The 288,358-nt window shown below is 45.9% G+C and overlaps 1 protein-coding gene across 3 annotated transcripts; it reads left to right on the top strand.

Moving 5' to 3' along the window:
• The first annotated feature begins 144,615 nt into the window (after positions 1-144,615).
• On the top strand, positions 144,616-284,690 carry RALY (RALY heterogeneous nuclear ribonucleoprotein). Of its 3 annotated transcripts, none has more exons than XM_075058868.1 (10): positions 144,616-144,747; positions 195,037-195,127; positions 262,638-262,902; positions 268,028-268,100; positions 275,424-275,471; positions 275,736-275,896; positions 276,563-276,676; positions 277,213-277,358; positions 282,540-282,588; positions 284,524-284,690. In XM_075058868.1, the coding sequence occupies exons 3-9, from the start codon at positions 262,647-262,649 to the stop codon at positions 282,582-282,584; spliced, it is 843 nt and encodes a 280-aa protein (XP_074914969.1). In that variant the 5' UTR covers positions 144,616-144,747; positions 195,037-195,127; positions 262,638-262,646; the 3' UTR covers positions 282,585-282,588; positions 284,524-284,690. The 3 variants fall into 3 exon arrangements, with proteins under 3 accessions (XP_074914969.1, XP_074914952.1, XP_074914960.1); XM_075058851.1 differs by having other exon boundaries at positions 282,846-284,690; XM_075058859.1 differs by lacking the exon at positions 195,037-195,127 and having other exon boundaries at positions 144,619-144,747; positions 282,846-284,690.
• The last annotated feature ends 3,668 nt before the right edge of the window (positions 284,691-288,358 follow it).

Below are 288,358 nucleotides of genomic sequence, written 5' to 3'. Positions count from 1 at the left end.
TTTTATTTCAGGATCTGCCTGAGCTGGAGCTGGGGAAACTCCTTGGTCAGCTGCACACAAGGCAGAGATAATCCACTTGCAGGCAACCCAAGAGCTGGGACAAGTTGTTTGTGTTCTCTTTTAGGGGGCAGGTGTCCAAGGCACCAGGGTGCAGTTCTGTGGTATAGCCATGAGGGATGGGGACAGTTTGGCACATTTACTGATCATAACTCAAGGGTGGAAGTTCTGCCATGGGTGGTTTCTACTGTGTCTGCTCACACCTCTGTTCTGTGCACCGAGAGGGGCTGGGAGTGTAAAAAAGAATTGGGGAAAGCAACTTTTCCACATTGACATACAAAGCTACTCAGAAATTCATGTCATGGCTCTGGGGTGTCTGCTGCCATACAAATGCCTCTCTTTCTCTGCTCTGTCTTTGTATAGCTCACAGGGAATGTATTATCAGGAGGATGTATTGTGACATTTTTGCAATACTATCCTCTGTAGCATATTCCAGAGCATCTCCCTGACAATGGATTTCCTTCACATGCAGGTCCTGTTATTAGTGCTGTGTACCCTTCCCAGAGAGACATTCTTAGGAGTGATGGGTTTGAGAAGCAGTGACAACATGCAAGTTATAAAGAGGGACAAGAGGTTATGCAGTAGTCTTAATGGATTTCAGTGGAGACAGGGTTGAAAGCACCACAAGTCTCCATTACTGGGAAAACATAGCCCTAGAATTCAGACTTAGCCTGTGCACTTTCTTTTTTTACATGCTATTTCTTCTCATCGCTGTCATTTACTCTGAAAGCAAATTTGGTTACAAGGTAGAATTTGAGAGAATCTTTCTGTTTGTCTGTATTTCATGTTTGGTTTTCCTCCAAATAAGATGAAATAATACAGATATTAAATTTCATTTTTGAAAGCATCATAGAAAAGTCATGCATACGCAAACTCGGAAAGGAAAGCTGATGCAAACTCCTTGATTCTACGTAGAAATATCAAGTTGATAAGGAACGACAGAACGGAAAATACCTTCACTTTCATGCATCTTTGGTCAATTCTCCCACAAGAACTTCTCTTGGCTTGGGACATGGCCTTGTGTTTGTGAACAAGTGTGGGCATCAGAATGTATTTTTATAAGTGCTTTAAGGGACAAAGGAGAAAAAAATAATCTTAAACATCAGTGAAAAAATAGTGGATCATTGAGTCCAGTATGGCTGAGAACATGCAGTCCCCTTTGGTTGGAGTTCATCCACAACAGGAACACAGAAGATGACTTGTTTCTTTGTTTTGGTCCCAGCATCTTGGACCCTGTTTTGAAGAGTTAAAGGATTGAACAGTGCATGTATTTGGAGCCCATCCATCTCTGCAAGGGTGCATATAAATGCCGGGTTCAAGCTTTGCAAGTCATTGTCAGTACCTGCAAAAGCATTAGAGCTTGGCAGTTGTAGACTTGCCAAAACCAAACACTGAAAAAACTAGCTCCAAACTTTTTAGGGCTGCTGAAAAAACATGGTATTTACCTTGTTCTTAAAGTTCTTTTCTATCTGAATCTTTTTATTATACATTTTAAAATTACATCTGCAAAGAGCACAGCCTACAAAACTGTTCACTAGCCTTCAAGTCAGCCAGACAAAGCATGTTGTTTGGCTACCAAGCAGCACACATTGCCTCCTGCCCAGCCCACAGGTAAATAAGGAGCCCAGTGGGAATTAGGTAATTCTGGAGAAGCACTGGGTTTTGACTGTGGTAAGTGAGGAGACATGAAAGAGTTCCTTGTGATAATGTAAAGGAAAGAGGGCACACGTTGCTGAGTGGGAGCAGAAGGAACATGAGACAAGGGATGGACACTCTCAGCATGTACCCTTGCTGCATTTTCTCTACAACCACCACAGCCACAAGCATGTTATTGATAAGTAAAATCTAAGATGCAAGGAGGAAGGAAAAAAAAAACCACAAAAATGCACACGCAGCCCCCCCCCCCCCCCCCATGTCCAAGAGCTGAGGATTCTAAAATCACCAACTAACAAAAACCCAATGCAAATCCATCATAGGATGTGGGAGTGCAGTAATCTCCAGCACTCTTCAGGAGAGCCAGGTACCCTGACCTGCCCCACTCCAGTCTTGCTAGACACCTAATTGTTTTCAGTGTTGTACATTTGTACAACATCAATGATAATGACTGGGTAAACAGATGAGGTATTTTGTCATATTGGAATTCAGTGTCCTTTGCATTGCCATGGCAATGCAAGAAAAATTTTGATCACTAGCTGAGACCATTCAGTATATGTTAATACAGCTTTTGCCAAGGAGAGAGCTGAATGACAGCTATGTTTGTAAGTTTGATTTGAACCTTCTGCTTTTTATGCTGTTTCAAAAGCCATGCACCCAGAGAAAGTTGAGGGGAAAAAAAGTAGATCTTATGGCAACTTAAGAGAAATGCCTGAAGTTGAGAGAATACATTTAATTCTTACTAAATTGGCAACAACATCTTTAGCTGACTGCAAGGCAAGAAAGTCCGAACTCCCTCGAGGCAGCAAGTTCTAAAATAACCTTCTACTGCAGCACTTTGCTGTCAGAAGTTCTAACTCATATTTCTACTCATCTGTCTCCCTAACGTCTTCTTGCTCACTGGGGCAGGAACTGCTATTTTATCCCTTATTTGTATAAGGTGTGACATAATAAGAACACTAGACCCACGTCTGAGGCCCCTTGGGTCAAGAGAAGTACTAACAGCCCCGATTTGTACTTCTAATGGATTTAATTTTCCCTCTTCCTCCTGTTTTATAACTACAGGAATGTTCATTATGTCCCTAATGAATGGTTTGGGTCTGAGCAGATAATACAGGTGCCCATGTCAGCAGCCAGTTGTGGAAGGAAGAGGAGGGTGGCAGGAAACCAGGTGAAGTAAGTCCACTAAGCACTACACTCTCAAAAGCAAAGGGTCACAAACCTGCTCCTGGCATGCCCAAATTCAGTCTACACTTGCCTCCTTGTTACTGAGGAAAGAGGACATGCCAAGAGTGGTCTCCTATTCCCAGTTCCCACCCAGTTCCTAAAAGCTGGCCAAGGTTGTCCAATAGTCTCTATGTACATTTGTCCATCATGACTGGGAGTCAGTGGGGATGAGAAGGGGCAGCATCTACTAGGGCTGATAAGCACCACAAGCAGCCAAAGAGCTCAAATAGTCTCAGCAACCTGAGCTTGAGCAGAACAGTGCTGAGGAAAGGTCCCACCACAACACAGCATTTTGCTGCCCCTATTATTCTAGAATAATTGAGGTTGGCTCAACCACTGGAGGCAGAACTCCTCTGACAGTAAGATAATGGCTCTCCAAAGCTTTGGAAAGGTCCAGAGTATGTTAAAGCCAACAATGCAGGTTGACAACAGTGTGGGATGCAATGTTCATACCCACAGAGATTTCCCTTTGGTCATAAGTGTCAGGGCTAACATGGCAGTTGTGGCAGAGCTTTTGCCAACAAAAGCCTCTAAATGTTTTGAATTGGAGCCATTTGAATAAGTGCCTACCATGAAGATGTGCTCCTTGTTCTCTGTCAGATTAGATAGCTCACCACCCCATTTCTTGCTGACATCTTTGGGTTCTCCAGGCAGAGCCCCTAATGCTTAACACACCAGGATCTGCAATCCAGTTCACTCATCTGAAACAAAGCCACAGTCTGTCCAGCCCATAACTTAGCAGCTGTGACAGTGCTTGAAAGCCAGACTGACATCCCTCTAACTCAGATACACATTCATGTCAGCTCTTGTAAAGTTTGCACACTGGGGATCTTTCTTTACGCAGATGATTCCTATGGCAGCATAGGCTTTTGCCTACAGACTCCTGCCAGACCAAAAAAAGGTGCATTTTGTTCTCCAGATACGATTTCTTTCTTTTTTCCTATTTAGCACTTGATTGCAACAGGAAATGCTCCATAAGGCCACTAGCCTAATTAAAAAGATAGTATCTAGATGCTGTTCTGAAATATGAGCATTTAGAGTTAACTGTACATGCAAGACAGAAATATATGCATATGTATACCTACAGCCATTTTCCTATTTTTGGCTGAGTGAGCATGTTTTCTGGGATCAAGTTAGATTCTGATCTCTGACTGATTAGTGTGCAGGACTAATATTTTCCAAGGGACTTTAGTTGTGAAAAATGCATGTTTAACTGCATGTTCAATTTGCAAGTATACTCTCTGCACTGCCATGTACTGATCAGGAATTGTGTGGAAAAAAGTCTTTGTCCATTTGCATTAGTGTTTTTTTTTATTTACCAGCACAACCATTCATGCAAGCTAGACACTTGGCTGAATTTAGATTTTGTGCATGCATGTGTATAGCTAAGTCCTTTGAAAAATCTAGGTCAAACACTGTAGACAACATTTGGGCTGACTTCTGTATCCACTAATTCTTTGCTCTGTAAGAAATTGATTCTAAGCACATTAGAGAAAGGAAGTGGCAAGAGGAAGCTCTGATCAAACAAAATGGACTTGAATCACCCAGTCTCCCCAAATTATAGCTATTGAGACTTTTTTGAGAAGCACTTCCCATTTTATACAGCTCTATTAAAATGGAATCAATCGGTACCACCACTGTAGCACAGTAACTATTTGATATGCATCCTGCTGTTTCTCTTAGAGGTTCAAACTTGAGGTTGAGCCTGCTTGGGGATTGATCTAGTTTTCCAGCCTTGCTTTTCTAAAGAAGTACCTGGGTACTTATGCCCTTAATTCAGACTTGCTCTTATCCTTTATTGTCTAGAAATTTGCTCAAGTTTACTTGGTGGGAAAACTAACAGACGCTGGCAGACAGTACCTGATGGCAGCTGAAGCCATCACCCCATGCTCAAGCATGAACTGAGTTTTTATGCCAAAGCTCATCTTGAACAGGTTTGGTGCGAAAAAAATTGTTTCTCTTTTTTCACATGCCCATCAAAGTTTGAGGTCTTTGATGAAATGACACTTCAAACCGTCTCATTTTGCTCAGCCCATCAAATATGTCAGCATCATCACAGCAATTTGTAAAGCTAATTGTTTGATGAATGTAAAGGAAGCACTTGTTTGAAACATGTAGATGGTTCATAGATATCTTTGGCTTAGTCCAAGCACCCTGGGATGGGCTGCTGGTAGCAGAGGGACAGCCTAGCCTCCAGACCCAAGTCACAAAGGTTTAGTGTGCCGAGGAAGAAATCTCTGCAATCACATTGAATTTCTCAGGTGAAAATGCAAACTCAAACACGCAGTTTCTGAACAAAGTCCTCAACAAAATATTTTATATATAATGAGCGTATGTGCATGAGTATACGAAGAGTCCATTGGTCACATCATCCTTCCTTTACAGTGTCCATTGTCTACCATACAAAAAGTACCACCACCTAAGCAATTCGTAGTCACCCTGTCCAGCAGGCATCTCAAAGAGGCCAAGACGAAATGAGCACGGAGGCTGCAAAACCCAGTATTTCCTTGAAAGCTGGTCCTTCCCTTCTCCATCCCCAGGTCTAGCTGGGGTGTATGGCAGCAGGCAGGACAGGAGCCTGCAGGGATAAATAGCAGACCTTTGGCTACAGGTCTTTCGTTCCAGCAATAAAACCCACATTGGCAATAAATCAGGTGGCAAGCAAATGTGTCAATAGATCCTGCCAAGTAATTTTAAACTGCAGTTGTTGGGTCTTTTATGTAACATTTTGATGTATATATTTGGCACATTAGAAAAATAACTTCATTTTCAACCACAGTTTCTGTAGTGGAACAATTCCCTACTTCACTGCTGATCTCTCTAGATAGCCAGACTAAAAAGCACACAATGCTTGACCCAGGTTAGAGGTGTAAACAAGCTGGCATTACACAAGAGTCCATTTCTCAGAAGCCTGGCAAGACAGTTCAGCCTCCTCTGAAGGGCGGCAGAAGTTATGAGGGCCAGTAAGCGGAGACAGCAAATGCAGCACCATCATCCAGGTCTGACCTACTGGACCACGGACTCAGGTTTCTGTGAAAACAGAGCCAGGCCAAGCACTTGGGGATGGGGGCAGTGGCATGCAGCATAGAGCACACCCACACGCAAGTGCAGCTACAGCCAGTGGGTGCTCAGCTCCAGGTTGCTCACTCTGCTCCTAAAGCCCAGTCAGTCCCCCAGCCTTAGTGCTCACTAAAATTACATGCTGGAGGAGCTAGTGCCCAGAAGCTGCAGAAGGGTTTATGCCTGCATTTAGCATGTTACAACACCCTAGCATGGACACAGCTCCACTCATAAACCAATGCTTAACTCATGCTCTGTGGTAGCAAGGATGCATCCTGCCTTGGGGTTGTACCAGCAAAAAACCACCCCTCTGGAAGCAGACTTGCTGTGAGATTCAAGGGTGAGCAGTGCTCACCCTCATTTCTCTTCAGTCACAACATCTACAAGGGTTGTCCTCTTCTCAGCTCTGCAGGCCAAAACCAGACCTTGAGCTGCGTGATGCCCATTTGTGTAGGGGCTACAGCCTCCTGACTCACAGTCACCCTGGCATAATCTGGTGTAGGTGAAGCCAACATGGGACGCCCATCTGGAGAGATGTCGGCACCACTGAGTCCAGGATCCTTCCAGCATAACTACCCACCTCATAAGAACACTGCAGAGGTAAGTGTAAGAGTAGCACCAAAAACTTCAGAAGCAAAACTGAACTTAAAGACAAGGACTGAGAGCATGCAATACCCAGAAAGTCATCTCAGGCACAGTCACTGTGGCTGGAGCCCCTTCAGCAAAATGCAATCACTCCGCTTCCCTCCCAGCCTCTCTACCATGGCCTTGGGAGATGCTGCTTAACATTTTTCAAGCCTAGGACAAGGCAAAGAAACATTTGGTTGAAAAATGGCCTTTAGTATAACATGAAAGATTTTATGAAAAACTATTGGCTTTTTAGAAGTGTTTCCCCTTTTTTGATTTTTTTTTTTTGTGACATCCACTATCAGTCATTTTTACTGCAGCATGCAATGTAAACTAGCCTTTGGTTTCTCTGCTGGAATTATTCTTATGTTAAGATACTTCTTCAATCAAAAAACTATCAAAATAGTTCATCTACAGAAAAATCTGCTTTTGGAAAGCTGAAGTTTGCATTTTCTGGAGGCAGACATATGGACCCCATTCATTCAATTCCACTTATTTCAGGATGCAACAGAGGTACAAGACAGACTGCTCCCCAGTCTGCCCCATCCAAGCTCTGCATAGTCCCACCCAGACCCTTATTTTTCCTGCTACTAGGTGCCAATTTACCACACTGCAAGCTGATCCTTTCATTTCACTAGCCAAATTCCTTGTTGCTTCTCTGTTTATAAATTTCTCATGCAGCCAGTGCAGAAGCAGCAGCCTACTCTCCTACAAGTTTCCAAGCCATGTGCACTACTCTCCAATTGCTCCCCCCACCCCAAATCATAGAATTATAGAATGGTTTGGGTTGGAAGGGACCTTAAAGATCACCTAGTTCCAACCCCCCTGTCATAGGCAGCGACACCTTCCACTAAACCAGGTTGCTCCAAGCCCCATCCAACCTGGCCTTGAAGACTTCCAGGGATGGGGCAGCCACAATTTCTCTGGGCAACCCGGTCCAGTGTCTCAACACCCTCACAGTAAGCGGAGAAGAACTTCTTCCCTACATGTAATCTAGATCTGCCTTCTTTCAGTTTAAAGCCATTACCCCTTGTCCTATCGCTACATGCCCTTGTAAAAAGTCCCTCTCCGGCTTTCTTATAGGCCCCCTTTAGGTACTGGAAGGCTGCTCTAAGGTCTCCCCAGAGCCTTCTCTTCTCCAGGCTGAACAAGCCCAACTCTCTCAGCCTGTCTCCATAGGAGAGGTGTTCCAGCCCTCTGATCATTTTGGTGGCCTCCTCTGGACTCACTCCAACAGGTCCATGTCCTTCCCATGTTGGTGGCCGCAGAGCTGAATGCAGTACTGCAGGTGGGGGTCTTATGAGAGCAGAGTAGAGGGGGAGAATCAGCTCCCCCGACCTGCTGGTCATGCTTCTCTTGATGCAGCCCAGGATACAGTTGGCTTTCCGGGCTGCGAGCACACATTGCCAGGTCACGTTTATCTTCTCATCAACCAACACCCCCAAGTCCTTCTCCTCAAGGCTGCTCTCAATCCACTCATTGCCCAGCCTCTATCTGTGCTTGGGATTGACCTGACCCATGTGCAGGACCTTGCACTTGGCCTTGTTGAACTTCATGAGGTTCACATGGGCCCACCTCTCAAGGCTGTCCAGGTCCCTCTGGATGGCATCCCTTCCTTCCATCATGTCAACCGCACCACACAGCCTGGTGTCACTGGAAAGCTTGCTGAGGGTGCACTCAATCCAACTGTCCATGTTGCCAAGAAGGATTTTAAACAGCACCGGTCCCAATATCAACCCCTGAGGGTATTTGGGCAAAGCAAAGTTCTGTGCAGGATCTCCAGCCAACCTGGAAAGGTGAAAGGGGCCAGCTAGTTACACCACAAAAGGCCTCTTTGTACTAATTTCATCGAACGCTGTGCAGCTGATATTTTAGGAGCAATATCTGAGAAGAGATTTGAAGAACTGCTTATGTGATGGTTTTGTTAACAGCAGTAAGAACATGCACAGGGAAGCTTATTGATTCCCTTTATTGGGCAAAATTTGCTTCCTAGAATTCAGAGGTAGAGACAGGCTGCAACTGCAATACCAAATTACCATGAGCTGCCTGCATGGAGGAACTGTCCAGAGGGTACAGCTGACCTGAACAAGCTGCTTTAAGCACACCAGGCTACAGCTCTGACCCCTTCAAAGAAAGGGTCAGGAAAGGAAGGAGGGAGGAAGAGAAAACAAGATGAGAGCAATAGAAGATGGAATGTTTATGGAAGGTGGCTGTGGATTCTCTGTATGGAGAAAGACCCACCCTGCCCACTGATGCTGGGAAAACTGCTGCTGTTTGTCATGGTTTAGCCCCAGCCAGCAACTAAGCACCATGCAGCCGCTCACTTGCTTCCCCCCTCAACCCAGTGGGATGGGGGAGAGAATCGGAAAAAGAAGTAAAACTTGTGGGTCGAGATAAGAACAGTTTAATAGAACAGAAAAGAAGAAACTAATAATGGTAATGATAATGCTAATAAAACAACAATAGTAATAATAAAAGGATTAGAATATACAAGTGATGCACAATGCAATTGCTCACCACCAGCCGACCAACGCCCAGTTAGTCCCCGAGCAGCAATCCCCCTGCCCCCCACTCTCCCCAGTTCCTATACTGCACGTAACATCACATGGTATGGAATACCCCGTTGGCCACTTTGGGTCAGCTGCCCTGGCTGTGTCCCATTCCAACTTCTTGTGCCCCTCCAGCTTTCTCACTGTCTGGGCACGAGAAGCTGAAAAATCCTTGACTTTAGTCTAAACACTGCTCAACAACAACTGAAAACATCAGTTATCAACATTCTTCTCATACTGAACTCAAAACATAGCACCGTACCAGTTACTAGGAAGAAAATTAACTCCATCCCAGCTGAAACCAGGACACTGTTTGACATGTTTCACTGATGGATCTGCAGTGATTCATGAAGGTGTGGGATAGCTGGAGTATGCAGGGCCATAGCAAGACATTTTCAGCAGGTGGAGGAGTGTCATCAAGCCAATATGCATCCCTTTCTCACTCTAAACTGTCCTTATAAACTTAGATCAATTAGGAGATCCCTGAGGTCTGGCTTCTAGTCCAGCAGGTATGAAATATTAAGTGTCCCAGTTACACTGGTGCTTCAACAGACGTGCATTGCCCTTTGATGGAGCAAATTACCTTCTCCTACAACACAGTGGAGCAGCACTCAGCCTGCTCAGCCCCGTGACCTAATACAAACCTGGGGGTTGCAGAGGGGCTTGTGTAATTACAGAGGCAAGGAGAGAAATGGTGTGTGTGGAAGGAAAGGGAGAAGAACCAGCAAGACTCTTGGGGCAGGGTAGACAGCAAGTACTGGAAGGAAGGGGAGGAGGACGATTACAGTCAACCCTTAGAGTTATTCACAGAAACTACATACCTCTTCATCCTCATGCATTCATGATTAAAAAAAAAAACAAAACACAAAAAAAAAAAAAACCCAAAAAAACCGAACTAGTGTTTTCTCATCCTGAAGACCAATGTCACAAGTCACTGACAGTCTACAGTTTAGGAGTATCTGCTCTAGACCCCCTGTCCCACTCAACCAAGCAGCACAGCACATAGGTTACATGGTTGGCATCATCCTACAGAAACTGGCCAGGCAAAACTCATCTGCGTACACATAGATGATCCCCCCTGTTGTGTGCCTTGAGGCTGATTTTCCCTCTGCTCTGCAGGTTCTACCCTCTCACAGAAGAGGGTTGCAAGTGCCCCAATGTGCAGAAAGAGCAAGACGAGCCCCCCAGGATCCCCCTTTCTGCTGGCTCCAAACAACATTCGCACACTGTTCAGCCCCAGGCTACACCATGCTCTGCTCCATGCTGCACCTCAGCAGACATAGTCCACTTCTTGCCTCCCCTTTCCAGCAGCTCATATCTGCTCTTTCGCATGTCCCATTCAATCCCTTAGTAGAAGCACTCCTCTGCTCTATGACTAAGGATAAGCTCATTTTGCAGAAACAACAAGGATGATCCTCTCCAAGTTATCACTTACCTCCTGGAGACGCAGCTGCAATATCTGAGAACTTAGAGTCTATCTGTTAACTCTTTAATAAGCATCATCTGCTAAGGTGGTTGGGATCTTAAGGAAACTTGGTAACTTGGTAACAACCTCTCAGTGGTGCTGACTCTTCAGCTGTCCTGCATGTTAAAGCTCACCAGTACCTTATAACTGATTCATTTGGGGTTTTTTCCCTTATTTCTAGCATTAGTAATACTTTTTAGCATTACTCTTTATCCCTAGAATGATCTGCATTTGGCAGAGGCTAATAAGTAATTAGCCATACCTCCTAACAGGAGCATCATGTTCATGGGGAGCAGGTGAGCTGGGGAGGGCGAACTGATCTTGTCAAGGGCTGACCCCAGCCCCTCTCAGCACCTGGAGCAGTGGTAACCATTTTGAAGGAGGATACGATTGCTGTATTTTCTCTGTAAAGATGAATGTTCAATACGTTTCAAAAAACTACCAGGTGGACCAAAGCTATTCAACAGGAAAAACTCAACAGGGAAATGTGTGTTTGTGTGTTTACACACAATAGCTGGTTTGTTTGCTCTAGCTTCTCTCTGTTCCTCCACGGCAGAGTAAAACAGCTAGAGAATACTCTAGAAGCTAAATTAAAAAAAAAAGGGGGGGGGGAGGTAAATTTAATAAAAAAATAAGTTAATTTAAGAACATTACATATCCCATCATGTTATTATAGGTATGCATTGGCTTTACATTTCTTGCACAGTACTTATATTTTAATCCCTTCGAAGTTAGTTACAACTGTGTTAATTTTGAACTGAATCATTTTAAGGTAAAAATTATTTCTGAGCTGTTGCAAACATCCCCCAGGCTAGTAGTGGAAAGCCAAGAAACACAAGACCAGGAATGAAAACTGAACACATGGGTTTCTTCTTCATTGCATTTGCGGTAGTCGTATCTCCATCCACGTACCACCCGAGAGTAAATCAGTAAAATGTGAAAACAGAAACAAAACTAACTATGGGTTCTTTAAAACCCTTAGTACAGTCTATAGGAATAAACATCACCATGACCTAATCAAAACTGTGTGCCCCAATACAGGGAACTTATTAAGGACTACAGACCTTAATAACCTGGATGTGATGTACTTTTCTGCTTTCCTTACATTTAAACTTAACTCCTGAGTTTCTAATGCTTATTTGTGCAATAATTGCAGTGCTCCATGATGTACTTTAACTGTAGTTACAGATAAGTGCTATCGTCCTTAACTTTTCCATGGTGTTTATGCAGAAATAAACATTATTTTTGGCCCAGCACTGTCCTCAGTCTGCCAGTTCTGTTTCCACAGATGCTCTCCATTTCTGCTCCACAGTATCACTCTGCTATTTCATGCATGTGCACAGCAGTCATGCTCAAATGCTTTCCAGCTGTGGGTAACATCTTTCAAGGAGATAATATCTTCGGGAAAAAAACAGCTTACCACCTTTCCCTCTCCAAGTGGAGTCACACCAACTTTCCTCTGTGGTTGCATGTCCTCATGCACAGGCCAGGAGCATCCCCTCCTTCACTCCTTCTGATGCAGAGGCAATTTCAGCCTCAGTGTGTTAAAAATAATAATTTGTCATTAACCATTTCGCAGCTGTCACTATGATGCTATCGCAGGGGAGGCCCAGCAGCTTAATGATATCTCAGCTGGGATTGAGTATGACTCCAGCACAGTTTCAGCAGCTTTGGTTTATTCTGTTGAACATCTGGATGAAGACATTTAAAGCATATGTACGGTTTCCCCAAATACAGAGCTGCGTCCGCTTCATATCTAAAAAACGCTGCTACTGCTGTACACTTCCCCTACTTTAGTCTGATTTCACAGACTACATTCTTAATGTAATTGTGGATAATCTGGAGTGTCCCCAGACCCGTCTGCAACAGCAGTAAAAAGCATGTTTGATACTAATACTATTTCATTGTTATTCCTTAGAGACCTCAGTTTGTGTTGTGTCTGGACCATGCCAGGCACTGAGCCACAGTAGATGGCCATTTCTACTGCGCAGGCAAATGCTGTGAAAGAAAATGCCAGCAGCTGCAGGCACTGCAACATTAGATGTCACCAGAATTTTTCTGCTATATTGCAAACCTGAATCTTTCCATCAGATCCACGTCCAGAGCTTACAGTTCATCCTTCATGGTCATCCTCTGCCACCTACAACTGTAACGCAGCAATTACCATTAGACATATAGGTATGAAATATATGCTTCTCTGGATAGATTAAAAGCAAAGCCCTGTGAAGAAGGTTCAAGTCTGCAAAGAGAACAATGCAGAGTTGCCAGCTGACTGGTTGGGTGTGAACTAAAACAAGACATTATCTCTGAGTTAGTTTTCCTCCAGATGTGCTCCTCGAGGTATTTGCCTTTTTATGATTTTTAATCAATCAGTAACTGATAAGATTCCTCCAGTGAAACCAAACATAGATACCATGATAATGTGATGTGGCCCCTAGAAATAATATAGTGCCAGTGGAAATGGGCATAAGGGGCTGCATTAGTCCCACTGGTGCAGAAGAATGTCTCACTCGAGTCACCTGTCCTTCCAGACATGCTCAGGTCCCGGCTGCCCCTCTGTCAGGCAGATTGCACTCCATGGGCATTGCACTGCTGGATGCACCTGACTGCCAGCTGCTCACAAAGCCACACCAGCCTTTGAAAGCTTTTGATTAGGGATATGCAGAAGAAAGCACCAAGCAACACATGCTCCTATGCAGACACCTTGCAGGAGCAGTTCAAAATAATTCTCTTTCAAGCTTGAATCCTCAGCTCTTGGGTGTTTGCCTTTGTCAAACAGCGTCAGCAAAAGCTTGCTGAGTGTTTAAATACTCTTCAAGAAATAAAAACCAGTAAATAATAACTGCCTTTGCATGTTCATTTCCCTCCCTCATCCTCCCTTCACATGGAGGCAATCCTGTCAATTCCCAGGCAGATGCTGATTAGGCCAGCATTTAACCTTCAGTATCTCCACTTAACCATTCATATTGCTCTGTGTGAAGTGACACACAGCTTCCCAAATGACACTTGGCGCCGTACTCTTTGCATACCTACAACAGACCTATTTTGGGCTGCGAAGATGGGGCACGTCGCGCTGTGCGTGGAACGGGTGCAGGTGGAGAGCTCAGCCATTGCAAGAGCAAGGCTTGGACAGCAGCTCAGCAGAGAGCATCACAGCTGAAAACACGGCCAGGAGTGCTAGTGTGGGTGAATAGGTACAAAATCTCAGGTGTGAGTATCTAATGCACAGCTGCCTGGGAGGCATTAGGACAGACAGGAGCTACAGGAGCAGAATCGGCAGATAAAACCCACCACAGGGTAAATACTATGGGCTGCAAAGCTGCAAAGCATGGTGCGATCCTGGCAAACCCTGCACCTCAGTTGACACAGAGCTGCTGGCACGTTGCAGCTACAGCAAGGACACAAGCTTTTTGTAGCAGTCAAAGCAAACTTGCATTTGCTTTGAACACTCCTTTGAACATTCCTTGTGTTCACTTTCCTTTCCTCTGGACGTGTTATTCCTTGTTGTTAAAGGCCAGGCTCATGTTACTTCATTTTCATGGAATTGCTTGAATTTTCTTTTTAAAATTGAACTTTTCTGTATTTTCCCCACCCCCCCACCCCCCAAACTGAAAAACTGAAAACCTATCATCTCTTCCTCCTCCCACTCCCAGGTTTTGAAATCTTTATTTTGTGGGTAAAAAGAGTTCCATCTTACTATAAATATTTATAGCATTTCAAAACCAATACTTGAACATTTTGCTAAAAAAAAGTATTTTTTTCTGAAGGAGAAAACAAGACACTTTCAGTCACAGGGAAAATGTTCTCATTTGGGTCAGACAGCGATTTTAAGTACAGGACTGATAACCATCTGCAATTATCATCCGCAGACAATTGGATGAACGTTCCCTTTCAGCGGGAAAGGGCAGGTCACTCACAGCATATCTAACTCTTTAAAAGTAAAGAATAACATGACGATATGTCACTGGTACCTTCAGCTGGATTGGCATGCTGAGCCCTCCCTCCACACTGGGACTATGTAGGTAGTGACTTCTGTCAAAAAAGAGCCCTAGAGGAGGTATAATTAACAATCACATCTTCATCCCATAAATAATGGGATTCCAAGATGATGGATGAAGAACCTGAAGCTGCAATACATCTTCACATTAAGTGTTACAGTGCTCTATCTCTGCTGCTTCTTACTCACTTCATTAGAGCACCAGTGAGCTCTCTGAATTCAGCCTAGTATTTCTGCAGCTTTAAGTAGGCATGGCTTTGCTCGGAAAGCCATGCCCATGTGAGAGGTCTGGTGGAGGAGGTGGGTGGGAGGACATCTCGGAGCAGTTCCTGACTCTCTTTCTGACTTTTGGGTTGCCTCGATGAAGACATTTGATTTGCTTGAGTTTACCTGCCTGTTCAATAGACCAGGCATTTTCAATATTTGCAGTCATCTGTATGCACATGAAAAACAAAAAGACCGCATTTTCCGCAAACTGCCCTGTTGCCTGGGTAATTACATGAGCCATATGCTGAGGTCCTTCCTTAGGCAAATGCCCCGCTGCAGTCAAAGGGACACTGCCAACATGACAGATGGGCAACACCGAGACAGGACTGACCAGGATATGTGCCTTGGGAGCACACAGAAGTGCCTTTGTGCTCATAAATACAGAATTGATGGTGCTCGGTCTGTATCTTGCAAAGTCTGCAAGTGTCTTGAGAGAGGCCCCTTGAAAATGTGTCCCAGGTGGATAAACACAGGGAGATGGCAATTTCTGTCTCCTTCCCACATTTTAGAGGGACGATCCTGTGAACTTCACTGGCTATGTCATTCCCATTACCTTCCTGAGATTCATAGTTATATGCACCCACATAGATACATATACAAAGATATAAATATATGCTTACACGCACCTACATGCACATGCACACCTCATATATATATGTTTTTATTTATCCTGCCATTTAGAAATTATCATCAACCTCGTCATAATACATTATTATTCCATTAGGATCACTTCAGCTAACAAACATTCAAGGTACAACTGCCCCGAGGTCTCCTGGTATGATGTACATTAAAGTTTAATGCTGTATTGATGTGTGCATTGTGTTCCATATGAGCCAAGCTGTTCCATTAACTATGCGCAAAGGGCTATGAAGTTATAACATTTATCTCTACGGACGCTCCAGATTACTTTTTCCTGTTGCATGCCTCCAAGGCTAAACATCTAGTCCTCAATTTACGTAGAGCTGTTAAAATTTTTAAACCTTTGTAAATGATGAACAGTTTATCAATGTAACTGCATTTTTGTCAGCCTTGGCTGGGGAGGATAAAGAAATATTGGCAATTTTCCAATGGTCATTTATTTTTTTTTTTTTCCATTTAAAGCAAGAGTTGGGTAGAAACAGTATCTATTATTAATAGATAAATGTTTTATTAAAGATATAAAGACCACGAAGATTTGTAACTTTAATAATCTAGTTTCTTATTTTAAATTCTGTAACATTATTATTTATTGAACAACTGGGGATATTTCTTACAGGATCACAGTTAGGCAGAACCACAGCAAAATGGATAACTGTGCTATCTGGGGGAAAATATTCCAGCTGACTTAAGAGCTTCCTGACAGGATTTTTTTTTAATAATTTTTAAAATAAATTTGTCACTGGCTGTTTACAATAAGGCCTATAAAGTTTCAAAGGAAAGTCTTTTTTTCTTAACTTTACTTCTGCTGCTGCACATGCTGGAGTGTCCTTACAACCCTGCTCACATAGTCTGCAAATTATTCTGGTTACTGTGTTAAGCCAATTTATTTTCCCAAAAGCAAAGTTTCTGTTTTTTAAAAAGAAACTTTCTGGGTTTATCTAACTCCTTTTAAGCCTGGACAAAATCAAAACAAAGTGTCATCCTACAATAGTCAGTGTTCAGCTGGTGACCAAACATCATTAAACACCTGAAACTTAAACGATCTAAACTCTTCTGCTTGATTCAGCTCAGAAATCTGAATATGAAATTCCTATATCTCACATTAAAGCTCTTAAGACAAAATATTTGGCAATTTCAGGCTACTCCTCCCTGCATGTTCATGTCTGGCACAGTACTATGTCAGCAAAACATTCTTTTTTGTTTGCTTGTTTAATTTTGGGCGTGAAATATTCCTGACTAGATGCACAGCCTTCTGATACAATATTCTGTTACCTGAGATCTGTACGTATATACACACACCTACACTTCCGAATCTGTATACAGGCTATATTCAAAACTTAAATCACGGAGAATTTATTGTAAAAAAAAAATAAAATTTTGTTTGCCGCTTTCTAGTAGAGATCTGATTGGATCCATCCGAGGGTTTTCCATTAAATCTTTTCCACTGAGTAAATACCAGTTACTGAAACCAAAACTGTTCAAGGGAGAGGGACATTCTCAATTAGCTTTTTCAATCACATTTACCACAATATAGTGTGAAATCATAAAAATATTGTATTTCAATATTTTCTAAGCAAAAATATCTGCTTTTACTTTTTGAACATGATGAATTTTATAAGGCTGCAATTACAAAAAAGTAATTTAAACCTTCTATTTAACCATTTATTAACCATTAACCATTTATTTAACGATCTATTTAATCAACTATTTTTAAAAATTTAACAAACCTGAGTGAAGAGATCTTTCTCAAGCTTCAACTTGCAGGAAAGCTGATGATTTTGGGTGTTACTCATGATTCAGAGAGGGCCATTCGCTGTTTTTAAAAATGCAGAAAGTCCCATGGGATAACATGTCCCAGACAGCTCTAGCAGTTACTGGTAAGGAACTCTAGATCCTGCAAAAATCATTAGAGGTTTCATGTTCCCCTTTTCACTCCAGCAAGTAAAATCAACCACTGTACAGATGGGGCTGGTACCTGTTGTTTTCATAACCACAACTATTCCCTGACTCTGAACGAACATTACTTAACCTATCAGGAAATTATCTGAGCTAGTGCATCAGTCTTGTTTTACACATTGCATTTGGCCAAATACTACCCAAAAAATTGTCTTTGCACACCGACTGCTGTTGTGAACAGATGCGCTGGTGCATGGGCATGGGTGTTTGTGCACAGCTGGCGTGCAGTGATACAAACAACCGCGCTAGCAGGGGCCTGGGCCATGCTTTTGTCACACCCCATACATTAAAGGACGAGCAGTGTCTGTGGCTGGTGGCATCTGCCACTTGTTTATATACTGCGTTAAATGCAAAAATGGGCGTCCTGGACAAGTTTCAAAGCTCCCTCTGGACACAAAATTGTAGGTCGTCCTCAACCTATTTTGCTGACCCATGAGACAAATTGCATTTTTATTAAATCAAGCCTTCAAGGAACATCTTCCCTGACTTGACAGTGAGTAGTTAGTCTGGCTTGCAGCAAATAATTGTGGAGCGACAGGCATCTGACAGTGATTTCTCAATGCCTGGGCTGCAGTTTTCTCTTCTTTTCCTCGGCAGGTTGCAGACCAGCAGCAGTATATTGGTGTGTGCTTCAGGGAGGGAATTTCTGATTTTACTCCTAGCCTTTCCTCAGAAAACATTTCTTGATAGCAGAGCTACAAGATGTGGAAAGAAGTAGACCTTGGCTGCAAGGAGAAAGAGCTGCCTGCTCTGCATGGCATGGAAACAAGATTTGATTAGCCAATAATATTAGGAAACTTGATATGTTTTTAAATATGAGTGAAGAAATGCTTGAGAAATGAATACATTCAGTAGGGGAACATAAAACCTCAGCGGAAAGTGGGATTCTCTGAGCTTTCTCTGGCGGTCCTGTGACTCCAGACCACATTACAAGCAAAAGAACCAACAAGGAAACAGGCTGATACTTTGATGGAAAAGTGCTGCATTGAGGCCGGTAGTAAAAGTTATGTTAGTTCTGCCTCTTGACTCCTGCTCAGGAACATCTGCAATTTTCCATAATAATTTCTACGATGGCAATCTAAGCAAAAGTAATGTTAATTAGGCCCTCTCTGCTATTGCACTAACCCGATATTGATGGTTCTCTGTCTACTACCACTGCTAATGGTCAAATGTGCAACATCCTGCTGGTAAGTTTGGTCATGCCAATAAATCTTGGTTCAAGTGGGAATGCCTTGGGCCCAGGAGCTGGAGGATCCCCCACCACAGTCAGTGATTTCACTCTGAGGTTCCCAACTATCTCTTAAAGCATTGGGAAAGCTGGTCAGGGAAACCCTGTGCCTTGAAGGTAGAAAGCACCAAGTCATCTGCTGGAAGATGCTGCAGGTTTGTGCAGTGTAACCTGGTATCTAACCACAGTAAGTTATTTCATAATCTAAATAGGTTTTTGCAGGTAGAAAGATTTAACTTTATTTGCAATGCAGAAGTCTCTCAAAACCTTAAGAGATGCTCTGAGTGATCTTAGTAAAGTTTGAGTACTGGGCTATCTCAGATGACTACTTCATAGACTAAGCCAGCAGGCAAAGGAATGCAAAAGCCAGTAGGAAACAAAGGTGAGGTCAGGGAAGACCTGGAGCTTGTTTCTGCAGAGGGAGAGCTGGGACTACTGTAAAAGAGCAGCAAGGCTGCAGCAAGTGAAACAGTCCCTAACCCTGCCAGTCCTGCCTGTTGCTGGGCTTCTGTCACAGGCAGGAGTTGGGGTTGGGAATCACTGAGCCTCTGCTATTGCTGAAGGTTTCCTGTCCAAGTGAGTCCCCAGTACAAAAGAAATCCATTTTTCACATTACCTGCAGGGGAAAGATAGAGAAATGAACAAACAAAATAAAGGATGGGGCTGGTAAAGCTTGCTTAGATGTCATGAAACAGAAGTGATGAAAGAGCCAGAAGTGAAAACAGCATGGTGACAGGCTGGTGCTCAGCTGTGTGATTCCTCCCTCCCTCCCTCCACCCCGCTGCTGGTGTGAGGGTGGAGGATACTCCAGTTCCCATGTGCTGAAAGTGCAGGCACCGCTGCCACCCATCGCGCCTCCTCAGGGAAAGCTGTCCCTCCTCATTAGCTCCAATGCAAAGTCCTTGCTGGGGGCACAGGGATGAAGAGCAGGGACTTTGGGAAAGCTGCTGTCCCCAGAGTCCTGACCTGAGGGTCTGAAGAAGGCGGTGCTACCAAAAAAACCCCACACACATTAAGATCTCAACCTTCCCTAAGGAATTCAACAGCAATTACGCTGACTAGCCTGCAAACATGGGGCCAGAGAAATACCCATGCCATGGGTGGCATGAGAATACACCAAGAAGTTCGGACTACCTGGCATCCAGGTCTGCCAGACATTGCCCCCTTCAGTGGCACCTCTCAGGTAACCTTTATCCCTTGTGTTCACAGTATTGGCAACCCCAGGTATCCAAAACCTCTTCACTTGGATGTGACTCAGCTTTGCTGTCCCTCAGATGCTTCTTTTTAGTTATCTTCTTCTTGCTTATCCCACCAGTAATGACTCCAAAACATTGCAACATACCTCCGAGTGCAGATGCTCTTCCCATGCACCATGTGCCTAAAACAGAGATGAACCTGTTAATAGCCAGTCTTGAAGAACTCTTCCACATTTTCCTCCCCTCTCTGGGTCACTGGACCCACCAGCTATGCTTGCTTTCAAGGCCAGATACCACAGGAGACATGGCAGAATAAGAGGCAGGAGAACTCCAGGGTAACCCATTGAGGTTTTCAGCTGCAGACATGCTTATGGGTCCTTCGGGTGTTTCTGCAAGTTTATGAGACTGGTAGCACTAGCCAGAAATTTCGTCTTGGGGCGATAAGAACTGACAGATGTTTTGCATCCTGGGTGTACAAAAAGAGTTAACATCCCCTCATCCTGGCATGAACCATAGGTCTAATTCCCTTTTCTGCTAGGATCAATAGGGTGCAATTCCAGCTAGTAACATCCATGGAGGACAAGCAGGAACTTAGTACTTCAAGCTGAAACCTTAGGAAAAAAAATGCTCCATCCTTAAGACACCCTCTTGATTGTTATCATCAGATTCATTTCCATTTCAGTTCAAAACAGAACTGCTTAGAGCCAAATCTTCACAATATCTAGATCTATGGACCAACAGGGAGTGGGAAAGAGTAGTGCTTATGCTGGAACTGCATAACACACCAGAGACATGCCTTGTGGCCGTAGTCCAGGATGGAAACATCAACGCTTCATCCACAACAACCCCAACAGTATGATTGGGCTGACTAGTACAGCCCCCACGGGGAAGAGGCAATAAAGCCACCACTGAAAGAGGATGAAGAGGATTTGTCATGCTGAGCAAGTGCTATAAAGGTTTTTATTGCCACTTGTTGGGGAAATGCCTCACTCTTGACAGTGATGGAGTCCTTCTGAGCTGAAGATATTTATCCACGGGGATAAATCAGGACTTATTTTACTGAAGAGCTGGGGCCTGATCTCAGAGTACAAAGCAACTGAGTGCTCCCAGGGTTCATCTCATGTCAGCTCAAAACCACCTCAGCCCCCAGCCAAGGGGCTCTGCAGGGGAAACAGCAGTGCAGTGGGGGGTGTCCTCGTGCTTGCAAGGCTCCAGGGGCAGGACCGCTGCCTTCAGGCCAGAATGGGGCAAAGACGGGAGCACTTCAGTTCACATCACACCAGCTGCTTGCACTTCACTTGCTCTTTATTTACTGCAAATGCAAAGCACCCAGGAGCCTCCATCTTGGCCAAGAGGAACAGCTGCTCCTTTGCACCCAGAGCTCAGGAAGAGGAGCCAGGCTGGTCCCATCAAGACGGGTCAGTCCCACCAAGCCAGGCTGGTCCCATCAAGACGGGTCAGTCCCACCAAGCCAGGCTGGTCCCATCAAGACGGGTCAGTCCCACCAAGCCAGGCTGGTCCCATCAAGACGGGTCAGTCCCACCAAGCCAGGCTGGTCCCATCAAGACGGGTCAGTCCCACCAAGCCAGGCTGGTCCCATCAAGTTGGTCCCACTGGGGCAGACTGGTCCCACACAAACACACTGTCATCTCTGCTCTTTAGAAAAGGCTAGTTTAGGAGCAAGATGAGAAATCAGGGGCCAGAGCCACTGTGGAGTCTGAGGCTGCTTTTGCTTCAGTGTACTGACATCAAGTTACTCATTGTACATCTTAACAATGTAGGTAAGACCAGGATCAGGCCCAGAGGAGCTCCATCGTCCTCCTCCCTCCCTTTCCTTGCCCCATTTTGGGGCTGATACCAAACTTGCTGAAAGGCAGCAAGTGGCAAATGCAAAAGTGCTGAATTGCAGCTTGAAAAATGACAGAGAATGATTATTGCTGTCCAGGAGAGGATTAATACATCAGCCCAATGCAAGACTCATATTTCGGGCAAAGTATTTTCATACAGGCAAGAATCTACATCAATTTTCTCAGATACTTGATTCATAGAAAAACTGCTGAAGAAACAAGGAAAAAAAAGGAAAATAAGGGCTCAGAGGATACTTTATCAGATATTATATTAATGTGTGGCAAGGTACCAGTGGCAGGAAGAAGCTGATTCTCAGGGCATGTTAACAAAAAACATGGAGCTGATGCAGAAGATCTGTTGCTTATTTTCTCCTTTCTAAACTGCCTCTCCTCAGACCGTTAGGAAAGGTGAGGGATCCAGTCCAGCACTTTGCCTAATAGGAAGAGGGGAGAAAAGGTCTGTTAAAGCTTGGATGGTGTGCTGCTACTCAGCCAGAGTGAGTGTGATGGATGGGGTGGTTGCTCAGCATCAGGCAGAGTGCAAAAGGGCCTCAGTAACATCTATTAAAGCAATCCATTTTCCCAGGCTCATCTGGCACTCACTCTTTGTCACCACACTTGTTACCTTTTCCTGATGGTAAATGCTGGGGAACTTCAAGGTATTTGAACAGTCAGAGACGACAAATCCCTACAAAGAAGAAAGTGTAAAACAGCAGGGGAAACATGTTGGCTTCATCCTGAGTGAACATTAAATACACTTCACATTTGTCTAAGGAGACAGTTAATGGGAAAATGGGCTCTTTAATTGAACAGGCTGAGAGTTTCACGCAGCTGCATATAACAAACGTGCAGGAGAAAGCCATTTTTCTACGCAGGGATCCTAGCCTGGGTGAAGCAGGAGGGAGCATTTCTTCCAGGGAATTAACAGCAAATGCCAGTGGCTGGTGAGGACAATCCAACGCGATGCTATTCCCAATGGGGCTCTATTTAGAGGAACAGAAAGGGGCCGTGGATCAGGCATTCAGCCCAAAACTGGCCTAAGGCAACATAAAAGTAGCAGGTTGTTTTGTTGTGTTTTACAGTCGTCTTGAAGCCCGGGGCATGCCAACTGCTATATTCAACTTGTCTAGGTCATCCGAGCCCTCTGCGGAGCAGGTTTTTTCTTGCTGAGTGACTCACTGACAGCATTACTCACCAGGAAGCTGATGTATCTCTGCAACATGCACTCGTGTTAGTGTTGCACCTTCTGCCAGTCCCAATACGCTTGGCAAGAAGCAGTTCATTTGATTTCATGATCCCTCTAACGGATAGCTTAGTATTACTTTAGGCCCTCTACATCTGCAGCTGGCTCCTCAGCTGGACTGGTCCCTCCTGAATCAGTACCTCCCATCAGCCTCTGAAGTACAAGGTATCGACAACTGTTGCAATAAGGTGCCAGCCACCGTAGCCAAGAAAATACTCAAAAATTGTGTATGAGTTTTATAAAATGTATTTTCCCTGACACATGATGCATGCTGCACATGTCCATTTGCAGTTACATCAATTTTCCCATCTCCCCTTGAATCTTCCCTCCCCATGCACAATCCTTCAAACTCACTCTCCTGCAGTACAACCACTTCACAGTCTAAAGAGCATCTAAGATCCTGGGATTAACCTGAATATTATTTTCCTTTACTTACTAGAAATGTTGTTCAGACACAGAATTCAGACATGGAAATCTATTACTTCTCCAGGGTGTACAGCAGACGGTGCTGGGACCAACGATACAGCCAGAGCAGTGCACCTGCTTTTATTGTTATCATGCTAATTAATAACATGATAATTAAATGAAGAAAGCCCATTACTGGAGTATCAAGGGAAGGGGCAGAGAATGTAGTAAGAGAGGGCTTGAAGGAGTGTCCTCTGTTGTCCTTTTCCCTCTGATTCCCATCACACCAGCTTATTAAACTCTGTCTTAAAAGCAGTGGCTTTTCCCTTGCTTCCCAAGGGAGGCTGTTAAAGAGCTTCCCTTGTATGTCAAGGAAACTCCTCATTTGCAACTAAAATTTATACTTAACCAGTTTGTTCTTGTTCTGTAGCTAAAATCACCATTCCTCCATGAGGCTTTATGTCCCCCACGAACAGCAGCCTCCTCTCTTCTCCACAAGCATTTATGGCTAAACAGGCTGCATGAGCATCCCCTCCCTCAGCGGCCTCTTCTTCCCCTGTATCCTCACCACTCCTCTCCATGCCTGCAAACATAAAACGCCTAAGTCTGTGCAGAAATCCAGCAGTGACGTGCACTTCACCAGGCTGGGAGGACAGCAGCCGCCACCAGGGACAGCCAGGCAGTTGGTGGGGCTCAAGCCCTGAGCAAGGAGCTGGCATCAGCAGGGTCCAAGCAGCTACTCCAGGTCATTTGTTTGAAAGGTAGGATTTGCTTGAGCATGCATGGGGACAAACCAAATGATACTAGCTCATTGCAGCTGCCTCTGGACAGGTGCCAGGAGACAGCATCATACCTGGGTGCCAAAATGACATTGTGGTCATGCTAACAGGCTTTAGGACCCTTCTCCTCAGCAAATACTGCCTCGGCGCCTCCATGCCATGCCAGGGCAGGTTTCCAGGGCAGTATCTCCTATTAGTGGTAGCACGGATGTTTTTTCCATCTCTTCTCTTCCCCCCCCCCCCCCACCTTCCTCCACTCTTTGGTTTACCTGGAAGCTGGGGGCATCCTCAGCTGCCCCTGTCCAGCAGTAGAAAGGCAGCTGACAGGTTTTCTATCACGTCAGGGGGCTGGATCGCTAATTCCCACAGCAGCATCGCAAACAGAAACCCTCATCAATGTTAAGAAATTCTCTCAGTCTTTGCGCATTTGTTAAGTGCATTTATTTAGCAAAAGGGTAGACATATGCAGCAGGTCTGAGGTTTGAAAGGCCACAGGGAGCTCTCTTTCTGGCTTGCCTTGCCCTGTTAACTGTGTTATCCCAATAACTGCTGAACATACACAGATACCATAACCGTCCCAGTTTGAATTAGTGTTGCCCCACTGCCAGACTGTCAGCAAGATCAGGAGATCTCCCATGAAAACTCTGACTTGGTGGACTGGGTATACAGACGCATTCAAAGGAGCTCTGCTTCTTCACAGCCCGGATAGTGTTGGACCACATTAAACACCTTTCAAGGTCCTTGATATTCCTTTCTTATCCCAGTACTGAACTGGAAAGCCAATTCCAGTCAGATGATGAATGGCCAAGGACCAGTCCTCCCAGTCTTCCATGCAGGACGTCCCAGGAGAAGGGGGAAGCCACTTACCTAGAAGGAGGAGGAGGAGAAGCCTTTGTTACAGAAGTGAAAAGACATTGCAATGAGAAAAGAAAAGCTGGTACTTTAGTCCCTGCTGTGATCACACTCTGCCTGGCTGACTTAGTGCTGTGCAGATTTTCCTAGTGGGGAGTGAGAAGGTTTCTATAACCCCATGAAACTCCAGCCAGAACCAGTCTGGGGAAGGGCTGTAGCTGCCAGGGACATGCATCGCAGCTCAGTTGACCATGTCTCTGCTGCAAGACAGGTGGTTCCTCAAGTAGATGTTCATGACCTGACTCAAGGAATGTATATCTCTTAATCTCCATCAAAGATAAAAAAAGTATAGGACACTAGGCATAAGAGTTAAATAAGTATGTTCTGCTTCATCTTTAACCTAAGACTGGGTGTATTGTTCCCACTAATAGAGGGAGAAGAACAATTAACCTTAGAGAGTATTAACATGTTGAATGTGCAATGTAATACAGATTTGTATGGCAAATTGCTTTGTGAGACTGGGTTTTCCAAGGTATTTGCAATGCTAATGCTTGGCAATGTCACATATCTGGTGATACTGCATGACAGGGAGGGCTGTGGGTACAATGTTAACCAAAGCAAGAAGAATTATTAAATATGATATAAGGTACATAGCAACTAAATAATTTACAAATGCATATGTGATGTACACGGTTCAGGAATTTAAGAAAGATTTTTCTTAAAGGGTGCGTTGTTCTCCTGGGAAGACATCTCTGATCTCTCTTGTCTTGTTTCTACTAAGTCAAAGGGGTTGTGACTTTGACAATAAGCTGTCTGGATTTGCTTGTTAGAAGATGTGATATTAATAAGAAAGAGTATTAAATGTGTGTCTTGTTGCTTTTGCTGTTGAGGTAATAAAATACTTCCTTAATAACCATTCTGTGACTGTTTGGAAAGATGGAGCTTGTTAAGGGAAAGGTATTTAAATACCTTGTCTTTACTCAACAGTACATACTCTACCACTACTAAATCCATGGAGCCAGTACGGTTCAAAATTCACTGTTTTCTGATGTTTAGTGGTCTATGTGCAACATGACAGAAGCTGCCAGTCCGGGACCTATCAGACAAGTGTCCACACAATGCAGTCCACAACAAACTCTGGCAGCCGTGATGAAGCCACAGGCCAGGGAAGGAGTTCGTTGAAGAAGCTCCACACTGCTGCTCGTGGTGAACAGAATTTGCAAACTTTAGAGTTAGCAGGGAATTTTCCAACAGACCATGTCTTCAGTGAAAAAGGTCAATTCTTCAACACTGAAACACATTGCAGGAACATGCAGATGTTGATAAAATCCTAATGGAAAACTGCCATATTTTCTCTTGCAGTAAGCTGGAGGGGAGTGCAGACTCCCCCGTAACAAACCAGCTTAGCAGCTGTATTTTCCAGGGCTTACAAGTTTATATCTCCTTGGCAGACCATGCTGATCACTGGAAGTCTGTGGGCCCTGGGAGACCTGTCTCTAAACACCAATTTCTGGGTCAAGACTACCAGTCTGTCTGATGTTGGGCAGTCTCTCTGGGAGACTGTCCTGGAGCTGGATCTACCAGAGCTTCTAGGCTAAGCAGGATGCCAGAAACCCTGGTTTCACCTCCCAAACCTCCACCACTCTTTGCAGGACCCTTGGCTCCAGAAAAGCTGGGGAGCCTCAAGAAAAAGTTATAAAAAATAAGAAATGAAATGTCTGGTTTTATATTTGTAAAACCACCTAACAAAAAGTTTCTCCCTCCTTAAGAGGGAGTGTTCTTTCTACTTTATAATACAGATATCTTTTAAGTTATTTCAGAAGAGGAATGCCTATCTCCAGTCAGCCACGGTGGTTGTAAAGACATCAGTCTCAATGGACTTTCCCTGGCAATTTTCACCAGCACTAGTTTCTGGAAATCAGTTCAAACCCCATTGAAATCAATTGGCATTCAGTTTAATATAATTTTGATCTTTCCTTAAAGAGGAAATAAAGTTTTACAATTACTAGGAAAAGCCAGCCTCTTCCATCCCACTATTTACTTCCTTCTTGTCCTTCCCCACACAGAACTGGAGTCATCCAGGAAGTGTTAATTATTTGTTTTATGTATTCCCTTATCCCTTTCCTACATTAGTGGTAAATTGTATTTAAATGGCATTTTCTTCAGCACTGTTATCACAAATGCGCTTTAAAGCAGTTTGGCATGCCCTGTTTCCAGAGACATTCTGAGAAACAATTTATGACTCCACACAAGTGACTGGTATCGTGGCTCTGTTCATGCTTTACTAAACTAATATCTACAGCTAAAAAAGAAAAGAACCCGCGCCCACAGACATCCCCAGCTGGTCGCATTCACAGATCTGGAGATTCATGAACCAGTGAATGCTCCCAATTTGCTAAGCAGATGAATTTGAATGAGCCTGCAGAAGTTCACCCCATAAACTGGGTAATGGGAGCCAGTTATTGTGCTTCATGCGGTAAATGCCCCCAATTTGCTGCCACATGAAAATAGCTCAAACCTTTCATTGCATCTGCACAGAAGAATAGAGTTGTGTGAACTCCAGTCACTGGTGACGCAAAAGTTTTTGTCCATATGTGGCTACTTTGCAGCTTCATACCAGTGACTCTAATAGCCAGTTTTGCTGGTCTTTTCAAATCACTACAATTTGTGTGTGCTATTTAATGAGAGCGTCAGTAAGCCCTCCTCCAGCACTGACCTCCACTTTCCATCTGCCCAGGTTCCTCAGTCACGGCCAGTGTTGAGAGACAAAGATGCTGAGACAAATACAGATAATGATGCTCAAAATTCTAGGTCCCATTTCTTTTCAGAAGGGTCATCTTTTGTTCATGTGGGGTGTAAAATTAGAAAATTATGCTCTCCAAGTATCCTTCTCCAAGGCATAAAGGAACAGCCTGGGCAGTTTCTGAGTGTACCTCATAACCTTCTGATCCTTCCTCTCATTTTAGCAGCATAAAATATTTGTAGTTCCTGTCCCAAACCACTGTGTAGGAAGACAAAATAGAGTTAAGAGCTGTAATTTTCAAGAACATGGGCTCTTTAGAGCTGTTCAATACAGGGGCACATCAGAATCTCCCTGGAAAGGAAGAAGGCATAGAAAAATTGTGATATTTTTCCTTTATATTTTCTTCCAGCTTGCAGTGGTGCACGACACAGCTGAGAACAGTGGGTTGCACTGGCCTGGCCTCACATCTCAGACTTGGCAACGTGTCTTAGATGTGCTACATGCAGAAATGTGGCTAAACACTGCTTTTAATTAGAAAAAAAAAAATGGTCCACGAGATTGCTTTTGAAAATGGTCTTCAGTGTTGCAAAATTTCAGCTCCCTCTGATTCATGAAGGAACCCTGGCTCACTGATGTCTACCCATTAAAAACTGGCTGGATTCAGGCAGTTGTGGTACAGAAAAAATAGAAAGCAAGACACAGAATAGAGAAATAAATCCAGACAGATCCACCTTAGTCCCACTTTTAGCTTTATTTACTCCTATCTGTAATATGTTTCACCAGGCAGGCTTGACAATAGACCACTGAGCCAAAGTCATGTTTCACAGTGCACCCCTGCTACTAAAAGATGGAAGAAAAGAGATAAATATTGGTGAATAGAAAGCAAAGACAGAGACACAGAAGAAGGGAGGGCAGGAGAGCTTGGCTTGGAGTGTGAAGTAAAAATGGATGAAGAAGAACTTTTCTCTCCCTGAATAACAAGCAGTAGAGTTTTGGGCCAGTAATTTTCTCCTTCTCACTGTCTACACTGCATTTTAGAAAAGCTTAATTTACTGACTGCTTACATGGTTTCGCACACCAACACACTGGAGGTTGGATCAAGGGTGCCCAAGTGCACCCAGAAAGAAAACCAAGAATAAAGGTGGTTCTTGAGGGAGTGTTTGGAGTGTGGACAGCCTTCAGTACACCACGTTTGCCCTGGTCACCTTGGTATGCTCCTCCTGCCTTGGCAGCCAGTCAAAGGTGGGTGAGATCTTCCAAGGTCCTTCCTAAAACCACTGGGTGCCACCAGGGAAGACAATTTATCCAGGCAGCTTGTGAACAGCTATTTATAAGTACAGATGGATGTGTAGGGCTGTTCATGGATGCACAGCAAACATCAGCCCTCTACCTTGTCCTGAAGGCAGATCTTAATGACCCAAATTGTCAAAAACAGCTTTTTCAGGTGGAAACTAGGCCATAACATCACCCTGCTGTGGTCTGGGCTCTGTGCAGGGGACATGCCAGGCTGCCTGTGCAGGTAGAGGGCTGCAATGGGCACAGGAGCAGAGTGCTCTGCTTGAGCTGCCTTTTCACATCACTGGCAGATGGAACCAAAATCCAGACTGGTCTAGGGAAATTTTTTTTAAAAAAGAGCCACCTAGCTTTGTTTGAATGTCATGTTTCATTTAATCCAGAGTAAAACATTTCATTTTGATCTTTGAGGATGTGGGGTGCTGGTGAAATGGCAGAAACTTTTAAAACGAAAATTATTTTCAAAGGGAAAAATCTCAGATCTTTGAATCTGAACACACAGGAATGACATTTTCATCTTGGGAGATTTCCCCTGCCCCCCTTCGTTTTCCTGCTAATGCACATTCTATAAAGCCAGAAATTACATCACAGAATATTTCAGTATTGCTAAATTTGCATTCTTTGACAGGAAAACATTTCTAATCAAGAAGGAGGGGCTCTTCAGGTGAGACATGTCCTGGTCTCTTGCAACATTTCCTGGCAGAACAACATCCTTGCTCCCACTGTTGAATGCACTTGCTCAGCCATCAGTGATTGAAACATATGCTGAAAAACTCCCCCTCTCAAACTCCTCAGATGTCCTCACCTATAGACAGCGCTGCAGCTCTGCCTATAGGTGATATTTGAGGTGAAATCCTGGTTCTTTGCACTCAGTGACAGAAAAGCTGCTTAACGCAACTCAGCTTTCACTATTTCTCCCACCACAAAGGCACATGAGAATCACAGCTTTCCTTTTAAAAATAAATAAATAAATAAAAATAGGTTCCTAGGCCTGATGATAGGCTATAAAGAACATTTTTCAGCATGACAATCATGATGTCATCCAACAACAAGGCTACGTATTTTTTACCACAGCCTCTCAGGAATTTTTCCAAGGTCTGCTTAGCATCCTCTCTGTGCAAAAGAACAGGAGTAGCCCACTGCAACTCATCCCAAAGAAATGAGGACAGTGACAAGAAACGTGGGAAACATCTGAGAAGCCTGGGAAAAATGTAGTGACAGGCTGGTGATTTTGAAACTGGTCTTTTCCTTTTGGAAAGTCCTTCTTATGATGGCTGTGCTGTGACCTGCACATTAATAGTCCATTAATCCTTTAGAAAGGACTCAATCATTTGCTATTAGACTTCGGGCTGAGTTTTCCAAAGAGCTCTGCCCATCAGCTGCACATGGAACAGCTTTCAGCTGTGGATATTGACCATTATAATTTATCTTCAGGATCTTGATATTTCAAACCTATACTACCAAAAAAAGAAACAAGGCTGAACGTACTTACATTTATCTCCCTGCTATGCTCTAGCCCCATTCCACCATTCTGACAGCGCTAATTAGTCAGAAACCCAGTTTAAGTGGTATATTATAAGGTTACATGCAGACATTTCTGTCCTGGGCTGAACACTTAGTAAATGTAGTTTGTGGTACTCAAAGTCTTGCCCTTTGTCTAATATCCATGGTCATTATAAATTGGTACAACTTTCTTACATGTTTTCAACCTACAGTAAGAAAACTCTCAAAGGAGAAATGTGTTCCCTTTTCAAGCAGAATGCTTCTTTTGTGACAGCAGGTACATTTTCACGATTATCCATAATTTTCAGGAAACTTATCATTTTCATAAAAACTCAGCAGGAATATAAATGTGCAGGGGGCACAAATATAGATGCATCGTTATTCAAAATGTTCCTACTTGCAGTTCTCATATGCCTGCCTGGTTCTATTTCCAAACTTGCTATTTGTTTTCTTCCTTGTTTGCTTCTTTGGGATATTTCAACATGCCATACCAGCTTGAACCCAGAACCTCAAAAATAGCCAAAAAATGATCAATAATTTTGGAGGAGAAAGTGGGAAGAAAAAAAAAAACAATAAACAAAAACCACAAGGAAAGTTCAGAGTTTGAACTTCAGTGATGATGCAGGTTTTTTCTTATTTTAGGCAAATAATCTGTAACATCACTAATTTGAATGAATTTGATATTCAGGGAGCACAGGCTTGTTTCAAAGGCTTTTCAGTGGATGCTGGATCTTTGTTGAAAATCTGGGAAAGTAAAAGCACAAGCGCTACTGCAAAGGTAAGGGTGGCGAGTACAGGCTGCTTTATTCCCCCTGAAATAAACACCTGTGTCCTTCTCCCACATTTTCTCTGCTTGGAGTTCCCACCACCAATTCTCCTTTTTCCAACCGCTACTGACACAATTGACCCCTCAGAATTTCTGTTTAAGGAGAAAAGCAATCATGGTTAGAAGAAGCAGTTCATGCCAGAAATGCTCGCTGCCTCATTCCCTACCCATGGGCGCAGGAAGCTACTTCTCCACACTTTTATTCCCTATTATAAGCAGTGAAGTCAGTTATTTCCACCTGCACCATTCCTAGCAACTTCAGAGGGTGACAGGAAGAAGACAACAGTCATAGTTCAAAAGCACCTTGACTTCATATATTTCTCTCTGCCTACAGCAGGGAGGAGTTTGATCACGTCTTAAGATAACACTGTGCAGTGTCCAATGTACTATTAGCACTTTCACAGAAACAGCTCACAGTGATGGTTTTAAAAACATTTTTGCAAGAAATTAACTTGATGTAACTCCTACACATCATTTCTGTATCCTCTCTAGCCGTGTGGACCTTCTTGAGAGCACAAGTAAACCCTCCCAAAAGCAGGTCTTAGAAGGTCACCTCCTGTCCTTTAGGACTGAAGGCGGCAGGGGCGGATTTAATACATTTGGTTTGGGAAATCTCTTTATTGCTTATTATATTTGAGATGGCCCTGTGTAGACTGAACACAGTGGGAAGTCTCTGTTTTCCTCCTCGTTGCAATTATTCCACTCTTCACCATTTCTCTGTCTCAAGCCTGTCTCATTTCAAAACAGGAGTAGAATGAAATTTATTTCATTATTCTACTTCACACTATTAAGTGTTAACTTCAGCAGCAGCCTGGGATATTTAAAGCAAATCACAAAGTGCTAGAGAGGTAGTCATTGCTGCTTCCGCTGAACGGTCAGATCTGAGAGCAAGCGAGGACCTCGGCATCCCAGCAGGTCCCCAAGGCTTGTGTTGCAGCAGGGCAGCAGCCACCCTTGTCTGCTCCATCTCTGATCACCAACACTTGCCTAGAGCTTTCCAAGCCCACCCAGTGCATCTCCAACCACACACAGTCTAGCCCCATCCCGTTGCTCTGGTCACTTGTTTTTCACAAAAATCCCACTGGCCAAGGAGATGTGTTTGCTCATGGATAGCTCTTCCCAGGGCTCTCATCACCATGGTAACCACATGATTCACCAACATTACTAGAATTAGCCTAACCACAGCGAGAGAGCAGTGCCGTAACCTTCCAACACAGGGCAACCAGGAGCTCTGTAAGAAGCAGGATGAGCTCCTGCCTTGGTGCAGCCCCAGGCAAGTGCCTGAAGCCCAGGGTCACCCTGGGACTCTGGGAGCAACACTGCACAGCAGCAAAGGCTGCCTCTTGCCTGCCTTCATCCCCACTCCCATTCACCCTTCATTTGCCCCTGTCCTCTGTTGCAGCCATCCATCCTCTAATCCAGCCATACCCTAAAGTGACCACCCATTTAGGAATGGCAAGTTGAATAATGTGTGACAGCAACTGCCACCCTCAGGCTCTAAAATACGTTCAGCTTTCTACAAGGTCTCTCCCCTCCACACTACCATAGAAATGGCAGCAGAGCTAGGCATTGCCAGGGGAATACATCCCAGGCAGACCTGTACAAACAGGTCCATGCATCTATAGAGTGACCCGTTTGCCAGTCTGCGTTGAGCCAATTGGTGGGAGTCACCTGGTTTCTGCAAGGGAACATTGACCATGACCAGGACTACTGAAATCCAACTTTAAGAAAGCTCTTCCCTTAAAAAAACTGAAAGAAAGAAATGTGTAAACAAAGCACTTTCAGTTGCAGAGAAAAAAAAGAAATTGTGACTATAAAAAAAAAAAAACAGAAAGGCAGAAAGCATTTAAAACACATGCAAAATGCATTGTGGCATGAAGTTGCCAAGTGGCTATAGTCATTTTCAAGCTTTTTAAACATTCAGACTCATCATTTCAGGACACAGAGGCTGGCTGAACAACAGCTGGCAGAATGGGTTATGGGAGCAGCAAGGCCTGAACATGCAATTTCCCTGCCTGGGTGAGGACTGTACCTGCTGGCTGGTGTCACCACTCAACCCAAGTGCACATCTGGGCCAGGTGAATATGTAAGATGCTACGAGCTTGTGTTTGGTGTGCTGAACATATAGGATGTGTTCTCCAGCTCCGCAATGCCACAGATCCTGTCCCACATGCACAGTGGGTGATTCACCAGGTGGCTGGACCTCCAAGCCACCTACCAGTTATCACACACACCATTCCCACTCCATGTCTTCTGGAAAGGCGCTGCAAGTGCAGCCCTGGCATCTAGACTTACACTTTCTCCTTAGGCCACCCTCAGGACCAATTCTGCACCAGGCTGCGCAGAGCAGTGGTGGCAGCAACTTGCAATCCCACTTGGTGTGATCCATGCTGCAGACACTTGGAGTGTAAAGCTTCCCCTGCAGTTCATATACTAATAGCTCTGCAGAATTAGCAGTGGAACTCATTTCAAAGGGAAAATCTTATAATATAAGGGGTGTGACCACAGCAGTTTGGCTGTCAATTCCATGGAAAGATTTAAGCAATTACTCTATAGCAGTGCTACATACAGGGCTAGAAAGCACCTGATCATTGGCTTATAGCAAGAGGAATGAACTGGCAAGCAAATTGCCATCCAACCTCTTATATCAAAGGTATTTCTGGCTACGTATGAGGACTGCAGGCTAAGAAATTTAAATGTTAAGCTGCAGACACATCCTTGCAATGCTTCAGCCAGTCCCAGCTACAGAGATCTCTAGTTGGCAGAGTACTCTCTAGAAAGTTCTGGGGTTCTAGAAGATGCTTATTCAAAGTTGCTCAAATGTGGTAACTTCCTAGACTTTCTGGTTTATGCAGCAATGGGGAAATGCTTCTCATAAAGGCAAAACCGTCTGTAGGAGCAGCAGCTTGGGAGCAGACACACATCACAGCAGCCTCTGACTGTGCTCCAAGCATAGAGGGCTGGACCTGAGTGCCAGGGGAGAGTTAAAGAATTCAGACACCTAATAAACAATCATTTAGGTACTCTCTCTGCAGCAATACTCTGTTTTAGGTGGCTTGAATTGTAATTCATAATCCAAGTCACCTGCAAGTCAAGTAATCTCAGTGAGTGGCAAAAAGAAAATACTGAACTGAACAGCTGTGCTGAATTACCCTCTGTAGCAAGACATTACAGGAAAAAAGTATCATGAGAGCTTTAGCAAGGTGACATTAGTATAATAGGAAATTCTTTTGTTACAATAACAAATTACAGTAATTGTGCCTGGCATGCCTTTAAATAAAACTCATATAGCAGCTTTATATATCAATAAATAATAATAAGCATCTTCAAGCATTAGTGGACACATCCCACTATTGAAAAGTGGTATTAGCTGCCTAATGCAATCCCAATAATATCTCATTTTACAGCAGAAAATTCTGCATCAAAAGCAGCCAGTGGTGAAGATGTTTCTCCTTGTTTTAGAATAAGGGTTTCTTCAAAGTTTTCCACCTTCCTCAGTTTTTTGTCTCTCTTTTCTCTGTCGCACATTTGCAGAAGCTAGCTTCAGTCGAGGAAGAGAGTCCCACCAGGACTTTTTACAGTCAATGAAGAGAAACAGGTAATTTAGTGCACCAATTGTAACTGGGTCCTCTGACCCATTCTCCAAAGCGACCTGTGCCTCTTGAGCCCGAGGTGAGCATTAGCTGCCAGGACTGCATCTCCCAGGTGTTGGGCTGAAGAACCGAGGGGTGGATGCTGTGGAGAAATCCTTTTTGCCTGCAGAAGAATGACAGCCTGGAATGGTGGCACAGAGAGACAGGAGCTGTGGTCCAGCAATGACGGACACCAGGAGGAAGCTCTGAAGACCTCTGAAGATTCTCTGAAGAATTCATTTCCCCGAAGGTGTCACGCTGAGTGTCAGTAACTGTTAGCAACCGGTTCTCATCTCATCTGGTTTAGAAGATGCATGTGAGAGCAAGAGCCATAGTTCTTCCTGTAGTCCTCAAGGCCAAGCATGTCTAAGTCTGTTGCGTACAGGAGTGTAGGAGACTGTGTTGGACTATATTTGTCTCGACATTGCTGACCATTTGCTAGCCTCAGCATCCTGTTGCTGTGGGGGAGTAGGCGCTGAAGGCCCTGAAGAAACCACCATATCCGCCTGAAGCTAGCAGTCTCTGTGGAAATGGCTGGACTCTTCAGAAAAACTGCGTACTCCTCCCTCAAAAAAGGAACTGAAAGGAACTGCAAGGGATTGAAAATCAGTTCTTGGAACTGGGACTTTGTCATTGTCTGTCTGCTGGAACCTGGAACTTGAACATCCATCACCTGCACCGAGACCGAGCCAACAGAACATTGCTGGCTTCGTGGTGGTGGTAACTAGTCTTGCTGCATCTCTCCCGTTTTCTTGCTTAGGACTGCCTCTCCTTTTCCTTTCTTCTTCCCTCTGTCCTGTTGCTATTATCAGTTGTTATAGGAAATAAAACTTGTAAGGTTGTACGGCATCTGACCTCGTTTGTGTCTTAATCTCACTCTTGGGATCGTTTAAGAACCCTCCCTGATATTGGATCTGGACAAGGAGTGACAAGGGCAAGCGCTAGCTTTAAGGCAACTACACTTCCACCCATCACATTTAAGGACCACAAGGCTGCCCAGTCTCCACAGCTCGTTCGCTTGTTGGCTCTTCTGCCAACAGTGCCAGGTGTGACACTGCTTTCGATATCCCCAGCTCATTTCACCAAGGCCCTCTGCACTGCTGGCAGACAATATAGAGGGGATTTCAGACACTGCTGGCCCGAGAGCAGTTTCATACTCCATTACCAATGTCCTCTGCTCCATGCTTAGAAGTGCCATGGTAGGAAAATAAAGAAATTCTGCTAAATAAAATTTCTGGTCTCTTTATCAGTACCTTAAAATAAATATCAATATTGCTCAGGTTTAGTTGGGTTGGGTTTTTTTGGAAAGGCTGTAATCAACCTTATTTAAATCAGTTTGGTCTTTTGCCTCATGGCATCACCTCGGAACTTGTTCTGTAATGTGGAGGATGATTTTATGAGAGATGTACGGGCAGACACCTTGGATTCTTTCAGTTTTCATTAATTTGATTCCTTCCAGGCAAGAAAAGGCTGTAATAATATGATAAAATGAGGGAAGTGGTGACATTTAATATCATAAAAGAGCACAGAGGGGGGCTTGGTGTTTTTAAGTGTCACCAGCACATTTTTCGGAGACAGCCCAGCCCTGGGAATCATAGTGCTGAAATAATTTAATCCGTGCATGATAAAAGGAATCACTAGAAATAATTCACTCCTTGTCTTATTGCATATAGACTAATTTGGGAGCTCATTATTTATTTGGCAAGTATTTAGCATAACAAATCAATTTCTAGTGACACCTCAGATGAGGTAATTTATACTGAAAGTCAAAAGAAGATGAAAAAAGGAAGATTAAACTTTGTTAGTTTATAAGCAGACTGTTTGGGTCCCAGTGTGCTATCTAGTGCTGGCAGCAGAAAGGACAGAGGGGGGCTGTGACACTGCCTGGCATGGTAACGTGCCTCCCCAGCTCTACCTGCTCTTCAGCCCTTTACCAAAGCCTGTCTGTGCTCCAGGGTACTGGGGAGCTGGATGGATGGTACTGGCTTGGATGCCAGATACAGCAGTGAGGCATGATGTGAGTTGAGCTGTACATCCCCATAGGAAAACTTGACTCTCTTATTTGGACACACTCTCTTTTCACCTGCTGCCACAAGCACCCGAGACAAAACCATCTGAACAAACCTGCCAAGGAAGAAGCAAAGATACAACTCATGGGAAGATGAGCATGTCCTCATCTTGCAGCATTCTGTATGTCCTTTCCTGTTTCTGGTTGTAGAAATCAGATGAACAAAAATGCTCTTCCACAAGCATAACGTTGGTTTAAGAAAATTTTGATGGAGACTAAAAGGCTTTGCATTAGGCGAAATTCAGATGTCTTCCAAATTTGGCTCAGTAATGCAGGAGAGGAGTGATTTCTCAAGCACAGATCCTCACTGGATTTTTGTATAAGCTTGCACAGAACCATGGCAAAGGGACGCAAGAGGAAGGGTCAATTACTTCCCTGAAGGTAGCAGCAAATATGTTTGAGTTTCATTGGCTTCTGCTGCTGCTGCCAGGCCAAAGAGGGAGTGCAAATCTATGGTACACTAGCTAGAAGGAGCCTGAGAAAACTGGAAGAGGAGAGGAGGAGGGAGTCTGGGGAAAGCAGGGGACAATTGGAAAAATGCTCAAGTAGTAAAGCTCAAGTAGAAGCATGACCAGCAGGTCGAGGGAGCTGATTCTCCCCCTCTACTCTGCTCTCATAAGACCCCCACCTGCAGTACTGCATTCAGCTCTGCGGCCACCAACATGGGAAGGACATGGACCTGTTGGAGTGAGTCCAGAGGAGGCCACCAAAATGATCAGAGGGCTGGAACACCTCTCCTATGGAGACAGGCTGAGAGAGTTGGGCTTGTTCAGCCTGAAGAAGAGAAGGCTCTGGGGAGACCTTAGAGCAGCCTTCCAGTACCTAAAGGGGGCCTATAAGAAAGCCGGAGAGGGACTTTTTACAAGGGCATGTAGCGATAGGACAAGGGGTAATGGCTTTAAACTGAAAGAAGGCAGATCTAGATTACATGTAGGGAAGAAGTTCTTCTCCGCTTACTGTGAGGGTGTTGAGACACTGGACCGGGTTGCCCAGAGAAGTTGTGGCTGCCTCATCCCTGGAAGTCTTCAAGGCCAGGTTGGATGGGGCTTGGAGCAACCTGGTCTAGTGGAAGGTGTCCCTGCCTATGACAGGGGGGTTGGAACTAGGTGATCTTTAAGGTCCCTTCCAACCCAAACCATTCTATGATTCTGATTCTATATCCTGCAAGCTGGAAGGGGGTAAGATGTGTCCTGGGTGTCCTGACACAGCTTTGGGTCTGTGCACCCGCTGCTGTGTTTTTCATTGCAAGCAGTCCTGAGCAGCTGCAAGCAGGCAATAATGGAGCACACGGAGACACGTATTCCCTGTCTGTCCTTGCCACACAAGCCTGGCTGAGTGCACAGAGAGGGGCTCAGATCCTTGGCCAAAGCACTACATCAGAGAGGACCAATTCAGCAGCCCATTCGGCTGTGATATTATAGGCAAGATTGAGCAATGGGGTTTTTTGCCAAGTTATAGTCAATCCAGTGAAAGTCAGGTTTGCAAAAGGATCGGTGCCACTTGGATTTGCATGGCGTTGGCAAAATGAGAAAGTGTTTGAAACTAAAACTTTTTGGGCCAATATTTTCTAGTGAAAACTTCTTCCTTTTTGTTTTAGGTTGATATTTTCAAATTAAAAAGAGGAACACTCCAAAATAAGACAGAATTTCTTGTTAATGGGACACAGAACACTTGGGAGTGACAAAAAGTGCTTTTCAGAAGCCAGTGGCAGCTGTTTAGGTTTTAATCACTGAAAGACACAGGATTATTTTCTGGTTTTCTTTGAGCTGAATCTTTTTTTCTCTAGTGTTTCAGTTTGGACAAAGGAAAAAAAACCCAACAGTATTTGTCTAGCTTTAGGCACATCTGGGAATTCACAGTCAACTGCAAGGTGCCCTTTGCCTAAAGATGCTTACAGAATAATATTCTTAGGGAGCAAAGAGCATGTAACATGCCCCCACATGGCCCCACTCCCTCCCTACACAACATGCTCTGCACCACCGGGTTATAAGTTAATAACAACCTGGAAATGTTCAGCCATGAAAAACCTCTGCATTGATTTCCCTGTCCTGTTTGTAACCTCATGGCATCAATGGAGAGCTACATCTATCACGCCCCTATTTCAGTGTCCTGTTACATTATTAAAAAAATGCAACTTCCTGCAATCACCTGACAGAACATCCAAATCTGAGGCCAAAGCAGCCAGAAGTGATCAAAGAAGAAAAGGAGCTATTTTTATGGAAACACATTATTTAATTCTAGTGGGTCCAACTGAAATGAGGGGAAGACTACATTGTTCATGGATCTAATTAGTGGTAAGCGCTAAAATTAATTACTATAACCAGAATATGTTTTGTGTTAGTTTTCCCATAAAGGTTAACTTTAAAAGTGAAAGGAGCACCAAGCAATGTCGGCAACATCTGGCACCCACCCCTTCTAGGAGGGCTCATGGGTTCACCTGACATGGAGAGCAACCATTGCTCCCTCTGTAAAATCCAGTAGCACTTTCTGCTTTGATGAAACATCCCAAGATATCACAGACATTTTATTTCCACAAGTGTATTTTTTTTTCCTGTAAAATCTCAGAATGATGCACCACAGGATATCCAAACCATGCCAGGGAGACACACCCAAGGCAATGCTGATTTTATTCTCCCTCTGTAAAGGACAGCTAAAACTATTTCTGAACTGGGACCAGATCTCAGTGTGAACCGCTCAGAATTTGGATTAGCTTGGTTCCTGCATGAAAAATAGCTTTTGTCCCTTGCCTTTTCAGATAAAATTGCTCCCTTTGCTTAATCAACCCCTCCACTTACCATGAACCCTGTGCACACTTAACTTGACTGCCTCTATTCCCAGCACATTTTAAGCATCTTGGGCAGAAATTTGCTTAGATCTGGATTTCACTGGGTATCTTGGTGGACTACAGTACCACATTGCCCAAAAGCGAGTCCAGCCCTGTTGCTAGCAGCCCATGGGAATAAGTTCCTTAGTGCAGGCACAGTGATCACCGTTTGTCAGCAGGGACATAGTCTCCCCTTGCAGGATGGATGTGCGTTCTCATCTTCTACATATTTGCATCCAGTTGTTAATTAACAGCCATAAAAGCTCTGCAAACATTTAAACAGACTTTAAATAGCCATGAAAACACAATTGCAATGTAAAGCATGCCCACCTAATTAATGTAATTAAAGTATCAATTTCAGAGCCTACGCAGAGGCAACAGCACAACTCCCCCTGGGCCCAGAGTCCCCTCCATATAAGCACACTTCAGCAGTCCTCATGCTGCAGTTTCTGAGGGATGGCTCAGCAGTGGCAGCAAGCCCAGGCTACCAGCTGGGGGATTACCATAGTGGTGGCTCTCTGCTCAGCTCTGCTCCACTGGAGAAACAAGCAGGCATAGCTCAAAGTCAGGGATGCATCTCCTTCTCCCACTCCTGCTGGCTGCCACCCTCCCAGTTTCCCACTCCTTGCCCCCATGTTGCCTCCTCCTTAATCACGAGTTAGTGATTGCCTGCTCCTGTCCTCCTTGATAAGGATTCAGGGCTGCTCCCCAGGGTTTCGAAACCCCAAAATCCTGGGAAAATCACTGGGCAGGCTTAGAGCTCAAGTCATCTCTTTTTAAATGGGGATTGTTTATAGATGCCTCCAATTTCTGCATCTGCAGCATATGTGAGGGGAAGACTCAAGATTTTTCCAAGCAATCTTGAGCAAAAAAACATTCTGCATTTTTTTAAAAAAGGCAGAGATTCTCAAAGAAATGCAGAGCTGGGACTGGAGAAGCATACCCAACCCTGTGCACTGGGAGAAAACCCAGAATTAGGCAGTCTGTGCATGCAATGATTACACGTTTAACTTCAGAATAGGTAGTGTTACTCAGACCCTCCTTTTTGAAGGCAAAATCAAGGAGTAAAAACAAATGCAAAGAAGTGCTGATTTGACTATGCCCTTGAGAGACATTTCCCTGTACAGCCGTTGAGCCAGTATAACACTAAGGGTAGCAGTAAAAGCTTTTCCAATACTACATACCCCTCTGCAGGAAAAACTGACCCCAACGCTCCCTGTTATATTAGCCATCTTTTTTATTCAGACCGCCTGCTCGTCTGACTTGCCAAGACCACTTCATGTAAGGTCACTAAACATCCCCCAACAGGAAAAACTTGTGCTCATCACTAACTTGGATTAAGTTCAGACAGAAGACCCAGGGGATAAAAGCATCAGATTTAACTACCTCAAGTGAAATAAATTTGACCCTAAATCTCATTGTTAGTCATCTGGATCATCCAATTCCCCCCAGCTCTGCAGATGAATCAATCATCTGAAAGCCCACATAACCTCCAGCAGGCAAGGGTAAGGAGGTCTGGAGAGCTGCTCCTGTGCCATTATCCCTTTGAATCTCTTTGGGATTAAATGAACCTCTCCAATAATACTTGTGAGAGCCCTGTCTCTGTATTAAGCCCCTTGCCATTTTCTCACACATGTGTTTATTTGTTTAGTCCTCTAAATTCAGAACACAGACTTCTGCCTCGGCCCACCCTCTCTATCCGCATCCCTGGGACATGGCCACAATGACAATGTCCTGTAGAGGAGCAGAGCCAGAAGCTCTCCTGGGGCTCCATCCTCCACCTACGACAGACTGCTGCAGTAAAAGCAAGTGTCTAACAAAGTTCTGCGGATCAGCTCCTGTGCCCAGCATGCCAGATTTCCCGATAAAGCCAGAAATGGCTCTGAGTGGTCTATTCCAATGCCAGAATGTCCATTTTTTTTGCATGGAGCACTTGGTAACCCCAAAGCCTGCACTTCTCACCCCACCTCTCCAGTATCTTCTGCTAGAGCAGATCGCCCAGGGTGGCTGTGGGGTATCAGAGCCTGCACAGAGCAGGCAGAAGAGACCAAGACTTTAGACCTGAGCCAGAAAGGAGGCTCAGCTGTACACTCATTAGCCTGTGTGTACAAGATAATTAATCACACCGGGTGTGAATAATTAAGAATAACTAATCGCATGTCTCCTGGCAGATAAGTATGCATACTCTCTGGGTCTGATTATGACTCCCCTACATTATAGTAGATACACTTCCAGTAACGGTCTTACTCCAGACATAATCTGAGTCTTCCTAATGCAACAGATAAGCAGGTTTTCCATGGGTTTACTATCCACCTTTGGATAAATTGCCTACATCTCTTACTGGAATCAAGTTAGCAGCACAAGTGTGACTTACCCCCATTTCTGTCCTTGTGGCTCAGAGCACTGGATAATCATGGTTGGCCATGGAAGGTGTGCCACTGCAAACACTCATGCTGGGACCACAGGGATAATCCCACACCAATTGAGGTTAATTAGGTGAAAGAACAACATGCAGAGGGTTACTTCCTTACATCTTTAGTTGTTTGTGTGATTAATAATGTAAAATGACACCTCATTAGCTTTTGAGGAGGGAGAGGATAGGTGCACAAGTCTAACTATTAATGGCAGATAACAAGGAGCAACAGAATTTCAAAAGGCAGCAGCATTTATCGCAATCTATTTGAAGCTGAACCGTCTGAAATGTGCAATGTTGTTTTACAAAACTCCAAATGAGTATTCTTGCAATTGTAAAACACATCAGGATCTTTGTGCTGCCTTTAATCTGTCAGTTCACCTTCAAGAATTTAATGAACTCCTCTAGGTTACAAAATGTTTTATTCAAGACAAAGTCTGATATTATCATTTAAGATGTAAATCCTAAACTAATAGAAGCTGAAGTTGATAATAAAATAGCAATTAATCCATGTTGAGAGTAACAAAAATTAACAAACTGCTGTTCAAATATTTATAGCAGGAAAGTTCTGTTACTTGTTCATTGATGCAGTTTTGAAGACTGAAAGTACAAGCCCCAGCTTTATGTCGAGCAGAAGGTTCTCCCGTAAGGAGCTGCCTAGCATTTGCTGCAACAGAAACAGCCCCAGTGACAGCACCACCTACTTCCAGGAGGGACTGTGGGAGCATTCATTTCTAATCTTCCCAATTTTCCTCCTGCTGTTTGCTGTCCTGAATATTTAACCTCTTCTCCATTATAGGTGGAGAGCTGGGGCAGGAGGGGCCTGGAAATGATTCACTGAAGAGCTGTAATTATGCAGCTGGTGGGTACCACATACCCTTCACCTCACTTGCCTGGTCTGATTTAAAAATTTGATATGCAATATATCCAGAGCAGGTTTCTAACCCTGGTGATAGACTTTTCTCTCTTGAGTTTTGCAGACTCAATGGAAAGAAAAAAACAGCAAATACAAACTGAGGGAAGGATGTATGTTTCTATATAGCAAGGTGCTGATCCGTGGAACCCACAGTCACATTGTATTGTTAAAGGAGAGGCATCAGTAACAGATGCAGATACCAAAGATGTGGAAGTATATTAAGACGACCACAAACTGGAAGAGCTAGAAAGGATCCTGTTTCTGTCTGCAAGGCAGATACTGCCAGGGACCAAGAAGAAGCTTCCTGCACAGAGTAGTTATTTAATTTCTGACCCATGTGTGGTTTTCTTCTGGAAACACTTGAGACACAAAGCACTGGCCTGGAATAGCTGCTTTGGTTACAGAGGTGGGCTGTGAAGCATCACAGCTGCTTTTCAATCACACAGCATTAGCAAGACGTACTGCATCATTAATGGGGAGGAGAGAGGGAGAAGAGAGAGGAGGGCATCGCTGCTACAACCCTACCCAACAAATCTGTCCTGACTAGACAGACCACCAGTCTCAGCTGCTGCATTTATTCCTTTTTGCCTGACTCTGGATTATAGACTGTTCAATTCAAATCTCCAAGGCATTAAAAAATGAACTGTGTACTCGCAGCCCCTTCCACATATCCTCTGCTGAAGTCAGACACCCAAAAAAAAGAAAGAGGGGGAAAAGAAGGTGTGTGTAAACATTTGCAGGTGGCTGCTCACCAATGCATGCAGTCATTTTCATCCCAATCAGTTCTCCCAAGCCAAAGTAAAAATTGAAGTTGGCATGTCACTCTGCAGGCAGATATGTTTCATAATGCATGGGCAGGATATATTTTATTAATTCTGGGGTTTTTTTGTAGATCTCTGTTTGTATAAGTTTCATCCTTCCATGAAGCTGCTTGGCTCTGTGGGTTGTGCGTTGTTTCTTTAATTATTTTTTTCCTGTGGGATGCTGTTCCAGGCTGATATGGGGATCTGAGCAGATCCCACAGTGCTCTGCAGGTGGGACAGCAGCAGGAGGGTCCTTGGGACAGAGGCAAGAGGGTCTCAGCCTCAAGAGTCAGGCGGTAAAGGTTGCTCTTACAGTTGTGTAAGGCCTTTACGTACAGAGTCACCTCTACTAGACAGCCAGTTTACAGCACTCCCTTGATACTAACCTAAAACCTGTTTCAGAGCATTTAATATTTCCCTTCAACAAGCCTTTTGGAAGTATCATTTGCTTATAAGATCTAACTGCTGAAGGGGAAAAAAAAAAAAAAAGCATGGAGATTTCAGTGCTGAATGCTTCCTCTCCGTGTTGACAGATGCATGAAAAAATCCTATGTCCTATGAGGCTGCGCTACTCTCCATCCCCCCTGCAAAACACATTCATTATATTTAGGTAGCTGGCAGCACATCAAACTTTGAGACAGTAGAAAAGCAGATAGGAAGGGGTAGTAAAACTGCTGGGGTCAAGGGAGAGATCTTGGGTAGTGCTTCAGCCCCGTGCGCCCCGTGTCGCTGCTCCTGGCATCGTTGCATTGCAGTGCAGGCTCTCACACCCACGCACTGATGGTGCCACTGGTACCCCAGGTTTGCTCCAATGCCAGTATCCAAAAGAAGAATCCCATCCTGTTTCCAGTGAAACACCATGCTGTTTTTCTGGTTATTCTCACACATTTTTTTCTGGACTCTTTCAAGCAGTTTCCTCTGCTCTGATTTACCATCAGCCTTCTCCCAGGGACTGGCCATGCAGTGGAGGGCGGTCGTTCACTGCCTGTACTTGATGTACATCTCTCAGGGAGGTCCTTTCAGAGTAAGCACTGCAGGAGAGACTCCTGCTCCAGCCAAGAGCACCAGTGCAAACATGCCTTCCCCAGATGCCAAAACTGACAGTGAAGCAACCTGGGTTTTTTTCCTCTCTTACCTCCCACATCAGCAGGCAGGCTGGCTCATGGGCACAGTCCCTGTGACAGCTGTCTGCCTGACCTGGGCAGCCAGCTTTTGCCTTCTGAACCCATCGCTTCGATTCCCATTTAGATTTTTTTTCTACAGGTAAAACCCACAAGGTTTAGGGGCAGGCAAAAGCACAAGTTAATAATGCACCAGCCATTTAGAAACAAGTTGAGAATGAGACCATCCACTAATGCTACCATCTGGGGGACAGCACTTATTTTACATACAGCGTTTTGGGGCCACCACACTTTTGTGAGCTGAGCCTATGTGGGGGCATAACATAACCAGTTATTTTTGGAGCAGCGTTTTCAGGCTGGGTTTGTTTGGTGGTTGTTTTTTTGTTGGGTTCCCCCCTCCCCCCTTTTCTCTTCCAAAATCTTTTCAATCATCTTTCAATAGTTTCAATGCTCAAAAGCATTCAGCTATTCTTTCACTCATGAAACTGCACCATTTCACAAGGTCAGCCTGCAGAATGTATACAGAAATCTTCATATCTTCATGCTCTCCCTTTAGGGACATTTTACACCAAATATAGGTACTATCATTCTCCTTCTCTTAAGAAAGACACTCAGTAAGAAACACGTGGCATCTGGGAATGTGAACAGACTCAGATAATGGCAAATCTGTGCTTGGGGCAGGACAGGATTTAGGGAGATGCAAGCTTCCTTTTAGACCCACAAGATGTTTTCAGGGTTGGCTTTTAAAAGCATTTCTAAAAGAAACTGAAGGATATTTCTAGAAAAAAATGTGTCAAACCTGAAATCATTGGCATCTTATTTTGGATTGTCAAATCGAATCTTTTTTTTTTTTGGTCCTCCATTTTTGCCTTTGACTAACTCAGATTTGCAAAACATCCTAAGTAATGGAAGTTGATTCTTTTTGCCAGGAAAGGTTTTGCCCCCAAAATTAGAATCTGCCTTGAATTATGTTTTTTCCCCAAGTCCTGGTGTGAAAGATGGAAAAGTACCACAACGCATCCGATTTACAACAAATCTCCTTTATGGTGTTGAATGATTCAGATCCAAAATATATGGGCAAAATGGAAAAGAAAAAACAATTAAAAAGGCATGATAAATAAACAAAGCAACACAAGTACGTATAGAAAATTCGTACAGAAATATGTATATTTCCTTCTACATAAGTACATACAATACATAGAAGGAGACTTGAAAATGGAGTTCCTGAAACTATTTACAAAACTCAGTGTTCACTGCTAAAACTAACTTTTGCAGATACAGGCTGGGTGACACACAATGCCGAGAAGCACAATGGCTGCAATATTGCAGAATTAACAGATACGATATTCCTACACTGAGCTCTCTGAAACACAAGTTTAGGAGCCGGGAGCATGAACAATTTAAAGCCAATGACAGAAATAAATAACGTAGATTGGTCATAACATTAATTAAACCTTCAGACAATTTCATACAGTGAAATCAATGTCTACTGTACAGATAAACTTCATCTGACCAAGAAGTAGTGGAGTGAAGTGACAACAGGTTACAAAAATCCATAACCCTCTATGCCATCCTGTCCTTTCTCTTGAAGATGCTTGCAGTGGATGGGAAATGAAAGTAACCCTGTATGTGCATTCACCCCCTTTATGAGTTAGAGTAGGGAAAAGTCCCTTTCTGTCAAAATACCATTAAATTCTGGCCCTGAGCAGTCAAAAGCTGTTTTAATGCTTGTTTCACTAGTATTGGGGTTTCACACTACATTTTAAATGCTGCTGCAATATTCAGACAGCAGAATCAAGACAAGGCAAAGCAAAACACCACCTTTCTTTGTTATGAGCAGTATACATACATCAAACAATGTGCACATTTTCAAGACTGAAGATATTTTTCCTGATTTTTTTTAAATACAAAAAACTATTGACTATGCTATTATTTCATATTTAATATTAAAGAGTGAGGCTCATTCAGGCTGAGATCTTGTCTGATTCCCAGTGCTGGCTGGCTATCTATATTCCTTCAGTTAATACATTTCTGATGAAAAACATACTGGTAACCAAGTGTTAAGATCAAGAGGCCATTATTTTTGAAGGACAGAAAAACAAACAAACAAATAAATAAAAATTCCAAGATAAAATTCTGATTTTAAAAGGTAAATTAATATTTAGGATTCTGGACTTCCAGATAACCTTAACTTGACCCCAGGAAACAACAAAGTGAGAAAAACTGAACTGCTTTTGCACAGCTTCATACCACAAAATTGTCAAGGAAACAGTTCTATTTGTTCAGAATTCAGCCATTTTCTGCTACCACATCAATGACAAAAAAATACTGTTTTTTTGAAAATTCTTGTTCTGACAAATCCTGTGCTACAAGCAGATCATTCACAAAGGCTGAGATTCACCCCAACCAGCCACTTGAATTTCATTTATATGTTTAAATAAGAACTTACCTGGACTATGTACTGCCCCAGTATTCTTCACATGGAATGTTTTCAGTACAAGTTGAATCAGTACCTTGGCATTTAACCTGCCTTTTATTGTTACCTGGTAACAAAGGCGATCTTATTTCACAAGAACCAGGTGTAGATGGAAACATCCACTTTTCACAGACAGATTTAGCTGATCTGTCAGCCATGTGCAGCACTATTAACATACAGATTTAATTTACTGCAAGAGCTGTTTGGCAGGTGGAACAGGAATTAGCCAGCTCAACAGGACTATTTATGTGGTGATAAATGAGAAATATTGATCAGAGTGGAGTTCCCTTAACACCTTGTGACTGTTTTTCCTAATCTTGTTAAACTTCTTTCAACATGACAACTCAGGTGAGCTCCTCTGCCGGTGGAGCCCAACGGGAGCACAGATGCTGATGGTGCTTCACAGTGTTTTATACCAGCTGAGGAGCTGATGTTCAGATAATTTCAAAAGGAAAGAGAACATCCTCTTTGTTTCTCTCCTCTGCTCTCTTCATGTGACTATGTTTCCTGCAAAACACAGGCTTGACCCTGATTCACTTTGCTATTTATTACACACAACACCATTAGTATCCACAGTGTTAGGAGATAAAGAATGGGTGTGAAGGGAGAGTGAGGAACCACTTATGCCCATTTACAATAGGAGCTCTGTTTCCTGGCTAACACATTCTGCTTGACTTACAGAAGTTAAACAAGATGCAATCAGGCATTGATGGGTATTGACTAAAGGAGAATGTTAGTACCACACAAGCAATAGCATCTTCATGTCCTCACTCTGCCTTTGAGCAGACTTCCTAGCTGGGCAACTGCTGGGAGGGAGGATAGCCTTCCCCAGCCCACTCTGATGTTCTGATGACAGCAATTGCATCCAGTCAGCTTCATGCTCAATTTGGCATTATTTAAATGACTACAAGAGAAATAAAATGCTTGGAAATACAAATTTTCATGCACTCATTTGCTAATACACCATGCAGATCTGACTGCTGCAAACAAAAGGCTGATCTAAGAGGCAAGTATTTATTACATAAGTTCAAGCTTCGGGATCTTCTTTGCTTATTTCCAGTCCCTTTGATATAATTACTTCATTTCAGTTTATCCATCAGCGAAGCTGCAGAAAAGCACTTCCTAAGGAGTTTTATCCTTAATCTACAACTCCTCTTTTCCTTGATTGTCCCTATAAATCTATACCCTTTCTTATGATCACTAGGGTCTCTCTTACCAGGTAAAGTAAAAGAGGAAGTTATGTGTACTCATCTAATAACTGCAAACTCAAGTAACAAATTACACACCCAAGTGGGGATTTGTGCAGAGCAGTTAGGGCACTTTCCTGGACAACTACAGTAATTATATGCACTGAATTAAAGACCATGTACACATAAAACCGTCTTGGGATGGGGCCTCTCTGCTTGTTTCCTTCAGTTTTTATCTATAGTAATTTCCCAGGAAAGCCTTGACTGGTATTTGGTGCAGTTTTGGGGAGAAATAAAGCCTCCTGCAGAGAAGTTACAGTATTTGATTAAGAAAAATGGACTTCTTGCCTAAAATTTCCTTTTCCTCTGGAAGTGCTGCTTGCAGTTTTTTTACAGCAGGTACCTGTGTTGGTGAGCTGATGGAAAGTAACCAAATTTTGTTAAAATGATGAGAATGTCCTGCCATTGTGGTCCTTCTCAGCGTCATGGCTTTTGGAGCCACAGAAATGTGAATCCATCTTCTCACACTGAGACATTGTGTCAGAAGTACTTCAGAGAAAAACACAAGAACTTGTCTTGTTAGGGCCCTTATTGCTGAAAAAATGGAAACTTTCTGGTAACCACAGATAGCATTTCGTAATTCAACACCTTCCGACTCATTTTATGCAGGGTTTATACACATAAAAGAGAAGAGACAGCATCAAAATTAAATCAAACCCCAGACCTCCCCACCACCCCAGCAGCAGTTTCTGGGTCTGGAGGGTCCAAATGAGGACATGGACTCTTTTCATGGGTAGCACAACAGTTCCTAATATTAGGGTGTGAAGATCAGAGCCTAAATAGCAGGGGAGGACAAAGGACTTGCAATAACAGTCTCATGCATGCAGAAAAAAAATGCTGAAAAGAATTGTGTGAGCTGCAAGTGTGTTTAATTCTCAATGTCACACATATTCTTCCAACAGCTAAAATAAGAAACTATTAGCAAGGCTGCCAGAATTGACAACGGGAGCAAAGTGGGGAGTGATGGGCGGCTTGCAGGAACTGCTCGTAGGTGGAAACACAGCTCGTGAGTGAAGAGCAGCTAAGAAACGCATCACTCCAGCGCTCAGCCCAATGGGACGTTGCTGTCTTGCAGGACTTAGCTCTCTTAAGCTGGAAGTGAAGGTCATTGCAGGAGGGCAAAACCACAATCTAGCTCAGCAACCAGCCCTCTGGGAGAGAAGACTATAGACTGGTTTGTTCTAATTTAGGTGCTGGGGATTGATATCCTTTTTATCTACCTTCTGGACTTTTCTCCACGTAATAGAAATATATTTTTTAAGTCATTTGGTTCTTTTTTGGCAAAGGGGGAAAACACATTCAGTGAGCACAGGAAAATTAGGTACACTTCTGCCAATTTTTGGGGTGGGCACATGGGAACTTAGTCCTCATTAACAACGATCATGTCCTAAAGAAAAATCTCACAAGGATCATGCAAAGCCCAGGCTTGTCATTGACTTCCCTACCCCGTCAGTCTGTGTTTCACCTCTGTTCCCTATCTGAAATACTGCACAAGAAATACCTAAATTTCTTTCTTTGCTAGAGTCAAAAGAATTGCTCCCACAGCCCTGAAAAAGGAAACTCAGAGTACACATGATATCCAATGGTAAGGACAGACTGTGGAACTGTACATTTTTTTCCCCCATTCACCTGCATATGGAAGAATTGTCCAAGATGGTAAAATGGAACTTATCTGGCATTTTCAGAGAGGCCTCCTTTGGATGCTCATGGACTCCTGTGGCCAAAAGCATGCTCCACAACTGCAGTCCAAAGTGGATGACAGACAATTTCATCCTTGCTTAAGCATTTTGAGGTTGCTGACACCTGGCATGTGAGAAGCTGTTCACATGAGTCTGAAAGACAGCCCTATCCCTTTGCACATACCAAGTAATCAAAGCTTTAGATAATCTTTCACTCCCACACTGGGGAATTTTGGTACCCAGCTGGTGGTCTAACTCCAGACAAAGCTAGCTGGACATCCTGAAAGCCGTGCAATAACTGAAGGCGTTACCTGACCACCTATTGCTCTTATTCCAGCTACTGCTTGCAGGGAGACAATGGTCACACAGCCCCTGGAAAAAACAAGCTAGGAGCAACCAACTCAGGTGGTGGGGTACAGGATCCCATAGCAATGGGACATCCTTCTTGTGTGGCACAAGACTTCTTCCCTTCAACTATACTACAGCCTCAAGGGCCACTGAGAGCTGCAGTGAGTATGAGTCTATCACTTCTGCCAGCTTGTCTGCCAGGTCCCTCACTGCTGTAATGCTACAGCCCATGGAGGGCACCAGAGCCTTCCTGAACGGGCATTCACACCCTCAAGCTCATGTTCTTCAAGGCCTTCACTGCCTGAGGAGGAGGACTGCTGTGCAGAGGAATCGGGAGGCGGTATGGGCTCCTAGCACCAGTCACAGGGCTACCTCCAAAAAAAATGCTGACATTTTTATCTAGTTCCAATTTGAGAAGGAGCACCTGAATCCTGCTGCACAAGTGCTGTGAAAGGTAGCTCCAGAGACTAGGCATAGCCCAGCTCCCAGCACAAATAGTTCTATTGTCTCTCCTCTCTGGCAGCATTTCTTCCCTCTCACAGGTAGGAATTAACTTGATGATCCTGACAGAGATCCCTATAGTCCTTGCCCCATAGGTGAAGTCCACCTGGCCCACGTCTGGCATCTCCCCTGGGTTAAGAAGTGCTACACAGAGGTGGTAGCAAGGGCAAACCACAGACCTAGAAAATGGCAATGTCCCTCTGAATCAAAGGTGGCTCTGGAGTGCGGCTGGGAATGCAGTGCAGTAACCAACAGAACCAGGGCTCTCACATGTAGGAAGAGTATTTGGGGTTTCCCTCCAGAAAGGCAGTGAGCAGAAAACCAGGCAGAGGTGCTTACCCCTGAGGAAGCTGAAGATACTAAATGTAACACCAGAAGCAGAGGTGGGACATGTCCCAGTTTTCATCAACTCTACAAAACTGTTTTGGCCACGAGCTGCAAGCATGGCAGAGCACTTTTTGCCACAGGATTCCTCAAAAAAAAAAAGGCCATTGACATGACAACACGATGGGATGAGAGAGGAAATCCTCATTTTAATGGAAAATGGTGCAAAAAAAATTAGGATACTATGATAAGAAAGACCCTCTTCAAACACAAATACCTCTTTCAGAAGGAGCAGAGAGTGGCAAACTCAGCAATTGCTTCTCGACCGTGGCACAGTCATTCACATCACAAGCCTGCGTACCTCCTTTGCAGAAACATGATTAGACCATATATCCACAAGCGTAAAGCACTAGAATGAATGAGGGTCTTATGGCAAGTGCACGGAACGATTCATTCCTCCCACAAAAGTGACAAATAAGGATAATTCCACCTCATTTCCGAGATGACTTTTTGGCCTAGCTGCAATAAAACTGTAACAATTGTAATAGCATGGGCACACAAATTATCTTTTGCGGAATTACAAACCTCTGAGGAATTAGGCATTTCACTGCATATATCTGCTTGGGTTTTATTTTAGGGCACTATGTGCAAAACAGGATGGCCAGGTGTTTGCCAGACAGCACACACAATGAGTGCAAATGAGTGCAACCACATTTTCTAGAGCAATTGACTTGGTGGGAAAAGGGACCCAGGCCACAATTCAGCCTTTATTGATGGTAACGTCAATCTTCCTGCCCTGGGAAAGATTTGTGATAAGGTTAAAGATACATCAGACTGTTCTTACCTTTTCCTCACATAAATTTACAACCCCAAGGACACCTGTTAGGACAAGTGAGATAAGAAAGGACAGTCATATTTCCTTATCTGGAGCTCTCTGCTTTATAGCACTTCAGGTTTAGGGTACAGAAGTGGTTATATTCCCAGAGACAAAGTCCCCATGAACTTCACAAACAGCTTTCTAAACACTCAATAGCCTCCTGAGAAGATAGTAACTGTGATTCATACCTTTAAAAAAAGGACTCCTACCTGGCAGAAACACAGGCGTAGACAGAAAAGCCATGAGAGTTCATCCAGTCTAGCTCCCTCTCAAGACAGGGTTTTTTCCCATCAGGTATAAATACTCCAGGCTTGTTTTGATCTCAGATAGCATCAAAACCCACATTGCCTGTCCAGGCTCTGGTGGAGGCCTCTGTGTGGGATTCAGAGCATCAAGAGTTTGGCTGTGAGATTTAGCAAAGTGAGTACAACGGCAAGCCAAAAAGTCCTGCAGAGCTTGTCGCTGCCTAAAATTATTAAGGTAATAGGAGCAACATCCATGGAGCACATAAAGCCACCTGAATTTCAGCAGGGAGCTACATAAGCTGCCACCTCTTTTTCTGGATTTTGAAACAGTACCTATTTACATGACTGTTTGACACTGTGCTTAATATATTGTTAATATATTCTTTCATTATAAATGTACTTTATGTATAAATTCTTCTATAAAAACTTACAATGATTCAGTCTATCCCTAAGCTTCTCTGACTTTTGCTAAATTTGGGGTTGGGATGCAATCTAGAATTAGTACTTAAGCAAGGCTTGACAAAGGCTGGAACTTTAAAATTAGATGGCAGAAAAGCTGTGTTTGTGAAGACAATATAAAACTTAAAACATCAGAAAGACTGAGAGTGTATTCAAACCTTCTTAAAGATTATTATTCTATGCAAGTAATTTCTTTTTCCTTGCAACAATAGATACATAATTAGAATTGCCTCCTATGCTGAAAATCACAAGGTTCATTGCCCAGGCAGCATCTCCTGCTCTCACAGCAGGTATGTTAGATATGTCAGGGATGGGTGTCAGGGATTTTTCTTGATCCATGAGGAAAAAGAATTGCCTTCAGGAGGCAGTGCAGATTTTGGGTGGACTCTCTGTGACCCACAGGAGAAGCTTTCCTGTCCAGGGACTATGGCAGATGCTGAAGATAGCTACACAGAAGTCTCAGGTTAGATGAATTACTCACTAAAAGAAGCTGAGCAGTCTCATTTAGATGCGTAGATGATTAAAGCTTGATGAGACCAGTCCTGCTACTAAGATGACCGTGTGCACAGCTCTTGGCCTCCTGATACTGTGTATGCTGTGACTCTGCAGCTCTTGGTCATGTTGGACAGGATTGCATCTTGTGTACCATTTCCTTGAACTCATCCAACAACTCTCCTGTGGGTCTTAAGCATCAAGAGATGGGGAAGAAAGACAGAGCCCAACATGGTCTGCACCTGGAGCAATTTTAATGGAAGAAGTTGTGGAATTCCCAAATAAAAGAATATTGTACTGACTCCATTAAATGACAACAGCAACAACCTGCAAATAAAACCACTCTGTAGATGCCCAGCAAGGCTGAAAAGAGCCTTAAGCTTGTGGCAACCCTGCAGAAAGGCTTTCACTTGTCTGCACTGGATGGTATTGGAGAGATACTGTCTCTCCACCCGACACCCGCAGTATCTGGGGCTTTCTCCCACACCTCAGGGAGAAAAAGGGCTCTAACTTGGGAGTAAACTGCCCCTGGAGAGAAACTCTGAGCTGCTGTGAACAACCAAATAACTCTATAAACACCAATCACATGCAAAGGGCATGGACAAGAACCCATATTTGGCATTTCCCAAAACACAACGCTCTGTTGGCTGAAATCCCCTGGCAGATGCAAACTGGGACTCTTATAACCTCTGAGGACAGATCCATCAGAGAACATGACCTGATGTATTTGTGTTAATACACCCAGTACTTCGTGTACATCTGACTGCTAATTCTACAGCAGACACTGTCTCAGCAGCAGATCCTGAGCTGTTTAGCCGCAAACGTTGCACAGAATAAGTCAGCTTCCACAGAATGCTGATGGTGAACAGCTTCTGAAATCCAGGATGAAATTTCATATCAAAACTGGTGCAAGACTGACACTAGCTAGACATATAAAACATAGATTCAATTCCCATTCTGCCCCTAATTATTCTTCCTTAATCCAGCTGAGGTTTCTTTATTTCTTCCAGTGCCACATGAGTTACTGCTACAAAACACTGGGTTAAGGCTGCCTGACATCTTTGGACATCCTACAAGTATATATAAAGTATATGCTAGTTGTAAGAGAAAATGAAAATATGCTTAGAAGAAAGGGGACTTACAGTAAAGGCAGTGACCTTAACCCAGGTTTCCCTGTGTTTTAGCCACTGGCCTGATGACCATTGCAAAATTTCTCATTTCTGTAAGTCTCAATGATTGGAAAAAACATGTCCTATCAGTTCTGCTTCAGATCACACCCTCAACTCACTGATTTACTCACAGATATTGCCAAGTCATCATAAGCCTGAAAATTAAGTTCTTTGTAAGGCATTGCATTGTCTTTACAGATCCTGAGCAAATTCACTCTAAAACTCACCTACTTTACACTGCCCCTCGGAACCCTTCCCAGGACAAAGTTGTCTGAAAAGCAAGTAAAGGTGGATCCCAGATCTGCAAAGCTCTGCTTCCAGGACATCTAATTTTCATAATAGTCTGTTTGCAGGCACATATTTTTACAATATCTTGTACGATTGTTGTAAAGACATTCAGACACATGCTCTCCACATGCACAGCCTTTGCCATCCAGCTGAGCTGACTGATCCTCCATCACTGCAAAGGCTCTAAGCCAGCCTCACTTCATGCAGCTAAACCACTTTCAACTTGCCTGCGTTTCAGGTGAAAAGGGTTGGATTGAGTTTGTAATATCGGAACAGGAGGAGGAAGAAGGAAGGCAGAAGATAAAGGGAAACTCTCTGCTATTTGATCTGCTGAAATGAAAATGTCTAAGAGCTCTTCCTTGAAGTGCACAAGGATGAAAGGAATAGGAGCACAATTTGGTGTGCTTGTTTGCTTGCATTTTAGAATAAAACTGCAAAGAATGGTGAAAAAAGAAAACTCCTTTTGCTTCATTTTATCTGAGGACAGAATGCAGACAGCAGGGTTCATATTTACTTCTCATTTAGATTCAATAAATGTGTCCTGTGAATACATTTTTAGAAACTATTTTTCTTAAGGTATACATTTTTTATTAGCTATTATTGCTCAATTTGTGCTGGTTTTTAAAGAATTCATGTGGCTTGTAGGGACAGATGAAGAGGAGTAATTCATGACTCACTGCGAAGATCTCAGTTTTTATAAAGCCTCATCAGTCAATCATTTCACAGGTTTTTAAACCCAGCTGAACATGCTCGTGCAGCTGTGGCGTGTCTGGAAATGCACTGGGAGTATACAACCAGGCTTTGCACAAGTGCAGGAGAGACAGGTTGGAGGCTGGCAGAGATGGTCATGCTGGCACAACGCCAATGCAGACATCTACAGCTTGTGCAAATCCTTTAGTTGTCTTCAACGCCAAAACCAATGGAGCTTTCCTTCGCCCCTGCTCTTCTATTCCCCCTCTTTTCATATCACTATAGCTTATCGGCTTACAGGACAAATTTAATCAGGTATTGGTATTTTACTAGCTCATTCATAGGGCCATTTGAGGGACAACACTGTTTTTTCAACAGCAGAACATGTTTTACCATTAATATCTAAAAGGCAAGGCCAAGCTGGAAACACCAGAGAAAAAAAAGCACAGAAAGTGTGTTCAGCTCCCTGGTGCACTCAGAGTCAGGACATTTCAGGCTGTACAGGATCCTTGAATTTCTCCTTCAGTGATAATAACACAGTCACACTGATGCATAAATAGATGCTTTGCAATGCATATTCTCCATACAAATACATTTTCTGTGTAGGGATATATGTGAAAAATATTCTTGTGGGAAATACATATCTCTCCATCTAAAGATAACATTCTGGATCACAGAGCCATTTTCTTGGTCATGCTAAATGACTTACAACTGAAATAAATCTTTAAATAAAAAAATTCCATTTTCTTTTCCCATTATCCACTGGCGGGAAAAAAAAAAGAAAAACAAGTGAATAGAACAACTAAAAGGAAACAGAAAAGAAAGCAGGTCCTGCTCTACCTAATCCTACCTAACCACCATCTGGAGGCTGGGCTTTTCTCTTCCAAGTATTTTTTGCAGACAGACTCCCAGTATACAGGGACTCCACAGAAATGGCTTTGGTGGAGCTCCCACGTGCTCCAGCAGCCCCAGGGAATCTGGGCCCCTGAGTTAAGTGTAAGGTTTCATCAAGGGGGAATGACAACCTGTGAAAGGAGTGAAGACATGCCACACATTGCAGCCATGCTCTCCTTCCCACACAGGGACGGGGCGGAGCACAGTGGGGATACGGCAGCAGGGGAGATCCGGGCAGGAGAAAGCCGAGAATCATTGCTGTTTCTCCCAGCCTCTGAATTACAAGGCTGAGAAACACAACTTTTCTTTCCATTTGTTGTGGTTTTTTTTCTCTAAAATAATCACCTAGAGGTACTTTAGCAATAACTCATGTATTAAATTGCTTCCCTTTCCTGTTCACCTTACTTGTAAAGTGTTAAACAATATGCATCCGAGGAATGTTCTTTTGTTATCCTTTGAATTAGTTTGTACAGGGGTGTAAAAGTCCTCTAATCTCTTTCTGGAGGAAAGCATAAAAAAAAGGAGCATGTAGAAAAATATACATTTGTAGAACACAAACTGCCCTACATGAGGAAAACTGCAAAATATTAATTAAAAAAGAAAAAAGAACAAGAAGGATACAGCATGTTGCAGAATTCAGTTATCAAGAAGTGCATCTGATCAGTAGAAGACCAATTATTTTGTTTTTTTCTAAAGACTTTTATGGTATTGTAATTAAGGAGCTTTTAGAGGTAGGTGCACATTTTAATTGTTAGATAAATAAATGAAAGGCAACCAAACTGCACTGTGATGATTGAAAGGCTGATGAAATGGGGGAGGGGAGGTAATTATGTTATATTATTTCAGAGAAGGTGTAATATGAAAAACAAGAGCTGAATCTGACAATGTCTGATTTTTCTGTACAGCCACTTAGGCCTCTAAGGAATGAGGCTCAGCAGGAGCAGTGGTGGGGAGGGGGGCAGAAGGATGGGCCAATAGACAAAGTCCATTACACAGACAATACCACTGTAATTTAGCTTCCTATTTAGGGAAGCTGATGAAGCAGCTACACTCATCAGTTCTTTTCACAATCAACAAATGTAGAAGTTGTGGGTGTCTGGCCAAGCAGGGATTGTATTTTATCAGCTCAGTGGTACTTCAGTCAATTCTTGTGAGTATATGCGGAAGCTTATTCCGCTAGTCACTGCAAACACACTGAAAATTTCTCAAGAGTGACAAGAGCACTGTTCAGTAGCAATGTCATCAGCAAAACAACCTTAGTAACAGATAAATATTGTGACAATGTCACTCCATAAGACAGAAGGGGCCTAGATCTCACTCCTGCCTGGGTTCTCAGAATCCTGGAAGGGGACCACAGACTTCTATAAATTATCATGGCTTCACTTAAGCCAAGGGAAGTAGGACACTCTCCAGCAGTTAAAGACCTGCCCTCCAATGTTTAGCACTTGGTAAGAGTAAGTAAAAACATTTAACTTATAGTTCAAGTTTGCTGCAGATCCATTTCCTGAAATAAGTAGACAGCAACACAATAGAACTAGAGGGCATTTCACTCTAAACTCTGTGTCTGCGATTAGATGCATGAGCAAAGCTCCCAAAAGTGGGAATAAGAGCAGAAATCTTCTAAATTGCTCTACACCATCCAATGGCAGGAAATTGGCTGAGGGTGCTGTCACTTGGAAACAAAGAGTATTGACAGCTTCAAGCAACAACTGCATTTCTTCTGTTTCTCTCAACTATGTTGTTTTTGATGCCAACCTTGGCAGTTCCACCTCATTATAGCTGTTGGCCAACAGCAACAACAAAATTTGAAAATCAAATGCAGTGCATCCTAGTCCTATGGAAACAGCTTTTTCTTCACCTTGAGCTCCTTAAACAAAGCTGACTGAAACAATAAACTGTGTTCTGTAAAGCAAGAAGGGGAATGATGGTCTCCCATATCCTGTCACTCACTTTTACCCCCAAATATATGAAGAGTCAGTGGCAAGTCACAGCAAATCAAGATGATCAGCCCATCACGGATGAGAATGGATGTAGAGCCGTACCAGCTTTCCACTCCAGCTCTAGACCAAGCTACTGCTCATCTCAAGCCCAGAGAGGTAAGGGCCTACAGTGTGGGCTAGAAAATGATCCTGCAAATGGCATGGCTAATTGTTCCTTTTACAGTTGAGCTCTTGTGATTAAAACAAAGCAGGAAGCTCACAAGATTTGCTAATTGCTGAGTCAAGATTGTGATTTTTATCCATGGATGCTTTTCTCCACAGATGCACAGTACAGCTCTGCTTATCCCCAGGCTCTGTCAAAGGCCAAGTCTGCCCACACCTTGTATTTGTGTTCTCTTTGTGTCTTATCCTCTTAGTATTTTCTTTTTGTGACTCTTTGTGTCCTAGCAGCCCTTTATTTGAGCTGGAGAGAGACCTGTTCAATAACATTCTCATGCAACTGCCCTGAACAAATGGTTCTCAGTTCATTTTTCTTTATGCATTGTTTTGTTTGCAGCGATGCTCATGTGCTTGAATTGTGGGTGCTTTAATGAGTGCATGCCATCAGTGATGCTCTCAGGTAGCCATCCAGGACAAGGCTGCTACCTATATGGCCTCAAAGTGGCTCTCCAGAACCACTTATTATGAGAGATTGTAACTCTGATGTCCACTGAACACAAAGTTTTAGACCACTGCACCAGTGACCCATGATCAAACCTTCCAGGCCAAGGGTCCCTGCCCAGAGGACTTGATATACCTGGTAAATCCTATGAGAGCTTTTGATATAGGGTTGTGAAATGCTTGTACCAGCTCTGGCCTTTCTACCTGAATGACTAATGCACCATTGATGACAGATGGCTACAGCCCCAGCTACCTGGAGGGAAGGCAGAGGGAGCAAGGGCAGGATAGCTAGTGCTCTCAAACAGACAAACACGCACTGTTGATGCTGGCAGAAACTCCAGAAGGGCTTCTGCTGGGTGAAATATGAGTAGAACTCATCTCCAGTCTCCTCTGAGTATTTCAAACAGGGGGATGGTCAGCTCCTCACCAGGAATCACATGGACAGGGATGGTGGCTGCAGGGAACCTGACACAAACCCACATGACAGCCCATGAATGGTAATCTTAGCTAGCCTCACACAGCAAGATTAGCATGCAGCAGCAATCTTCCTAATGCGAGATGATGGTCCCAGAAGCTCCTAACTAATTTTCTAATGTTTCTCCACTCTTGTACCCTGCAGGCTACATCTTCAGATAGGATGAAAGATGTTTTACTTAGTTTAATTTTGCTCCAAGACAAGGCAAACCAAGAAAAGAAGCCATGGCAAGCTCTCCTGTTCCCAATAAATGACAAAGCTAGACTGTCTTGAAGCACGAAGTTACATAAGTTTTTTTCTTGCCAGCATAGAGTTTAATTTTCCATAAGGAAGTTGCTGAGAAATGTTTCTGGGAAGATGTAGGGGATGAAGGATTTATAAAGTCATATTTTTTCTGTTTCAGTTGCTGGATGCCTCCCCACCAACCTCTTCTTTGCTCTCCTTTGTGCCCAGCTCTCCAGCTTTACTAGGAACTCCAGTGCTGAGTTAACATTTCCTGTATGCACCAACAGAGATAAACATGAGTTTAACAAGATACAGTATGAAAACACCTACATTTACTACTATTTACTCAGCAGTTGCTGGCCTGAAGAGGGATGAAGTGCTGTGCATCACACTTTTTTTTTTTAATTGGTTAATTACTCCATTTTCATGCTAAGCGTAAGGGGAAACCCCATTCATTTCATATACTAATTGTGTAATTAATCATATCACCATCACACACTAACTGTATCATTCCAAATACCATACTCAGACATTTCCTGGTCCATCTTCACTGTGCAATTGCCCCTACCTGATGCATCAGACCATAAACCTCCTCTTTCCAATACTTCACACTGCACGTGCCTTTCTCTGCATCCAGCACTCCTCAGTCTCTAGCAGTTATTTACACATCTCAGCTACTTTTACAGAGAACATATGCACCTCTCACCTCCTGAGGAGAGAGATCACCATCAGGTCAGGGAGAGCTAAATAGACGTCATGACCTGGACAGCTGCACCACTTGATCATTTTAGTAGGTCTCAGTCTTGCCTAAAAGCACTTCATGGTCTATATCTTGCATCCCCTGGGAAAGGGGAGCTGATGCCAAGACAGCCAGCCCCACACAGTCAATGCAGGCAAGCCACTCAGGTTTTCCCTTTGCTATAGCCAGTGCAGGTAAACCCCAGTGGTAGATACAATGCTGACAGAAATGAACCATGCCCTAAACACAATTTGACTGGTGATTAAGTTTGCTCTTCCTTCACTCACTTTTCTTGTCCTTAAATGCCTTTCTCTTCTCCCACATGAAGAGCATTTCCAGGAGAACTGAGTTCCTGGGGCATCTCCTTCTAGTCAGCTTCCCAGGCAGCTCGAAATTTCAACACATACCTCTGAGGACCAAAAGGAAAGATCGCCAGGAGCGGATGTTCCTTGCTTTTTTTACAAATAATTTCTGTTTTTTTAGTTTGCAAAGCCCTTATCAGAGCATTTGGGGACTGAAAAAATGGAAGGCAGAGAAGACATCGAAGTCTTCATCAGATTAGTCCTAAAATCTCAGAATTGTATTATAAATAAAAAGGAATCATTTCTCCTTTCTTGAGCGTGCAGGTTTAAGAGACTGAATAAACATTTCAGCTTTTAATAAAACATCTCTTTTCTAGTGTTATGGTAGCACGGAGAATTTGGAATCATAAAAAAATTCAAAGGAGTCAACTTCAAGGTTAGATGAGGTCATTCAGTGCCTTGTCCAACTGTGTTTTGAAAACCTCCAAGAATGTATATCCCACAACCCCCATGGTCAAACTATTCTGGTGCTTCACAACTCCAGGGGCTGAACAGCTTCACCCCAGACTATATAAAAGGTTCGGAAACCTGCATATAACTAAACAGAAATTGCAGAATAAATTGCTTTACAAAATCCTTATGATTAAGGGACCTTTCATCAAAATATGGGTATAAAGAGAGATGGCAAACCAGTTCAAACTGGTTCAGTTTTCCTCTATTTATAGTCTGCCATGAATGGCTCCAAAAAGATAAGTATCTGGTTACCTCACCAATTAATGTGCTTTAACAGTTGGCTCTTCTACAGTGTTTCATTTTCTTTTCAGCCCACCTCATCATCACAGGTTTAAGTAGACACTTTGCCATGAATGCCTTTTGAATACTCTCAAATGTATCCTCACTTTTGAAGAAACACAGAGAATGTTATGAGGGTCCAACTTTATTCTGAGTGGTCCTTACCTGTCTACCCATCATCGCAGAGCTTCTGCAGAGGGTCCAATCCAAAGACCAACGATATCTGCTGAAAGGCTCTACAGGACTGAAAGATCTCTGGAAAAGCTGCAGTAGATATTATTGTGCTGGCAGCCATTCCATGCTGCAGTGCCACACTCTACAGTCTTTTTTGATGCTCTTATTAATGGCTTTGTCTTTCACTTCTCAAGCTGACAGTTCATTTTCCCTCCTACAGGTTCCTGCCATCGCACACAAGAATATTTACACCCTGTGCCCATGCATTCTTCCAGACAACTGCTTCATGGGAGATGTGCTTTCACTGAAAGGAGAGGTAGAGAAATGTGATTTGCATTGAGGATGAGGCTATCAGGGTGCACAGTCTCCCTGTGGTTCCCTTAATTTTCTCCCAACCTCTCTGTTGTATCGAAAATAGAGATCCCTCATTAGAAGAGTTCAAAAACCATATCTAAAAAAGCACCCCGCAAGGTGCCTGGCTGCTTGTACTTAACAGACAGCTCTGATACAGTGCAGCTGTAACCAGGTATCAGGCTGTTGGGAAAGGGCCGTGAGGGCCCTTGTTGGAGCCACCCACTTTGCTCAAGCCCTTGTCTTTGGTCCCTGTCTGGGCTAACTACAGATAAGCCTGTGCTTGGCCTTGTATCTTGCTGATCCTGACTTGGCTTCCCGGCTGCACCAAGGGTGTGTAACTATGAACCTGTCTGGAAGTGACTGGCTGACCCTCGTGACTGCTACTGGGCCTGCTCTTCTTTGTCAGGTCCTGAGGGACTGCAGCAGGACATTGTCCCTTGCCTGCCTTCTTGTCATGCTCCACTCCTGGCTTGTATTCCTCTGTGGAAAAGCCCACTCCTGCTGCTCCCTGACAATTTATAACTGACTATAATTGTTGGAAAGCACAATGCAGAAAAGGGGGGAAACATGGGAGAGGATCTCCCTTCCTCTTGTTATAAAACAGAGGAGAGTTGTTTCTGGTTTTGCAGAGCTTGTTGCTAACATTTTACTTCCCGTGCTTTTCCCTCAGGCTCCTCTATTCAAACCAAAAATTTCAACCATTTTATTGGAAAGGAGACAATTGCTGTGTGAATCGTGCCTGTGGATTCACACTCAAGTCTGTCTGTCACTCTGTTGTTGTCCTTCTAACTTGGTAATTGGGATGTGCTATTTCTAATGCAAGGCAATCTTGGAAAATGCCTGTTCTGCTTGCAGCAGCGACAGGTGCTGGTATACAACATACTTCTCAGTTGTCAAGACACCTCAGCCCATACCCCAACCTCCCTGTTTCTGCAGATAGGAAGACTGAACTGATGCTTTGTGCAAATAGAACATTAATTTTGCTGACAAGGTAATAATAAGGCTACTAAATCAGTACTAGGATTTTTACGTTACATGCACTATTTAAATTAAATGTCGTCTTTACAAATTGTAAACTAGATAAATGACTAGTCAAATGTTTACACATGTGACTTGCAATTGAGACTTTCTAGCCATGGAAGTGGCATTACTGAAGAAAAATGTGCTGGACAGTGATAGTCCTTAAAATACAACAGTGGGGCAATAGCATAATTCACTCTTGCTGAATAGGAACTGTCTCTTCTGAAGTGCATGAATGCTAAGATCAAAATATGAACTCCTGAGCCACAGTTTAACCTATATCAAAAGATGAAAATTAAGTAATATGCTTAGGGATCCTACTTTTTGCACCTGGAAGCAGGTGCTTACAAAGTTCAGAGCATCCAACCACAAGATGTCAGCTCCACCTCTCCTCACCACCAAGTATTTACAACAGTCAGTACCATTGGTCTAGGCAATGTTCAGCCTCTGTTCACTTGCTTGAAAGTGAATGGCTCAGTCTGGCTTGCCAAAAATAGAAGGTGCACAGTATGTTCCAGAGAGAGGAGTTATGGTCTTAAGAGTTGCTCTCCAAGATCTTGAAACTGTTCTGACCTGTGGCTGGTTTCTGCTTTGCATCAGAGTGTGTCTTATGAGAAGACCCTACCCTGCAGAAGTTTCAGCAGGGAGAACAGACAGAAGTCCCGCTACACAGTGCTGCATTCTTTGGGCAGATGACATTTCAATATGCAAAGCAAGGATTCATGGCTGTCAGAGGAACCACAGTGAAAACCACAGCATCCTGCAAGAACAGTTCAGGGCAGACTAACAGAACACATACATAAGGATTTATCCCTTATCTTTTGGCAAGGTCAGACCTGATTCTTTCATTTTGTCTTTCTGTGGCCAAGTCTAAATCGTGAGCAGGGCTCCCTTCCACTGGGGGATGCCTATATATGGTTTGGAGACATCAAACCAGCTAGATTTTGGGGCTGCTCCTGCCCCATTCAAGAGAGCAGCAAGCTCACCTTGTGGCCCTCTCCATCTTGCCAGTTCTCCCATGACAGGAGCAGTTTGCTTTCCATTGGAACGGGTCCTTGTGAAGGACAGAAAAGAAAAATTTCCATTCTTCCTTGCCTGCTGGACCAGCAGCTTGACTAAAAGATGGGGAGTTGTGGATGGGCTGACATTTATACCTCTTAATCTCTCTGAGGCTCTCATAAAAGATTTTGCCTTGATATTTCTTCTGGTGCACTTGGAGGGCATTAGATGAAAGCTTTACGGGGCCAACACAAAGTCCTTTTCAATAGAGTGAGTTTTCTGTCTATTTAGCAGCTGAGCCAAGTATTCCAGGAGGAGGCTCACTTGAAAGAAAGAGATGTTTCTTTCAAGCCTCCCATCTTAAGCCATACGAAAGCAGCAAATGTAGTAAGAAGAGTGACCTGCCCCAGCAAGCATATTTGGTAACAAGGTCCTGAGTTCAAACAGTTTTGGCAGGGCATGACCATGACTTGCAGCTGGCAGGTCCCTCTCACATCCTGCACAATAACTGTGATTTCAAGATTCTCATGTGGATAACACCTATTCCTCAGTTTAAAACACTTAGAGCTGTCACAGAGGCTGGAGGGAATCACTGCTGGGACTAGAAGTTACTTGCAAATGATTTCTTGGCTCTGCTGAAAGGAGAAAGATTTAGAGTGCATGGCTGGACATGTTCTGTGAAGCAGGTCTCCACTGGAAATGCCTGAGAGACTAGAAGACTTTGCTCCAAGTACAGTGATGGGGTATCAGGATTGGGACTAAGGTGGACAGAACTGTTCTCCCATGTACTAGGAGGCAGGAGAGGGGGACCTCCCCTTTTCGCCCTTCCCCTCCCTATCCTTGCAATTGGAAGCAGCCTTGCTGGCTCATTGCCTTTGGGACAGATCCATGATGTGAATTCTCCTCTAGTTTTCTGCCTTGCTCTGCCATTCCTCTGTGTGTGACCATGCAAAAGTCATTATGCTTTCCTGTACCTTCAGGTCCCCTTTCCCATCATACACAGCATATAGACTCATTGGGCAAGGACTGTCTCAGATATACAGCACCATGGGGACTTAGTCTTATGAGGTACAGCCCTTGGCTGCACACGGGCAAATCATTCCTATGGGAATCACTTGATGGCCCCTCACTTTGCCAGATTAAAAGATCCTTACAGAACTGCCTCTTTTGAGGGAGAGGAAGGTGTGAAAGTGAGTAATACTGTGAATTCATATGGATTCTGCATCTAAGACCTTGCTGTTTTGCTACCTGTTTAAACTTTGTCTCTATATTAAGCTGCACATCTTTGATTCACCAGCGTTCCTGGGAAATTTCCAAGGCTTCTTGCTTCTAGGCTTGTGCTATGGCAGTGTTCCTGTTCCCAGCCAGAAAGATTTTGGAGTTTAGAACAAGGTGAAGTTACACAACCTGTATTAAAATAACACCACAGCAACAAGCTCTATTTTTTTTAGTCTCAAAGACAACCACTCTGTTCACTTCCAGGAGAAACTCTTGCTTAAGTTTTCTGGCTGTACAAGCCTGAGACCCTGGTGTTAATCACCAGCCCTCTCCAATCACAGATTTCAGCTCCTTGCTACATCTGACAGTTCATACAGTAAAACAGCAGTGATTTTTTGTGACCACTCAACTGCTGTGCTCAAGTTCCCTGAAAAAGTAGGTTGCACTGACTGGGACATGAACCTACTTCTTTACATGAATGTGTTGCCTGCAGTGTCATGGCCATGAATGGCACGCAGAGCTGAGACGAGCATTGCACTGGCTTAGCCGTGGAGCACATCAGGGACAGGCTCAGTCCAAGGGGAACATTTTCCTCCCAGTAAATCACAAGGAAGCTGAAACACTCCAGCAACAAAACAACACACTAAAAAAGAAACAAGATTTATCTTGCTGCTGTTCCACAAAAACAATGCAGCCTCTGCACAAAACAGCTGTGAGTATCCACTGGGTTGGACAAAAGATCTCCTCACTTTCTTTTCTTCTTTCTTCTTTTTTTTCTCTTGCATGCAGCTGTTTCATTTTAACAAAGTGCACAGCTTGTGCCTTTCAAAGCACCCAGCTCAGCCCCGCACGCTTGCTTGTGCGGTATTTCTCAGCCCTCCCTCCACTGCCAGCTGCTCCCTGTACACAGACTAACACATTCCCCAGAACCGCAGAATGAATCGGGCTGTTACTTACGTGAGCATCATGTTACAAGCATTTGCAATGGGACTACTGGCACCTCAGCTGTTGCTGGCTTAAAATAAGCAGAGTTGCTAGGTCTGATGGTTCTGCATCTTGCTGTGACAGTGGCGTATTAAAGGTCCCAACAAGGTTTTGATTCTGCTCTTAGCAAAAAGCTGCAGAAGAGCTAAACTTAGACATCATTTAATCACAGCTTTATACACCTCTTAAAGCACTATGAAAGGAATACTTTCCATAGTCAACGTAGTGCATTTTATTATGCTCATCCACCAGCATAACCTTAGCTTAACTCTAGGTTAATGGAACGTATGGTAGCACTGAAAGAATTAAAATTGCTGATGAGCAAAAAGAATTCTAAATCTTCATTTTTCAGAAGCCAGTGAATGTTGTACAACCTTAGATTTGACCTCAGGAACAGAGTTGCAAAAGCAAAAGCCATCTGAACCATAAGCTTTTCTGGAAAGCCCAAAATTATGCTGAGTGCAGTGGGTGTTCTTGGGCATAGACTTGTCTTTCACCATGTAATAAAGAGTTCACAATGAAAAGTGCATTCCCTCTCTTCTACATCACAGTGGTGAGCACCAATTCCTCACCAAGCATGGAGCAGATTTCTGGTGCACAACTTAAAATAAATACATTCACTCCCTCTCCATTAAAATATGCCAGAAAGACTTTTCTTGAGAAATGCTTTCATGGACACTTTTAAAATGAGCCATGTTCATGGGAGCCATAAGTTTCTGCAGCAGTACACTAGCAGTTTGGAGAAACCTGCTTGTTCTTGGCTAGGCCACATGGTGACCTGAAGACTTTTGTAGTTAAAGGCATGAAACCACATGGCTTCAGATCCTTTCTGTGTCTCTCTCACCACTGCAAAACATGTACCTACTCAGGCACAACACCTGAAGTCCTGTGCCAGAATGCCCAGAGCTACTGAATTTCCAGAAGCAAAATAGAGGCACACAGCACAGGGAAAGCAGTCCTTACCTTCATGCTGAGTCTTGTTTCAATACTGAGACATAGAAGTGTCCCCATGATGTCCTTTCTCACCATTCCTGTCCACAGCTTTTAACTCTCCATGCCTCTCCATCCCAGCTCCTCCCTAATCTTACACCTCAGAGATTCAAGACTCCAGAGCCCTCAGCTCCCCCTCCTCCAATCCCACATAATCCTCTCCTTGGCCACTAAAGAACCCAAAATCTGTCATCCAAACTACCTAAATCACCTCAGATCCATCCCAGAGCTACTCCTGTCCTCCCACTCTGTCTCAGATAACACCATCATTTCCAGCATCTGGACCCAAATCCATATGCGTGGAAACAAATGAAACTCCAGCCAGACAGCCTGAGACACTAGCATCAGCTCAGTTTCACGGCTGTATCCTCCTCCTAGGAGCAGAATGGTCATGGTCTCCTTTATGTTAGGCCATAAGGAGAGTTTGTATAAGGCGACTTGAATTCTAACATACTTGGCTTGCAACCAATGTCCCCAGACATGTGGCTTGCTGGGAATGAGTATCACTTGGCTCTCCCCTACTGTGACATTTACTGAGCACTGCAGGAATGCATGGCAGACCTCTGGGTTCAGCTACACTCATCAGGCTGTGCAGGAGGTGTGAGAAGACATTTTTGATAGTGGGTTCCTGCAGAAGGTGGAAAGGAAGGGAGGAAAGCAGGGAGAGACAAGAGTTTCTGCCCACTTCCTAGGCAGTAGTGCAAACAGTCCCAGGTTTGTCTTTACCTGTTGGCAAGAACCGTGGAGCAGAAAAGGAATCCAGCTCTGACATGAAGGATGCTGTGCTAAACTCTGTTGTGCTGCCTGTGTAAGCAAAAGCCCTTTACAGACCAGGGGATGCCTGCAAGAACTCTTCTTTCTGTTTAAGTCATACTAATATCTTTGTTCTTCCTGTACTAGTGCAGCCCCCTACAACCAGACTAACTACGAGCCTCTTTGGGTGTTGGGTTTTTTTGTAGTGGCTAAACATGAGCCATCCAGCCTTTCTATACAGGACACATGATCTGCTCAGTAATTAGTAAACACTGCTTGGCAGGGCAGAAGGTTGGGCTGTTGCAGCCACCTGGCCTCCTGGCAGGCAGCGATTTTACACCACCCGGCTGCGCTCCTGGGGTCCCAATGAGAACACGGGACAGATACCATACCACTGAAATCAATGGGAACCGAGCTCTCCCAACAAGTAGTTCAGAACAAGGCCTGGGGAACGTGAAGAAGGCCCTGTTAGCACTTCTATTTCCAGAAAATATACAGACAACAGGTAAAGGGAAATGTTTGCATGAACATGATCATTCCTGTGGGTTGGTAGCGTCTGTGAGCAGAAGCCAAACCGTAGCTATAAAGAACAGAAGTGCCTGACCCTTTTCTCCTGTTGTTTTTAATTTTGTCTGAATTGTTTTTCCAGACAGTGTGAATCAGCTTTACTTTTTCCCATACGTGAACAGCATAAAATTTGGAAGGATGATGCTTGTGACCCAGCTGAGTTCCTGTGTCTGTGGGGTGGTCATGGGTTATGTTCACCTTCAAATTACAGTATGCCAACCAAAATCAGGGCTCTGTTGTGCTAACAGTAAGAAACAAACCCTGTCATGCAGAGTTTACAACCAGTATATGAGAGAGAGTGCATTTACCATTTTATAGACTAGAAACAGAGACCTAAAGAGCCTGTTTAAAGCATATTTAAGCTCCAGGAAAGACTCTCCTTGACTTCCCCAGGTTTTGGATCATGCTTGGGGAAATTAAGCAAGTTGCCAAAATTCACACAGTGAGTTTGTAGAAAAGCCAGAAACCAAAAGCTAGATTTGCTGAGCTCCAGCATTTGTGCTCAAGCCAGCCCACTGCTGGAGGTGCTGGAATGGCAACAACAATCTGCTTGAGTGTGAAATTCTAGCTGCCAACCTGGCAATGCTTTTATTTCTCTGACCTATTCCATTGCTCAGATCCAGGATTTTCCTTGAGCAGAAAAGAATTACAGACAAGAGTCAGCATCATCACTGGACAGGCACTAACATGTCCATGGTAATTCATTAGCCACAGAGAAGAAGGAAGGAAACTCATTTTCAGGAATCGAGACATACATTTGGGTCATCAGGGTGCTTAATGGTGAACCAAGGATGCAGCTTTATGCAGCTCAGGTACCCAGCTTTCTGGGCTGCGAACTCTATGATGGCATGCATACCGAGGATGTTTGCTTTTCTGCTTGACAGCTATGATGATACATAGTCTTAAGTGGTCAGCAGCCACTCTGCCTGCTCTGGTGACCCGCATCCTCACCCACAGAGTGAGAGAATAAGGCGATGGACATTGCCCAGAAAACATATTAATTTCATCACACCAATTAAGTCCTGAGATTTTTCTCCTCTTTCATCCACAAGTGAGTTTGGCACTGTTTTGTTTGTTAGTTAAGCTTCACATTCTAGGTAAGGTGCTTTTCCTAAAGAAAAATAGTTACTGCCATGGACAATGGATTATTTGGAATCACTTCATATATCAACAAAGTGCAGCCTTCTCTGCAGAGAAATGCAGCAACAATTCAACAGCAGTGGCCAGGAATGAAGACAACTGCACCCAGTGAAAACTGCAAAGAAAACTGTATATACGTATGCACATACAGACATTTGATTTTGGCTAATGTATTACAGTCAGTTGTTAGAAAATCATCACTAAAGGTTTTATGATTAAATGTCCTTTAGTTTTGAATCTGATGAAAGCATCTTCTGGAGAGAAGGCGAGGTGGTGAATCTATTTGAAGCAGCAAATGTGAAAATAGAGTATTCTGAGGGGGTTTATTTAAAGATCTTCTTGCCACTGTTCTAGGCTCTAAAGATCTATTTTTATGCCTTTGTTTTCATTTGAAAGAGAACACATTATTCCAACTGTCCTATGACTAGCAAAGATGATTATGAAAAAGAAAAGAAACAAGCATTTCCTTCTTCTCTTAGCCAAGGAATTTGCATGTTATAATAATGGGTGTAAATTTAACAGATATTAACAAAGCAGAAAGCCCAGACATCTGCTGAATGTGGTGGCATCTCCCCCACACCACGTTGCCTTGTATGGAGGAGGCAAGAGATCAACAGGAGCACTTGAGAAAGGGCACGCAATTGTGGAGAGTATGTTGAGATATGAAACAAGCAAATGCTTCAGAATCCCAGCCCTGCTTCATCATGATAGGTCTTTAATCCTGATTTTATAAAGATCTGGGCCACATTGTAGATTTCAACCACTACTCAGAGCCCTGCCATGCCAAGCTCTAGGGATATCAATGTTTTTTAATTTGAATGTGGCTGCCCAGTGGAGAGTCATATTTAAGACACAGCTTTAAAATCAGTCATTTGTATGGTGTATACCATATATGTATTACTTCTCCAGAATCCAATGCTATATTACAAGTTTTACTTTAACATTTCATATTTTTGGCTCTGTGGCTAACAGGAATTTAGTGTATGTAATGAACGGCAAATATTACTAAACAGTACAATGCTTCCACACAAAACAGCATCTTAACCTCATCAGGACCTGCCTGCTGTCCACCAAGCCCCACAGAACAGCTAGCACAGGCTTGGCAGAGATTCATAGAGCAGTAATGGGAATGATTTTTTTCTTCTCCTACAGAGAGAGAATAAAAACATGAATTTACCTTAAAAAGGAAATGAGCAGCAGGTTGAGCAGAGTCCTGAGAGAGATAGGAAATGGAGAGCAAATACTTGTCTTTTCTGTTTCCCATCACATGAACAAGTTAAAAAAAAATCAGTGAAATACTAAGTGTCAAACTCAGGAGGAGACTGTCCTCTCCCAAATGATAGCAGCTCTGTGGGAGTCTCAAACTTAGGATGTCCGAGGCTTTGAACTTAGGAAACAAGAAGAAACTTGATATTTTAATGAAGTATGAATATTCAACACTAAGAGACTTTTTTTTAAATAATGTTAAATCTTGTTTACAACATGTAAACAGACCTCGACTATTAAAATGGAGGGTTGAGGACTTCATGCAGTTGGTTTAGACGTTCACACATACAGTGAGGGAGCCTTAGACTTTCCTCTTTTGCATAACAAAAAGATGAAACTGAAGAAGCCTCAGGAGTTACCACACTGGGCCAAACCCATTTCTGGCAAAACCAGGCAAGAGATAGATAAGGTGATAAGACGTGAAACTGCTGAGCAGAATCAAGATTGAATCAGGGTGCAACACCACTGTTACATGGCTGTTTGGTGTCAGCACACAACCTCTTTAAAAGTTATTAGATTTCTTTCATGAGGAGTAAATCAGTCTAATAAAGTATCTCAATGAAGAAAATGGGATAGCCAGTAATGTATAAGTCAGTGTGAACTTGTCACCAATAGATGCAAGCAAAGGAAAAAAGGTTAATATTTGGAGAGAAATAATTTTCTCACCAAATATGCTGGTTTAGAATTATCAAACCTACATGGACTTCCACTGCATCAGCAGTTAGTCCTGTAAGAAAAAGAAAAGGGGGGTGGATGGGTTGATGTTACATTTCAAGCTTTTCTAGATTAAACATTTTGATTTTTCTAAAGAGGTTCAAAAAATGTTCTTACATTTGACAGACAGTGTCTGAAAAAAAAGTACTGTTTCTGCTCCAATTTGAAATGTATGCTGTCAGTAAGGCAAGTGAAGAATAGACCCTGTTTGTCTCCATCTGAAATACTCAGGTTTTGGGCCACAGAGTTAAAATGCCAGCATCTCCACAGAACTACAGTCAAAAGAGTGGTTAGGGAAGATTTTCAGAAGAGTTTAACACTTGCCTTACCCTTTCCCAATATTCCCTTGGAGAGTTGACCATCAGTATCACTGAGACCACAGCTGGACAAAGAAGCGTTCCTAGCCACCCAGACTATCTACAAAGTGATCTGTCAAAACCAGCCTACATGCACACACATTTTTATTCCATGATATTAATATGCCTCAATTGTTCTAGCACACTAAAGACCTTCAGAAGTAGATTGTTCCTATCATATGGCTGGGTAGTTTTTATTCCAAAATTGAGCAACAGAAGCACTGTAAAAAAAGTGAAATTCCCAAGCCTACCTCACATTTCTCTACAGCCTTGCTTATGTCCCAAACAGGAACTCTGCAACTAGAGAATATCGTGTTCCTCTAAAAGCATCCCCAGCCAACTTTCCATACCAACTCACACTACTCAACATGACTGAGCATGGCAGAGTAACAGTGCTTAATCCTTCTGGCGCTCCCCTTTTCTCCTTGTATAACAGACAGAATTGCACGTGTTTTAACAGGGTAGAGGAAAGCCAAACCACTGTGAGTGCAGCTCTTGCTATAGGTCAGAGAAAGTACATTAGAAGGCACAGACAAAAGTTGTTCTGCACGACCACTGTGTATGCACAGGTGTGAAAGCTTGGTCCTGAGGAGGGGATAATACAGATAATACATACCTTCCAAGCTCAGCCATCCTTGTGCCTTCTGAAACCCACCTTTGCAGCTAAGTCCTAATGGTTTCCACAGCACAGAGTTTGACAGGAAACATCATGACTCACTGACTCCTTCTGCAAAAGGCTGGAACTCTTTCTCTTGACTTTCAAATAGGCTACTTTCAAAGTACCAAACTTTCAAAAAGCTGATGAAGCACAACTTAAATTATTCATATCTTCCAATTCTGCAGGTTGGATCAGGGCTTCAAAATGAACCTGCTGCTGGTCCTCTTCCACTCCTCTCCGGCTATTTTACAGCTGGATAATCAACAGAAACTAGAGCTTGATGCAGAAATGGGATTGTGATAGTGAAAGAAATCAATCTACATGAAATCCAGGAAGGAAAGTGTATTCCCAGAGATGAGAAGAGCAAGGAGCCTTCCCAGGGAAAAGAGAAAACAGGGATAGATTTAATAAGGTGCATAAACCAGAGCACAGCAGTAAGGAGCCAGAAGAGAATCTCACAGCAGGAGGAGTAACAGAGGTAGCTCTGGTGACTCAGAGACCACCTTCACACCTGGAGCAGGACAGCAGTATCAGACACCCTCAGGGTATGTACCTGTGAGCCCCACTACACTCTCACCACGCTCCTTCAGCAACCGGCTTTCATGTGCTGAGAACAGCCCAGGAGGGCAAGCTCTCCAGCATGACTACATGCTGAGAGGGGTTTGAGTGTGAAATACAGAATTAAATAAATGTTTCTCCCATCCATGCAACACTGAACTCCAGCTTTTCTCCAGGCTTTGTCAGGAATCACTCTGTGCTCTTTCCCTTTGTTTCTCTCATCCTTTTTCTGAGATTGTTCCAAGCTGAGGACATGTGGTTTTTCCTTGCGCAGATACACCTGGCAGCTTCACGTGGAGGTGTGGGGAGTTCTGCCATCCACAGTGCTTGTTTGCTTGTTCCCTCATTGAGTGCTCTCGTGTAGCTCAGCTTCACCATGAGAGAACAGTATTGCAGATGCTCTAATTCAGTTTCTGAAGTAGCGGGAACCAAAGACTTTTCAGTATGTAGCATAAAGACAGATTATACAGGAGAAAATGAAATAATGATAAATGCCCCAGAGCAGACGAAGGAGGTTGAGATCTTCAGGTGTCAGAGAAGAATAGACAAATTGACTCTCTCAAGGAAGCTACCATGTCTTTGGACACACAGATGTCTAATTTAATACTACAACTGTAGTGGTCATCCTGGCTCAAAACAGAGACAACAGAGATGGCAAGAATTCAGAGAACAATAAAAGACCTAGAAAACGTTCATAAAGGTAAACTAAAAAGAACAGGATCGTTGTTCAAAAAGAGACACAAATAATTTCACTGTAATTATTTTTATTTAAAGTAAGGAATGGGTAGATGCCAGTATATTAGGAAAATTAAGGAGTTCTGCTGATTAATATCCACAAAAGAAAGCAGTCCAGGAAGTCAAAGGATGCAAAAGGAACCCAGAGACTCTGTCTCCATATCTTGTCCCAAGTGAGTTTGAGCAAAATCAACACTCACCAAGACAGGAGAAACCTTGAGATTTGAAAGCAGTCTTGACATTTACATTAATAGAGAATACTCAGGGGTATTAATTACAACAACAGTATTGTGGAGGGGATACTCAACTTTGTTCATCAGGCCTGAAACTAATTGTTAATCATTAAAGATAGGGAAGACAGAATGTGTGGGCGAGTTCTTCCATACCTGCTTCCATTAAGTTCTCATACTTTGCTCTGAAGCAGCTACTTTTGGTTTTAAATCACAATATAAAACTAAGCAAGAAGGGTCTGATCCAGCCTGGCAATTCTTATGTTCCTTCATTGGTTATATTAATTTGTGAGTCACCTTTTAAAGTTGCATCCTTGTCCCAGGACAGATCCTTTAGATACATCCATTAAGCAAATTATTCATGACCAGCACTCTGTGAGAAAGTCAGCCCTTCAGATTTGCTTAGCTACATTGTACTCTGTGCACTTCCATTAATAAACATTTGTTTTCAGTATTGCCACCTAGTGTGTTTGTAAGAAAAAGGAATTCTAAAATGGGATGTGCAGATGGCTTTCTACTCTGCTTGCTTTTTTTTTTTTTTTTTAAAAGCAGTTATCATTCTGTGGTGGCCTGCAAGTCATTTAGAAGAAGGCTGGCTTGAAAACCCAGGACAGATGTCAGGCATGGCAGAGGAGAGAGGTGACTGATCTGCTCTGCAGAGCCTCCACGAGCACTGTTTATTTGCTGCGCACACCCAAGCTAGTTCTGTACTCCATCACCATGGCAGCTTATTGACGTCCAGGCATCTTCACAGACAGCCTCATAGCATCTTCCCATGACTGCAAATGAGAGGAACAGAGATGCCAAAAGACATCCTGAGTAGGGGACAGTGCATAAAGGAGCCAATGTAAAGTGGGAATACATCCAAGGGTGTAGTCAGAATTATCTCAGCACCTACAGCAGACCTCAACAAACACAACTGCTGAAAGAAGACAAGTCCTGGACATGCTACAAGTTCCCTAAAATGCAAAGAAATCACAGTATTATTCTTCTATTGCATATATCACACTCAGATCAGGCATAACTTCTCCAGAGGAGATCAGTGCAAAGGCTAATCATGAACTGACATCTGTCCCATCACATACATGAGCACATCACCTATGGAGAGCAAGAGAGGTAGAGAGCTGGTGGCTGGGGAAGGGTCCAAGCACAGCATTTCCTGACCTTTCCTCTGCATATGTGCTATCAAGAGATGAAGGAGAAAGTGCTGAGCAGAGCCATGAAAAAAGAATCAAGTAAGATCTGTCTGCAGGTTTGCTTCTTTTGAACAGAGACAGCCACAGAGTTTCGATTCCTAAAAGCACAAGAACTACAGTCTAGAGAAACATTTTTTTTCTGGTGACACAACAGAAGCCATTTTAGTTGCAGAACGTGATAGGAAAAAGCCAAACAAATCCAGCTGCCCAAGTTTTCAAGTCAAGACTCCCAATTTTCTACCAGACCCCAGCTTTATCTTGTCAGTTGCCAACAAAGCCCAGAATTATGAACACTAAAGCAACGGGAATACCTCAAAATGCTGCCCTCTTCGTCCCAGTCTGCCACATCTCTTGTGCTGCTGGATACAGCATAGACAATTCAGAGCTCCCATCAGATCACTAAGACCCCTACCTGGCCTGCTGAATTGTGAGAGAGGGTAGCATAGTTGCAAAGAAGGTTAACGATATATCCAAATAAAAGCTAAAGAGCAGCAGGCCCTAAGTTTGGAAGTCAATACCTGCCTCTCACTGCTCTCCAACAGAGGCAACATACCCATATACTTTGGCCTCCAGGATCAGCAAGCTGCAGTTACTAAAACAGCTAGACAGGTTTTGCAACAGTATTGTTTACCTGCTCTTAACCATAGCTATTTTTAGTAGGTCATTTATTTGAGAGCAGGCTCTGGGAATATTTGTTTCCTAGTCAACTGGGCAAATTGGGCTGTGTTTGCTGTTCACTGAATTTCTAAACAAAAAGCTTTTAGGGGAATAGAGAAACTTGAGTGAGGCAAAGGGAATCAACTTTCCAGGTCTCACTGATATCGCAGAGCTCTCTGTGGCCTTGCCATTTTGACCTACTACTCTCCAGCCACCTTCACATGAGTTTTGCATGGCCACTGACAACATGTTTCATCTACACTGGTATTGCACCTATTGAGGAAAGATTAAGAAAGCAGTAGGGACTGTCTGCGTGTAGCAGAAAGACAGTACATCAGTTACAGCGTCTGACCCAAAATCCACTGCTGATTTAGCTTGGACTTGTTGTTTCCCACTACGACTCTTCAATTGGAGGAAAATGGCAGCCTTGTAAATATTCTGCACTGGATCCTGGAGGAGGATCCAACTTAGCTCTGTACATAAATCACTCCTGTTTTGACTGATTTTTGCACTGTGTAAAAAACAAAGGGCACGAAGGGCTGTGCCCGCTGTCTGGAGTCCTCCTAGCTCTGTTGTTGCTAAGCTATGTACCATGTACACCATCTGTGGCTCTGCACACACTGCAAGTCACACCAGCTGGTCAGAACTGCATTTTGCTCAAGAAAGTCCAAACCTCAGCATCTGCTGTGCTGGTCCATGGAGGAGACCAACCACAGGACTCTTTGAATGCTTGCAGGGTATGGCACAGAGACAAATTCCCCATGCTGCAGCTGTACCACAGTCAGCTCTGAACAGAATCAAGCTGGGCACAGCTTGAGCACTACTATGGCCAGCACACACCTTGTCTGCTATTCATACTATTTAAGTAACTGCAAAGTAGACCTCCACTGGTAGCACCCTTTGATGATGCATAACAGATTTGCCTCAGTTTCCCATTTGAATGCCACTAGTAATTATTCTGCCTGTTCTTTATTTGTACCTTAATGGCACTCCAGCAGTCTCTCCCCTTTGAGGATAGCACTGCGGTGGTGACTTTTATCCCAATATCCCCAAATACCACCCTGCACCATCTCCCTTGGTTCTAGTCCACAGAAAGACAATCTCCCCATCTGTCCCTTACTATGTCCTCCCTGAAACACGTCTTCTCTTATTCTCAAAGTCCTTCCCATCCCCTCTGAAATTCTCATGAAGGACAGTCGAAGAGCTACCCTCATCTCAGCAAGCCACCCCTGCATCCTGGGGCTCCTGCCTCCTTCTATGCAGCTGTACCAGGACCAGATCTCAGGGGTTCCACCACTGTGCCCTGAGCAGCAGGAATCCCAGAGGGCATACAGGGGCAGCCCCCTGTGTTTCAAGGGTGTTGTTTCTGCTGATCTTTCACTCCCCTGAATTCAGTTTTGCAGCTTATTAGTGTAGTTAATGAGGTACACTTGGTGCTGTTTTTCTGAATCTTTGTGGAGGAAAGAAAGAGGGAAGGAAAAGGCCCAAATCTCAACCACGGTTTTCTGATTCTGATTCAACACTGAAACCAGAGCAGTGGCATGGATGTAAAACTCAAGCCATACTGAGGATCAGCTCTGCATCTTAATCTGCTATTTCTTCCTCTCTAAAATGACTCCGCTCTAAAATTTGATACCCTGAGCTTCTTTTGGTTGGAAAACACAAGCATTGAATCCCACTGATGCCTCTTGTCTTACTATTATTTCTATATTAGTTGACATGATAATTAGGGGAACACAAACATTTTCAGACTCAGCCGATGGCAGGAGGTATGAAGGGAGAAATCCTCCTTCAACCTTTGCAAGGCAGAATCTGCTCTTTGGACACCTCAAGTCTTTACAAGATCCCTTGTCTTTCATGCTTAAAGTTCCAAGGTCAGTGACACATTCAAAATAAGGTCAGCTGCCATGTATGCCAAGTCCCTGGTACTCACCACCAGACATTTCCCACCCTTACCCCAACAGAAAATATTTAAGACAAGCTTTCAAATTGCCTCTTTGAATAAAACTCAGTGATCTTGCTTTCATCACTGCTTACTTTGTTGCTTGCTGTGTGGCATAGACAGCAGGCAGAAAGGTGAGCTGAGCACTCACAGACCAAGAAGCATCATCTCAACACAGCAGTCTATGTTGCCACATGGTCTAATTAAGGATATATAAAGCGCCCAGCCGAGGGAAAGGATCCCACACAGCATCTGCCTACCCTCCCAGAAATCATAAAAAAGTTAGGGGAAAAAAATGTAGAATTTTCAAGTTCAAATCTCAAACCAAAACACAATGAAGATGACTAGAAAGTCACTTGGAGGGAAGAGGAAATGAAGAGAAAAAGCTGGAATTCATACTTAATCACATTCCAAGGGATGGGACATTAAAAGAGAAGAACAAGTTCTGTAAAGAGATGAACAGAGACAATGACGCTCCTACAAAGGTTATGTTTCACATATAACCTTTGGAATATGTCATGTAGATCCAGGTATATTTTGGTCTCCAGTACTGCTGCAGTGTGGCTGCAGTAAGCTGCACTGCTGGGTGATGTTTGCCAGCTATAGTGTCAATCAATAGCTTTCCCTTTCGCTGAAGTCACACCAGAAATGTAACTCAACTATTCTTGTACCAGCACAGAAGGGAAGATGGGATGCTAATCTGTTTGTTTCAGGAGCTGATAAAGCCACGGAGAGAGAGCATTGCTCAAGGCAAGTCCATAGGAGTCCCTGCACCGCTGAGTGGCTCAGCCTGGCAGTTTCCCACTCCTCTCCCGTGCGAGCATGTTACAGATAGTGCTAATGCAACAAACAGCATAACTCGCCCACTCAGCCAGTCAATGACAAAAATATACCAGGAACAGAAAGAACAGGATCAGCAAAAACAGGGCCCTGCAAGAGGAGCAGTGCTGGGAATAAGAGGCAGCCGCAGGGTAGCGAAGCTACCGAGATCCAAAGATAGCAGCTGCTGAACGATGAGTGCAGAGGGGCCACCTTGGCGGCTGTGCATGGGCAGAGGAGTTTGCAGGCAGTGTTTGCCTGCTTGCTACATCTCTAGCTGTAGCCAAGCAGCACTGTGCTCAGAAAATCCCTGGCTTCTCTGTCCCATCCATTCCCTTCCATGTATGGAGGGCAGTATAGAAACTTAAAACAACTCTCCTGGCTATATGGTTGCTGCTGTGGGCACTTGCATCAAAGAAACAGTGGAAGCAGAAGCAAACTCCTCCAGGTTGGGAAGGGACCTCGTGACCACTACACGAGCACAGTCTGATTATGACATGCAGGCACAAGCTTCGGAGTCTGTCCGTCAGGCAGCAGCACAGACATAGACAGCCCTGAATCCACAATTGTTCCACAGCCCTTCCACAGTCTCACACAGACTGCTAATGTCTAGGAAAAATTGAACTGATGAAACTCCCAGGAGTGGAGATTAGGCAGCACAACATTTACAAATAACCATGCTAATTACCAACTACTGGGACAGTAAATCAAGTTCACCAGCTCCATATTTCAAAATTTGTACCAATCTAGGCTTGGCAGAAACCCCCTTTCTTCGCTTTTATTTCAGTTTAATGAGATGAAAGTCCAGCCAGAAGGCCTCAGGGCCTGATCCTGCAATGTTGCTCAAGAGGAGCATTAAGTGTTTTGGAGAGTTAGGGAACCACTGTGTGGTTTGGACATTTATTCATTCAGACTGAAGCTGTCCTTGATTAGCCTTGAAAGAGGAATTAAGGTATTGGAGGTGCTGGGAGCAGATCTGAAATAACATGAGCACTTCAAGGGTTGCAAATTTAGCACATTAGTCTAGAATTCAAAGCTCTAAATATCCTTAAATCGTTCAAACTATCAGAATATTTAGATCAAAAATCACAACAGACAGTGGAGAAAATTTGACTTCTTTTGCACTTCATTTCAAAGTGCAGAGTTTTTCAAACTGATAAAATTTGACCATTTGAAATTTTAGCTTTGTGCAGTACAGCAGAAAGCCATGCCAATTAAAAGATGAAAAAGGTATTTGTCATTTTTCTGAAGATATCAGAATGGTAGCTTTCTAAGGAGAAGATGATCTGAAACAAAAATACTATCAAAACAGTAATGTGGCGAAGCATTACAATTTCAGCAGAACTTCCTTTGGCTATAGAAAGCATCAGAGGTCCTCCTGACCAGCCCTGCTTTGGGGGGTTTGTTCTTTTAGAGATGTTCAACTCCAGACCCAAGGTCTGCAAGGGCAAGGATCTGACCAATAGATCAACTTCCCTTTTGAACTGAATCAAATTTTTTTGATGCAAGGTAGACATCGACAAGCACAAACCTCAAATTCACCATTCATCTGAAGAATAAAAGACTAAAAATAGGGCTTGGAGGCAAATGCTATTAATCAGTGTTTTGTGTAATTGGCAGCTTTCACAGGAATTCCCTGGGTCTTCTGCCTTCAGTGAGAAGATTTAAACTTGCTTTTGTTTAACTATTTTATCAAGAAGACAACCAAGAAAATCAGCAGAATAGGATAGCATTGTCTGCAGTGACAGATGCCTGCACAAAGCCAAGAGAAGCCTGACAACTGGTAAGATTTGGCCAGACATGACAATGGTGCAGGTACAAAGGAAAGCAATGGCTGAAAGCAGAGGGGAAAATACAATCTTAAAAATTGCTAAGATTTGCAGCACCATGCAAGAAGCTGGGGGAAAAAAAAAAAAAAACCAAAACAAAACCACCCCTGCTTGCTCTACTAGAGTCTTTTGAAAGTAGGAAAGCTGTCACTGCAAGAAAACATCTCTTTCATTGGAGTTACCTAGCACTGGTTGAGCATTAGCAAAGGGGGAAACATTTTCTTCCCCAACTGTATACATGTCCAATGATTTATATTCTTTACAGCATTTTTATGAGCTTCTTTAGCACATCATCCAGTGTAATAACAGCATGGTAATTGTGTTGGCTGCATGTCCTGGCACTTAATTATAATCCTGTCATTGTCATTTCCCAGCTTGTCTAACAGAATAACCTTGCCATGTGGCTAACATCCAATTAAGAAAAAGAGGGGAGAAGGAAACAAACAAACAAAAAAATACGATATCAATATAAAAGACACTTGCTTGATGGCTTTGTGATAAAATCCCTAAGTTACAACTCTGCACAACAGTGTCCACTTTCATCTGGTTTCTCACACAGGTTTTGTGTATACAAGAAGGGCCTCTTGCAATTCAAAGACTCTAGTTTTCTTTAAGATGCCTCTTCTTCCTTTTCTTCTGGACCAGAACAAGTCAAGCTCCAACCTAGCAAACATTTGCTGTCCTCACATGAATGGAGATTTTCCCCTTCACTAAGTGTAGGTACATCCCGAGCCCCAACCTTAAAATAACTGTCTGAAAACAGCTGGTGGAAGATTCAGAAGGGAAAGTATGGGTGGAGAATTAAGTGACATCTCAGAGAAGTTTAAAACTCAGAAGGCAGTAATAAATTAATCCTTAATCCTCTGCATTTTCTATCCAAGGGTTTTTTTCTATCTATCCACTCCTTCTTCTTGCTAACACAGCTGATGAGGCTGACACCCTCCTCCAGTGCATCCTTACTCACCAGCTCCCACCCAAAATCCAATTGAGAAAATCTGACAAATCCTGTAACATCTCATCTGCCACCTCCAGGATACTCGGTATGTTCCAAACCCCAAATCAGTTCTCAAGGCAGCATCTCTTAATCAAAGCATCTGATGTGCAGAACTAAATTTACTTTGGTTATCCTGTCTGTCCTTTCTAGCATGGGTGTTTCAAGAAAGCTTGCTCAAGGATCACTCACACAAGCAAGTTATAATTAATGGTGCATAGACTGTGCTACTACAACCATTCATGTGTACTCTTAGCTCACACTTGGACTCTTACAATGGCTCAGTTCATTGATGGTAACTCATCTGTGCTTTGTATGTTAGCTACACAAACCCAGGATGTCCTTTCTGTAACAGATGGATACAATTTTTCATACAATCATAGCCAGGTATTAGAGGCTTATATGTATTACTAAATGATCATTATCCATTCCCATAGTTGAGTGTCATGGTTTAACCCCAGCCAGCAACTAAGCACCACGCAGCCGCTCACTCACTCCCCCCCCATCCAGTGGGATGGGGGAGAAAATCAGGAAAAGAAGTGAAACTCGTGTGTTGAGATAAGAACGGTTTAATAGAACAGAAAAGAAGAAACTAATAATGATAATGATAACACTAATAAAATGACAACAGTAAGTAATAAAAGGATTGAAATGTACAAATGATGCACAGGGCAATTGCTCACCACCCGCCGACCGACACCCAGGCCAGTCCCCGAGCGGCCAAATCCCTGCCCCCCCCTTCCCAGTTCCTAAACTAGATGGGACGTCACATGGTATGGAATACACTGTTGGCCAGTTTGGGTCAGGTGCCCTGGCTGGGCATGAGAAGCTGAAAAATCCTTGACTATAGTCTAAACACTACTGAGCAACAACTGAAAACATCAGTGTGTTATCAACATTCTTCACATACTGAACACAAAACATAGCACTGTACCAGCTACTAGGAAGACAGTTAACTCTATCCCAGCTGAAACCAGGACATTGAGCATTACAAAAACTAAGGAGACATTGCAGCTGCTTCACAGCTGTAGGAATTCTAGCCCTAGAGACCTCAATGAATGCAGGATTGCTGTGTACTCAATGTCCTGTTCCACAGTGATTATTTATGTAATTAGGACTAATAGAGAGACAGAAAAAGTGCTTGACAAATAATATACCTGTAAAGTAATAAACTGCAGTGCTGTAAGACACTAGGATTCCTCACTGCTGAGCAGTTACTTACACAGAAGTTGCCCTAAGAAATTTCCATAGCTTTTCAGAAGAAAATTTCCTCTCCCCATACTTCTTTCCTATATGAGCAAGAGGGGTGCACAACGGTGCCTTTCACGTGCTCCTCTTGCTCTTGTCTTCTCCCTGCACCTGCCAGCTTTCAGCAGTGCTGTACCGCAGGGTCTGTCAGGCTCTTGGACACAGGCAGAGGAGTAAGCAGCGAGAGCAGTATGGCACTGCAAATCACTGTTGAAAGGTTTAATCATTTGTTGTGGCTGTGTTTATTCTTCCCAGACTGCTCTGGCTGATTAAGAACAAAATCCTGAAAAGCAAAGAAAAATAAAAACTGGAGTGAGAGTCAGAACCAAGGGATTTGGGGTAGGCTGTTTCACCCAGCGTACCCATTGCATTGGTTGGCCATTGGAGTCTCTGCAGGTGGGAGCAGGAGCAAACAAGTGCCCTTTTTGGCTTCTTTCCAGGACTGATCAGAGCTTTGTTCTGAATTTTAAAGCATTTGCTTCTCTCCACAAGGAGCCATAAGAAGTCACGCAATCTGCAGATTAGATGGGCTGAGGGGACTGAGAGGGGAAACTCCATGCAGGGAGGTTTAAGTTAATGGAGCATGGCAGAGAGAAGAAAGGCTTGTTTTCCCCCTTTCCATCCAGAAAATCTCATGAGGATAAAATCACTGAATCAAAACTGGACTTACAAGAGACTTGAGATGAAAGCACTAGGGTTTGAGCAAGAAAGGTAATCCGCAGCTGGCTCTGCCCAAGGCAAAGCTGACATGGTCACACCTGAGAAGAAGGGATTAACACTTTATTGTAGCTTGTGGTGTGTTAAAACAAGGTGGGACACGGTGGGATGCTTTGGGGCACTGATCAACAGGAGACCTGCAGTAGCAGCTCCTGTTTCTCTGCTGAGGAAGTTTGAGCTGGAAGCAGAGGGGCACAGGCAGTACCTCTCACCAACTGCTGCAAACAGCTCCTCTCCAAGAGGTTTCCCCAAGCACCCAGGGCTCATCTCTCTGTTCCTCTAGGGCTCAGCAGCAGTGCTGCCCTTTGCATAGCCCAGTGCTTGGGCTTTCCCTTCCAGCTCCCACTGCCGCAGCTCCCCTGTCCTACAAGACACAACTCTGCTCGTGATTCCACATTCAGTAACTGCATCGGCAGCTACAGCACACCAAAATGGGCAGTGCTGGAGCAATGTGTCATGTCCCAGGGAATCTGCAAAGGGTCACTGAGACTTGTTTCTTCTTGATTCTTGTTTTTGTTTAAAAGGAAGTCTAGTGAAGTGTGCTCTTTTTTGGGGGGGCGGGGGGGGGGGCAGAATTGTGCTGCTTTAATGCAAATTTCACTACGATGGTACAACTTGCATTTAAATTGATTTATGTGCATGCACGCTGAGGTCTGCATCAGCTTAACCAAGGCAATTAAAAACCTGATGTTCGCTTAATTGGTTCTAGGTTTACTACAAGCAAAGCTTAAATGCTGAGATGCTTCTCCAGAAGGATGGCACGCCAAGTTATTTGTCTGGTGTTTCAAAGGCACATGACCATGCTAATCTCCTTTGTCCTTGCTGAGCAGATCACTATAGCAATCAACCTAGACAAGATACCTATGTGATAACGTAGGACTCCTCCCAGGGTGATCAAGGTCTGTGACACTGAATTCAAGTTTTTCAAATAAGATCCATGTGCCCCAGTTAGAATCAGTTCACCTATAATGTAACCACAAGTGCCTACCCTTTCTAGCTGTTATATTAAAACCTCATTAGCTTCTGCAAATACAAAGCCGGGAGATGGTTAGGATCTGAGTTCATTAATATACCCAATCCTAATGTACAGAGGCTTCAATAAAAGCTTTTGATTTAGCTCATCTTACTTGGTAACTTGATTTTCTTGTTCTTAATCAATTCTTTCTGTCCTGCAAACAACTTCCTTTTCCCCTAGTTTAACCTAAGTACCTTAATTAAATGGATGTGAACTGAACCACATACCTGCTGGCGGGTTGAGCACACCAAGCTGGGAGAAATAACATCTCTTGCTCCACTGATCTCATGCTCATTTGCAGTTCTGAATAGGAGCCAAGTCTTTCACAAACATGCCTTTACTGCTATTTCACAGAAATTGCTATATAGTAGTATACTAAGTGAAATCACTAAGCAGGCATTTCTCAACCACAACAAATTCTTAGACTTAATACATTTTTATCTGTGTAGCTAATATACAGTCTACACATAAGACCATGTCCCAGCAGGAAACACCCTTCTTTGCTAATTAGAAGCATTTTCCTGAAAAAATGATTTTTTGATGCTAGAAGGGTAGAAAGAAGCTCTTAGTCTTGGTCAGGTAAAACCAATTCTAAAGAAAACTGTTAAAGCAAATTTTCATCTGATCTCTTTAAAAATTCTTCCATGACCACTGTCTGATGACTATTTCCCTTTGTGATGGGTTGACCCTGGCTAAACGCCAGGTGCCCACCAGAGCCGTTCTATCACTCCCCCATCCTCAGCTGGACAGGGGAGAGAAAAATATAACAAAAACTTGCGGGTCGAGATAAGGACAGGAGAGATCATTCACTAATTACCGTCACGGGCAAAACAGACTCAGCTTAGGGAAAATTAGCTCAATTTATTACAGATCAGCCAGAGTAAGGTAATGAGAGAATAAAACGAAATCTCAGAACACCTTCCCACCACCCCTCCCTTCTTCCCGGGCACAACTTCACTCCCGGATTTCTCCACCAAGCCCCCCCAGCGGCACAAGGGGGACAGGGATGGGGTTTACGGTCATCACACGTTATTTTCTGCCGCTTCACCTCCTCAGGGTGAGGGCTGATCACACTCTTCCCCCGCTCCAGCGTGGGGTCCCACCCACGGGGTCAGTCCTCCACGAACTTCTCCAACGTGGGCCATTCCCACGGGCTGCAGTTCTTCACGAACTGCTCCAGCATGGGTCCTTTCCACGGTGTGCAGTCCTTCAGGAGCACACTGCTCCAGCGCGGGTCCCCCACGGGGTCACAAGTCCTGCCAGAAAACCTGCTCCACGGGCTCCTCTCTCCGCAGATCCGCAGGTCCTGCCAGGAACCTGCTCCAGCGCGGGGTTCCCACGGGGTCACAGCCTCCTTCGGAAACCCACCTGCTCCGGCGTGGGGTCCTCCACGGGCTGCAGGTGGAGATCTGCTCCACCGTGGACCTCCCTGGACTGCAGGGGGACAGCCTGCCTCACCAGGGTCTTCCCCACGGGCTGCAGGGGAATCTTCGCTCCGGCGCCTGGAGCATCTCCTCCCCCTCCTTCTTCACTGACCTTGGTGTCCGCAGGCTTGTTTCTCTTACATGTTCTCACTCCTCTCTCCAGCGGCTGTTTCTCACTCTCCCAACTTTTTTCCTTCTTAAAAATGTTATCACAGAGGCGTTACCACTATCACTGATTGGCTCGGCCTTGGCCGGCGGCGGGTCCGTCTCAGAGCCGACTGGTATGGGCTCGCTCTCTCTCGAACACAGGGGAAGCTTCCAGCAGCTTCTTACAGAAGCCACCCCTGTAACCCCCCCCGCTACCAAAACCTTGCCACATAAAACCAATACACCCTTGTATACATTTCCAATTCATATGAGAATCTTGTCAGATTTAATTCTGCTTGGAAAGGCAATGGTAGCATGCTAGTGAGCACAGGGCTTTGCTTACATCCAGGCATGCTGAAAACTGAAATAGTTCTTAAGGGCCCACTTCTTGAAATACTTCTGAAAGTCCTTAAAAATCTCCAGCTCTTGCAAGATTGCCCATCCAAATAGTACAATCTCAAGTAGCTCAGAAAAAGAACTTGCTTTTTTCATATCCTATTTCATATCTTGATCTATACCATGCACTTATTTAGAGATCTCATATGCAAACACACACCCGTCCTCAAAGTACTCCTTAAACCGAGCTCATTTGGCATGAGCCAACACATTTGTTTCAGTTCCATATATCTTCTAGAAACCAGGAGCATTAATTAAAACACCAGTGACATCAACACACACACTTTGCTGGACCAATTTATGGGCACTGATACAAGAAAGAGCAAAAAGAACTAAAGCAACCAAGGAAGAGGAAGAGCTGATCACACAGGTAAACAAGCATCCCTTCTGTCCTCACATAGGTGAGGATACAACTACTAACCACCATACAGACAGTGCCAGGAAAGGACAACCTACCTGTCCATAATATAGAAGTTTTGCCATTACTTTGCATTGTCTCACAGTAAAAGCAGAAATACAGCTTATACTCAAACAATTATCAACAGTAATTATTTTTGCAATTATCATTTCAACTTTTGCACTGAGGTTTGGTCTCACATGGTGAGCCAGTTCCCGCCACTTCAATATTTGGAAAGCTCTCCTTACCCTAAGCTTGTGTTGAGGTTTTATTGTGTTTCTACCCCTTTGATGTTGGAAGTATTACTAGCCCCTTCACCCTTGTGTTTTTCTTCATACTAGTTATTTAAGGGAACTTCTTCCACCTGATCCAGGCAAGCGCCTTTCATTTATCAGCTGGAGATCAAAGTTAAGTTGCTCATATCAAAGGGTTTCACAAAAACACAATTAAAAATATATCCTCCCAATTACAGTTGCATACTCAGAACTGCAAACAGAGTGAGACAGAAACAGGGCAAGTATCTCCTACACCAGACTCCTGTTCAATGCCTATCCAAGGTTGGGATCCTACCCTCTGCCAAGGCTAGCACACAGAAAAAAGCAGAGGAGACTTCTGTGGAAAAAAAGTGATGGAGATCCCCTCTTCATAACATACTGCGCAAAACTTCAATCACCTTCTGTTGCCCCAGATTTGTATTCTCAGATGTGCTGTTTCAGAGCCACTTTTCTGAAGAGAAAACCTTTTTATTTTGAAAGGCCTCAAGTTCCTTCAGCAAAACCAGAGCTGACAGAAACACAGGAGGTTTGCACATCGTTGGGCACAGCCTAGGTGTGTACTCAACAACCTTATGTGAATGCTGGCTTGTGGGGTATGCTGTAATCACAGAAATCTGATGTGAGATTCTTAATAGGTGCTATTAAAAAGGACTACAACTGGTATGATCATGTGGTATGGTATTCTGCTTACTAGAATTTCTCACAAAGCTAACCATGTGCTTTTTTTTTTTAATTTTTTAAAATTAAATTTTGTCTTTTGTTTTAATTTTAATCTTGTTTTGCCTGCTGTTACACCATTTGAGAGCAACTTTGCAAGGAAACTTCTGCACTGGAGAGCAGAGAAAATCTTATCAGAAGTTGCTTATCTTTTTATGCCACAGAATCATGAAGTTCTCCGTAACATATCTCCCTTTGGTAATGATCCATATAGCTAGGAGGCAATTTCCAGGCTTGAGTCCCAGCATAGAAAGCTTAACACTTCTGTATTAACCTTTAGCACAGCTCCTGCTATGCTGTGCTTCTCAACTCACATGGTTTTCCACCAAGAGTCACAATTCTCCTGGATCAAGATGGAAAAAGCCAACAAACCTGAGTCCTCCTTCCTCTTGGGCAAAGCCTGGGACTCTTCCCACTTAGTTCAAAGGCAGTTTTAGCACCATCTTGAGATTTACAACCGGGATTTCACAGATTTCTTCATCCTTCATGGTTGGGAATGATCTCATGGTAGTTTTTCTTTTTTTCCCTGGAGTAAGCAATGAAGTACTTTCCACTTCATCCTTGAAAAGGGACTTTGATTTCTTTAATTTTTGAAGCTACTTTCCAATTTTGTTCTGAATGCTTCATCTAGTAGTCAAGTGAAGAGGAGCACTCAGCACAGATTTTACTTAAAACCTGCCTACTCCAAAACAAATGTTTTATGTGTCCAACTTGACATCTAATGTTTAAGAAGCTGCCTTGGCAGCATAAGCATGTGAATCAGAGGAGGAACTATAGATTGGGAGATGGGAATAGAAAGAAAATACACCAGTGTCAATAGTATGCCCCTAAATCCATGACACTCCACCAGGAGAGACTTTGCCAAAGTACAAGGTGAAATCCTCTTCAGATGTTTTTAAGAAAGAATAGTTAATCACTGTCCACCAGTGCAGACCTTGCACTGATGAACTGTTAGAGCCTTTTGTGAGATATTTTTAGCCTGGGTTCCTAAGAAAACTGGATCTATGTAGCTATGCTGCCTATGTTGGTCCTCCCAGTACAATTTTCCAAAGTTTTTTCAAAACAGTTGGCTTTGACAAAGAAGTAGATGTTTCATAGATATGTAATTATCTCTTCAGTCTCCTGAAAAATCACAAGCAGGACTGAGAAAAGAGACCTAAACTAGCACACACCAGAAAAAAGCTTGAGCTCCTTGTTATCCTTTTTATTTCACCAGTTGACCAGCAAACCCTTGCTCAGAATCAGTGTGCAGCCTCTTGGTTTGCTAATAGCTCCAGGATGAAGGACAGTGCTGGAGGCATCAGGAGGACGACTGTAGAGGACACTGAGCGGGGGCAGAATAGTGTGGAGACTCACAGAAAAAACAGGCTTGATAAGCTTCAGTGTTTCTACTATGCCGTGGTATGGCCCCTCTTTAATAAACCAAAGGTTTTATAGAGTCACATTACCTCCAGGACCTGTGAAACATCAGATATCACAGGGCTCACCAAGACAAATAACAAGCACTGCCTAGGCCTAATGTATTTGCCTACCTGCACTTGTGTTCCTCCTTCTGGGCCCTTAAAAAAAAAAAAAAATTAAATGCAGTGGTCTGCCTTGCATCAGCTTCAGGAGAAGAGTCATCAGTTTAACAGCACTGAAATTAACTTTCATAAGTGTTCATTAAAGGGCATGAGGCATATAAGGGGTGGGGCAGGGGGTGCGTGAGGAAATATCAGGTAGACTTCAACTGGCAGGACTGGTACAATCTGGCCATCCAATTCCCCATCAAAAATCAGAATACAGATATACATTAGGTACCAAGTTGTTTTATTACTTAGTCTTTAAGGACTGTCCGTTAGTGTGCTATAACAGCTAATAGATTGCAAGCATGCTCCACCTATTTGTTAACCACTGTGTACAGTGGAAATGGAGCAGTGATTAAGGGGATATTCAGCATGTGGGAGCTATGTTTATGTCATTGAATCTCCAGTGGCAATTCATGCCTCTTTTGCGTGCCTCAGTTTCCCTACTGGTAACTAGAAATTATTAATAATATCTCCTGAGCTTTGTGTTTACCTTGAAGAACACTGAAGAAAACCTGTTCCGGTTCCCCATGAAAATTAGGTCCTGACTGAAGTGAAGCAGCATACAGTCTACAGGCATAAACTACTATGAACTAGTCAGGGATAGGCTTGCCACAGTCACCAAACCAACACACTGCAGGTATGTCATTCCAGGAGACAGGTCTTTCCATCCCCCCACATTTACACATACCATCAGCAAGTATTTCTGTGCTCCCCAGCTCCTGGTGGAGGGGAAGTCCCTTCAGTGGGGACAGCAAAGCCAAAGTACAGACCTCTTCACTTTTCCTCCAGACTAAGAGCACTTGGACTGGCACTTCTGCTTGTTCCTGGGCACTTGCACTGTGAGGCCCACATACACTTTCATGGTTGGTCTGTTTTCCAGAGGGAAAAAAAACCAGAAACTCTTTCTTGAAAATAAAATTTTCACTTCTTGAATGCCACTGTGGTACCTCATGGGAGGGAGGTACCATCTGTGCATTTTGCTGGACTGCTCTACTGCGGAGGACAGCCATTCCCACAGTCTCATCACAACATATCAGGGGAGTCCCTGCCCTAGGTCAACCACTGGTGGGCACCAGCTATTTGAGAACACTGACCTGCAGGAGAAAGGGAGGACATGGCAGACCTGAACTACAGCTCCCAAGAGACACACTGCTGATGGTTTGGAGCTGGGATGGCTTTAAACCATTCCCTCATCCTTCCTCACGCTTCAGTTTTCAGCTAAATCCTGGTAGGCCATTGTTTTAGTGCACCCAGTTCTCCCTCATAAAGAAATGCTTTATGAACATTTTGCATAATCAATACAATTTGCTGTTTCTTTCAAAAAGACTTGACCAGCATCACAGTGAGAGATTGAGGTCAGTTCACTAAGTTCACTGTCTATAACAGAAAGGCATCGTCTTCAATAAATATTAGTGTACAGTGACTGCTCTGGCAACCTCTGTTGAACTATCAAGGAATTTACAGCATATATTTAATTTGCAGGTTTGTCCACTTTCCCGTAAGGCATTTTTAAATAGGTATCTAATATTTATTTCTGCATATACAGTATTTTGCTGGAAGTGATTAAGTATTTATAGTGAGACAACAATAAAATGCATTTACTTTATTTGGTGCACTATTTCATTTGGAATGATTTAGTGTATATTGTAATTTCTGTTCATAAACACTGTTGTTTGCCTAGGAGTTTCCACAAAAGGTTTGTTCATTAGTTATAACATGTTATCAGCAGGTATAAACATGGAATTCTGAAAATGCTCCGTGTGTGAGGCAAGCAGAAGGAACAAGGTCAAGATGCTGTTGCAGGGCTGCTTCTGGAAAAATTATGTTGGTTTATTAAAGTCATAATCCATGCTGTGAACTTATATCAGCACAGCTTTTCAGATACACCAGCTCTTGAGTAAAAATAAAATGCCCCTTGCCATGAATTCAATACTGTGTGCACAAACATTTGTGCACATCAGCATTACAGCAGTTCTGGCCACTTTGGGGGTAGAGGTGGAAAATCTCACCCTGTAAATATTTTTGTTGATAATGCGTTCTCTAAGCAAGAGAACAGCATGAAGCCATGTGACTCACCAGGTCACTGCATGAAACTATGACACAAATAGTGCCTATTGCCTGTGATCAATCCATTGAGTAAACATCTGAAAAGAGACTAAAATAGAAGTAGGAAAATGAATGAACTGGAGACAGGATGCAAGTCATTGAGATACGCTTTAATCGCTGAGCTTCTCATCTCATGACAGAGAAAGAGATAAGAAACTAACAGATAACAAACTAATAATGTTCTACACAAATTATGTTAAAATCCTACATGATTTAACAGAACACAGTAATATAATTTTGGGGGGTGATTCTGAAAGACTATAGATTGATCTCATGGTAGATGAACGGATCTCTCCATATGGGTTTCCTGAGCAAGGACATGAGCTCCCACAAATTGCCCCTTTGCCAGGAGACCATTACTAAAGAAAGCTCTGTTCTGGGTACAGATTTCCACAGACTCACAAATAATGCCTTGCTCCCAGTGCTGCTGCAGAGAACCTGGATGATTAGGGCATAGGCTTTACAGGGGCACAGAACACAACAGCTGATGCTTGTAAATAGATTTCCCACCCTTTTTTGTATCTCTTCAACATCGCATCACAATTAGTCATTGTTTCTTTAAGAAAGCGCAGGTCAGGATCCCAAAATACACATTCTCATGATCACTGGACACTTGCAAGTCAAAGCCCTAGGCTTTCGCTGTCTGTTTTTATCTCCAGCCCTTTCCTTTCACTTCTTCTCCTCTGGATTCTGGCTTGCCACCAGGAATTTTGCAATACTTTCCCTCTTCCACTGCCAGCTGTGCCTCTCCTTCTCCGGCTCTGGGACAAGAAACCAAACAGCGTGGCACAGCCAGCCCCTAGTGAACGCTTCCTGTTTCTTTGAGGGGCAAGAAGTTGTGGCCAACTGGCATTATGAAGGTACAATGAAGAATGCAGCCTCCTCTCTTGAAGGAGAAGGGATTTAGGACAGTGGGCTTCATGGATCTGGAGGAAGGAAAGAGCCAAGAAGAAAGAGGTGACCCAGGAGGGCACCACACAAGGCAAGAGCAAGACAGAAGAAAATGTCTTCTGATAGTGACAGACACAGAAACAGGAGAAGAGCATCGGAGAGGAAGAACATTGGCAACAAAGACAGCTAAAGGAAGAGGCATATTGCTCATGTAAATGGCAACTTATAGGGCTGGAAGCAAAAGTTATTGGAGAAGCTAGTCCAAGACCCACATTGATTTATGCCCTGTGGAGTTTCCCTGCTATTTCCTATGACATGACAGCATCAGGGAGGAGTCTCAAGCCAAGCCATGCTTGCACAATTCACCTCAGTCACACCCGACCAGCAAACATACCACGTGTAGCTGAACTGCCACTCAGCCTAGGATCTGCTCTCAAACCTACCTGGGGACAATTTTGCCTTTTCCAGTCTCTGACTCATTGTATGGTAACTGCATTATACAAGCACATGTGAAAACACAGTAACAGCCGCTGCAGTAAGTGCTGACGTGAGATAACTGCTTTGTTCATTTTTTATGAGGATATCTGCCCAGGAGTGCTTATTCTGAATAAAGGACCCTTAGGAGCAAGGCTTCAGGAGCATATGGTCAGTGTAAAGCGTTAGATGGTTTTTGCTGAAACATGTGTATAATGATCACCTTCCTCTGTCCCAGAAGCCAGCTTAGCCCAGTTACTCCTGCTCTGAAAGAAATATTCATTTTAAAATGTATGGCAAGGGAGAAGATTTTTACAGGCAACCTGCAGTTAGGTACCAGAATCCCACAACATGTCAGTAGGAGATGGGCTTATGATGCCTCTGTGTAGTCTCTGAATTTGGCTGTACGCGATTTTAAAAAACATATACTTTTTCCTAACAACCACTTGGCTTTGTTACTTTTTAGAAGGAGCTCATCAAGAGTTTAGGAAAGGGAACAGACCCAGTATTTTCTGTAATCTAAGATTCTGAAGAACAATTTTTAAAAACACCTTTTTTCATAGATTTCAGATGCATATTAAGACATTTTGCAGATGAACATTTTTCAAAGTTAACCAGGGGGGGGAAAAAACAACTTATCATTTGAGTAAAAAATTCCAAATATGACAAATAACAGCAACTGTGTCTTCTACCCAGATCCCCAAAGGAAACTAGAAATGGACAGAAAAAGGAAGAGTGAAAATGATAGCATGGACATTTCAGGCACAGAACATGCCTGATAGGTTTCAGGCACAGCAGAGACAAAAGCATTTAAAGGAGAATGGCTACAGAATATACAAAGACAGAAATAAGAAAAACTAAGAAGTTATGATGTTCCCTTTTTCATCTACCCTTGCAGAAGAGCGCAGGACATTCAGAAAATGGAACATCCCCCATTTGGTCACTCTAAGGGAGGTATTACAGGATTCAGCTCCTGGAGTCATGTGACTACAAATGCTATTGCTGCCAACACTAATTTTCCAGTGCTTGCAATTGCAAAGAAACCTTCAAAAAGCATTTAATTTTTTTTTGCAGAATGTCTGCCTCATTGCAAGTCCACAAAAAATTAGAAGAAAACTGTTCTGTGCCAACAGCTATATATAAATGATGTACGAGTATTTATATATGTGTGGTCAGATTTGTCTGGAGCCAGCAAGCAGCCATGCTGCCCACAGAGCTTTGAGATCCTTCCAGATGATAACTACTAATAAAGCAAGGTATAGTAGTATTATCATTATTTTTGGCTTTATTTCTTTAATTTCATTTCATGCTTCACTTTTGTTTTGTTGGTGTTTTGTGTGCTGGAACATTTGTAATCATTATTCTGGTTGATAGAGAATGCATAACGTTTTAGGAGTGATAGGACATTTATATTCACTTATGAGTTATTAGATGTCTTCTTATAAGTGATGAAGAATGTCAGATCTTGACATCTTATATTTTGCATACCAACTAAGTTTCGTTTGTAGCTTCTTCTCAGTTATTCACTATCAGTACTCTTACCCTGGGATAGAAGCAATCACACTGACGTCGTAACATGTACAGAAATAATAATTACAGCATCCATTCAATAACTTACATGCTGCATGTACAATACACATGTTAAGACATGATTCTGCACCTTTGTTTATGTGACTATTGTCTTTAAAGTCAAGGAACATACCCCTGTAAGAAAGTACTACTCAAAGTTGTAAAAACAGGTCTTGAATGTATTGTAAAGTAAAATTATAGTATTATTTAACTATCAGTTATAAGCTGGAGCCTACAGAGTAAAGAAATGGGTAGCTTTCTCACTTAATAAAATATTACTGTCATTACCAACCATGAAAATGGTTATTAAAAACCTGAGGCACCTGCTAGCTATCTGCAGCCTGCTGCTCACAGCACCTCCACATCCAGGCAGAGCCAGTAACCCAGCACAGCCTGGTAACTTGCAGTACATTCTTCAGTGAAGGATTAACCGCAACACAAATCAGTGTCTGGTGCTGCACATGTGCTTTGTGGGGACATGAGCCATTTCCTGATTAAGGTACTGTCTCCATTCCTACAAGGGCCAGTAATGAGGGATTAGAGATCCCTACAGATATTTGCATGCCAACCTCCCATCCTAAAGTCTGGGAAGTGACATTAGAGTGTCTTTAGATGGCATTTCTTATCACCTCCAAGAAACTTAGTTCTGAAAGAAAGTGAAATTTCTGGTTTGGTCCCATGTCCTTTCAATTGTGCAAAAAGCCGCACTGAAAAAAAAAATTCTATGACCTGTGTATTTAGCGTCTGCCTTCTCCTATGGGTTAAACTGCATAAAATTTTCATCAGAAGCATTTAAACACATAATGGCAGGAAGTAAAACTGCATGCAAATGTGACACACTGTTCCCTTTATCCCTCTCTGTCCCTGTACGGTGCATGGAGGAAGAAGCAGCATTTCAAGTCTAACTGTGTATTACCACTGACTCTTAGTGAGACTGATAAACCAGCTCAATTCACATCCTTGCTCTAGAGTGCCTGAAGACAAGCAACACTTAGGCACAAGTCATTTTTCCATGTCAAGCAATTTTCTACAACCTGCCCAGCTGCTACATGTCTTTGATTTAAGCCACTGCTCCTCCCAAGAGAAGCATCAGAGCATCCTTTCTCAAGCTTGGGATGCTCTAAGCAGTTTCATGTTGCATTCATCATAGATACAAACATGGCAAGCAATGGTATGAAAACTGTTAGTGAAAACAACAGGCAGATAAAGAGCTGGCAGAAGGACCGCACAAAGGAGGAAGAAAGAAAAGCAGCTACATGGGAAAAAATTCTTGTCAAGCAGGTTACGTCCAGGTAATCCCTTTTCATTGCTATTTAGATACCGAAAAGGCTTTTCTCCCCAAGTTAGTATTGGCAACAGCTCTCCCTAATTTTGTACCAAAAGGTGGCAGCACTCTAACCACCTTTAATTTGATCGTCTCTGTTCCTGCTTCTATTTCCCAAGGCACTGTAGAGGAAAGGACCTACGAACCACAGCTTTCAGCGTCAAGTAAATATTTCCAAATGTTCCCCTAAACTTAAACCAGACTTTACATCACATCCACAGACAGCAAATTTGGAGCCTGTAGGTTCAGAAAATACAAGAAGGGTGAACTATTCAATAAAGGAGCAGAAACAGTAATGCAGGTAAGCTATTAGCACTCTTTCAAAGTGAAATGAAATGAAACAGTTTCAAACACTTTGTCATTGAATCCAAAAAAGAGGTCAATCACAAGCATCATCTAAAACAAACAAACAAACAAACCCAAACAAAAACAAACAAACAAAAAAAACAAAACGAACACAAAAAGGAAAAAAACTTTTAGGAAATTATTTTGAAAAATGCAATCCAGTGGGAACATGCACCAATCCAAAACTAGAGAGCAGCCCAAGCTGATTAAGCAGAGATCTAACTAAAAATTCATCTCTAATTCAGATTTAGCTGGAAGCACGGGAGCAGTCACGTGCAATACCGAAACTTAGGATGAAAGGATCAACAGCCACAGATTAATAGTACATGCACTAAGAGCACCTCAGTTAGCATCAAGATGATCACCCCACTGACTATGTGGGAGAGGAGGGGGGAATGAAACAGAAATCATAACATCTTGGTGTCAGACCATCTGAGTTATGTATTCATGCAAAACAGGAATTCAGGTTTGTTTTCTAAACAGTTGATTTTTATACTTATATCAAGATATATATATACACTTCTCCATTCAGAGAGTCATTGCTTTGCCCTATTTGTTGGTTCATTTTCTACTTGAAAGCAGCAGAAGCAGCGGTCCCAGACCCAAGTACAAAATTCTGCAGAACTGTTCAGTCACAGGATTAACTAATACATTCAGCTCTATTTTGTTCGCAAATTGAGTTCACAAGTTGTGCTTGAAGAGTTGAAAACCTGACATTGTTGAAGTCAGTAGGTGTTTTCTCCATTGCCTACCCTAACAGTCTAGTAAAATACATGTATGTTTATTTCTGAACTAAATGTCGTAGGCAAGAGATCTAAGCCAAGGATTTCCCCAGAGTTCATTTAGTTTGAGTATTAGCTACTTATTGCCTGTAGGGCTTGATCAGTCACCTGATACTACATTTGCACCCACATTTGCTTTTGCACAGAAATAACTTAGTACTCTGGCAGCTGAAGCAAAATATGTCAGTCACAGATAGTTTTACTTCCAAGACACTGCAACTTCCCTCATCAAAAGTGTAACAGGCAGGACCTGATTGCTGCTTGCAGCCTATGACTGGCAAGGGATTCATGTTAGCACTTTAGTGGCAAATGATGATACACTGCAAAGTATCTTACCCTATTCTACATCCCCCTGAGATCATCACCCAGCCACTTCGAAGCAAGTCACTGCTCTCAGGTTGCTAACACACCATCAAAGGCTTCTGAGAGACCACTCAGGAATAAAAGAACCTACGCAGCAGGATCACTACGTTGCAAGAAATTGGAAGGAAGAAATTAGAGGCTGATTAAGAATGATCATCAGCACTTCTGGGCAGGGACCTAACCCATGTGCTGGGCAGGCTTACATTACATGTGCTGTTATGACAGATGCTTTTCAATCATCTCTTGAGTAACTATAATTTATATCAACTATTTTACTTACCCTGGAGAACATTAAGTTACTCACATCCTCTGGGGCTCCAATTCTGACCTATCTTGGGACATGATTCCCAAACACATTTTAGCACATGCTGAAATGGTTGCCAGTCAAAGAAAGGTATCTTGAATCCCAGTTAATCAGCCTTGTAACCTCCTGTTGCCCAGCCACAAAGAAAATAGATGACAACCAAACACTTGCAGGGGCTATGCTGCCAGGAGCACAGGGAGTCAGCAAAAGCAGGTGCAGGTCAGCTCTTGTGTGCATGTGAACAGTTCATTAAAAGGAATTTCATCATGCATAATCAGAGAGGCAAATTTAGGATGTATAGAAAGTGCCTAATTTTTGAGATCTTGACTTTGCCGACCTCAGCTCATGGATTCTTAAAAAAAATTAAAAGCTGAGAAGAAAAAATATCTTATAGTCTAGCAATACTGATTTCTCACACATTTAATCAGCAGGATTTGGATGGTCAGATCCACAGCAAGTCCTTCAGTTAACCTATAATGAGGAGCAGTAGAAACCTGTTGAAGCTCTCATGGACCTCCAGTACAGAGGAATGGAGCTGATGATTATCAGTTGTTTATGAGACAGCAGATATAAATGCCTGATTAGCCGCTCCAGCTCCATGTACATCAGATACTTCCTGCCATCCCCAGCCTCTCCCTAAAGTCCTCTTGAGCTCCTGCCCATCTCCTCCTCTGTCATTCTCAGCATCTCCTCCAAAACCACCTCCCACCTCTGATACCTGCTTTTTTGCCCACAGCTCTTACCTATTCTCCTTTTTTCTCTACTCTTCCTCAATAATCAAACCCCAAGAGGCTGGGGTTTTTGGCAGCTTCCTCTGTTATCTGGAACAAAAGGTGTTTCCAGCCACCCAGAAAGTCTAAGTCTAAAACGGCTCTCCTAAATATACATTTAATCTATTCCTTGTGCTTTGTATAATGCAAATATAGCCCCTTTTGAGAACGTATCAGTTCTCATGCACCTGTCACATTTAAGTTGCTTTATCCATGTGCTAAGCACAAGTTTCCACTCAGTTCATGCTGTATTTTAATGCTATATTTGGATATTTCCCAGTCTGCACATTCTCTTCCTGTACCACACCAGGGGTCTTGTACCAACTTCCATAGGCCTTTGATGGAGAGCAGCCAGACTGCTCATTAGCCTGTTATGAAGCTGCTCATCAGTCCCACTCCCAAGCTCCCCATTACTTCGATGGTATAGCTGCAGTAATTGGGCTGCATATTCTTCAGGCCCAGATTAGAATTGCTTCAGCCAAATGCTAATGGCCCGTCCTGCGGCGTATCCCACCACGACTCCTCAATGCCAATGCAGTTGCAGTTTTGTCACCGCTTTCGAGTTTGTCTGGTTTATTTGTCAGGCAAATGGAAGAGTTTTAACAACGTGCCCAGTGACCTTAGTCCTCAGCACTGCTTCCTGCCTTGCCTGCACTGGAAGACGACGAGAACAAGGAAAACACGACCTGCTCTAGAAACAACACCTGGTAGCTGCTTCATGTCTAGACAACTATGGCAGAGGATTAAAAGCAAGATTCAAACCTGGCCAGCAAATATTTAAAAGCTTCAAACACCTGTTATAAAAACAGTTTCATGTTAATGGGGATGGCATGGGAGGGGATCCTGACATTTACAGAAGCAGCTGCTTCTCTCCACTCGTGTTCTTTAACAGCCCTGAGGCAGCACTAGGAAGCGAGCTCTTCCCTGAGCTCAGCACACACCGAGGAAAAGCCCTGCCCTGCCTTGCCTTCTCCCGCCACAGCCGTGGGCCAGAGCCAATGCAGCAGACCCCGTGCTGGGGCTGGATGCGGACTCACATGGCCTCCTGCCTCCCAGAGCCATGCTGCTAGAGAGTTTTGCCAGCATCAGAGCCACATTTCGTTCAAAAGCAGCCGGGATCCCTGAAGCAGGCAAGACTCAGCAGGAGATGGAAAGGAAATAAAGGATCTGTAAATAAATCTGGTCCTACAGAGTGTGGCGGTGGTAGCAGCAGGGTCTCTGCCAGGCTGCTCCCCCGTCCTCACCCGGCGGGGCTCTGGGCTGCAGCCAGGCCTGCGGACTCTCCTCCAGGCTGGGCCACAGCCCGTCCACCTCACGGCCACGCGTGACCCGCCCCGGGGCTCTCCCACTCTGCAGGGCCCCTCTGTCACCACAGCAGCGGGTGAGGACGGCGGGGGGTATGGCAGGACCGAGGGTCAGGCTCGTCAGTGAGACAGGACAGCTGGGGACAGGCCCGAGTCCACCAGCGGGTGACAGCAGGGACAGGGCTGTCGCAGGCACCCCCAGACCAGGCCTGGTGCTGGAGCCGGAGCCAATATGGAGGCCTGGAGGGAACCCCAGGGAGGCTGCGCTGGGCCACGGGGCCTGAGGGCGCAGTCAGGGCTCGCACTGCTGCATACGGCACAGCATGGTGCCCATGCCGTCTGCCACCATCCTCTGGCAGGTAAACGCTTTCCAAAGGGGAATAGGCAGTGACAAGGTGGTCATGGTGTTTCTGGCCCAGTGAGTGGGGTCCCTCATCCTGGTGTCTCCACTATGTTAAACTGTATTTGATACTTCCTGGGAGGTCAGGGTGACTAGGCAGCAAGCTTAGAGCCACCTCTGCTGGCCCACACCCCAGGAAGCACAATGTGGGCCAGGGAAAGCAATCTCTTCTAAAACCAGTACAATCAGAGTTGTCAACCCTCACCTCCAGTCCATTCTGTGCTTAAGCTGAAAGCCCACTGTACTCTGCAAAACCTATCATCTGGTCACTTTTGCTATTTGCAGACTGTCCGTCAACAAGACAACAGAAGCAACTTGCTCCTGGCTGGTTTGATAAGAACAACTGTGGCTTGCAATGGGATCCAGCACTGTGAGCCTGCTACCACAAAGATAAAGTTGGACTCTAAGTATTCGGGACACTTTTGCTTTGGCCAAACTTTGTTGCGAATGAAAAACCCATCTGCCACAAATTATTGGAAAGTAGGTGGAAAAGCTCCGAAGCCCAGCTCTAGGAATACGCAGAATCGGTTCAAAAGAATATTCATGAGTACTTTATTTTCTTTATAACTCGGATATCCAGGTCTAAAACTTACAAGTGAAATTCAGCCAAGTATCTTTCTGTGCGGTGAGGAGAAGCAGCAAATGCTTTTGTGCTCCATGAGCTCAAGTGCACTGGAGGGTCACAACTGAAAAATTAAATTCTAAAACCAAAAAAACCCATCAAGCTAAAATAAAAATCTTTGCAGGGGTGCTGGAGAGCTTGTTACAAGCAAAAATCAGAGCAGTGGAGTTTGCCATTTCCCCTACAACTGCACTAACAATAGGTCAGAAAAGGAGGAAATAAATTCCAGCTCCTATTCCATAATATTTTCATTTCTCACTCTGAATTCCCTCTGGGCTTTCAACCTTGGACTCAGCTTGTGAGCTGCTCAGGGCTGCTCGGGCTTGTCAGCTGCACCAGTGCTGAGGCAGAGAGCTCAAACCTGCCTTCAGTGAAAACTTCCCTACAGTATCCAAGAGCATGGCAAGAAAGACAACAAAGCAGCCACTGAGTGGGACAGAACTGTACCTGTCATGGGCCCAAGAAGCACAGTAGAAAGATTAAAGTTCTTAGGTCTAATCCCCACTGAGCAAGTTGCATTTCTTTATTTACTAGGAAAAACGCTGATTGCAATGAAATTTCTCAAAATACGGAGAGAAACTGAGTTTGTTGAGCTGGGACTCTGCTGAAGGCAGGTATGTAAGAACATAACAAATGTATCAGAGATACTTTCCATACGTATTTGATCAAAAAATCCCTGTGCTTCTCAGCCCATTCTTTATTGCTGTGCAAGTGATGTTAGCATATGGAGGGCTCAGAGGGTAGGATGCAGAGATAAGAAAATGCCTATGGAGCAAAACTGTGCCAAGGAAGCAGCACTGCCAGAGCTGGTACAATGCAAAATCACCATGGATCCAAAAGGACTTGGTAGGTTTGATGTCATGCTGTACCTTCACAACAGTATTGATTCAGGCCATATCAACAGCACAGGCATTTTTAGGCTGCATCTAATCTAACAAGCCCTTATGGGCTGCAGCCTGTTCTGTGTAGCCGCACACCGGTGTTGGAATTCCACTGTTCATTCCTTGCTTTGTTTTCCTTGGCACAGTGCGGGACCAGTCCTGAATCTGTGAGCATATATGTGTTCCGCAACTTGGAAAAGAGACATTCCCTGCTCTGGGCTGCCTGCTTCCCAGCATACCTCATGCCACACCAACACACCTAAGCACAGAAAGCACACTACCCTGAAAGTCTCCCTAAGCCCATGAAAACCACTTCACCACTCTTGCCCCATATGTGCCGTGAGGGGCTTAACAGAGACAAGGGTAGTACATGGCAGACTGAGGTTCACGCTCCAGGAGACTGTTTTGTACCCAGAAGCCTCACATAAAGATACAGCAACAGAGCAGAGCCACACTTCACCACTTGCCTTCAGAGGGGCATGTGTGCAGATGGAAAGAGGTGATAAATTTCTGCAGAACATGTTCCTCTGGCAGACTGCTCTTAAAAAATGGAGGCAACTCAAAGCAGGTGAAAGGAGATGAATTGATGGTCAAAGTTCAGAGATTGTCAAATGAGCTTGATAAATATAACCTATCAGAGCATCAGGGGCGTATGAATGAAGGACGTAAAAGCACATTGTCTAAAACTCAGCCATCTTGAATATAACCAGAGCAATTTATGCAACCCCTGCACTCTGTTTTCCACCTGCTGTGTTTCCTATCTTGTCCAGTGAAGGAGGGAAAGCAGCTTTCTCATCAGATACTTCACTTATCCCCATAAGCCCCTTTTCAAGCATCATCTGCTTTCCTGCTCTGTCTAGGGAGCAAGATGGACAATTTTTTTTTACTTTCTGTGTTTCTGTTTTCCCACCAATGAGCCTCGCTGGGAAAGGTCCCCTGTGCCTAAAATGGTCCTCAGCAATTGCCCAGCCTGTCTCTAAGTAAACATTGTTATTAATCTCAGCTGACCCCAATAATTAACAATGTCCCATATGGGAATGCTCTCCAGCTGTCACTTCTACATAATCTGAGAAGGTCCCATTAAGAAAAGGGTCTCTGTGTGTATCTGCAGTGGACACATGATAAAAGTCTTTGTTTATAGCCCCTGGACAAAGACAAACTGCCAAAGTGGTGGTGTAGCCAGGCAGGAAGGGAAAGGTTGCTTGATTGCATTGTCCTCACTACCAGCACCTGGAGTGGAGATTGCTTATTCTCGGATATAATGTTGACTTGGAGACAGTACTGAGAACAAGAGGGCAGGTGAAGAAGATTAAGAGCCATCAGCATGGCTGGGAGATACTTGGGGAGGTTCCTGGCCTGTAGCAGGGAAAAACTCACAGCCCAGAAACAGAGGTGACAGACAAAGACCCACAAGGAACTCATTTCAATCCAGAAAGTCAGGTCTCATCTGAAAGGATGATTTGGTTTTTCGATGGTAGTTAATTTTGCTAGTCTTGCTCCAGCTTATTATTTTTGTGTTCTAATAAAATGCAGCCTCAGCCATTAGGAGCCTTCAGTATTTTTTGCTACGTTCATTTCAAAAAACTGAACAGGAACACAAATGTTCCAGCCCAGGGCTCTGGAATTGCTGCTGCCTGCTGTGTTGAGTGCCCACATTCAGGCCGGTACTTAGTAAGTAGCAGTGAATGTGGGGTCAGAGTCATGCTAGCGATTAATTTATCCTAGCACTCCAACCTGCAATTGCTTTACGTTAGCACGCTCTGGGCAAACTTTAAGGTATATGTGCTCAGATAGTTTTCTTCTGAGGAAAGACTGCAACATCTAGCATGTCTAAATGTACTCCTCAGTAAGGAAGAAAGGTGACTCTCTGGCCCAGGGGTGCATTAACCCTAGTACTCCTGGCTTTATTGTCCCTAGACCTTACAGGCTTATCTGGCCAATGCACTTTCCTGCACAGGAGATCTTGGTTTTGCAGAAAAAGGTATTAGCACTTCAGCATGAGGCGCTCTTTCTGTGTTAGCACTGATGTAACACTCCTACTCAGTGTGAGGACGCTTCCTCCCCCCCGCCCTGGATGCGGGGCATGAGGGCCACCTTTGTGGAGCACGAGCAGCAGGCACCTAGCCAAAATGGCCCAAAGGAGCCCTAGCAAGGGGCTGTGCTCAGTGCTGCAGAGGGAGGCAAAAAAAACCCAGGGACACTTGCCAGTCCACCCCGGGGGGAGGGGGGGGAGCCTTCCTCCCCCTAGCTGCAGGGCACGGGAGACCATCTTCATGGGTGCATGGGCAGCAGGCAGTAACATAGCCAAGATGGACCAGAGGAGCCCTGACAAGTGGTCATGCTCAATGCTGCAGAGGAAGGCAAAATACCCCGGGGCCCAGTGCCAATCTGTCCTGGGGGAAAATTCCTTCCTGACCCCAGAGCTGGCAATCAGCTATTCCCTGAGCATGTGAGCAAAACCTGCCTCCTCATCCCACAGGCTGGTCATGCCTCCCAGAAGATGCCCAACCCCTACTCTTCCTCAGCCTGGAGCCATCTTGGGGGCTTCCAAGAGTGGCAAAATGCCCCCAGCCCAATCAACCTTGGGAGCAAGAATCCTTCCTGTGCCTGGCAGGACACCAGTAAGTGCTCCAAAACACTGTGACCCCTTGCATCATCTGCGCATCCCATTTCTTATGGCTGCTGCCCCTGGCTCTGCAGGGGATGAGGACAGTGAGCTCTGCAGTGCTCCTCAAGAAACCATTCCCTTGTCTTGCCACTGCTATCCAACTAAAAAGACCTGATAGCCTCGGGCACCTCCAGGGACTGGTGGTTCTTCTCATCTCCTGAGGAGCTGGCATCTGTTCCCCAAATGCTGAGGCAGGATTTCAGTTCATCAGAAGAGCTTCAAATGTGGCCCCACCAGGTGCTGGCCTTACAGCAGAGAACCTCCAGCAGCCTCATCCAGCCTCCAGACTTCCTCCCTCAGCCTCCTCCAAGTAATTCCACTGGCTCTTCAAAGACTCCCTCTCAAATGTCTTCAGGCTGCCCCGCGCCAGCTCTGTCCAGATGGTGAAGCCGGGCAGGAGGATACCCCCTTTATTATGCCCCAGGGCATTGTCACTGCTGCATTGCCAGGCGGTAGCACTGTGACATGGGGGTGACAGGCCCCCTGCAGCCCTACCCACCGCCCCCCTCTGCTCAGTAACCTTCAGAGGAAGGCCTTTGGGGTGCTGGCCCTGAGGAGGCTCAGGGGGCTGTCCCTGCCTTTGGTGGCCATGCACTGGACACAGCTGCTGGGCACCCCTGACACATCCTCTGACACTCGGCTCCCAAGGACAAACTTAGTGCTGTTACTCTTCTCCTAAGCCATGGCAGAAACCAACCCTGCAGCCCAGAGAACACCCCTATCAGCCCTCCTCTCTCTGCGCCAGAGCTAATGTCCATGAGGCCACACAGCAAGGAGGACAAGGGACTTGATCTGGTGGGGCACAAACCCTTTTCTGAGGGTGTAACGGGGGTGATTTTGGCAGCTGCAGCCCAGAGGAAAGACAAAGTGTAACCAGGACCATAGGTTGGGATAGATGGTGCCAATAGACCACCATGGAAATAACATAGGCTTTGAAAAAAATAGGTGAGCAGAGGTTACACTGCTGTGGTGGACAGGTTGGTCATTTTCAGACCTAGAACATTTGGATCCATGCCCACAGCACAGCGAGGCAAATGACAACTCTTCCAAACTGTAAAAATTGCCCATTGCTGCTGTCACTGTCACATCCCCTTTTCCCACTGAAACCAAGCTGCGCAGTTGGCCTTGTTTATACAGGATATAAAGTGCACTTCAGCCACGGGGTAAAACTTTCAGAGCTCATTTGTGACTTTAACCTTTCTGAGATTTGCCTACCTCGATTTGTAGGAAGATGTTCCAATCTTATCCAAAACCCTGGCAAATCTCTTCTTCCTTCAGGATTTAGTATTTTGAGTACTGACAGAGCAAGGAAGGTACTATTCTTGTCATTTTGTACATTGATGCCAAAATTGGTATGTACATTCAGACTATGTAAAAAAGGGCATTTATACCATATACATTCATTTGGTTGTGGTGATGCCAGAGGTGAAAAAAAGGGGTTTGGTTCCCTCTGCATGAACTTTGCAGAGATGTAGAGAGCATGCATGATTTCTTTGCCATTACTTACCAATGTACCAAGTGCCATTTGCTACTACACTGTTTATGGTGAGGTTGTCTCCTTGGAAAGAAGTCCTGAATTGTTTTGTGTTCTTTGTCACATTTTTCCTTGCACTTCAATAGCTCTTTTCCTTCTTTGGCCTTCATCTGTTGTTCAAAATGCTGCCAGGAAGTTGCTGGCCACATCCTGCATACATATTTGTCACTGGACATATTCCCTTGTTCATGTCTAAGGTCCTACTAGACAGGACCTCTGGGTGCTCCTACAGAAGTGAGCTCCTTAATGAACAAAGTGAAACATCCCTTTCATCCTGGAGCTCGGCAATGCTACACACACGCGCAGCAGAACGCAATCTCCTACAACTTCAATCACATTTTCAGACCTCTCTGTACACACCTGCTGCAGATTGGGTATCTCAAGTCTGCTCTGTGGATTGGACAGGTGAACTTGCTCAAAACCATTGATTTAATTAGAGATGAATATGCTGAAAATGGAACTATCAGTTTCTGCAAAGCATGACATACAGTGGCATTTAAGGCAGAGCTAAGTAGAATTGCTTCTATTGCATTGTGCAGAATACTAACAGGAATTGATTTCACCCTGTGAAAGCCTGTGTTTGTTTATTCAATGGCTGAGGGTTTTTTTGGTGGTTGTTCCTGATTTTGAATGCTTTGCCTTATCCAATGTTTGAAGTAGATGGGAGGGAGAATCAGGACACCCCGTATAAAATCAAGCCAAGATTGCACAGGCAAGGAAGATTCAGCTCTAAAGACAGTGTTAGAAGTGGGACCGCAAACCAAGTTCTACCTTTTATCTCTCTGTTACAGAGGCATGCACAATCAAATCCAACAGGTGTTAAAAGTCAGATTTATTCTACAGTAGAAAGTTAGTTAGAACTCCGATAACATTAGTGAACCACAGGCTCAATGATGTAAGGGGGAATTAGTACTACACAGCCAACTTAAGAATCCTTAAGGTTTAAAGTGATGACTCAAAATGTGCACATCACTCACCTAAAAGCTGAGGGCTCTCTCCCTGGAGGAGTTACCTTGGGTGGTGCCCCGACCCAAGGGGGAGTCCCTGACTGCAGACCCGCTGCTTCAAGGAGGACTGGTTCCAACATGTCCTCTGGTAGGACCCCGTTTATACCCCTGTCGAATCTGACCTGTGGTCATTTAATCCCTATTGGCCAAGAAGGTCACCTCAGTGTACCTGGCGCATCTCGATTGGTCTGTTCAACTTTCAACCTGCGGCCTCTAGGCTTTGGGTGTTTTTTTCTCTTCTCCCTGCCGGGAGAAGTTTTGTTTCCTGCTGCAGGGAGTGTACCACCACACTCTGCCTCTGCCAGCTCAATGCTCTGTCTGATGTGAGACCTGCTCCAGTCAGATGTATAAAGCAGGAAAACAGACTTATTGTATTGGTGCTCTTAATTTTCCCTACATTACAAATTGCATCACAGAACAACATACCGGAACAATACCTGCTCTAGACAAGCTGCTCATAAAACCACCTTCCTGGCACTGCATGTCTTGGGGACTCTGCTGGTCTCTCAAGGCTCCTTGTGTGAGGTGGCACTTCCATTCTCACCTCTCAGAGGATTTTCTTTCCAGGGTGCTGCAGGCAGGGTCTGACAAGAAAAGCCCATATAAAACCTGTCTGAGATAGCTCCTTTGACTATCAATCAAGGAAGAGGATAAATGGCTGCAAATGGGGGATGCTACTGTCTTAATAACGCAAACCACATGCTCAGAAAATGAGCAAACTATTAGCAGTGACTGGGCTCAGAGAACAAGGACTGAAGTAGGAACTTCTCAGCTTTCCCATCTCTGCTCAATCCTAGTCTGGGTCAGCAAGGGTTTGAGCCTGCATTGCACCTCCTGACTGTTGCTCAGGGCCCACAGGTCATACTGAAGAATATTGCAGGATGCTATGTGTCTGAGTTACGACCCTAAAAATCTAATCCAATACCCACTGGGGTTGGTGGAAGGGTCCCAGCGACTCTCCAGAGTGTTTGCTGACTGCGGGCCCAGGTCATCCTCTGGCTACTCAGCAGCCATGCACTGAAGTCACTGGCATACAGTGGTGCTTTTAGCTTTCTCTATATTACAAATAAGCTGTCAAGATCTGCCTGACATCCCTGAAGTCCAGGCTAATAACTAATTTGAGACCAAGATGCCAGAATCCCATTTTGTTGAGGAGATGGTGCATTTAGGTAACAGCTCAGGCACACAGAAGCAGTCAGAGGGGAAGTTCATACTGCTGCTGTTACCCTGTTAACCAAAAAGTGTAACTCCAGCCTCATAGGTAGGGGAGGAAGATGACTGTGTCTTGAGATATTTTTTTTCTGCTTCATTTAATAATGATTTGCTCATCCTTTTCTTTTGTTCAGAGAACATTCATTAAATAGGGAACCGAAGCAGGTGGCAGCACTCTAGTTTGACACATGCTGCAATCCAGAAGGGACTGATATCTTTGCTCAGTAAGGTTTGTCTTTCCCACATCATATCTGTTGCACTGCATCCCTTTGTCCTCTAATGCTGTAGGGACTCTTGGGCTCATCACTAACTGGGTTCAATGTACAGCTAAGAGTAGGTTTAGTCACAGCTTTACCTCATCATTTTGAGGAGTGCTCAAATCTCACATTAGATGGATGTCCTTACTGGTGATTTTGCACCCAACTTTCTCCTGTATTTCGAGACTTGAGGAAAACACGGCTTAGTTTTTGCATCCCCTGAGGCTGGAGTCTCACTTCATTCACACTCACAAAAGCCTAGAGTCACTCCATTAGTTAGAGTAATTCCAGCCTGCCCAAAATCAGAGGGGAGCCAGGCACCAAGTGGGCTGGGACCATACCTCTGCTGTCAACAGCTGGAAAGAAAGGAAATAATCCACTTCATTGATTACATCCCTAACATGAGGCAAGGCAATATTTTGCAATAATCTAGCTCAGAGTGTTTTCCACAGACACTCTGGTGTGAGCTGCTGTGCCAATTCAGCTGCTGTCAAGTATTTCCATAGCTCAACTCTGCAAAAGAAGAGAGACATTAGTGTCAGTGCTGAAAAATTCATACTCAGATTCACTGCTTTAGCTTGCCAGGGATTTTAAGGCCAGAATGGACCATTATGGTTATCTAGCCTGATCTTCCTGATAACCCAGGCAAGCAAAGTTCACACTGGGATTTTTACATCAAAGCTGGTGACTGGTAGCAGAACTGGGTGTTTGAAAAGGACACTAGACCTCAGTTCAAAAGACTCCATATCCATCTCTCAGTAACCTGACTCAGTGATTTAAGGAGTGCCACTGCCCAAATGTGAACTTTATTTTTATTTGAATATATCTACCTTTTACCTACAGCCAAATTCTGGTTATTTAGGGATTTTACAGGGTAACTTCTATTAAGTTACATCATTTCCTGCAATAACAAATGAACCTACTGTTTTAACAGTTATGGATCATACTTGCTTGTCATAAAAGGGAATTAGAAGGCATTTTACCTGCCAAAAGATGAGCTAGAGATTGCAGGTCACCCATGCCAAGTGCAAGGACATTGATACTTAAAGCAGTGGAAAGTGTAGGAACAGTGCTTTTGTGGTTGTTGTGAAGATCATGATTGATACAGGTGTAATATAATGAAGGAAAAATGATTGATATGTTTATTATTTGAAGTTCAGTTTCAACCATTTTGACTCAGCCTTAAATGCATTAGGCTTTATTTCCACTTAAGGGACACCCTGCTCAGCTAATTGCATTTGGAGGCTGTAGGCTCTGACTCTGAATTTAGAGAAGGTCCAGCTCCAAGAAGTATGGAGTACTTCCTAATAAGAAATTAGTCAGGCTCTACAGCATCACAGTCTGTTTTTGTAATGAATAATGTTCAGGAACATGCAGCAGCAGTTTCCTTCGAAATGGGATATTATTTCAAGAAAAAATTAAAATAGAAAAATGAAATCTCTTTTTCTACATTTGTAAGGCTTTTTATCCAAACAGTCCACCACAATGACAATGAAATGTTTTGGCAAACTAAATCTGATTTTTCACAGCAGAAAAAAAAAAGCTTGGGTTAAAAAAAAAATCCACCTAGCAAGGGTTAAATACCCTTTTAATTTCTCACTGTTGTGCTCTTTGGGTCACTAATCAACACAGAGTTACCAGCTGACCTTCCCAGATTTTTAAGACAGTCCTTTAGGAATTCATGATTAATGCATAATCTTCATGAAACAGTTCCTGCTGCAACACCAACATACTCACAAAGGTTAGTCAACTAATGAGACTTCATCACAAAACCTGTGAATGAAAGGGAGGAGGGAGATGATTTATTTAAGTGGGTAAATGGCTGCAAACAAAAGAAGGCATCTTCTGCAATTCCTTGATTTACTTACTTCTTAAGAAAAAATGTTCAGTCTCCTTTAAGGATGCCATACATATGACAGGATTTCTTTTTAAATGCTATTTTGTTTAATAAATCATGTAAATTCCAGCATGTAAACTAGAGCATTACAGACAGGCTTGTAAATAATTAACTGCTCGTTTGCATGAAGGGGGAGAAAATACCCAATTCAGCAAATCAGGCAGGAAGCTGATTGTTTACCCTCATGAGGAATAAAAGGTTGGTTTCTAAAATTCTTGTGGGTTTGTTGGTATGAGGAGAGATTTTTTTTCTTTTTTTCCTCTTTCCTCAGGATATTGCTTTGAGGTGGGGAATCTAGTGTGTTTTGAGCTGGCTAGTAAGTACCCCTCTCTGTTTAAGCTTTGCAAGGGTGTGATAATAGAGCTTTTCCTGTACTTAAGGTTTTTTGTTTGGGTTTGTTTGGGGGGGTGCTGGCACCCTTTAACTCAACTTTCTGCTCTGTGAGTGATGGGGTAGGAGACATGAGCCAGCAAGGTGATAGTTCTGGTAAGTGGAAGCTAGTGATAGTAGGAACAAAACTGAATGTATGTAGGAGTTATTAACAAATATGTGAACCCACACAGTCATCCTAAAACCTAAGAACTGAAAGTGTCTTTTGAGGGCATCCTTTACTGGCTTTAGTAAAGGAAATAGTTACAATTCTCACAATGATGGTGCCTTCAGCAATGAAAGCATTCAGGACTTCAGAGAAATCTGTGTAAAAGCTCCTCAACATATTTGTCAGTATCTCAGAAAGCATTAAGACCTTCATTAGGCTTGGATTTCAGGAACAAGGGGGTTTGGTGTTGCTAGGTGAAGTGTTAAGGCAGTTAATACTAAGGATACTGAAGTTTTCTGTGATGCTGGATCTTGTTCTCTCCCCCTTGAATCTTCTGGTCTTTGAACCTGTTATAACAGTAGCTTCTTATCTGGACAATAAAAACAACTAAATAGGGAGTTACACAGACTGGAGGAAAAAAATCTGCTTTGCCTTCACAGGCCTTTCTGCATAAATGCCTCTAGATACATTAAAGTGAAATATGCCAGCCAGAGGTGCTACCTTCGCAGCTAAATTGCTGTGATGTGATTTATTTGTCAGAATCACAAGGTGCTACCAAGCCACTTACTGTAATATCTCTGTGAAAATAACAAAATTATCAAGAAGCAAAACACATTAGAAAGAAAAACTTGCCGTTGCCTAAAAATGTCCTTGGCTGCCCCAGCCCTTTCTGGCCAAACAGCTACTGCCTCTTAGGCAGCAGGTGATGGCTCTGTAATGCATGTGCATATTATTTGTGCTGATTGGAAACTGGATGTGGGAATGAATTGTAGTATCATGCCAGGCTGCCTGTAAAAAGTGTTGTTCTTAGGAAAAACAACATCTGCAATGTATCTTTGGTGTAACAGAGTTGTATCTATCAGCATGACAAAGCTTTGCATTTCTGTGGTGCCAAGTAACTAAGGATTTAAAGGCAGTATCTAAATATTGATTAGTCTGTGGCTAATTATGTAAACAGTCCGGTTGGTCAGTGTTACTAGCTGTTGCCTTTGGAGGACAGAAATATGCTACTGAGGTGATCTGGGGATAGAGCAAGTATCTGTCAGGGCTGTGATAAAAGCTTATACCTGCTGATACCTGGTATGTAATCTGTCTTCTGCTCTGCACACCTCTAGCTGGAGGGTTGTGGCACCTGGAAGCGCTCCTCTGCCTCTGAGGTACCTGTAACGTGTCCCTTTAGATAGGCAAGGTGTCACAGCAAAGGAAAGCAGCATCAGGATCCTTGCCCTGTGCATGGGCAAATCAAGGTGAGGAGATGTGATTTGTGTAGAGTCCATGTCTCCTTAGCCCTGGTCTAATGCATTCACAGCATCCTCTGCACAGGTTTCCTGGTGAATTCTCCTTCTTTGGGAGCTTTGACCTGCTAAGGCCTGGTACTCTGGTTACGTAAATACCCGTATCTGCTTCTCTATAGCATTTTGTGCGGCATTGTGTTTTCTCTATTCCCTCCTTCCACCTGCTCTTCCAAGGGGACCACAGTCCTGCTAGTGAGATCAGTCTGTTGCTATGGAAATCTTTGTCACAAATGAAGACTTCACAGCAAGGCGGTGGTATTAAAACCAGACATTTACATATGCCTCTGGCTCTGGGAGGATCTGGGTCTCCTCACTGAGTGCAGTGAAAGATGCAGCTGCTTTCCTGGTCCACCCAAGGTGGTGCTGGCCAGGCAGACACAGGGTGGTGGAGGGACCCTCCCCAGGGTGGGGAAATCTCCCCAGACATGCTGTGTGCCTTTTGCTAGAATGTGGGTCAGCAACTAGTCTTGCAGCATTAATGCCTCCTCCTCAAAACACACTTGAGCTTTTCCTCTGAAGTGCTGTGCTACAGAGCAGCAATGTCAGCAGTCAGCAGAGTGAAGTCAGGGAGTATTGGAAATGGATATGTAGGGAGGGCAGTTGCTGAACCCAAACATGCTGTGGGGGCATGCAGCCTCCTGAATGTCAGTGTGGGGGATTAAAACTTCCCCCTGGGAAGGGGGTTAGGGGTAACAGGAGTAATCCAAATATGCCATCTTCACATTACTTCCCCCTAAGCATTGCTAAGTTTAGCTGTATTGCTTCTGAGAAGAACTGCTCATCTAAATCCCAGGGCCTGGCTTTGAAAATTTCAGCACGTCCCCTGTACTGCAAAATCAAAGCTTCTTCCCTGCTGAATACACCTTTGATCAGAACTGTGAGGAATATTTGCAACCATGTGAAACTTGAATGATTTGGGGTTTCATTACACACTTGAAACTCAGACCATTTTCATCAAAGGCATTGCTAAAGTTCACCAACCCTCTAACAGAACCTTTGATGGTTTATGGCTTGCGTTTTGTGTGAAACTCGCAGGTTTGCTAGACTTTTTTTAAGTGAAACTAGCTGAAAGTGGCTTTGACTGCATTTTGAGAACTTAGAGTCATAGAAAAAATAGCCAGATTAATTTTGTTGCATTTAGAGCTGCTGCATGTTGTAGTCTTGTCATAAAGGATAATTCAGCTGAAAACCAGTGTTCAGGGCTTGTGGTTGTACCTGGGTGAGAAGATGGCAGAGAATACTGGTATGGCTGTCCTCTGCTCTTGTTCCCTCTGGGTCAGAGATCCCATAACAGCAGCAGGGCTTGGCATTTCCAGGTGCCAAGAAGTTTGGCATTCTCAGTGCTGAAAAGTACCTTGTCCTAGATCAGCCTGGGGGCAGCACCTAACCTTCCATCAGTGCACTTAGTGAGGTCCCAACTTCTGGGAACATGGGATTCCATGGAGTCCAACCTATCCTTGTCCTGGCCCTCATTCCCTAGGAGGGTCTTTATCATCTCTGATGGTTCAGTCCCCCAAAACGTTCACCTACTGCCTACTGTCTTTCTTCATTACTAATTTTTGCACCTTCTCTCCCAGTCTGCTGCAGCCACCCTCCCATGGCCTGTGAGCTGTGACCTGTTGCTGCTTGTTCAGGACTCTGCTCTCTCTCTGGCAGTGAGGTTCCTTCCCAGAACTGCAGCCAGGGCTGTTCTTGACTCTGCTCATCTGAGAAACAGTCTAGTCCAGGCAGAGTGGGTTTTCCCTGTTCCTCTTTATCACTAGAGGGGAAGGGGGATCTCTCACTGAGCACAGAATGCTCCAGCTACAGCATTATCCTGCTCAGCTGCCTGAACTCTGCTCTCCTGCTACCCTTGCTAACTAGCAGTGAGAAGTATGAGGGGAAAAGCAATGGCTTATAGTAAAGGGCCGGAGTAGATGGGTAAATGTTAAATTTGCCATTTGCACAGGCATTCACTCTGTGTGTATTTTATTTGCAAGTCTGTGTTCTTTTCTGGAAATCACTGAAATGTTCAGAGCAGTGTTTCCTACCTGGAACCATTTGCAAACCTTCAGAAGTCAGAGCAGCCAGAGGCTCTGCTAAATGTTTCCATTTCACCTTTTTAATTTATGGATCTAATTTGCCTTTGGAAGAGCTGGAGCTTGGTTTTGGTTAACCCTTGGTCCAAAGGCACAAGCCTGAGGGAACTGAGATGTCGTTCTTCTCTTCTGGGTTGGAAGGGAGCTGGGAGAGTTACATTTGCATTACATATGTCTACCTAAGAAGCCTTTGCATGTTTAGATGCAAGTTTTGATACAATTGAAATATAAGCCTTGGAAAATCATGTGCATAACTGCAATACAGCAAATGCTGGTACCTTGCTCCCTGGGGCAAGAGCTGCTGAGAGTGCCTCAAGGGATGCCAGAAGTGTCCAGCACATTGTACTTTGTGTAATATGTAACTTCTATGCCATGAAACTTGACCTTTTTCAAGATTTCCTTATCTTCCACACATGAAGTATCAGTACTTCATTTTAATTATGGGTGTGTTTAGCTTGAATCAAAGCATCGTGCTTTGAAATGCAGCATTTGGTTTAAAATGTGACCTGAAATAGTACTTCTCCGATACTGATAGTGCTGTGAGGACACTGTTTACTTCTTTCTCTACCTTTTTCTCCAATTGTTTGACCTCCCCATCCCACATGAGGCAGTTGCTTCTCGTCTCAATTAAAGCTGCAGTGCACTACGGCACAGTTCAGAGCACTCATCTGTGGTGAAGAGCAGAGCTGTGAATAAAGCCCTCGGGAAGAATGGCAGCAGACTGGATCAAGAAACAGAGGGTCCTCTGACTTTGACAGGCTCCCCACGATGCCTTTCTCCTGTGGAGAAAGGGCAACTGTGGCATGGACACCATGCAAAGCACCTCTGACACACAGCAGACTGCCTCTGAGATTGTCCCGATCCAATGTCGGGGAAGGTTTCGATATGATCCCAAGAGTGAGATTAAGACACAAACAAGGTCAAATGCAATATACCCAAAAGAGCTTTTATTATCAAAAGTATCAAAAGTAGAAAACAGTAGTGATAGGATAGAATGGAAGAAAAGGCAGAAATCAAGGATAGTCACTACCATGGATCCAGCGGTGTCCCGTTGGTCCTCAGTTTTCAATTCTTCAGTGGTGGGTGCACACCATGGCTTGTCTCCACGGTTTTTTATAGGGCATATTTCGATGATGCATGCACATACGTATTGTTCATGCACTGTTCACAGGCTGCAGGTTTTGTCTATCACACAACCTTCGCGTGATCAACTTCAGAAAACAGTATCTTATCTCAAAGACTACAGTTTCTGTGAGAATGGTAGCCTCCACACTCCTGCATGCTTGTTGGCTTCAGCCTGTTTCCTCTCCTGGATGCCTCACTGGCCTAGTAATCATCCTTATGGACGGAGAAATGTCCTGCTTAGACAGACTATTCCAGAGACAAAGGGCTTGATATAAAGTTCACAGTTCCTTGAGGTGAATGGCTTGAGATGACAGTCCAGTCTCTCACACCTAACAATCTTTGAGACAAACAGCTCAAGATAACAATTCAGTCTCTCACAGAGGTGTTACCCCAGCATGCAGGCTGCTGCTGCAAAGGGAGCTATTGAGTTTCAGGGTGAGCTGAAAAACTTGCACCTGCTCATGGTGCTCGTATCCTTCACAGTTTAGGTGTGCTCAGGACCTGCCGTTAAACCCTTCTTCCTTAGATGTGTCTGCATGCAGTGAAGCAGACACCCAGATCACCCAGGGCTACCGATGCTGCCTCTAATGAGGGCATCAGGGACATGACCTCCCTGTTGCTGATGTTAACATACAAAGCAGACAGGAGCAAACCTGATTTGCATCAGCTGAAGTGACGTGAGACCAAAGCAAAGTCACATGTCCTCATTAGGAAGCTCAACAGATAGGGATGAAAGTCATAAGGGACAGTAAACTCTGCAGGGCTTGTTTAGTTAACAAGGTTACAGCCCACCTCTCCATCTTTGTGCATGTCCTTCTCTCCCATTACAAGAATGTTTTCCTGCTTTATACCATTTCCTTGTTTAATATATCAGAAGGAAAGCTACACTGATTTACTACATAAAATCCTCTTAGATTGACTCCTCTCAGCACTGTGCTTGTGCTGTGAGTGACCACTGCTTTGCATAATAGCCAAACATAACAAATAAATAACAAGTGAATGGCAAGAGATAGGCTATGTCTTAGACCAAAGCAAATTCAAGGCTGAATTTGTTGAGTCTGCATTGGAGCAGGCAGTCAGGAAATATCAGTTGTATCTTTGTCCACCCAGGGCATTGCATGCCTGGTGAATCCTGAACTCTACCTCACCAGAAGTCAGAGGAGGCAGATGGTGCTTGTGGAAGCCAGGTCAATGCTATGCAATGTGGACAAGGCCAAAAACTTTTTCTCTGGCATCCTAATGAGATAAAAACGTGAATTTTTTTTTTTTTAAATGAATCTTTAACTGCATCTAAATAAACTCCCCATTGCTCACTTCCAGTTAACATTTGAGGACTCTAAGGTGAGGTTTTCAGATGCCGGCTGTTCCCAGCAGGTCTGCAAAGTTGCACATACCCAAAGCTAGAAAACTGTGGAGGTGCAGCAGCTTGAGAGGGCGCTCATTTATGCTTGCAATGCCCCGAGTGTGTTGAAGTCTTTGCATGTGATGCTTGTTGAGCATGGGCTTTGGGAGGTACAGCCTTTGCAGCCGAGGGCTGTCTGCATGAGTGCACTCCTGGCCCATAACAGCTATACTTTTCTGCCTTGGAGATGTCCCTTCAAGAATGAGGATCTGTAGCAGGTGCCTGCACACACACACAAACAGTGCACAAATATTACTGTGCGGGTATGGCTTTTATGTGTGGAAGTAGAAGTCAGACTAAGGTAAATTGTTCTGCAAATCTGAGAGCACAGGGAAATGCGGTAGAATAAGGGTCAGTTATTGTTAGTCAAGCTGATCTGAAGTGGTGAGGTGAAGAGGGACAGCTTCGGTGTTAGCTCCAGGATGCTCTCTCTGCATGCACTGGATTGTGTGAAGGAGGGCATCTTCACAAGGCAAGCTAGAGATGTAAGGGCATTGTGGACTTCTTAACCTGGCAAGAAACACTAGCAAAAAGGCACAGGACATGATCTAGCAACCTGAATTAACAGTTCAGTATGGATTCAGAACATACAAAAGCCCTTGCTGTCACCTAGTTACTGTTGGTGATAGCCAAGGTGATGAGACCAAAGCCAGCAAGAGACTGGCTGCCTGAACTGCATTCCTGCTAGATCACTACCTAAAGATACGATTTGGCCAAGCAAGGGCTGAGCAAGTAAGAAAGGAGAGTGCACCTGAGGAGCTGTAGAGGAAGGGAGAAGGTCAGATGTGTGGGAGGGAACTCTTGGTACCAGTGATGATCCCAAGACAGCTGGGGTGCCAGGAAGGGTGCTAAAACTGATTGGAATCAGGATCTGAAAATTGGGGCTAGGAGAGAATTTGTGAGAAAAGCTAACCTAGAAAGTGCTAACTAACATTTGCTGTCAAGGCTGTGTCCCAGAATAATGGATGTCTATGTCAACAACAGCAAAAGGCAATGAAAGGACATTGCACAATATTGCATGCGTGCAGGCTGGAAAATGGAAGAGGGCAGTGAAGCATCTTTTATCCGTTGCTCAGACAGTGCCGTGTAATCCCGTATGTGACAGTTCAGGGTGAGGCCACTCCAACTGAAGCATATAGCTTATAGCTGCAGCAGGTTTTGTGTGGGTGTGCACACATAACATGCGTCCAGATTAGCTGCGTGTGTGTGTATGTGGTTGCTAACTAGTGTGTGCAAACCATATGGCATGTGAGAGAAAGTCAGCACATGCATTGTCAAGAGGACAGTCAGAGAAAGCAATCCTCCCCTCCCACTGTGAAGAATTTGTGCCCTACCTTATGCCAGAGGGAAGAAATTCAGAAGGAGCTATGAGAAAAGCAGCCAGTCCATTGGGACATGAATGCCTGTCAGACTTCGAGATTAAATGGAAGCACGACAAATCTGGATTGTTCCTGCCAAAACCAACTTTGATTACTTTATAATTCAACATGTGTTACCAGCTCCTATTATTAGAAAGCCAAACTTCCTCCACTGTGGGAAGAGGCTGAGATAGAGCTTTCTAGCCTTGTGTAAGTTAATTACAGTACACATGTTAAAAGCAGCATCTGTCTTAGTCAATCTAGTTGATTATTGCAGCACTTTATTTTTAGTTATCATCAAGGTGAAGGATGACACTAATATAAGTGGAGAGCTTCCTGCAGATCTTGTTCCACTATGTATTCTCCAAAACCAGCTATGCCAGATCTGGTGGGTCTTCTCTTCTGGAGCTGGGCCAGGTGAAGCCCTTGATGGACTTGTAGGAAAAGAGTCTGTGTAACATGCTTTGACTACAGAGTTACAACAGATACTGAAACCTGGCTATTAAAATCAGCTATGAAAACACTAGCGTTGTTAGATCTTTGTGGTACTCCAGTGGCCAAAATTTTTGATGCTCCATTTCTATTCTGAGCTCTCTCTGATGCAAATGTTTCTGGCCTCATGAGTGAATGCTTTGATTTGTCACGTAATAGCACCCTGTTCTTTCCCTTATGTCTAATTCTGCTGCCTAGTGTTATTTCAACTTCTGGACAAGATCTACAATGTGTGAGTGTCAGGGTGACTCTGACAAAGCTAACAAAAGCATGCCAGATGAGTTTTCTTTGCAAATGTGGGAAGCTTATCCTTAACAACTGAGAGGTCTTGAGATCTGGCCTTGGATAAAAGCTCAAAGCATGGCAACAACTCCTCCCTTCCACTTTAAGGCCAGTGGGCTGGTGTGGTGCTGGTGTCACACAGGAGGTATGGAGTTAGCATTCATGGTATGTTTGAGTGCTCTTGGCTGCCACAATGCTGATGGAGCTGGGAGGCTGGCACTGACACCATTTCTCATGAGATGCAGGCCTGGGGAAACCTTGGTTTGCTTTCTATTCACAGCACAAATGAAAAGAATCTGTTTCTTTCCCAAACTAAAATGAACAGGTAAACAAGAAATGAAAAGTCTTGAGCAGACAAAAACCTTCCCTTTGGGTTTTAAAGCAGCAGCCGGGCAGACCAGCAGCACTTGGAGAGCCCAGATAAGGAGCAGCTTGGAAAAGCAGCGGTCTGATGGCAATGACTGTCTCCAGGGATGTTCCTCCTGGACCTGGTTTGTGATCTTATGGTCAAGAAACCTAGATAGGTGGTGACGGAGAATGGAAAGAGCGTTAACAGATCCTCAAAAAATCTAAAGCAGTAAAACTCCTTGGACCTGTGTTTATTCTCATAAGAACACTTCTCAGAGGTCTTGGCTCTTGTAATACAGAGCTTGTATTTATAAGAGCCTAACTGCTAGCAAGATATCTTCTGTGTGCAGTTTCAGCAGAGGTATTGCAGGTGCCAGCTGTGGGTTTCGTGTGACAGGTGTGTACACAGACACCTTGTGCCACAGATCTGGTATCTGTCTTCCAGATCAAAAGGAAAACTAAACAGGCTGACTAGCTCTGTGTCTTGTATGTAGCAGCATGGTAGGCTGATGCTGTCTGATAAGAGATCAAACTTCCCTGGGTTTTATGCAAGGACCATTTTCAGTGTGGGTTTGCCATTCCTATGATTCCCATCTTTTGCTTTGCTGCTTATCTTTCCAGAACTGACAGAACAAAACGTAGCTAGAAAAGTGATGCCTGACTCTTTACTGTAAAGTTGGATTTTAAATGTACAACAAGGGTCATCAGAGGGTGGCCATGGTTCCTGATGCTTCCTCCCCACCTCACCAGAAGGAAACCCCCCACCATCACCGATTCTCCAGAGCAGAACACAGGCCTGGGCACAACTACCAAGTGCCTCTCGCTTCTCCAGGTCTCCATGCAGGGACTGAAGCAAGAGCAGTGTCATCCTCCATAGTTATGGTACTTGCTGGGATGTACTGACTTTCTGTTCACCTCCTTCCAGCTGTGAACCCAATACAGACATGGTTCATGTGTGATGGGGCATGCAGTTTGCTTATACTAAGAAGGGACATACCTGATGGTACCATAACTGAACATAATCTCCAGGTTACTCTGCAGAGATGAGAGGTGTGAGCATATAGGCCAGGTATTAAGAGAAGCAATTTGGGTATTTCTGACTCAGCTGGAGCAGTGGCTCTTGAAATACTTTGAGCAGTCAAACACTGAAATACTTTGCAGAGTAATTATGAAATACTTTGAGGAGCCATCAGCTGGCTTTCTGGACAAAACGCAGACAAATTAGGCTGGTTGGGAGGGCAATTAATGTCCCTTGGGACACCAGCAACATGAGATATAGTAGCCTTACCCCCTTTAGTCCTTTTATTTAAAGTGGGCCTAGGCCCCACACAAAGTGTGTCTCCAGGATCAGTACCACAGGAACAGCTGGAGCAAAGCAATCTTCGTGAGCAATGTGGAGCCGTTGTGTCCAACTCCCACTGACTATTGAGGGAACGTGTTTATTATGAAACAATTAATGGTTGTGTGATTAGAGAGAACTATTACTCAGTGGAAGATAGCTTCAAAAGGTCACAGTTGCTGTGTGTTTACTCCCAGGAGGTCTGTGAAGCCACTCTGGTATGAGGGATGGAGAACACCATGTCCTTGCTCAACGGGGGGGAATGGCTCCCACAGCCTGCGCGAGGCTCATCTTGCTGCATCTCCTCATCCAGCTCTGCCTAACCCTCCAGCCTTGAGCTGGGGTGACCTGAGCACGAGGAGAAACTCTGTTCTTCCCATGGCTCGGCTGCTCTGTGGTGAGTGGCCATGGTGGCTAGGGCTCCTGTTGGTGCTGTAGCCACTCAGCACGCCAACCATCCTGGGCAGCCAGGCACGCAGCTGCTGCTGGCATTGTATGTGTGTGTGTGCACCCGCGCACAGCAGGGGTATTAGACTTGACTTTACTGTTCCTGTAAGCCAGGAGGAGTGACTGACATGGTGAAAATGCCTCCGCTCAGTGTGAGTCTTTGTAGTGCTGCAGCCCAGGGATAAAGTGTTCAAACACACACCCTGAGGGACCCTTCTCCCATCTGACATGAGCTGGAGTCGTTTGCACAGACTCCTCACCTGCAACTGGATGCCTACCCTCCTCCTCCACTCCCCACCGCAGTGAAGCAGCGCCAGCTGAAAGCAGATGAAAGATTGCTTCTCATTTGGTAACAAATAACTTCCAAGCCCATCCAAGAGACTTTCAACTTAACTGCTCTCTTTGCTCTTTCATGTCTTCTCTTTGTTTGGCGAGAACACTAATGCAAGCTCCAAATAAGCATCTGTACTCATAAGACATGAACAAATAGGGAAAGGATAATAATATCCAACGGTTTTACAGGAGAGGTTAAAAAGGGAGCGAGACTGCTGAATAGTGGTTTGCTTGACTGATGTTACAAAGGCAAAAGACAGAAAAACCCTTGGAAAATGCCTCTGAGCAGTGATTGCTTTCTCAGAAAGCCTTGCAATTAGGCATGAAAGGAGTCCTTCGAAGCTTCTAAGATGCATTAAAGATGTTATTATGAAATAATTAAGCTACATGGAATAACTTGAGATCCAGTCTGTCCCCTACCTCCCCATCTGTTGAGGTCTTTCTATAGAGGCAACATAACAGATCTTAGCAGCCCTCAGACCCTTTGGATGGCCCTGGCTCCCTGCTGCCCTGTACCAACTGTCTGTAGTACACACTGGCCTGCCTAAACTGGACAGCAAAGGTGAAATGAGCTTTGTGTGTTAATAGCATCATCCTAAGGTACAGGCCTGCACAGCCAGAGCCCTGATAGTGCTGACTCCTGACCTCAGGATCTATCTATGACCTCAGGATGCATCAGAGCTGCTTTCGCTCACACCAGTTAGTCACACACTGCACACACAATGTAGGGAGCACCCAAGTATACATGGTGGCCAGCATCTCTGTGCTTCTCCAGGGGTCTTTTGTGTAGACTGAGCATTGCTGAACACAGAAATGACAAGATTGGATTAATTCATTCTTAAACCAATTCAGTAGCTGATTGGTATCTTCTTCTATTCATCTTTTCCACATTTACTCTGCTGCTGAGAACTAGAAGCCAGTGTTTTTTCAAGCAAATGTCATACGTGATTGTGTGTTTCTCGGAAGCTAAAAAAGATTCAGTAGCTTGAAAACCCGCAATGGTGTCAGTGCTGAATTTGAGGTACTTACTAGAGTAAGGCTTTCCTTTTTCTTTCCCCTTACTGCATGGTCCGTGGAGAGCCGCTGTCTGTGTCTGCCCAGAGAGGCACAGGCTGGTCCAGAGCAGCTCCATCTGTGCTGCATGCTTGTGAGGTGTGAGTGGCTTCAGGCAGCGATGCAGGAGCTGTGTCCCCATAAAAGAAGGCTGCCCTGAGAGCTGGGACTCATAAGCTTGGACATAGCTGCATGCACAGCAATATATGGGATTTTTTCACTCCCACTGGCCATCTGATTTGTTCCCTGCAATGAAACACTGGCTCACATGGGGGAAGATGTGGCAGGGTCAGACTTATGCCCCTTCACCAGCCAGTGCTCCCAGTCAGCGCTGGCGTGTGTGGCACAGGGGTGGCTTCCAGCCCTGGGACAGTGGGTGCCCTTTCACAGGCTGCTTGATGGCCAGGCACTTCATTTCCCTCTGGATCCCATCAGGACTGAGCATGGGGCTGTGTTCTCCGTAGCTCAGATGTGAGTGCTAGGAGATGAAACTGTGCCAGGGAACTCACTGACGGATGGCGGAGAAGGAACACTGTGACTGGTGTAGGGGGTCTATGTAATCCTTCCCACTGTCCTCACATCTGGTCAGTTTTTAAACCCCACACAGTCAAGCCAGAACTCTGTAAATGCCCTTATTTGTTGATAAAAGGAATAGGCAATACAGTTGCACTACACAGCTATAAACTGCATTATTGAACCTACAGAAGACTCATAAAACCAGTGAACTAGCAATTAATATTATTTGACTCCCAATTCCAGAAAAGAATTGTGCAGGTCACAATCCTGCTGGGTACAGAAAGCAGGGGGCAGCACTGGTCATCCCATGGAGTCCAAGCTCTGGGATTACACTTGTGACTGCTGCTATTTCTTAAATCTCCAGCCTGTTACAACCTCTCTTTCTTCTTTCCCTCCAAGCCGAGTGTCAATATGGTCCTGGTACGTTGTTATCCTTAGCTTAGTCTGTCTCAGATCATGAGAGCTCACACCTTTCCACCTATTGCTAGAGATGCCTGTACAGTGGAAGGCTTTACTGAATGCAGAGATCATTGGTATTTACAGTGAGCATTGGCTGAACTGGCACAGCTCTCATCGTCATGCTATTAGAGATGTCTCATGGCTGTAGCACCTGCTGTAACAAGCAGAGGCCCTTAGTTTCATTTCATGCCATAGCTTCCAACCCTCTCCCTTTCCTTTGCTGTGGGTCTGCTTTTTCTTGGAGATCGGGGTAGTTAACAGAGCCACTTCCATAAGACCTATCTTCTCTTTGGAAAGCCATCATCTCCAGTGACTACAAAGTCTCTTGAACCTATCTGTTCCTCCAGGAGTTCCTCCCAAGGATAAAGGACTCAGCCCTGCACAGAATCTTGTGCTATTGCTGCAAAAGTCATGAGATACTGGTGTGAATACCCAAGCCAAGAGCTGGACCTCAGTGAACCAGCCATCAGTGCTACATCTCTACTGGTCACCAGCCAGATCCTCCTTATGCTTGTCAGCCAGGTACCCAAGCACATCTGCTGTGTGTTTGAGGAAGAAGTACTGCATTGCTTCCTCTGCAGTCAAATATTCTGCAACTCCAGCAAGAACTGCACGGGGTCATGGTCTTTCCCAAGTGCATCCCTATTAGAGTCAGTGGTGTAGAACCCGGAGTCCTTACACAAGGTTTTCACACTCACAAGTTCAGTGGGCTGAGTAAAAAAACAGGGTTTGAGACAGAGGATTTTACTTGAGGGAAAAAAAAAAAAAAGAAGTTTCTTTCTGGGATTTGCTGCTAAGGAGATATGTTACGGACCAAAGGAGATGTGTAGGTTTCCTGTTCTGATATTTTCTTTCATATCTTGAACTCAGTTGAACTGTGTGTATTGTCAAGCATTTCTTTTGTAAATGCATGGATTAATTAGCTGCAGGTCTTAATACATGTCCTGAGAAAAACACTTTCTGCTTTCTGATGCTGCCTTTAATGTAAAGTCTATTTGACAGGAGGTTTTCAGGAACGTTTGCCTGATGACTCATCTAAAGCACAGGGGGGAGCCTGCATTTCCATTTGCCTTGGTGGAAAATGATACCCTCCTGTTAGTGTGTGAGCAGTGTTTGATCAGTTTCTTTGAAAGGAAATTTCATCCTTCTAGAAGATCTTAGGTCTTTAGGGCAGGACTTAGTAATCTAAACTAGGTCCAGCCTTCTTCCAGTCAGTGGTGATGCTCCCAAGCCCTGCTGATGGGAGCTGGGCATTGCACCTCATGCATTTGTAAAATGCCAGTCCCTGTAGCCTTGTGCTTGGCACACTGCGCCCTCCACTGCGCTGCTCAGTGCTGCTGGACCAGTGGCAGGACTCCTCGGACGTGCGTGAGACAGCTGCCTGGTATAAACCATCCTCTGGGACAGTTCTGCACAGTCTCAGGGGACCTTCTTCTGCATCCCCTAAGAGCAAAAGTCTGTCTGCAGGAGGAAAGAAACCATGTCTTGGTGGAGCCCTGTGGGAGAAGAGACAGTTTATCTTATCTTTAACCCTTCAGAGGTCCAAGTGGAAGGCGGCATTGATGCAGAGAAGCAGATCAATGCTCTTCCCACATGGGAGTGTGATGAAAGTGAGGACCAGGCACTCCTCAGCAGAACCTGCTGAGAGCTCGGTGTGCAATTGTGCCACTTGGGCCAGAGAGAGTGACGGAAGGGCTCTTCATCCCCACCTTGTTCACTCCAGATCATAAAGAGCTGAAAGGCAATAGCACAGAGTTCCTTGGTTATTCTGCTTTGTGCTGGGAAGTGTCACAAGGCACCTGGAGTGCTGGCAGGCTGTCTCTGGTGTGATCACCAGCAAGGACCAATGTCCAGTCTTGGCAACTTGTTATTCCAAGGTCCCAGAGTCACCAAGGAGAGAAAGCCCATTTCAGCACAAGTAGCTCAGGAAGGCTTGGTATTAGGTTAGACGAAGAAAATTAGTTTCACCATCAGAAGGGCAAGAAACCTTTCTTTTTTTTCTACCTTTTTTTTTTTTTTTAATGAAAGCTGCAAGTCTGAAGCAATGAATAAAATCCATGGGGATACTCCAAACCCTCAGAATTTGTGGATTTTTTCCATGCTTGAACATTTTGTGTGCCTCTGCCTGTGCAAAATGAATTAAAGGTTTCAATCCAGTTCCTGGTGGAAAAAATGCTCACATCACAACTGGCACTAATTGGCTCCCTTGTTAGCAGCCTCAGAGAGAAGGCAAGGAGCAAGCTGCCACATAGCCTGAATCTTCCTCAAGTGCCAGCAAGACCCATGCTCCCACCCCAGCAGCTCATGTGATGGGCTGGGAAGTAGGGGAAGTAAGCCCTGACATTTTGCCTCTTCCAAGAAACGTAGCATTAGACTCCACTTTCTAGGCCTGCCAACTTAGCATTAAATTCTCCTAAATTTTGATTGTGATGGAAGTGTCACCCTGACAGATTAATTGAGCTATAACATATGCAAAGTAATGTGAAAAAAAGAATGCAGTTGCATTACCCAGTGTTAATGCCGCAAATAGGCACTGCTACCTGCAGTGATGACTGTCTTGAATGCTAAAGGATCGCAAACCTGGGTGCAGCAAATGAGGCATTTTAATGGGGAAAAAACCATCATTTTAGGCTCACCTACAGCTGAAGGAAGGGGAACCACATCTGGGAAGTGGTTCTGTGGTGAGTACAGTGGTTTGTCTATCAAAATTAATAATAACACATAAAACTGTAGCTTGCATATTATCTCCCAATGAACAGAAGACAGACACTGAGTTCCATGTAATTTAATTTCAATTAGTGCATTGGAGCTTTTTGAAGAATGGACTATATATTCTTCTACAGTCACTCACACACTATTAAACACAATGCAGAAAAATTATTTTGTAAATGAGAATTATCTTACTGGCTTTAGTATCTTTCTCCCTCTTCCTTCCCCAGGTAATTGGGTAGGTAGGTGCTGGGAAAAAACAGATGATGGGAAATGTGAGTAATGAAATCTCTGCAGCACTCTCTCCCCTTAGATGCAGAAGCCTAAAATATATGTGTGTGTCAGTTTAATTTAATTTGCTGTTAATTAGCTTAAATTGTAGTCTTACCTTCCTTTGCTTTCACTGCATTTCTGTCCAGGCTCTCATTAGGCAGCGTGATAAAGCAGGTGCTTGTTAAAAATACCGTAAGTGCCTATTTACATTACAAAGCTATTCCTAGTGTTTGTGGTAAAGGAAACTGAAGTCTTGTCCCTGGATACAGCTGGTGGGAGAGGGGAAGCTGCACCCTGTTTTCATGAGTTTAAACTCCAGAACACTAATTCCCAATACTAATAGGACCAGAATTTAAAATACAAGGTGCAGAAGAATCCAATAAATAAGTAGGTGTGAAGCTTTCTCCAAAGTGACATGAACAGTAGTCATTCAGAAGTCTGCCTGGAGGATTCAGGTGTTCAGTTCTCACCAATTTCTAATGCATGTAAAGGACTATATCTATACTGGGATATGAAGATCTCTTTTGAATGAATATCATTCAGAAAGGAAGTTCCCAATTATTAAATTCAGGCCAACAAAGGAAACATAAAATCTAGGGTTGATTTTTATTAGCACGGATAAACCTGGGAGAGTGCAAACTGTGAACAGACATGGAGAGAAAGAAGAGGTGGGAAAGAGGAAGCAGGGATGGAGAAAGGCATGGAGAAAGAATTCAGCGTAGGGAAGTGTGCTTTCAAATATTGATATGGAAAAAGTATAAATAGAAACAAATGCATACTTGTGGAGCTAATAAAGGTCTTGTTTACAAGTAAGCAGAGTGATTCATTAAGAATCAGAACAAGCACCTGCTCTGAAAATAAGGGTAATACTTAATGAAAGCACTGAGAGACTAGAGAAAGTGATTTGAGTACAAGTGTGCTCAAGAAAGGGAGAAGTTCAGCACCTCTCATCGTTCACCTTCAGCATTTGTCTGCAGCGTATCCACTCCATGGACAGAAGCTCATAAGAAAGCAGGCTTGGTGCAGACCATAGGGATGGCACGAGTAGTTCAGGAAGAGGGTATCTGGTTCTCAATACTTTATTCCAAGCACTATTAAATCCAAGCAAAAAAACCCCAAACCTCAGCTTGTTTCTCATTTTCAATTCAGTAGCTTCTCCAGTTCCTTCTTTTCATTTTACTTATCTTCAACTACAGAAAAAAACCAGGCAGGGAGCAGAGTCTAAACTCCCTGACAAATATCCTGGTTCCACTTGTGGAGCAGATGTCTCCAGCTGTACCTGAGCTCTGCAGGTGTGGGGGATTAGGTTGTGGTGCTGCCAGATCAAATCCTTCCTTGTCTTCATCTTCATGAGGACCCAGCTCTTTGGTCATGCCCGTGACCCCTCTTTAAGGAGCAGATACATTTGATAAGGCTATGAGACCTTGATGTTGGCTAAGAAGGAAAGAAGATGGTCAAATAACCTCAAAAATAAGTGTGGAGGTGAATCTGGAGGGTAGTAAGAAAGAATGGCTGGCTCTTTCCTCTGACCTGCCTCCAGAAGAGAACTCTGGAGCCTGCCTACCTTCCTGTCTCTGAGGCTGTGATGGACCCCAGCTCACTTGGCCTGGACCCTGCTAAGCAGCACCATGATGCACATGGCTGCACAAATGCAAAGAAGGCACGTTCACAGCCTAGGTCTGTCTTAACAGAGCAAGGAGGAATTGCAAGGGATGTTTATTCAGTGTGGTAGAGCTGTTTCAATTGCCTCCAAGGTGTGCTTCACCAGAGCTAATGCCAGCCATCTATTTTTTTCCTTCCCATACAGAGCTGCTATTAATTTTTCTCTCTTTTGCTTAGTAGTAGCTGGAAAAAACATGTAGAAATCATCCTGGTAGCACCACGCCATCCTTGCTGTGGGAGCCAGCATGATGTCTGAGCAGGTGCTTTCTGTCACTTGCTGTTGGGGGTGTGATAGCTCTGCAGTGCTGCTCCTAGCACCCCTATACCTGTCACCTGGAAAAGAGGGACTTCTTTTGAGTTTGGTACCAATGGAAGACAAGAATGCTTCCCTGTTACACTGGGAAATCGCCTTTTTCCTCCCTGCCAGCAAGCTCTAAGAAAATAATTCAGCTATGACTCTTGGGAGAGCTGTGGCTGCTCCTGAGAAGGGGTTTGAAACTGCCAGTTGGCAAACCAGGCTCTTCACCAACTCACCTGTAACCTAACATTTGGGGTGAGGATAATCAGGCCCCATACCTGGACAGCAGCCTCAAAGCAAGCGCTTGCTTTCCATGGGGAATAATTCAGTAATCATTGGTGGCAGGCATTGCCCTGGGAGGCCATGTCTGAGTGAGAGGGCTGTCATCTGATCCCTCATTTCTTCGTGCACGGGGGGACAAGGAAGTCCCATGCCCTTAATTGGCCTCTGCCTGCTTTCTGGCTGGGTTCAGCTGTACCAGCCCATGCTGTTTCCAAAAAGCCTTGAAGACTATTGCAGCAGATGTATCTGTATAGTCAGTTTAGTGCAGGTTTGATCCTGCTCCTGGGACCAGAGCATCAAGCCCTGAAGCTCATGCTAAATTCCTGCATCAGCTGGAGCTCTGCAGGGGCAGAGAAGGCCAAGCTTTGATCATGGGAGCTGCACTGACAAGCTGTTGGCAGGGCTTAAAGCACTCCAGACCCACCTCTCCTGGGCTTGTGCTTCCCCTCCTAGTGCAAATGCCCCCAGCCAGGCAAGCACACAGCAGTGGTGGGACTGTCTGCTTCCCAACCCATCTTCTCCTGGGTTTGCTAGGACCATCGCAGGGGTGACAGCCTGTCTTCAGAGATGGGAGCAGCCCTTCCCAGTCCCAGCACTTGGCACTGGGTATTTACACTCAGGGTGGAGAGGGTCTCTTGCAATAGCTGTGTCCGAAATTTAGCACAAAGTGGTCCTGATGTCCGTGAGAGGCAATTGCCCCATGTCTGCTCAGCAAAGGGATCATGTTGTCACAAGCTTTGAGGAGTTGAAGATGGGCTTGGCCTTCCTATATGCTACCATCAGGGATGGGTTTGTAGGGCAGACAGAGACCGAGCTGCCCTGGTCTCCCCTAACAGCCCACTTGTGAGGATACGGTGTAAAGAGTCCATTTGTTTAGTCTGCCAGTATGATTCGATTTCATACTCTGTGTTTAGCAGAGAAGCTGTTTCCCCTTGAGCAGTGTTACACACTTTGCAGTTACTTCTTTAAAATGTCTTAGTTATACATTTGCTACATGTTATTTTGAATTCTCTTGAAGATCAAGGATGCTACAAAGCCAGCAAGATAAAATTAGCATCTGAGCTGTAGCCTTTGCTTGGTATAAGAAATGTAGATCAGCTTCACTTGCAGTGAATGCTGCAAGGTGAATTTCATTTATGTCTTCCTTTCAGCAGACCTAGTTCTGCCATCCTTGTTCGTTTTGAGTGCCACCACAGCCCATAAGCTGTCCTGGTAGTTTCTGTAAGGCTGCTTCCAGAGAAGAGTATCAGACAACAATGTGAGTGTTGAATTGGACCTCAAACTGATAAGATATCAGTTTGTTCAAAATCAGTTCCTATCTACTTACAATGTGATCACTGGGTGTTTCAACAGGGAGTCAAGGGGGAACAGTCAGACTGGTTTAAGTTTGCGTACAGCTCTCGGAAACCAGCGCTAAGTACAGCACCAAGCCTGGGGTTTTAAAAGGCTGTTAGAGGTAAGAGTGTGTGTGGAGAAGAGCCCCTGAAATGACTTAAAGATCAGAGAAGCGCCATGACGTGGGGGCTGTAATGGCCCATTTGGGTTGTGTCAAGGCTCATAAGGCATCTGATTGTGGTGGGTAAGTGCTCTCAGAAGGAGAAAGTGGTGGGTGTCAAAGGCCACTTCAGCATAGCAGAGGTAAGCTGAACAATTGCTGGAGGACAAAACACTGTTTTAAAAGTGAGATTAACCATCAGGAGGGTTGACCAAAGTGGTGGTCCAAAGGCCTTCTCTTGATACCTTCTCTTCAAGGCAAATCTCTTAGGTGGGTGTTTTTCAGGCAGGTAAATTTCATAGAATCATAGAATCACAAATATTATAAGTTAGAATCATAGAATCATAGAATCATTTAGGTTGGAAAAGACCTTCAAGATCATCGAGTCCAACCATCAACCATGCCCACTAAACCATGTCCTGAAGTACCCCGTCTACTCGCTTTTTGAATACCTCCAGGGATGGCGACTCAACAACTTCCCTGGGCAGCCTATTCCAATGTCTGACAACCCTCTCAGTATAAAAATTTTTCCTAATATATGACCTAAATCTCCTTTGCCTCAACTTGAGGTCACTTCTTCTTGTTCTGTCTCCAGCCGCCTGACAGAAGAGACCAGCACTCACCTCACTACAACCCCCCTTCAGGTAGTTGTAGAGAGCTATAAGGTCTCCCCTCAGCCTCCTCTTCTCTAGACTAAACAGCCCCAGCTCCCTCAGCCGCTCCTCATAAGACTTGTGCTCCAGGCCCCTCACCAACTTGATTGCCCTTCTTTGAACATGCTCCAGCAACTCAATGTCCTTCTTGTAGTGAGGGGCCCAAACCTGAACACTGTACTCGAGGTGCGGCCTCACCAGTGCCGAGTACAGGGGAACAATCACTTCCCTGCTCCTGCTGGCCACACCATTTCTGATACAGGCTAGGATGCCATTGGCCTTTTTGGCCACCTGGGCACACTGCTGGCTCATATTCAGCTGGTTGTCAATCAGCACCCCCAGGTCTTTCTCTGCCGGGCAGCTTTCCAGCCACTCTTCCCCAAGCCTGTAGCGCTGCATGGGGTTGCTGTGACCCAAGTGCAGGACCCAGCACTTGGCCTTGTTGAACTTCATACGATTGGCCTCGGCCCATCGATCCAGCCTGTCCAGATCTCTTTGTAGAGCCTCCCTACCCTCAAGCAGATCGACCCTGCCTCCCAACTTGGTGTCGTCTGCAAACTTGCTGAGGGTGCACTCAATCCCCTCATCCAAATAATCGATAAAGATATTAAACAGAATGGGGCCCAACACCGAGCCCTGAGGAACACCACTTGTAACCCGCCGCCAACTGGATTTCACCCCATTCACCACAACCCTCTGGGGTCCTCCATCCAGCCAGTTTTTCACCCAGTGAAGAGTACACTTGTCCAAGCCATGAGATGCCAGTTTCTCAAGGAGTATGCCATGAGAGACAGTGTCAAAGGCCTTACTGAACTCAAGGAAGATAACATCCACAGCCTTTCCCTCATCCACTAGGCAGGTCACCTGGTCATAGAAGATCAGGTTGGTCAAGCAGGACCTGCCTTTCGTAAACCCATGCTGACTGGGCCTGATCCCCTCCTTATCCTGGACTTGCCATGTGAGTGCTCTGAAGACAAACCGTTCCATAATCTTCCCCGGTACCGAGGTCAGGCTGACAGGCCAGTAGTTCTGTGGATCCTCCCTCCGACCCTTCTTATAAATGGGAGTCACACTGGCAAGCCACCCGTCCTCTGGGACCCCCCCTGTTGACCAGGATCGCTGATAGATGATAGAGAGTGGCTTGACAAGGACCTCTGCCAGTTCCCTCAGTACTCTTGGATGGATCCCATCAGGTCCCATAGATTTGTGAGTGTCCAGATGGCATAGTAGGTCACTAACTCTTTCTCCTGGATTAAGGGGGGTATGTTCTGCTCTTCGTCTTACCTTCCAGCTCAAGGGGTGGAGTACCCTGAGGATAACTGGTCTCACTGTTAAAGACTGAGGCAAAGAAGGCATTAAGTACCTCGGCCTTTTCCTCATCTCTGGTTGCTACGTTCCCTTCTGTATCCATTAAATGATAGATATTCTCCTTGGGATTCTTTTTACTGTTAACATATTTGTAAAAACATTTTTTTGTTGTCCCTTACAATAGTGGCCAGATTTAGTTCTAGCTGAGCTTTTGCCTTTCTAATTTTCTCTCTGTATGATCTAACAAGATCCCTGTACTCCTCCCAAGTTGCCCGCCCTTTCCTCCAGAGATGATAAACTCTCCTTTTTTAATTGACTCCTAGCAAAAGCTCCCCGTTCAGCCAGGCCAGTCGTTTTCCTTGGCGGTTCAACTTGTGGCATATGGGAATAGCCTGGTCCTAAGCCATTAAGATTTCCTTCTTAAAGAATGTCCATCCCTCCTGGACCCCTTTGCCCTTCAGGACCATCTCCCAAGGGACTCTCTCAACCAGTGCCTCGAAGAGGCCAAAGTTTGCCCTCCAGAAGTCCATAGTGGTGGTTTTGCTGACCACCTTCCTTGCCTCACCAAGAATTGAAAATTCTATCATTTCACGGTCGCTAAGCCCAAGACGGCCTCCGACCATCACACCTCCCACCAGTCCTTCCCTGTTCGTAAACAGCAGATCTAGCAAGGTTCCTCCCCTGGTTGGCTCACCTACCAGCTGTGTCAGGAAGTTATCTATCTTCCACACACTCCAGGAACCTCCTAGATTGTTTACTCACTGCTGTGTTGTATTTCCAGCAGATGTCTGGAAAGTTAAAGTCCCCCACAAGGACAAGGGCACACGATTCTGAGACTACTGCCAGCCGCTTGTAGAACGATTCATCCATCTCTTCAACCTGGTTGGATGGTTTATAACAGACTCCCAGCACAACATCTGTCTTATTGGCTTTCCCTCTCATCCTCACCCATAAGCACTCCGCCTTGTCATCAGAATCGTGTAGCTCTGTACAGTCAAAATATTCCCTAACATAGAGAGCCACCCCACCACCTCTTCTACCTTGCCTATCCCTTCTGAAGAGCTTGTAGCCATCCACTGCAGCACTCCAGTCATGGGAGTCATCCCACCATGTTTCCGTGATGGTGACTAAGTCATATCTATCCTGCTGCACGATGGCTTCCAGCTCCTCCTGTTTATTGCCCATGCTGCGTGCATTGGCATAGATGCATTTGAGCTGGGTTATCGAATCCACCCCTAACATCGGCATGCTGCCCCCAGGTTCATCTCTGGTGCACCTAGTTTTATCCCTTACCCCCTTCAAACCTAGTTTAAAGCCCTCTCTCTGAGCCCTGCCATCTCATGAGCAAGGATTCTTTTACCCCTTTGAGATAGCTGGATACCATCTGTCGCTAGCAAGCCCGGTGCCGTGTAAACCTCCCCATGATCAAAAAACCCAAAATTCCACCGATGGCACCAGCCTCTGAGCCACGTATTAACCAGGTGTGTTTTCTTGTTCCTTTCAGTGTATTTCCCTGCCACTGAAGGGATTGAGGAAAACACTACCTGTGCTCCCGATCCTTCCACTAATCGTCCCAGTGCTCTGAAGTCCCTTTTGATTGCCTTTGGATTTCTCTCTGCAGCCTCATCACTGCCAACCTGCACAACCAGCAATGGGTGCTAATCAGAGGTCCAAACCAGACCAGGGAGTTTCCTGGTAATGTCTTTTACCTGGGCCCCAGGGAGGCAGCAGACTTCCCTGTGGGATGGGTCAGGTCTGCATATTAGGCCCTCTGTCCCCCTCAGAAGGGAGTCACCTATGACAATTACACTCCTTTTTCTTTTTTCAGAGGATGTGAGAATGCGTGGGGCTGCCCGACTGGGCCTAGGCACCTCCCTAGGTAGGACTTCATCTACACCCTGATCTTCACTGGCCTGGTCCTCAAGTTCCAGAGCCCCATACCTGTTGTGTAGGGGCAACTGGGAAGGTGAGGGAGACCGGGAGGGGATTCACCTGCCTCCCCGAGCAGGGACCTGTATCCATTGCCCTCCATCTCTTAGGTCCCCTCCTGCCTGATGGCAGGAGGGCAGGGGAACCTCCACTTCTTGCGGAGCCTCCATCTGCTGCCTCTGCCTCAGGGATGGTAGGGTGTGGGCCCACCAATCTATCTCCCTCTCACGCTCCCTGATACGCCTCAACCTTTCCACTTCCTCCTTCAGCTCTACCACCAGGCTGAGCAGATCATCCACCTGGTCACACCTCACACAAGAGGTGCTCCTGCTGCCCTCCGGCATCAGTGACAGACTCAGGCACTGCCTGCAGCCAGAGACCTGGACAGCTGCATGTTTACATGGGACCCATAAGGATCATCGAGTCCAACTCCCTGCTCCTCACAGGACTAAAACTAAACCACATGACTAAAACCATTGTCCAGACGCTCTCTGAACTCTGACAGACTTCCCTGGGGAGCCTGTTCCAGGGACCGACCACCCTCTCAGTGAAGAACCTTTTCCTAATGTCCAATCTGAACTTCCCCTGATGCAGCTTCATTCCATTTCCTCGTTTCCTATAGCTGGTCACCAGAGAGAGGAGATCAGCACCTCCCCCCCTGCTGCCCTCCTTGAAGTTTAACCAAGTTTAACCCTATACAAGTTCTCAATATGGCAACAACTGAGCAAAATCCCATTTCAGTTACCAGACATCAAATGAGATAATCTATGGCCTCTTCTACTTTCAAAATGTCCAAGCCTCTGGCTTTCAAACTCAGTAAGTCAGGTAACTTGGTGAGGGCAGGTTCTCCACTGAGTTGAGGGTAGGAACAAACCAAAGGTTCCTGCTCTCTTCTCTCATCTACCCTGGGGCACTGCTTACATCTTGTGTGCACCCTCACCGCATCCCCAGAGCAGGCCTGGGCCCATACTCAAGTCCAACCATGCTTCATGTCACATGGCTACAAACTAGTGCTGGACAAACTCCGGGAGGGAAGGCCAGGCCTGTGTCCCCCAGCCCAGTACCGCTCTGGCACAAACCGACCCCTTCCTTGTAGTCAACTGCTGAGCTGGAGCAGACTGGGCCAGGAAATGCTGAGCAGAAATTCAAAGTTTAGATCCTTAATTTTTTCCTTTGGCCACCATTTGAGCCTTCACCCAATCTATTGTCTTATGGATTTGCTGGTGACATACCCTGTTACCTGTCTGAAAACAGGCCTAAAATTGACAGCCTTCACAGCATTGCTTTGGCCCCATTAGGTCTCACAGATGAAGGATTACCTTCTCAACCTGGAACAGGAGGTGACTGGAGGTGAACCTATGTGATGCAGACCTGAGCTGAACCCTTTGGGCTCCACAGCCTTCCTGTGCGACAGCTCAGGAGTTAGAGCATTGACCCCAGAAGCAAAGGCTGTGTTTGAATCTGCTACATCCTAATCTTTTATTCATGGTGGGTCATCCATGGTGACAAAGAGTCAAAGGAGGAGGAGGAGGAAAGATTAGAAGAACAGCAGCAGAGCTGCCTGGAGGTGCAGATGGGATCTCAGAGGGGACAGTCAGGATTAAGAGACCCATTTTCAAAACTGGCAAATGACTGTAGATGCTTTATGTTTACAGATTCTGCATCCAGAAGATAAGGAGCCCCATATTTCCAGTGAATTAATTCCCACTGAAATAAGGGATGCATTTTCTTTTTCTTTATTTGCAGATGTTTCAGAACAGTTCTGAGTTTTTCCACAGTATTTGAGATGATTTACTGAGTAAGATCTAAGGTGGGTTGTCAGTGAGCATAAATGGGTGTCAGTCCCTTGATCTTCATTGATTTATACCCATTTATGCCAACGCATGATTATTCTTTCAAGAAGGTGGCTATGAGTACCCAAGTTTTACAGCCTGAGTTGTTTTAATTGGACTCATAGGTAAAGTGTTTCATGTTTCCAAAGTGAATACTCAGTAGGATAAATTCAAAGACACTTTCACAAAGTTACTGTTACATGCTTAAAAGTAGGTGTTTCTGAGAATATTGCTGCCATTTATGCTAGTGTATTTACAACAAGCCAGCAAGAAGCAATGCAAATGCAGTCCATCTGGAACCACTGGCACTAGTATCCATTCAATAACAGCAACCAGCCAGATCTGGAAACTTAAATAAGATAATGTCATATGCAAGCACTTTCTTTGTTAGTGAAGGTAACGTTGTGCATTGAACTAAAGATAGATATGTGCCACAAACATCCTGATCTTCAGAAACTGGGTCTTAGTATCCAGATTTTTTTGTTTGTCCCATTAGAGAAATAAGACTGCTAGTGAATTTTAGTTCTGGAGCCAACTTCTGCAAAATCTGAAGGAGGTGGGAAGTTGGATTCAGGCTGATGTCTGTTTACTTTACCAGAACATTGTGCCCTTGTTCAGAAATCCCCAGACTATAGCTCTGAGAAGATGCTCTGCTTGTGAAACTGTCCTGCATTGCCTCTGGTCGCAGGACAATAAAACATTAAAATGAGGGCCTAGATGAGCAGAGCAGGATGCTGCTCATGGCCCAGCAAAGGCTGGTCACCACTGCTGTATTTGTAGAAGAGAGACCAGGATAAGTTGTCATAGCAGGAGGTCACTGTCCCAGCACGGAAGGGACTGGGACAGCTGATGGACTGCTGATATTTTAAGGATTTCTCTTGGTACAGTCAAGTCTTTTTTCCCTAGGGAAAAGGATAAAGTCCTTAAGGACCATGGATGACTGGGATTCCCAGTAAGTAGTAGTAGCACCCAGCAAGTTTTCTGCCTTACTGTTTTATGCTGAGGTTAATATTCCCAGATAAAAGACAACCAAGGGAGAGTCATGGCACATCACCTTCCACTGCGCAGGACTTTCATTTGTGAAATGCATAGAAAATTAAGGAGCCTGCAGTTTTCACAAGTGGTTTGCCTTCTCTTCCAATGGCCATGGTCAAAAAGAAAGACCATGAAAAAAGGGATTGTATTTCATCTCTCTAGCATCTGTCTAAAACACCCCTGAAATGGTTTGCTTGGTGCACAAGTCACTCTCATTTCAGGCTTCACACTTTTCTTTCTGCTGTTATTTTACATTTCATTATCTCAGTGTTTTCAGATGAAAATAGTCCTACCCCAACAAATTACTGGAAGTGTCATTTTTCTCTGTTGCAAACAGATTGTCTCCCTGCTCTTCCTCAGCATTCAGCACACCCCGGCATCAATATGCCTTTCATTAGGTGGACCAGGAGTGCTCTGCATCCTCTATAATGGTTTCCTCCTCAGATGCTGGGACTGATGTGATGGCAATTTCTGTGAGTTCTGTTACCTGTCCTAACACAAAACACATACATGTGGGTACCTCCACACACTACTTTTCACTGCCTGCTTCCAAGCTGATGTGGAAGCTGTGGGGAAAAGATGAATGTTATTTGCCAGTTAGGTCTACTAATTACAGGACGTGTCTTTTGGAGGGAAAAAAAAATAAAAATTGTTTTCACTTGCAGTCTTTCCAATCTGTTTTGAATTAGGAGACACTCAGGATTAGAAAGTGTTTTCTCATTAGAATAAATGTCACAGATTTGAAATCCTCTTCATTTAAATTCCTCCTAATGTTCTTTGGCTTGAACAAGTGAGCTCTTAATGTCCATTTTAATTAAACATTTCAGTGGGACTTCAGCTGGGCACCTAATGACAGCAAGTCTCTGAGAAGTGGACATGGTCCAACTAAGAAGGGGAACTCCAGGGTAGGAACTTCAGCAGAAGCTGTCCTTTTTTGGCTTTTTAGGGAAAAGTGGTAAAGGAAACACAAACTAAGATCTGTCTCGAAAAATGATCCCACACTTACAGCAGGCAGAAATACCGCATGGTTTGGGACATGCTGGCTGGGGGTGCTGGGTTCTACAAAGGGGTTGGTCTATGTTTCCCTGAGCCATTACGAATTTTTCTCTTTTTGCTGCTGTACCCATTTGCAAGTCATCAGCACAGGCTCTGGCAGCTAAGCAGGATTGCTGGCTGCAGGCTGTAGCACCCTGCCTCTGTGGTCAGATTCCTCCTCTACCCCATTCACTGCCCTCCAGATTTCTCATTTCTATTCAGGTAAAAGTTTGGTCCTTCCCCCATCTGCCCAGCCAGCTCCCATGATGCTACATCAATTTACCAGTGCACACCTATGGGAACCACAAGTGAGAAGGACCTTGCTAGCTTTCTCAGGAAAGAAATCCTTTGAGATGCCAGGTGATTTGGACAAGGGCTGCTGGGCAAGTGTCTGACAGTTACAAGAAGGCAGTACATAAAGTGCTGGAAAATAAAGCGTCATTCAAACACATACACATTCCTTTCCTAGAGCATGGAAATGGCAGAGGGAAGCACACTGACGGGGAATCAGATTATCCAGCCCCTTGATGATCTTCTTTTCCAGCTACTACCTGAACAGCACCAGTGCCCCCACTTCTCCCTTTTCCCCAGGAGTGGCTTGGGGCACCACAGTGAGAAGAAGCTGGTCCCTGCCTCTGCTTCACCACGTGGCTGTAATCCCAGGTGGATTCAAGGGCAGGAGAAAGGATCTGAAGGCCAAGAGCTGGCAGGCAATGAGAGCAGCATCTGGCCAGTGTTTCTCCATAGTCAGCGTACATGGCAAAGGAGAAACAAACTGTAGGGTCAGATCTCACTGATGGAAATCAGACAGCCCTGGTAAAGTCAGAAACTTCACCTGGGTTAACATGAGTAGTGTCTGGCTCACTGTCTCCCTCCTTAAGTGATGAATAAATCTGGAGACAGTTAATAATGAAAGACTATTAAGATAAGATTTAGTCTTTATTGTTCTCATGCTTCCATCATTTGTCAGGCACTCGAAGCAAACAGAGGAAATGTCGATCTGGGAAATGCTGCTGATACCCATACAGCAGCAGATTTATTGGTGCTTGTGCTCAGGCACCATCCAAGGGAGAAGGAGTGCTACCTGGGCAGGTGTTGCCACATGTCACTAGCATTTCTGCTCCCTTCCCTCAGGACAATTATTTAAAGCAGTCACCTTCACTTGATAGCTCATAAACAGCATCACTGTTGGAACTGGGCAGCATTTCTCGCCCAAAAAGCATCTTGACAGACAATGTGTTAGTTTCAGGAGAAAATGTCAGCTTGATTGTTTAACCTCCAAAATTCAGGCAAAGATGTTCATTCTGAATTATCTTTGTGAGTAGTATTCTTTATTTGCTTCCCCCTCACCACCTTGTTAATTGTTTTTCTTTCTTTTTAGCGAGAATCCTGTTTCTGCTCTCTCACATTCACAGCTTACGAGCTACTGCATATTCTGGGTGAGGTGGAGTGAGTGCTTAAGAGCATATCTTTGATTTTCTCACTTTGACAGCAGTAAGAAAACATATGAAAATAAGCACAGGTTTTGTTTTCCGACCATCTTCAGCTGCATGTAGTATGCACTTCCTGGAACAAAAGGCACTTGGATACACACAGTATGTACACAGGAACAAAAAAATAATGCCAGTATTAATTTCACATTGCACAAGTGTTCCTGCACTCATGGCAGCGGCAGTGTGCAGGAGACTGACAGGAAATGTGCAGCCCTTCCCCAAAACAACAGTTGTATGGAGAGAGTGTGGCCATGTTAGAGGCATCTGCTTTTTGAGATTGTGTTCACTGAGTTTTTCTCCTTTAACATGAAGTCGGATGAGCCCCAGCTCTCCCCCACAACATCCTTTTATTGCTTTTAGACTGACTTTGAGATGGGGCGGAAAAAGAAATCTGACAGAGGTAAGTTCCAAGGTCAGTGCTGCTCACCCGTCTCTGTCATCCCACTGAGCTCATAAATTGGTGTTAACACCTCCTGGAAAAAACGACAAATATAAAAAGAGAACCTTGCTCATACTTGGAAGCATACCCATTACTGGGGCAGCCACTGTGGAGCATGAGTCCAGCAGGACTACAGGTGCAGACAAAATCTGAAGCCCATTCAGCGCTGTTCAGTCCAGCTGTGGTCCCCAGCAGCCCCTGCCCATCTCCCAGAGCAAGCAGGAGAAAGCTGCCTTTTTAGGCAACTTATTTTCTTTAAACATCATAAAGCACCTGTATATTTTTTGTTCCTCTGCTATTAGAAATCAGTTTTTGCAGAATGATCTTTTTTTTTTTTTTTTTCTTGTTCTTTAATCAGCTGCTTATAACGGGACCTCGTGGTATGGAAAGCACAAATAACTTAGGAGCCTCTGAGATGTGCCCCTGCCCCCTCCACTAACAATTCTCTTTAGCAGGAGTCATAAAATCTATTATTGTTGCTGCAGACTGGCCATGGTGTGACTTTGGAGAAAATTCTTTCTGTGTTGACACTGTTGCTTCATTGTTATTCTTTCTGTACCAGTGGAACAAAATGAAAAATTCATTAAAAATGGAGAAAAAAGGGAAAGAAAGAAAACCACTGGCATTTCTCTATCTCCCAGCATAAAAATCAAATGTAGAAGATTGAAATCAGGGTGCTGGGGAGAGAAGGGTGGGAGGGTTAAACATCTGAAGGATTCATAGCCACACAGGCAGTGTCCTGGACAAATGTGCCAATAAAAAGGACCTGTCGCCTCCTTTACAGGGTACCGCTAACAAATCAGGAGTCAGAGAAGGATCTCACAGGAGGACTTGCTTTCTTCAGGACATTTTAGAAGGCAGCAACTCCTCAGGGGAGCTCCAGGAGCTGCGCCGTGGCCCCAGGGAGCACCCCGAAAAGTGTGCTCTGCTTTTGGCCGCTCCCTCTGAGCATGGCAGGTCCCCACACACTCTCTTTTCCAGCCGGGCTGGCACCTGCAGTCCCCACATGGCCCCAAGTTCCCAAGGATGTCACTTATAGTCTGGTCTGCCCCATTCTTCTGTCTATCTGGAATAGCAGATCCTCAGCTCTGCAGATCAGAGTTCCCCCATCCACCCTTTCCTGGGATTAAGTGGACAAGGAGCACTGTCCTAGTGACGGAGGTGGACAAGAAGCATTGTCTGTAGTTCCTCACATGGGATCCCACACCACCTCGTTTACCTTGGTGCTGGCAAGGATTTTGGCATGGTCTCCCACAGTATCCTGGCATCCAAGTTAGGGCATCACAGTCCAGATGGGTGACTTTGTAAAGCAGCAAATGACTGGCTGGATGGCTGGGCTCCAAGGAGGTTAGGGGTGGGTTGTACTCTACCTGCAGGCCAGTTACAACAGGCAAGACACCCCCTTACGAAGGGAAAGACCCATCAGCGGTCTTTCCTGGGACCTGTCCTAATAGCCCTAGCACTAACCTAAGGAGGGGACAAAACGCACCCTCAAGTTTGCAGATATACCAAATATGCAGTGAATGTGCTTGAGGGCAGGGCTGCCACTGAGCACAGCCTTGAGCTGGAGGAACAGGCCAACGGGGATCTTATGAAATCCAGTGATGCCAAGTCTGAAGTCCTGAACGCAGGATGGACTGTGCCCTTCTGCCATCCAGGTTGGAGACTGACCGGCTGGAGAGCAGCTCTGCTGCAAAGGCCCCGGCCTGCCACTGGGCAGTAAGTGAACCTCAAGAAGCAGTGCATCCCAGCAGCGAGGATGGTGACAGAGGACCAAGTGGGTCAGTGGATGGAGGGCAATGCCTGCTCCCTCTCCTCAGCATGCACCGACCACATCTGGAACAGCATACGCAATTGAGCCACCCCCAGGACAAGAAGTGTGGTGCTAAATGGGAGTAAGTCCTGCAGACTCCCAGGAGGTTGGATGAGACCTCCAGGGTCCCTTCCAACCTGAGCTGTCCTGGGATTTTGTGGCTCCTCAAGCCTCTTCCCAAACCTGCTGCAGGTTTGCTCTGTAGCTGCAGCTTTTTATTCTGACAGGTCTCGATCTCTGTGAGTACCACAACATTATTTTTCCATCCCATGAAGGGGACACCCCCAAAACCAATCATCTAAATCTTTTTAAAAATAAAAATGACAAACCAAACCATTTCCCACGATCTTTGCTCAGGAATGTCACAGGGGAAGAATAATTCTTTTTGTGATCAAGAGACTTAACTTCAAAAGCACCCAAAGTGCAGGTCTCCATGGGGCACCTTTCTGCAGGGTTATTAATAAGAAATAATTGTTTTAAGTGCAGAAAAGTACATGTACTTTCTATTCTCTTCCAAAAGCCCTGCATCATTTATCCTTAATGAATAATGAAAGATGCTTTTGTATTGCTTCCTACCCATAGACTTTAAAGTGATCGTTAAGCAATAATAAATAGGACTTCAAAGAAAATCAGCTTTTGATGAAAACTTAATTCTGGACTAATATGAGAACCACATGCTTTTGAAGAAGTTTACAGATGTTACTGGAGCTTTTGTGGGTAGAGGATTTTGGTCAAAAAGCTGAACGCCTCAACACTGGAAAAATGTCACTAAATTGTTCTGAAGTGCTATTGCATTGCTCCATAGAAATTATAATTTGGTGTTCCTTGATCGTCCTTCTGGAAGGAAGCCAGGAGACTACCTTGCCCAGGATATGCACTTTGATACTCTGCAGGACTGCTATGATTCACCCTGAGGGGGTGATTTATCATGGGAAGCAAAACCCAAGGAAGAGATTGTTTTCTGAGGAGAGGGGGAGCGCAATGTCCCATGACAGACCAGGGTATGTGGATTTCAGTGGAAAAGCCAACATATTGCACTGGGAAGCTGATGTGGTTTTGCCTTTCAACGCTTCTTTGGGGAGCCCACTCCGCAGGTGAAAAACTGAAGCTTGGAAGAGATATGTGAGTTGCCCAAGAAAAATTAAGCTGAAAGAACGGTTAATTCTTCATGTTTGGGTTGGTAGATACCCAGAGATCTTGCTTCCAGCCCACAGTCAGTTAGGTCTCAATGTTGGCAAGAGAGTTCACCTTATTAAGGGGTCTCCTACTACTGAACAACCCAACCTTCAGCGGTATCTTGTGAGCACCTCATCACTCCCACCAGCCTCAGTGGGAGCAAGCGTTACGCTGGGTAGTTTTGTATAGCTGAGCACTTAAATGCCACCACAGTTATGTTGGGATCAACAGAGAATACTTCAGAGGGGATTCGTCTCTGCCTTGATTGCCAATTAATCATCTGTGCTATGGCGCTATCCCAGCAACGTTGGAACAGGAACACACTGAAGTGTTGCAGCGAGCATGTCTGTGATGGGTCACTGCTGCAGGTGGGCTCTTGCTCTTCAGTAACACGCTGCGGAGAGCTGTTGTGTAAAATTGTTTGCAGGAAATATCCCAGTGACCTGAACAAGCTTCCCAGGAGCTGGGACCACACTGCGTGTCGGTTTGTGGAACCTGTGTGCACATCGCCAGTCGATGCTGTGTACGTACAGCGCTGCCTGCATTGCTCCTTACACATCCCTGCATGTGTCTATCCCTCGGCTGCCGAGGCTTTTAGCGTGGACCTCCCACACAGTTACGGAGCAATGAAATGCTGGACATTACTTTTGGTAAGAAAACACCCGATTCCTAAGAGAATGTTTTCTTTCTTGCGGGAGTGAAGAGCAAGCAAACACAGAACAGAGGAGCCAAGCTGAGAGTCGCGCTGTTAGGGACAGCACCCGGGGAAGAGGGGCAGGGCTGGAGCGTCAGCTCCTGCCGTGCAGTCCCCGGACTGATTCTCCACTCCGGAGCCACAGGGCGCATTTGCAGCTGCTCGGCGCGGGCAGGCAAATCCGCTCTGTGGCTACCAACTTCGGCTGCGGTTCGGGCGAACCTGGTTTAAACAAACAGCGAGCGGGGCTCGGGGAATTCGGCGGGATCGGCTGCTCTGCAGCTCCTGGACGTGCCCAGGGTCGAGCCGCGGGGCCGGGACCCGCCGCCACCGGACCCGCAGCCCGGAGCATCGCCGCGCTCCCGCCCGCACCCCCCGCCCCGCTGGACTCTTCCACCGCGCTGGCTGCAGAGCGGGAGGGGAGCCGGGGGGAGGGGGTGCGGGCGAAGCGACGCTGCCCTCGGCCGAGGCCCGGCGGCGCGGCACGGCACAGCCCCGCAGAGCGGATCCGCTGGGGCAGCGCCGCGGCGGCACCGGCGGCGGGCAGCGGCCGCGGGCTCTTCCCCTCCCGCCCCCCGCCCCTACGTACAACCCCCCCCGCAGCGCGGCGCCGTGGTACGGTCGGCGCGAAGGAGCCGGAGCGGCAGGGCGGCGCGCGGCACTGTGCCGGCGGCTCCCGCGGGGCGAGGGCGGGCCGGGCTGGGCGGGGGCCGCTGCTCCGCGCCTCGTCCCTCTCCCTCCTCATCCTCCTCCTCGCCACCCTCCGGCACCTTCCTGCTTGGTGAGTGCTTCTGCCGTTTCCTTCTTAGCTACCCCCCACCCCCACCCCCCCGCGCAGCCCCGGGGTTGGCGGTGCCCCCGCAGCGGGCTGCCTCTTGCGAGACGGAGCGTGCTTTCCTGGGGGTTCCGCTAGCCGCGGGTGCCTGGCGGCAAATGAGTTACTGCCTTCTCTATTAATTTTTTTTTTTTTCCTTCAGTCTTTTCCTTTCCCCGCTGTTCCCTGTTTTTCTTGTGGTCCGCTCCCCCCCCCCCGCCCCGATCCACGTTTTCCCCTGTTCGGTGGGAAGGGGGAAGGAAGGGCGGAGATGCCGGCACCTGCGGGATAGGAAACTTCCGCGTTTGAAAGCGGCTGCCGGGTGAAATCGCGTCCCCGCCGCTGCCCTGGCGCTGGTCTCCTGGGCCGGAGCCCCGGTGGGGCCCCGCGTCCCGGGCGCGGTGCTCGGGACACTCGTGAGGCCGGTCCCGGGGTGGGGGCTCGCTGGAGAGGGATGTCCGCGGAGCGATCGCGAGTTACTTTGGGTCTCTTGTAGAACAGAAATGCTCGGCCCCTCTCGGAGGGGGTCTTCTGGGGCGGGCTGCGAGCTACCGGAGACGGTACAATAGGGTGAAGAAGGAGAGCGATGGGCTCCCGCGGCAGCTGGAGCCGCTCCTGGCGAGCGGGGCTTCTGCCCTTGTAGCCAGAGGGCTTCCGAACAGGCTTCTCGGCGTGTTGGTGCTGAGCCCCGCGATCTCTTGCGAGGGGTTTTACGGCGTGTTAGAACGTTGTCGGCCGCGCATATGTTCGGGTTGGTGATTTCTCTCAGTGTTTGAGGTGATGTGTGAAACTCCGGTTCTTACTCCAGGCTGCTGTCAGAACGGCTTGGGCTGTCCGTGTGCCCGGCAGTAAGTTTGGGCTGTGCCTTCATAAGGGTGCTCCTGCGGCTGATTCTTGTTAGGACTAGGGAGCCCAGATAGCTAGGAAGTAAATTGCCGGTGTGGAGAGCAGCGTGGATGTGCACCTTTATTTTCCTGACTGTGCTTCTGAGTGTAATGCTCTGATTTGGGTTTTGACGTGGGGCAGAACTGGGCTGGAAGGTGAAGCCAGGGAACAACAACACGCTTTCGTGGGGTTGCGGGCTCCTGGGGCTTTCCCGCGTTCCAGCAGCCGCTCTGGTCTCTGGTAGCTCTTCTGCTCTGGCTTTAGTGGAGGCTGAAGTCGACAGCATCACAATTGGCTTCAGCTGACTTTCGAGGCCAGAAAAAAAGACCCTCTCATTTCTCGTTAAGGAAGTCATTGTTGTCTTTCCTCTGCAGATGACTGCCGTAAGGTGATGGGTAGCTGGCGTCAGAGTTTGCAGGGCTGGTGAGGAGTGGTGGTGGGCAGCCCATGTCCGCCGCTGCCAGCAATCTCCCCCTGTGCTGGCAGGGGCACTGCAAGCATTCTGGCTGGAATTTGCTGTGGACCTCAGTGTCCAGGCTGAGCCTGTTTTCTTTGGCTTTGAGCAATGCTGGCTGTACTCTCCAATGAGCAGTCACAGGGTGGAAGGTGTAGGCTGAGTTGCAGGACCTCTGGATTATCCCTGCTGTAAGAAGGAAGCCTGCTCTCTTCTACAGGTGCTTCCACTTTGTTTCCCTTTCCCCATGGAGAAGGGGGAGGTGGTACTTTCGTGTGCATTTTGTCCTGTCCTTTATTCTGCAGTTTGTTCTGATTTGGACTCCTTGCATTGTTTTCTTCTAAGGTAAAGGATAGGGAAGGAGTTTGTTTTCTAAGCGAAGCCAGCAGCAGAGCTCCTGGATGAGGAGCCTGTGCTGATTTGGTGTAAAGGGAAGGACTGCTTTTTTTCTGATCTTCACGGATGAGCAGGGAGGTAAGGAGCCTGTGTCACAAGCAAAACCTCAGGTTAAGCCATGACAGTGTGGCTCTGTAGCACCCTTTACGGACTGCCTACTCTTGGCGACACTTTGTCACAAGGTTTATTGCTCACATTCCTGGAAGTCTTTTTATGACTCTTGTTTTTGGTGAGCAGCATTTGGCTTGGCTGTGTGTGATACCTTTCTTCAGGAGGTGTGTGTGTTAAGGCAGACACTTGTTTAGTTCACCATGCTGTGCATGTGAAAGATTGCTGGTATTTTATGTCTGCCAAGCTAATGTTGGAGATGGATTACAGGGGAATGGCAAAGCAGAAGAAGGTGGGTCTCTTAAGAACCACTTTCTTTAGAAAAGGCAGATAATGGGCAGCAAGTTTTGGAAGGATGTTTTATTTAGGGATTGTAAAGAGAGGATTAAAGCTCTTGACAGAGAACAGTTTATGTGGAATAAGTGATGGGACTTGATCATTCAGAAAAATAAGACTCTAACATGTTCCCATCACCAAAAGAGCTTTCAGCTCTCCTCGTCCCAAATTATTCAATAGAAGCAACAGAACTTTTGATTTGAGTTCTTTATTGATGGCTGCATAATGAGTTTTCAGACCTAGAAGTAAACTTGCATCTACTCAAAGAAAATGGCCTGTGGATGTAACAATCTTTGATATGCTAAAGGTACTGTGGAGTTATCCAAGATGTTAATTATAAGTATTAGAAATAGCTGTGTCTGTCTTGAAGAGAATTGCAGCTTTTCCTTCCTTGCCCCCATCCATTAAGTTACTGTCTTGCCTGGCACAGGGTTTGTGTTCCCAAATTTGAAGAAGCACAAAGGCATTGCTTGCAGAATTACTGAAATGAAGAGGGTTTGTGGAGGGGAGAAGAAACAAGAATCAAATTTTGGGCCCGAGTTTTGATTCCAAAACAAGTTGCTCGTTCTTTTCACAGCTTAAGGTTTGCAATGGAAAGGTTGAAAACACCAAGCAAGAACAACATGCTAGAAAAAAAAAATAATCTGAAATAAGCTAAACAGGGTGGAATTCAGAATAAACTGTCATCAGAGAGTGTTTATAAACCTACTGGAGAAAAGGGAGGGAGGAACCATTTGTATCAATAGCAGGTTCTTTTTTATAACTGTAAAGCTTTAATTATATAGTTTAAAAAAATAATCCTAAATGTGTCCTTTTTATACCTGTGTATACCAGATTTAGCTGAGGCTAAATCTGCAGAGTTCATGCTGATCTGAGTAATCTGAATAAAGCTGAATAGTGAAGAGGCTCTTAGGAGAATCTGAAACCCAGGAGGCATTTTTCAGACCTGAGTTATGTCACTTTTTTTTAGAGGTGCCTCAGGCAATTGCATTTTAAGAAGACAAAGCTTTTGTTTTCAAGCTGGCCTAGAAAAATGCCAAGGATGAATCCAAAGTAAAGGCTTTCAGAAGTTGTCATTTGTGATTAAGTTGATTTTGCTGTTGTACACAAGAATGCTGCTGCCTTCCTCGGTGTGGTGTGAACTGTGTCTATTTTTATTTTTGCCACCAGTCCTAGTGTACCTGTTTAATTCAAGCGAGTAATATTACATGGTGGTTCTCACCTGAAAGTGTGTATTTAATTAGAAGATCAGACGTCTGCTAGCTCCATCTCCGATATAAAATTAATTGTATGTGCTTTACAAAAGGCAGAATTGAGGTGAGACCAGGGCAGAGATAGATTCAGAACCGGTGTTCTGCAGAATTAACATCTGCTTGTAAGTGTCTAGTTTTGCATTTAAGATGCTGGAACTATCAAAGCCAAGGCTTGTAACCATGAGCAAAGACTGTTTTCTTTTGCATGTTTTAGGAAATCCTCAGCTTGCAGTGAGACAAGCGTGCATGCAAATAGTGAATCTAAAGCTTTTATTGTGGCTTCTCATGTTTCTTGCAGCTTAAAACAATCAGAAATAGTATCCTGTTGTTGCCAGGCTGTGGGCAAACGAGAGGAGCTACTTCTGTGGAGCCTGAGATGGGGGATAATGTACATGATATAACAGATGATGCTGAAGCATGGATGTGGAAACGTATATTGCCTGCAATCTATAGTTGTGTGAGCTCCCAGAGAGGTCCTTCTTGTTTAAGAAAGGTGAAATACTGGGGGTATTGTAATGACTTCCTTTTCTTAAATAAAATGAGAACAGTTTTTGTCTTAAAATCTAACAGTCTTAAAGCAGCATTGACCTTATTAACAGCGCCTGAAGCTGTTGCCAGGGCAGGAGGTATCCCTGGAGTTAACCTCACCCTGAGAGACAACTGCTTTCTGTAGCTGTGCCTAGCTTTGTTCTGGATATCCAGGGAAAGGCTATAAGGGTGGTGTGAGTCATCTTTCTGGCTCTTGTGTAACACTGTTTAACACAAACAATCCTGTTTGTTCTGCTTACTGAGGTCCCTTGTATCTTCCAACATGAAGAGACCTGGGAGTGGAGGTACCAAGGCACCCTCTCCTGGGGGGACCTGATGTGCTGCTGTGGCTGTTTCACAGGCAGGTGGACCCTGCATCTGTCACTCTGCCATCCAATAATAATTTTTTTTTTTTTTTTTTTTAAAGAAAGCCTTGAGAATATGCTGAAACCAAAGACTGACATAGAGCAAGATGTGCTGGGGAGAAGCTCCCGAGGCGAGACTTGGCCTTGCCTTTGCAGGGAAGGTCCCCTGATTGATTTAAGGACTTCTGAGCTTTTGCTTCTACCCTGATGCTGGAGCTAGACGGCAGGATGCCAAACTTGGTTTCAATCACATTTCTGTACCTGCAGCAGAGTATTTCCTTTACTGAACACCCATTTGTAGACTTTGTCAGTGATGTTGCACAACTGTCCTTTTTTTGTTCCAAACAGTCTCATTTTAAAATAGAAAACATAATGCCAATTATTTTTTTTTCCTAAGAAAACAAGAATGAGGTAAATAGCATGGGCACCTCTGGGCTACATCTGTGTGAATTCGGTGATTCCCAGGTGAAGTCTGCAGCATCATCTGAATGTGGTGTGTGATGGTACCAAACAATAGGTGCTGAAAAGTGCCATAGCTTTATCTGATACTTTTGCAGGCAGCTTGTATTTTGACAAATACAGCCGTAGTGGGAATGAATGTGAACTCATCTTCTGATTGCTTCTACAAGCAGAATAAGAATGGACAGGCTAAATGTATGAGCAAGAGCAATAACTGAGACAGTGCAGCTCCATCTCCTGCTGTGTCAGGATTAAGTGGCTCCTGCTACATCCCACCTTCCTTGGAGGGAGAACATCCTTCCACACGGGGGTCTGCCTGGTTGTGAGGGTACTTAAACATGGAAGTAAGGGTGACAGTTTCTGCCAGAGAAGACGTGGAAATGATGGCAATGGACACTTGTTCTGGAAGTTGGGAATAGATCAACACTATTATTCATTTTAACATATGAAATCCCGAGTTCAGGACTAGGCTGGCAAAAGAGACAAGGTGGACGGAGGAGGTGGTTGCGGATGTTCCCCACCTGGGCTCTTCATGTTTTATTAGTCTAAATCTCATGCTTTCCTTCTGCCTTTAGCAAACTGTTTTTGGAAAACTGTCTTAGGAGCATTTGTGAGAAAACCGCTTCCTTTAGAAGGACATGGGGAGCACTGGTTCTGTCAACTCTCCTGCACAGGGAGAAGATACCTTGGTTTGGAGATGGGAGGTCTGTTTGAACTTAACTTGTGGATGAAGGCCATTGTCTTGGAGAAATAAGGAGGATCTGGTGGTCCCATGAAGAGGTTTGGACCTCGACCACATGGGGCTGCATGGTAGCAAGTGCTTCTGTGGATATTGTATGACAGTCAACTAACAGGTGGTGCTGTCAGTGTTCATGTTACCTTTTACCTGGCCTTCACTCTCTTCTCAGTTGCATCCTAGACTTGCCAGGACTTCAAGGTGACTCTTCTGGTCTGAAATATGCCCCCTGTGTAGAGGGTTGCAGGTGGCTGGTGCTCCAACATAATTGTTTGGGGTTTTATTTTTCTAAATAGATTTGAGAAACTCTGTGATTGCTTTGGGACATAACATTGAGAGGTGATGGTGCTGCATGATCTGACTGAGCATGTGTGTGCTGGAAGGACAGTGTTGTGGTGGTTTGGTCATTCAACAGCTCCTGGTCCCTGGAGCTGTATCTGCTTGTAAAACAGGTATTTGCTTGTGATGGTTGCTTCTGCAGCAATGTGCAATGCTTAGAGCTCTTACCAACTCCTGAAACTGCAGAAATTCTCTTGAGCTCCTCTAGTAACTTAGGCTTAATTTTTTTATTTTTATTTTTTAACTTTTGCTCCAAATTTTAGTGTGCAACTTTTATTCATGCTCACACATTTCAACAGGCCAGTAAAACTTTGCCTTGCATGCATACTGCCCACATCTGTGATGGATTTGAGGTCCCATACATTCTCCCCCAGCCTGGTATCCAAGCGCAGGGACAGATGTCGCCACATCACTGCAGGCAGCACATCTGGGCAGACACATGGGTCATTGTAGATCATGCCACAAGGATGGGGACCTAGACTATGGAACTGGCTTTGAAATTTCTGTGTTTATAAAACTACTGAAAAATCCTAGGTACAGCTAATCTCATGCAGCCAGTGTCCTTTCTTTACCTTCAGCAGCATCTTGGCATCCACAGGGCACAGGTGTTGGTGAAGAGAAACATCCAAAGGTAAATTCCACTGGAAGGATGCTCTGTGAAGCTGATGCTGTTCAACAGCTTCACGAGCGCATGGGGAATGACTGCTGCCACTGATACACATCAAAGGTGGGCTTTGTGTTTTTTTCCTCTTAATTAGGAGTGGAGTGCTTTCCTGCAGATGTGTTCCCTAGCCATTTGACTGCAGTATATACAGCATTTTTGGGGAGGGCACGTTAATAAGCCGGAGTTTGCTAATACCTCCTGTGAGCAGAACCACACCTCGTGGCAGGAGAGAAGCAGGAAGGGCTTAGATGATTTTAATTAAAGTTGTTGTGAGGAAGAAATTAAATTTGGTCTCTTGCCCTGCTCATATTATGAGGGGAGAGAGCTCAGCCTCTCTGAACTGAGCTATTAGCCGCCTTCTGTTTGCCTAGGAAAAAAAAACAATTTCTTTGTCAGCTTTTACACTGGCTCCTGGGCCCTGATTGCTTGTTTATTTTCAGCAGCTCCCCAAATCACTTTGAAGATGGGCTTAAACATTGATCACCTCTTACAGTCCTTCATCTTTGTTCTGCCAGCAGACATTACAAAATGTATCTTAAATTACCTCTTTTCCCAGAATGAACGGGCTGTATGTATGGTCCAGGAGAGAAAAGCTCTTTCAGCCTAAGTATAAATCAGCCAATGTCTCTGCTCCCATGTTTGCTCCCAGTTCTCCTGGATTTGCCTTCCAGCCCAGTCTGGAAAGCAGCAGGGATTCCAGGAAAGAAAAAAGCTGAAGTGCTACTTAATTTCAAGGCAAAAGCTACCAGTGCTAGGTTTGGTGAGTAGGATCCTGTTTAAAAAGGACTTTCTCTCCCCTTACTGCAACAGTGGGATTTTCCCTTTTCTTGCTGCTCACTGAAGAAGGGATGGGAGGGCTCCACTGGTGATGCTGTGCAGCTGGTGGGATGCAGCAGTGAAGCAATGCCCGGCACTGGTAGCTACTGGCAGGGTAGTTTGGAGAGGAAACTTTGGATCTCTTCCTTCCTTTCCTGTTTGAGTACTGAGACCTGCCAGGGCTGGGAAAAAATACCCCACAACAGCAAAACATTTATTCTGTATAAAACAGGCAGGAGACAGTGGAGGTGGCTAATTCAGTGGAGAAAAGCCCAGAAGCTACAGTTGAACAGGAAGCAAGTATGTAGCATGTTTCTGATGGCTGCTTTATGTATGCAGATACTTTTTGTTTGTTTGTTAGCACTTAAATGGTAACAGCTCATACCCACCTCTTTCCTGAGTTAATCTGGAAGGGACTGCATTACTGATTTGTTATTTAGATGCACGATCGCCCTTGTTCCTGTAGCATGTTCCAAAATACTGGCGAGGGGAGCTTCTGGAGGGCTCAGTGTGCAGAGGGCTTTGCCCAGCTGAAGGGTGCTAAGCAAACGGGCGCTGCAGCAACCTGAGCAGTGGGGGAAGAGGCCGTGTGTGTACTTGTGATACAGGCTGTCCTCTGCATTCATTGCTTTTGTTATCATTTCCTTCTGCAGTTCAATTTGCAGATGTGGTATCACCATCCAATTTTGTGTGCTTCTAGCTGATGATGTGTGCCTGTTGAAATACTGATTTGCAAGAGGGGGGAAAACACAGTGCTTGTGACCTCAGAATTAATAGATTTTAGCCATATATGTAGCATAAAGATCTATATTTTATAGTTTGTTGTGAGGTATTGGGGCATGGCATTCTGGCTCAGCAAGTCATAGACTTTTACCCATTAAGTCATGTAAGTGATTTATAGCTTGCCCCAAGTCTTCACAGCTGGGTTGCGGTCTATAGCATGTCTGTGGAGTAAATACCATGTTTACACAAAGCCTTTTCTCTAGAAGTCCCAAAAAAGAGGATGAACTCCATGCTTCAACAGGCTGCTCAGGCTGAAAAGTTGCAGTGTCTTGGGGCAAAATGCAGTTGGACAAAGCAGCCCAGTGATATCTTATAAATATAGACACTTCTTTATTTCTTTCCTTGATTGAAACAGAAGGGGAGCATTACCAAGCATCTCTGCAGCCCTCAATGATGCAACCAGTGATGTGAGTGAGATAGCTTTCTACAATAACGGAGAGTAGCCTTTAGATCCACAGGGTTACTGTTTGAGAAAAGAAAATGCTTTTGGAAGTTCATGCCCTCTGCCTGTGATAGACTGCTATCCTGGCCTGTAAGAAACAGGCTGAAGCTGACAAGGTGCTTGTGCCTGATTGCAGAGAGCGAGGACTTCTGCTTCTAGTGGCTGGTTTTTAAGTTTCTAGCTAAGAGCAGGCAGTAAGTTTGGATTTTTTTTCTTACCATGAAGTATGTCAACTTTTTACTTCACCTTCAGAGCCTCACAGTCATGAGCAAGGGGAATCTCTAGCAAGTAAACTAAAGACTAGCTGATAAAATAATGTAAACTGATTAGTTTGCTTTATTCTTGGTTATTCCTTGTATTTTGTTTGTTTGAAGCTTTCTAGTAAGAATAAAGGAGAGCAGGAAGTTTTGATAAGGATTCCCACCCTGTAGAGTCACCACCATCCTGGCTGTTGTCCCCTCCCTGGAAAAAAAAATCCATTTTTTTAACAACTATGAAAAAACTGGAGGACTTGCTAGCCAATCTTTGATATCTTTCCTTACAGTATGATAGTATCTGAAGGTCTGCGCATATAGCTACTGAGAAGTAGTTGTGGTTCTGGAGTTTATGCTCTAAATATATAAAAGGTAGGAGGGCATGTGACTTGGCCTGACCTTGGGTGGTAGCAGAGCTGGGAATAAAGCCAGGTCTGCTTGCTCCCAGTTTGTACTCTTCGATGTTAGTTACACTGCTCTGTTTTCTCCCCCATAACCTGCCTGCAAAAAACTAACTTGCTGCCAAAGTAGTCGTCAGTGTCTTGCGTGCCTGAACCCAGCCTTCCAAGCCTGCTGCCCCTCTCTGTGATTCCCATTCCTACGGGCTTTACCCTGTCACAGCTGATTTTTCTCACAGAGAGGACCTGACTCTGGGAAATGTATGGCATGTGATATTTAGCTTAGTGCAGGAGCATAGCAGCCATTTTTGCAAGGCTTAGTGTTGGCTTGCAAGGAGGTAACCCCCTGCTAGGCACCTTCCTTGCTAGGAACTTGGCAGATCTGGCTGGAGTGCTTTAATTTTGTTTCATATTGCTGCATCTACTTATTTTCCTACTTTTTTTGTCTCAAGATTAAACTCATATTCTCTTCTGACAACAGACACCTAATGCTTTTGATAGGTCATCTGGATGCTGCAGAAGCATGCAGATTATTTAAAATAAAAAGATTGTTTGCACTAGTGCTGGAGGTGATGTAGTTCTTGCCTGATTCAGCAGATCCAGTGCTCTGTTCCTGCACTTTTGCACGATGGCTAATGGCACAACTGCAAAGGTCCCTGTGGGACAGATGTCAGTCCTTCAGACTCCTGCCCAAAGTTACCAGTGCTTTCAGGCTTGGTAACAAAAGCTGTGTCTTAATTTTGAAAATTATCTGTTGAAAAGTGTATTTAAAGAAAAAAAAAAAAAGGATGGATGTGGTGGTACTGAGTTCCAGTCTGAAGCCTGGTGCAGCACTGCTGTGTACAGCTAGCTTTTGTTCCTGCACATTTCCAGGCAAGGCAGGTGGTGTTTAATTTTTTTGCATTTAAAAAAAAAAAATAATCTATGGAGTGCTACGTAAGGCTCCTCACATCTGTGCACTCTATGTAGGTCAGATGTGTGTTCACTTCTTTATGAAGACTGAACTTGACAGTGTTTCCTTTCTGCAACCAGGGAGGGACAATCACAGAATTCACATGTGGCTCCATAAGGAATGTCCTTAAGGGAAGACCCCAAAGGGGATGCATGTGCAGGTGAAGTATGTTAGCTTTACCATGTGCTTCAGTTTTGTGACAATGAGCTTTATTGATGAAAGATTTATCTAAGCTGTGTATCTGGAGTTGATGGAATGTCATATCAGATTAGTCTTACAGTTCAAAATACTAAATGCTTCTATGCCATGCTTCCAGCAGATGCCGCTTGCTTTGCTCTAAAAAGCCTGTTTCCTAATCTCTGAAGCCTGTGTTTCTATTGCTGTATTTCTTAAAATGTAAATCGCTTTTCCTCCTCCTTCCTCTGCCCCCCCCCCCAGCTGATTCTGTTCTGGTATTCCTTGACCTGTTCTGACTCTGGCTGTAGTGGAAGATAAAATGAGTTGGAAACAGATAACCTGTCTTGCCCAGAAGCACGTTGGGAACCTGAACTAACACCCTTTAAATTGGTTGAGAATCTCCCTTTGCTTGGTGGACATGGCCTCAGATCCAGATGTGTTTGGTCTTGTGGAAGATGCTCTACTAGGGTGAAACCAGTGGGGATCAAAGATATGGTTCCTACTAACCTACCCACTTGAGCATGATCCTCTGATCTCCTTAGTTTGACTGCAGTCCATGGAGTGGGGGACCTGAACCAATCTGGCTGGTTTCTACATGTAGGGGAGGTTGTCTTCAGTCCTGAAGTTATGTGATGATGTAAGAACTTTTTCTCACAGAAGGAAGCTCCTAGCTTTGCGGAGAAAAAACTTGAAAATATGACCCCATGGGACCCTAAGCATCCATTAAAACCAGATAAATAGAGATTTAGGGTTTATTTTAAAGCTGAAGAGGGAACTGGCTCTGTTACCTGAATTTTTTTCTCAGCTGAGGTGACCTTGTAAGTGACCATGTTTGAAACAGTGGCAGAGGAGGATCAGAGTAGATGAAGATGGATATATGAGTGTCCTTATGCAAACCAGTGCAGTGTGGAAGATATTTCTAGTATTAAAGCTGTTCTGCCTGCTTTACAAGACTATGAAGAAACATTTGAAATGAAAGAGGGGCTGCACCTGTCACCTCCTCCTTCAGCAAATGTCTAGCATCTGCAAGCAAATGAACATCATCTACAGCTCTTCCCTCAGCAAATGAATGATCATCTATGAGCACCACCAGCCTCCTGAGAGACTCAAAACTGGATGTGAAGTTCTGTACTCTGAAGCAGCTGGATGAGTGGCCAGTACTTCAGGACCTCTCAGCAATGAGCATATCTTAGTGACTTGAACAGTAAATTGTAGTAGGTGGTCTACCCAAAGCTGACTTGGCTGTGATTGATCTATGGATTTAGGAGTATTGGTCTTGGAAACCGGGTATGGGTTGTAGCAGGCTTCCAGTGTGGGGAAGCGGAGTCTGGACTTCATGGAGTTGCTCAAAATTGCTTGGAAAAGAGAAGTACTGGAGCACTTGAAGGGAAATTGGAGTAAAACTTGTCTGTCCTATTCTGCAAGAATTCTAGCTGGAATTCTGATTCTCAGTGTGTAAATATGTGAAGTGAGTGTGAGGACATCTCAGTACAGGTGTTTCTGCTGGAGAAACTACCTTGCTAATTGCTCTGTTGCTGTGCTCAGCAGCAAACCAAGGGATGAGATGTTTCCTATGACTGGTCTTTCCCTTCTTCCTAAATGAGATGAATGGTGCATTGTTACAGAAACTCCCAGGTGCAACCAACCTCTTAAGTCCCTGCTGACCAACTGAAAGCAAGAGGAAACTAATGAATTCTCTATTGTCACAACATATTTTTTTGACCTTTAAAAGGGAAATGTGCTGGTGAGTCAGGAGACCCACTTTGAAATCTGTTAGGCTTGTTTTGGGCAGAAGGTGAGCTGAGATGCAGTGGTGACGGTGGCGGTTTAAAATAAAGGCAGAGATCAGAGCAGTGTACAAATCTGCCATGTTGTTGTCTCTGGTTTATGCATGAGCACAGAAGTGGAGTCCCCAGAGCTGTTTGGGGTGTCTCAGCTATTCTGGTTATGAAGCAAACAGAGAAGTTGAAGTGTTTTGCAGTTTTCTCTTGACCTGATTTTAAAACCAGGGTGTGAACTCCTTATTTTTGGAGAATAAAAAAGGGAGGGAGGAAGAATGCTGTTCCCTGCCCTGCATTTACTTAGGAAGTAAAATGACTCTTTTGGTCAAAACAAGGAATCTTGAACATTTTCATGGCAGTTAAGTCCTTTTGAGAAAGATTTGGATGAAGTTTGTGCTTCAAGGACAGTGAACCTGGCTGAGCTTTCCAGCAGCTTGACAAAGCCTTTGTTACTTTTATGTTACTAGAGAGTTAGATGGGAGAGGATGGGATAAGGCTGAGCGAGGCTATTTAGCAGCACCTGAAAAGTTTGGAGGAGAAAAGGATTTTGGTAGGCTTGTGCATTCATTAGGACCTCTAGCCATGGATAAGTGACCATTGCTTTACCTGGTTTGTGAAGAACTGACTGGGTTTTCAAATGTTGGGGCTAGTTTTCTCCTAACAAAGGCCTTTGGCTTGAAGGTCTCAGTTGCCAGATGTACTAAAGTTCAGGTGTTGGAAAACACAGCCTTTGTTGTACAGACACTTTCAAGACATCTGTCCCTTACGCTGGTCGTGGCTGCCTCTTTGGCGCTGCTCTGGGTCCAGATGAGCAAGTGGAGCCTGGCTCCATGCTGTTCCCAGTCTGGTGGTGGTGGTGCACACAAGCTGTAGTTGCCCTTGGGATGGTGGTTACCATCGTGCCCAGAGGAACCCAGTAACCAGAGAGCCTCTCCCAGCCCAGAGACTGGGCATGGTTGGTCAAGGCAGCCAATCCTGTGGTGCCAGGAAAGCAGTGTTTGCGGCACACTTGGAGGCAGGTAGTTCTGCATCAGACATACTTAAAATTACTGGATGGGTTGGCCTCCAGGACCAGGCTGTTTCTCAAGCAGCCCAGTCGTTCTCTCCTTCCTTATAACTAGAAGGAAATCAATCCTGTACTTGAGCTGTTGGAATACTTTCCCTGACAACCAAGTATGACATCTCAAGTAGAGCAACAAGAACCATAGAGGTCCTAGGACTGTCAGAAGTCTGCCCTGATCCCACCAGCCATGCTACGTGCCTCCAGCCCTTCTCTATAAGAGGAATTTATTAACCTTCTATAGTTATTTTTCTGTCTAGCTGTTCCTTGTCCAAAGTAGTCAAGGCAGCACAAGGCTGTGTAGGAATTGGGGTGAAACTGCTCATGCCCTTGAGGCTCTCTTTGGGGCTGGGCTCTACACCCTGCCTAGCTCTAGAGCCTTTGCATATGCAGCCTCTTCACTGGAGTTGAATGCATCCCTGTTGCTGGTTCAGGAGCAAACCATCATGGTCAGAGTTCAGGAGATACTTTTGTGGCTCCAGCACTTCATTGAGGTTGTCCCCATTAGCTTGTCGTATTAAAAGGAAGTAAAATTTCAAATGTGTTGCTGGGCTGGGGAGTCCTGTCTGCTGGCATTGTCCTACTGCCAGCCCTTCTGCTGACGCACCAAGGTGTGACCAAGGGTATGCTTTGATTTGCCTCTGTGCACAGTGGATCATTTGGATCTTCATTCATACAGGAATGCCACAAGAGCTTGCTCCAGTTTGTTAAAATAACACATTGATCAACGATAACTCTTGAAAGCAATGTGCTCCAGAAGCTGCAGTGTTGTATTATGTATGAAACATGACCCTGCAAAAACCAGCCTGTTCCTCTGTGGGCAACTTGTCATCCTGGCCATCCTTGAAATAATGTTCAAAACAAGGTGTCTCCTGTCCATTTAGCAGAGCCTGAGACTCCTTTAGATAAGAATATGACACTGGATGTTGTCAATGAGATCTTATTTGTCCCTTGGAACAGGAATTGCTTACTTACAGATGTCAGCAGTGCCTCCTATACTGTGGGATTTAGCTGGAGATTAGCATGATTTACTTGGTTTAAAGGAAGGAAAGAAAATTCAAAATGCCAGGCCAAGCAATTTGACAAAACTTTATTTTTTAGCTGTATTGCAGTGACAGTAAGGAGCTCCCCCAGCCTAGGCTGAAGCTTTCAAGTGCTGGTGGTTGTATATATGTCACCCTGTCCTCCTTGGAAAGGGATGGAGGAGATAGAAGTAACTTTTTATGCCTTGTAAACAGGGAGAAGTGCGATGGTTTTCATGATGACTGAATGATGTAAACTGGGGAGGGCTCAGAAGTTGTGTGAAACTTCAGCAAAAGCTGAACTATCTGTACTGTCCCATCACAATTGCATGTTTCCCTTGGGTGGAATTTCATACATTTCAAGGTAATAATCTGGCACAACCAGCTAAAAAGTTGAATCAAAAAAAAAAAACATTTTTCCTGCTTGTGGAATTCCCTGAGTAAAATATCTTTCATTAACCTTTTGTTCTCCATAGGCAGATCTTACATTCTTAATGTTTTTGCTGCCCTTTTCTGTTCCAAGATAAATTCCCCCCAAATAACGAGTGGTCTCATGATTTCAAATTCTGTATTGTTTTTTTGAGTGTTGCACTTTTCTTTCCCCTCTGCCTTTTGCTGCCTGAACTTCTCCAGGGTTCTCTTTTTCAAGACTTATTCTGCAAGATTTATTCTTGCAGCCATTTTAGCAAGCAGACTTGTGAAATTGAGTGGGTTTTTTTGTTTCTTTTTTTGTTGTGTGTTTTTTTTTTTTCCTGTCTCTGGACCTCAGGAGCCCCAGGTGTCAAAAACCTAATAATAAACACTGCCAAATCTCAGAAGGTGGTGGGAGCTTGTGACCCTGTGCTTTGTGTTTGGAGAGACTTGTACTACAATTCCAGGTGCCTGCTGCAGAGGTGCTTGCTGGTCTCTTAAAATGCTGTGCTGCACCTTTGCATATGATCAAGGCAAGGGGGTTTAGGTTTCTTAAAAAAAAATAAATAAATAAAAAATTATTCCATTTTAGCCCCTAAAGCCAATGAAATCCTTGAGGTTCCTTATGGCTCCTCTGTTCTGAGTGCATTTTAATTTCTGTATACTAGCTGTAAAGCAGGTAACAGCAATGATCTTTGAAAGGCAGCATGGGAAAATTATTATGGTAGATACTAAAAAGTTCCCTAACCATAGTTTGGGGAGCTTTGCTGGGGCGTCAGGGGAGGATGCATCCTCAGCCTCACTCTGTAGGACCAATGTGTGTCTGTGCTTCGGTACGAAGTGTCTTTTCACACTTGATGGGTGCTCCTTGTATCCCTGCTTCCCATTCAATTTGCCTACATGCTGTCTATGAGAGAACTGATGACTTTACGCTGGTGCCCTGATACGTTGTGCAGACTGAGTTGGAGTCTAATGGCTGAATTTCCTAGCTGAGCTGGTGAGCAAGCCCCTCTGGTGTTGGGGGTGCAAGGTGGCTGTTATCACTCCAGTGTGGTGTTCTGATTCAGGACATTGCTGGTACGGGTATAATAAATAACTTCAAGAGGGTGACTAAAATGCTGTAGGCCTGATGTCAAGCTTTTTTCCGATGTCTTTGTGTGGCACTTCACGTGGTGGTGCAGGAGCAGCATACGCGAAAATGAGTGGAGCTTGTCATTAGAAACAGTTCTTGTGTCAGGATGATGTTTGAACAGAAGTCGTGCAGAGCAGGGTGGTTAGCTGGAGAAGATGCTGGCTTTGATCCTGCCTCAGCCACCACTCGCCGTACCCTCTCTGGTAGCACAGCTCGCCTTGTTCCCAGGAAGGCGGATGAGGTGGCAAACAGTAGAGGTGCCTCTGCGTGATGGTTTTATGGGTGGGACAGTGTCCCCTTTCAGAAAACGTGACAATTGAATGCAGTCTGATGTTCATCTTGGTTCATGTCTTAGCTGAAGGAGTTGAATGACTTTGAGGGCTTTTTGTAGAGATGTGTCTCTTTGGATGTAGTGGTACCTGGACTGTCCTGATCCACACCAGAGGTCTGCAGCATTGCGGGGGGATCCTGTCTGAGAGGTGCTATCACAAACATGGCAAAGGAAGGTACTATTTGTTGAAGACACCTGGGGTTGTTGCCTTTATCTCTCTGACAGTCCAGTTTGTCTTCAAAACTTGCTAAATTCTTGATCTTCGTGGTGGCAGTCTCTTCTGCTCTGGAAGAGAGGTCTCCAGACCAAACTTGTCATTTCTCTGTCACGTGCTGCACAGATAGCTGGCTGGGCAAGCCCTGTTAGTATTCCCGGGAGAAGGCTGGCTGTCCTCATCACTTGCTGCCCGCATTGTGGGCAGGCTGTGATAATCTGCACTGCTATTTCGTTTGCCCTGGGTATGTGTGGGATGTTGGACAGTCTGGGAGGCGCAGTGCTCACCCCCAAAGGGCTGTGACCTCCTGCTGCAGGCAGGATGTCCGGGCAGGCCAAAATCCGGCTGATTTCAGGCGACCTGCAGAGGCAATGTTGACGTAGGGCAGCCAGGTAGATTATACATAAAGAGGTATTTCCTTTCATTGAGAAGATTTTATTCACTGTGTAGCTTTTTCATGCCAAAACACTCTTATAGCTGATGAGCCAAACTTAGCTTGCTGATACCCTGATATGAATTGGGAGTAATTATTCTGATTTTGCTACAGCTGCTTTGATACACAGTAATGTAATAGAAGAATGGAGCTCTATGATAAATAGGGCCTTAGCAGGGCAAGAAGAGCAGCAAACTGTGGACCTGGACCACACCGCTCAAAAGGAACCTTCTGACCTCATGAGGTAGCCTTAGTTAGTACTTTATTATTCTTGCAAAAAAACAGGTATCTCCTATTCTTTCTTCTCTGGAGTCTTGTCCAAAGCTTTCCATGCTCTTTGTATGCAAGTTAGACCTTGTATTTCACCGGATGGGATAGCTACAAGCGTCTGGGGTGATCTGTGTGCCCCAAGTTTGTGGGGGAATCAGCTTTGTCACCTCACTGAATTGTGACAGGCTGATGATCCCAGCTCAGTAATAGCATGAGTGAGCTCAAAGAGATGATTGGCCAAGGTGGACATCCAAGCCCTGAAGGCAGGGCTGCAGGCGTGCTCTTCCACAGGATTCATCCGGCACAGCCCTAGCAGGGTTTGCATGCATGTGCCGTTGCAAAAGCTTTGTTTATTGCTGTAATGCTGCTTGGTCTCTGCTCAGATGGACTCATCCTGCATGATGTTGTACCAGCAAAGGCGATGGTACTTCCCAAGCCTTTATTTTGCAGTATTACTTAATTCCTTGTTTTGAATGCACTGGAAGTGTGTGAGTCTCTCGGATCCAAAGCTATTGAAGCCTTTGGAAAGTCTCTCAATAGTTTACTAGTTCTTGGATGCAATTCTAGCTGTATATGGAAAATTTGAGGGCAGTCTGCCAAGCCAGTGCAGATTGGCCCAAAGTCCACAAGCAGGCGTTCTCTGTTCCCTCTCGTAAGCCTGTCCCCCCAGCATCTGTGAAAAAGGCAGGCCGAACCAAACTGATGGGGTTTGAAATGTGCTGTGTTCTCCAGGTGCTTCCTCTTCCCTTTGGCAAGTTGGATGTTTTCTATAGTAAAAAGGGTCTACCCTTAGCGCCAGCAGCTCTCATGAGCAGAATCTCTGGAATGTGAAATTAAAGAATTAAATCCCTCCACATTCGCAGACATTCCTGCCGTCCATCCAGGCCAGCTCTGGTCACAGCCGTGTCTCTCCTGCTCTTACTAATGTGTAATGCTGAAAATCCTGAGCTATTTTTGCAACTACAATTAATCAAGGAAGAATACTTGTTTTGTTGTTTTTGGTTTTTTTTAATATAATATTCACCTGCATCTTTAGGGAGGAGAGGGGTTATTGAAACTTTACTTCCCTGGGTGTCTTTGTCCTGTGGTTGATGATTATTTTTAAACTGCCCATCATGTTGTGAGTCGGGTTGTTGTAGAGTTTTTTGCAGTTGTCAAAATGTCAATTCTAATGAAAGTCTCCACAGACATGCTGTACCTAAATGATTTAAGCCTTTAGGCTAAGCAGGCTGCCGATAGCATTTTCAGATGAGTCAGAAAGGTTTGTGTCTTTTTTTAATATATTTTTCTTTGGTTGGAATGTCTTCATCAAAATTGGTTGTCGAAGGTTTTTTCTTCCTTTTTTAAAGGCTAAGCTGCTGCCTGTCAGCTCTCCACAGAGCTGTTTGGAATTCAGCATCTTAAATGGCAGTCACATTGGGGGAAAAAGGAAGTGCCCATGTAATAACAATAATTGAAAATTAATAGTAGATTAAATTAATACATAATTAGAAAACACTAATGCTCCCTGCGAACAAAGGCTGATTCCTATAGGAGCCTTATGAATTGAAGAGGAAAAGTATATGACACTTTCCCTGGGCCCTGTCTATTCCAGCCTGCAGATCATTAAAGCAATTATAATTTCACAGAGGTTTGATCTGGAATTGATTTCTTTGTGATAATTCAATTTAGAGGCTTGCTTCCTCCAGGGTAGAAAATGACAGAAGATGAAGTGTATAAATCCTTAGCACTGTCCGCAGGCACGCGTGAAGACTGGCACCCAGCCAGCAAGGGTTTGCTCTGAAGAATTGTCTTCCTTTGACCGCCTGGTTGGAGTGTTAGACCTCTTAGTGCTTAATTACAAAATAATCAATATCAGCTTCGTGCCAGGCTGTGTTGTAATAGGGGCTGGGTGGGAGGTCTATAAGGGATGTATACTGGGTTTGTATCCCTTCATTCTTGCTTGGGAGTGTATCAAAAATCTTTGGCCATCTGTTCCACAGCCCATGGTGAAACCTTGGAAGACAATTTATGAGGGTGTTCCACGCCGTGAGCCAAACATGGTGTTTCCCAGCCTGTCAGCTGCTTTGGGCTCATCCTGATAAGCAAAAGCCAAGATAACCTTGTCTATAGCTGGTAAAAGCAGGACAGTTGGCCCTGATGATGCAGGGTTAGCTTTACCCATGTGCAAGGTGAATCTTCAGCTTCTCCAGAACTAGGGCCACTGGTTCAGCCTGGCTTCCCCTTGCTCATCAAGATGTTTCTTTGCTGGGTCTAGCAGGAGTTCTGCTGGCTACCTTCACTTGGTGGCTGGGGTGGGACGGGCATGTTCTGCTGCGTGGAGCAGGGAGTCGGGGGCTCCACTGCACACCCTGCCTCCTTCCTGGAGGCTCGGTGGACAGAGCTGTTTTAGAAGGCTCTGCAGAGGGACTGCTGGTCTCCTGCTTCCATGTGGCTCCTTACAAGACTGCCAAGGTGGAGACACCTGGTATTTTCAGGCATAGGAGGCGGCAGTCCTGTCCGTGCCCGTGTGCCCCAGACCTGGCAGATTGTCCCGAACAGCTCAGTACCAGAGGAGATGTGCACGATGGTACGAGAGAAGCCATGCAGGGAATTAAATGCTGTGTTACGTGGACCATGCTGAAGCACCACGTGTGTGTGCACTGTTGGCTGTGCCACTGCAGCAGTCTGCTATAGTGTGTGCCTGGCGCATGCATTGATGCATGTATAGTCTGATCAGATAAATAGCATGTGTATCTTGTGGCTTAATCTTTTGCTTGACTCTTACCTCTACCATCCTCAGATAATCTGCTCTTGCTGTAAAACAAAGACGTGTGTAAGATGCCTCTTTCCACATGTGTGAAGTCAGCTTCTCTGGTTTGGAGGGGGATGCAGCAGAGGAGAGGAGCTGCCTGGGTCGGGCATCCCCGCGTGCCATGGAGTAGCCACGCTGGGATGCAACAACGTGCTGTCTTCCTGCTTTGCTTGGGACAGAACAATTGACTTGCTGGTGCCCAGTCACGATGGGCTTGTGAAGGCTTATTTTGGTAGCCAGACCTGGGTGTTGTGATCAGACGAGTGGAGAGATGAGGAAGAGGAAGGGAGGAAAGAAAATAAAGCAGAGGACAGCAAAATACACCAAGGCACAGTGAATCCAATGCAGCAGGGAAAATTGGGACCTCATGAAAAATAATGATAAAGTTTGCTAAGCAACTGCTATGCTACATGGCTCCCCTCCCAATTAGGCTGCATTGGTGGCTTGTGGGAAGTAACGCAGCAGCTGAAACTAGTACAGGCAGAAAGAAATATACCCTTGTTAATTTGCTTTCTTCTTGGCCCAACACAACATTTAGTTTTTATTTTGTAGCTTTGTGCACAAACACCCTCCATTTCCCTGATCTCTGAGGCTGTGTGTTTGGGAATCCTGGTGGAACAGCTATATGGGTTGGGGTTTTGTTCCTGTGTATCAAATTGCATTTGTTAAGGTTGTGACTTCAGTTGTTGTTCCACTTCAGGCCTTTTTTTTTTTTTTTTTTAAAAAAAAAAGGAACCTGTTCAGAAGAAGGGAAAGAAAATAAGAGACTTTTAGCTTTAATTGCATTCATTAGGCTTGGTGGTGATAATAAGAGAATGTCAGGGAAAGATGAATAAAAAAATCCATTATTTCAATCAAACGTAGGCAGGAAGGGTTTGTGGTTGGGTTACGTAACGCTTCTTCACAGTAGCGAGCACTTATTAAATGAGTGCGTTTATTTTGATCTATCTTAACTCTATATTTAGTGAGGGGGGGAAAAAGCCATCTCAGCCCTGCAAGAGTTGTACATTCAAGCTTTCTCCCATGACTACTGTGGGAGCACAGAGAGGCAACATCCCACTTCGGTCCCACGTGGTGGGTACTGTTGATGTAGGGAGCTTGTGGGGCTGCTTTGCTCTCCAGGAGCTTCCCTCAGTGCAGTTACTGGGAGGGCACAAGATGCTTCCAGTCTTGGAGAGATGTGGGAAGCCCTAAGAGGGGATCTCAAGCACCTGAGCCCTTTGATTAGGGGTTATTGCTGCTCCCAGGTGCCAGATGAACATGGAGAGGTGATGTGATACCCCATGGGGCCCCACTGTACAACACCTCCTTGTTATGATCCAGCAATGGGACTTGGGGCTGGTTTTTGTGAGTCACAGAAGTGCAGTGTATCCCAGTCATTAAGAAACCAAACTGTCTGGAGCTGCAACAAGGAACTTGGAGGCTGAATGTCCTCTGATGTAGAGATGGACATTTTTTCTCATCTCTTCCGGATCCCTTTGAAGAAGTCTCCCTCCCCTTCACCCCATGGGTTGTAGCCACAGAGCAGTTGTCATGGTTTAGCCCCAGCCAGCAACTAAGCACCACGCAGCTGCTCACTTACTCCTCCTCCACCCCCCCCCCCCAGTGGGTTGGGGGGGAGAATTGGGAAAAGAAGTAAAACTCATGGGTTGAGATAAGAACAGTTTAACAGAACGGAAAAGAAGAAACTAATAATGATAACACTAATAAAATGACAACAGTAATAATAAAAGGATTGGAATGTACAAATGATGTGCAGCGCAATTGTTCACCACCTGCCTACCAACACCCAGTTAGTCCCTGCCCCCTCTCCCCCAGTTCCTGTGCTAGACGTGACATCCCATGGTATGGAATACCCCGCTGGCCAATTTGGGTCAGCTGCCCTGGCTGTGTCCCCTCCCGACTTCTTTTGCCCCTCCACCTTTCTCGCTGGCTGGGCATGAGAAGCTGAAAAATCCTTGACTTAGTCTAAACACTACTGAGCAACAACTGAAAACATCAGTGTTACCAACATTCTTATACTGAACTCAAAACATAGCACTGTACCAGCTACTAGGAAGACAGTTAACTCTATCCCAGCTGACACTAGGACAGCCCCGAGCTGCTGGTGGTGAAAGGTCTGATGAGCAGCAGCCCACCACTGTCTGCAGAAGGTTTCTGGAAATGGGAATTTGTCTGTAAGATTTCAATGCTTCAGTATCTGACATTTTGACAGGAACATCTGACATAGTGAAAGTAGTAGTCACAGAATAAAAACAAATTTGGAGAATTTGGTGTTTTCTACTTCAGTGTTGGGTTTTGCAGTACCATTCTGGAACACATTGCTGGAAGTGTCAATAAAATAATACATAAAAATAGGGGTTATTTTGATAGTTTGAAATACTGGTTCAAAAAAATCAAACCTTTTTTGCTTTCACATTTCCCATTGGGAGAAAAAAGCATAATTGCACATTTTCTTTCAGGGAAATGGAAACAGTTTTGTTGAGGGTTCTTTTATTTTTGTAAAAACCTCGGTTGTCAGGGGTTGCTGCACACCTGGGTGGTGTGACTTGGTCTTTCTCTGATCTGCATCGTTCAGTTGCAGTTGTGACTTCTTGTTTGACAGAACTGGTATCATCACTTGCTTTGCTCTGTATCTGCTGCTCTTTCCCAGGAAATAGCTTTGCTGTTCCTGCAGTTTCCTCCTCACCTACTAAACTTTTTTTTACTTCTGGGATATGCTTAATCTTTTAAGAGCTTCCTCTTCTTAAAGAGAAGAGGTTAATATGATACAGCTAACATCTGTACTTACATGGCTAAACATTTTGACTGTTCTTGATGACTCGTGTTAGAGCTGTTGGGATCTGAATGAGGGGGGTGATGTCTGCTGGTCTTGCTGTAGGTGCTGTCACCTTTTCTGAGCAGTTGCCCCTCAATAGTAAAAAAATATTTCAGCTTTATTGGCATTTTTGTACACTTTTTGCAGAGCTTTCCCTGTTTCTCTTTCCTTCCACTCCTCCAGTGAAAGTGGACAGAGCGGGACCATTTCTTTCTGCTGGTGAAATGCATCCAGAAAAGGAATTTTAGTCAAATCCAGGTACATTGTTGTAGTGTCTGGGTAATGGTAGATTTGTGGCTGCCCCTGCTAGGGTCAGGGTCTTGGCGTGCAAAGGGCATTAAACTCAGGTTGTGTCCTGAGCAAGTTATACTTGGAGTAGGTGGGATAGAAAGAGGTGATGAGTGTCCATGCTTCCCCCCCGCAATCAACAAGCAGTGGAGACCCAGATGTTGTTCCTGGCCAGAGGATCTCCCGAGTCCTGGGCTGTAAACACAAGGCTGGTCTTTCCTCCTCAGCTGTTTGCAGCTGTGCATGTTGTCACCCACATAAAGGATGAAGATGGATCCCAAAGGGTCATGGAGGCAGACCTGGAAAAGCTGCTCTGAGACAGATCATTTTTTATCCGGTGTCAGGATGAAATTGTATGATAATGAGCTCAAATATATTAGGAAAATGTTGCTTAAAGCATCTGGGTCAAATTGAGCTAATTGGATGTAACCTCACTAATTCAATACCCCAATTAATTTGCTGTGCTCTGAGAAACCTGCAGGAGGGCTGTGCTTTGCTATTCTCTGGTGTAGGGCACAGCCCAGCATTTGATTGTGGAAAAGCAGCCAGACATTTGGCAAGGACTTTGGGACTAAAATGAGTGATGGCTTTACACATATAGCTGCCTGGGGCTTTAAAGTAACTACATCAAACATGCTGTTTCATGAAAGCCAAAAGGTTGGTGGCTGTCTTTTATATGAAATTTGGGGAGGCTCTTCGCTCAGAGGCTTGGATCTTGGTGCTCTGATCAGATGTTAACTCAGACTGGACCCTCCCCAATTTGGGAATGGAATAAGCACAGTACTACCCCAAATACTGTCTTGAGCTATTCCAGATTTTTCAGCCTAGAAAGTTGCTGTGAAAAGAAGCTGTCATTGTACAGAGGAATGGTTCTGACTCTGCAGAGGGGCTCACGTTTGCGAGGACCAATGCTCACAAGTGCGAGTCCCAAGACTCATCTTGGAAATTCAGGTGCTTGGGTGCAGTCCCTTGCTTTGAGGCACCATGGTGTTTTTTGAATACTGCAGCTGAATCTCAGGCAAGTGACGTGCACACAGATCTTTTCCAGTGCCTCCCTCAAGCCTAGCAAGTCCCACGTGCCTCCAAACCTTTTCCTCCCATGCATGCTTGTACGCACCCTGCTATACAGACCAGAGAGTAAGCTAGTAGGAATATGCCCTTTGCTGTTGTATTCACAAGCTTTGTTTGTTTCCTGTGCATTTGGGGGGTGCATGTATGTGTTGGATCAAAATGAGATACTGTGCTGCTGGAGGCAAGGTTTGAATTTGATTCCTTCACCATTTGCTAAAATTAGAGCGCAGTGTGTTTAACGAGAGATCCCTGGGTGAGTGCCCCACACCCAGCATCTTGGGGGAATAGATGTGATATTCCTAGCTTTACTGACATGCTTGCCTTGCTTTGACCCCTTGATAACGCACAGTCTGGTTACAGTTAAGTGATCTGAAGTGCTGAGCTCCTTTTTAAAACTGTTTGAAGACAAGGAGAATTAAAAGATTTTAGGTTTAGGGGCTGAATACTGCCTCTGGCTGGATGGAAGGCAGCTGAGCTTAGAGAATTTGGGGTGGATTAAGGGCAGAAGCTCGAGGACTTCACAGGGATGCTCAGGTCTCTGCTTGTCACAAGGACAGAGTTGGGAGAGGAGGTAGAGCTTCTGGATTTAGGAGCTGGGATCTCAGCTGCTGCCTGTGCTCTAACAAGGGGAAAATAAAGTCTTGATTGCTTCCCTTCTGCGTGCAGATCCATCCTCTTGGACCAGCCTGGATCACTTGACAAAACCTCTTATCACAATTCACTATGACCTTGTAAAGTGGTCACTTTAGAGAGTTGCTTATAAAAGAAGCAGCCCCATGGGATGCTGCATGTGCCCTGCCTCTGCAGGGCAAGGAGCTGAGATGGCTGTAGCAAGTGAGCACTTGTGTTTGCTCTGCCTCCTGCTGCCTTCTCTCCATGCTTTTCTCCATTACCTCTCCCTACCAGGCTTTTCTGCCCCCCCAACATCTTCTGTTTTGTGAGTCTTCTCTTCTTGCTTTATGGTGGGCATTTTTATGTTTGCAGCCAGGGAGGTGGCTTTGCCAGTCACAGGGATCTCTGACTTAAAATGTGGATACGGATTCATCTGTGGTTCAGCAAGCCATTGCCCTGTTATCTGGCAACGATCAGTCCGAGCCCCATAGAAGCCTTTTTTTTGGTGTCACAGAGGACTTGCAGACTCCTGGTGTAAGGGTATTGCTCATCTGCACAACTTGATTTCTGGCATGGTAGAAAAACACACATTGGAGGCTGCTGAGCTAATAGACTGGAGTGACGATGATACAGATATGTCTGGCATCTCCGCAGCATTTCTGCATCACTGATGAGACAGGCAGAAGATCACAGGAAGGTTTGAACTAGACTGGCACAAAAATCACCAGGAAGTACTCTGCTCTACTGCAGATTTTAAGGAGACGTTACGGCCACAGTTTGGGTAAAAAGAAAGCTTAATATTAGATGATCTTTAGAGTCCTGGGCAAATGTAGCAACATCTTCCCTATTGCAAAGGGGTAATGTGGAAAGCATCTTTCCTATGAATGGGAAGAAATAACAAAAATAATTTCCAGGTCTCAGGAAGCTGGTAGGGTTGTTGTGGACCTCTCTGGGTTGCAGAGGAGACATGGTGCAGCAGCCAGAGAAAGCATGTCAAATCTTTGATCTTTCTTCCTTCCGTGAGCCCTGGACTGGCCTTCGGGTGCTTGTCCATGCACAGCAGTGCCAATCATTCATTGACTTTGCTGTCTGACACTGTCTAATCTATGTAGCAGTCTAACACAGAAGAATGTCTAGTGCATTTTCATTTTCGTCCAATTTTGAACTGGGACCATGGTTTATAAAGCTTCAAAGTTGTTTTGTGGTATCAGAGAGAGAAAAAAAATCTTGCAGGTCCACATGCAAGGATGGATACTGATGCCAAAGTGCTACCACATTTTGTATCATAGGACTTGATTGTGGCCAGTAACATGGCATTTAAATCAGAAAAGAGGGGAGCAGCTCTAGGGATTTTAAAAATTTCCATTGTCCCAGTGCCTCATCTTTAAATGAAACTTATACCCACATGCACTAGAATTTTATTTTGTTTGGGTTTTGTTAGAGTAGGAAATAGCTGTATGTCCATAATTGTTATTCCTCCTGCCCATACACCCCAGGAAGGAAGCCAGCCTTGAACTGCAGTGGTGGTTGTATGTAGAAGAGACTTTGTGCCCAGTGAACAGATGGGTTGAGAAACTTGGCTGAGCATAATGCCTTATGGAAACTTTTTCTCATTGAAAGATGATGCTTTTTTTTTTTCTCCTTCAAGAGGAGGGGCAGCAGAGACAGTAGGCTACCAGGTGGGTGACAGGGATGCTGTTGTGGTGGCACCTTTTCTGTGACTCTGGGGAAGGTCAGCGCTGGACTGTTGTGGGGGATGTTGCATAACAGCTGCCTTCTCAGTCCAGATATGCCTCCGCAGGTGGAGATATGGCAGCATATGTCATGCTTGCAAAGTGTTTTGGGCTCCCTTGAAATGAGAGGCATAACATGAAGGTAAGATTGTATTTAATATACCATTTTTAATGGCAGGACTTTCAGTGGAGCCCAAGTATCTTACTGACTTGCATGTTAATGAATTCCAAGGGTATTTGATCACCTGCCTTCCTTAGGTGTTTTTGAAAAGCCAAGCCTAACAGCAGGAGGGAATGCAAAAGGATAAGCCATGTGTAATGCCAGCAATAAAGATTGGTGTTGAGGCCTATACACAGATATTTATCACATAAAGATAGGTGGCTCTATCTCTCCTCTAATGTATTCTGCAGTATGTTTCATATGATCTAGCTTTAGTACCAATAAAGTTTGTTTTAAATGGGATTCTGGGAAAACAGGCAGAAAGTCAAACATAGCAAGAACCTGCCCTTTTCTGAATAGCGATGTCCTGTCCTTGCTGGGAGCAGGCATGTTAACTCATGGTTAAAACAGGCCTGTGGTCCTGCCTTCCTCTGAAAGCACAGGGGTGTTGGAGAAGAGGCTCCTCCCCATACACAGAAGTAGGAATCCCAAGTTGACATTCCTGCCTCATCAAGACCTTCACATTTTCTAAATGGCATGGATCTGCTTAGCTGCATGAATCAGAAATACTTTTCCAATCTGTTTTCCTCCTAAGCCAATGGGAGTGGGAAATCAGTTTAGGACAAATTGGGCTAAATCTAAACCAGGGGTGATGCTCTTTGAAATCAGGGAAATGCTTATTTAAACCAGGTAGCTTGAGGACTCTGGTAAAATTGCCAGGCCCAGTGTGTGCTGGGGATCAGGTCTGGGCGATGGGTGGTTTGGGGGCTCTACTTTGCAAGAGGATGCTGAGGACCAGCACGCTGCCTGTGCTGCCAGTGCCTGCCTGTGCCCTTCCCTGGAGTGTACCCGCTGCCTCCCTGGCCTGCAGGCAGGGCAGCAGAGAGGCATTAACCCTTTTGTAGGCATCTCTAGCAGTATCTAGGTGGGATCAGCTGTGTTTTTCTAGATACAACCACACTCTAAGCCAGACACAAGCTAGGACAGTTTGTAGGGCACTGAGCTGCTGCTAATGAGCCCTTGGACAGTGTGTTAGTGTGAGGCCAGCATGTCCCTCTGCATCCCCTGCCTCTGCCCTGGCATCAGTCTGGGCAAGTGGAAATCTGTAGTGTATCTCACCAGGCAGCTGCAACCTCACTGAGGTTTTGTAATGGGGAAGCTGCTGTGGGCGAGTGGGGAGATAGCAATGCTGGAGGAGCTGGGTTCTGCTGGTGACTTCCCTCTGCTGTGGCCCAAAGGACTGGGGCTTCTGCTTCCCCCGTCTCCAGAGCGAACAAAAGCAGCATTGCTCCAAGCTGGGAAGACAAGAATTTGTCTTCTGATGTAAATCACTGCCCCCCCTACTGCTGTTTTGCCCCAGTGGTTGGTTTGTTTGCTGTCTTCGCAGTAGAGGAGTCTTTAAGACCACTTCCAAGCATAATGGGATCATTTGATGCAGGAAGCTGCACCAGCAGTTTGGGGTGCGGAGGCTCAGCCAGATGCATTATCTTCCTCATCCTCTAAATGCTCAGTTTCCACATCAGAGCACGTGCACTGCACTGCAGGATTTATGAGGTGGGTGAGCTACCTCTGCAAAAAGAGCACTCACCAAGTCCTAGCCAGGAAGACCTTGAAGTCTTAAGGCAAAGAATAACTGTATTTGGCAGGGGACCCTTGGCCTGACTCTGCACACCCCCATGCTATGCAGAGCAATAGTTTTACTCTGACATGCCTTGTTTCTGCTTGCTGGATTAGGCTGTGCCATGTATGAGTGCACTGGCTGATCCTTCACCTTAAGGTTCTTGCTGTGACCTCTCGCCAGCTGGCTGTTGTGAAGCAGCAGTGGCATGTGAGGTGCTGGGCCCTTGCATCTCCTCCCCTGGCATCTTGGCACAGAGCTGCTCACGAAGCCGGCAGGCTGGGGACTTGTGGAGTGGGTTGGTGTGTACTGAGCCCTTTTTGGAGGATGCCACAAATCCCACTGGTGTCTGGGGGGAGGTGAAGGCACTTACTGCTTCTGTCTGAAGATTAGCACAATCCTCAGAAGCAGATATCAGCATGTTTTCTCTCTTGGGACAGGACTGCCCAGGAAAACAGATGTGACTGTAGTCCATGCAAAGCACAGATTTCTTACCATGGCTGGCAGGGGTAATCCCAGAGTGGATTTTGGCTGGCAGTAACCACTACCATAGCTAGCCATGGGTGCAGCCTGTACTTTCTCCTGTAAGGTAATTGCTACAATGTTATACCTCTCCATCGGGCTGTGACTCTTCCATTTTGCCGTGTAGACACATGCTTAGCATCCTTTTCATTTCCTGAAGACAAAACAGTGATGGACAATCTCCTCAGGAGGGGATGGGGAGGAGGAGGAATCATGTCAGGACCCCCATGGAGTGGGTCTTCCATGTCTGCTGGATGCAGAAGCAGAACCTAGTGGGTGGTGACATGTTCTCATTAATCCGTAGCACCTCCAACTAGTGCAAGGACACAGGAAGACTGTCATTGCAGAGATGACAGTGGGGGTGCCTCTCCCATCCCACTCTGAGATAATATTTCCAGGATCTGAGCTCTTGTCCATGCATGCGGTTGCATAGCCCTGTGTGAAGTACTGCAGTGAATGGTGATAACTTGCTCTTGCTATGTGCTGAGGAGGAGTCTGCAAAGCAGGGGTGCCTGAAGTAGGGGGTGTGGGGGAAACTGGGGTGTTGGCAGAGCAAGGAGGAAGGTGCTGGGGCTGTTCTCTTAGCTGGGTTGGTGTTAGGAGCTGCTCTGGCAAAGGAAAGAGCTCAGGACCTGAGATAGATGTTACAAAGTGGTGGTAGATACTTTGTACAGGAGAGAAGCTCATGCTGGGGTGCTGCCTAAACAGGACCCTCTCCAAAACGTTTGTGTGCCTCAGGCTGTCCCCTCTGTGCACCCAGCTGCCTCCATCTGTCTTGGCAAGGAGAAACTGTGTGTGTATGTCAGTAAAGTGAGCCCGGAGAGCTCAGCTGAGAGCTGCTGACCAAGCAGGGGACAGCGTTAGTTGCCTCGCGGCTTTGCTGACCCTGGCCGAACCGTCCGGTCCCCTCACACATGGCCGCTTCGCAGAAGAGAGTGGTTCACCCGTGGGACTGTCGAAGTGCAGAGCTGGATTTGGAGCCATGGAGTTGCTTTTGCTGCTGCTGTGCGATGGAGGATTCACACCAGGTCACTGAATGTTAACCATCTGCACAATCTGCCACATAGTTAACGGGCTTTGTAAGCAGCTCATGTTTTGGATTTTGTGAAAGTTTTGAGTTGCTTCCCTGGCAGTGCACCATGCAGAAACTGGGGGGGAGGGCTACGGTGATTCCTACAGCAGGACTTGTATTACAGATAACACACATGGTATGCTGAAAGAGGGGCTGATGTTTCCTTCAGAGGGCTGTCGTTCCCTGTTTGCTTTCAGCAGAAGGATATTCAGGTAGCAGGGGACATTCTACTGCCCTTCATAAAAGCCATTTTTCTCCAAACAGTTAAAATTCCCTGCATGTTTGCCTGTTGTTCTGCAGCCTAAGGACTGCTGTCATTCAGGCATCCCATGGAAAGAGGAAAGTCCTGCCATCCCAATACAGTTCTCATAATCTCTATAATGGAGCAGTTTAGGTAGGACGGGACCTTTGGAGGTCTCTGGTCCAGTTCGAGTTGTTGCAGGAGCTGAAGGAGATATGTCTGGACTGGGGCGAGATCTGGGAATGGTGTTGTAGGTAGGTTGGTCTTCCTAGCTTGGGTGGACTGGTGTTTCACGGCATACTAGCAGAGGGCTGCTTCATGCTTGACCCATGGGGTTTCTCCTCATCGGGCTTCTATCTCTATCCCAATGGTCCTTTTCCAAGGATCTCTCCCAAAACCTCCCTCTGAGCTCTTCTCCCCTTTTCACCCTTTAGGGTGTAGTAATCCCCCTCCAAACATCCCTACTGGTAGGCAGCACATGTCCAAAACTCTGAGGCTCTTCATCTGCCATGCTGTACATAACTTTGGAAAGCAATGCTCAGTTTGCTCATCCTGTTTGGATGATGTTCAGCATCTCCATCATTCTGGAGCTGTTGCCAGCACTCCCTGCTTGTGCTGCAGGGCAGAGGGGGGCTGGCGCAGGCTGCCTTTGGCTAAGTGCAGGGATGAGGCTTTCGTGCAAACTAGATCCTGTGATTGGAAAAAGACACAGACAAATCTGAGAGAGATGAAGCTGGTTTGCATCGCATTGGAGTAGTAAGTGTTCCCCCAGCAGCCATGGCAATTGCCGGTGACAGTATGTTTCCAGCACAGAAAAAAGTAAATCAAAAATGAAGCAAATGAAAAATTCCTGAGTGTGCTGAAACAGCAAATAAAAGATTACTATACTGGGCAAGGATTTTTGACAGGGGTACAGACAGGGAGAGACCCGTTCTGGTGGCCCTGTGGCACTGTCATTATATACCACATGGGATATGCTGTTGGGAGCGTGCATTTCTCCCAGAGTGTATAAAAAGCTGTCCTCTTCTAATCATCACCCACTTACCACCTTTAGGTAAATCAATACTTACTCATCATTGTAAGATCGTTTCATGCAATCAGTCAAGAAGAGATCCTGAATGAGGAGGTCTTTTTCATAAAATAACTTTTTTTTATCAAATTTGAAATGTTTGGAAAAAAATAGATGTGCCAGGAAAAATGGTGAACAGAAAAAATGTTCCACTCAAAAGTCCGTTTTGAAAATTTAACTTTTGTTTCAAATTTCAGCTTGCGATAATGTCTTTTTTCAATGTTTGTTTCTATTATTAGGACATCACAGTGAATCCAAGCAATTTGTGAAAGTGACCCTTTATTTCAGTCCTGGTCAGATAAAAACCATGCTTTATATCAGAGAAAAAGCAGAAGATAAGCTGAACACCAGAGAGATGTAGAATTTTGAAAGGTTGAGTATTTCAATATTCAATATTCAGTCCTAGGTGCAACAGATACGTAAGTTCAAGGTCTGTCTCAGCTGTGCAGATCAGATTTCTGCTGGGACTGATTACTCAGCAGTGATTTGTTTTTTTCCAAACTAATTTCTGTTTTCCTCCTTTCAAAACCAGTCACTTAGTAGAGACTGTTTTGATGAGTAGTTTTGGACTACAACTGAAATATTTCTGCTCTTAAGTGAAATGAAAATGAACTTCTGTCCTCAGTCAGTTTACTCTACACCTGTACTTTGTTTACTAGACGAATACCTTCCTACATTATTTCTGTGTTGGGTGCCCTGTCATCTGGGGTTCAGCACAGTGATGCAGGTACTGTCCCTATTGCAGGATACATGTTCCCACTCACATCTTCAACTTGAGCCCCTGCCGCTTGTCCTTGTAGCTCTGAAGGTCGGCAGTCCTGTTCTGCCCACCCGAGGAGATGGGGTCCTCTCCCAGCAGCTGGCTCCAGGGAGGAGCTGGCTGTCCCCTGGTGAGCCAGGGCACCCAACAAAGGTGCAGAAACCAGTTTCTCATTGACTGTTGGGAGACTTTCTCTGTGAAACATCCTGAACAAGGTGTAGGTGGTATTATGTGGAATAGGACAGACTTGGAACAGCTCGTCTCATTGATGGCTGCCTGAGATCTTTGGCTCAACAAGCACTAGTTTTCAGGAGGAAGACATGATACACTGTGAGCAGCTACCCTGTGTACTCAGAAGCTGGAAGTGGCTTCCTCTGCTGTGCCAGCCACTGCTCCAGACGTGAGGTTTCTCCCAAGCTTGTTCATCAAGTGGTTTTGATGAAGAGCTCTCAGAGTTGTTCAGCTTCAAAAAATGTTTGAAATTCAAGCTGTGCTGCTTATTTGTGATTGGCCTGAGAAGTTAGAGGGTTTCTGAGAGTCACTTGGGGCTGTGATTGCAATGAGCAAATGAGCACTTCTAGCCTGAAAGCTTGCAGGTGGGGAGGAAAAGTTTTATTCCCACAAACAGGCCTGAGAGAAATTTGAGTAGCAGGGACCATGTACCGAAGGGAAAGCTGTGGAACAGGAAGAAAACAAGATTTTGCTTCATAATTTGTCTCTCACCTGGTTGTGCAAATAAACATTTTGTTTAAATTAGCTCCAGACATGACTGCAAACATATATTAGGGGTCCTTCAAATGTTTTTTGAGGACTTTCTTTAAAGTGCTCCTTAATCAAATGCTCTTATCATTGTATTGTGAGTTGTCTGTATAATTGGTTCCCCTTTTTCCCACCCGCCAGCACTGCTGCTTGAGAAGCACTTTAATGGAAAAACTCTTGAGGAGAAGGCTATGATTTTAGAGGCTTTGTCATCTCTACTGGTTAGAGCTGGGTTTTTTTCTCTTCTAGCTTTTTTTCAAATCCTGCTGTAAGTTGTCACAGCTGGAGCTGAGCCAGAGTGTAGACGCTGTTTTCTTGGAAGCTCTGGGCCATTTGGCCATCCGTGGCCCAACCAAGAGAAGGTGTGGGCCATCCCCTCTGGCTGGCCGCCTCATCACCAAGCAAAGCCTGACTGCATTGGCTGCACTGCCACTGCTTACGTGGGAGAAGTTACTTAAGGTGCAAATATTGCTCAGAGTAGTAAGGCAGCCATGTGTAAATCTGATAGTAAAGCTGGTTGTTCTCTTGCCAGTAGCTAACTCTATGGCTGGGGGCCATTTCTTGTCTCAGCTTCATTTCCCCAGCTGTAAAAATAGTCTACTGGGAAAACCTCAGGCTCATCTCACAGGGGAGCATTTTCCTGTTGCTTTCCCCGAATACTTCATGCTTTTGGTGTTTTTTTTCTAGGGTGCAGAGAGCACTCAGCCTATTACAGGTACCTGGTGCAGTGATGTGCCAACAGCTATCACAGAAGAAAGAGCTCAGGGAGCTTTTCTAAGCTGCGATGCTGTGGGGTGAGTCCAGATACTGCTCCTGGCTGTGCCATGAGGTGCTCTTCTGCCTTGGGGTGAATTAAAATGACTTTGGGTTTCGGTGTGCCCACCTGGCTGGAGTGCTAAAAGCATCTGTCTTACAGAGTATGTGGAAATGTCTAGGACCACCATGTGCTGGCTCTGAAAAAACAGACTTGTGATGTGGCACTGGACTCCCTGTGTGAACTGGTGAGGTGGTACCTGAGTGCCTGATAGAGGTGCAAGGTTTGCGTGGGCAGGGCTGTCACCAGTGGTGTACCACTGATACGTCCCAGTTGCTGCCCTTCGTTATGGGCAATGTGCATGCTCAGAATTGAGGTACTCCCTCACCTGCCTGGGAAGCAGCAGTTGACACTGAAGTGGACAGAAGACCTGTGGGCTGTTCCAGTAGGAGGAGGTGAGTACCTGGCTTGGAGATGTCACTTGTTTCAGGGGTCAGGGAGTCATGAGACTGAAGGCAGTCAGTCTCGGTGAACACTTTGAGTCTTCAGTAAAGGTGGGGTCAGGGCCTTTCCAAACATGTATGGAGATGTATGAGGTTGGTGTTGCTTGCTACAGCGCTGTTATATGACGCACATTAAAACGGAGGAAAAAAATGTTGAATTTATGCTTTCCTGTGTCTTCTAGCTGATGCTTTCCCTGCTGCTCCATCCTTTGCTCCCTTAGTTTGTGCAGTGTACCAGTGGTGACCCGGTTAAGTCTGTCTGAGAGTCAGTGGGGCATTTTTAGCGGTTGGGTGAGGGTGAGAAGGCTACATCTGCCAAAGGGTCCCTGCGTTTGCTCATCAGAGGGATTGACAGGGGATGAGCAAAGCAGCAGGCTATACCACCTTGGACTTCCCTGCATGTTTTGGGCCAAGCACAGTGGACGTTTGCAGTGAAACACCATTGATTTGGTGGCAGGAGATTGAGGCTCTTGGTGGTCATTCAGAAGGTGACTTGTAGCATCACTGGGCTTTTCTCCTGCAGGGGCATGCCATCCATGTCTGTGCGTGAGAAGATGTGGAGGCAAAATGTGTTTGAGCTATGCAGCATTGTTGTCAGTACAAGGGTAGGTGAAGTATTTTTTTGAATTTAAAAATATTTGTTCAAGAAAGAGTGGTTTGAGGAAAAGCTCTATTTTCAGGTATGCCTAAAGAAGAACAATCAGATAACTTTTTATATTATAATGGGTTTACATTAATAGTTTCTTTGAGGGGTGGGGGGAAGCATCTTGGAATTAATAAACTCATCTCCTACAAAGCCTGTGGTACCTGGGGATCCATGAGAGAGGAGGATATTGCTCTAAAGAAGTGGTTGTTTCTGAAAGGGCAGTGCTGAGATGAGGTATAAGAAGATGCTTCTGACAGGAGGCCATGAGGGAACTCTGTTGTGTGCACACATACACACAGGCTCCAAGATATATTTTTATATATATATAAATAAATATAGGTGTTCATTCTGTAATTGGACCCTAATAAAATACCACATTTGGAAAAAATGTCCTCTTTCTTCCATCTTGGTGATAGGATTTGATGGAAGGATGAAAGTACTTACATGCAAATGACCTTAGAGAATTTTTTTCTTTTCTGATTACTAATGCCATAAGACAATAAAAAACAAACACCACCACCACCACCCATATTTTCCAGCTATTTGAAACCTCTGGCTGGCAGGGCAACTTACTTGTATATCAGCAGCAATGTCAATGGCTGCTTGGTTTAAGCTTGATCCATTCCAGGACACCTGAACGTTGCTCTCCTTAGGTCAGACCTAAAGAAATAAATGAAAGTATTTCTTCTTGTATGGCAGCCTCATGCCTGTTGCATCCCATGGTTGGGACAAGTCTGCTGACATTTAAACTCCAAAAGGTTTTTCTTCCAGTTGGATGTTCATTGTGACGGTCAGGAGGAGCTAGAAATTATCTCTGAAGACTAGAGCAGCTAACCACAGCAAGCATGGCTGGATCAGCCCCTTGCAGTGGTGCACACAACTCGGGCTTGAAGGACTGCAAGGGAGCACCCAACTTGGGGAGTCTGGTTTTTCTGTCTCATAACTGCTCGTGAAGAACCCCAAACATAAGCAACTGGGTTTTTTTCTTACAGGGAGCTTTGCCGTGGGAGAAGAGATGAGGGCTTTGTTGCTCAAGTGTGTTCACAGCCAGCTTGTGGCTGTTTCTCTGTGTGGCAGTCTCTCCTTTAGCTCAAATGATTTTCTGTCTGGCCTGGTGCTTGGCCCTGTGGAAAGCAGCTGTATCGCCTCTCAGCTTTTGTTTGCTAGGATAAACAAGCCAAAAACAGGCAACTAATTTGCTTGATACTTCCCATTGATGCTTCCCAGCTGGTACAGCAATGGAGCTGGATCCAAATTGCGTGGGTCTGCACCCCCATCTGCCTGTCTGGTCTTTTTGCAAAAGCCTTCCAATCTATTAGGCTTTCTCCAAATGACTTTTTCTGCATTTGGTATATGAATGCCCCATTCCTGTGTCCAAGTTGCAGTGGTGACTTGGGGACATTCCCTCTTCCTGGCCTCATCCATCCCAGTGAGCCTGTCTGGGTGTTTGGGGCTGGTGCCTCCAGTGCAGCACCAGGGACTGCAGCATCAATCTCCTGGTTACCCTGGTTGGGCAGGTGAATATCTTAGCAGGGGAAGAAGATACCAGTAGGAATTGGTCATGATATTTTCCACTTGCTCTTGCCTGATTTCTACCTCATAGCCATGCAAAATCTGCCAGAAATTAAGCATTATGCATACCTTGTGAAGGTCTCAAAACCAAAGATCTAATTTGTTTCAGATTATCAGTCAGCTCTGGGAGCTACAGAGAAATCTGTCGATGTCTTATATAACCCCATCCAAGCAATATTTTTTCCACTGTGTGAAATAACTCAGTGAATTTCTAATTACACAAATCTAATTAAAGGCTGAGTGTAACGACTATGCCTAATCATAATGATACACCCATTTCATTAAAAAAAAAGAAATTGCTTGTGTACGACAAACCACCCAATTTAGTACAGAATTAATATCCACCTCTCCGGCTAGAGCTGTGCAAGCACCGGCTTGTGTGGGCATCCCTGGGAGGTCCACGCGGCCAAGCTGAGTCTCGTGCGGCTGCATTAGAAATGCTGGCTCTATTCTGAGTAGGTTCTCAAGAGGCGTTTGTGTAAGATGGGGGTGAGAAAGAACCCTCCCAACTGGCCAAAGCTTTGTGGGACTATGGGCCTGTGCACCGTGACCAAGTGTCCACTGAACTGGGCATTTAGCGGATTTTGTGTCTGAAGCTCAGCAGTGGTAGAGCAGCAGAAGTGCCTTTGCTTCATTTTCACGTCAGCTTTACTTGATGATCTGATCTACTCTCAGAGACCAAAGTAGCATAAAAAATTATCCCACATTGGAGATCTTTTCCTTCTCTTTCCTTCTGTGAGTTTTAGTGTGCCCTACCAAAGCCTGGAAGGGACGGCACCCATCTGATGAAAGCCTGTTTTGTAAAACTTCTCGGATCCGCTTTTCTGATGAGGTGCATCTGCTATCGGCAGCAAGATAAAAGCATATAACCACTGCAGTGGGCAGAAGACTGACACCAGCCATGCTGCCTGGGTGCCAGGCAGCTTGTCAGGCCGCTGCTAACTGATGCACTGGTCTATTGATTCTTCCTTTCAGCTCTAATGCAGTGCCCGATCTTACAAGAGCTCCTGCAGCATTCCTATCAGAAGGGGATGGTTTCTTACAGCAAGACATGGACCTTAATCCATGCAATCGAGTGCAAGTTGCAGAGGGAACGGCTGCACTTATAGGTCTGGAGTTTTCTATTAATATTTTTGCAGTGGTTTATTGCTGAAGTCACTCTTGCAAAAGCAACTGTGGCTTTATCCTTTCCTTACCTTGGTGAATGCAGGAGGAAGTTTTGTCTTGCAGCATGGAGACCATGCCCAAATTTCTGGCAGACCTGCAAGAATTCAGATATCAGAGGGGAGCCAAATATGGGACAGAGGGAATAATACCAGGGCAGTGAGGTTAAATAGATAGATAATTGATTTTTTTCAGTGCTGGTCTCGAGTGTAAATCCATTGAGTTTAATGAAGTAAGGCAAATTGAATTGAAGAGCCCTGTATGGAAAGCTTAGCCTGGCATATAGCTGGTTTCAGAGGCTCCTCTTGGTGCTCCCGTGGTGTTTTTAATGGCTGCATCTTGGTGTCAGCGTTTTGCTCATTTACACTGGCTTAGAGGAGCTGAGCTCTGATGGCCGCAACCATTTTAACTTGGAACCAAGAAAGCAAACCTCCTGTCTTGTTTCTTAAGTACTTGGATATGTTTGTTCGTTGGGGTATGTTTGTGATCTACCTGCAGTTATTCTGTGGACCTCTGGACCACTTGCTCTGGTGGGATTGCACAGCCCTGAGCTTGCTGCATCTCAGCCCTGCATTTCTGCAGTTCCCTAGGAATCCCTCCAAGGCATCGCAGTTAGTACTATCTTTTGGATGAGATGTCAGATATTTGTCACAGAAGCATTTGTGGTGCTTTGGCAAGCGTTAGCTCTGAAACCCAAATTAAATTCTGATACAGACCTGCTAACCCTCCCCTGAGTTGAACTGGTGGGGGTTATTTGACTTTCCAGCCTGAGCAGGGAGCAGGTGGGATGTGGATGTGTGCCAGTGGCAGCCGCACAGCTCAGGTGGGACAGAAGGGAGACCTGACAGTCTCTGGATTAATGAGCCCATCAGGATTTGAGTGGGAGGTGATACACAGGTGGGTACAAAGTGGGTTTGCTAGAAATGGAGGATCCAGCCATAACTTTGGGGGCAGTGGAGGTGTTCTCCCTGCCAGAAGGGTTGATGCCGGAGCTCGCAGGTTCTGTGTTTGTGTTGTGCCAAGCCTCTCGCTCCAGGCAGGAAGGGGTCTCAGCCCTGGGAGCTGGCATGCTGGCTCCGACACGAGCTGTGACCTCTCAGGCCAGAGCTCTCTTGGACTCCCACTCTTGCCCACCTTGCATCCCATCTGAGCATCACCCCAGCAGGCCCTGCCTCCCTGTGTGCTATAACACCCATAGCATTCTACAGAGGATACTTTGCTGTGAAGGTACAAAGTGTTGGCTGTGCCTGGGTTTCTAGCAGAGGTGGCTCAAGAGAGAGGGTTGACCTGACGTCTTCTCAAACCATAGAGATGCTTCACTGGTTTCTCTCCTGCTGGCCTCAGAGTTTGTGGGAAGCCCATGTGTTTCATTACAGAAATGGGTCTGAGGGCTCAGTCATGAGCAGAAGGTCACCTGTCCTTTGTATCACTTATATCTGGCCTTTGTTAACTCCTAAGTGTCTGTCATGGGTAATAGGTCATACCCTGTCTGTCCCCTGGCTGGTGATGCATTGTTTCATACAGCTAATTCAGCAGAACCTTTTGCTGCTTGTGGCCAGACTTCTGAAAGCTTCTTGAGTCTGCTTAGCTCAAGCTTTGCTGTTCTAAACAGTGCTGACAGTGAGCAGGGTGCCTCATCTTCCCTGCAGCCCCCCAGCCACTGCTTCCCGACACCCGCTGGGCTCTGTCATGGCACTATTTAAACTTGGTAAATGAAACTTCACAGGCATTACTGGAGAAAAGGACTCTGCCAAGCAGCTCTCCCCTGGGTGTCATCTGTACTTCTGTTCTTGGGCTTTCCTTGTGATTACCCAGACTGCTCTAAGAGCAAGATGGGAGCAAAATCAGGCTGAGAAAACCTTAATCTTATCGTGGCTGTTTGCAACATTTTTCTCAAGCTCGGAGATCTTTGGGAAGAATAAAAGAAAGCTTTACAGACCACAACTTCCATCCCAGTTAAAATTCAAGTAAGGTCAGCCCCGGTACCCCTGATATGCACTGGGATGCACTGGTATACTGGTTATACATGCAGCAGCTGTTGCAGGGAAATCTGTTAGTGAGAGATGCCGTCCCAAATACAGCAAAATATTCCTTCAGGCATATTTGTGCCTCCCTGCCCTTTCATAGTGAAGGACTTTTGGTGAAGACAAGATTCTTATGGCAGGGAAGACACCTACCTTGGGCAAGGCTAATATCCAAATGGCCTGGCTGTTCCCATTGCCCAGGTCTTGGGGAACGTTTCATTCCTGTGTGGCCAATTCTTGTCTTATCAACCGTGGCCATCTGCAGACTGGTTGAGCTACCTGGGACGTGGCTTGTTTCAGAGTGGGTTCAAGGACCATCCTTGTCCCTTAGGACTGCCACCTGCCAGGCATGCCACCTTGAAGTTGTGTCCAGCTGCTTTTGGCAGGGGACCTTTTCCCTGGAGCTCTGGCTGGCCCTTTGGGCTGATGAAGAACCAAAACCTATCTGCAGCAGATGCCCAGGTCTGGTGCAGGGCAGGACCCCTGAGGAAGGTGCGGTGGGAGCACTTCGGGCAGCACAGAGCAACCCAATCCTGTGCCAGGCATAGGATATCTCCCATCTAACTCAAGCTGCTGATAGAGCCTCTGGGAGAGATTTTGGATCCGACAAACTCTGGACAGGTTTGAGCATGGACTCTGATGAGGCTTGGATCTAGAGCTCCCTGTTGTGATGGCAAGGGGGAGAGACTTTACCAGAGCAGTGATTTCCATCCCTTGCCATTTTCCTCTGTTTGTGCACATTACCCTGGTTCATGCAGCAGCTAAAAATAATTGAAAGGAAGGCATGAGCCTGTAATGAGGGAAGGGGAGAGGGAACCCCTGTGTCTGCATGAGAAATTGGACTCCCTACAGCTGGCAGGAGCCTGTCCGTCACGCAGGCAGCATGTGTGCGGAGGTTTTAGTCTCTCTTGCTGGATAGTCACTGGCTACATAAACAAACAGGCTCTGTTTTTGTCTTCAGTCACCTTACCAATGCCTCTTGCTAGCCTTGACTTTTTAGCTTGTCTCTGTATTTTTAGCTGCAGGACACTCTGTCCCCAAACCCAGAGAGGACCTGAGTTTTCTCATACCTTTCTAAACGTGTGAAGCCAGCTCTCGCCCTTCTCTGTGTCCCAATTTAGAAAAGGGGAGGGCGGCAGTGAAGTTTATTCCCACTTGTACCGGTGTAGCTAAGCTGAGGACCTGAGATGTGAATATCTGTTTGCCCAGGAGTTTATTGATGGTTGTGCTGAATAAGAGTCTTCAAGAAAGGATGAGGAAGGCACCTCTGTGCGATGCAGCAACATAAGGGTAGAGGAGCCCTTGTGTGCAGACTGGTCCATGGTTACAAGGCAGGGACCCAAGGGTCAGGTATGAACTGAAACTGTTCAACACAGGGGCTTCTGCCCTGCGTGTGTCTCCATCAGCATAGCTGGCGGTAGTACATCTCTGGGTATCCATAGGTCCGCATGGAGCGGGAACCATGGTGTGTATGCTCATCCAGGACTGCGTGTGCAGGTGCCAGTTGCACAAGACGTCTGATACCGTTGGGCTGGGGCAGGTTCAGCATGGGATGAACCCCACTTTTCTCCTTAAGCCTAGAATTGAGGGGGCCCAGTATGATTTTTCCTTCTATCTTTTATCTTGTTCATATACAAAGTAGTGGAGGAAAAAAACCCATGCTTGATTGCATTCAGCAAAATGCAGTATTTCTTTGTAATTTACTGAGAGGAGGATGAGCTTGGGAGTTTATTCTCTTTTAAATAAAAGTACAAAATTATTTAGCACAATGCAAAATTAAATGTCACTTTGAATAAATGATCAAATGTTCTTCCATTTGGCAAGTACCAAAATGAGCACGTGTTTTACTGTGTGGTAGTTGCAGTCATGCCGAATCCACCTTTGCATCCTTCTCTACTCATGCAGCAGAATCCACCTTTTCAGCCAGCTGAGCCCTTGCATTTACCTGGTCCTTACCTAGTCCCCTGCCCTGTCTGAGCATCTCCACCCTGGTCCTCATCACCAGCCTGGTGGGGCTGCAGGCTCAGTTTCTTGCCATCCTCTTTACTCTTTCTGCACCAAAGCCCTCACTCAAGCGCTCGCTTAGGCATGGACTTCAATTTAAGCGTCTGAATGGCTCCCTTGATGTAATTAAGGCTATTTATGTGCTTGGAGTTAAGTACGTGCTGAAGCGCTTTGCTGGATGGAGGCATAAAAGCACATGAGCTTCAACTGAGCAGTAAAATAGGTTTTACAAGGCACTGGGGGCTGCCAGCCCTGCTCCTCATCCCGGTGGCTGCTGGTGTAAGATGACCGGGGAATTGTGACAGCTCCCTGCCCTCTGTTGCTGCAGACTAAATGTCCTGAGGTCTGTTGTTTGCGCTGTGCTGACGTGTGTCCCTGTACGATTGCATGACCACCTTGTCCCCTGGAGAGCCACTCAAGGTCACGGGCTGCTTTCTGATGGCTAGCAAGCCTGCAGCGCCTGTACTTGTAATATGCTATGGAGGTGCTGTTTTGGCTTGTCGAGGTGTCCCCCAGCGGATGGGATACAGGGGTGCTGGGAGCGAGTCCCAGCCAGGGTGCCCCTGCATCCCCATCCCCGCATCACGGGTGCCTTCGTGGGAAGCAACGCGCAAGGGTGGCAGAGGGCCACTTATGTGGTCAGAGAGATAAAAAGTGAGACTGAGCAGATGCAGGCATAGGTTTTTCTTGGTGTGAGCAGGCTCACGCAAGTCCAGCTGCTCGCCAGGTCCCAGGGAGGATGGATCAGCACCACCAGGTGCTTCTGTTCTGGCAAGTTTGGTGACGATGGCTTGAGCTTGCCCTTCTTGTCCTCTGCCAAGAGGGGGTGGTGTGGGCTTATGCTATTATTCCACTGCAAACCAGGCTGGGAGAAGGCATTGCATGCTACTTGAGGCTTAGCTGACTTTCAGTTAAAGCAGAAGTATGTACGTGTTTTGGGGGGCAGCCATACAGTTCCTTAACAAGAGGCTGCTGCTGGATTTGCATGGGCAATATTACCTGACCTCCCTGTGCAACCGGTGCTACCCAAGCTAATAATTTCCTATCCGAGTGTCAACCTGAACAGCTGAGATATTTTGCATTTTTTAATGGCTCTCTACTGTGTGTGAATTAATGGAAAAAATGGGCTGAAACTAAGATGAGAGTATTGAAGGGACAGAACGACAAATTGGTTTTAGAGCATGGCAGCAACAAACCCTGTCAGGGGTTCACACACTGACCTTTATCTAAACAGAACTGTATGTAACAGATAAGAATATTTAACAGTAAGTAATGTCACATCAGCTCAGAGAACAAAATGAGTACATCAAACAGGCAAGAAATCCACTGCAAATTACTCAAAAGAGAAATGTCAGCTTCTTTGTATCTGCAACCTGCCTTGTGCTGATGGTGCTGGAATTAGACAGGAGGGCACGCGAGTAAAGAAGCTATTAAAAATGATTTAGGGACTGGATAATATATACATAAATGAGCGAGAGAGGCAGAATCAAGCAGAACAATGGCAGGTCTTCTGGACCAGAGTTGTGTAAAATCAAACACTAAACTGAGCTGCTAATTGATTGCAGGGATAAATGTGTATAAACCGGTTATCTCCACTGCTGACGTTTTGACAGGTGGCTTAGGATTTCCTTTTCCTTTCTCTTCTGTCTCTGGGGGGTCCTGGTGCGCTGTGCTTTCAGCTAACACCTTTTGCCCTGGTAGCTGAGCCCCTCTCTATGTTTTATAGATGGGAGGAACTGTTGCTGGCTGGGGATGTTGAGGTGTTTTTCATTCTGTTTCCAATTCGGGGTTGTCCCAACTTCCCGGGAGTTGCTCAGAGGGCAGCTGAGCTGGGATGCCGCAGGGATGTCTGGAGGCTGGCGTAGGTCTCTGCTCCCTCCAGCCACTGCCGTAAGCAGTGTCAGTGCTGGACAAGCGATGAAAAGCAAAGCGGTTTCAGCTCCGAGGGGTTGCCTGTGTTCATGCCGCATACTGGGGGGCAGTCTGCAGTCCCTAATTTAATTTGAAAAGAATGATGGTCTGTGGATGTCCATCGCTCCAGATGACAACAAAAGCTGAGTGAGGAGTTAACCCCCTCCTGATCTACTTCCTGCTGTGGAGCATCCCCTGGCCTTGCAGCTTCAGACCTGGGGTGGACTTTTGTCAGGGTAACTAGAGTAACTGCCTACTCAAACAACGGTGCAAAACACACCAGGGCTTGGGAAATGCATGTGCCTGATGCCGTTATCAGTCCAGGTGTGTAGATGCAGTACGCCAGCTTGAAGACTTTTTGTCAAGCAATTGGGTTCAGAGCCTGGTAAAATCCTGGGGGAGGGAGGTGATGCTCGAGCAGTCCCTTGCTCCCAGTGGAAATCCTGTGGGCCCAGCCCTTCCACCTGGGAAAGTCTCAACCATTTTGTGGAGGGTGCTGGCCAGCTGCTATTCCTTAGAAAGTTTATTGCTAAAAACTGGCAGCAGGTGATGAGAGATGATCCTGAAGCTGAGCATGGGAGTGACACCTTGCTGTGCTTTTTGTATTGAGGTCTGCAGCTGCTGAGCTCATCAAGGTGTGATCTGTCCTCCTTGACAGAAACAGGTTGTGCTGCCAGCCAAGAGACAGGTCAGTGCCCCCCTGAGCCACTTCATAGTCCCCTCTTAAACTTCAGCACAAACAGTCAGTGTAATTCACTCAGCCCAGACTTTGGGAGATTATTCAGAAAATGCACAAATCTAGTAGTAAAAAGCCCAGCCCTAGATGTCGTGGGTTACAGTCATTCTTAGCTGCATTCCCCTAAAGCTAGTGGTGATGCATGGGGAAAAAATATCTGGTTATATTCTAAAAGGGCCCTTGTGCCCATTGTAATAGATTATTTCCTAAACATAAATTAACTTATATCTGCATGACCAACTGTGGGAAGTGTTATTAGCCTCAGTTAGTAGAGGTGAGGTTGAGGCACAGAGCTGGGGCCCAAGGTCACGAAGGGAGTTTGGGGAAGAGCCAGGAACTGCTCCTGAATCTCTTGAATTTCTGGCTGGTACCTTAAAGGCCGGTCCTGTCTGCAATGCCTTACCCAACCCGCAGTCCTGCTGGCCACTGATTAGTTTTGTTGTCAGCGTTTTCCTGGTGGGAGGAGGCAGCAAGGTGCCTCTAGATTAGCAAGGTTGTGAAAAATAGCTTTCCAACTGGCCTGGTGACCTTTTGACAGCAGGAGAGAATTTACAGGCAGAAGATGGAGATGTCATGATTTAAAATTAGAAATGATGAGGAGCTGTATCTTTGCCCCTTGAAGTGGAACAGGAAAACTGACCTGTCCCTGATCCCATCCTGGTCTGGGACACAGTTTAGGGTGTCATATCTCCATTACAGAAAATACTCTGGGCTACCTGCCTCGGGCAAGGCATGTGTTGCTACCAGGCACCTGTGGCTTGGGAGCTGCATGGCTGGTGGAGCAGGACTGCAGGGGGGAGCGCAGGAGCGGGGAGGGAGCAAGCCGGCGCACACCACAGGCAGCATCTCTGCCTAAAAGCTACTGTGGAAAGTTCAGCTCTGCTGGTTCAGTCAGTAAAAGTGTCTGATAGGCTCAGCTGCTAAACAAACCTAGCCCAAGGTTGGATAAGTTCCAATTAGAGGATCTGAATATTGATTCACTGGGGAGAAAATATGACATTAAAGCATCACTGGAAGACTAAAGCCAAACTGATGTATTGCTTAAAATGAAAGGCTGTGAATTTGCATCAGAATATAAGAGCAGGGCTTTGACAATGACAGGCAAGGAATTGAAGTGCGTCAGTTAAACAGAGTTCCTCCCTATTTTGTCTCCCAGGGTCGTAAGTATAGAAAAGGCACTTGTTACAAAAATAGGCACTATTTAAATCCAGGGTGTTACTGATAACATCCAGAAAGGCACAAAGGGTAGAGATCTCTGCTCTGACTCGTGTTTCAGGCATCCTTTTTTCAGAACCAACCAAGCAGACAAAGCGGGAGCCTGAGAACTCTCACACTCCAAGCTGAGCCGCTCTGCCTTTGTTTTGAAGTCAAATGGCTTGGTTTCTCCATGTTTCCCGCTAGTCTCTCCTAGCGCTTGGGTGGCACTCTCACCGCAGACTCTGGAAGAGCCCTGGAAGGCAGATGAGTGCCAAAACCACTGTTGTGCAGAAGAGAGGCTGGGGCACAAGCAGGTCCAAGCTCCCAGCCCACGTGGAAAGCCCATGCCAGAGAATATCTCTGCATGGAGGGACACGTGTGATGAGTCTGATTTTTGGGCTTCCTCAGATGGAAAAGCCTCAGTGGTGGAAGCTGTTTTAGGAAGGCTTGAGCCAACTGAGCTGTCCTAAATCCCATGGAGACTCCCTAGCAGCTCAAAAGATGAACTTCAGATCTCCTTTCCCTTATAATGAGCAGCATAACCCACCCGTAGACCTCTCCTTGCTCTTCCTTGGTTCTACTCTCTGTGGAAGGTCGACTGAAACCCTCAATATTAACTTGACAGAAGTGTTTCATTGCTTTGTTCCTCCTGTTGCTGCAGCATGGAGAAAGGGGCTGGGTGACCTGAGGGAAAGCAGAAACCCCCTCCCACCCAACTCAGCTCCCAGGGCAAGCTTCAGCACCTTGAGGTCACTTCCATAGCAGTGCACTCCGGTCTCACCTGCAAGCACCAAACCCAGCTGGATCTTTTATGCAAGATGGCAAGGGGAGGCAGTGTGATACCCAGAGAGGAAGAACCAGGAGCAGCAGATTTTAGCACTACCATCTCTGTGTCACATGAAGGCACATGGCTGTGCTGATGTCCCTCCACTCATTCATCCCCACATTTTGCAGGGACTGTTGCTGTGCCCCAGCACATGATGCTGAAATTACCTTCTCTTCCTTTCAAACCACTTGGCTTCACAAAGATGCTATTTCTTCTCTCCCATTTCAAAAGGAATTTCTTCTAAGAAGTTTGAGGGAACAAAGGAAGAAAGAAACCAAAGAGAAAAGAAGTTTTCAAGTTGCAGTTTCTGATTCTTGCTGAGACATGCTGCTGGTGTCAACCTTTTTTTTTATGCGCATCCAGAGCTGGTACCATTTCACACCTGCTCCACACTTGCTTTTAAATGACACATAATTATGATAGGCAGTGTAAAGATGAAGCTTCATCCCCAATTAAATTGCATTCTCTGTCTTTTCATTTCCTGCCCCAGTTGAGGAGGAAACCCCTGGAGAGCAAGATCTTTAAGTTTAATGAAGTAGGAGGTGCTTGCAAAATTAAAGGTGATCTTGTTTATTAGAAGAAAATCAGTGATGATATATAGTGTTTCCAGAATATCGTGCTTCTGTGTGATGCCCCAGGGAGTGTTTCAGGTTACTGGAAATGCCGATGTAAGAATCTCAGGTCATCAGATGAGACAGCATCCCATCCACGATAGCTGCTCTTCAGATGTATATCCCCACTGCAGCACCAGGCTGGTCCTTCTTTACTTGTTCTGGAGTCCCTGATCAATCCCACTGCCGGTACCAGGACAACAGCTCGTGTTTGGCACCTGGCCCTGGGGAGAAAAAGGGGCTGCGCCAGTCCTGTGGGTACATCCTTCCAGGCCCTGTGGGTGAGCAAGAAGGGCACATCTCCTGTTTTGTACAAAATGTGTTCGAAACCCCCAGAACAGACTTTCTGTTTGCAGGTCTTCTGAGCTCGGTGGTTAGCAGCTGGGACATAATTATGGCTTTGGGGAAATTGGATGTTTTCACTGGGGTCTTCATTCCCGCATGAGGTGGGGCTGTGAGCATAGTGCTGGGGTGACATTTGCTGTGCTCTGTGCCTGGTGGGACGGCGAGCACCATGTACCAACCCCACCGCTTTGCTGGGCCAGTTTCCTTTGCTGCTTCATCAATCTTCAGCCCGTTGTGGCAAGTCCCCTGCCCTGAGGACGAGTCCTGGGTTTTTAAGGGTCTATGATATATCTTAGTCAGTATCTATGCTATTTCATCCTTTATTCCTTCCCCCAACTTCCTCTGAATGCCATCCAGCCCCTGTGATTTATTAGCCTTCAGTGTGTTTTGCTTTTTGTTGGAGAATTTATATTTAATTTTTATGCCTGTTATCATTCAGGGAGAGAAGGGAAATGCTTTGGGAGCCCAGAGTGAAAATAAAACAGCACATTTTAGTGCAGTTACTTTGTTTGAAAGATGTTGTTGTATTTTTGGCAGGGTACTTACCTCCTTCCTCCTTCACTTTTGCATCATGGGTTGAAGTGGTTCTAGAAAAATCACAGGATGGTGCACTGCACTGATTGACTCCAGGCTTGCAAGGGTGGAGTCTGCTGCTCCTGCTGCCTTAATTCTTTAGTACTCATGCAGTAAAGAGGAACTTGGTGTAAGAGCAAGTCAATTTGGTCTTTCATGTAGCTGTACATTTGGGAAATGAGGGATTATGCAGCAGTAAAGGTGGACTTCCTTTTCTTAGCCCCCTTGATCTTGCTAGTGGTAAAGTTTTTTTCTATGCCACCTCCTGTATGGTTTCCACTTCAGATTGTCAGGCAACTGTGTAGACCTCATCTGGGTCTAACTGAACATCCTAAGGGACACAAAGAGATGCAGTAATTTGGCCCTTGGTCTCAGAAGAGGTGCACAGTGGAGCCACAAGCAGAACTTGGAGCTTTGGATGCTCTTTGATGCTCCATGTCCCTCTGCCCCTCATACTTGCCCTTCCCTTGCACACTTTTGGGTTGTTCTTATCAGCAGGAGAAGGCTTTAGGAGCAAGATAGGCACTTTTGCCTCAGTCGAGGCATCTGGGTGAGTTTGGGAGGAGGAGGATGGGGAAGGCATTCAGAACTTTATCCAGATCTCAGGTAAAATCTCTGTTCCTCCATCCTTGCCAGGATTTGCTTCTGTTAATTCTCCATCTGCCCCATTCTGTCCAAGCAACAGCAAAGGAGCGACCTTCAGGGTTCCAGCAGGTATGATCAGAGTGGGCCATGAGCCATTAGCTTTTCTGCATCTGTGGTGTCTCTGAGAGTTCTGATGTTCAGGGGTCAGACCTAGTTTGGCCTCAAGTTTCTCTTACTCTCTCCCCTCTTATACATCTCTCCTGCATGAAGGCCCCTTCTCACGGCATTGCTGCACTCGTTGATTCCAGCACTTTATATATTCAATGGAACTTCTGAGAGATGCTACCAGATCTCTGGAGAGGTTCAATAAAGTTGAATGATGGATCCATTTAAATGGAGGGGAACTGAGAAAACAGCACTGGAAAGTTCATCATCTTGAATGCTTTGTTGGGTTCTTGGATGATGGGAAACATGGCTACATGGCAGCGTCCCCTGCTTTTAGCCCTTGTCACTGAGGTGGCTTTTTCATGCAGAGCTTTGAAGCCCTGTGCAGGAGGGATTAACCATCGGTGTGCTGCCAAAGTGTGCAGAGACTTCTGCTGTGAAAGCCAGCATGTCTTCTCTGATCAGCTCATTAGATATGTGTGACCTCATTGTTGGTTGAAGCCTTGTGCTTCATTTCTCTGTCACTTTAGTGCTTTCTCTGTTTTAATTAAAAGCTTCATTCCAGTTTGACCTTTTGCAATGCTGTAGCATAACTGAGACTGAATTGAGCCTCTAGGTACAGAGGGTCTCTCCTGGCAGGCTGGGTGGATGAACTGTAACTGTTCACCCTAACGTTTATGATGACTGGCAGGAGACCCAACTGCCCTTCCCATGGGATTGGGCAGCCCATGTGTCTGAGTATTTCACACAGCAGGGTGGAAAAAGTATTGTTCTTTCAATAAAAGCCATGGTTACTCAGGAAACATCACATGGAAGGCAGGAGGTGGGAATCATCACCAGTTTCAGGAGGGTGGAGAAAGCAGAGCAGGAATCTTGCAGTGATTTATTGCCTCTGTTGTAGATCATTGCTAGCCTAAGAAGGCTGATCTGAAAGAATGGGTTTAAATCGCTGGATCTTGTTAATGGCTTGGGCACTGGAGTGGGAGTGTGGAGACCTGGACTCAGTTCCCATCAGCTCTGGACTGTGTAGGCTGTGAGTTTGGAGGGGCAGTCCTTGTCTGGGAGCCCAGGGCTGGAGAGCACAAAGCATGGAGGAGGTCTCGCTACATCCCACCCATTGAACCACAGCTCCCAGCTCCTTGCCCAGAATGCTAGGACCAGGGGAGGAGTTGGTGTGCATTTGGTTGCAGAGGAGTGAGGATTTGAGGAGACTTAGATCCCACCTCTAAAGCAGTTAGCTGAGTGCTTACAGGATGAGCAACCATGCTCTGCAGCCTTCCTTGCAAGGACCATCACCTGCCAGCCTGACGGTGCTGACACTGCTGCACCAGGAGCCTGTTCAGCAGGCATTTGGGTGTTGCCCAGCATAAAAAAGCTGTAAAAAGTCCTGCAGCTCCCACTTCTGAATTGTCACATCCTGGTTGTGTTTCCACCTGGCAGGTCTCTCAAGGTGATACATGAGTGCACCGCATGCAGTCCAGCCAGGTATGTCATCCCATGGCAGGGAAAGGAAAGCATCTTGATTTCAAGTCCTAGGATGTATCCTGGCAGCTTAGGGGACCCAGAGGAACTGACTTTCAATTCCATCAACAAAATGTTTCGATTCAAGTTTGCCTGACCCAAAGCAACATCTCCAGTTTCAAAACACATTTTCAAAACAGAAAAAAAAAAAAAAAAAACCCACAAAAAAAAAAAATGTGAAAAAGGTTCTGCTTTACTGTGGGATATTTCAGTTTGAAGAAACTCTGTTTTCCCTGAACAACTCCCAGCCATCATGACCAAAAATTCTTACCCACTCTATCTGCTAGTTACCTTGTTCTCTGCAAGCATTAACGCGATGTAGCAGTTCTTGTGGGACTTCTCATGCCTAAGCCAATCCGAACCACCTCCCCAGCAGCTATCCCAAGTACTCAGCCCTGCGAACACAGCTGACTCTGTCTGCTCCTGTTTGAGCTCCTTGCTAAGCAGCTCAGAGTCTTAGCTCAGAAAGTCCTGGGTCTGATCCTTGCAGAAAACCAGCCAGCAGCTTTTCTTTCCAGTACTGCATACCCGTCTCTGCTGAGGGTTAGAAAGTACTGCATGATCTGCTTACCACAAAAAACCTTTGTGTCCTGATTCTTGCAGGGTGAAACTGAGACCATAGAGGGGTGCTACACCTGCGCCCAGACCAGTGACGGGAAGGACTGACAAACCCCAAGTGCCCATACCAGTCCTGGTAAGTAACTGTGTCTTGAGGTACTTTTAGACGCGAGGACTGGTGGGAGAGATCCCTGCAATTCCCAGCTGCTGCTGTTCTGCTGTGCGAGGCGGGACTCAGCAGTGAGATTTGGGCAGCAAGGGCACGTTGCTTGAGATGCTGAATTGTATGAGTGGGCTTAATTCCGGATTCAGGCTGAAGGTTTTCTCTCTGAGCCTGCTGAAAGTAGCCTCATCCTGGCCTGGTGTAAGCGTTCAAGGAGTCAAAGGTTGATGGATATGCTGAGAATCTGCTATTCCCTTGTGTGCTATTAGCAATAGAAACAGGATTGCTTTAATTACACTCTGATGGACAGATTGTGAGCGTTTCAGACACTGGGTTTTGGCAAGTTTTCATTTCTGATTCATTGTTTATATTTCTTCTAAAAGTTTGCAGTTTGTTGTGAGTGAACATGAATACGAGTATGACTTCTGGGTAATGTAGAAATGGACTCTGCTCTTGGCTTTCCTGGTGCACACCCCAGAGCAAGAGGTTGCAAAGAGAAGCTGGGGAGAAGTTCTGCACAGGGGGGACTTTGTGCTTGGGGCAGACACGCACCTTGCAAAGCTGGTGGCGTGGTGGAGGAGGGTGCCCAGAGTTTGATCAAAGTCCTGGTACTGCCTCTGCACAGGGTCAGCAGAGCATCCTCTTGAAAACGAGCTGGGAGAAAGCATGCTCTTGGTATTTCCTTGAACACCAGCAGATCGGCACTGTGTTTCTTAGCGCTTCTATCAGGACAGAGGAGTTCCCCCATCCCCAAAAGGTGCAGCAGTGTCCTCAGGCCACGATTTGGGAAGATAATCAACTCCAAAGTGCCAACAGATACGGCACTGTCAGGACATGAGCTTTAACATCTCCCAGACCTAGCCTGGCCAGGCAGGCTGAGCTGAAAGCACCTCTCTGAAGAAGAGATTTTGTGGAGTGATGGGAGAGGGTTTAGGAATCAGGTCCAGTGACAGTATGACCTAAGTATTGGGAAATGGTGGTGCAGGAATCACTGTGGCTATTAGAAACTTGCTGTGCTTCCTGAGCAATGAAGTCACTGAAGACCTGAGCTGGGAGATCTCTTCCTGGTTTTATAGGAGTTTTGTTTCAATAAGAACAGAGTAATGGGACTCCAGGTGAGTAAAACCTGGCGTTTGCTTTAGTAGAGGGTGAATGAAGATTTCAGGGCCTAATTGTGCTATGCAGAATTCATGACAGGAAGATGGAGTGGTGTAATGTTTTCAACAGTGGACTTTCCCCTCCGGTTCCCAGACAGATGGATAAAAGCAGGTCCTCAGTTTCCAGTTCAGCAGGGCTTACCGTCCTGGTGTAACAACGTTTGTTTCAATTGGCATCGTGGTTGGGTTTTTCCTTGGGAACTTACAGAGGAGAGAGAAAAAATAAGTGTAATCAGGTAAAACTTCTTGCCATACAGGTAGGAGTTCTGCTGTTGCTTGGTGGACCCCAGGAGATACCACGTATAGTAAATAAGGAACCCAGAATTTTACACTTCTTACCTTATTTGGAAATCTAACCCAGGAAAATCCAAATAACAGAGGGGTAAAGATTCACACGAACTTTTTCAAACCAAAATCGGGCAGTTGAAAGAGGAAGGGAATTTGGGTTTGCCTATGATTTGTCTAAAACCATTTTCCACTTCTAGCAGAAATATACCTTCTGCTTCTAGCTAATATACCTTCCCTTAGTGGTAGTGAGAATCTCTTGACGCAAAGTAGGACTAAAAAATTCTGACATACAGATATGTTAAACAAATGAGCTGGCTAAAAACCTTTTTCTGCATGAATAAGAGAACTACCATGCCCTAATTCCATAGACCAGGTTATAACTCCGCAAATGAAATTATGGGATTCAGCAGCATTGAAGAAATACCTTGTTTTTTTTAATATTCAAGGCATTTTTAAAAAGAACATTGTCAGAAGTTTTTCAAAGTTTTGTTTTGGCTGTTGGCATATTAAACTGTGCTTGAAACTATGCAGCCTTCTTTTCGTACAGGGTATTTACTGTACATGGAGGAAAGTGGTTTTTATCCTGCATGCACAGACTGCTGGACTTGGAACTGCAGCACCTTCTTCAATCCATGAGTTCTTCACTTTCACAGGACTTCTGAACTCTTGAACACTGCTGGATGATGATTTGCTTTTTCATTTTTCACTTCTGTCTCCAATTACTGTGAGTGCACAGAATAAAGGTTGATTCCAGAGGGAGCTGTGAAACTACCTATTTCTTGGGGGATGCAGAAAAAGCTGTGAAAATATCTGTCATTCAGGCATTTGGAGAAGAGCACTGAGAGTTCCTCTGGAGAACTAGGAAGGCTGATGAAAATGCCCATTATTCTGGCAATGTGGGGAAGGTCACAGAAATACCTGTTATTGAGTCCATCCATATAGTGTTGGAAGTGTCCTGTAGTGAGAGGACACAGAGCATCCTTAGGTAGCTTAACAAAAACTGGATAGATGAAATTTTCTGCCTGTCTTAGAAAAAACACAGCGTCAGAGCGGGCCATCACAGTGTCTAATCACAAATAAATCCAGACTGTAATCACTTGGTCAGGTCATTTATCAGCTCTGGCAGTTCCTGTCCAGGATTAGGATGGCACTCGGTAGCCCTTTAAGCTACGATCTGGTAGTGACCTTCTTAGCACTCCGTGGGCCAAGGAAGGAAGCAATGTAACAGGCTGCTTAATTTAGAAAAGATGATGTGGGTCAGGAGGAGGTTGCAGGTATTGGTGCCCAGCACAGATGCTGGTAGGTGCAGGCTCTGGTTGAGGGCTGCAGTGTCTGGTGCAGAGGAGGTTGCAGGACATGAATGGTGCATTCACAGGGTTCATGATCAAGTCTAAAAAAGCCTAACCTGACCAAGTCACCCTCTGTGCCTGAGATACACCTTTGTCAAGGAAATGAATGGACAGTAGGATAGCTCATGTATCTCACTATAAAGTTGTAATTCTTTCCAGAGGCTCTACAGGTGTTACAAACCATCACAAGACAACCTCAGCCCTTTAGAAGCAGCAATACTGTACAAAGCTGTGACAGCAGGGATAGCCCCCGGTCCACTACTGGCTCTGCTTTCTGCAACACTCACTTTGCAGCTCTAACATTTCAACAAGAGTGGGCAAGTACTTTGTGCCTGGTGCGGACTGGCTTTGCCCTTTGTGGCTTGTTTTCTCTCTCTCTCTCTCTTTTTTTTTTTTTTAAATTATTTATTCCTCTGTAGGCAATTAGATGGTGGGATTTCTGCAGTGTGGATTCTGATGTGTGCGTGCACAAGCTCTTTATTTCTCTTCAGACTTTTGCAAGCATGTGCTGGGAAGATTATTGAATGCATTTATCTCATCAGCAACATCCCTTCCGAGCACCGGGATTACAATGGAGGAGTAGGTGAAAATGAAGTGCCGAGTAGTTCAGAGCAGGGTGCAGTGCGCTTGGCTTTCCGAGCTCTGTTACCAGCCCTGCGTGTTTCTGACCACGGACAGACTTTGTGAAATCCAAGTATTTGCAAGAGTGCAGTAAAATTCAGTTGTCTTCGGTGGATTGTGTGTTTCTAAAAACCTCAAAGGGAGAAGAAACCCAAATAATTGAAACTACCCTCAGACAGTTCCCAGTAAATAAAACAAAGTATGTGGTTTTGTTTAGCGATAAATGGGAGAAAAGTCTTCAGGCCTATCAATGCTGCCTGCCCAGAGCATGGTCCTAGCAGTGGGAGCGATTGCCAGCGACTGACATGTAGGTGCAGAAATTGGGGTATGATGCCCATGCGTACCATCCCTTCTGCAGATGGAGCACTGGACATGCGTGCTGTCACCTGCAGCCAGCTTTGGCCATTGCTTACAATGCAGACTGTTGAGTTGAAATAGATCTGTGTAGAAGACAAAGAGACCCCTTCTAGGTAAGCTAAGAAGCGGAGGCAGGGACAACTGGTTAAAAAGCTGGCTGGAAAGTGAACCCAGGGTCTGTCACACCCATGCTGTCTCTTTGTAGACTCAGTGACCCCAGGCTGTCCCAGAAAATGAAAGGGGACCGTGAGTATAAACAGGTTCAAGCATGCACACACCCAACATGGTCCAGCAATGGGAGCCTTGAGACCACCCAGAGAGGGCAAATCTGCCTTGACACTTTCTGCCAAAGTTCTGGGAATCTTGATGCCTCTGAAGAGTTTTTCTTTTGCTATAGACTCAGTGTGGTGAGGTCCCCTATGAAATAAGGCCATCATTCTTGTCTCAAGAGGCAGAGCTGACATAGTGGCTCCCAGCCATGGCTGGGGAGAAGGGTGGTCTGGGCCGTGGAGGACACGAACAGAAATTTCCTCCAAAGCTAATGCTCCCCAATCTCTATCTACAGTAAACAAATGCAAACACCCAGTTAAAAATCCTTTCTAAGTAGGCTTTGTGGAAGGATTGCCCACATCTGTGCTGGAAATAATCTAATGGTATGTGTGATATTTGTAAGTGGTTGACTGAAGGATGTTCCCAGGCAGCTGATTCATCTGGAACAGATTTCGTCTTGAGTAGGTTCATGCTCACCTGGTGAGAGCAGGCTGTGAAGCCTGCCTAGCAAATGCAAGGTGGGAGGAGCGCTCTCCTTATGCAGAGACCCTGGTCGGTGACCACTCTCTGCAGGGAAGCAGGTGAGTTTTGGGGTAGAAAAGCCATGTTCTTGGCACTAAAGTTTGTTGTGAAAGCAGAGTATGTCAGGGTTTGTTTTGATTGAAGATGATTAGGAGTCATTTGGTGGTTGCAAGCACCAGGAGTGCAGTCTGCAGGCTCAGATCCTGGTGCTGGCCAGCTCTGAAGTTCTCTGTGATGGAGCCATCCCCTCCCTTTGCCCCCACATGCATTCTGCCTATGCATAGCTGAGCTTAGCTGGCTTTGAGTGGGAACTCAAGCAGTTCCGATAAAGGATCAGGTTTTCTAGCAAGAGCCAAGTCCTGACACGCTGAACTGCCATTCTTCATGCCGGAGCCTTCAGAGGTGAACGCCAGGCGCTGACCTTCACTGAGAAGCTGCTTCCTCATTTCTGCCCATGCCAGGCTCTCATGGCTCTGCTGGGGGTGAGTTAGTGGAAGATGAGATGCTAATTAACTCTTTATAAACAGCCTCATTGCTCTGTCCCTGGGATTACCTCTGCTTTTAAATAGCAAATTAATTGCGTGAAGCTCTCAACTGCTCTGCCAAGAGAGCAGGAAAGCTGCGGTGTTTCCAGACGCCGAGTGCTGGATCACATGATGGGCCATTGCCAGCAGCTCTGCCCGGGCAACCCTGCTGCTCTGGACCTTCAGCTGACTGCGCAGTCTGCGAGCGGAAAGTTATGTAGCTCAGTCATTTCTTGGTATATGAGAAGAGCAGAGCATTTGGTGTTATTTAAGGACAGTGAGGCTGAGCAGAAAATCAAAAATGTCTTCACGTAGCATACGTGATCCAGTGGATTGTACTGGACCTGGCTTGAGATTTTAAAACCTTGATAAACCAAAAAACCTTAAGCGTATGTCTAATTTTAAACCTATAAATTCAGTCAAAACTCTTATGTTCGAAGAAAGCCATGGGTTAATAATACCTTCCTGAGTCAACGATTAATTTCTAGAGCTGAGCTGGTTTCCTGCGATCAACGGAAATGTTTGATTCTTTTAAGAGCTGAGCAAGCAATTCATAATGAATACTGTAGCTGAGAATTAAGTTTTCTGCAAATCTTGATCTTATCAAAATAACATGTCGATTTAAATTATCTGATTTGGGGATTTTTGTTTTTTTCATTTCTTGATTTGCTTTTTGAAATTACATGTTTCTCAGAGCTTCTCAAGACTTGAAGGTTAATTCAGATTAAGGTGTAGTGCATGAATGGAAAATGTAAAATCTGCTCCCAAATAACTGCTTGTGTAAGCACTAGCTGACAAATGATCACATGAGTCATTTCTTCTGCTGTGGTTGAGGATAACCCCTGTGCTCAAACTTAAGGTGAAAATGTTTGCAGAATGAAACCTTAAAAGTTTCTGATTTGCTCCAGAGGGAAGGTCAGAGCTGCCGCAGGTGTTAGTGGTTTGTCACAGGCGCATCCCCTGGCTGTGTATATGTGTTCATTGAACGGGAACTCAGCTGGAGTGAATTTGTGAAGAACTCAAGGGAGTGCTTACAGGCTTGGAATAGGGTGGGTTGTATTTATTGACATCTTACATCCTTCTTAGAGAAACAAGCTGATGGCCAGAAGGACTGAGGATGGGTTCTTACCTGTTTCTGAACCACCAGGTCCTCACCATTATGACTTGTTTTCCCCATCACCTACAAGGTGTTTTCTGCTTCTCCTGTCAAGAACTAGTTGCTGCCCACTCCAGCAGTATTGTGCATTAGGGAGAGAAAGGCCAGGGGACAGGATTTAATGCTAGATGAAAACAGGTTTAGGTGTCTACCTCAGGGTTCAAATTCTCCACCATAATTTTCCCAGGTTCCCTGGCCAGTTGGCTGGGCTTCAGCCATCAAAGGCATCCATTCAGCATTGAGGAGCTGGGCCTGAATTTCTCAATTCTCAGCCTCCAAAAGGGAATAGTCTTTCTGCTCCAGCTTGAACTGGTGTTATGGCTATGAAAACATTACTCCATGAGGTGCTCAGACACTGGGGACAGGAGACAAGTGAGTACCGTGGTGCTGCTTGTTCACTCTGTCCTCTCCTAACCAGATGCAGCTTTCTGGCTGTATATCTGAGTGCTGAAGCTGGAAAGTGAGTCAGAAAGCAGAAGTCAAGGGGATGCCTTAAAATGAAAATACAAAAATAGATCTCTCCTTGCACATCTTTTCTTGACTTCCTTTTGCAAGGCTGTATCAGCGTGTGCTTGATGGGATATGATGGCTCTGACCTTGTCAGATGCATAAAATATGACATGTGAGCATGGATTTTTTTATTTTTTTTTAGGAGAGAAATAAGGGTTAGCAAGAAATGCAGAAAAGACAAACAGACAGATGGCCACATTCCTTCATCAATAGATATGCAGGCCTGAGATATGCTTCCAGCTTGGCTTGAATTGGAGATTTCAGAAAATGAGCCAAAAAGTTGCTTATTTTACCATCCCCCTTCTGTAGCATTTCATTATCTTATGTGCTGCTTCAATGAGGCACTGACCTTTTGCAGTCAGTGGCGTGACACAAAGACGTAGCGCTAACGTAAGGGAACTTGTGCTGCCTGGAGAGGTTAGGCTGGATTCCTTTCCCTGGTGTGCTGTAACAGCCAGAGGATGCTGGATGATGCCACACATCCTGTGGTTATGATGAGCTGTGTGGGGTGGTAGTTTGGGTTGGACTTTTTTTTTTCCTCTAAAATCCTCTCTTTTTTGCTTTCTTCCTGAGGGTGGAGGTTCAACTAAAAAAAAAACACCAGGGTCAGTGGATCAGTAAGGGTGACCTTGGGATGTGCTGGGTAACCCTGGAGGACTGCTCTGGGTCCCCAGCTTTCCTCTGGTAAATGAGCTCTTTAGAGGCATGCTCTCGGTCATGGGCTGTTCCTGCCCCCCTCACATGAGAGGGACAAACAGGGACCATGGCAGCCTTGGTCTCTTGCCCATTCTTTCCTGTATGCTAGCGGAAAGCCTATAATCAGAGCTTGTTTCATTCTTCTGCACCTTTCCCTAAAAGCTTGATTTTGCCGTGCTGTCTGGGAACTAGGACGTGGCACCTGTTCCCTGTTCACCTCCTGTGGGTTATCTCCTCTGCATTCACCTCATCTCATTTGCCTTGTTGTGCCCCATCTCTCCTGCAGGCTGTGATTGCAGGTTGAACACGTGCCAGGGTTGCATCAAGCACAAAACCAAACCCAGGTTGTCTCTGGGGTTCCCCAAGCAGCGGCATAACAGCTCGGAGCAATGGTGTCAGGAAGAGTTTAGCCTGAAAAAGGGTTGGTGGTGGCAGTGGGCTCTGCACCGCCCACCTCAGTGTGTGTGGCCACAGGGTGGATGTGTGCATTATACTCTAATTTCTTCCAACACACATAAAACGAGGAAATAGCAAAGATTTTGCCTGAATCCTCTTGAATAACAGATTTCTACTTTGAAGGTGCTACATGCAGGGCAGTCTCAGGCCTCTGAAGCTGGGCGAGTTGAGGGTGGTGTTAATGCCGCACCCTTGAACGATGACTCTCTGTGGGTGGGAGGGTTAGTAATTAGAGGAATTAGTGTTTTAAAGGGTAAAATCTTCAAATGTGGTTATGTTTGGAGAAATAGCTTGGCAAGGGAATGTTGTCCTGCTCAGCAGATCAGCCTCCCACATGGCTTCAGGGACATGGAGCTTAGTGTAATACAGGTTCAGGAGAAACACTGATAACAAAGTCCACACACAGAGGTGGAAGAGTCTGTCTTACAACAACCGAACAAGTTACCACTTAACAGGTAAGCTGCACTGACTGACCGACTGTGTGCTGACACCCAGCCTGCACTGGCTGTGCACTCCATGGTGTTAATTTAAACCACCGCGAAGTTGGTCACCAACTGCTGGGCTGTAAGTGATGCCCTGGTGAGTGGTGAACTATCGCCTTGCAATAACCCAAGGGCTCTCAGTCACTTGCTTGTGCCTTCGTATAAAAGAAGGCGGCAGCTTTTGTTTTTGCTGTACACTGAATCTGTCTACACTGTTCCCACTGAATCTCAGAGCAAAACTAGCAGGAGTGCTGCAAGAGGTGGGAAATGATTCCAGGCTCTGTGTTTGCAGACTGAGTTCGTTAATTTTAAGAAATGCACACAAGATGAGGACAGGCAGCGTCACGGTGGAGACGCAGAGTGCGGTCTCGGGAGTGGCATGCTCGGCTCTGGATCCAGCAGAGGCTCACTGTGATCAGAGCCCTGTGGCGCCCAGCTCCACATCGCACTGAACTCAAACTGGTATTTCGTTGGACTGAGTCCTAATACCTTGTGTGTCTCTGCTCTGGTGTGTTAAAAAGGAGAGGAAATACACCCTTGTCCTCCTCTATTTACGTTACAGCTTCCCTGAGACCTTACCTGCTTCCTATTATGTGTAGAGCACAAATGAACTATCACTTAGCTATCAATAGTCCGGTTCAAACAGAAGCCAGAGAGAAGTTTGTTAGGGCAAAGAGACGTTAGGGAGCCCATTCAGCTTTCTCTGATGCTGTTAATTATCCATTACTTCTTGTCCTTCCCTTACAGGCATTCACTGGAGTGCCTGACTGGTGGCCTCTGAGACCTGTAAAAGTCCTTGTGCTGTCTTCTGGGTTGGGAGGCTCAGCCCCGCAGTCATGCTCTGAACCTGCTCCTTGTCCGACTTTGGCTGCCATTGTCAGTGTTGATCTTGCTTGTACCCCTCCTGGTATATCCAAAAAGTCTGCTTTATTCTTCTTTCTTCATTTGCTTGTCATAGCTTGGAATGCCTTTATTATTTCTTCATTCCTCCTCTGGCATAGGTATCTTCTGCTTATAATCTTCTTAGCTGTCTCTGAGCATCGAGGCAGCCTGTTCATTTCAAAGAATGCTACTTTAAAGGCAGATGTGATCCAGACTTGTCCAATTCTTTCTTTTCCCGTGTGATTTGAAGGGCCTGAAAATATTCATGTGATCATTTCCACCACACATGCCCCCAAACGCTCTTTGGCTCTTCTTCTAAAAATTGCATCCCTGCTTGTCATGAGAAATCCTCCAAAAGCAGAGCACCACCTGTACCTCAGTGCAATTAACAGCCCTCTAATGAAATACTGATACAGGGAGCTTTGCAGTGATGGGCAGTAGCAGCTCACAGAGCTTATTGCTCATGCTGATGTGATAACTGGAGGAGGCTGCTGTGGTTTTGGGCAGCCCTGTAAGTGCACCAGTGTCCTGGGCTAAAAAGGCAGATACTTTTGAGGCCAGAGGCGGGACTGCCTGTCCGTGCTGAGCAGCTGGTCCCAGCCAGGCTGCCCGAGTCCTGCCCACTGCAGAGCTGAGAGTGGGACCTGAATTACAAACAGAAAATCTGTCAAGGCAAAAACGGTGGTGTTGGGACATCTGCACAGAGCTGATGTGCCGCTGCTTATCCTCTCCGGCACACAACAGTAAATCCTTTGAAAACTGCCATGCCCCCAGCCCATGACTAATTGCTGCCTTCCTAGTGATGCACCTGAGGCCAGGAAGCAGGCAGTGGACAGCAGGGTTTGGGGCTGACCCCACGCAGCTCTCGGCAGTGCAGTGCCTGGCGCAGCAGCCCTGGGGTGCCCCGATCACATGGAGATTTGATGCCTTGAGACAGGGCTCAGCACAGCCGGGCTGCTGAGCAAGGAGCTGCCGGAGAGCTGCTTTGCTCCTGTCTCACAAAGGCGGGCAGAAACGGGACTTCAGGAAAAGTCCAGGTTTCCCTGGTGCTTTCCTCATCCGCCCCCTTCTCCATCTCTGGTTCTTCCAGTGCATGTCATGACTTTGAACAAAGCTTCAGCGTAAAAGGGTGAAGGGGGCTCACCCCAGGATGACCCTTGAGGGAAGCAGGGTGCTCCCCTGTGCGGTCTGAGACCTTGTGTTCAAGTGTCCGATGGCAAATGGACCCAGCAGGGACTTGGATGTAAGTCTGCGTTTACCACAAATATCCTGACGCCAGGGTCCTCTGCCCGTCACCCAAAGTCTGCCTGTCCCATGAGCCTGAAGAAGGCAACAGAGTGCATCCATACCAGAGCATGGGCTAAACTCCATGCAGCCAAGATGTTGGTGAATTTTGCTCAGGAGCTGGGGGATGCCTTCAGTGACGGCTGCAGGGAGTCTGTGGTTTCATTTTGGAGAGCCGGAGGGGAATCCTGGAGGCAGCTAGCTCAAGTCTGACCTGTTCATCCCTTAAATGCAGACATGCATTTAAGACACCCAGCTAAAATACCCCTTCTTGCAATGCCTCATCCTGCAGGCAGCACCTGTGCCCTCTCCTTTAGGGGCAGAGGGGTTGGTGGAAGGAGACCATTTGTGGGCAGATAGGGGGTGTCAATACCCTGCTGCGTTTTGGCTGCAAAAGCCAAGAAGTGGAGCTTAGTATACCAGTGCCTCAGCACTAGCAATGCCGCCTCATTCTGCAAGATGCTTCCTTTCTTCTTCAATGGTTTCTTGCTTCTCGTAGTCTTGAAAATGCATCTGCATTGTTTATCTGACCCTAACACGTGGTCACAGCCTTTACAGCCTCTGCCTTGGCTCCTATTACACTTTCCAAAGCCTCTTCATTGTCTGGGTCCTCTAATCTTCCCACCAGCACCCATGTTTTATGCCTTGGTTATGCCTCCCTTCCTTTTAATTAATTTTTCACACTACCTTGCTTGTCCCTGTTGCCCTCTTTTATTTAATTTATTGCTCGCTAGCCATCATAACCCTTGGGCAAGCCTTTAATTTATCTCTTCCAGCATCCCATCAGCCCCCTCTGTCCTTTCCCTTTATTGATTTCTCCAGTTTGATTTCACCCTGTGCTTGCCAGCATTGTCTCCCACTCCTTCCTCCCCCTCAAAATTGCTTGGCTGAATTTCTCCCCCCGTTAGTGACCTTGCTGCCTTGTAATTCCTGGCTCAACGGGGCTGAGACTGCTGTTTGTTGGGTACCCATCTTGCTTGTGCTTAGTTTCCACCCCTATCTCCAAATATCTCAAAATTAACTCTGGGTAATTCCCATCCAAGTTGCTGTGATAAGGAAATGGTCCTTTTCCAATGAGCTTCCTCCAAATCGAGGAGGTTCAATGGCCATAACCTGATGTATGTTCTCTGCTGAATTGCCTGCAGGGAGGCAGTCACTCCCAGGGGCAGGGATGGACTCATTGCATCAGACTCCACTGGGTTTCAGCTCTGTCCAAGGGGAGAAGTTTGTGCTTTCAGCAGCTCTTTATTCCTGCCATTATCCTGGAGATGAGAAAGTACAGCTGTACCTGCCCTGGAGAGACTTTGGCTGCTCACAGCCCAACTCTCTGTTCTGAAGGTTTTTTTTTCTGGTCTACATTTAAATGGTGAGGATATTGTGGAAAGGGAGAGGGAATAAACAGCCCAGCTCACAGGAGCTGGGTGTCCACAGACTCAGACAAAGAGGGAACCTTCAGCTTTGCTCTATGGTTATGAAGATTCAAATGCTCTTATTTATGATCCATACATAAATGGTCCATTTACTTACAGGCTAGTTCCTACCACAGTGGGTTTGGAAAACACATTACTGCAGATACACGGGTTGTTTTGTCATCTGTATCGATGTGATTTGCAAGCTGAGCCCAAAAGTGGGAGAGGGTCAGAGGTGGGAACCATATGTTTTAAAAAACACACAGCAAGGCAAGATCTAGAGCTATTACCTGCTTTCCTGTAGAACAGGCATAGGACATTGGCATGATGTGGCTCAAAATTGTGATTATCTATTTAGTCCCCTGAGCTGTCCATGCTAAAAAATACTCTGGTTAGATCTGTGCTCATATACGTGGCGTTCGTTTTCATGGAACATTGTGTAACTAAGCTGGTTATGTCTGATGAAGTACCAGAGTGTATAAAGGGTGAGTTTGAAACTGTCCCTAGCAAAGGACATGTTTGGATATACCACCTCCCATCTCCCAGGCTGTCAGACTGGTAAGCCCTTGAGTATATCAGCCCTGGGATATTATCACCATATGGGAAATGGGAAAATACAATAGGCATTGCATGGGCCATGTAAGGCTTAGAAGATCTCAGGCAGTGGAGGAGACAGCTGAGCTCCAGGGCACGGCGTGTGTGGACCAGACAGGTCTGCCCAGCTTGGCAAGAGTGGTACCCTGGCAAAGGAAGGTCCCACAGGTCCCCGTGAAGGTCTGTCCATGAGAAACTAATTGAACATTGTTGGTTTAATTGGTGGTTTGGTTATAAATACTTGTAATTCTGTGGTGAGGTATTAGCATGGTTATATTTGGCTAGGAAATACAATATGGGAACTATATAATTGAAATTGTCTGTCTGTGCCCCAGGTGGAGCTGGTTGCTGCTTTCAGCAAAGGTGGGTAGGATTGGGCCCCAAAAAGTGGGAATTCAACTCCAGCCTAAGGCAGACCTTCCTCCCTCCAGTGTGGTCTGAAGTTAAATGCCACAGCCCTTTGTTGGACTAGTTTATTCCATTGATTTTGTTCTATTAAATCTCTTTTATTCTTCTATATTTTTTCTTTTTAGTTCTTCCTATTTTCCATTCTCCCTTCTTCATTTGAGTTTGATATCATAGATAGGATCATCGTATAAACTGTGAAGGTAGATCATTTTCCTGATGCTTTCAGGGAAATCTGTAGGTGTCTGTGAAGTGCTGACCCTTTTTGCAAATTAAGAATCTCTTCTTGTCCGTCTTCGACAATTTTTATCATTGCATGGGAAAAGTAGACCAGTTTCCTTCTACCTCTGCTGCTTTGTATCTACAGATACAGAAATATCTTTTTCTAATGTAGGAAGGGCCCCCCACCCTACCCATATAGTGATTTACAGCAGTTTGGGCTGGGAGATTTTTTTGTTCCCAACCTCTAAAAGGAAACTTTTAAAGACGATGAAGACCATTTAGGTGGTCAATCAGTGATACGGCCATATCCATTAGATGAGACTTGAGATTGAAACTTAGATATGCCTAAATAGCTCAGGAAATAGAAACAGACAGCTCCCTTTGTCATTGCAACTTGGGCAAGCTTAAAAACTGGAGAAGAGAGCTGTACTTCTTACTGTTACACCTAGAAAATGGGGCTTTTGCTTTATTTTTTCTGAAGTTTATATCAAGACAGTAACTGACAGACAAGGATGCGTAACTGTTTGGATAGCTTATCTTCTGCTGTGAATTGTGGTTCTTTTGTGAAATACCCGAGGCCCCTCCACACGGTGATTAATTCAATACATCTGCCTTCCCCTGTGAGTGACATGTCTTCTCATCTCCATAGGCTCTCTGCAAATAAGGAGCTGTAAATAAACAACAATATCTGTATTTGCAGGGGGTGGAAAGCTGCACTGGAGCTTTTCCTTTGTATGTTGTAAACAAAAACGGACAATTAAGGGATACTGTAAGTCAAAGCTGTGCAGAAGCCGGGAACGCACACAGATGCTGCTTTGTGGTACATGAAACCTACGGTATTGTAAAAGCATGTGATATTATTTTGTAGTTTGAGAAAAAAAGCATGTAAGGGTGTGGAGAGTTTATAATGAGGAACAGCCAAGCCTTTCAGTGAGCTTTTTCTTTCTCATGCCCACAAGCAGAGTATAAATGATGGCATTTGTGGTCCTGGAAGTTCAAGGCTCAATGGACTGGCAAAAGCGATGCACCAAGTGGGGGGTGAAAGCCTCTGCTACTTGCAGCCCCTGGCTGGCCCAGGGGGCTGGAGGGAGCTGCAGTTGCCTTTACTGGCAGTGGAAAGTCTGCTGACACCCACCTGCAGGGAGATTTGGGGAAAAAGCTTGTTGTTGTAGGGCCTCAGTGCTGTGACCCAAAGGTGAAAGCCTGGGTAATGCATCCTATATACTGTATGCAATGATACAGAGAGGAATTAAGGATTATTCATAATGTAACAGCATTAATTGGAGCTGCTGGAAAGTTTGATGAGCGATGTAAAATTTGGGGTTTTCTCTGATTTTTTACTTTAGGATTCTGTGATGAGGGAATTCCTGCAGGCATCCTCATCCTGCGGGTACAGCTCGTGGGCACCCTCAGCACAGGAAGGTGATTTCATGGCTTGCCACCCAGCCAGTGCATCTTACCAGGGCCATTGGGGCAGCATGCAGGGCTTGCAAACTCTAGTGTGGCAGATCCCATGGGCTTTAAAAGTATTTCCCAACCAATGAGTTATGAAAAGTGCCTGATTTTGTTTAAAAATAATCTGTTTTAACATTTAACCCACAGCTGTTCCACTGGAATTTTCCAAATCAGGCTCAGATAATGTTGCTGGCTACTTTGCGATAACCTGCTTGACCTTTCAGGAGTACTACCCGCTTTGCACTGCAGTCACAGATGCATATGAGATGCTTGTGGCTATGGATAAGTCAACAGTAAATGTTTTAATCAGAGAGGGAGGCTGGTCTTCTGTCAGTCTTGGTATCTGGCATGTGGGTATTTATTCAGATGAGCATTAGTTCAAAAGCTGAAGGTCAGAGGCATGCCTGGCTGTTCAAAAGGTCCTGGATTAATTCGTGGCACAAGCCCAAATATTGGGGCCATCTGCCTAGTTATAGCGGACCTCAGAAGTAAAACCATGCGATGTTGTTTTTATTTCTTTGGAGAAGTAACTGAAAGAAAGCTCAGCCCTGTTTGCCTCAAAGCAAGTGCTGGTGAAGGTGCCATGAGTGGGGTTAGGACATGAGCCTCGTGGGATGAGTACATCAGAGTTGTCCTGCTCGGAGCCAGCTGCCATGTCTCTGGTGCTCAGTTAACAGTCTTTCTGTGACTTTATAGGGCTGTTTTTCTAAGAGAAATGACCCCAGAAAATGGTTCCCTGAGCTTTTCTTTACAGCGGTGGCATTTCTTCCTCATGAACATTTTTCCACAGAGCTGTCTCCTTGGTAAACTGTAATCCGTAGATCAGAAGCTCCATCACAGAGCTGCATGTGGCATGAAAATCCTTCACCATCTCTTATCAGCATCTAATTCAATTGCAAGAGAAAACAAAGCCACAGGAGGGGCCCTGCCAGCCGCTTGCTGCTGTCCTGTTTGCCCTTTGTCCTTTCAGTCTGGCCTTTTAAACTCGTAATGGTGGCACCCAGAGAGAGATGTCACACCTACTGCAGGCAGAGACCTGACCGATGTCAGCTCTTTCTGCAAACTGGGAAAGTGTCTCCTTGAGACAGCCCTACTTTGGAGCGCAGCAGACCAGGCACAGCACCTCAAATGCCAGATGTAATGGCCAGTGTCATGGTGTCTGTGCTGGAAACCTTTCATGAAGGCAAGATGGGGAGCAGAGATGTAGCTCCTGCCTCTGGCCCTACCTGTGACACCCCCACACCCCCCCAAGGTGTAGAGGAGCAGGGGCTGCCCTGATGGGCTAATCCCAAAGTCCCTCCACCCTGAAAGGCTCTGCTGGGACTGACACTGCAGCAGCCCAAGGATGGCAGTGGGGCTGAAGAAGTGCATGAAGTCCATAGTCATGACCTGACATTGCCTCGCACTACAAAAATAGGATGCTTCTTACTGCACCGCAAACAGGCTTCTGATCCGGTCAGTGAGACCTTCTCATGTATGCCTGCCTTTCTCTGTTCCTCAATCCCTATGGTCTTCCTAACCTAATTTCACTTACAGAAGTATTTCTGTAGTGTCTGCAATAGTGTATCTGTCCCTAGGGCAAGTTTTGGGCTTCTTTGCCTTCATCTTTTGTAGCATCTGTGTCCACTACCATAGTGCCAGAACTGCCGTATTGGTTCAGTGAAGCTCATTCTCAGGCAGCAGCATCGCCAAACTGGAAGAACATCCGCCTGTATCAGCTGACTTGTATTTTCTTCTTAAGCCTTGGTATTAATATCAAATTTGCAAAATTGCAAGATACTAGGTTCTTATAGAGACGCTGCTCTTTGTGTGGTGAGACATCTGATGGAAGCCTTAATACTGCAGGTGGTATGCTGCCAATCCATCTAAAGCTGTACTGTATTAGCACTCTGATATCAGAAATATCCCTCCTAGTATCAGAAATATCCCTCCAATGGAGAGCTTTGGAAAGCAGAGTGCATTGCCTTTATGTCTGGGCATGTGTATGCACGCTGCTTTTCTGACTTTTTGTTTGAATTTGCAAGGAATCTGTCACGTCAATAATGCCTCCTATGAATTTGGATATTAGTGTGAAGAAAAAAAAAATCCCATCTCTAAAAATGTCAGGTTGCAAGACAGCTGCTGAGGCACAAGGAGGGGACACAGCGAGGTGGCTGTTCACAGCTGTCCCTGTTGGATTGTGTCTGCAGAACTGGGGGACACTCAGTAACTAACAGCCCCATCTGATGAAGATGCTGAGTTCTTTTTCCTCTACCCTCTTCCACATTCCTCTTCCATACTCATCTTCTCCCTTTCCTGGTGTGAGACAAGACCATAGGCAAATGTGGCCATAGTCAGTCTGCGGTCCTGAGCCTCCCCAGAGTTTGGGGACCCTGCCTGGCTCAGGGTCCTGTATCCAGATGCTCTTCCAGGGGAGGCAGACATCTGAACTGAGATTTGGGCTGGTAACTATACTACTGTTTTTTTAGTATCGAGAATCTGCTTTCTGTTGGGCCACTGCTATTTTTCGGTTCTAAAAATAACCCAGAACAGTAGACAGGAAACAAAATGTATAATTTATAAAATGAAACTGTTGTGGTTATTGTAGACAATAACATTTTTGGAAAATTCTTTTCTTTTCTCACTAAAATTCCCCATAGTAAACAGGCTGGTCTTTCCCCACCTTGTTCCAATCAGCAAACACAGCTTAGTTCAAGGTAAATCCTGCTCATCCCTCCATGATTCATCATTCCCTCACCCTGTATCAGATCCATCGCTTCTCTTGGTGTTTAAAGCCAGGAGCACAGCTGGGATGAAGGGCTGGGGAGGGAGAGATGTGTCTCTCTAAAAACTCCAGCTGCGATGATGGAACAGCATTCAGTGTGGTATGAGCAGTTAGGGCAAAGCATGCAAGTGGATAAATATGCAATGCGTTATATGAAGTCATTTGGTGATTCTCAGTTAATACCCTAATTGCCCTTTTTTTAATTAATGACTCCAAAATTATTGAACTGAGTGGCAAATGCTGTGGAATGTAAAATTGAAGGACTCTTTATTGACATTTTGGAATTACAAATTATATTTGTTGTGAAAAAATGAGAAAATGTCTGTTTAATTGGTTGTAGGTTGCAATTTGTGTGCACTTAGGTAAGAAATACAGCTATCTAGGGGATCGTTAAAGATCACTTTCCTTTGAGTCAGCAAAGTTCAGAGCTAAGAAGGAAACGGATCTATATTCTATAAAACTTCAAACTAACAAGTAGCTCGGTCCAAGGTATTGCTCTTGGCAGAGTGAGAGATGCACTGTCTCGGGCAGGGTAGTGGTGGGATGGACAGAGAGGGGAAGAGGGAGCATTTGGGGTTTCTGACCTCAAAAAGAAGCAGCGGAGTATCTCCTAGCTAAGGTGGCCTGACCTGGCTTTGTATCACCTTCTGAAATGTGGGGTAAGCCCCCTGGGTCAGAAGAAGTTTCTGGCTGCAAACAGTAATTTGGGATTCATCTCTCCTAAAAAATAGATGTCAAACACTGACCTGCTTATCCAGGATGCGTCTGGTCTGTAGATGAAAGCAGTGATTCCTCCCACCTCGCACGGATTTCCCAAGAAAAGGGACATCTAAACTGTCTTTACTTAAAGCAGCTCATGTTTCCTGCACCCGTGGAGAAAAGTGAAAGCCAGCACAGGGAATGAAGCTGCAACACCCGCTGAAGGCACAGGAGGAAGATGAGGTCTCTGGAGCAGAACTGCCTTGGTCCAGTGCCCCGGCGCCATGGAATAAACAGGCATGTGTCTCAACATAGAGCAGGGATCTCTGCTCTCCAAAATAGCTTCCCCCAGGAGGGTAACCCAATGCTAGTGTCTTTCTGACAAAGCCCTTGGAAAAACACCACTGAAAGCTTGCTAGTGCAGAAAGATTTGTTAACACCATTAATTAGAAGTGAAGCTTATACTCTGCGTGGCAGAAGCCTCTCGAGATTAAAGATCAACATGTAGACTAAGAAGGGGCTCTGCTCTTACTCATTTGATGAATCACAATATTTGGCACAGGATTTCTTTGCAGAGAAGGAAATCGGGGCTATCTGGTGTCATCATTTTCCATCAGTGAGGAGGAAGAGGGAGATGCTATGGGGATGGATATAAGAGCATGGCAGCGAAATGAGGGGATGTGGGGAAGTGAGCAGGGAGAGCCAAGGAAAAGGGGTATGTGAATAGAAACTTGGGTCTTGTGACCGCTTGCCCCCCTACAGCATGTTGCCTTCTTGTGTCTCCATACTGAGTGTCTGCATGTGCCACATGGGTATGGCAGGGTTCTGCCTGCATCTCCTACCTGCGCTGTGTCTCACTGCAGTGCGGCTGTTTTCTTCTTAAGCGATACCTGTGGTCTGGTAAATGCAACAGGGTGTCTGCCACCTCCACGTTGTCACCAAGCCATCTCCTGTCCTGGTGAAAATCAAGGTGATGCTGAGGTAGAAGGCCCTCAACTTCAGCTGGTGTCAGCTGCTGTAGGTCGTGCAGCACGAGCAAGACAGATCCACCCTGCCTAAACCGCTGCAGCTTTCCTGGGGTCTGTGGAGTGGTGTCCCCTGGCCTCCGAGTCTGCTGCGGTTTTGAGGGCTTGTAACTGCAAAATGAATGGTGGTGTTGGAGCAAGATAGGAAAGGTCAAAGCTACATCCCTCTATGTGCCATGGCCAGTGTTGGCAGAGGCCACCAGGCGCTCTTCAAAGAGGTGGAACGTGGTGGAAGGAGGAGTTGCTCATACAGTGTACACCAGGATGCGGTTCTCCTGCAATCCTTTTGCTTGCTGATTGGCTTTGCAAGCTTGCAGAATAGTTTGCCTGTTTGGGCTCCCCTTTTCATGATCCTTCAGGCCATCTCTTCATCTGTCTGGGTGCTGGGGCAGAGTATCACCTGTGTACCACTGCACCCAACTCAGGGGTGTGCATGAATGTTTAACCTCTGATCCTGCACCCCTACAGTCAGAGGGCTTTGCCATTGACTTCAGTATGTGTTGTTGTATTGAGCCACAGCTGGAGAGTGTTAAATCTTTACCATCCCACTGCAACTGCCTCTGAAACAGTATAATTAATAGTAATACCTCCTGCCCCAGGCTGAGATTTAGTTGACGAGCAACTCTAAGTTCCTCCTGTGGTTTTTTTTTTTTTCCTGTTTGTTTTAACCAGATCTAATCAATGCTATAAAGGGCAAAGTGGCAGTGTTATTTATTTATCGTGGGAGCAGCACAGCCAGCAGTCTATCACTTTGCAGTTTGCTGACCAATGCTACAGATAATCAGCATTTTTCACTCTCTTTGCAGGGAAGTCCTGCAGAGTGTGATACATCAATAATGTAATGATTGTAGGATTTGAAGGGAAGTCCGCCTTTCATAGATTTCATAGCTGTCCATAGCAGTAACATTGGGGTTTTCATTCTGCAGAACAAAAATTAAAAGGATGAGTTTTAATTCAAGTTTTTTAGGTTAAAAATTACCTTTTCAGTGCAAATTGTCATAGAAAGTATTTTATTACAAAGTTGTCTTGTTTGTAACAAGAAGAATGAAAGCTGTAACATTTACTGAGAAACAGTAAATTGTCTTGGGGTTTTAATCTCGGAAAAAGGACATAGTGGATATATTTTTCTACAAGCTTTGTAATTTCATTTCACATATTTCACGGAAAACCCTTTCCACTTCCTGCCTAGCTGCTCTCCGGCACTGTCAAGCAAGGGGTAATTTTCTAATAGATTTGAGAGGACTCCTTTGCAAGGCCACGCTCCGTGCAGTGGTCATTTGTCCTGACCCGGGGTGGTGTGTCTTGCTCCCCGGAGACTGCTGCTTTCATTCCAACGAACGCTTGTGCATCTCATTTGGAAGGATCTCTTTTCACAGCACACGCTTATTTTTCAAGGGCAAAGTTTGCTTTCAGGCCCCATCAGAACAATGTGGGCTGCCGAAGATAAGAGTGACAAATTGGCATGTGGGGAATAAACTTGGGTCCTTGAATGCCATCACTGTACCCAGCCTTTTCTCAGATGAAACACAAATGGGTACAGTACTTTTGTGGATCACAGCTTATTAAATGCCCTCCTTAAGATGCTCAAAACACTTGCCTTGTTTCCCTAACAAGACAGTTCACCCTGTCCCCTCTGTCCTTAGTGCCAGTCCGTGCTCCTGCAGCCTTTCTTCTCAACCAGGTCCTATTTCTCCATTCCTAATTAGCAGCAATTGCTTCGTCTCTCGGGTTGCTGGGCTGGAGTCCTCTCCAGGTCCAAGCACAGGCTTTCATGCCCTGGTGATGTAGGCAGGAGCCTGATGCGGGGCAGCCCATGATGCCCGAATCTGGCATCTCTGGCAGTTCCCCCTGCCCTGGGACAGGGATGAGCAGGAGTGGGCAGGAACGCTCCTGGCCGTGGGGAGAGGAGACGGATCCCGTTACTGCCAGCAGTGACCTCCGGCATTTGCAGGGGTGGGAACAACTGGCTTCAGTGGAGACCTCTCCAAATCCTGCCGTCTCCTGCCTTGAAGAGCCAAAAGGAGCCTTGCCCAGGAGGTTTCATGGATCGTGACTACAGAAAGTTTTTTTGGTTGGTTTTTTTTTTTTTTTAAGCTCCTCACTTTGAGCTGGGCTTTTCCAGAAGGGAGTTATTAGATGCTACTTGTGTACACTCTGCTCAGGGCTGGATTTGGGGGAATCCCAGCAGCTTCCTTTGATTCAAGACCAGCCCTGTGGCAGCAAGGAGCGGCCTCAGGATCCCCCCAGGAAGGTACCCTAAAGTGTCCCCAGGCGTATCCCCCCCTTGTCATGCCTGTGGAAGAAGACCTGTTGGCCTTCACTGGGGCTCTGGCTGTTGAGAAGCAGCCTCAGACATGCAGCTACCTATTGATCTATCTCCCAATGACGCTGTTTGCGGTTAGTGGGACAGTCGGGGTGTAACGCATAAATATTTGCTCTGTCGAGAAGCACTTGGCGGCCTGCAGGTAAATATTATTAGAGCAGTGAGTAGCAGTGACTCTATTAATACAGTCCCAGAGATACGGGCGCATCCTCTGCCAGCATGAATTGAGTCCTGGGCTGAGCAGAACAGCCTGTGCCCACGCCAGCTGAGGTTTAGGCTCTGCAGTTCCCCCACAGAGCCCCACGTAGTCCCTCAGTAAGTGATATGTGTCCTTTGGGGTCAGAGAAAATATATCTTCCTTGCTTCTTCAGCCGGTGGAGGCATAACAACGTTGGGTCTGCATTGCCCCTGGAAATGATCTGTAGAGAGAAAACCCCCAGAAGCAGATACCCTGCTGATTTCAGCTGGGGCTCCCAGAGTGTGCAGAGCCACTCACCTGTATCGTTCCGTGGTTTCCCCAGTACATCACTGGGGCAGAGGGTGGCTTAGCCAGGGGTGGGATGCTGGACAGTGAGTGCAGATTGCCGGTGGTGACGGTGCAGTGACCGCTGTGGGAAGCCTGTGCCTGCTCGGACCTCCAGCAGGGGAGAACCAGGCAGCTTGTTTGGTGGCGGTGAAAGGAGAAGCAGCGGGGAAGGGCTCGCACACATCTCACTCTGCAGCGGTCACACCAGAGGAGGAAACTTGGATTTTAGTGAGAGGGTTTGCTGTATCTCCGTAGCAGCAGATCAATAATATGATATGCAGCAGCTGCTATCAGTAAAGTGTGTTGACGTGGCTCATTAATGTTGGCTTATGAATGCAGTTGAGTGTAATTGTTCACTGTACTTAAAAACCAGAACCAGGAGAAATTGCTAGAATATATCCTCTGGGTGTGAAATGCTGGAAATAATGGAGCCGAGGGCTAGACATTCATGTTTAGAGCAGTGTAAAAAAAGCAGAGCTGTGATTTAAGGAAGCAAATAAAACATTTCACCTGGTGCTGCAGTTTTACACAGACAGTCAAGTGCTTACAGCTTCTTCGGCGAAGCGTGCGGTAGAGTCCAGTGGCAGAGGAGTTGGATTGTGTCTGGGCTGGGGTTCCCAAATCTAGGGTCCCCAGCTAGCATCCCACAGCAGGCTGGCATCTCCCACAAGCGCAATGTTAACCTGCTGCCCCCGAGCGATGGGAAGGTATCCCTGGGGATGGGTTTCCTTAAGGAGAAGCCTGGAGGGACTGTAGGGTGTTGGCATCAGCCCATCACTGTCACTCCACCATTGCTTCTACCTCCCGATGTTTACTCACAATCTAACCCAGCTGTGGCCAGGATTGAGCTTGAGAACCTGTGCATGATTAAAGTATCTCTTTAAAAAAGCAATGCAGTTAAGATGTCAACGGTCAAAGACTCCCCTGCCCACCTTGTCACTTGTGCTAGTGGTTAATCATCTCCCTGTTAAAATTTGTGCACTTTATCTCATTTGAATTGGTCGGGCTTCAGCTTGCAGCTATTTATTCCTGTTTTGTCGTTACCCTTTTGATTAAAGAGCCCTTTCATATCCGGTATTGTCTACAGATGAAAGTTTTTACACAGAATAATCACATCACCTTCCCATCTCCTTTTTGATAAGCTAAACAGAACAAAGTCTTTAATTTTCTCTTTGTCAAGCATTTGTCTTCAATCCTTGAATCATCTTTGTGGCTGTATGCTGCACTTTCTCCCTTTTTTTTTTTTTATCCATAAAATTTGGATGTTGAATTGTGTGTTTAAGTTTTCAAATCAGAAGTGCAAAAGTCCTGCTGAGCCTCAAGCCCTGAGCATGGAGACTTGCCTGTCCCATGGCCTGGATCTTACCCTCTGCCACACAGCCCCCCGGCCTCCAAGCCCCCCCCCAATGCTTGTTGAGCAGGAAGCCCCCAAATGCCTGGGATTTAGGATCCCAAGGGCTGGCAGGAGGCTGCAGCGCAGGTCAAAGGAGGGTCCACATCTTCAAACCAGCCTTGCTAGAAGCTCACCTCCAGGTTGCAGCCTCCTGCCATGGTCTTTGCACTAACAGGCACCCTTCTACCCTGCAGGCTGCAGGCACCAAACCCATCCTCTTGCTGGCCACCATGTCATGTAGCAGAAACGAAGGATATTGGAAGAGATCTGGCCATGGCTTTGCCAGGTGGTCATTCAAAGCCCTGCTACTTTCTAGTCTGAGAATCTCTCTTGTCCAGCTATAGAGCTATAACAAGTGCCGTTGAGGTCCGTGTTGCTATCTCTCTTGCTGAGATCACTGTGTGGCCCCCCCAGCCTGTGCTGACCTATCAGTGTGGTTTTTTATTGCACAATCACACCCATTGACCCTTTCTGATGAGGAGTACGAGACACTGCACAGAGCAATTCTTTGCAGTGAGCAGTGTGAGTCTGGATTAACAGCTCAGCACTGACTTTGCTCAGCTAAAGCCAACTGTAAAATCCCAGTCTGTGTTCCTCCCATTGAAGATGCAGAATGAATTTCAGTTTAAAATAGTGTCAACCCATTTATTATTGCCTTTGTAAATAAGCCCCTGGAGAAGACTGTAGGTCAACACCTAGCTCGGTTTTAGCAATATCATTTTCAGCTGAGATCTTCTTAAACTGAATCAGCATGAGTTACTCATCAGTTGATATAAGACCTTTTTTCACATAACAAAGCCAGGACAGGTACAACATCTCCTTTCTGATCTGATACCCCACCAAACTCCCCAATCATGTCTCTTTAACACCTCTGGGAAAGGCCAACTTAGGATCAGGCTAAATACAAGTGCACACAGGCTTTTGTATTGATCTGAAGTTAGTTTCTCCTAGCCTTGCTCCCAGGTGTTTTTGTGATATTACTTCTTTCCCTTGGTTGTTCTGGGGACATGTTGTGCTCCTAAGGTTGGGTTCAGATAGGCAATGCTGGTGAGGAGGTGTTTACCTAAATGCTCACTGGAACCTCAGATTGGAACCACCAGACTCCCCGTGCAGAGTGATGCACCCAGGGCTGCTACCACTGAGGACCAAGGGCACCTCCAGCTCTATTTGGGCTTTTTGCTTTATGATCCTCCTATCAGAATATGCAGGGGAGAAAAGGAGAGACCCAAAGTAACCCAAACTTTTCTGAAACTTTCTCAAAGTTGCCACAACGGCTGTTGGTCAATTCCCAGCTCTTCCAACCTGGTTCACCCAACAGGAGCCTTTTCCTGCTGGTGAAGATACCCAGGGAAAGCAGACTGCAGAAGGCAGCACTCTGGTAGTGCAGTCATTATAGCTGATGGAAATCTGGGGTATCCTTGAAATCAAAGAAGCTGTGGGACTCTGCAGCCACTGAGGATCAAGCCCTTTAATAAATACTCCTGTCACCATCTCAGAGCCATTCCAGTAATAGTGCATCCTCATTTCTTTTCAGCAAACCTTACAGTGGACCTAAAGAGGGGTTATATTTGCATAGTCTTCACTTTTTTTTTTTTTACTCTCTCATGATTTTTGAAAGCTTAGATATCTGAAGCGCTTAGCTCTGTGTTGAGTGTCTCATTAAATTTCAGAACCCTGCTTTCCTAGGCTCCGTTAATTAGGCATTTGATTGAAAGTCTAAGTCTGAAGGCTTGGGTATTGACTACAGCTTTGCTAACCTAAGGTGATCTGTTCAGTGTAGTTAAAGCTTGCGCAGCCAATTTCTTTTCTTAACGTCCTTCACCCTGCTATTAAACAGGCATCACAGATTGCTGGAAAACCCTTGTGTTGGCTGGAGAGAGTCTCTAAGATTTATCTTAGCTCTTGAGCTCCGTTGTCACTTGAGTTTTCTGCTGCAGTTGTTGGTTAATAAAGACTGCCTGTCCATTTAGCAGGCAGCAATTAATGACCAGCAAGAATTTTGTCTTGAGTGCTTCAGTAGCCTGTTAGGTGTTTGGTTGGGGTTTTTTTAAGTACTGTAGAGCATTGCATGTGTTTGCATAACAAACAAGGAGTCCAGGGTCAGATGCCGACATGCTTTTCATATCTGCGATTTAGGCTTCAGTATTTTCATCTACCTGACACGGAGATATTTAGAGCCAGTCTCCCCAGGGACGCACAGGTTTCCAGTTGGGAGTCAGGTACTTTATGGCATGGTGGACCTGACCCTGTGGGTCGCGCACTGGTCCTCCTTTGTCCAAGCAGTTACGAGGTGTGTAGTGAGGATATTGAGCAGCCAAAAGCAAACAGCCTGGCTCGCTGGCATATGCTGCTCCTCCACCCCACATTGCTTTCTCATCAACCACAGGGAAACCAGCCAAGCCAGGAGAGCAGATGGAGGGAAGCAAAGGACAGGAGGTCTGAGAAGTCCATGCTCTGTGCTGAGCCTGCACTGCCAGGCTGTGAGGAGGAGGCAGATGAATACTCCCAAAATGAGCTTTCCTGGCCACATGGCTTGTGATGGAGAGAAACAGATGCTGGGTTAGAAGTGGATGGTGCAGAGCTCCCAGGAGAGAGCAAGGCTGGATGATGGGAGACCTCCAAGGCAATGAATCTCAGTGAGATGTTTGCAGGTGGATCACTCGTTTGGGTTTGTGCGTGCCCCCCCATTTCTATCAATCAGCTGCATGCCAGCAGCACACTGAGACTTCACCCAGCTTTGGTATCGGTGGCCAACTCCTTAAGCAAGTGCCATTTCAGGGGCAGCTATAGCCACTAACTCTCCAGCTTTCTGCTTTCCAGTGCTGCTCAAATCAAGCTGTAATCTCCCTGCAGATTGCCAGCTCAGACTGTACTACTCACCTTGCTGGGGACTGCTTACTGCTAAGCCTGTCTCATACTAGGTTTTGAAAGGAATGACTTTCTGGGTTTTGTTGTTCTAGGCTCTCCTTGTCTATCTCATAATTCCTTTCTTTAAATTGTCTCCTGCAATTGGTATGTTCCAGCTTCTCCAGTATCTGCTCTAGGTTGTGCATCTCCTGTCTCTGATACCTTGACACACAGCCTTTTCCCTTCCCACTCTTCTCCTCCCCCTGACTCATACCAGCGTGCTTCAATTAGTTGGCCCAGATGGGCCTTCCTTGGCATGCCCATTTTGTCCCAACAAAGGTGGCAATCAAGGTAGACTGTAATTTAATTGAATTTTCTTCTGAAGTTTTAAGTGGGATAATCCTAAAGCTTAGTCTTGCCTCTGAGTCACAGCTAATGGCCTTGGTCATTTGTGAAAGGGTTTGGGTTTTTTTTCATTTCTTGGTCTAATCAGCATCTCTCATTCTTTGCTCCTGATAAATATTTCTGACCTGCTTGTAGGCAGAGGATTGCTAAGACTACACAGCTCCCACTCTGAGCAGCCCTGTGCACATGTATGCATGGGCAGAAAGGCTCAAAAATGGCTTTGGAGGGGAAAAATGTTACTACTCCGTGCAAATGTAGCATTTTTATTTTCTGAAGGTAGTAGGCATTTTCTGTTCTTCTCTACCCAACTCCAGGTTTTAAAACATGCTAAAAGGGACGGTGATGCAAATGTGTTACAAAGTACAAGCCTGCACAGAACTGTGTCCAAAATAAAAAAAAAAAAAAAAAGAAGAATTGAGCAGCCCCTGATGTGGGTTTGCTATTCACTTGCTGACCTTTGTAAAAATCTTTTCAGGGTAGGATTTGATCTCCCTGCAAAGGGGTGGCAGTAACATGCAGTCATAAACGCTTAATGAATTAGCAGTGGACATGCGAGACATAGCTGCATTAGCTCCATTTATAGGTGGGAACAGAGGCTCAGGAAAGGTTAAATAGCTGCCTAGAGTTGCACGTGAGGCCGGCAGCTGAATGAGGACCTGAATGCAGATCCCCACATTCTCCTCTGACTGTCCCCAAGAACCTGCTCTGCTACCAGGCTGCTGGTCCCGACTTGCAGGGCTGCGAGGCAGGACTCCCCCACGCTGCAGCATCATGGGGACTCACACCCGTCTAGCACTTGGGAAGGGACGGTCTAGTGGAGGTGAAATGATGCAGAAAGTGGCTTGGGATGAATGAAAAACTAGGAGACAGATGAATTCAGAGCAGCAAAATTTGGTGAAACGTGGTAGTATTTATGTGCAGAGCTTGGTTTCCAATTTAGTGCTGACCACTCACAGCAACAGTGTGTTCAAAGCAGGCAGCAGCATCATAAACCTCCTCTCGTAAACCAGCTGCTCGTAAAAAAAACCATGAAAGTACTGGTGGAAACACGCAGGAGGAAGTTGCCATCTTGTGGAAGCTGAAACACTGGTAGTTTCCAGCGCAGCCAAGAGCCCGTGCTGATGGAGAGGGCTGGATGCAGCGTGTCCCTGCCCCACCGATGCAGAAGGAGCCGTCGGCACTGTGCCATAACGCGTCTGCCACCTTCGCTGGCCTTTGGGGTGCCTTGGCCTCTACTGGTTGGGTTGGTTTTGAGTACTAGTCTCCGTAGCTTGATCTTTGGGAAATCGGGGGGAGGGCTGACATGGGGTTTGTTGAGGCTCTCAGCAAAGCCCATGTTTCTGGGGCTGCGTCCGCTGGGTTTGTGCTGTGTTCACAGTCATCCTGATGGCTGGTGATTACCGGGTCACTACTGTAGCTGAAATCTTTGCTGTTCTGCAGGCTGAAGGAAACATAAATAGTTGTTTTGGTCATTAGAAGCATGTAGCTGGGAAGTCAGGTCTGTCTGTTGAAGATTTCGGGGTGTTGATGCATATGGGGAGGGTTGCCAGGGAGAGAGCTGGGGGGGTTGCTGGTAGATTGAGATAATTCCCCTTTACCATCCTGCCTGCTGGGCAAATTCAGCACCTCCAAATTGTGCAGAAACCCCATCTTTACATATGCACTGTCTGTCCCTTGGTCTTTGCATAGCTCCAGGTGAGGTTCGCAGCAGATCTGGAGGTAGTTCTGCTCTGCTGGACTGCAGGGGTTACTCCTGGGAGGCAGCAGCTCAAGGACCAGCTCTCTGCAGGTGTGTGCTGGTCCTTCAGGGCATCCAAAATCAATCAGAAAGCCTCGGTCACACAATCTTGTCCCTCCTCTGAGGAAGCACAATCTTTCAGGTTTTTTTTCTTTTTGACTGAAAAGATGAGACAAGCTTGATTCCTCTTTAGATTTCATGTCAACATGCCATGGTGGCCAGAGGGGGAGGGACTCCGTGGGCAATGCAAATCTCCTCCTTCCTTACTTAGACTATAGCTCACAGCTTTTTGGAATATAAATTGTAAACTGAAGAGGGCATTAAATAAAGGCTACATTTCTCCCTCCCTCCTTCCCCGTCAGAAGAATTTAATCAAAATCCCTCTGTATTCTGCACAGAGCCCCTGGCTTTTTATCAGGGAGCCAGTCCAGCAAGACACTTAAACTGGAGGGGTGTCCTGTTGCATGTAATTAGGCTGCTTGTGTGCTTGGATTTAAGCAAATAATTAACTGATTTCCTGGATCAGCACCAGGGTACTGAGCACCTTGCAAACTGCCCATTCTTCATGCTGTGGAGTGCAGTATTTCACTTGGATGGTGTTAGACCTCTGTTCTGCGCACCTGGCACCTGGTTATCCTTTCTTCCCTGGTAAACACTGATTCGAAGTCCTTAATCCACAAAAAAATCTGCATATGTAGATAAGTCACATGCATTGACTCTGCTTTGCGATTAGTTACCAAAATCACCACTTCCAGCAGAGATGCTCTGCCGATGGGCCATGCGAGAGCACTGGGGCCTGTGACTTGTGATTCCCTTTCTGCAGTTGTGCTAGCTCAGAGAGAAGGAGAATTCACTGAAAAGTTCATAATCATATTCAGAGGGCGTGTTTAAATGTTTTGCTTTGCGCAATCAGCTCCTTTCTCAGCTCCTGCTATTAGACTGCAGAATATGATCACAGAGATCCCAGCTTGGCTCCATCCACAGTCCCCAGCACTGCACGCTAATGGGAGGCGTAGTTCACATCCAACCCAGTCAGAAGGGCTTGAATTTCATCGTTGCCATGTGGTGGATGTTCAGTGACCTATGTTAAGCGAACAGCATCATTGCAGTAAAATTGTGAATGTGCGTTGATCTGTATTTATAAAATGGAGTTAGTTAATATACTCACTGTCTGGGTTTCATGATTTTTTCACTCTGGGAGATATGGAAAGTGCAGTAAATGAAGGCTGTCTTGATTTTAGTGAAAGCTTTGTGGAAACGTTTTCAAAATTGCCTGTGCTTTGGGTAATAAACCAGTTGAATGATGTATTTTCTGGGTGCAAAGCCTGGGAAAAAGTCTGCTAGTCTGGGAAATTACACACAAAGTGAGCATGCATGGTGTATAGGGGAACTTTGGAAGGTGCTGCTGAGTGGGGTGGATGAGGCAGGACATCCATCAAGATTCCAAAGGACAACCAGGATTATCCTGTGGTTAACAAGGGTAAGCTTATAGCAAAGACTCAGAGTTAAGATCCCATCCCATTTACTGTTTCCACTGAAGGAGCTGAGAGGGATAGTAGGGTCTGAAGCTGGGAAGATGTGTAATCACAGAATATTCTGAGACCGGAATTAAGACGCAGCCCGGCTGTGGAAATCGATGGCAATTTAACTGAATACTCCAGGCTGCGAGCGGTGGCTGTGGAGGTGTCGGCCACTTCTGTTCTCCACTTTGGAGGTTTCAGCCATCAGCCGGAGGGCAGAGCCGTGCTGGGGGCAGAGGGGAAGATAAAGCTGCCTTAAATGGAGAAGAAGAGATCTGGGAATTCACTCTACCAAGGAGAGGTTTGGACCAAGCAGCACTTGAGACCACATCTTATTTTATCGTTGAGTCTGGTGCTGTATTTTATTGTAGAAGTTGCAGAAGCTGACATGCTAGGAAGTTTTTGAAGAATGGATGTACTATTTTTTAGTGCATCCTACTGAGCAAGGAATGGATTTAACAGAAGTGATGTCACATTATTTTGGATCTTATGTGTTATATGCCAGAGTGGCACCTGAACCTTTAGATGCTTAAATCAAAGACCAGGTCCATGGTCTAGAGACTATGCAGTCTGATGCCCAGGTCCCTCAAAATACTTAGTGCCATCAGTTCTTAGGCTTTCCCTACCTCTCTGTGGATGATAGTCTAAGTTGTGTTCAGGAAGAACAGCAGAAAAGGGAGGTCAGGGCTTCTGTCACACAGCAGTATGGGTAAAGAGAAGACAAAATGAAGAGCTGGCAGTAAATAAAGCATCAAGAAACTCTTCTGCTGTTGAGGACAGGCTAGAGTCCTTCCGGAGAGGGAACAATCTGGAATAACTCTGCTTTCCCAGGACCTTCTTGTGGGATGAGGGCGTTGTTGCAGTGCCAGGGTTGTGCTCATTAGATGCTGTGTCCAGACGTGGAAGGACAAATAGGTGAGATTTCAATTAACAGCAGTATAGCTCGCCCAGGTTGCGCTGGTAAGGGACCTCTCTGCCATGGGTTGTGTATGTTCACTGCATGCCAGTGTAGCTCACATGCAGAAATAGGGGGGCAGGGTTTAATTCATTTGTATTTTGCATGGCTGTTGCCACTTTTGTCACCGCTGCTGCCACCTCTGTAGGACTGCAGTCACCTGTTCTCTCTTCTCTGCCATGTTCCTTCAGCTGCTCTGTTAAATTAATGGATATACTCAGTGTCACCCTGCACACATGCTGTCCCGTGTACTCTTCTCCAGGCCTCCTGTAGAGGCAGGTTGAATAGATCTTTGGTTTGACCCGGGCCAGCAGTTTGGATGTTCTTGTGGTTGTTGGTGCTAGCAAGAGATGTCACGTTTTTCTAAGTGATTTTGAAGCTGGCTGATGACTTTCTGGTGGGATTTTGGGGGGCTGAAGGCTGTCTCACAACAGACATCCAACAGCAGCTCTGAGTTCCCATTGAAACCCAATGAGATGGATGTACACATGGATCCTGTCACTGTGGCCACCTTCTCTGATCATCCTTACTGTGAATATTTGGCTTAGACAGGTACATCTGGGACTAAACATGAGCATGCTCTCTATGCTTTGGGTCCAGTGCTTTCTTCATGGAGTGCAATACCATATTGCACAGTGAAAGGCACATTTTGTGACCTGTGTCGGTAAGACCTCTTGGTGTTGGTAGTCCAGCAATGATCCTATACCTTCACTCTCTGAGGAAGAGCTCTTTTCACCCAGACTACATTAAACATCTCTGTTTATATAATGTGCCTGCAAAAATCCCTGGATAGTTTCAGAAATCAGTGGGAAGTGTTCATCGTGCAGGACATTTATCTTTTTTCTTTTGTAAGTAATAGCACCAAAATATGTATTATAAGCCAGAAAGAGAAAGCTGCTCCCCAGAGTGTTTTGCTGGGGCATTCAGCATCTTATCTGAGTAAGCGAAATCACAGCTAAGCAAACACAGGCAGGGTCAGGCAGCGTATGGAGCAGCTGGGAGCTGCAGAACAAAAGCCTCTTTGCAATCCCAGTAAATTGGTCCCATAGGAATTTTGCTTTGAAATTATAATTGACCCAGGGAAGAAAATTATTTCATGGACTTTGAACTCATTAAAAAACTCCATCATTCATCTACAGTTTATTCCTGACACTTAATCAAAAGAAATTTAATGATCTTTCTAACGAATGTAATTTAACGTTGCCAGGAATGTATCTACTCCGAAGTACATGGCACTGATTGTAGGAGTGGAAGGTGTTTATTAGCTCTGTTTGTCGCAGCTGCTAAGCACTTCTCAGGAATTTCAGAAGTGTCCACAATTAAGAAGAATAATTTTGGCATCTTCTTTTAATCACAGATTTTTGTGAATTTGTGGAATTCCATCTTTTGTGGAATTTCGTAGCTTTAAAACCTTCTTTTGTACAAAAGAAAAATAACATATAGCAGTAAAGCCCCGATGAAGAAATATTTAGAATAGATTTTTTTAAATCAAACTTTGAGTGCACATACATTAAATTACAGGACATTCACAGCACAGCAGGATTTGGCTCCAGACAGCAAACCCTCTAATACAACCCTCGTGTAGCAAGGCATCTCTGTTCAAGAAAGCATTTTCTTACGTAGCCAACTTAAAGGGGGGGACGGGGAATTAATTTCTCTTTAAAGAACTGCTGCAGTTTCATTGACTTCAAGGCATGAAACCATAGTGTCCCACCCTGGCTAGACATCATCAGAGCCAGCACGGGTGTTATGGGCTCGCTGGACTCATCAGTCCTGTGCCCAAAACCGGGGTGTGCTGGGCGTCGGAGGCATTGTGCCAGGGCAGGGTGGGAGCCCAGCGCCAGGGGCTGGATTTCCCCTGTGCACGGTAGTTTTCCTCATACTAACTCTCGTTGATGTTCAGATGGGGCCGCAGTTTGCGGCAGCTGAGGAACAGGTTTGTTTCTCCAAGTACTTTGGGAGCTCGGAGGGCCAGCAGGTCCCGGTGCTCGTTGCCATCCCCGGCCGGAGTCCTGGCTGTGTTCTGCAGCCAGCTGAGCAATGGCTGCTGCCCGCGCCAGGCGTCAAGCTGATGTGCCTTCTGCCTGGCTTTGGCATCGGTACTGTGCCTCCGTTTGGGGGTGTATTTTCTTTTGTCGTTCAGCAGGTTTTGATCAATGCTTTTTCACCCTTGGTGAGAATCAAAAAGTCAGTAGTGAATAACATGGGAACAGCTGGTTGAGCTACTGGTGATGGAGGCCCATTCCTTAAGCAAAGCCTACTCCCCATTTATTTTCTGGGCATTTAGCTCAAGACACTTCAGTGAGAGAGAAGATGGTTTTGTTCAGGAGGGTCCTCAAGGAGATACAATTTGGGGAAAAAAATTACACTTCCTGCTCAAACTTTTAAGACTTGCAAGACCTTGTTTTTAAGTGCCTTCTAGGTGGTGGGTTGTCTCCTTGAAAAAGTGATGTCAGACTTACTCTATATACAGCCATGACATTTGCTAAGTTGTGCAATACCCTGGACTTTCGAGAGCTGTTATTGCCTCTAGTCAAACTATCTGTATGTCACAGGATGTAATGTTTCACCCCAAATCATGCTGCTGTGCTAACCTTGAGATTACAAGGCATTTTGGAGAAGGTAGCTAAAATACATACCTGCTGTTTTCACTCATCCTGAAAATAGAAGGGTTTGTAAATCCTTTGGTAATACTTCTGTAGTAATTTTTTTAACTGAGCATTGTCACCTGGCCATGTTTTCCAGAGGGTGAATAACACCAAATAAAGTCATCCTGGTGTTTTGTTAGGGACTAATCTGCTCCACTGAAGTTAATGGAATAATTAATTGACTTCTGTAAGTGCAGGGCAGAACCTGGAGTTTCAGGAGCAGCTGGTGCTACCGAAGCTCATGCAGAGCAGCTTTTGGTCTCAGTTCATGGACTTTTTTACTGAATTGTGCCAAGGTTTCAGCATGAGCTGAACTCTTCCTAGATATCAGTGGATCTAAATGAGTATAAAATGTGAATGTCCTAATGGTAGGAAGAGATTCAGACCTTGCACACTGCCAGGCACCAGAGAGTCTGTGCAGGAGGAAATGTCTGGCTGAGACATGGATTTTCTCATGTATAATGAACTCAGGCTGAAAGGTTTTCTGCAACTGGATTGTTCAGAACCTCCCACTCCTCCTTGTAACTTCTCTGACATCTAAAAAGGGTTGTGCTCATGTTAGAGTCTTACCCAAGAGGGTCTCTAAGACCTTCTTAGAGGTCCTCTCTTCCCGGCCACTGATTTTTATGAAACTTGTAGGAATTTACATCTAAGATGCAGTAGCATGAGCAGCTTTCAGGTTTGCCAGGAGCAGGTTCAGAATACACACACTGTCCCAGTCTCATCCTTCTGTCCTGGGTATCATCCTTGACATGGGGTTTTCCCCCCGTCCATCTTCTGAAGCCGTGGTCCTGGGAACCACCATATTCTACATACAATAGAGATGAGAAGTAGAGGGGTGATCCAGGGAAACCCACCCAGTGCCTGGAGAGACACGGCCCCCAGGGTCTGGTCACCCTCCAGTGCGGGTGTGGGTTGACACCCGCACCTCCCTGGGCACAGCCAAAGATCTCGCCCCGTGCCTCGCAGCGACTCTCCTTGCCTCAGCTGCGCCGTGACTCACCAAGCAGCACATTGTGTGCCCGGTGAGAAACAGCCCCAAATCACCCCGGAGGTCCCCAGCCTGCGTCACTGTGCCCATCGAGGTGGGGGAGCATCCCGCACAGCCCCAAGAGGCACAGGCAGGGGCTGCAAGCCAAGAGGGGGCCTGTAAGAGGGGAGGGGGTCAGACGTGTTTGCTTCGAGCCATGTGTTGGATTTCCTACATGTGACTGCTCTCAATCTCCCACTGTCGCTTGCGAGAGCTGCCCTGTCATGAAAGATGCTTTCAGCTCTGCAATGCACATGCACAAGTCACCGTGATGTGTCTGGCCCCGAATGCTGTGGGGACCCCGATAGACATGTTTCACTGGGGTGCACAGGAGAGAGGTCTGGTTTTACTCTTAATACCTTTAAAATAAAATAAAAAGCATGCTGCCTGCTTGCCGTTAATCCTCAAACTGGGTGCCTGCAAGTGCACGTGAAGATGTGAGGCTGGAAACCAGGTCAGTAAATAGAAAATAGCACTTTTTAAGGAAAAAAATGTAAAAATCTCTTAAGGTTTCCTCCCTCTACCCCTGCCTGTAAATCCTGCCTGTGCTGGGAAGCAGCAGGGCTCCATTCCAGTTTCTAAGCTGCTCAAAATTATGAAAATCCCTCAGTGGCAAATCCTAAAATTATTGGGGCAGGGGGAGTGTGAACTGCTGATCAGATCTGTATTGTCATATGCAGAGTCAGGAGGTACCAGGGATTTATTCCGCCTAGCAAGGGGGATGTTAGATGGATGGACGTACCTGCTCCTTGAGCATCACTGAAAGAGGAGAAGACAAGTCATTAGCCAGCATTAGCCATGTGGACCATAAAATGCTAATGACCCAAAATGGGCACATGTAGGACATGTCCTGTAGGCCCCCGCCCCGCAGAGAAGCGCTGCCAGTGACAAGCGACGGCTTGTCAGCTTCTTGCACTGCTGTGCTGCCAACCACAGAAATCTGGGGGGCTGCTGAGCTGGTCTCCCCTGAGCCCCAGGCTCCATCTCCCTGTACAGCCACCAAGGGGGTTGGCAGGCGCGGCGCTGCAGTTTAAACCTGGTCATTGCACCACCGAGCCACATGCTGAAATGTGGGGAAGGCGGCTGGTGAAGGGCAGAGCTGCTCCCTTGCCATCCCAATGTTAGAAAGATATTTCTTCCTGGACATGGACACGGAGATAGGATTGACCTGAGGAATGTCTTTGGGGGAGTCATTTGCTCTCCTTTAGAACGGTGATGTCTGATTTTGTTTTGATTTCTTGTCTGGATGTCTTTACCCAGACAAATTAATTCATTTTTTGGCTTTGCAAGAGTGTGACTGATTCAGCAAAGGAGCCATGGAAGATAGCGCAGCACAGATCAACATCAGATCAGATTCAGGCTGGTGTTGACTGTCTACAGCAGCCAATAGTGATCTGGGCTCTGCCAACCTGCTTTCACTGAGAGGGAGATTGTCCCCAGATAACCAACTAGGTCCCCTTCAAAAATCCCTTCATTTGATCCCACTCATCCTGTAGAAACCCCAACCCACTTATATTTTCTCTTAATGGAGGCATTTCTCATATACAGTCATCCCACTGCAGAGCAGGATAATTATCTACGTGTGGCTTGTGCACAAACCCCTCAGATGTATTTTGAACATCTGACATTTTTCCAAGAATAAACAATAGGCTAGCTGTGAAATGTTTGCAAACTTTTCCTTCCCACTTCCTAACTTCCAGGGAGCAAACAGAAAATATTCAGTGCTTTCAAATGTTAATGATATTTTGTGTTGTGAAAGAAAAAAATAGCAAACAGAAAAATAACCCCCAGATGATGCTGTGGCTCTATCCATTCTGCTGTCTCTGGTCATTTTGTTCCTTTTTTCTTGTTGAGAAGTTCATCCTTTTGTTACATGTTACTGTTTCTGCTGGTGGGTTGAGTAGCTGAACTGCTTTAAACAGAAGGTAATAGTTTTCTCCGGTCTTTGCAGGACAAAATCAGTCCATAGTGGAGATGCCCAAGGGAGGAGTGGTACGGAGTAAGGACCACAGGTCTGGGTTGGACTGGGGACCACTTGACCCTGCAAGACAGGACCTGTCCTCTCCTTGTTCATCATTTGCCATGTTGCCCTCACATTCCTTATTCTGGGTCCCGAAAGCAAAAGCACCATAAACAATAACCAACAATAAACTAGAATGTGGTACTTCTAATTAAAAAAAAAAAAAAAAAGCGGTGCAGGACATGTCCATCTGCCTCCTCCTCAGTGTTGAGCAGAAAGAAAATTGGTTTTATCATAATTAGATTCACACCTGCTCCAGTTCTCTGGTAGGAGAGTGCCTTTTCTGACCCCACTGTGTGCTGGAAAATGCTGTCACTGCCAGCTTTGCTTCTTCCTGCTGGATTTGACGTCAGAACAATGGTCCCGGCAAACACGTCCTGGCACATGCAGCACCCCCAGCCCGTGGCGCTGGGACCGGCAGCCCGGGGAGCCCATGCCACGCAGCATCCACAGCCCATATGTCTGTGAGATGCGGTGCAAGCTGTAGGGTGGAACCTGAACATCTTTTGTCTTTGTAAAATCAAGACAGGTTGCTGGTGCTGGTGTGGATGACAGTGGCTGTGCATCCTTATGTGTAATGGTACAATCTGGGCTGTTGCTATGGTTTCAGCACTAATGGATCAGGTTGTAGGAGGCAAAGCAACCCCTTAGAGAAATAAATCAGTGCTGCTTTGGGAAGGGATTATTAAATATTATTTTGTTATTATTATTGCTGCATCTTTCATTTCTGTAGCTGCTGAGAGTTTGCAGGGGTGGTAATTAACAGCAGCCCCGCATGCTGTACAGGCAGTTTGTGCCATGCTGCCTCCAGTCCTGCCTGCAGCCCCTGTAACCGCTCCTGGGGAGACTCCAGGACTGGTCGATAATTGTGTCCATGCCAAAATCCCAGCAACAATCGCAGTCCTCCTCCAGCACCTAAAGTGAGTCTGTCTGCAGGTGTTACCCTGCAGGAGGACAGTGTCTTCAGCCCATTGTACAGATGGGAAAACCAAACCACAGAGCTGTGAAAGGACTCACCAGGGTTCCCAGGGGGTCAGAGGCAGAAGCAGAAGTCAACTCTACATCTCATGAATCTCAAGTCAGTGCTTTATTCACCTCATTCAACTGAGCGTCTCTCTAGTCTCCTGTGTCAGCCACTGACCTTGGGTGTAATTCAAAGCTTTAGGCTGTTTTGGCCTTGGAAGAGTTTGAACCAAGATGTTTGCCTCTTCTCACCTTGGCCAGGATCTTGGGATGATCTAGGCCAGTGTTTCTAAGTGGGAGCCTTTAATCTAGCAGTAAATGGTGCATCCCTGCTGCAGCGTGTCACTAACCCATGAGAAAGACACCCTCTCACTGCTTATTTACCTGTCTGTGTGCTTATGAAAGAAAAATAAATGCTAAGGGATTACTCCTCTAATGAATAGACCTATGTGTACATGCATGTAGTGTAGCATCTTACAAGTCCATCTCAGTAGTTTTTAGGTCTGAGAATGAAAGTTATAATGAGTAAAATATTGATTTCCCATAAAAGGGTTTTAATCAAATGCCCTGACACCCCAAGGGGGACAGAACTCTGCTACAACACCAAATTGCACTTCATACACCATCTATTTTTCAAACACTGTATAAATGAGCCTGCCCACTGGATATATGAGAGTTCCCAGATATCATACATCACAGGGAATAGGGAGAGCTATAAGGAGAGCCAGAGCTGCCTGGCTCGGGAAGGGGATGATCTGGCAAACCTGCTGGGGAGCTACGGGGAAAGCAAGGCTTGTTATTCCCTTCAGCAGGACCTGCAGCCCATATAAAGGTCTGACAGTGAGGTGCTTGCTCAGGCCTTTAAAGTCCTCATGGCCCTGTTTCTCCTGAAGTGAGGATGTTTTTTTCCTTGTTGGGTGCCAGCCAAGCTTGCGCTGGGAGCAGGGGCTCACTGCAGGGACACCACCAGTGTGTGTTCCACCACGCTGGAGTGTGCTGTCACCACCAGTATTGCCCCGTGGGACTTTTTACTTTCATAATGCATTTGGCAGAGACCTCGGGATGCATTTTGTAAATATCAGGTACACCTGGTGAAGGCAGAAGAGATACATGGTGCAGACCAGAGGCAAGAGGGTTGCCTTTAATTGCTGTCATTGCCTTTAGATCCAGCTGGCCTTTGGCATCAGCTCAGGAATGAATTTCTGCATGTGTTTCCCCCCTCATCCTTTGCCTGTGTGGGTCTGGTTCCTTATGTTTCTCCTGAGCTCTCTGTCCAGAAGGTGCTCAGACATCTCCTTGCACAGGAAGCATGTGTCAGGGAGATCTCTCCTGCCTGCTGAGAGTGATGCCAACTTGTCACAGGTTATTCCCTTACACTTCAGGCAAAGGATGAGCCTTGAACAAGGATTGAAACAACAGAAAGCAGCAAAACCCAACTATTAAAAAGAAAAAGAGAGAGAGAGGAGGAGGATAAAGTGAGCAGTCCAGTGTCTCACAGCAGTAGCAGCAGACAGGCCAACTTTCTGGGCTTACAGAGCCCATGGTGCTTGGTAATGAAAAAGCTCTGCCTGGACTTGGGTACAAGGATTTTGAGACCCTGAGATGGGAGGCACAAGCTCTCCTCTTCTGCAGCAATTTGCTGCAGTGCACTGGGTTGGTCACTGGTCTTCCGGAGGGCCTGAAGGCTCACCGAAGTCAGTGGCGATAGCTCCTGTGTCTCACCATGCTTTGGATCCGGAGCGTCCCCCAGTGGCATTCAGGTGACTTCAGGGGGGTTAAGTGGGCATAAGTGACTTCTGAGCTGAGTTTTGAAAGCCTTGGGGTCCTTCTCCAGATGAACAGCGATGCAAACCCTATTCTGGAGGCCCAGGAAGAGTCAAAAGCCATAACTTTGCTCTCCTGAGCACTGGGCCTGTGTATAAAAGAAGGAACGCTGTGTTGAGAGACAAAGAAAGACTGCACCAAATTGTGTAATGAACCGTGGTGTGGAGCAGTGAGTGGTAAAATGAAGCATGCCTTTGCGAGACCGGTGGCCATGGCACTTTAGCTCAGCTTCCCGTGCCCCGTGAAGCAGCATCTTCCCCTCTTCTGTACCTTATCCCAGGCCAGCATCAGGGCTCCCAGCTGGACAGGGTGGCTTTTACCCCACGAGAGAAGTGTGGCCATTGCTTGTTTTAATGCTGGACAAGTTTCCTGTTTGAATTTTCTGTTCTCCAGACCCTTGAGACACCCAAGCACCGCCACACCTTGGCACTGCCCTATTTCAACTCCCTTTCTCCCAGCACCTCCCAAGGAGAGCAGTGAAAGTCTTCCTCTTCCTTCAGCCCACCTCCTCTCACTTCAGTCTTTCTGCCCCATCTCTCCAGAGATGATGCTCCAAAATGCCACGTGGGTACTCCCAAGTGGAAACTACATAAATGAGCTCTCTTTGAACTCTTATTTTCGACTATTCAACAGTTTATTTCTTCTTCCCAGCACGACTCCCCTGCCTGCTCTTTCCCTCATCACCAGCACAGGACCACAGCAGTTCCCTAAAACTTTAGGACATAGGGTTTCCCTGCTGTTGCCTGACAAAAGGGTTACTCCCTGCATCTTGTCTACTTAACATCTTTTTATACCAGAAACATGCTGTCTCGACTCCTGGCCCCTGGCTGCAGACCGGAGGAAGACCTGCTGCAGCAAACTGCAAACGCTCAGCAGGTACAACTGCTGCTACATGGCAGGTGCAGTGTGTGCCCCAGGCTGTGTGGTCACACACAGTAAGCCCAATAAATTGAACCTGCTGCCCATGCACAGAGGTTTCTGTGATGTGCAGTTGCAGCACCCAAAGCTTGCCTCACCTTTGCAGTGAGCCCTAAGATCCCTTCTATTTTTTTAAATTTGAAATGAATCCTCCAAGATAAAGCTCCATCATTAAGACTCCACTTTTTGGAAAGCATCCAGTATGCTTCTTGACTTACAAATTCAGCATGTCTCTGCTGACTTCAGCTTACACCGCTGGAAATCTGCTTGCCAGTCCAGTCCTCATATTGTACAACTTACCAGCCATGGCTAAATTTCCTGCCAGTATAAACTGGTATGACACAATGAAAGTCACCAGTGGTCCATCAGTTTGCATCAGTAAAGCATCTGATCCACAGGTCTTGCTGCTTGGATTGCCAGTAGGTTTCTATTTCTTGTATCTTCATTAATATTTTCATATTTTTCTTGGAATTGTAGTCATGAGAATTGTGTTTGGGAGGGGGACTTTTTAATAATAAAGTTCTACTAGAAGCAATGTTTGCTTTATGAATAAACGATTTGAGTTCTAGAATAAATTACCCAAAGGGAAGAGAAGCGTCATGCTGCAGCCTCAGTCTCCTGCGGGTTTGCCAGCCCTTGTGGTTCTACCATGGGCTTCAAGTCTTATTTTCTTAAAACTTCAGTTCTTATAGGGATATCAGTCATGAACATCTTCACTTTCAAAAAAGTAGTAGTGTATTTATGGCCTATTATGGTGTAAAGCTTGAAAATTCAGCCTGAGTAGGTCTTAAAAAAAGCGGTAGGCTAATGAAAACAACTCAAAGATATGTTTTTAAGATTATCAGGAGTCCAAATTCATCATGGGATTTTGGCTTGTAGAGGCAACTGGGAGATGACATGGGATGGCAGAGATGGCAAAACATCCACGTTGCACAAACAGTGTGGGAGAGGCTGTTCAGCATCATGTCACACTGCATGGCAGACCCAGATATGGGATCTAGGTTTTAAAATGAAGGGGGTTGTTCACAGTAGGCTCTTATCTGGATCTCAGTCCATCCCAGCTAACCTCTGTGAAGACTGCAGGCTGGCAGTGTGAGAGGTCTGGGCTGGACCCCACACCCAGACCAAGAAAGTGAGCTCCTCTGGCTGCAAGAGACCAGCACGGACCTGAGTGAGAGACCCAGAAATGAAAAAAAAAAAAAAAAGAAAATCATCATATGCTGGCATGGTCACTTGCACAGCACAGAGTGGGGAATAGCGATGCCAGCCTCCTGGCTGACTCAGAGAGTGTCAAAGCCAGACTTGATTTGCTCTTCAGAGGATGGGCCAGTGCTCAGACCCAGCCTGCTGTTGCGTGCTGTGCACTGTCTTCTCCTCATCCACAGCCAGACCGCATGGACTTGGTCAAGTCACTTAAGGTGAACATGGCAAAAGAACATAGCGCTCGAGTCCAGGTTTTGTATCTTGTCATGGGCAAAGGCAAAACTTCAAAGAGCCTTTGCAGTAGGAAGTCTTGTCTCCCAGCAAAGCATAGTCTGCTTGGTTCTTCACTTTCTCCAGCAGAAATCAAACAGACTTAAGACCCAGCTGGTTTCCAGAATAGCTGAAGTTAAACAGACTTGAAACATAAGGATAAATTTCAGCATCCAAATCACTGTGACCTTTCCAAATGGTCTGCTTTAGACTCAGGTGGTGCCTGGGTCTTTGTTGTGTGATCTGAATGGAGAACTGAATCTCTAGTTAAATAGTCATCTCCTGGATCTTGGATCTTCTCTGAACCTACTCCCCCAGTCAAGTTCTTAACAGGGGCTACTAACTGGTCTCCAAGTAGGGGTTATCGCCTATCGCAAATGTAGTTCAGGCTGATAACGTATCCTCTCTCTCCACCACAAGAAGATAAAAACCTCTATGGGTCTGGAGTTTGATCTCTGCCAACACAGTGGCAGAAAGGAGTTCACTGCTGCTCAGGAGTCACCTAACTTGAGAGGAGCTTAAAGGTGATGCTGTTGACCCTGACATTCACATTTCACTTGAGGAAAATAAACAGTGCATTGGAGACCCAGATGAAAGCTTTGCCTTCGGGAGCCATTTCAAGCATTTCTGGGAGCCAGTCATTCTCAGCGACTTGCATTATTAGCTTTTGTTTTCATTGCTTCCACATTTCCTCCCCACCCTCCTCTTCTGCCTCACTTCACCCTGCAGTTGGGAAGTTCTCATTTATTTACTATGCTTTGGCTTAAATCCAATTGCCTTGGCTTTGTAGCAGGGAGCCAGAAAATATTACCACCAGGGAATCAGTATTCTGGAGGTGCATTGCTTGCTTTTTGAGTACTTATTTATCCATCCCAGAGGAGGTGAGGGTGTGCAGTGTCTGTGCCTAGTTCTCCTGCCAGGAGCTTCCTCCCAGCCCAATATCACCCTCCAAATGGAGTTGGGTGCCCGTGACAGGGTTCTTCCAGGAGTTATCTGAACCGCTGTTGTTTTGATTAGAGCGGTTTGTCCTTCCCTGTCACACATAATTTCTGTTACGATGGCTCATTTTTCTTGGCTGTAAGTGGAATTGCAGAAAACAGATAAGTTGTCTTGCTCTTTCCCGCTGATGAATCATGCTGCCTTCCTTCCCATGTCCCACACTCTCTAGGTTCACTGTCGCGTCTGCTCCACAATAAATACTTCCCTACGCCCAGTGCTCTGTAAATCTCACGCAAAGCCTGGAAAGTTTTAAAAGCGCTCTGTCAAGTCACGCTGCCATTGCTGTTAGAGCCAGCAGAGATTGTGCCCAAAGCAGGAGCATTTCAGCCTCGTCTGAATCAGTGGCATTTCTCTGCTCAGGCTGGGGCTGGGTCTCGGCGTGGGGCAGGGCTGAGCACTGCCAGCAGCGAGCGGGGTCTGTGCGCACACCCAGGGCACACTGAGAATCCGGGAGGCATGAGAGCTTGTCCCCAAAGGAGAAGGGGACCCTCTGCACTCAGATCATGATGGTTGGTGCCACCCAGCACTTGAGACAAGGACACCCATATTCGTCTCACTTGTGATGTGGTAGTGGGTGCTGCCCCTCTGAAGCCAGAGCCCTCCGGCACCCAGGGTGGAGGACCACTGCGTTCACACCGCCGCACTCCCCAGGAGCCACCAGCAAGTCCTCTGCGACAGCCAGAGGCCATTTGCAAAGCGAGAGGTGACAACCCTAGAAATAAATCAGGAGCGAGTCATAGAAAGCAGCAAAGTTACATCACCTCCAAAATTAGGATGATGAGAGAGAGCCAGACCAGGAGCACTGCTAGGGTGTGATTACAGTGATTATTGATTTTTCTGCAGCAGTGAACCACAGATGAGATTAGGAAATAGAGCCCCTTTCTGCAAGGCATAGTGCAAGTGAACCAAGGGACAATCTGACTCCAAAGACCTTATGACCATGGTCAGGCTTGGGAACTGGAAACCCCAGTGGAGCATCCTTGTTGCCCACCTTCTAGGCTTTACAGCTGGGATTTTGTAATTTAACTGAAACACGTGAAACCATTGAATTCGATTAATTAATTCCTAATCTGACTTCATTTCTTTTAACTTTGCATAGGGTTTTTGAAGTATAAGGAGGTTAACAGGTTTAATACTGCAGTTCATGCCCTCTGGCATGGACCTATTTTCATTATGGTTTATGACACTACAGGAGAGGCTGAACTACATAAAAATGTATGTCACAATTTATACCTCTCTGCACCCCTGTTGCTACTTCAAAACAAAATATAAATTATCTGTTTGCCGTGGGTTGGTTATGTTGGTACACAGCTGTGAGCTGAGGGCACCAGTGTGGCCTTTGAAGTGCTGAGGGACATTTACCTCTGCTGCTGCTTTTAGCGTTGGTGCTGTCTGTGATCATCAGTGGCCGGGTGTGTTCCTCAGTGGGATTGCACGTAACATACCTACAATCTGCACCAGGAGGAGACTTAATGCTGTGTTAGCCGGATGGGTAGTGGAAGATCAGATCAACCAGGTTGAGGATGTAGATGCTGTCTGATGAAAATCTGGCTGTATCTGCATTAAAATAAAAATCCTGAATCAGTTAAAAAAACACTTTTGTATATCTCAGACTGTCAGCCGTTCAGCAGTGTCATAAGGTGAATTATAGATGGCCAAATCCTTCTCACTTGCTGCTTCCCTCTTGATGTCATGTTTAGTGTTTGCTCCGCACCAAAGTGTCTGGACTTTGGGTGGTTTTTACTAGCAGAAGTAATGCGTGACTCCAGTTCTGCTCTGCGAGGGATAAGTTGGTTAAACTAGATACATCAAAATTCATTTAAAAAGGCTTTTTGCCTGGCCATTACACACTACCTCTCCTCCTCCTGATCCAGCTCTTGGAGTAATTCAGAGGAGCTCCAGGGCTTGTTGATGGTCTCGGTGCCACCACTGCAGTGCTCTGCCCTGGGACCATCTGCCCAGTCCACTGTGCCCCGAGACACCAGCTTGGCCCAGATTCAGTTGCACCAACTTTCTATGGCTCGGGGAAGTACCTGCGTTAGGGAAAGAGCCCTTCATCCAGCCAAGCCTGGTTTCCATCCACTTTGCATCTCACAAGGGTGGATCCTACTTTCTGATGTACATCAGCATCACGTAGCTGCTCTGCCTTGCTGACTTGAGAGGGACACCAATGAGTCACCTTTAGTAAAGTATCTTTAGCCCTGTGTATTTAAATCTCCCTCTTACTGTCTTTGGTTTTCATGTCAAATGAAAGGTGACTGGGTGCTCCTTGGTAATATGTTCATGCATGATGGTGGACACAGCAAACTCAAAGCATCTCTTCTGCACCAAGAGGGGCAGGACTGTCAGGAGCACCCTTGGGACCCTGGGCATAAGGGATACGCAAGCAGAGCAGATGCCTGCAGAGGTTGGGGCCCTTTCAGACTGGCTTAGCGGTATGGCAAACAGGGGTCTTGCTGTGAGTCCCGTTTGGTGCTGGTTTCTAGAGGTGCTGCAGCTGTGCACAATCTTGGTGGCCATTTGGAGACAGTCTCTATAAACCCATAAGGATGTGGCTTTCACTGGAGGCACGCACTGCCTCGCTTTCTGACGTTATAAAATTATCTGGGGTGCACAAGTCAGTGTGGACTGAGGATGGAGAAAACCATGCTTGAAAGAGCCAGCAGGAAAGACACCTGCGCTGGGAATCACTTCTCCTTCTGCAGGAGCTGCATTCAAGGCCAAGGAGAAACCTGCAGAAACAAACCTGGGAGGATGTCTTGTGGGAGCCTGTACCAAGGCAGGAATCCTCCAGCTTCTGCAGGCTGCTCAGCACCACCCATCCTGCCCTTCTCTGCCAGATCTGTGCCTGGAGAGAATGGAAAGGGAAGAACATATTCTTGACTTCTAAACCCCACTTTGGAAAGCCTTCAAGAGTTTTTTCCATCCCCTGCTTTTTACAGGCTCAATTAAATTTTCTTTTAACCAGGGGTGGATACCAAACTGGCGCAAGCAACCAGTTAGCATGGGAAATAGCACAACCCTCCCCAGGTGAAAGAAAGGAGAGAGCTCGGCAGGGTGTTGCCAATGCTGAACTAAAACGCTGCCTGTATGTCTGTGGAAAATAAGGTATCTGCACTTTATTCCTTCTGCAAGTACTCCAGTGGGACTTTTTGTATGCTTTGGGAGTAGTGTTCAGTCTACCCCAAAATATTATTTTTAGTCAATGAACTACTCATCTGGAAACGTGCTTTCCAGCTTTACTCTAGCAGTGCTTCATTCACTGTATTCATAAAACCATATTCTCTACCCATCCTACTAACCCCATTCACTCTCTTCACCTAATTTGTAGAGGAGCAAATGAGCGATGCCTTTGTCTCTGCACCATATAAAATATACATTAGTACTTTCACATAGGATGAGCCAGCCTTTTTACTGGTCAAATAACCTTGCTTCAGAATAAATTTTCCCACTTTCCTGTGGGAGAAAATCCTCATTCCATTCATTTTTTAAACATCCCTTGTAAATTAAGACCTTGGTATTTTCTAAAGCCCTTCACTTCCCTGCCTCATCATTTGTAAGCTTCTAATCCCTTTAATCTTTCTAGTCAGGAGACGTCCAGGCAGCAGGGAGCTTTGTAAAGGTGTGGAAATCTCACCAAATTCCTGTGTAATGCCCTCCTGCTGCGTGCTCAGGGTAGCTCTGCAGTGACAGGTTACCCGACTGCTGGAGGCAGATCAAGGAAGGGCAATGCCAAATATGTGGGATAATGATTTCATGAGTTGAAAGCCAGTTAAGAAGAAAGGGATCTCTTTCTAAATCTTCTGTGAGTCCCTTTCCTCTCACACCTCCTGGGAGTTTTACCCATCTCCATCACAGCACACTTGAGATGGACCATCCATCTCCTTCACTGTACAGAATCAACAGGGGCCAGGGTCTGTACTGCTGTGCTGCCCTTAGTAGATAGCAAATTCCATGTGACAAGCTCAAGGCACAATCTGTGCAGAGTGTCAAGGTGGCCAAATTTGAGCTTAGCTGTAATTTTTACATCTGTACCTATTTAATGCCTGTATTTGCCCATCTCCTGCTCTTTCAGCTACACTACATTTCCCAGAGGCTTCAACTGGTGAATTAAATAGAGTGAATAGTGGAATTTCTGGAGGTGTTTTGTTGTCCAGATGAACAACTAACTCAAAAGAGTAGACCTGAAATGTCATGAAGGCATGAATTGTCTAGCACATGGCTTAGTCCTGTAGCTTCTGCAGAAGTCCACTCAGCCCTTTGAGACCCTCCTCTCAACTTACTTGCCTGCTCTTTGAGTAAAGCCTCTGTGCTGCAATGTCTCTTTTCCCTCATGGCTTGATGTCCTTCAGCGGCATCATTAACTCTGTCTACCCACACAACAATCCACCAAAGGGAAATAAAGTTGGAGGTGAAATGGTAGCAGCAAGATGTTTCCATAATCCTCCTGGGCGGCCCAGTCCTGCTTCCTTCTAGGTTCTGCCTTTTTGTCTAGGAAAAAGCTCTGCTAGGAGTTTGCTGTTCATCCACGCTGGCCTCTTGCCATGCCTGCCTGCCTGTCATCAGAATGGGCCATTCTTGTGCTTCGAGACAGGTGTCCTTGAAGATGACCCAGATGCTATGGGCTCCTTGGCCCTACAGAGCAGTCTCCCATGGGATTCTGCAAAGCAGATCCCTGAACAAACTGAACTCTGTTCTCATAAGTCCAGGACCTGTTGTTTTTCTTGCTCACTTCTCTTGAGATGTTCAGCTTCACAGTCTTGTGGTTGCTGTAACCAAGACTTCTCTTAACTTTCATGTCTTTGTCCTGTTCTTCCTTGTTCATGAATAACAGGTCCAACAGACCACCAAACAGCTCTCGTTTTCTGCCAGGTGAGCCCCTGCACAACATCCCTGGTCTGGGCCCCCAGACAAGCAGCAAACCTGTGGAGACATCAAGTCACGTTGGCCAGTCGGTGCCCCTGTCTCTAGGAGGGTGTCTCCAGGGTCTTTGAACCACAGCTTCCTTCTGATGCCAGTGCTTGATTTAGCCTCTGTGGCTCCCATACCTCTCCTGGATCTTGCTCATCCTTACCTGCTCCCAGGGCACTACACCAGATCTACAGTGCAGATCTGCACGCGGAGAAGGCACTGTCTGCTCCTGCTCATGCATAGCAGAAGAGACCTCTGCCATTCAGTGCCGCTCATTCCTGTGTCAAAGAGAAATTTCTCTGCAGAGTGCATGCACTCCACATGCTGTTGCCCAAAAGTGTGGCTGCGATTGCATGCAGTTTGATATCACTGCATACTTGGCACTTCATCTTCTACTGCTCTGCACCCTGAGCAGAGCCAGGAGAAACCGCAGCTGAATTGATCTCAATGCAGGACTGTAGAACACAGAAAGAAATGGCATCACGCAGGGCAGATTTCAGGCAGGGGAAAAAAAAAGAAAGGGAAAAAAAAGTCATAATGTTAATTCACATGTTCCTACTATGTTTTTGCTAGTGATCTCAATGGAGCAGTGATACTTAATTGCATCAGGAACCAGTCTCTGTGTGGGCACACAGAAGGGTGACAGTTCATGGGTCAGGAAAGGAGCAGTTCACAGTACCCCTCTCTACTTGCATAGCTGGCCACCTGAAGTTTAAACTGACAGATTTTTGTTTACACTGAATAAGAATTGAACCCTGAACAAAACACTGGAGTGTCTTGTCGCTGCCCAGTTTTAGTGATGCCAACAGCATCACTGGTGCTGGACTGAAATTAGGATTCATCTGGTAATAGTGACTGTCAAAAAATGAATGAAAATGTGGATTTCATTTCAAAGAGAGTTGAAAGTAGGATCTGAACATTGTTTAAATGGGGAAACTTGTAATTTAACAGCCAAAGGCACATTCTTACAGATTTTGGGGGTCCAGATAAAGTATTACAACTAACATTAGCTTTAGTAAGACAACCGGATCACCTCCTCCTTCTGACAGCATGTCGTGGTGGTAGTGAAGGGAGGAGAACTCTTCTGGCACTGAAACTGGAGGGAAACAAATGCAGCATATGCATGAGCAGGCATGTGTATAAGGTGCTGAATAAATTTATGAAGTCAGATTATCCCTTAATCTGACCACCTGTATAAATCAGGCCCTGGGACTGCCCTGATTTCCATATTGAACTAACATGTAAATGGTAGTAGGTTTTTCAGGAATATAATCTGCCTTGCTTTATAAACAATAGAAAATTTATCAAAACAAGTAGTCTCTCAGGCTGATTACCCACAGTGTTAAGCATTTGTACTTTATAATCTGAGTTTGTCAAGCTTAATCTCCAGTTGCTGGATGCTGTCATGGCTTGGGCCAGCAGATTGATAAACTCTCTTTTCCATTTGTGCTTTCTGTAATGGCACTTAAAGTCCCTGGCCAAGTCACCAGCTAAATTCTGCTTTGTCATTCAACAAAGATTCTGTAAAAAAGTATGTTTTCCAATCCTTGAACAGTTCTTATGACTGAGCTGTCTCCAAACTGTCTGTGTTTTCCTTGAATTTTTACCAGGAATTGTTCTGCCAGAGCCAAAAGCAAAATTATCAATGCCTTCTCAAGCCATTGCTTGGTCTCATCAGCCCAGGACTTCATAAGCCATTTTGAGTCCGGTTAGTTTTCCACAATAAGCTCAAGGACTTTCCAGAGTTTCTGCTTCCCGAAAGAGAATGCCTCACCATGTGAGTCTAGCCCCTGTGCTCTGCTCCAGTACCGTGTGTTTGGCTACTCTGTTATCCTCTGCTCTCTAACTTTATCTCACCTGCAGACAGCAGCAGTGATGGTTTAATGCCTTTCTCTAGGTCATTAATAAAGACAGAAGATAGCATGGGTGCAAAAACCAGCTGTATGCTCATGGTTGGAGACTTCTGGGTTTAACTGGGTCTTAATCCAAGCTGATGTTGTACTGTTCAGATTTCTTAGTGAAAACATGTGCCCCGAGTCAAACATCTTAAAGAAGTCTAAGTTTATCGATACTATTATTACCTCTATAAACCCAGCTTGGGATCTTATTGTAAAATTATCTTGCTGTACTTTGACAAGATGTATATTCCATATATGTGAGTTGATTGGCATTAATGATCTTACAGACATTATATATAGCAGCTATCACTGTCATCATTTGCATTTACAGGTTGCTTTTCATCAAGGTGATTTGCAGCCATTAACAAATCTTCATGACTTTATACTGAAGCCAAAAAGCAACCCCTTCATGCTGATGTAGCCTATGGCACAGGGAGGTTAAAGGTCATAGTGAAAGAAAGAGGTTTTTTCCCAGCTTTCCGGTGTGAGATGTTCTCATGGGTGCTTCAAAGGGTGAGGTTTTCACCTGCTTACATGAAGGATGATCAGCACCCTTAATGCAGAGCCCTCCCAATTTCAGCTGTCCTCACGAATTGGCAGCCAGCTGCAGAGACAAAGCGTATGTGAGCCATATAGACAAGTTAAGAAATTAAATAACTTTGGAGGAAGTGACTGCAATGATATTTACTCCTCTCTGCTCAGGAGCGAGAGGTCAGCTGGTCAGGTAGTGCTGTGGAAAACCGCCTCTGCAAAGCCAGAAAGATAAACATGACTGTTTATGAATTCTTCCTTTGGAAAAAAAAGTGTTTTAAATAGCCTGATGTGATAAAAGTGACTTGATGCCCCATAAGCTGCAGGTATCAGAAAGCAAGCCATCTTTTTTTCCCATCACATCTGTGGTCCAACCCAAATGCTCCCATGGGGCACGGGTCTCATGGAGCTGCAGGATGTCCCCATGGATGGGACATCATCAGCCAGTGGTTCTCTGTGGGGGGACCAGTTCACTCAGGGCAGACCAAGACAGACCCCTGAAGGCCCACACATTCAGTAGGTGACCCTTGATGAAGAGTCTCCTGAACCTACCCAACCTCTTCCAGAAACCCATAGAAGGTTTCTCCAAACTCCTGGAGATCACACCAGCTGATGAAGAGAGTTCTTCCCAACCCCATGGACTCAGCAGCCGGTCTTTCCCTCACTCATCCTCTTCACTAGTTTGATTTTAAAAAATGAGAATTTTTTAAAGTAAACACTTTTCTCGTTATTCCTGCCAATGTGTTCAGGATACGTTTTCCGTTCTCCACTGCAAAGGCGGTGTGGGAGTTGTGTTTTGCAAAATCAAAACAGGTTTCACAGTATCACCTGGTGCCAGGAGAAAATGCTGGTTACCAGTGGGCTCCCAATACAGTCATTAAATGGTGAATGCCAAGTGCTGCCCCTTTGCCGTTACATACTCCACCTGCACAGAAGAAAACAGCTATCACTTTGACCTAACAAAATTAGTCTTGCGGATGAACGGAGGTTAGGAAAACACTTTAAAATGGAATTTTCTTGATTTCTCTGCCTCTAGTGTCGGTATTCTGCAGTAGTGAGTTACTAAGCAATAACTGAATGTTGTGGAGAGGTGTTGGCATGTTTCAGACGCCTCTATAAAATATAAATGCACAACATTATAAAACCTCCTCCTTGTCTTTCCCAGAATCAGTGTCTCACAAGACCATTTGGTGTATTACAAGGGTTTATCTGTGTCACGGCTGTGGATGCATCAGTGTGTGTGTGTTTGCGTGCACAACCAGCATCCTTGCAAAGTGAAAGATGAGGGGATGGCTGAACCACAGTAAACCATGAAGGTTTCATAAACCAGCTTGAATTCCCCACTTACTTAACTTCATCAGCTTCAGTTCATCAAAGAGCCAGTGCTCAGCTCTGGGTTGTCAGCACAGCAATGGCATGAACTCCCTCGTTATTTATTACGAGGTGCGCAGTGGAACAGAGCAGCACAATTTGCACCCAGGTCATTTAGCATTTGCAGATGAGCACTAACCAGAGGAAGCAAGTGTGGGTTGGTTGCCCAGGGTTTATCTGTTAGGGTCAATAGCAGGTTCCCTGTGGGGTTCGTCATCCATCAGACTGGAACAAGCCCTGGGTGTCTGAGTGGTAAGACCAAGTCTTCAGTGTGTGTGGAAGATGCATGGTGCACTCTGTAGCAGGAGCAATGTGGTGTCTGTGTTCCTGGGGGATGAATATAATGCAGGCAAACTCGTCCAAGCAGGGCAGGGGGAACTCAAGGTTATGAAAATGAAATCATTCTTCTTCTTTTGCTTTTCCAATGACTGCTACTGTTAAAATGAGTAATTGTGGAGCAGCTGTGTCCAGACAGATCTGTTTGTGCTCACAGTTCTTGGTGACAGTCAAAGATGCCCTGCACAGCAAGGAAAGCAAACAGCAGCTGAAAGTCATGCTGATTCAGGTGAGTCTCCAAAGATCTGTGGATCAGTGATGGTAGACACAGTCCCAGGCAACCAGTTTCCCTGATAAAAGATCAGATTTGATAGGGTTAAATAGGATAAAATAGGGTTAACAGGATGAATGCCTGCCTGCTTCTGTGCATGGTCAGGGAGGGTGAGTGAAAGATAATCAACCTTCACACTTGAGGATGTCAGCCACATACTTCAAAAGCAGCTCTTTGCACCGAACAGGCACATTAGTCCTCTCTGATGGCATTACGGTCAGTGGTTAGGTGTTGGCCGCTGCCGGATGCAGAGCTCCTGACACAGCTGTCAGTCGTGACATCCCCACGACTGAGTCACGACTGCAGTGCCACCTCCCTGCCCTGGTGTGGCTCCTTCAGGACACCTCCAATGGGCTCTGATAGAGACAAGCTTGGGGAGAAGTTCATCCCATCTATCTAGTGATTGATAGATTTTGTTGCCTGGGAAAGCAAGGTTTGCCATTGTGGATGCTACCTCCACCATGCCCAACAAATTAAAGCCAAACAGGCAGTAAACTTCCATGGGCCATTACCCCTCTCACAGAGGAGGTTAAGTGTGATGAGGGCCAAATTGCCATTTAATGTGATCTAATTGATTTTATAAGCTGTTGTGTTAACAAGAAGCTCTATGGTGTTCCCCCGGCATCGCCCAGACAGTTTGATAACATCTGGTGCGTGCCTTTCCCCAGTGGTGGGCGAGCACTGGAAGTTGCTGGCAGGCATCAGCTTTGCATGTAACCCACACGCCGGGGCTGGTCCCCAGGGCAATGGTTAGAGAAAGGATGCTCCAGAGACCTGGAGAGCTTCTACCTTCCTGCCATGACTCAGGGGACAGTAGCTTGGTCCTGACTTCCCTGGGGTATGTGGGAGCCCTCTGTGAGCAGGGGACAGAAAGACTGCCCATCTGGTGCAGGGAAGCTGTTCAGGATCCCATGACAAGGGCAAGGTTGAGCAGCCCCTGTTGGTGAGGAGCTGCAGTGTCCCCACAGAGCCAGGGAGTGCTTGGTGCCAGCGCTGGCCCCTGCTCTGGCAGGAAAATTTGACTTTAACTGGATGCCTCCGTCAGGATGATCTGTGGGGAGCCACCCCCCCCATCCCAGAGCAGAGACAAGAGGCCATGCCAGGCTCTGCTGGCTGGGATGAGAAAGGTGGCCCAGTGTTCTGCACCCCAGACAGATCCCTTGTACCGTGTACAGCACTGGCTGCTCTCCCAGCAAGCACGAGCTCTCCATGCTTCATATTCCTCCTCCCTGTGTCATCAGGAGGAGCTTCCCTGGGCAGGGGACGAGGTGCAGCAGGGTGAGCTGGGCTCTCTTGGGCAAATCATTGAGCCCTTCTGTGTCTTCAAGGGGTTCGTGGCTGCCCCAGCATCGAAGGGCTATGTTGGAAGCGGCAGACAGGCCTGCACAGCGCTTGGCACTAACTGTGTCCTTTGCCACTGTACTGCAAGCAAGAAGGATGAGCAAGCTGATTTTTTTATTAGGTTTTTGACTGGGCTACAGAGCTCTTCTGGCCCCAACCTACCACCCGATGCTGGTCATGTCCCAGTGGCCCCAGCCCTCAGCTCCTACAGCCCTTTAGCCATGTCTCCTGCTTGGGAAGCCAGGAGTTGCTCCACCTCCCCAAAGGTGGGCCCAAGGCTTAATTAACATTGATAAGGTTGCATGCAGTAGCCAGTGATGCCCTGCATGCATGCAAAGTGTTATTTACTCCCGACTCTCTCTCAGCCTGATGCTGCGGCAGTGAAACCCGCCAGCTCTGACTAATGGTCCCAGCGACTGTGTAGGATATTTGAGTTGCTTTTCGTTTACAGATTTGGTGGGTCCCTGGTAATTGGAACGTGGCAACTTCTAACACATAACAGATGATACAGCGGTGGAGGGAATTTGTCATTGCTTCACTCCCCTACAGCAAGAAGGGCTCATAAGTCACAGCTGACAAATCTTTTAATGACTTTTAAACTTCATTTACAGAAAAGAATGACCATAATCAACAAACAATGATGGGTTACTAATCTTTCTGTATTGTTAAAAAAGGGGTCTGTCTTTAGCCCCCTCTATGGGAGCTTAATGCTGTGAGGGGAAGGGTGTTGCTGTCCCGGAGAAGGGCTAGCAGAGTGTGAAGGGATGAAAATAGCATCAACGGGGAGCCCCAAGAGTCCACACAGTTCTGAACCATCACACATAATCAAGGTATGCAAGACTGGCATGATGATATTGATGGAGAATGAGAGCAGTAGACAACATACTTTCATCTCCAGCTTTGACCCAAAGCCTGCTGATGTCTGTGGGAAAATCACCAGACCATCAGTCACCTCTCGGCTTCAGGTGAACCGATGCTGAGGGCAGCACAGCACATGGGAGTGGGTGTATCCTCTGTAAAACCAGGCTTTCATTTAGTCTTTGCATCCACATAGAACTGGAGAGGCAAAGACCAGGAGAAGGGGAGCAGGATTTATTATTTTTCAGGAGGAAAAGAAACAGCTACCAATATAGGTCTTGCTATAGTGATCACCTCGAGCAGCTCAGCTGCTTTTCAGGTCTCCCTCTCCTATCACTGCAGCCTGCATCCCTCCCATCTGAGATGCTTTCCTTAGGGTGAGGGTGCCTCCCCAGTCTCTGTGGAGCTTTGGAGGTGGCGTTTGGACAACCAAACCTCAGCAAATCCCACCACGAATGAAGTAGGAGCCCACATCCCAGCGACTTTACAGAGAGATGTATCTTAATCATTTATGTCATTCTGTGTATTTAAAGTGTCTGAAATAATTTTGAGAGGCAACCAGCTGATAATTAACTCTGAGAGAGGAAAGAAGCATGTCAAAAACCTGAGCTGTTAAAGAATTGAGGGTCAGTGTGCCAAGGACCAGCAACTTTCTCTTGCTCTGCACTCCCTAAGGCTCCCCATCCCATGTCCTGCCCCCCCCGCCACCAGCACAATCTCTGGGGAGCAAGCACCTGGCTTTGGTGATACCTGTGACATGAAGTCCTGTAGCGGGTGCAGGGACAATCAACTGGTTTTCTTTGTAGGAAAACATGGACAAGCATGTTGGAGGAACAGTCTGGTCTGGGTCCCAGAGGGACCCCTTTGATCTAAGGGTGGTGACTGCACTCATGGTATCCTCCTCAGCTCGTGGTTTTGCCAGGTCTCCTAGCATTTGGGGCTTTGCTAAAATCCCCAGCGGCAGGAAGCACATGGTGATGTGGAAAACCCTGACTTCTGCTCGCTCATTCAGAAAAACCAACCATAGCCCTCATGGCTTGGAAGAGACAGGGATGGCCCCAGGAACACAGCACAACGTGGAGGACGAGCAGGACCAGTGTGGCTGGGAACAGAGCAACATTTGCCTGTTAAAGAAGCTGTGGCATCAATATGCAGGACTTCTGCTTAGAAGACAGCAGTGGAGCTAAATAACGAGAATTGTATCAGTGAAGCTCCATCTACAGCAGCTCCTCTTTGGGAGCTGGGTGGCCCTGGCAGGTGATTAATTATCTGGTGGTGGGTTGGCAGCATGAAATGAGCTCCCTCCTGGAGGCCAGATTTTCCCCCTACTTCAATGTTGCCCTATGGTAAGAGGTGCACATGTCCTTCTCACAGGAACCTGCATCGTGCCCTGTATAGGGTGGGACATGGCTCAGCCTTGGAGCTTGGGAATGCTGCTGGGGCCACCCATGAGACATGGGCAGAGGGGTTGTGTGTGAGGAGGTGAGCACTGGGCTGATGGACCAGGGCAGGAGGCTTTTCAGCAGCCAGACTGGGAGCCCCACTCTTCCACCACTCCATTTCCTCTCTGCCACATGCAGGAGGTGCAAGAAGCAGCAGCAAAGATGCCAGCTAATTAACAACTAAGAAAGTTCCCAGAAAGTTCACTTGCTTTTCCTCATAAATAAATCATTTGCTGTTAAAACAACATTTGGGTTGGGGGGGGGGGATTGTTCATTAAGGAACATCAAGTCAATAGGCAGCTGATGAGAACCTGTCTCCACTGGGTACGAGTGGGAGAGTGGGGGATGGAAACATGGTATTTTCCTATTAGGCTGTGAATGATAAAGAATTAAAGAAAAATTCTCAAGAAATTAGTCATGGCCAGCCATTAATGAGCATCTTGGTAACACACTAATGAGCTGGCTTCAGATGCCTGTAAAAAAGGACCTTAATTAGATTAATACATGTAGCATTGTCCATAGCCCAGTAGGTAATCATCAGGTTTTGCACCAGTGGGATTACAGATGACATTCTATTTAATTGCTGTTTCCTTTTCATTTTCTTTCCTTTTTTTTTCTTTTAAAGATTCTTTCCTCCAAAGAATTCTGTTTCTGTTCTCAAACATAACCTAAATGTTATCCATGGAATTCTGCATCTAAAAGTGCTGCCAGACTGGGCTTATCTGATTCAATTGACCTTTAAAATTATTTTGCTGCTGTCAAAAAGAATGTTAGTCTGTTCACGAGAGATTTCCAAGGCTATTAGAAGCAGAGACTCCTGAAAAGTCTACTTGTTGCATATTCTGCAATCAAAGGATGATCCTAGGGTGGTTTTTTTTAGGAGAACAATGCCTTAATTTAAAAAATATTTTCATGGAAAAGCAGAGTCCAGAAAAGTTCAATGGGGAGTCCATGTTCAAGCAGACAATCAAATAATAGCTGAGAAGCTCCTTCTCATAGGGTGAAACCCAGGGAGTTGACCCATGTAAGCTTCAGAAGACGTCCTGATTCTTGCTTCTAGCACAGTACTTATGGTGGGATTTCTTTTTTGGCCTCATGTGCTGTCAGGACTGTCATGCTTTAAATGCAATGTTGTTAGCATGGGAGTGGAAACCCAAATTTAACCCACCAAGGTTGATACCTGCCTGAAGATCCTGATCAGTGTATGACAGACACCCTTGTTTTCAAACAAATCCAGCTCTGAACTGAAGGGCAGGACTGAGGGTCAGGGGCACTTTGGATGCTCCTTGTTGTCACATTGCACTTGGCCCAAGGAGAGCCTTTGGCTTTATCAAGCAGATGGGAGAAAACAGTGCCTCTGTAGCCGATGTAGTACAGGAGCTTTGGTGTAAAGTCAGAGCATTGTGACCCCATGGTGAGGAGCATGTATATGTACATACCTCTGGTATCTGCCTCATGGGACCCATGTCCTGCCCCACAGGGAGCCCTGTTAGGTCCAGCATGACTGCACGCATGTGTGCAATGAGCTGTGCGGTGCTTGGAGTGAGCCCCAAATTTGTGGAGACAGGCAGGGTGAGGAGCAGTGCTGCTGCAGAGGCTCCTTGGATGGATCGCAGAGTTTCCAGCTGTAGGTCATCCCTTTATCATACTTACTAGGAAGGATTTAAGGCTCTAATGAATAGATTTTTAAGCTTTCTATAGGCGTGAATAATACGTAGGACAGATGGTTACGAGCCACAGCTATAAACTATATGCTGAGCTGATAGACTTTGTAACCATTGTACCTTTAACAACTGATTAAATACTTATTAAAACAGCTATTGATTATTTATTGCTCCTTTATGAAGGACTTACCAGTTGCACTGGAATTTAAATCAGAGCCAGGTTTTCAAAGGATTGGCAGGATTTCTCCAGTTCAAAATGACTTGTTGTTTTAATTAAAAATTAAAAAAGGAGGCTATTTGCATAGCAAGACAGAGAGTTGAAGGAAGATTATGAGGGTGCTAATTTTGTTCAGGCTGCTGCACACTCAACATCCACTGGTCTGGGCAGCAGCACCCTGCATCAAACAGGAGTGAATTCCAAATTTGTGGAGATATCACTCAAAACCAGAGAGGTTAAGGAAACTAGTTCTGCCTCACATCCCACTGTCCAACACAGAGGCACCAGCATTCCCATGCTTGCAGGTCCTGGTGCTTCAGCAATAGGTGACATAAAGCAATGTGTAGTGGTGACAATGTGCTGCAGCTACGCTGAGCCTGGAGCAGCTCTGGGAGAGGATGCGCCGATGTAAAAATTCACAGTGCGTCAGACGTGGCATAAAGTAAGATGGATCAAGGGGACAGAGTCAGCCCCTCCTGCTAGAGCCCTGCAAAATGCAGAACTTGGCATCTGCCACAAGCTAATGGTGTCAGTCTGGATTATTTGCTTACATCCTGCAGCAAATGTGCTTTAATGAACCAGACTTGGCTGATGTTTTCTCTCCCTCCTGCTCAGTAGCTTTGCTTTTTCCTCTGTACAGTCCAAGGATGGTTGCAGCCTCCATCTAAAGAGGGGTGAAGGAGACCAGGGGTGGGCAGCAGCTACCCCCTTCACCCACCCCATAAATTGAGACCCGAGTGCTTGGTGGAGAGCAGGCAATGAGGTCAGGTTATAAATACGGCTGTGACCCCAAGCTCCCCAGGAGTTTCCAGTGTGCTTGCAAAGGCAGTAATTGCTGGGCGCTCACCCATGACCCGGGGTGGTGCAGATGCATCGCTGCGCGTGTCATTACGAGCAGTCCCCATCCAGAGCTGTTACAGCAGCATCGTCTCCCTGCATGTCAGTTATTAACATGATTTCGTTCTACCAAGGAAAATATGATGTGCAGGATGGAAACTGGGCTGCAACTGCGCTCGCTGCCTATGCCCACAGAGCCTGCATGCTCAGGAGGAGGAAACAGTGTCCTCAGGCAGGAAGCAGTAGCCCCCCCAGCAGAAATGTCTGGGGGGCTGTGGGGATGCACAGTGGGCTGCAAGGCAATGTCGGTGCCTTCTCCATCTCTGCACCGGCCACACAACTCTGATGGAGTGGCCCGAGTATGGAGAGCCGATGGGGTGGGTGGCAGCAGGGAGTCCCAGGCTGGGGCTTGGCACTGGGGTGCATAAGAGATGGGCACCTCTGTGGTGACCAGGAGCCAGGTCAGTGACTGCCACCAACGAAGCCTGAGCCTGGACAGGCCTGGGCTTACTTGTCTGCAAGGTGGAGCCCTGGGAAGTGTTTGGAAAAATTCGCATACCCTGTACAAGGAGCCCCTTTTCTGATAGGATGGGACAGCCCAAAATAACACTTGAGAGACCCAAGGACCTGCTCTGTCTGCAGCACAAGCATCCTCCCTAACTGGGCTGTGCTCAGTTGCACTTTACAGGGGAAAAAGATTTGCAAAGGGAACCCACAGTTTCACAACAAGTGAGGCTCCTGTTGAGCTGATCTCCAGCTTTCTGGCCCTTCCAGCTCACTCAGCATAATGGAGATTTCCCCAAAAGACAGCCCTGGTCCTGCAAAACTAGTCTAATAATTGTGACATCTTTGTCTATCCCCTATTTTTAATAACATTCTGGTCCCTTAACAATCACGTTTGGGAGAATTGAAGCTGTTTTCCCCAGAAAACCCTAAGACTGGTTTCCTTCCAGTTTATTCTATTTATTGAACCACACAACAGTGAACAGGGTCTTTCTGCACTCTGGGAGGAGGGCTGAGCCCCTCTGGGTTTCTGTGCAGGACTTGTTGGGGACTCAGAAGTTATTAAAAAGATTGTAGGGTTTGTGTTGGTTATTAAACTAATGCTTCAGAGCTTGGCTCTGGTGTTTGGGGACTCACTAGCAAATTACTCGCAGCTCTCGGGGGAGGAATGATTGGCACCAGGGGTAGTAGGGACTTTGCTTTTAAATGGATGTGCATTTCTGTGCTATTGATGGTGCTGTGGCATTGCAATCAGTGGAGTCCCTCTGTCTTGTAGCTGGTCGTGTTTCTTTTTGAAACTGCTTTTTTTCGCTAAAAGAAGGACGGTTTTAGTCAGAAATCTCTCAGAGCCAAACATCTGGGTTGATTGCTGCCTGAAGTGAGATGCTCGTCGTGTGACAGCCATTCCAATTTGTTTGTGCTAGGGCATGTTAACTGCCCTGTTCCACCTTAAAAATCATCTTTCTTGCCACTTGCAAGAAAGCGGCAAGGAAGATGTACAGACCTTAAAGGTTTGGGATGAAAGCGGGGGGGGGGGGGGGAGGCAACCTCCAAAAAGCAGCGAGGTGGTGCAGAATTGGGTTTTGTCCTATTCAAGAGGATACAAGATGGTTAAAGAAGTCCTGAACTAAGCTGTGTTGCCCAGGCTTCCTCCAGCGTGTGAGCAGGGGTGCACCAGCCCTGGCGTCCAGCACAGCGAGTGCACCATGGGCTGTAACATCCATCACTTGTGCTGGCAAGGTTTGCTGGTGCCTTTTTCAGCACCCCAAATGCCAAGTTTTCCCCAAACCTGGCAGGGAGCGGATTTGGCCTTTCACCCCACGCCAGAGGTCCCTGCAGGACATCTTCATTTGTCATCTGGCTCCCAATGGAAAGCCACCAAGTTGGGAAAACTTGTTACTGGACAGAGACGGGGACAGGATGAAAAAACACATCTCCCCTTTTGTGAGTAAGTGTGATAAGAGGAGAACAACAGCCTGGCTGCGTGTCGTCGTCACGCTGAAATAAAGAGAGCTTTCTGCAAGAGAGAGTGGTGGGGCTCGGTGGTTTTTCTTTGCCTTCTTCTTCTTTGACAGTTTGTCACTAAGACTGAGGCCCCTGGGGTTTTCAGACACCTGGCTCTCAATTAAACAGCTAATCTATGAAGCAAGGCACTTAAAGCAGGGAGGAAAAATAGCTTATCAAGTAAACCAGCTCTGGCCTTGGGCTGTTAACCGGATTGAATATCAATATTTTTAAGGGATTCCTGAACATTAACAGCAGCAGGGACCGTGACATTGTTTCCAGCCGTGCTGTCCAAGGAAGAGAGGGGAAGCGCTAGCGGGGAGAGGACTTTGTTGTTGGGCATCCATGCACCTCCAAGCGCTGCAGCATCTGGACCAGGGGCATGTGCAGGCAGGCACAGCCTCTCCTCAAGCGTGGGAGCTTCGTGGAACCTCAGAGTGGTCCTCACCACCTCTAAGAAATGGCACAGGGGATTCTTGACTTTTCGGGGTACAAAGCTGTTAATCCCATGTTGTGTTTTCTTCTCAGCCTGGCGGTGGCAAACAGGTTTGCTTGTGCCATGCATAGCAGGTCAGTAAATCCATGGAGAGCTGTGGTCCTGGGATCTCTGGTAGGGTCAGGTTGCGGGGATGATAGTGAAAGGATGGTTGGAGAGCCCTGGCGTGGCACAGCCTAGATGCAGGTGGATGTGTTTCTGGGGTCACTGTGGTGTGGCTCGATTGCTGTCCCCTGCAGACCTTGCAGCATCGCCCCCCATGCAGAGGGAGATGGGACACACAGGAGGGAAGAGGGATGGAAGGAAGGAAGGAAGGAAGGAAGGAAGGAAGGAAGGAAGGAAGGAAGGAAGGAAATCCTGACAATCTTATCCTTAAGTCTTCATAAGTCTCCTTATGCATTTGGGGGCATTTGGGAGTGGGAGGTGTGGTTATGCTGTTTCTGAAAGCTTTGATGAGGCCAGTGGCACACACCCCTCCACCCCAGACCTCTCCTGTCTGGCCCTCAGTTTCCCTTGCAGAAAACAGGGATAATCATACTAGTCTGTCCTTGGTGTTCTCATCTGCCCTACAGATGAAGGGTCCCTTTACACATTCATTTATCTATGTCCGAGAATTATTACTAGTTGCATTTTGTCTTGTTCTCTCTTCCAACTCAAGCCTGTCATGTTGCAATTGTGGGTTGGGGAATGAAAGGTAAAATAATCACTGTGAAAATGCGATAGCGATAGTTATTAGAATATTAATCTATAACCAGTAACATGTGTCTCAGCTGTGTATATTTTTTTAATCAGACATATCACCAAGCTACTCTGGTCTGACTCATGCCCGCTGGTTTTTACGTGGTGTATCAAGGGATGGTGGCTTGAGAAGACACTGAACTTCGTAGCACTGTACTGGCAAGCTGTGTTCTTTCACATGGAAGAGACACTAATCCAGCAAGGCTGATTGGTGTGCTGGATTTAATCTGGGCACAACGCAAAGTGCTCTGCTGGAATGCATTTAGGTGGAATATGAAATACTAATATGCAATGACTAAAAATTCCTTTTCCGGTTGTTACAGTAAGGGGGCCAATAACTGATGTGAAATGAATATTGTGTGTAACAAGAAACCCTAAATGAATGGGACAGAGAAGGCAAGGGAGGCTGTTTCCTGCAGGGGATGCCAGGCTTGCATGGGGCAGCAGAAGAGCACTTTGCACAGGGTTTTTGAACATGCAGCACTGAGTGTTTTATAAGGTGCAAAATGAGAGCCATGCAGGCCACTTGTTAAATGGAGGACATCACTGATGGTGTCCAAAATCTCAGAGCACTGCTGTGCTAGAAGCCTAGAGTCCCAGCTCCCCAGCCTTGGACGATGCTCCCTGCCAGAGTCCTGCTCCCTGCCTGGGCAGGAACAGCAGTCAGTGGGCAGATGGCACTGGGAGAGCATCCCATCTGCAGAGACGTCAGGTCCTTGTTGGCTTCCTCCCAAGTCTTTCCCAGCAGTGTGGCCATCACCTTGCCTGACCTTGAGTTTGCCATCTGGTGGCCCCTTCCCATCACTCGTCAGCCACAGGCATGTCTCCTCTGCAGACCTGCAGTGTCCTGAGATGGCCCCAAAGCCACTGGGGCTTCCACCAGGGAGCCAAGGGAAACGCTCTACTGAGGGAGGTGGGTGCTGAGCTCCCTACTCCATCACCAGTCCCCACAATGGGTGGTGAAAGCAACTTCTCCCATCTCCAGCTTCTACAGCCACAGGCTTTATTGGATTGGCGGGACCCGCCATGCCAGGTGGGAAGGAGAGGAGAGAAGAGGAGACAGTGCAGGGGACAAGCACATGCTGGTCCAACTGCAGGAAGCGTGGGGGAAGGTCACAGGAGCCAGACAAGGAGGGTGTGAAGTGGGGACGGGGGAGCAGGGACCTGGGAGACACGCAGGTTCCCCTTCACGCCCCCACCTCCCTGGCAGCCAAGGTCATACCTTGGGAGTTGCTTTAGGAGATGTCCTTCTCCAAGTGGAAGTCCATCTGCTGCCTTAGTGCACACCTGAGAAATGCCTCAACTTCATCCAGCTCTTTAATTTTTAAAGCAAACCCACAGAGTGGAGGGTCCATCAACAGCAGCAGAGCTGACTCATGTTGCTCACGCTGAGAGGGGGCAGCCCACTAGATTTGGGGGAAAACACATGTTTTATGCCCCTACACATCCCCATCCTACCCAGATTCGCCAGCCAGCCTTTTCTGTTCCCATGCACAGAGGCAGCTTAACCCACATCCCTCCTACACAGGCTTAAGGAGCTCAGTGCCCTGATGTAATTGGTGTTTGCAACTGCAACAGCTGGTCAGAGATTCAGACTATTGTAAATAACACACTTCTGGGCTGGTTAGTGTTTGGGAAGGGTTTGGGCAAACAGCGGCCTGGGATTTCCTTAAGGTGGGCCTGGGGGGGGTAGCAGCAGTAAAACTCTTCAGTGATGGGGTGTGAAAACAGACAGGGGTGTATTTTATTTGAGTGCTATATTTTATTTTGAGGAAGGGAGCATTCCTCGTGCCTGCCTGTGACTGGGCCACACCTGGTAATGGTATGGCCAAACTTGACCAACCTCCTCATTTTCTGTGGCAAAGTGTGTGGCCGAGGATGTGACATGGGTAATGCCTGCCTTAACTTCAGAAAGGGTTTTGACATGGTCTCCTGTGGCATCCTGGCATCCAAGCTGGGACACGGCAGTCTGGATGGGTGGCCTCCCAGAGCAGTGCAAGCTGGATGGTGGGGTTCCGAGGGCAGGGATAAGGTCTCGTACTCTGCCCAGAGGCCAGTTGAAAGAGGAGTTGCTCCAGGGACTGGGGATGGGGGAAAGGAGGGCCATGGGTAGGTAGCAAAATGGGTTGGAGACTTGCATAAACTCTGACAGGTAAGCAAGGATGGAAAAGTGGGAGTGCATCATCTAGAGGGGGAAGGAGCTAAGTGGGGCGAAGGATGTCCATGTGGCATGGCCTAGTGTGGGTGAAAGAGGTGCCAGGACAGATTTGCTCTGAAACAAAAAATATGGAATTTCTGGAAAACTGGAAATTCCAGAAGTCACCAAGTGTAATGCCACATGTTGAAGTCCTGCAACATCGCAGCATCACTGAAACCCCAGGACAGGCAGAGCCACGGGTTCACAACAGGTCAGATGTGTCCTTGGGTAGCAAGACCATCCAGGGCTACCTGGCTACAGATACCCTACACGTGTGCAGGCTCTCTGAAGGTCCCGCAGAGCCTCAGCCAGTCCCTGCGGGTTCAGGATGGAGATTCCCTGGGGACTGGCCATCCTGGAGCAGCCTCCAGCCGGGCTTTGTGCAGATATTCAGGATTTCTGCGAAACGAGTCCTTGAGGCTCAAGCTGGGTACCCAAAGTGACCAAACAGCTGAAAACAGCCTTGGCTCTTCCTCTGTTTCTCCATCTCTGCACCAGGAATGGGGACAGTTTCCTCTGTGAATCTTTTCTGGACTGCACTGCAAAAATATGTTAAAATAGATAGCATTAAACAACTGTTATTATATAGGTTGGAACTTGGAGCAACCTGAAGAGGTTGGGCACCACTTGCCAAAGATGTGAGAATTTAATTCACTTAGATGCCTTTAAAAGTCATGTCCTTAGGTTATTTTTTCCAGTGTTTTTAGGAACACTGTGTCTGCCAGGAATTGTTTTTCAAGTATGTCCTGGTTTCAGCTGGGATAGAGTTAACTGTCTTCCTAGTAGCTGGTACAGTGCTATGTTTTGAGTTCAGTATGCGAAGAATGTTGATAACACTGATGTTTTCAGTTGTTGCTCAGTAGTGTTTAGACTAAAGTCAAGGATTTTTCAGCTTCTCATGCCCAGCCAGCAAGAAAGCTGGAGGTGCACAAGAAGTTGGGAGGGGACACAGCCAGGGCACCTGACCCAAAGTGGCCAACGGGGTATTCCATACCATGGGATGTCACATCTCGTATAGGAACTGGGAAGTGGGTGCGGGGAATCGCCACTCGAGGACTGGCTGGGTGTCGGTCGGTGGGTGGTGAGCAGTTGCACTGTGCATCATTTGTACATTCCAATCCTTTTATTACTACTGTTGTCATTTTATTAGTGTTATCATTATTAGTTTCTTCTTTTCTGTTCTATTAAACCGTTCTTATCTCAACCCACAAGTTTTAATTCTTTTCCCGATTTTCTCCCCCATCCCACTGGGGGGGGGGGGGGGGAACTGCGTGGTGCTTAGTTGCTGGCTGGGGTTAAACCACAACAAAGTAATAAAACAAAAGTCTCTGGCTCTTCTAATCCGTAAGGGTGAAAGGGAAAACATAATGAGCCAGACAGACAAAGTCTAACTTTTTTTTGATTGGATTTAGCAGGGAGATAATTTCCAGCCTCAGTGGTAGGTTAATAGAGTCACAGGGGTTAGAGCCGGACGAGATTTATTGTGCCATCGCATCCTCCCCCTGCTCCACGTAGAGGATCAGCCTTGCCAGGTATCTCCAATGCTCTGTATGGTCTGGCTTTAAATGATGAAAGGAATTGAGTGTCCAGTCCTTTGTGCTCTCAGAATTAAAAAGGCAAAGGTCTGCAAATCACAGCTTGTCTGTTCAGAGCTCATTGATTGCAATCGGTGTTAAAACACTCCATGTGTCCCCAGGCCAGGCTGCAAGCACCATCTCTGTGTGGGGCAGGGTGAGTCTCCTCTGTTGCCTCTTTACCTCCATGCTGGACTGAAGTTTCACATCCTGGAGGTACAGAGCCAGCGGCAGCGAGCCCTAATGCATTGATGTTTGTCTGTAGGGGTAGAAGTACCCTTAGGCAAAATGGGACTATGGGCAGGAGCAGCCCCCGCTGGGTATGCCAAGGGTCTGGTAGCTCAGAAGGACATCATCACACATGGAGCCAAAATGGGGCTCACCTGTCAAAGGGGTGAGATAGATATAGTGAAGTTATCCCCCCTAACAGGTTTAAGAGGAGATAGAAGCAACCAGATTTCATGCCCTGTGGCGAAGTGCTGTGCAGGAGAAGACAGGGAAGAAGGAGGACTTGCATTTTTTTAAAATCTTGGGTGCAACCAAAAAGCATGCCAGAAAATGTTATGGCTTTTTCCCAGGCTCTGCCTGCCTAGTGAGGAGTGTAGGGAAGACTTAACTGTGTGTTTCAGGGCTCGGCAAAGCCAGAGCATCACATGCTGCCGGTGTCAGTGTCTCAGGCAAGCTGGGCTGCGGGCAAGCAGAGCCTGCCAGGACTTGGGGAGCAGAATGACCAGGTCCACAGGAGCTGCACCCATGCAGCTGGGCAGCTGCTGCTGTCCCCACCTTGGACCAAGCTGCTCAGGCAAACTTGGGCTTTGAGCCCGGAGAGCCAAAACCCCAAAGCCAGGCAGTGCTTTAGCTTTGCCCAGTGCCAGGGCAGACGCTGGGGTCTACCAGGGAGGGGACACGATGGCCCTGTGGTAGCAGTGCGTCCCCTGTGCCAGGCTCAGTGACCACCTGGAGTTGTGGACGCCCTGGTGGCATTGCTCCAGGTGCTGGGAGTATCTGTGGGTGCTGCTGGAAGTGGCTGGGAAAGAGCAGTGCCTCAACATGCATCATAAAATACCTTCCCTAGCTCTGAGCTGACTTTTCCCAGGTGAAAAACCACACGCTATGTATTCAGTACACAATAGCAATCCCAATGCATCCCCTCTGTTTCTGGAAGATGAAAATCAAACTGATGTCTTTGGACAGCTGGAGTTTTTGCTGCAGAAATGTGAGCAGGCAGCCTGATAGGCAGCCAGACCAGCTTTGATTTCACAAAATTTCCATCCCTGTCCCTTGGTCCTCTTAGTCCTCAGAGGCGAAGCCTGTTCTCAGGGGCTGCCCATGAAATACCCCAGGCAAGAAACCTGGGAGGATCATGCCTTGCAGCCATGGGAAGCAGGTTGGAGTGGCTTCCAGCTGATTTGGCTGATGGCTTAGTGATTTCCAAGCTAACAGTGACACCTCGTGTTTGCACAAAATTCAGCTCAAAGCCCAGCATGTAAAATGCGCAGGCAGGCAGCAGAGTACAGATATCGGATAGGAGCACATGGGCTGCTTCACCACTTAAATCTCTTCATTTGCATCCAGAAAACTCAAGCCCTCTTCCAGCTGCAGGTGTGGACCCGCAGGGACAAGGCTGTCCCTGTGTGTAGTGAGAGCTGGCTTGTGCTGGGAGGTGCTCAGCAGGGGAAAGCCCAGAAAGGTGGGCATGAACAAAGGTGCTGAATGCAAACTGCTTTAAAAAGAGCAGTCCTTTGAATTGTAATTAAGTACAGAGAAGTAAAAGGTTTTTTTTATAATAGCATTAAAGCTTTTACTTGGATGTAAAATTTATTTAAATCTTGGTTTGTCCTCTAAATGCAACCAGCTTACACCCAGAGTGTCAGCCTGATAAATAGGTTTCCAGCAAGAGTTTTGCGCTGGCTGTGACAGTCGCCTCCCCAACACACGGGGGCTCTCCTCAGCCCTGACTAGTTGAAGTTGAGGAGCTGGTTCCCTCGCTCCAGGCTTGCTGGGAGATTTTTATCCCGCACCCCTTTTTGTAAGACTCTGGCAATTCCCTTGCACACCTTCCTGACTCCCCATTTGTTCATTCAGGTGTTCAAGATGTCATTGAAGGTGCAGACAAGCAACATCACGAACAAGAATGACCCCAAGTCCATCAACTCCAGAGTCTTCATTGGCAATCTCAACACAGCCGTGGTCAAGAAGTCAGATGTGGAGACCATTTTCTCCAAGTACGGCCGAGTGGTGGGCTGCTCCGTTCACAAGGGCTATGCCTTCGTACAGTACTCCAACGAGAGGCACGCGCGTGCTGCTGTCCTGGGCGAGAACGGGCGTGTGCTTGCTGGCCAGACACTGGGTAAGTAGTTTCTTCAGCCATTTTGGGTGTCCAGATAAAACACAGGTTGCTTGCTCCATAGGGGCTGGTCAAGGGATGGCCAGTCCAAGGTCAAACTGGGACATTGATCTGCAGATCAGGGTCAGGTCCAACGATGGTGAGCAGGTGAGACACAACCCAGTGATGACCGAGCAGGTCCATCGTGACAAGGCAGGTCTGGGGCCAGGCTGGGAAGTCAGCCAATGGGACAGGATCAGCAGGGTCCATGGCCAGACACAGGCATGACTGTGACAGAGCTGGAGACCAGCGCTCCTACAACACAGGGGCTGAAGGCTGCCAGGTCCCGTGTGGGTAGGGGTCAGAAGGGAGGCTGGTCATGGCCATTTAGGTGTATCGGTACCTTCAGAGCTGTGACATTGTGGCTCAAAAAAATCATGTTATGAGCTGTGATTGTAGAAGCTAAACCACAGTTCTGAATCATCGCTTGTCTTTGTCCTTGATCTGGTGCGGAAAAACAAGGATGGGAAAAGACATTGCCTGGTTCCCTTTCTGGACCAGGCCTTATCCTTTGCCTGTCAAGAGAGGTGATAGTCTAACTCAGACTAGCTCAGACTAACCTTAGCCAGCTGATGTTAAATGAGATCACTTCCCCCATAGACACAGGGAAGGCTCTCATCTGCACTGCTGTGTGGTAAGAAATAACAAACAAAACCACCCCAGCTGCTCCCAGCTGCATCCTTATTTTGCTGATTGCTCTGAAGTGTCACATGCCGAGAAGCTCTTGTCACCAGCTCTAAGTTGAGAATTGGAACTGGAGACAGTATTTTTAATGAAAAATTGTTACTTCCAAGCCTGCTGCAGGCAGTGGTCATTGAGCATGCAGGAGAGCAATTTGCAGCCCATTCCCACCCTGCTTCTGGCACAGCATTCTGAAATAAAAAGTTGCATGCTAGATCTGATCTTTAAGACAGTGTGCTGTTTCCAGCCATGGTTTATTCAAATCTGAAAAACTTCTTTTCTCTTGCAGTCCAGAGAGCGGAGCTGCAGACTGAGGCAAAGCGCAGTGTGCCAGGGACACTTCCAGCCCCGGCATTGCACGCATGCAGAGTCTGTAGATATGACATAGAGGGCCTTGGGGAGCAAAGGAGCTCATTGCGATGCTCCAGACAGATACAGGAGACGCAGCTAAGAGACAGGCAACACTTGCCCACTTAGCTGGAGAGATGAAAGGTTTACCATGATAGGAACTTATTACTGTCCTCTCTGTGCTGGTCCCAGAGGTCTGGCATGCCAACAAGACAAAAGGACTGTATTATAGCTGCAAGTCCTTTACATGTACTGGAGGAGGTGCAAATTCAGCTCCCTTTCATCTGCCTTCCTTTCATAGGCCAGTCTTAGCATAGAAGAGCTCAGCAGGCTTTCTTTTGCTGTTCATGAACCAGTATAAACACAGGGATACTCCCCTTTCAGGAAAATCCAGCAGAGAAGAAGAGCTGAACAATGTGGTTAGAAAATGTCTTTGCACAAAACAAGGTAGAAAGTCCTCCCCCTAAAAAAGAGGAGGTGATGGTCACATAGGAATGTGGAGAGGAAGGATAGGATAGGTCCAGCAGGGGAAATGGCAGGCTCGTTGCTGAAGAGACGGTCCCTGCTTCTGTTCATGGGCAGGGTTTTGGGGGGGTCCTTTGAGGTGATGACAGAATCTCCCTCCTCAGGTGGGCAGCAGGAAGGTAGGTTGCTTTCTGCCCTGGCAGCTCCAGCTGGTAGCTTCAGCAGGGTGCAGCCATGCGATCCTGCGGAAGAGCTGCAAACCACGATTGCCAGGCAAATGGCTGCATTTGGTGTGGCAGGAGCTTATGGGGAGCACAGTGGGGCAGCATGCCTCAAGACGGTGCCCAGTGTAGGGGCAAAGTACCCCCAGCCCACTCAGGGACAGCAGTTTGTTGTCCCAGTGCAAGGCAGCCTGTCCCCAGTGCCAGCAGGTAATCACTCAGCAGGACTGCATCCCTGTCCGAATCCAGAGCCACTCCTGCACGGCAAGCGTTCACTGTAATGACTCAGTTGTAGCAGCCCTGCATGGCACAGTTTGAGTAAAACTGCCTTTCCTGCCTCAGCTGTTCAGCTGGGAAAGAGAATTTGCACCATCATTTAAGAAATGGGAAAGCATCGTAGTTTTGCATGTGACATGAGTGCTGTGCCTGCCTCTCATCTGAGTGGGCATGTGGTTTAAGGATCTCATATCTCCCCCAGCATCCATCAAGGCTCTTCCGTGTCCTTCTAATAGATCATGGAAAAGCTGATCCTTGCAGAAACCTTAAGTGAACAACTCCAGCTCTCAGTGGTACTTGTCCCCTCCAGGAGCACAGCTGGCTGCGCTGCCCTGGGACAGTCACATGCACCGGTGGTGGCAGGAGGGTTCAGCCCTCCATCTGCTCCCAAGTGCCAGTGATGCTTTGCAGGTGACATTTTCCAGCACATACCAGAATGAATGAGCAAAGCAAGCATCTTTCTAGCTCACATCTTCTAGCTAAGGTCAGCTCTCAAGCTAAGTGGTCTAATAGCATGTCTTCCATTTTTTCTTTTTTCTTCTTCCTTTGTCGTCAGCTATGCAAACAACCAAACTCGCTTTTTAATTGATCAGCAAGATACTGAATGCATCACAAAACAGAGGTGTTTGAAATGACAGCTATAGCCCATCCTATGCTAGGAGATGGACTGCTCTGCCAGTCAGGTCCTGGCAGCCTCTGTGCTTTCTCCAGAGGCTCCCAGACACCCTGGTCATTGCAGAAGGCAATTACCATTCCAGTGAGGGAGCTCTGCACTGGAAGCTGGATCCACACCATAACCTGATCCTACCATGTAGGCTAGACAAAGCACAGCCTCCCCATTTAGTGTGGGCAAAGGTGCCTGGATATGAACAGGAGGAATAGATACTGCCTTGGGGTGGGTAGATAGATTCAGTGATGCAGAGGAGGGAGCCAGAATGGGAATGAGATGCAAAATCTGCCCAGGCTGAGGTGCATGCTGAGCACTTGTCTCTCCTTGTTCACTATCAAGGGAATCCTGAGGGTCATTGTCCATCACCACTATAGGTTGAAAGTATAAATCTCACGGTCTCTGCATGCACCGATGAAGGCTCTGCAGTGCTATTTCTAGCAGCGCATACCAGCAAATTGAGCTAATTGTTGTCATTATCCACCATTGGGCTTTCATTGCATCTCCCTTGAAGGGTATTAATCAGCATGGTGCTGTCATTAGCTCTCTGTTTTGCAAGAAAAGTGACTGGCAGCTGGCAAGATGCACCCTGACAGCAAAAAGGGTTCACAAGGGAACTGGAGCTGCACACGGATGTGCTTGGGGATGCACCAAGGAAGAATTTATTCCTCTCCTCCTTTACAGCAAACAGCATTGCCAGAAGCATTGCGTTGCTCAACAGACTCAGAAAGGCAACCACATGCATAATGTTCACACTGGCAGCAGTTGTCCATGGACCTGTCCTGTGGCCATGCGCGTCCTTGCTAGCATTCAGGCTCAGCGCCCTTCTGCATTCCCCTTAGCAGTTGAGTATGGGAGGATGGAGGGTGAAAGGCAGCAAAGAAAACACGCTCTGATCTGAATATGCCTCCAGAGGAACATTCAATATAATGGCCAAGCAATACCCTAATACCATACTTGTTATGCAAGCTTATAAATAGGCTAAGCTCCAGCTTCAGTAGGAATGATGTCTCTTGCTAGACCCTAAAAGGCAGTCCAAGGAATTCCACAGCAAGACATTTGGGCAGTGGGAGCATGTCCGTGCTCCTTTGGAGCTGTGTCCCACGTGTGCGGCCTGTACTCCTGCTCAGGTTGTTTCAGCAGTGCTGCAGCTTTCTTGTGCTCCTGAAGATGATTTTCTTGGTTAATAATTAAGTCAGCAGACTGTTCACTTTGGAGAAATGTGGACAAGCTGGTCTGCTCACCATCAAAATAGCGAGCTTGCAAAATGATCCATAAAGTCCCTTCATGCAGCATGAAAAAAGCAACAGTTAGTAAGCTTACACCTGCTGAGTTTCATGGCATATCCTGGAAGTCCTGAAGAGGTGAGAACTTACATATCACAGTTTGCAGTCACAGATCCATGAACCCTGAGCCCCAGATGGAGATCTTCAAATCCACCTGCACCTCAGAGCCTGCAACTTGTGCCACCAGCTTAGCACAAGGACCTGTCCCAATGCTGTGAGGCAGCCCCTGTCCAGCCCCATGCAAATGGTGCTTTTGTTCTACGTCAGGAAATCCTGTCTTGCTTGGTTCAGATCTGGCACACCTAGAGGTCTGACACCTATTTAGACAGAAAGGACCTGAAGAACAGAAAAAGTTTGGGGCTGTTTGGAGAAGCCAGCAGGGAATTTGCTCACTCCTAGGCCAAGAAACAAAGAGGAGGTGAGGCTTCATGCTCCCAATAGCTCACCTTTCTGCAGTTCTGGGGCCACACTCAGCGTTGGATTGCCAGGCTCTTGGCAGCCTCCATGAAATTGGCTGTATCACTTTATTCTGACATCAGAAGCATGTTTGGCACCAAGGCCAAGGAGAGAAATTTCCTTAGTGGATTAGAAGAGCTCATTCTCACCTCCCCTGATAAGAAGATGCTCCTCCGAGATCAGCTGGAGTGGCTGCAGGCGTGTACCTGCACCCCATGCAGTTTTTAGTACAGCCCAGTCCACAGTGATGCCCAGCTGGCTCATGCTTAGCATTGATTTTTATTCTAGAAGGAGCAAGGGATAAATTGTTAGCAATTAGCAGCATGCAGCAGTTTTATATATTGTCCATGCCTTGTCATAACAGCACCATGTTTTCCTGAGAAGCCTATCCTGAATTTGTGGGGGGGGGTTAGACCACGTGCAGGGTGTTGACCTCAAAAATAAATGGTTAGTAGCTTTGTAGAGGAAAAGAAAGGGGCTTACCAAGTACAAGAATATATTTGCCTTCTTGTGAGGGTCCAGCAGAACACCAAACATGCTAAAAGTAGGTGGAAATGCGGTGGGAGGTGCGGAGGAGTTTGTTTCTGCTGATGGCAGGGCTGTGCACAGCCCCTCATGCTCCGTGGTTGGGTCTGGCTGCTGGTGAGCGTGGACGTGCTGTGTCACAGCTGCGTGTCCATTCCTTGCAGATATCAACATGGCCGGGGAACCTAAACCCAACAGACCTAAAGGGCTGAAGAGAGCAGCCTCCGCGTTGTACAGGTAGGTCTCCACCGTGCCACCTCCCTGCGGCGAGGTCTCCAGGCTGGTATTTGCCTTCTGGCTGGGGCTGATTTTCGTACCCCCCAAGGCTGCTGCCCCAACCTCCCTGGCCCCTACCCCAGGCAGCCTTGGGCTGCTGCTGCGCATTCAGATCTTCTCCTCCCTTGGGCTTCTTGGCCTTTGCAGTGCCCCTCAGTGCTAGGCTGCAGGGAGGAGAGCCAGCAAGAAGTGTCAGTGGTACATCCAGGCTTGGCTGATGCCCATGGCATTGGGGGACTCTGCCTGGGCATGGTCCAACCTGTGAAAAGTGTTGGACCTGGAGATCATTGGAGAAAGGCGGGCAGCACCTGCTTTAACCATATCAGAGGTCTTGAAAGAGGTGTACCAAAAGGAGCGCTCCTCTCCAGCCCCAGCTCTTCCAGCTGGGGAGTAGGAATGGGGCACAGTGATGCATGCTGGGTGTTGGGGGAGAAAAGAGACCAGGGATAATTTAGGGAAAGATGCTGGAGAGAAGGGCAAGAGAAGAATGACAGGGAAAGGGAGAGAAGAAAGGAAGAAAGTGGGAAACCCTTGGGGCAACAAATGGAGGTGGACCAAGGAGGTGCCTGGGAAAGCCCCAAGGGAGCCTGTGCTATGGAGCAGTGACCAAGGGATCAAGGGAACAGGAGGGACAAGTGGGATGTGGGCTCTGTGGGATACCTAGCACGTTACAGATGTCAGAGTGAGCCTTCAGTGCCGCTGTTGCCAGCTCCAGAGACTTTATTGTGATTTTCACGAGAAGTGAAGATTTTCATTTAAACCCCAGCATCTGGAGTCATGGGAATATGGGAGAAACTCATTAAGTTCTTGCTCCTGTGGTCGCAGAAGGGAAAATTTGAAAAGGTATTTGGAGAGTACCCTGCAGGTTCAAGAACCCCAAACCAAACAACAAGATCTCAAAACGTGTCTTATTTATAAATTCTTGTTATTCTTACACCAGTCTCATGGTATGGAGACTGGGGCACTGAGGCAGGATTTAGAAGGTGTGATGCTGGGAAGTAAAAACTAAAATCAGTATCAGGCTTATAGGTGAGTGTAATAAAAAAGGAAATCATGAGAGAACTATATTTTTTTCTACAAAAAAAGAAAAAAAAAGTGAGAGGGATGAAGAGAAATAAAAAACCTCTATGATTCACACTCAGCCATGCAGTCCAACACCGGCATGCTACAAAATGGCAAACCTCAGTGGTGGCAACGCTCTTCTGGCATAGGCAAACCCACCAGAGCTTCAACAACCTTCCCACCACCACCCGCAAGGCATTTGTTGAGACCTTCATTGAGTCTCTCAGCTGAGCTCGCTCTTTGCAGCTTTCACCAGGCAAATTTTTCCTCCCACCCTGGGCCAGCTTGGACCTTCAGCAGAACTTGGCCCTCTGGATTCACAGGGGACACCAGTTGAGGGGAAGTAGACTCTGCATTACCCACACTGATATATGGGAATAGAGATGACAAATCTTTCTATTCAGCTGTACATACACTACTTCCATGGTCCTGGTAGCCATAATGCAAGTCAATTCATTCCGTACATCTTGCAATAAAGAGCATTTCATTTACTATTTGTCCATGCCTTGACCGCTAATACATTTCTGTTGAAATGACCGATATTTCAGACTTCCAGGCTGCCATGTAGATGAAGAGAGAGCGAACAAGAGATGTTTTCTTCCTCCCACAAATATGGATATGCTAAAATACAGGCCAGAGAACTACATTGCTCTGAGCTTCAGCAATATTTCATCCCAGATTGGCTGTCAGATTTAAACTTTGCCATCTGGACTACCAGAACTTACAATATCTCACAGAAAGCAGGGAATCCAGGTTTGCAGTGAGCCATGGTTATAGCTTCTCTAACCATCATAAATTTTTCTAAATGTTAGACTTCAAAAATCACAGCACTATAATTTATAGAAATGCTGTGTTAAACACAGAATATTATTTTTTCAAAGCTTGGGTTTTACTTTGCCTCACTCCAAGTCTGTATGAGAGGGTCAGGGGGAAGGGAAATCTCATTTTGGACATAGAGGAAGCAACAAGCTTGACAGTCTTACTTGATCCACTAGCCATGGGGATATCTGGGTGTTTAATAGAAATCCTTTGAGATGCAGCCTCTCATCTACCTCCAATAGGTAAAACATACACACAGGTTCATGCCGTCATAAATTTTCTCAGGTCTCTCCACAAGAGGGACCTTCAGTTAATATAAACCTTGCTGTCATCTCTGCTCTCCACCGCTCTCTCTGGATCTTCAGAGCCTCCGTCCCTCTGCCTCTGGCATTTGCCAGAGCATCCCTTTGCACATGGGAAGTCCCCTGGGTGCTCCTGCCTGGCACCCTGGCCACCGCTGCTGAACACGGATGTGCCTAGAGATCCTGCAGATGAGTTAGTGAGGATGGCTGGAAGATGAACTTGTATTTTGACCATGTCCTCCAGGTATTCACATACTGTGTCGCAAAACTTTTTGCCTTCTGGCCACACATCTTTTTGCCTGCATAGCAAATGTCTGGACAGGATTTCCTGGGGCATTTTGGGCTGCATTCGGGTCAGTGCCAGTGATCCTGCTGGGCTGTGAGTTGGCTGCTTGTTTCTGTGGGGTGGGAAGGGAAGGTGGCTCTGCCCCGGGACAGGGGGATCTGCCAGTGCTGCACTTGACCTTTGGAGGCACAAATCTCTGCCCTTCTCTGAAATGCTGGTGCTAATGTTGCTCTGTAGCCAAAAGGACAGTGAGGACAACCTAAGCAAGAACTGCAAGAGCAACCAAGTGTCTGGCAGCTCAGTGGCCCAAGGAACTGTCTCTGAAATGGTGACAGACACAAACCACTGCTGACTTACTTTCACAGTCTACAGATGCAAGTGGACAGTGTCCTTCCAGCTCAGCTGGCATTCGCATCCCCTGTAATACCCATTACTATCCCTGCAGAAAGCTGGTGTCAACCCATCTTCAAACAGATCTACTGCTCCCCCGTCTCGGCAGCGGTGCTGGGAGCAGTGACACCCCGGCAAGCCCTGGCGCCAAATCCACACAGACAGGGCTGAGAAACAATCACAGGGCAGAGGAGGAAGCGAGCCACGGTACCCAAACCCAGCAGACCCAGCACTGGCAGTAAGGATGTGCACACTGTCCCAGCCTACAGCAGCCCCACTGCAGCCCCAGCGCCTTGGAAATGACAGGCTCCCTTCCCACATTTTTCTCCCACCTTCTCACTACCTTGGCTGTCTGCAGGAGGAAGGAATCTCACACCAGATACACAAGATCATGAAAGCTCACTGTGTGATCAACACCAGATTTTCCAAGTAGCTTTCCAGTGGGTATTATTTCTGCTGCTGCAGTAATTAAGGTTGTGCAACCATTAGTAGAAGGATGTGAGCTGAGCATGATGTGTCACTTGTGATTATCAGTGCAGGGCTGTCAGCCGGTAATTAAAAGCACAGCTGCTCAAACGTACATTTGCTATTCAGGTACATGCTCAGAAATGGCACCACAAATGTAATGTAAAGGCAGCACATACAAACAATTGCCCTTCAATTATGACTATTTGGATTTTGAACCTTTGTGAGTCATTAATAAATGTTATTTAATTACTAAAGAAAAACGAAGCAGAAGAAATGCATCAGGAGATGGAAGCATCATGTTACTCAATGCAGCCTTACTGCCTTCTGCTGCCTCTCACTGATTGTCCCTGCCTTATTTTTAAAGGGCACCATGTCACCAACTGATTGAAAAATGGCAAAAATTATTCCTGTACACAAAGGAAGGCCTGCCAGATCACTGAAAATTGATTCACCGGTCTCAGGAAGGTTTATCCTACATGCAGTGAAATTTTCAGGCACACTGTCCAGATAAATCACCCATGCTAAGGTACTCACTTTTACTAGCTTTTTTTCTTGCATTGATGTTGGAAGACCTGCCTTTTGCTCAATGCCTGACTTCCTAGGATGCTGGTAAAAGCATCCAGCCACTGCCTCCCTGGCATCATCTGTTAAGCCATGACCTTACTGGCATGTTATAGCAGGGTCATACAGTCACAGACTTTCAAAAATCCCCTATTTCAGCCTGCTGCCTTCCTTGAGGGCTGTCTCATGGTTAGCAGGTATTGAAAGCAGTACTGCCAGAGGCTGAGTTCAGAGTATTTGCTGTGCTGCACCGCACTGAGTCAAAGGGTGGATTCATCTCATGTGAGTTCAGCCCTCTATGCTGTCAAGGCTTTTATATGGTCTGGTTGTCTGGACTCCCTTTATGCTTACTGGATAAAAACCAGTTCTTCACCTGACAGTATTTTAGATGTCTGTCTTTGGATGTGATGTACCATGACCTGGAACTGCCTCTTTCCTCCCTGGCTTGGATTTATCTCTACATTCCCAGTGTCTGAAGCCAAGTGAGATGAATCCCACTGTTTTGGGGAAGTCGGGACCAGCTCCCCAGGATAATTATGCCCCTAATTCCTTTTCAAATGGGTGGAAGTGTCAAATCCCCTGAGGATTCAGGGCCAGGGCAGGGGTACCCCCCACACAGCCTCTTGCTTTTCACCCACAAATAGTAGTAGATGCTCTTGGACCCACTGCCCTGCAGGTCAAGCATGTCATAAGCCAGCTCCACTGCCTCTGTAAACAAGCTGCAAAACTGGACCAGTAGTGATTTCCACCAGAAAAATGCAAGGCTGCCCAGCTTTGCTCACACATTCCCTATTGCAAATAGCGTAATAACATTTACAGTGTTTGTTAGCCACTTCATATACCAAACTGCTGTTTTGACTAGTCTTGAAAAAGGCTTAGGACTTCACCTGAGGTTTTAGGCTTATCCATCCTCCTCTGGTCCACACCAGGTTGGATCTACAGGTACTTGAGGCTCAGCTCCATCCTGCTGGTGCTGGAGCTGAGCCCAGGAGTGAGGCGGAGGTGCCCAAACGCTGCAGAGCAGGGTCGGTGATGGAGATGGAGGGCACCCACCCCCTTTGGGCCTTTGTTCCTTGTTCCTAGAAGCAAGGCTTTGCCCAGGACAGGGCTGACGGCAGCAGGCAGCAGCCATGCGATGGGGTAAGAGCTGCAGCTCCTCTCCATCCCCATCTGTCCGTGGAGCTGGCCACATGCTGAGCCCACAGTGTCCACAGCTCTACCAACGGGGCTCCCACCAGGGAGGGAAGGCTTGGAGGAAAAGCTGGCTCAGACCAGGAGTATGAATAGTGAGAAGAAAGGAGTGTGGGCATTTCAAAATTTTGCCAAATTCTCCCAAGCTTTGTTTTGTTTGTGAGAAAATGGTCTAAAGCTGCCTCATGGTCCCCAAGCCACAGCGAGATTCCCAGGAAGAGCAACAGCCCATGGAGGGAGTTTTTGCAGTGAATAAAGACACTGCTTCAGCCCACTTGGAGTCCTTGAGCGGCAGAGAGATGCCGCTGTCTCCTCTTGCCTGTGGCTACAGAGAACATTGGCTCCAGCTCTGCTGCTGGAGCTAGCCAGAAGCAGTTCACCAGAGTCTGTCAGGATTGACAAATATTAAAAAATTGCAGCAATTTCATTTAAGTTGCATCTAAGCAAAAAAAAATAATGAAGAGGGGGAGTCTAACAGTGTAGAAGCATCCTAGTTCAATTTTCCTTTCAAATTACTTCCTATTTTGATCGTATTCTGTGTTTATTGGATTCAAATAGAATGGGAGTCAAACATCCTTGGTGATCAAAATAGATTGGCAGGCTGAGGGGAGCTATTTTATTGGAGATTTTCTGTATTTCCAGGTTTCATCCCAGGTTAGAACAAACATCAAGTTACCAGTCACGAAAATCTCCATGAAAATACATTCCTCATTCCATACTGCCCATCTCCTCAGCCATATGAACAGGCTGGTTATATTCCAGCAAGAGCTGATGTGGTAGGAATTACCTTTCCCAACTGTCTTTGGCCCCAAAGGAGCCCTCATGTCTCCAACCATCCAGCATGTGCTTTGAGTCCCCCCGAGGCATAGGCTGAGTCTCCGCATGCCGCCACAGGCTTCTGGGGAACCCAAGGATCATCCAAGGAGCATGGAAAAAAACGTTTAAGAAACCAGCCAGTTTCTGAAACTAAACATTGGGTGGGAAGCCCAGTGCCAGCATAGGCAGGACCGGCGTCCTGGATAAAGCCTGGAATTTCTGGTCCAAACCATGCTTCCCACCGGCTGTCCTGGCCAGCCACACATTCTTGTCACTTCTTGCCTAAGATGCACAACACCAAATTTACTCTCAGCTATGTACTTGAGCACTCAACCTTCCCTCTCCCCATGCCCCAGTTTCTCCTGGCTCAGATTCTTTCCCTCTCCCTGTCACTCTCTCTTTCTTCCCATTAGATTATCTTTTTTTATAAGCCTCTTCAGATGGTTTCATGATGCAGGACAGACTCTTCGCTTTCAAAGGCTGCAATAACCATTCTCTTTGTTCAAAGCAGAGAGGAGGGAACATCAACATAACTCTCATTTAACCAGCAGTAATTCAGCCAGCAGCACACAAGGGAACCAGACACTGTGTTTAGCCAGGGGTAGCTGGTACATTCAACAGCGTTGCTCTTCCCCGCTACTGAGAGTGTGCCAGGGCATCAGGCAGCACCAGCGTGGGTCTTGTCTCTGAAGAGCTGTGATTGCCCGCTGTAACCACTGGTTTGCATTGCCTTGTGAAAAACTAGCTGCAGCAAGAGAGAAAGCGTGTTACTGGGTCTCCGGGGAGTGAGAAATGCATTTCTCCAATTTTGGGTTAAAATGCAGTTCAAGCTTAAGAAAACAGGACATAGGCAATGTCTTGCTGGGAGGAGAGAGGTTTAAACATCTTCAATAGCAAAGACGTTAAATTAATAAATATCCCCTTCTTCCTGACTTCTCCCCTAACAATTATATATGGTATGAAAAAAAAAAATCATACAAGGGTGGCGGCAGGGCAGTGCCCTCCTTCCACCTGGCAGGATGTGCACACTCGTCCTCCCAGCTGCAACGGCCTGCAGGGAGGTGTGCTGAGCCCGGGAAAAAGATCTGGTGGGGGCTGAACGCACGAGACAGGGTGATGTTGGCAGCAGAGTGTTAACCTGGTTATCTCAAGGTGGAGCAAGAAGATGTGTGGGTGTATTAAAAACCTACAGACTGGGGTGGGGAGAAATGTCTGCAGTGAAGCGATGGCTGAATGGGCATCAGCCCTCCTCCCGGGCCAGCTGCACAGAGAAGTCGAAAGTACAGCTAATGGAATAAGTAAAGGACCAGAGAGGCTCAGCAGGTGATGAGGGAGTAATAATAAATTGCCAGCACTAATTAACCCGTGCTGTCCTGACTGTCTCTGCAGTGGCTACGATTTCGACTATGACTATTACAGAGACGACTTCTACGACAGGTGAGCAGGGGAGGCATCAGCCAAAGGAGTTTTCTATAGGGCAACGTCTTCCCTGTAGCACAGCTCCTGCTGTGGAAGGCGAGGTGGGGTGCAGGGTGGTCCATCCCAGCCCAGTGCGGTGGGGTCCGATGGCCAGGCTGTGCCCCGGCTCAGCACCAGCCCTGCTCAGGCTCTGGCTGTGACACCCGATGGCCAGCATGGCAGGGCTGGGGGTGCTGCAGGGCTGCTTCAGCCCCCCGCCCCGTCCTTCCTCCCTGGCTCCAGGCTCTTCGAGTACCGGGGCCGAGTGTCTCCGGTGCCCAGGGTGGTTCCTGTGAAGCGGCCGCGGGTCACCATCCCCCTCGTCCGGCGCGTGAAGGCGACGCTCCCTGTCAAGCTCTTCGCCAGGTCGGCTGCCATCGCCAACAGCTCGGCCAAGTTGAAGCGTGAGTATTTGCATGGGGTGCAGCAGGATGGTGTGGAGACTGGTGTGCACATGGACCTCCTATCCCCAGGTGTTCACCTATGGGACCAGATGCTCTCAGGGAAAAACCTTAAAAAAAAAACAAAACATCTGGAAACAACAGCCCAAGCGAGGGCCTTTCAGAAGCCAACAGGCTGCAAACGCAGCAGGGGAAGGTGCAAGTACAACCTAAGCGTGCCAAAGCCTGGTGCCAGCCTCCACAACGTGCCTGGACAACAGGCACACAGGCTTTTTTGGGTGCCTACGACCACCCGCAGCCGCCCCAGCTTTCCCTGCCGATGCCATAACAGGCAGCAGGGCAGGGAGGGCTGGTGGTGGAGGAGGGCACATTGCTGCTCTGTGCAAAGCCAGCCTCTCCTCGCCTGCCCACCAAGCCCCTGTTAGCTGTGCAGGATGCCCTGCACACCATTCACCACAGCGTAGATAAGCTCAGATACACCATGCAGCAAGGTGTGAGCATCACCCACGTTGACCCCAGGGATGCAAGGGGTATGTTTCTAGCGTGGGGTTTCTATTGATTTTTTAACCTGCTCAGCGAGGTGACTTGGGCCAGGCACAGAGGTGAGGCAGGCACCTTGGGTGCTCTGCGGGGCACTAAATGCCTTTTTTTTTCCTTCCTTCCTCCAAGTGAAGTGTAGCGAGCTGCAAACAATCAAAACTGAACTGACACAGATCAAATCCAACATCGATGCTCTCCTGGGCCGACTGGAGCAGATCGCTGAAGAACAGAAGCTGTCAACAGGTCAGTTGGGTGCACACGGTTGCCTCGGGGCCAGTCCAAGAATGTGCAAAGAGTGAAGTGCCCTGCAGAGCTGGCCTTGAAACCATCATGGCTTAGAGCATCTTCTGGGCTCTGACAGTGAAGTGTCGACCCCCAGGTTCCAGGGTAGAATGACAGGACAAAATTGCATGCCAGAATCCCCAAATTATAGAATTGGGTTTCAAATTGATGAGATTTTTTTTCTTTTGTCATATAGTTTGTATTTTTTTAGTCTGCTTTTTTGTTCTATTATTCTATTCCTATTCTATTCTGTTCTATTCTGTTCTATTCTGTCTGCCTCCCACACTCATTCCAGAGGGATGCAGAACAATGACCTGCTCTGCTCTCTCCAGGGTTGCTTTCAGGCAGCTTCCCCAAAATCAGCAAAACTTCCCATTGCAGAAAAAAAAACTAGATCTATTATTTACCTACCAACTGAATTTGGATTAGTGTTATCAGGCTCTGGACATTGCCTCCCCCAGCCCCTGATCCTGGTGGCTTGGCTCTTGCTCTCACAGAGGTACGGAAGAAGGCAGATGGCAGCAAAAGTGAAATCTCGCAGGAAGACACAGCATCAGAGGCAGACGTCAACACAGAGGAGCCACTGAATGGGGATGAGGGTGAGGAAGAGGGTCTCGCACGGGATGAGTGTGAAGATGAAATGGTAAGAGAGTTTGGGTAATACATCCCTCCAGCCAAAGGAGTTTAGTAATGGACCACAGTTTTACTGGAACTTACTAAATCCCCAGAAAAATAGGTTTTCCTTCCTCAAAAGAAATTGTTGTATTTAAATCCCATGATTGTTCACAGCTTGTTCTTTCAAACTGTTCTGCTGCTTGCAAAAGCATTGACCTAGCAAACGGATGTGGAGACGCTGAAGAAGCATGGTTGTCGTCTTGAAATTCGGACCACATTTATCCTTGATTTTGCAACTATTAACTAATGGTTAAAACAAGTTGCTCTGCTCCCAAGTAATTCTTAGATGGATTGAAACATGTGGCAGAGACAGGCCATGTTATATTAACTGCACTTTCCTAACACCATGCATTTGCAATGCCCTTTCACCTGGACGGACATCAAATGGCATAAACCTAGCTATAAGGTCTGAGCAAGCCACAACTGCTGTGCATGAAGCTGTACATCCACACCAAGGGCAGCACACGAGCATGGCTGGCCTGATGTCATGCACGCATCAGCCCCGTTGGTGTCAGTCCTGCCCTGAATAAGGACACTCCCAGTGAACCCAGTGAGCAAATGTTGTGCCTGAAAAGCATCTGGATGGGAGCCCTGTTCTCGGATACTCTGATGGTAAGGGTAATACAGGGCACTGTATTACCACTGGCAGCACTGTCATTTATCCCAAATTAAGACTCCTCTGAGAACAGGATCAGCTCCAGACCCATGCAAAGGGCAACAGGGTGCTAGGGTTGGACAGGCCTGCTTGCTGCCTATTCTGCAGGACCACAGCCCTGGGAAACCCAGCTGGCTGGCACAACTCTCCCACGGAGGTTTGAGGCACATCGGGGCAGCCTCTGAGCCTGTACTGAGTGTGCCCTGCCACAGCTCCGCTCCTTCCCCACCCCAGCACTGGTGGCAGCAGAAGTGAGGATGAAGCTCAGCATTGCTTTCTTCTTCCTCCCCCCCTCATCGCTAGGGTGACCGCACCGCATTGCACGTGCACGGCACTATTCCTACAGCCAAAAAGCTCCTCTAACTCAAAACACTTCCCAGCTTGTTTGTACTCTTCTGCTCTGCTCCACCTTAGTTATGATGGATGAGGGATCAGAACAGAGCCTTTCAGCTGTTTCTGTTTCTGGGGCCTCACAGCTGAAGTCCATGACTTCTGCTAAATCTAAGAAGAGATGATTAAGGGGAGACATCATGACAGACGCTATAAAGAAGAAAGGCAAAAGCTGGCCTCCATCTCTAAGTCAATTAGGATAAGGAAGGCCAGGTTTGAATTATATCAAGGGAAACAGATGATAGAAATTAGGAGGAAACTTGCAATGCTAATGATGATAAAACAGCACACAGCCTGTTAACAAAAAACTGTGGAGTTTCTGCCATTAGTGGGATGAGCAGACAGAGTGGACAGACATCTGCTGGTAATGATTTAAGAGAACCTGGTCTTCATTAAGAGTAGATAAACAAGATGACTATTTCAGCTCCCTTCCATCTCTGTTTTCTGTAACTCTCTGGTCCTGAAGCGGCACTGAGATCAGAAATATTTTACTGCCAACGTCAGATAGGCTTACATGCTCAGCATGGGGCAGGTTAATGTCTGCAGTTCATCTGCAGGGATGTTCTCTTAAAGACTGCTAGGCAGTCACAAAAGCCATCCTTTATATTTTGCTCCTGACCTTACAACACCGAACAGTTTTGAAGTCTTTCCAGTTCCTAGGGAGTGACTCCTTTATCCCACATCTCTGTGGCTTACACACATCAGCATAGCCTTCACCACCTGCTGTCCACGGACATGGTACCCACACCGGTCCCTAAAAAAATTATCTACCCTTGGCTCTGAGGGGCAGTGGTGTCACAGGAGAAGAGTCAGAGGTCACTCAGATCTGATCTAGTAGTTAGTTTATTGAACTCTAATCAGTAAATTTAGGTATGTAAAATAGTTAATAAGTGCAGTTGGATTGGTAGTCAGTACTCTACTACACTTAAAGTTAATATGGGATACAAAGATTATTGCGTAAGCTTGCTATACATATCTTAAATGTTACATGCATGCAAAAAATGTCACTTACCAATCCATTGACACCTGGTGTCAGGTAAGGGATCTCCCAGCCTTGAGGAGTAACCTTGAGAAGCGTCCCTACTCAAGGGGAGATGCCCGTCACACAGCCTGCTGCTGCGGAGGGAGAGCTCAACAGACCCTGATGGCTTCAGATATTTATAGAGTGAAGTGGTTGATTCATAGTCAGATTTTCTGCTGTGTTCATGCAGTTCTGGCCAGTTACCAGCCCAGTCTCCAGCCAAACCATTTTTTTGAGTTTAGCGCTGGGTTCTCACCAACAGCCTCACGCAATAGGATTAACTTTGTTTAGGCTTACTTGCTGAGCATCTGCCTGGACCAAAGTCCAGTTAGTTCAAACAGGAGGAGTGCATCCATCACAAGTGGGAAGGACATAGTTTATGCAAGGCAGGAACCGGACCTGCCAATGTTTGTGCAGTACCCAGCATAGAGGCTTCCCTGCCATGACCCTTTTCCCCATGGTGACAAGTGGGGAAGATCCAATTGGACTTGGGTCTAGGTCCCACCTATACCCTGTAGACAACTGTAGGATGTCTCCTGGGGCCCAGCAGGCCTAAGCATCCCTGTTCGTAGGGGAGTTCACTGAACCAGAGCTCATGTGAAAATACTACGGCTAAGCAGACTGGTGCTTCACAGTGGTGTGAGCCCCAGCTGGGTGAGGGGGAGCATTTTAGACCCCAAGGAAGTTAGGCACACAATTTCCATTGAAAGTCAATGGGAGCCGGGCAAATACTTCCTTTCAGCCCCACTTCCAGTGCAAAGTTGGCTGCCCTGGTTTTGTGCACAAATCTCTGCTTGGCCTTGGTAAAGTTTTCAGCATCAACTGGGGAAATCAAGTCCAAAATACATGCCGCAGCCCACAAGGAGAAGGACAAAGGGGGCCCCTCACCCAACATGAGTTTGTGCCCTATTCAGAGGGTGGGCAGGAAAGGAGCTCTGCAGAGAAAGGATAAAATAGGTAATGCTTCATTCCCACAGGCTCTACCACTAGGCTCAGGGACCTGGGAGGCCAGAAGGCAGACCGGAACAGTGAAAACCAAGAAGGAAAAAAACATCATTGAGTACCTTAGCCTTTTCTGTGTGCTTTGTCACTAGGTCCCTTGGTCTCTTGCCCCACTGAGCAGTGAGCTTACACTTTCCTCAGCCTTCCTTTTGCTGCTGGTGTACCTGCAGATGCTCTTCTAACTCCATCACTGCACACTGGAGGGTTGGCTCTATATTCCTTCTGGGTAGCTCAGCTCTGCTTTCCATCTTCTAGGTCCTGCCTTTTCATGTAGAAAAAGCTCAGTTGGGAGCTTGCTGTTCATCCATGCTGGCCTCCTGCTACACCTGCCCACTGTTATCAGAATGGGCCATTCTTGTGCTTCAAGGCAGGTATCCTTGAAGATGACCCACATGCCCTGGCCTCCTTGGCCTCTGGAGCAGTCTCCCATGGGATTTTGCCAAGTAGATCCCTGGGCAAACCAAAATCTGCTTTCTTACGTTCAGGGATTTGATTCTGCTCTTTATCTTGGTCAATCCTCTCAGGATAGTCAACTTCACAGTCTCGTGGTCACTGCAGACAAGACTTCTCTCCATCTTCACATCTTTGACCAGTTCTTCCTTGGTCATCAGTAACAGTCCAGAATAATACCTCCCCTGGTCAGCCAGCTGTGTCAAGAAATTGTTCTTTATGCTCTCCAGAAATCTCCTGGGTTGCTTGCACCCAGCCCTGCTGCCCTCCCACCAGATCCTGAGATCTGGAGATCAGGCCTGAGATCAGGAGGCTTCCTCTAGCCATCCAGAGGAGATTTCATAGCAGGTAGTCTGTAGCAGATGCCTGCCATGATGTCACCTATGTTTGTCTGTCCCCTGATCCTCACCCACAAGCTCTCAGCTGACTCATCATCTGTTCCAAGGCAAATCCCTGTGCATCTGAGCTATTCCTTTGCCCAGAGCACACACCATCTCACCTGCCTTTCCTGAAGAGCCTGTTTCCAGGGCACTACCTGCTCTGTAATTGCAGAGAAGGAGCCTTTGTTCTGTTGCCAGAAGTCATAAGCCTCAAGACTTCCTTCACTTGGGAGTCTCCATCCACAGCTCCTTTGAGCATAGTCTCCAGCTGTCTCTTCTTCATGCATTGCAGTCCTGAGGCTTTTCCCCTGCAGGGTCTCTGCAAAGACCCTGTTGATCTCCCTGATGATTGTAAAAATCTGTTTATCTATCTCCCCCAGTGCCCTGTAAACCAGCCTGCTGCTAACAAGGTTGGGACTGGGCTCCCTTGTCTTTCCTTTCAGATAACCTAGCATCCCCTGCAGACCTCTCCTGGATCCATTTCCATCTCTGAAATATTCACCACAAAATTTGGCCTATGCAGGAGATGATGGATAAAATACTACTGCTGAGCACGTAATTCTTTAATGATACTCCATTGCAGAACGGCTCCAGGAGGGGGACTTTCACACGCCATGCTTTCAAAACCACTGTTGCATGGGGAGTGGTTCAGCACGTTGGCACTATTATTGTGGCCTTTGGAGTGATGAATATTATGAGTGTTATCATTCTGGATGATGAGTTCTGCTGCAAACTGGGACCTGTTTCTGTGTTCAACAGCAGAGTAATTACATCGTACATGATTTGCGATTGCGGACTGACTGCACCTTAGCGTCATGGGGCAGTTTCAGTAACACGGGAATGCCTGTTCCCTGGTGTGGGCCATTCCTGGTTCCCAAGTTAACTTCTCACAGTGCTACAACAAGGCACGAGCTCTGCAAGCACACACAGTAAACTTTATGAAAGTGCTGAGCGTAGACTTAACCTGGCCATGCAGAAATTCCCTTCCAGAATAAGGAGCCAGAGGAAATTTTTGGTTTTGCCTGGGACTGTGTCTGCCAGAAACCACAGCCACAGTACCCGGTGTCCACATCAGGTGTGTTTTGTAACTCCTCCACCATACTGGGCAACAGTAGCACACAAGCTAGCAGTGTGCAAGCTCTCCCACACCATGGTACCAGCTGGTCACTGCATGTGAGGTGTCATAGTGTCCCAGGCAGGGCAGGAGGGACATGTGGTGATTTACTGTTTCTGGTTCTCTTCTCCCTCCAGGAGAACAGCCATTACACAGATGTGGAGGATGCCAGACTACAGTAACCAGGTACAGCTCACACACTGCTTTTTAGAGGCTGATTCCGAGCAAAAGCTTTCATTCCATGCATGTTGGGGTGGGGGGGTTCGCTGCTTCAGAAGATGATCTTTTCCACTAATCCTCTGTGTTTCCCTAGTACTGAGCCTGGCTGCTCAGCTGGGTGACTGGTCAGCCCCCTCTCCTTTTCCTAAATCACAAATCTTTGAGGTTCAAGGAAAACGATGTACCTTCCTGCCCCCACCCCCCCGCCCCTTCTCTCCTTGCAGCCCATTCAGAACAGCAGTGAGCAACAGTGTGAGGAAAGCACGAGGCTAAACCCTGTCCTGGCACGTTGAGCAAGACAAGCTGAATTGAAGTGCTGCTGTCCTCTCTACCTGGCATTCAAAAGGAGAAACATGGCCTGACATCTTCCATCCATCTGTAAAGCAAAGACAAAGAAACCTCATCACCCCAGTGAATCCCCACTACCCCATGCAATGGATTCGGAGCTCTGCAGCCAACAGAGGCAGGAACCAAACCCTGCACAAACCATAACCATCACTGACTGGAGAACAGGAGAGCAATTGTGTCACCAAATGAGTCAGAGCTGTTATAGGGCTTTTTGTAGGAGAGGAGGCAGAACTAAACCTAACCTCATAGAGACATTTTTTTCTGTGCTAGGTGAGAGCCAGAGCATTTGCTAACTGGGGGAAAAGTACTGTCTCAGTTTGGACAATCTGTGTTCTCACACTAAAGGTCATGTTGAGGAAGAGGGTGTGGGGTGACCTGTCCTCCCAGAACAGTCACCTCCTGTCCTGTCTCTTTTGCCCCATGAGTTGCCACGGGTACACGGTCACTTCCAGGTGGAAAGGAGTCGGTGCTGGTGCCTGTGCTGTGCTCTTTGCAGCTGCTTGAAGAGAGGGGAAGGGAAAGGAAGCTGCCTGCAGGAAAGCAAGTGATCCCAAGCAGGAGAAACAAAGCATACATCATCTTCAATGGTTTGGTCTCCTCATTCTCCTCTGAGCAAGTCTCTGCAGAGTGAGGGGGTGCAAGCATGTGTGGATGAGACCCTTTTCTTGAACCAGCTGCTCTCTGGAAGGGATGTAATCTACCCACTTCTCCAGCCCAGTACCAGAGACATCAGCCCCTTCCCCAGGGTGCTCATGTCTCCTCTTGCCCCAGCCTCGCTGGGTCTTCACACCAACCTGGCACGCCAGGAGAGCTGTGCGACAGCTCCTGCTCCTGACTGCGAAGGCTGTGCTCCATCACCAGTCGGACAGGTCTGCACAGCGTGACAATTTGCCTGAGCGTAACGAGACTGGCAACAGTGAATACCCTGAGCACAATGCATGTGGGCATGCAAGCACCTCCCCTGCCTACCAAATTTGAGCTGCTTTTGACCCATGCCATGTCCTGCGAGCAGAGGGCTGCAGCAGCCAGCATGCGGCTTGTCATGGGAACCCCCTTACACCACAACACCCAAGACGTCTCTCAGCCTTTCTGTTCTTTTTCGTTCCTCCATTGTGGACTTATCCAGTTTTTCTGAGTTCAGGGGTAGATGGGACTGAAACTCACGCAGCACTTTATTCAGATCAGATGGGTCCTGCCCATTTCCTCTCCAAAACACACACACACATACCAGTGCTTTGAATCCAGAACGGTGTCCACACCTTCTCCTTGGTCAAACCCTCCCACAAAACGTGTGGCCCCCCCCAGGTCGTATAGAGTGCTCTGAAAGGGGACTCCTGCTTTCTGCTCCAGCGCTCAAAGCCAGACCTCATCTATGTCATCTCTCTTTGAAGGGTGAAGGGGAAAACAGGTCCTGGGGGGCAATGCTTCCCTCCCCCGAGGGCCATTCTGGAGCAAGCATGGCTCTTGAAGCACAATGTTTTATTTGCATTTCTTAGTTTCAAATAATTCACGAGGGATTAAAGGGATAACCGTGCTTTCCCCTACCTTTTTCAGGTTCCTGTACAATTTATCCATTGTGTTGTACTGAGCCGTTGTAGAGCTGTTTTCTAGGCTTTGAGAGATGAGCTGCAGTTTTTGCTATGAACTGACTGCGATGCTGATGTTTGGGAGAAAGGTGACCTTGTACATACAATCCTGTAAAATAAAAGAAAGAAATATAATTTGCTTTCGCTCGCTTCTCTCTCTGTCATACATACACATACACACACACATACTTTTTTCCTCTATTTCAGACAAATAAGTCTTTCCCTTTCTAGGCTTTAGCTGTGCCCACAGGATTTGCTTTCCCTTACACAAGGTATATCCCACTGGGCTAAGCAAAACATCTGGGTTCCCAGGGACTCTGGGACTTTTCCTCTGAGGCCTGGAAACTCATTTGATGCAGGAGAGCAGGGGACAAATCCAAGCCTTTAATCTCTGGACTTTGCACTGGTCCATCTCATAACAGACTGGAAAGAAATGAGGCTGCTGTTCCAGTTTGCACGAGCCAGTGGTGCTAATAAATGCTCCTTAAGCACAATGTCTTCTGGCCGTCTCCCCAATCCCTCCCTCAGCAGAGCAAAGCTCACACAGTGTTGCCAGCTGTGCACGTGTTCACTGGAGTAAGCATCCAAACCCTGGCACCTTTGGCACCTGAGCTGTGTCTGGAGGACCCCAGTGACCATATGGTGAGAAGCCAGCTGCTACCACGCTTTCAATGCTCTTTTAAGTTTCCAGTTCTAGAAAGTTGTCTGCTGAGCCTGGCCTGATCCATCACCCAGCACTGGAGGGCAACACATCCAGCTGCCTATTGCATGTGTTCATGGTGAGTCTGGGAACGCTTGAACATCCATCTGTCCTGCCATCAGTCACCTGTTCACTTCAAGGTGAGGAAAGCAGCATCGTCAGACTAATGGCTGTACGTCTTTGCAGCTGGGGAGAAGGAGAAGAGACGGGGAGCGGGAGGGCAGAAAAAGCAAGTCAAAACATTTGCCTATCAAGATGATCAAAATCAGCCCAACCTTAGGTCTGTTGAGCTGTGTATCCGGGCTCTGAAAGCAACCATGGCTCAGTGCCTCAGAGGAGGGCACACCACTTCCCTGCTCCATCCCCACCCCAAGCCCCTGGCTCACTGGCCAAACACGCAGCCTGGCACTGGGCTGGGGCTGGGTAGTTGTAGCACCGTGCAGCTCATCAGCCTTAGGCCATTAAAGGATGGTCCCGGTCTCCTAGCAAACAACTGTTTGATTTTATTAATTATTCTGGGGGGAGAATGAGGGTCTTTGGGAGCATTTCTGCAGGCCCCTGTATGGTAATTACCTTCGCTGTTGGCTGTAGGTAGGGCCTCAGTGAAATGAGTTCTGGGGTTTTCATGCTCATTGTGTTCTATATGTGGCCATCCAGAAAATCTTTGCATGAAGAGGTGAGGACACAACGGTGGGGTGGGAAAGGGAATGCCCACTGCCCGTTTCACCCCTTAAAGCCATCAAGCAGCTGCAAAGCTTCCTGCTGGCTTCACTGGGTCCATCAAGAGAGGAGCAGAGGGAGAGGAGGTGTCCCCCCCTCCCTCTGAGCACTGCTTTCCCAAGGGTAGAGAGGGTGGGCAGGGGGAAAGGCAGATGCCCACTGCAGGGGCATGAGGCAGAGGGGCAGAGCTTTGGAGAAAGAGGCAGGTGAATGCACATGGGCAAGAGCAGTCAGGGTTGTAGAGGTTTAAGGACTCTGGAGTATTTATAGCGAACACGCAGACAGTGTGCAGATGAAGGCATCAGTGCTACTTAAGCGTGCACCTGATCACAGTCTGCTCCTCTTCCCCAACTCCCCCATCCCACCTTCCCAAGCGTGAACACATACGTGAGATACAGTGCAGGGTGCTGCATGCTTGGAGCACAACACAGAGCTTCAACCACAGTGCATCCATCCTCAACCCCAGCCCAAACCACACTCTGCTGTCACACGGGAGCAGACCGCAGTGAAGAGCAGAAGCCCTATTACTGCCCTTGTCCTGGTTAATAGAAACATGTGTGGTCCTCCCCAAGACATTTTAAATACCCATGACACAAAAAGATCTGTCAGATCTCATTAGCTCCAGAATGAATGTAAAGGGGTCCCACCCTATATACTCCCAAACTCCTTTTCCATGATCCAGTGTCCAAATAGAGTCGCTCCCAGTAAATGGTCCCTGCCTTGCTGGGATGTGGGAAGACAAGGGTTGGGCCAGTTCATTCTCCCCGACATTTCCCCCAGGACAACAGTTAATTCAACATCTGCACATTCTGAAGAAAAATGACCAACATAAACTGAGCAACTCAACTGAACATAGATGCAGTTTCCATCTTGTGAACTGGAAAAAAAAATGCTTTTGTTAAAGCCTTTCCCCACCACCCACAAAGACAAGATCTCATTACCAAGTGTTCTGGACCTCACTTGGCATCTCACATTTGCTGTTCTGCTTGTTGCCATCCCATCTGCGTTTGGTGGCAACAGCAGTGTGGTCTTTGATGGAAACAAAACCAAAGGTCTCAATCCCCACTGCCTTGCCTGCACCACTGTGGAAAACATGAAATGTATGAGATTGCTGACACGTTTTGAGCTTAATTGTGCTGCTCTGGATGCAAATAGCAGATGTGCAGGAAGTTTTGGTGGTCTGCTTTTTCATATGCTGGCCTTGGTAGTCATTAGAGCAATAGAGCAGGGTTACTCCAGTCCCAAATCCTCCTTTTATGTGCTTCTGGACATGGAAAGACAATCTGTTGGGCCAAAACGCCTGTGATCTTGCATTCAGTTTGAGTCAGGAGATGCAACAAAAGCCTCCACTGAGTTTAAAAAATCCTATTAACTTTAATGAGCATCACAGCTAAAGTCCATGCAGTGCTTTGGAAATACTTCAGTTATTGCGGCTGTAATAGGACCCATTCCTTGGGAAATTTGTATAAGCCAGTTGCTGCCTCTGTGAGAGTTGTCATATCCCTCCTGCACTGTCTTCCCATTATCTGCAAGAGATTTAATTCCGTATTTTTCTTCTTCTCAAGAAAGTTGTGGAAATATTTGGAGATGTGGTCAAGAACTCCAAGGGCTCCTAGTGGAGTCCATCCATCCTCTGCCAGGAAAACACACCCAAGTCTTGGATGGTCCAATGCCAAAAGGACTTGGCCATATCCTAAATCCTCTGCGCATGTCTGGCAGAGGGGCTTGAGCAGCCGTTCCTGCCTGCCTAAGCCCTGCACTGCTGGCACTGCTCACACACCCATCATGGCGCCGTATGGATGGGCATGTGTCAGTACAGATATGCTGTATCAGTTTAGCAAGAAACCCCTCAAATTCAGCACCTTTTCATTGCCCAGATTTAATTCCTAGCAGGTGGATTGTTTTCTCTGTCAGGTTTGAGAGGGTTCCTCAAACACAATTTCCTATGGGTCCCAGCTTTCACCCCCTCCCTGGGCTCACAGCCCAAGTGATTCGCCCAAAACAGTTGCAAAGGAGACCCAGAGAAAGCATGACTGAGATAGAGAAGATGCGAGAGGGGGAAAATGGAAGGATAGGGGTGAGAGAAGCAGGCAGAAGCAGGAACCCAGGGTCCCAGCCCTGCCCACAGAGCTGCCTATAGCACATGAGCCTCCTTGCTGACACCTGTACTCCCGTTTGCAAGCAGACGTCACTGGGGGTGAACACAGACCAAAGCTGCAGCCTCCCCCCGTGCTCACCAACCACTTCTTCACCCCTCCAGCCCCGCTGGTGGGCAACTGCTGAGGTTCCTCCTCAGCCACCGTGGCTGAATTCACCACATTTGGGAGCCAGAGATGTCCCCGCTTGGCTGTTGGGTTGGCTGCGAGCAGCTGGACGGGGATGC

The sequence above is a fragment of the Buteo buteo genome, chromosome 2, assembly GCF_964188355.1.
Source record: "Buteo buteo chromosome 2, bButBut1.hap1.1, whole genome shotgun sequence".
In the NCBI taxonomy this organism is placed as follows: Eukaryota; Metazoa; Chordata; class Aves; order Accipitriformes; family Accipitridae; genus Buteo; species Buteo buteo.
This window is presented reverse-complemented; position numbering and strand designations above follow the sequence as displayed.

What these genes read in the sequence shown, in the direction of transcription:
- RALY (XM_075058868.1), top strand. Translation starts at nt 262,647, where the DNA reads ATGTCATTGAAGGTGCAGACAAGCAACATCACGAACAAGAATGACCCC. An exon ending in GCAGCCTCCGCGTTGTACAG is followed by an intron (nt 268,101 to 275,423) that starts GTAGGTCTCCAC and finishes CTGTCTCTGCAG; the next exon opens with TGGCTACGATTTCGACTATG. An exon ending in AGAGACGACTTCTACGACAG is followed by an intron (nt 275,472 to 275,735) that starts GTGAGCAGGGGA and finishes CCCTGGCTCCAG; the next exon opens with GCTCTTCGAGTACCGGGGCC.